Genomic DNA, 240,960 nt, shown 5'->3' with positions numbered 1-240,960 from the left:
CATGGCATATGGAGGTTCCCAGGATAGGGGTCTAATCAGAGCTACAGCAGCAGCCGTGGCATCCGAGCTGTGTCGTCAACCTACACCACAGCTCACGGCAACGCCAGATCCTTAACCCATTGAGTGAGGCCAGGGATCAAACCCGCACCTTCATGATTCCTAGTTGGATTCATTTCCGCTGCACCACAACGGGAACTCTGGACCAGGTGCGTTCTGATCCATGGCTTCCTCCCCTGGGCAGTCGAAGGAATTCCGGCTTCACGGAGGGAAGCTTGTCAGCCCCACTTCCTCCAAAAAGATGTCCGTAGAAGACTGGGAACTAGGCTCAGGATGCTGCAGAACAGATCTGTGGAGGGAAGGGGGCAGTTCCTCCAGACAACTTGGAGGGTATCGTGGGGTATTAGCAGTGTTCAGGAGGGGAGCTCAAGTGATGGGGCACGAGCAATTTGCCCAGAGCCAAGTTCCAGGGAAAGAGGAAAAGGAACTGACTGATCATATCCTAGGTACTTTACATGTGTATAATAGTAAATACGATAGTAGCTAATTCTTATTAAATGCTCGCTAGCTCTCTTCTAAGCATTTTATATGTACAAACCTGTTGAATCTCACAACAGACCTATGAGGCATCCTTACCACCCCCAAGACGCTGAGGCACAGAAAGGCTCGACAGTTTGCCTGAAGCCACGGAGTAAGTGACAACACTGGGATTGCCTCAGGGCCCTCTGGCTCCAGAGTCACCTGGCTCTCAGCCACTGCACTCTACTGCCTCTTGTTTCAGTCAGAAGGATCGGAGGAGCTAGTTTGCAAAATGACTTGCCCACAACCTCGTCGCTAGTGACAGCCACTGGGCGCAGGGTCTTCCTGACTCTGCCACCCATACTCCTTCCACTGTCATTTCTGACCTTCGGATTGTCCTCCTCTCCAGGCTTCCCTGGTGCTGTGTTCCCTCTGGCCACCCCCTTCGCCTTGTGCTTGCCTGCCTTGCTTATTCTTGCCATCACCGCCCCACTCAACAGAAGCAGAGCTATTTTTTTAAGTTCAAATATAGTGTTTACAATATTGTGTTAGTTTCAGGTGTACAGCAAAGTGGTTCAGATAGATATATAATTTTTCAGATTCTTTTCCATTTATAGGTTATTATAAGATGTTGAATATAGTTCCCTGTGCTCTATAAGCAGGTCTTTGTTATTTATCTTTTTTATCTTTTTAATCTATTTTATATACAGTAGTGTGTACCTGTTAGTCCCAGACTCCTAATTTATCCCTCCCTCCCTCCCCCCTTTCCCCTTTGGTAACTCTAAGTTTGTTTTCTTTGTTTGTGGGTCTATTTCAGTTTTGTAAATAAGTTAATTTGTATCATTTTTAAAGATTCTACATATAAGTAATATCATATATTTGTCTTTCTTTGTCTGACTCACTTAGTATGATAGTCTCTCTGTCCATCCATGTTGCTGCAAATGCCATTATTTCACTCTTTTTTATGGCTGAGTAATATTTCATTGTATATGTATACCACAACTTTATCCATTCATCTGTTGATGGACATTTAGTTTGCTGCCATGTCTTGTCTATTGTCAATAGTGTTGCTATGAACTCTGGGGTGCATTTATATATTTGAGTTAGAATTATCATCTTTTACAGATATATGCTCAGGAGTGGAATTGCAGGGTCATATGGTAACTCTATTTTTAGTTTTTAAGGAACATCCATACTGTTCTCCATAGTGGCTGCACCAATTTACACTCCCACCCACAGTGTAGGAGGGTTCCCCTTTCTCCATACCCTCTCTAGCATTTATTTTTAGCAGACTTTTTTTTTTCTTTTCTTTTTTTTTTTAACTGCACCAGAGGCATGTGGAAGTAAGTTCCTGGGAAAGAACCTGTGCCATAGTAGCAACCCGTGTGACTGCAGTGACAACACTGGATCCTTACCCCACTGAGCCGCATGGGAACTCCTGTAGACTTTTTGATAATGGCCATTCTGGCTGCTGTGAGGTGATACCTCACTGTAGGTTTGATTTTGTATTTCTCTAATTATTAGTCATGTTGAACATATTTTCTTGCGCGTATTGGCCATTCTCTATCTTCAGTAGTGGAGCTGTTTTAAAGTCTTTATCAATAGCAATCCAAAACAATAAACAGAATCAGTGTTGGAGCTCCCACTGGGCTGCAGTGGGTTAGGAATCTGACTGCAGCAGATCCAGTTGCAGCAGAAGAGGCAAGGGTTCCATCTCCAGCCCAGTGGATTGGGGATCCAGCATTGCCACAGCTGTGGTGTAGGTCGTAGCTTCAAGTCCTGGCCCCAGGAACTTCAAGTGCTGCTGGTGTGGCCAGAAAAAAAAAAAAAAAAAAAAAAAGGTCAGTGCTGTCTAAAGATCTTTTCTGAAATAAGGAGAAATGTTAACGATTTTCTTTCTTATTTGTATCTTCATGGACATTTCCTCCATCTCTTCTTTCTTTAGTAGTGTTACTTACGTAAAGGATGGGGAATGGGGTTGTTTATTTTGGGCTTGAAAAGCTGAGAAAGCCTCTCTGGCTGTGGAGGCTAAGAGGCTCTGTGACCACTAGAGGGCACTGTGAGGCCACCTTTCGTGAATGCAGACAGGCAGCTGTTGGAAACTGGAAACACTGGAGGTTCCCCAAACCAATTGTGGATTGCAATATTTTTATAGGCGCTCCAGATCTCTGGACTGAGCCACAGTGGCCACTTTCCTACAAGACTCCTGAATTAGATGCCTGAAAGAAACATGTCAGGGTCCAAAAGGAGTTTCGTTTGGGGGACACCTTGTGGCTGTGCAGTTGCACTGAGGTCTCCTTGCTCTCACCCCTCCAGCTGGCTCTTTTAAGTAGTAAGTTCACTGCCCCTATTCTTCCTCTGCCAGCATGAGTCTTTTTTTTTCAATCTAAGAAATTTAAAAGACATAGAAAAGCACAAAGAAGAGTTCCCATCTTGGCGCAGGGGAAACAAATCCGCCTAGGAACCATGAGGTTGCGGGTTTGATCCCTGGCCTTGCTCAGTGGGTTAAGGATCCAGTGTTGCCCTGAGCTGTGGTGTAGGTTGCAGATGCAGCTCGGATCCTGCATTACTGTGGCTCCGGCGTAGGCCGGTGGTTACAGCTCTGATTAGACCCCGAGCCTGGGAACCTCCATATGCCACGGGTGCGGCCCTAGAAAGTCAAAAGACAAAAAAGAAAAGCACAAAGAACAACTTAATAAATACACCTATTTCCCACTACTCAGAAATAACTTTTTTTTTTTTTGTCTTTTCCAGGGCCACACCTGAGGTATGTGGAGGTTCCCAGGCTAGGGGTCAAATAGGATCTGTAGCCGCTGGCCTACACCAGAGCCACAGCAACGTCAGATCCAAGCCATGTCTGCGACCTACACCACAGCTCATGGCAATGCCAGATCCTTAACCCACTGAGCGAGGCCAGGGATCGAACCTGCAACCTCATGGTTCCTAGGTGGATTCGTTTCCACTGCGCCATGACGGAAAAGCCTCATCCTACTTTTTAAAAAGAAATAATGTGTGACAGATTTAGCTAAAGTTCCTTTTGACCAGCACTGCTGTCCCACTCTTTCTCCCACTTTCCCCTTCCTCAACAGAAAAATAGCTGTCTGAATACAGTGGGTTTCCTTCTAACCCATTTTTATATTTTTGTATGTGCACATGAAAGAGCATATGAAAGCTATGCATCCATAAGGTATTTATATCTTGCTTTTGCCTGCTTTAATTTTTTCTTTATATACATATTTTTTTGCTTTTTAGGGCCGCATCGTGGCATATGGAGGTTCCCAGGCTAGGAGTAGAAGTGGAGCTATAGCTGTTGGCCACAGCCACAGCAATGCAGGATCCAAGCTGTGTCTGCAACCTACACCATAGCTCACTGCAACACCAGATCTTCAACCCACTGAGTGAGCCAGGGATCGAACCCGAAACCTCATGGTTACTAGTTGGATTCGTTTCTGCTGTGCCACAATGGGAACTCCTATATGTGTATTTTTTAATGGCTGTACCTGTGGCATATGTAAGTTCAGCCAGGAACTGAATCCGAGTTGCAGCTGTGACCTACACCATAGCTGCAGCAACATCGGATCCTTAACCTGTTGTGCTGGGCTGCAGATGGAATCCTTGCCTCTGTAGCTACCTGAGCTGCTGTGGTCAAATTTTTTTTTTTTTTTTAATCTTTTTAGGGCCGCACCCGAGGCATATGGAGGTTCTCAGGCTAGGGGTCTAATCAGAGCTGCAGCTAAAGGCCTACACCACAGCCACAGCAATGCCAGATCCAAGGTGCGTCTGTGACCTACACCACAGCTCACAGCAACTCCAGATTTCTCAACCCACTGCGTGAGGCCAGGGATTGAACTGGTAAGCTCATGGTTCCTAGTTGGATTGTTTCTGCTGTGCCACAATGGGAACTCCCGTGGTCAAATTTTTAACCCACCGTACCACAGCAGGAACTCGTGTTTGTTTGTTATTATTTTTTTTTTGATAGGCATAAATAGATTTGTTAAGATAGAATGCTTGTGAGAGATGCAATCAGGCAGGCGGGGCGGGAGGTCTTGCCACTCCCGTTTTTTTTTTGGTCTTTTTGCTATTTCTTGGGCCGCTCCCGCGGCATATGGAGGTTCCCAGGCTAGGGGTCGAATCGGAGCTGTAGCCACCGGCCTACGCCACAGCCACAACAACGCGGGATCCGAGCCGCGTCTGCAACCTACACCATAGCTCACGGCAACGCCAGATCCTCAACCCACTGAGCAAGGGCAGGGACCGAACCTGCAACCTCATGGTTCCTAGTTGGATTCGTTAACCACTGCGCCACGATGGGAATTCCTACTCCCATTTTTAAATTATATTTTTATTGATGTATAGTTGATTTACAATATTACATTAGTTCCAGGTGTACAGCATAGTGATTCAGTATTTTTATGAATTATAATTCATTAAAAGTTACTTCAAAATAATGTCTATAATTCCCTGTTCTGTACAATATTAGTTTTGCCTGCTTTTAAGGTTTTAGTTATCATTTCAATTATGCATGAGATAGTTTGAAAAGTCAAATAGTTTTACAGGTCTTGTTGATTAAAAGAGCAATCTCACTACCCTGTCATCTCCTGTTCCTTGAAGCCAACCATTTCATTTTAGATGATCCTTATGATACTCAGTTTTATATGTCTGAATAACATGATAATGCCATCTCTTGAATGCTCATTTTATTTTATTTTATTGTCTTTTCGGGCTGTACCCACAGCATATAGAGATTCCCAGGCTAGGGGTCAAATTGGAGCTGCAGCCATTGGCCTAGGCCACAGCCACAGCCACAGCCACAGCCACAGCCACAGCCACGTGGGATCTGAGCTGAGTCTGCAACCTACATCACAGCTCAGAGCAACACCAGATCCCCAACCCACTGAGCAAGGCCAGGGATCGAACCTGCGTCCTCGTGGATACTAGTCAGCTTCGTTAACCACTGAGCCACAACGGGAACTCCTGAATGTTCATTTTAAGTGGTTTTTGTTTTTTTTTTTGTCTTTTCTGGGGCCACTCCCGCGGCATATGGAGGTTCCCAGGCTAGGGGTCTAATCAGAGCTGCAGACGCCGGCCTACACCAGAGCCCAGCAATGCAGGATCCGAGTAGCGTCTGCAACCTACACCACAGCTCACGGCAACGCTGGATCCTTAACCCACTGAGCAAGGGCAGGGATCAAACCCGCAACCTCATGGTTCCTAGTCGGGTTCGTTAACCACTGAGCCATGACGGGAACTCCTGGTTTTTGTTTTTTTTGGTTTTTTTTGGCTGCACCCATTGCACAAGGGATTCCATGTCGTGCCACAGCAGCAGCCAGAACCACAGCAGTGACAAAGACAGGTCCTTAACCTGCTGAACCACCACAGAAATCCTAGGTATTATCATCTGACCTCCTAATATAGAGGATTTGGATATAGCTCTCTCTTACTCTGCCTACGAGGAGAAAAAAGGATGGAGGGAGGGGTCAGTAGTGACAGTTTTGAAAGCTGGAAAACAAAGGAGTGGTAGTTTGGCACACTTGAAAAAGCTAAAGCTTTAACCAGCAGTAGGGAAAACTTACATTGCAGCAGCCCTAAAGGCTCTGAATTGGAGGCAGCAGGTACTTCAGAACTAGAAATGAAAGCAGGGGATTGATTTCTGATCACCTACCTGACTCTGATCAGTTAGGTGACTGCCTTCCTCAGCTTCGGCTGGTTGTCAGTTTGTCCTCTGGAGAAGGCAAACAGAGGGTCTGCAGTATTTGAAGGTATTATCTTCTAGTTTCCAGAAGTTCATTTTAAGAAGTTTAATATCGTTCTGATTCTTGAGCTTTTGTGAAAATATTCCTTGACCCACTCCAGACAATTGAAGGGTTGTCTCTTTGTCCCCAGAATTTTGGAATTTAACAATGATGTATATTAGTGTAGGTCTATTTTCATCTATTGGGATGGCACTTAGGGGCCTCTAGCATTGTGGAAATTCTCATTAGGTTTTGGGAATTTTTTTTTTTTTTTTTGTCTTTTTGCCATTTCTTGGGCCACTCCTGCGGCATATGGAGGTTTCCAGGCTAGGGGTCTAATCGGAGCTGTAGCCGCCGGCCTACACCAGAGCCACAGCAACTCGGGATCCGAGCCGCGTCTGCAACCTACACCACAGCTCACGGCAACGCCAGATCATTAACCCACTGAGCAAGGGCGGGGACTGAACCCGCAACCTCATGGTTCCTAGTCAGATTCGTTAACCATTGCGCCACGACGGGAACTCCCTTTTTTGAATTCTTTCCTTGATGAATTTCCCCCTCTTCATTTTCATTGTTATCTCTCTCTGGCACTCGTGTTACTCAGATGTTGATCTGTCTGGACTGACCCGCTGATTATTTCCTTTTCTATTTTTTTTCAATTAGAGAAAAAAATGTATTGAAGGTCTGAAAAACAATTCCTAAGAAATTGATTTTCCAGAAAACTGTAGCTACACAATGCATTGCACCTATCAAGTTAAAAATCTGCATTAGACACAAGTATAAAAACCATGACTGACACAACATTGTAAATCAACTTAAAAAAATTAAAATAAAACCCACGAAAGAAGTCACCATTCTTCAACAATTGGTGCAAAGATAAACTATATTTTTCCTATTTTTAATTTCTTACTTAATTTATTGAGTTTAAAAAAATTCTGCCAGTATGCTTTCATTTTTAAAGTCTCATGTTTTTGGAATGTTCACTTCTTTTTTTTTTTTTTTTGTCTTTTTAGGGCCACACTTGCAGCATATGGAGGTTCCCAGGCTAGGTCTAATCAGAGCTGTAGTCACTGGCCTATACCACAGCCACAGCAATGTGGGATCCAAGCCACGTCTGCGACCTACACCACAGCTCATGGCAACGCCAGTTCCTTAACCCACTGAGCAAGGCCAGGGATGGAACTTGTGTCCTCAGGGATACTAGTCAGATCCTTTTCTGCTGAGACACAATGGGAACTCCTTGATTTCTTCTTGATGTACAGCCTCTGCTTCCTCCCAGTTGTTCTCTTCTGTTTGCTCATGTTGGTCCCCATCTCCCACATCACAACTTTTCTCATGTAACTGGTGGCTTTGTCTATCTGCTCATACTTAAGAGTGTGGCGCTAAGTAGCCCTCTGGAAACTCTGTGAACATGGGTACAATCTTCACCAAAGGCGATCTGGCTGGCCCATTTCCTTGGGGAAACCTCGATGACAGAACTGCAAATTTTTTGCTCTTGGACGGGTCACATACTTAGAGAAGTTCTTCCAATCTCCTGGAAGATACATTTCTGCCTGCCAGAGTCTGGAAGCTGAATGAGCCAGGAGAAGGAAGAAGCCTTGCAATCTAAATATTTCATAAACTACATAATTCACAAACTTGGGCTTAATCATCCTGTTTCTTTTTCTTTTTGTCTTTCTTAGGGCCACAGCTGCGGCACATGGAGGTTCCCAGGCTAGGGGTCAAATTGGAGCTGTAGCCTCTGGCCTACGCCACAGCCACAGCAACGCCAGATCCAAGCCTCATCTGTGACCTACACCACAGCCCATGGCTACGCTGGATTCTTAACCCACTGAGTAAGGACAGGGATCGAACCTGCTTCCTCATAGATGCTAGTCAGATTCGTTTCTGCTGAGCCACGATGGGAACTACATCATCCTGTTTCCATTACAGTGTTTTCATTTTTGGCCGTGCCTGCTGTTCCTCAGTAACAAAGATGGCAGAAGCAGCAGGTGTGTAGGATGGAGCTGACAATGGGTGAGAATGTGCCCTGATGTCTGGCCTCAACCAGAGGATGGTGCCTGGATAAATAAAGGATGAATATCAGTTTCTTTCCAGCACTTCAACTCCTTATGTTTTGTAACCACATCCCATTGAAGAATGAGTTCACCCCGTTGGTAATCAAGTCTAGCGGCTGTCCAGGTAGGCAGCTGCTGCCTATGAGCTTCAACACATGCCAGGTGGCTGTACCACAGCTCCCTTGTGCATTAGGGGGAAGAAAGAAATCAGTTACAGAGCTGCTAATCTCTTCTCCGACAGCTGGAGGATGAAGCTCTGAGCTGGTTCTTTGTAACAGGAAGGAAATTCTGAAAGCCAGACTGTGAAGAGAAAGCTTAAGAAGCCCTTGTGTCTGGTGGACTTGAGGGCTTTGTGGAAATGGCAGTGTTCAGATGCCTTCCAACTCATAGTGTGAGGCACAAATTTCGAAGGCAAGATAGAAAAGACTCCATTCAGAATAGGATACTCCACGAATGAACAAATTTCCTTTTTCTTTTCTTTCTTTATTTTTTCTTTTTAGGGCTGCATCCACAGCATGTAGAGGTTCCCAGGCTAGGGGTCACATTGGAGCTACAGCTGCCGGCCTACACCACAGCCACAGCAACACAGGATCCAAGCCACGTCTGCGACCCCCACCACAGCTCATGGTAACACCAGATCTTGAACCCACTGAGCAAGGCCAGTGATCAAACTTGCAACCTCATGGTTCCTAGTTGGATTCGTTTCTGCTGAGCCATGAAGGGAACTCTGAACAAATTTCCATGACAGCAGTAGCTCAGGGAAGGAGACCAAGGCAGGTGGTTTCTCCCTTTCCTTCTTACCAGGGAAAAAATAGTCCAAAGACTAGATGTCCAGTGGCCTCTGGGCTTGTCAGGGCCATCACTTACTTTATGAACAACCAGAAACTCTAAGGTCCCCTTTGCCTCAGTTTCTCTGAGAATAGAGAAGAAATGACCTAGCCCATAATCTGTCACCCAGAGGCAATTGCATTTTAATGTACTGTTTTTATTCAAGTATTATTTACATAGTTAAAATCTAATAGGAGTTCCCATGGTGGCTCAGTGGGTTACGACCCCGACTAGTATCCATGAAGACAAAGGTTCAGCCCCTGGCCCTACTCAGTGGGTTAAGTATCCGGCATTGCTGTGAGCTGTGGTATACAGGTCACAGATGTGGCTCAGATCTGGTGTGGCTGTGGCTGTGGTGTAGGCCGGGAGCTGTAGTTCCAATGTGACTCTTACCCTGGGAATTTTCAGATGCTTCAGGCATGCCCTAAAAAAGAAAGAAAACAAAATCAAATAAAATATGCTAATTTTGTCTCCTGATTTTTAGCTCACTATTTTATCATAAGTATTTATTTCCCTTCACCACTGAAAAAAAGTTCTTAGCAAACTTAATTTTAAAGGCTATATAACCATTCCTCTGTTGTTGGACATTAGTTTCAGATACCTTTTCATTATTCAAAATAAATCTGCCATACAAGTCTTTGGGTTTACGCCTTCAAAAATAAATTTAAAAAATAAATAAATAAATAAATTTTAAGTTTTAAAATAATACAGAAAAGTACAAAGTAAAAAAAAAAACACTTCACATCCCATCGCTTAAAAAAATTGCTATTTATATTTTAGTTAATATTCTTCTCTGCTGATATATTTAATCCGAATTTCAATTATCTCCCTGGAACCCAGCAAGACTCTGCAAGGCCCTCCCTGTCTGCTGTTTGTATAAAAAAAAAAAAAAGGCTTTAGGAGTTCCCTTGTGGCACAGTGAGTTAAGTACCTGATGGTGTCACTGCAGTGGCCAGGATCACTGCTCTGGCCAACTTTGAACTCTGGCCCAAGAACTAACCACCACATGCCTCAGGCATGGCAAAAAACAAACAAACAAACAAAAAAACCAAAAAAAACCAACCCAAAACAAACTAACAAAAAACCCAAAGGGCTTTAGTTTCCCAGGCCTTCCCCAAGTTCCAAAGAGCAAGCTGAAGATGTCAGCAGGACAATAGCATCACAGGACTCCTTGTTCCTCCTGAAGGGATATAGATAACAATCTGATGTGTGTCTGAGTTCTACTAAAACTAAGACCCCTACCCAGGAGGAAAATGGTGACCACATGTTGACCACAAGCATGTGGACCATAGGCTGGTTGGAACCAGAAGGCTGAGATCCCAGAGATCTATCACCTGGTTATGGCACCACCAACCCATTAGAATAAGATCACACACCCTGGAGCCCTCAACCCCAATTCTGCCTTAAAAACTTTTCCCTGAAAACTATGGGGGAGTTAGGGTTTTTTGAACTCCAGCTGCTGTTCTTCCTGGCACGCTGCAATAAACTTTCCTCTGCTCCAAACTCTGATGTTTCGATTTGTTTGGCCTCACCGTGCCACAGGCATACAAACTTGGGTTCTACAATATCCCTAGTAGAATTAATAGGGCAAAAGAATTGGCTTTGTTTAAGGCAATGGTTTCATTCCTTAGCCTTGAAATTTTGACCTAGTGATACCTAACTTTTTTAGACTGATATTAAACTCCAAGCCCAGAATGTGCCAGAAATCGCCACAACAGGCAATTAAAAACAGGACCATGTTATTCCTTCTAAAAACAAAGCCAGTAAAGGTGTGAGGTCCTAATTTCACGGACGCAGAAAAATCAAGTCACTTGATTAAGCCTGAGGCCAGCTCTCTCCCCACCGCTTTTCCTTTAAATGCCTGCTCACGTGATAGCAGAGGTGCACCCTAGGAAGAAATTTACACTGTCGGGGTAGAGTCAATCTTCCTCCACCTTCCCAAACTTAGGGTTTCTAGCGCTAGCTCCTCGGAAGCCGCAACTCCTCTGGAGACCTTCTCTTCCTCATGTTCTTCTTCATGTCACCTATCCTCACTTCTTTCTTTTAGTCGCCGGCGCTAAAGCTCCATCTCTGCTACAGAATCCCGCTTGCCGGAGGAAGGGCGACCGGGACTACAAGCCCCAGGGGGCTTCGCGGGCCCCGCCCCCGGCGGCGCGCAGGGATGGTCGGGGGCTGAGGTCCCACCGTCTCTTCGCCGCCTTCGGCCCAGAGCAAGCGCACTACAGGTTCCGTGGCACCACACGCGCGGGCAAGCGGGAAGGAGCGGTCTGGGGCGGGGCGGGGCGGGGACGGGGCGGGGCGGGGCAGAGAGGGGAGGGAGAGGCAGGGGCCGGCGGGCGGGTGGGCAGGCGGAGGAAGTGGGTGGGAGCGGAGGCGATGGAGGGGAGGAGTGGGGGAATGGGGGAGGGAAGGGGAAGGGAGGCGGGAGGCGGGGCCGAGCTGGAGCTGGAGTCTGAGCCGGCGGTTGCAGTGGAGGCGGTGATGTCGGTGCAGGTCGTGTCGGCAGCGGCTGCCTCGAAGGTGCCTGAGGTGGAGCTGAAGGACCTGAGCCCTTCCGAGGCGGAGGCGCAGCTGGGACTGAGCACGGCGGCTGTGAGCGCCATGGCCCCTCCAGCAGGCGGTGGGGACCCTGAGGCTCCAGCTCCCGCGGCGGAGCGGCCCCCGGCCCCTGGCCCGGGATCGGGGCCCGCCGCGGCTCTCAGCCCCGCCGCTGGGAAAGTGCCTCAGGCGTCGGCCATGAAGCGGAGCGACCCTCATCACCAGCATCAGAGACACCGCGACGGCGGCGAGGCCCTGGTCAGCCCCGACGGCACCGTCACCGAGGCGCCGCGTACAGTCAAGAAGGTATTGGGGCCGGGCTGCCTCTGTCGGAGAGGGAGGGTAGGAGGGGGAACCGGAGATCCTCGCGGCGCGGCGCCACACTCCACGCCCTCCCTTGTCATCGTAGAAGCCGAGAGATCCCTTTCGCCCTTAAATCCGCTCTCTCGGAGATGCCCCCTTCCTGGCCCCATGCTGAGGAGTGAAGACTCCAGGGGGTACGGCCGTACTTCGCTGGGAATAACATGGAGGTAGCGCTCTCGCCTACTACTTGGAATAGTAGGCTGGGAGAGGAGAGCCGCCTAATCTTAGCCCTCGCTGAACTCCCCGACATGCTCCCGTGTGTATGTTCCAGACTGTCGGGGAGAAGACCCCGATGGTGTAGAAAAACCTTACTGCTTATGAGAGTTCACTCAGCAGTAAGGTTCTCTGTTGGAAGAACGAGTAAGGAGTAGTTACCTCGCTCTGAGATCCTCAGTTGTGTGGTTTCTGTGCAGATGATGACTTTCTGCCGTTCTTGTCCAACCACTTCCCTCGAGCAGTACTGATGCTGTGCCCTTCATTCCAGATTCTGCGATCTCCTTACATCCTCTCTGAATGTAGAAGGGTAATGGACTCTCTTCACTCTTTTCTCTTCAGAGGTTTGTTCTCTCTGCCCAGTAGTTGGTCGCCACCAAGATTATTGTACTGTGTATGAAGAGGTGATTGTTTTATTAGGTCTTTCATTATGATCTGAAAGTGTTAGGAAGAAATGCTTCTCTTTTTGGGAAGGGCGATCGCAGTGGGGTTTTCTGTCTCAGCTGTCAGTTTCTTCCAGATAGAGTTTTGAAGAGGAGCACCAAGGAGTAGGTGTGCCTAGATGTGTGATTTTAATACACATCCCAGTATTATTTTTAGGATGGCTCTATCTATGGTGTGTTTCTCCTCTCATAAAGCTAAGTCAGTACAGGAAAAAAAAAAAAAAAAAAAAGGGCAAATATTGCAAAAACAGCAATGTGGATCACATCAGAAGGGATGATTGCTCTAACTTCTGAGGCATGATGTGAACATGGTGATTTATGGTTTTTTTGTTTTGTGAATGATTTTTAATTGCTTTATCAGAACATTGAGAAAATGATAACAGTCTGCATTGGTTTCACTGTGTGGGACTCAGCTGAAGTGGAACCTTGGATCCAGCCTAACTTTTCTTATAATTGCCTCATTATTAAGGTATAGAGCAGAGAACCCTTTCATTCGAATTACCCAAATATAGATGATCAGACAGTGTCAGAGGCAAGAGTGAAAGCTGTGTTTAATGATGCTTTAGGACATTGTCTTCACATTTGCATTATGAATCTCCCATGGGAGGAGCTATAGGAGGAAAGAGGGGCAGCACAGGCACCCGTGCTGGTAGTACCTAGATGCGAGTCTGGAAATCTGAAACACGTTTGTACCCGGTCAAGCTGCTTTATAACTTTGGCCAAATCCTGTGATTAAGGGTCTTTTTGTGTAAACTCTGTATTTTGATCTCTTGAGGGTAAGAGTGTTTGACAAATTGCCTTTAGAACATGGGATTTACAGTCAGGCAGACCTGAGTTCGAATCCTAGTACCCCCACTAACTAGCTTTTGGGTAATTTCCAAATTCTCTAAATCTTAGTTTTCTCTTTTATAAAATGAAGTTGCTAGTACGAGTGAAGATTAGAAGTATTTGTAGAGGGCTTTGGCATTGAACTTGGCACATACTGTGAGGGCTTCAGAAATTATAGCTATTATTAAGAATTGATTTTGTTTTTTCCCTCCTCTCATCATGTTAAATGCATGCCATCATGGCTTCCTTTGAAAGGTACACACAATTCAATAGATTCTACATAAAGAAGTGAAAAAATCACAGGCCAGCGTATCAGTCTGTTTTTCCTAATTCAGGTTGTGTTTCTTGACCATTTTCCTTGTTGCTGAACTACCTTCCTGTTTTTCCAGCATCAAAATGTAGGTTCCATGATTCTAGATTTACTCAGCAGCCCCAAGGCTGTGGAAGACAGGGCTGAGCTTGCCTTACAATGTTAATTGCAACCAAAAAACAGTTTCTCTATTGGAAGTTAAGCAGGCTAAGCTCTGGGGAAGGATGCAGCTGTGTGACACAACTAATAAAAGGCATTACTGAGCTGCTTTTAGGGGGCAGAATCTTTAACTTTCTTGATATTGAATAAGTTATATTAAAACATGAGACTGACCTTTCTCCAAGTTGAAAGTCACCTCCCCAAGGGACTGCAGTGTGACATTTTGATTTGTTGAAACTTTCCTGGCTTTTAGTTTATTTAAATAATCATTCTGACCTTGACTCCCTTCTCCTTTTATTTTAGTGTAGGGAAGGACTGTAGGTACTTAGACTTGAAATAGCTGCCTTTGGCTATGTAATTGGTGACTGTTGCTTTTATTTTTAACTGTCACATACAAGCTTATTTATCTTATTTCTATTGATGGTGTCCGTAACTCCATTTGTGTATCTGTGATCAGTTTTCTTCGCACTGTTACTCTGCTCAGTCACACAAGGGAAATAAACTTTTTACAAGAGCCAGAATTCCCAAGTGCAACGGTTAATAAGAGTGAACATATGGTGTGCAGGTTACTCAGTCCCATCTTATCTTTGGCATCTACCTCCACCCTGTAACTTGTGGTGCTCTGGGCACCAGATCATGTCATTGTGACTGTCATATGTTTGTATATATATTATTTCTTCACAAGTGAACTCAACAAACCAAAATCTCTGAGAAGTGATTTGTGAACTAGGAAGGTAAGTTCGACAGTGAATGTAATAGCAATAGTTTGAGGATTTCTTCCTTGTGTTTTTGAAAATCGGGTACTAGGATTGTCATAGCATAGCAGGGAAAACAAGGCAGGAGAGGGTTTATTTCAGAAAAGTTAAAACTTTCTGATAATAAGGCTTGGAGCCCAGGAACCACAAGGAGTTTGTGCTTACGTCAATATCAGTAATGACCATGTTCAAACAGATTTTTTTTTTTTGGCAGACAAATCCACATTTCGCTGGCTTTGTTACCGTCAGCAGAGAATGAGTTGAGCCAGGCTAGCACTTTCTTGCCCTGAATTCTTTAAGCTCTTGATTTGTTTAATTATGGATTACTAAAATGGAACCTTTTGGATATAGTCATGGGAATGTGGGAGCAGAGTTACTCCTTTTGCCAGTTAGGAAAGTACAGCCTTGCAAAATATTCAGTAAGGCAGTTGGCAGATTGACCCTAATAACAGTTACCATTAATTGGCCTTTTATATGCCAGGAATTGTTATAGGCATCCTTCTTCCTTTCCTCCTTCCTCCCTCCTTCCCTCCCTTCAACTTTCCCTCCCTCCCTTCCTCTCTTCCTCTCTCTCTCCTTTTCTTTCCTTCCTTCCTCCCTATACCCATGGCATAGGGAAGTTCCTGGGCCAGGGATCAAACCCAAGCCCTAGCGGTGACAATGCCAAGTCCTTAACCACTAGGTCACCAAGGAGCTCTAATGGCCCAGGCCTGGGATCAAACCCGAGCCTCCACAGGGACCTGAGCCACTACAGTCAGATTTTTAACCCACTACATCACAGTGGGAACTTCTGTAGGCACTTTTCTAATCCTGACAGCTACAAAATGAGATATAGGTGGCTTTATCTCCATTTCACTGATAAGGAAATGAGGTCCAGAGAGGTAAAGTGCTTTGACCAAGGTTTTAGATCTAGAAAGTGGCAGAGGTAGGACTTAAAACTGATTTTTTAAAAAAAGTATTTTTAGGACCACACCTGTGGCATATGGAAGTTCCCAGGCTAGGGGTCGAATCAGACCTGCAGCTTCTGGCCTACACCATAGCCACAGCAATGCCGCATCTGAGCCAAGTCTGCAATCTACACCACAGCTCAAGGCAGTGCCAGATCCTTAACCCACTGAGCAAGGCCAGGGATCGAACCCGTGTCCTCATGGATACTAATCGGGTTCGTTATGGCTGAGGCACGATGTGAATTTGTGATTTTTTTTTTAACCTCTGTTTTAAACCTTAGTCTGTTTCCAAAGCCCATGTCCTTTTCATTATGCTGCACTGATTCTGACTTCTTAGTTGCTGAGTTATGGTTTTCTCCTGGAAGGCTTTCAACATACTCAGTGAACTCTAAGGTGTGTCTGTCTGGTTTAAGACTTAGGTCATCCAAGAAGTTCCTGTTGTGGTGCAGCAGAAATGAATCCAACTAGAAACCATGACGTTTCATGTTCGATCCCTGGCCTCTCAGTGGGTTAAGGATCTGGCGTTGCCATGAGTTGTGGTGTAGGTCACAGACTCGGCTCGGATCTGATGTTGTTGTGGCTGTGTCTGTGGCCAGCACCTGTAGCTCGGATTGGACCTCTAGCCTGGGAACCTCCATGTGCCGCGGGTGCGGCCCTAAAAAGCAAAAAAAAAAAAAAAAAAAACTTAGGTCATCCAAAACCAAACTAAGAAGAGTCTGAGTCAAGACTTTAGGAAGAGGATAGGAAAAAATTGTACAAATGTAGAATCTCAACAAATTGTAAAATTATGAGAGAGGGAGAAGAGGATCTTATGTGTATATAAAAAAGCATTTCAAGATCAATGATGCATTTTTACCGTAGTAATTTAGCGATAATCTGAGAAATGTGTTCTTATATTTTTAAAATTACAAATAAATCTGCAATATCTGAAGACTATGTGCCTCCTTCCTGTCCAGCTAAGAGTTGTCCTTGTTTTTTAAGTCTTGCCTCTAAGAATCAATCTCTAATTAAACATTTTGGAAATAAGAAGGGGAGCATACTGTTAGGCCTTTCCGCTGTGTCCCAGGCATTGTATTAAAGCTTTAAGTATATTATTTTACTTAAGCTCTCAGAAATAGGTGGTGTTATCCTTGTTTTATTGAGGAAACTGGAGAGTGGAGAGATTAAGGAATTTATCTCAAGGTTACATGGTTAGTAACCGTGATCTGGATGACTCTCATGCCCAAACTCTGTTGCTTTTCCTTTGAGGTATTTCTCTGCTCAAAGCTTAGATTGAATCTTTAATTTATATTGTTTGTGGATATTTGTTACTTCATTAATATGCAGTTTCTTTTTATTTATTGAGCTTGTTTGATGGTCTTACTATATTTATGTGAACATTTATGAATTTTCTGAAAAGGCAGCCCTTATTTTGTATTAGTATAATTTCTGAATTCTTTTCTGCTTCCTGGGGAAGATTGACCATTAAGAACTGTTTTAGGAGCTTGCTCAGAGCTGAAGTTGCAGTTGTGTATTTAATGTCTTGAGGAAGACTGACTTAGGTACTTAGTGTCTAGTTAATAAGAGAAATGGATAGTTCCTGAAAAGGGAAAGTGAATTTCTTTATAGATCATTCCTTTCAAGTGTTCCCCTCCCCCCTAGTATAAAGGGTGAAGAGGAAGAGATTTGTTGGAATCTTCATTCAGACTTCATTCTTTCTTGGTAGTTCTTTTTTTTTTCCTTTTGCCCTTTCTTGGCTGCTCCTGCAGCATATGGAGGTTCCCAGGCTAGGGGTCTAATCGGAGCTGTAGCCACCGGCCTACGCCAGAGCCACAGCTACTTGGGATCCAAGCCGAGTCTGCGATCTACACCACAGCTCACGGCAACACCGGATCCTTAACCCACTGAGCAAGGACAGGGATCGAACCCGCAACCTCATGGTTCCTAGTCGGATTCGTTAACCACTGTGCCACGACGGAAACTCCAGGTAGTTCTTATTTAAATGATTCAGAGGGGTACAGATGAGGTAGGTGGGAGAAGAATGGTAAATCTTGGCAGCTGCTCTGATCCATCCCCCTGCCATCACGTTCAGGTGAAATTCCACTCCCCCAATAAAAGGTTTATTACTTAGATTGATCAGGTTTCTCTGGAATTTGTAGGAGCTTTTTTCCAATCTGAATGCCCTATAGCCGGTGATTTGGTGAGAGCTGAGAGAGGAGAAGGCAACAGAGTGAAATTTCTTCTGTGATAGTTCTTAAGTGAAACTGCTTTGATTAAATTCAATGATTTAAACCATATGATTTCAGTCCCCTCTTCCCCAGCTGTATTCTGCCACAGTTCTCTTAGCCATTCTCCCTCTTGGACGTTGCCTCGATAGCTGATGGTTTCCCACAAGAGTCCATCAATAGAAATGTATTCGTTTGGGACATTTGGTTGTTCTTAGCTCAGAACTTGTATTAAGGAAGGGTATAGAGGTTCTAGAGCTGCTAGATGAGTTTCTGTGAGTATAAATCAGGCTTTTCCTTAGAGCCTTACTGAATACTGCAGAGCTGTCATTGCTTAAGCAAGCTGAGGAGTTCCCATTGTGGTTCATCGGTAATGAACCCGACTAGTATCCATGAAGACATGGGTTTGATCCCTGGCCTTGCTCAGTAGGTTAAGGATCTGGTGTCACTATGAGCTATGGTGTAGGTCGCAGTCGAGGCTCAGATCCTGAGTTGCTGGGGTTGTGGTATAGGCCAGCAGCTGCAGTTCCCATTTAACCCCTAGCCTGGGAACCTCCATATACAGCATGTGTGGCCACCCACCGCCCCCCCACAAAAAAAAAAAAGTTAAGGAAGCTGATAGAGACCCGGACTGGCTTCATCTTCCCTACAGATTTTATCTCCTGCAATGTTCTGATATGAACCCTTCTTCTTCTTCTTTTTTTTTTTTTGTCTTTTGTCTTTTTAGGGCCACTCCCACTACATATGGAGGTTCCCAGGCTAGGGGTCTAATCGGAGCTGTTGCCGCCAACCTACACCACAGCCACAGCAATGCCAGATCCCAGCCGTGTCTGAGACCTACACCACAGCTCACAGCAACGCCGGATCCTTAACCTACTGAGTGAGGCCAGAGATCGAACCCGCAACCTCATGATTTCTAGTCGGATTCGTTAACCACTGAGCCACGACGGGAACTCCAAAAACAACTTTTAAAAAAAGGGAAAAATACGTAAATAACCATTTTACTGATATGAACAAAACAAGAAGAACGTATTTTGAGGATTAGAGAAAAGATAAATTCTGTTTGGGATATTAGTTCAACTGCAAGTAGGTGTTGTATATACACACAAGACTGGCATTCAGAAGAGGGGTCTTAGTTAAAGAAATAATTTGGGGAGTTGTTGGCATGCAGATGATATTCAAAGGTATAGGAATGCTGTGGATGACCTTGGGGAAAAAACAATGGAAAGAGCAGAGCACCTAGGATCAAGGAGAAAGAGCCCATAAAGAAGACAGAGAAAGAGCAGCCAGAGAAATAAGAAAACTAGTAAAGAGCAGTGTCATGGAAGCCAAGAGAGGAGGTGTTTTGATAAGAAGTTGGTGTCAAATGCTGCCAAGGGGTCTGATACGATGAGGGACGAAAAAACAGCCGCATTTTCCAATCTGATCGACATCAGCAACTTTAGCAAGAGCATCGTGTGGTTAAGGATTTTAGTAGTAGAAGTGCATTAAAGAGTCTGTGGGAAGAAAAAAAGTGTAGATAGCATACATTGAAAACTTCTTTAAGAAACTTAGCTGTGAGAGGGAATAAAAAAGATAGGACGGTAGCAGAAAGGAGATAATGGGGGTCAGAGGAAATCTGTAGGAAAGGCTCTAACAGAAAGAGGAAATAAGCAAGGGAAGAAGTTGAGAAGGCAGGAGAATGTGCTTAGAGTACCCGCGGAGAGGCTGACTTTGACAGAATGAAGGACACGTCTTCCCTTTTGGTGGTTTTCGTTTTTATAACAAGTATAAGGCATTTAATATCACTGGATTAAAAAGAAGAATGCATGTGAGATTAGAAGTAAACAGAAACAGTATGAAATAATCATCTGCAGTCAGGGGAAAGTGAACTTACTAGAGAAATTGCTAGGCAACCATGATCACGCATATGAGGTTGACAACTATGAATTTATAGTGACATCAACCTGCCAGGTTTTCTGATTTTCTCTAGCAACTCTCAGCTCCATGGATTCAGGCAACTAAAAAGGAAAATGGTTAGGTTCAAACAGTGCATCACTCAGAGTTCCATAAACAGCAGAAATCAACTCTGGCTGAATTGGACATATTATAAAAAGGACATGAGGTAGCTTTCAGAGCAGAGAACTTGCTTCATGGCTACACAGCTAAAAAGCAACACCCCAAATCATGCGCGTGTGTGCACAGACACACACACAATCATACACAGAATGAGTTTGGGAAAGATGCCACGTTTGCCAATGCCAGGTAGGAGAGATGCTGCAGCTTGGGTTGCACTACTGTAGTTCCAGATACCAGGTGCCAGGTGCTACTGCTGCCCCTGTAACTTGATCTTCCTGATGGAGGCTGATGCCACAGGAGAATTTGCTCCTAATGGAGGAGCAGATTGGAGAGAACACAGTGGAAGGGTCTGGGATGACTGGACTGGCTGAGAGGATGAAAAGAGTGGGAAGGGAATGAATGAAAGGAACACAAAGCCTCCCCTTGAAAAAGGGTAGATCCGGGGATCCAGAAGATTGCAGAGTGGACTCAGCAGCCTAGGTTCAATAGCTTTAGCAGATTTCACATGGGAGTTTAGTCAGAAAAGTAAGGGGCTGGCAGTGTGGCAAAGCCTACTCTTACTGCTGTGGGCAGTGTTTCATCTTACTAATCTCCAAAACATCAAAGATTGGCCAAGCCTTGAGCAACTTAATTACTCTCTTTGGGCCCATATTTTCTAATCTGTAAAATAAAGATACTAATACTCATCTGATAAAATTGTTATGAGGATTACATGAGATAAGATAGATAGATAAATGCCAGAACAGAATAAGTGTTCAGTAAATGGTAGCCATCAGTGAAGAAAAGTTTCCAAGAAAAGGTAGCCAACAATACCATATCTTTTAGAGTGATCCGAAGGTTTCAGGGAGTTGCCGTTCTGGCGCAGTGGAAACGAATCCGACTGGATTGGACCCCTAGCCTGGGAACCTCCATATGCCGTGGGTGCTGCCCTAGAAAAGACAAAAAAAAAAGTTGTTTTTAATTACATGAGGAATGCTTGAATATATTCTTATACTTCAGTCTAATGAAGCAGACATCTTCCTTGGCCCTCAGCCAGTCTTATTCTCCTCTCCAGAGGTGACTTTTCCTATCAACCTATCTTTTTCAACTTTACACTCATATCCTACACAGAGAAATTGATAGTTTTATAATCACTTGTACATAAATAAAAGCACATTATATACACATTGTTTTGCAGGTTGTTTTTTCCACCTAATGGCATGTCTTGGAGCTTTTTACGTATCAGTACATTTATATATCTCATTCTTTTTAACTGCTGAATTAATTTCCAAAGTCTATACCACTATTGATTATTAAACCATTCTTTTGTTGATGCACATTTAGGTTAATTTTTATATGCTGTAGTAACTATCTGTATGCATTTTCTTTGGCTATGTTTAAGTGTTTCTCTAGAATAGATACTTAAAAGTAGAATTTCGAATTTGAAAGATAGTCACTTTTTTTTTGCCACACCTAAGGCATGTGGAAATTTCTGGACCAGAAATCGAATCTGTGCCACAGCAGTGACCCAAACTGCTGTTGTGACAATGCCAGATACTTAAACCTGTTGGGCTGTAGGAGAACTCTGATAGCCATAATTTAAACTTAATACATCTTGTCATGTTGCCTTAAAAAATATAGTACTACTTTACATATCAATTAATTATATACATGACAACACTTTTGCTACACCTTCACCAATACTGGATATTTTTTACACCTTTTTTTTTTTTTTGGTCTTTTGTCTTTTTGTTGTTGTTGTTGTTGCTATTTCTTGGGCCGCTCCCGAGGCATATGGAGGTTCCCAGGCTAGGGGTTGAATCGGAGCTGTAGCCACTGGCCTACGCCAGAGCCACAGCAACTCGGGATCTGAGCCGCGTCTGCAACCTACACCATAGCTCACGGCAACGCCGGATCGTTAACCCACTGAGCAAGGTCAGGGACCGAACCCGCAACCTCATGGTTCCTAGTCGGATTCGTTAACCACTGCGCCACGACGGGAACTCCTTTTACACCTTTTATGAGAAAAGTAATTTACTATTTTTTCATTAGTATTTTTTACTGCTAATGGTGAGGCTGAGAATATTTTCCTGCATATATTGGCAGTTTATATTCTTTTTTTGTAGTTGGCTATTGATATTTATTCATTAACAAATATTTACTGAGGGACTAGTATGTGCCAAGTGCTGGGGATGTGGTAAAATAGCGCTCTGCCCTCCTATTGACTTGTCTTTTTCATCTTGGCTTATAGGAATTCTTTATATTTTCTGGATAGTCTTTGTGTATATATTGCAATTTTTTTTCAAAGTTTTTATGTAGTCAGATAGGCCAGTTTTTTCTTTTATGACTTAAATGTTTTGTCTCAAAATGGCCTTTCCTACCCGAGGTTTATAAGCCAGTTATTTTATACTTTCTTTAGCTTTTCATGGTCGTATTTATTATCTTTTGGTTTTCAATCCATCTGGAATTTATTTTTGTTTGTAATGTAAGATGGGGACTATTTGTAATATAAGGTAGCTCTATTTGTCCCCAAATGAATCTTAATATTTTACTTGCTCGAGTTTGTTCTTTTTTGGGGGGGGGGAGATCTTTTTGCCATTTCTTGGGCCGCTCCTGCGGCATGTGGAAGTTCCCAGGCTAGGGGTCTAATCGGAGCCGAGCTGCCAGCCTATGCCAGAGCCACAGCAACGTGGGATCCGAGCCGCGTCTGCGACCCACACCACAGCTCACGGCAACGCCGGATCGTTAACCCACTGAGCAAGGGCAGGGACCGAACCCGCAACCCCATGGTTCCTAGTCGGATTCGTTAACCACTGCACCACGACGGGAACTCTGAGTTTGTTCTTTTTTCTCCCTCTTTATCTTGTCCTTATTAACAGTTTTTTTCTCTTAACATGTAGCTGGACATGTAGAAGTAATTTTTGAGTGAACACTCGTATTTAACTTAAGAATGATTCTAGGAGTTCCCTAGTGGCTCCATGGGTTGAGGACCTGGCATTGTCACTGCTGTGGCTCAGGTCACTGCTGTGGCACAGGTTTGACTCCTGCCACCCCCTTCCCCCCAAAAAAGATTCTAAAAAGGCCATCCTGGTAATACCAACTTTTCCAAAATAACACCTGATTTTCTTTTTAAGGCATTGCCAAGAATTACATGAGATGTGACTGTAGGAAGAACATTTTTTTACCCCAGGTAGATAGTTGTGTGCATTTGCCTTTCAAGTTGACATTACCTGCTCCAGGTTAAAGAAGGACTTCTTTTCCTGAAAGGTAAAGTGTCTTCTTCAGCAAAGCTTTTGTTGGGTAAAGCTTGACTGGGTCTGGTTCTTGGGTCACTCTGCTTTGTGAGGCAGACGTAGAATAGGAATTTTTACTACATTTACTACCTGTCTGTTTCTATAACAGAGAAAAGATGATTGGCCTAATGCTAGTTCCTTTTTAGGGCCTATGCTAGACTGTACTGTAGAAGCAGAGAAGCAGTTTTACTGCTGGTGGATACTTGTACATTCTGAGCTTCTTTTGTGCAAAAACCACTTAAACGATGCTAAGTGGTAGGTTTATTAAATCAAAATACTGTTTTTGCACTCAAGGAAAGAGTAGGGAATGTAGATAGGAAAATAAATAAATACAGTCTAGTTAGTATGAGCAATTATTAGAAACAAGGAATTGGTGCAGTTTGAGGAAGTCAGCACTGAAACCAAGTTGCATCACCTTAGGAAAACTAGTTGGTTGTCCACTAGGGTGGCTTCACAGTAGAGCAGAAACTTTATGAGGTTTCCATGTTCCAGTTTTACAAATCCAGAAATTCATGTTTTTAGTACACTTAGGGATTATTTACCTCTTAGGACTGGTCCATTGAAACCAAACTCACAAGAGATTATATTTAAAACAAAGTGATAACTTCTAATTTATACTCAGAAGATAACATTCAAGCTGTTCTGAAATATGTGTCAGAGGGGCCACTAGAAAGTCTACATGGGAAGTTTAATTATAGTTAAAGGCATTTATTTTTTTAAATTTATTTATTTATTTATTTATTTATTTATTTTTTGTCTTTTGTCTTTTTTGTTGTTGTTGTTGTTGTTGCTATTTCTTGGGCCGCTCCCTCGGCATATGGAGGTTCCCAGGCTAGGGGTTGAATCGGAGCTGTAGCCACCGGCCTACGCCAGAGCCACAGCAACGCGGGATCTGAGCCGCGTCTGCAACTTACACCACAGCTCACGGCGACGCCGGATTGTTAACCCACTGAGCAAGGTCAGGGACCGAACCCGCAACCTCATGGTTCCTAGTCGGATTCGTTAACCACTGCGCCACGATGGAAACTCCTAAATTTATTTTTATTTTATTTTATTTTTTGTGTTTTTAGGGCCCACCTGCTAACTGGTTAGCTAGTTAAATTATAACTGCTTAAAAATAGTTCCAAAATCTTTTTGTTAACTTGAAACCTTAAAGCTATACTAAGTTAAATGATTAATAATCACTAAATGGTTAGGTCCAGCACCAATGAAGATAAGATGCTGAAATACTGATTGCTAAATACAAGTTTATCTACTTCTGGTTTAATTTTTATGGAAAGATTAAACCCAGATTTGACCCCTATCCTGGGAACCTCCATATGGAAGTTCTCAGGTTATAGTTAAAGGTGGTTTATTTTTTAAAATTTATTTTTATTTTATTTTATTTTTTTATTTTTGTCTTTTTAGGGCCCCATCCTCAGTATACAGAAGTTCCCAGGCTAGAGGTTCAATCAGAGCTGTAGCTGCTGGCCTACACAGTGGCTGATGGCAACGCCAGATCCTTAACCCACTGAGTGAGGCCAGGGATTGAACCTGCAATGTCATGGTTCCTAGTCAGATTCGTTTCCACTGCACCACAATGGGAACTCCCTAAATTTTATTTTTTTCTCATTAGAGTACAGTCGATTTACAGCGTTGTGTCAATTTCTGCTGTACAGCATAGTGACCCAGTCATAACATCTATATACATTCTTTTTCTCATATTATCTTCCTAAAGGCAGTTTATTAAGTTTGGAATCTCTTGGGTCTTTGCTACTCAAACTGGTCTATGACCAGAAGCATGGGCATCACCTGAGAGCTTGTTACAAGTGCACAATCTAAGAAGACCCCCCCAAAATTATTTATTTTTTGTCTTTTTTTTAGGGCCGCACCTATGGCATATAGAGGTTCCCAGGCTAGGGGTCGAATCAGGGTTTAATCTTTCTGTAAAGATTATGCCATAAGTAGATAAACTTGTATTTAGCAATTAATTTCAGTATCTTGGAGTTCCTGTCGTGGCTCAGTGGTTAACGAATCCGACTAGGAACCATGAGGTTGCGGGTTCGGTCCCTGTCCTTGCTCAGTGGGTTAAGGATCTGGCTTTGCCGTGAGCTGTGATGTAGGTTGCAGATGCGGCTCGGATCCCGAGTTGCTATGGCTCTGGCGTAGGCCGGCGGGTACAGCTCTGATTCGACCCCTAGTCTGGGAACCTCCATATGCGGCGGGAGCGGCCCAAGAAATGGCAAAAAAAAAGACCAAAAAAAAAATTTCAGTATCTTATCTTAATTGATGCCTGACCTAAATATTCAATGATCATAAATCATTTAACTTAGTATAGTTTTAAGGTTTCAAGTTACCAAAAAAGATTTTGGAACTATTTTTAAGTAGTTATAAATTGACTAGCTAACTAGTTATAACTATTATTAAACATAATTAGGAGTTCCCATCATGGCTTAGCGGGTTAAGACTACAGCTAGTATCCATAGGACTTGGGTTCAATCCCTGACCTTGCTCAGTAGGTTAGGGATCCGGTGTTGCTGTGAGCTGTGGTGTGGGTCAAAGATGCAGCTCGGATCTGGCATTGCTGTGGCTGTGGCTGTGGCGTAGGCCAGCATCTACAGCTTCGATTTGACCCCCAGCCTGGGAACTGCCATATGCTTCGGGTGGGGCCCTAAAAGACAAAAAAAAAAAAAGTAAACTTTCATTCCTCTTACATCTAATTAATTTACTTGTTTTTAACAATTATGCTTACTTATTTTATTTTTCTTACTATTGAATTATCTTCTATTATTTTGTTTTGTATACTTTTTAAAAAATAATTTTTAAATTATGAGTTTTTAAAACATAATTTCATGAGATGTTAAAGCTAGTCATCATTATAAGTTATTTTTTTCTTTTTGACAAATCAGGCAAATATAGGAAATCTCTTGTGGTACAGCAGGTTAAGGATCTGGCATTGCTGCTGTGGTGCAGGTTTGATCCCTGGCCTGGGGACTTCCATATGCCGTAAGCGCAGACAAAAAAGAAAGAAAGAAATTAGGCAAATATTTTTTAAAAATCATAAAAGCAAGGAATCTAAACAGTAAAATGTAGGAGTTCTCTTGTGGTGCAGTGGGTTAAGGATCCCAAGTTTTCACTGCAGCAGCTTGGATCACTGCTTTTGGCACTCACACTGCTTCTGTGACAACTCAGGATCCCTGGCCTAGCAACTTCCATGTGCTGTAGGCATGGCCAAAAACAAAAAAAAACAGCAAAATTTTTTTAGTTCTGATGTGCTTGACATTTATCAAGAAATTCATTTTTATTGTACATTTTGTTCTTAGGTTGGATTTACAGTTTTATAATCCTAAACATCTAGTAGGGATAAAATAAGATTGTTGACTAGTAAATCTAGGTAGAAAAAATTGTACATCTATCTGTGTTTTACTATTGACAACTCTGAAGTTTTACTAAACCTCAATTTATTTTTAAAAATTTTTTGGCCATGCCCATGGCATGTGGAGGTTCCTGGGCCAAGGATCAAATCCACACCACAGTTCAGAGCTACAGCAGTGACAATGCCAGATCCTTAATCCACTGGGCCACCAGGGAACTCCCAACCCCCGATTTTAAATTAGCCTTTTTTTTTTTAAACAAAAAGTGTCCCAGATCACATGAATTTGAAAAGAACATTTGGATTAGTTTCTATTTTTTGAGAGTTTTTGAATACTTAACTTATAGAAGCACTCATTTATCTCTAGGCAAATTGGAATAGAACAACTTAAGATTTTATAAATTGATTTGGTAATATCATCTGGAGGCAGAAAAATATGTATGTGTAACACACATGTAAATATACAAAAACAAAGGCAAATGTAAACAAATCTTATAGCTTTTTTTTTTTTTTTGGTCTTTTTAGCTATTTCTTGGGCCGCTCCCATGGCATATGGAGGTTCCCAGGCTAAGGGTCGAATCGGAGCTGGAGCCACCGGCCTACGCCAGAGCCACAGCAACGCGGGATACGAGCCGCGTCTGCAACCTACACCACAGCTCACGGCAACGCCGGATCGTTAACCCACTGAGCAAGGGCAGGGATCGAACCCGCAACCTCATGGTTCCTAGTCGGATTCGTTAACCACTGCGCCACGACGGGAACTCCTTTTTTTTTTTTTTTTTTTTTTTGGTCTTTTGTCTCTTTTTTTAGGGCTGCACCTGCAGCATATGGAGGTTCCCAGGCTAGGGTTTGAACCAGAGCTGTAGCTGCCGGCCTACGCCACACAGCATCCGAGTGGTATTCTGAGCCGCATCTTCAACCTATACCACAGCTCATGGCAATGCCAGATCCTTAACCCACTGACCAGGGCCAGGGACTGAACCCCAGTCCTTATGGATACCAGTCGGGTTTGTTAACCACTGAGCCGTGACAGGAACTCCATAGCTTTCATTCTGAAGCTTAGCCATGTGTTAAGTATAAATACATAAACACACAATCCACTAATTTAAGAGTTAATTCTCATCTTTACCTTATTATTTTTTCTAATCCAAGTATGTTTTTTCTTTATTTTTTGCCTGTGGCGTAAAGCAGCTTAATGAGGGATCTCAGTTCCCAGACCAGTGATTGAACCCAGGTCACAGCTGTGAAAGTGTTGAATCTTAACCACTAGATCACCAGGAAACTCCCTAAAGCTTTTTTTTTTTTTTTAAAGAAAATCAGTATTTGTGGAGTAGACTTTTAGGATTTTCCTTTTTCTTCAAAAAGTAATCTTGGAGACTGTGGACCAAATTTTGGGCAAGGGACCCTGTGGAACAAGTCAGGTAGCAGTTTGTTTCCATAAAGGCTTAATTTTTTTTTTCCCCTTTGGGTTGGGAGGTTAAAAATTATTTCCTTGGAAGTTTGCATTTTAAAGAGATGGCTTTCAGGTCCCAGAGAAGATAAAGTAAAAAATTTATATATATATTTTTTTTCCCAGGGACACACACCTGTGGCATATGGAAGTTCCCAGGCTAGGGGCAGAAACAGCTGCAGCTGCTGGCCTATACCATAGCCACAGCAATCCTAGATCTGAGCCTCGTCTCATAGGTCGTCTGTGACCTATGCTGCATCTTGCGGCAGTGCCAGATCCTTAACCTACTGAGTGAGACCAGGGATCAAACCTGCATCCTCATGGATACTGGTTGGATTCTTAACCTGCTGAGCCACAATGGGAACTCCTGAAAATTTACATCTTGAAGGCACAGAGAAAAAGATATAAATTTCCTCTAATAAGGATTTCGGGGGCATATTTGCATGTTGTCAAAATTCTTGGGTAATTACTACTTGTTTCTTTCTCTTTTAAAAAAGTCCAGGGGGTCCCCATCGTGGCTTAGTGGAAACGAACCCGACTAGTATCCATGAGGGCTAGGGTTCCATCCCTGGCCCCACTCAGTGTGTTAAGAATCTGGCGTTGCTGTGAGCTGCAGTGTAGGTCGCAGACATGGCTTGAATCCTGCTTTGCTGTGGCTGTGGCATAGCTGGGAGCTGCAGCTCCGAATAAACCCCTAGCCTGGGAACTTCTATATGCTACAGGTGTGGCCCTAAAAAGAAAAAAAAGAGAAGAAAAAAAGGTCGAATGAATTCTTTGCAGTAGGAGTCCAAAATATATTTGTAAGGGGCTTAGCATGGCAAGGCCTGTACATTTTGGGGGCCTTTGCCAAAGCTGTTTCCTGGCTATCAGTGTTAACATAAATCTCAAGCCTGGTCTAAGCCTGATCTTGCTGCCTAATCTTAAGGGAATTTTTCCACCTCCAGACAAGCCAAGGCATTCTCTTGTGTGTTTTTTCTTTTTCCCAATCTAATCTTCCCATAGATGCTAATAGGACATTTGTTTAAGGTGAATGCTCTCTAAAAGTCCTTTTAGATATAAAAGTCCAAATTGTTATTGGTATAGCTATTTTGTTGTGACTCTAAGCCAAATAAGCCTTTTTATGACTTAACTGTGGATGCAAGAGCCATCCCCAAAGAAGGTGCTGCAGATGCAGAACGCTTCCTCTCCATCCCCTCCAAAATCCAGAGTTTCTCCCAAAGATAGTCTAAGAAAGGAAAGACTTGTATTTGTAGGTGGTATAAAGAACCTCCTTATAGGGAGTTCCCTTGTGGTCTAGTAGTCAGGACTTGGCACTTTCACCACTGCTGCCTGGGGTCAATCCCTGGTCTGAGGACTGAGATCCTGCGTCAAGCCACTGTACTCCATGGCGTAAGAACCTCCTTATGACAAAGGACGCAAAAGACAGAGATACAGGAAAACAGTGACTCTTTCTGGTATCAATAACCAATGTGCAGAACCAAATTCCTAAGAGTCACAATCCATAAAACTAATTCTTAGAAATGTTTTTCTCCTGCTAATCTGACAAAGAGAAATTTACCTTCACTGGACCAGACACTGCAGACCTGGGAGGCTGACTTTGGTAAGGATTCTTTCCTTTCACTGGCTTGTCAGTTGTCCCAGGATTTTTAGCTATATTTTGCGTGGCGAGTGGGGTGTTCTGGCTGTCTCTTCATGATTGTCAGAGCATGAATTCTGGTTTCTACTACCCTCATTGGCTCTTTGGCTGGGACTTTGTAAATTGCACTGAAAACAGATTAACAAGAGAAAAGCATACAAAGTTGTTTAATGTTTTACGTGAGACAGAGCCTTCATCAGAAATGAAAACCCAGGAATTCCCGTCATGTCATCAGAAGTGAAAACCCAGGAGTTCCCGTCATGGCACAGCAGAAACGAATCCGACTAGGAACCATGAGGTTGTGGGTTCAGTCCCTGGCCTCGCCTAGTAGGTTAAGGATTCCGTGTCGCTGTGAACTGTGGTATAGGTCGCAGACGCGGTCAGATCTGGTGTAGGCTGGCAACTGCAGCTCCGATTTGACCCCTAGCCTGGGAACCTCCATAGTCCATGGGTGTGGCCCTAAAAAGACAAAAGACAACAACAACAACAAAAAAGAAATGAAAACCCAGGAGTTCCCGTTGTGGCTCAGCGGTAACCAACCCAACTAGTATTCATGAGGATGTGAGTTCGATCCCTGGCCTCGCTCAGTGGGTTAAGGATCTGGCATTGCCGTGAGCTGTGGTGTAGGTCGCAGTCAGTTCACATCCCATGTTGCTGTGACTGTGGCTTTGGCTGGCAGCTGCAACTCTGATTTGACCCCCTAGCCAGGGAACTTCCATATGCCCTGGTGCGGCCCTAAAAAGAAAAGGGGAAAAAAAAAAGAAAAGAAAGGTTTGAGCTAAGGATAGTAAACTACGGGGAAGTTAGCAAGGCTTCAGATATTCAATATGCCAAGGTGCCATATTTGGGGGTAGCATGTTCTGAACCCCACTAATGATGATATCCAAAAATAATTATTTCCAGTTTGAATATACCCATTAATTTGCTTGGCTAGTCCTAAATTCTTTTTCTGCCACTGTCTTCTGAGTTATCTCAGTGGCTTATAAATTTTTATGGTGTTTAGGATCTTTTGAGTATCCCAGAAATCACTGAGATTTTTTTTCCCCTTACCTTGGGGAAGTAGTGTCTTTTAATCTCTTCTGTTTGGTTAGCTGATCCACTTTTTGTTCATTGGTATTTGGCTTGCTGTTAGTGGATTTTTCACAATTTAATGATAACATATAATAGCTGCTTAATAAATGTTTGTGATTTTAGGGCTGAGCCCCAATTGTGAACCGTTGATTTATAACATATTTCTCTCCCCTTACCAGTTCACTACTTGTGTCCCTTGAATGAATTTAATCCCTGATGCAGTCGCACACATGAAAACTTAAATATTAACTTTTCAGCTCTTGTATGGAACCTTCTTGGTTAGATGCTCTCTCAGATGGCACTAATACTTAAGCCTTTGGGAAGAGCCCAAGAGTTTTTAGGCTCTCTGACTAGACAGTAACAACAAGAACAGTGTGTAGTATATATTGGCATGATGATACTTGATGACTCTAAAGCACCTCTGGTTCTATTCAAGAGCATCACATTAAACCAGTTGACTTGGAGTTACCACTGTGGCCCAGTGGATTAATGATCCACCTTACCTCTGTGAAACGGCAAGTTTGGTCCTCAGCCCAGTACAGTGGCTTAAAGATCCAGCATTGATGCAGCTGTGGTGTAGATTGAAGCTCGGATTCGATCCCAGGCCAAAGAACTTCCATATGCCAAGGGTGCATCCAGAAAAGAAACAAAAAGCAAAGAACAACAAAAAAAGCAGTTGACTCCTTTGGGTTAAAACCTACTTTGTAGATCTTAGAGTTTTATCTACGCTTTTTCTTCAAAACTGTTCCTTGACTATGTAGCAGAGATCATGGTAGATTTATATTCCACTTGAAGACTGAGAGGCTCGGCAGGAGGGCTGTTGGCTTAAAGGGAGCAAAGGCAATAGGTATTTTGGGACTTAGAGTTGGACTCCTGAAGCCTTTGTCCCAGTCTTGGGAAGAAAAGGAAGGGCACCCTAGGAAGGTTGGGACCCTGCCAAGATGTAGCAGATTATCAAATAATACTCTCTTTGGAGCACTTATAAGTATGAATTAATTGCTACAATAGCACTGTGGTAAGCAATTACAGCTTACTAATAGGGATGCTGAATAAAATAAAATTAATGTTTGTTAAATGCTATTAAGCACTCTACTTAGTGTTTGTCCAAGGCTCCAGAGCAGACAACTGTAAATGCAAAAAACAAATGCTACATTTTGCCAAGGAAGCAGCTCAGTTTCCATATCTGTAAATATAAATAATTTAAGAGTTACAAGATAGTAAATATTCTTGAGCAGATATTAGAGTATGTTTCAAAACATTTGTTTAGATTTTTGTTTCATGAATTTTTAGAGGGGTAAAAAGGGGTAAAAACAAACAAACAGTTGTGTCTTTTGTGCTTAAATATTATGATGTTAGTCAAATACAATGTAAAAAAATGAACTTGAGCTCTTACTATATTCAACCAAATGCTAATTTGGCTAAATCATAATATGAGTACTTGTTTCAGGTACTATAGAATAAGACCTCAAGTTCAGCTTATTACCTTGTGTTTGAAATATTAGTGTAACATCTAAAGGAAAATGTCTTGAACTGGATTCAGAGTGGAAATGGGAGGGAGGGAGTCAAGAAATAGCTTTAAAAGTTATCATACCAGGTCCTTATCATGATAGTAACTATATTTAGAAGGATTATAGGGAGGACAGAGATGGCTAATGAGAGAACCTTGGGTACAGAGCACTATTAAATTGACAGGAAGAAGAATAAATATTGACAAAATTACATTATTATCCTACAGTAACAATTTTACCATTTATAGCTCTTTATACTTTTTAAATCAGTTAAATCCATTGCTTTTTTTTTTTTTTTTTTCTGTCTTTTTAGGGCCACACCCACAGCATATGGTTGTTCCCAGGCTAGGGGTCGAATCAGAGCTCTAGATGCTGACTACAGCCACAGCAACACCAGATCTGAGCTGCATCTGGGACTTACACCACAGCTCATGGCAACACTGTATCCTTTAACCTACTGAGTGAGGCCAAGGATCAAACCTGCATCCTCATGGATACTAGTCTGGTTCATTACTGCTGAGCCACAAAGGGAACTCCCATCATGTTTTTTATTTTTTTGATGGAGTTTCAAATAAAGTAAGTCACTTCTTAATATAACATGTTAATTTCAGGGAAGCTATTTTTTTTTTCCTAAAAATTAGGATTGAAAAACTAAATTTTTTAGGGAGTTTCCTGGTTGCCTAGTGGTTAAAGTCTCAGCACTGTCACTGCTGTGGCTCAGGTTCAAGCCCTGGCCTGAGAATTTTTATATGCCACAGCGCAGCCGGAAAAAAAAAAAAAACAACAAATTTTATTGAAACTAGAGTCCAGAGTCCAGGTGTCTTAATTTTCCTTCTGGGGCTCTTTGTTGCACCACACTGTTGTAAAACCATCAGTGTTCCTTAAGCCCTGGATCACTTTTTATTTAACCTGGCCAAAACAATGTTATCTGCAAGCTTTATTTCAAAGAAAATACAATTTTGTAAATAGACCTAAAGGCAGCATTATAGTTTACCCTTCTATTTTCTCTGAGGCTGAAAGGGGAAAAGGAAAAAGTGTTTAGAAATTTGACTAAAATGGTGAAATTTTGAAATAGTTTTTTGTGACATGTGAACAAGTGAATTAATCAGAAATGTACCAGGGTCTCTGAGTTAATCAGAAAGTATAGTAGAAGTAATTTTTAATTATAAGTTACATTTAATCCTGTAAATTTAGAATGTTACAATTTCAACATGTAATCCATATTAAAGTTGAGATAGTTTACCTTTTTTTGTACTAAGTCTGAAATCTGGTGTATATTATATATTGACAGCACATTTCAATTTGGGCTAGCCACATTTCAGGTGTTCACTAGCCACATGTGGCTAGTGGTTATATATTGAACAGCACAGTTCAAAAGTAATTTTGAGGAGTTCCTGTTGTGGCTCACCAGGTTAAGAACATGACATAGTGTCCATAAGGATGTGGGTTTGATCCCTGGCCTCACCCCAGTAGGTTAAGGGTCCGGCATTGCTATGGCTGTGGTATAGGCCACAGCTGCAACTCCAATTCACCCTCTAGCCTGGGAACTTCCATATGCTGCACGTGTAGCCATAAAAAGAGAAAAAAAAAAAAAAAAAGGAATTTTAAGCTTCATGACACTGCCATCTGTTATTTACATGGATATATTATTTCTTTCTAGCTGTTCTTAGGGACAAGGTAATTCATTTGATAGATCTGGCTTGATGAACTCAAGGGAAGTTAATACGAATAAAAAATAAGGTGAGATCCAGGGAGTTTCCTCATAGCACAGTGGGTTAAGAATCCAGTGTTGTCACTGCTATGGCTCTGGCCCAAGAATTTTCAAATGCTGTGTGTGTGGCCAAAAAAAAAAAAATAGATCCAGTTAGAAGGAAATTCATTCTAAAGGAGGAGGCAGTGCCAGGATTAAATTTAGTACTATCCTGTATAGACACACTCACCTTGCCAAACGAAAACTGGCTTCTTGTTATCTTTCAACTGCTTTCTTTTTCCGATTATTTGAAAAAAAATACTATTTGATTGGAAGTCAGTATGTTAAAATCAGAATGCGAGGGCTAGAAGTAACTTTAGAAGAGAATACAGGTTATTAGAATGATATATTAAAAACATTATATAGCAAAAAAAATGTGAAGTTCCTGTTGTGGCTCAGCAGGTTAAGAACCCGACATAGTGTCCCTGAGGATATGGGTTCCATCCCTGGCCTTGCTCAGTGGGTTAAGGACCTGGCGTTGCCTCAAAGGTCACAGATGCAACTGGGATCTGGCATTGCTGGGGCCATGATGTAGGGTGGCAGCTGCAGCTCTGATTTGACCTCTAGCCTGGGAACTTCCAGATGCCACAGTTGTGGCCCTAAAAAGGAAAAAAAAAAAAGAGTATATAGCAAAAATCCTCTTGTCATCTAGCCACTTGATTGCTCTCCTTAGAGGCAACCAGAATGTTTTTTTATATGTCCTTCAGGAATTGTTTTCAATATATTTTGCCTTTATAAACAAAGCTATAATGAATATATTTGTATATATGTGTTGAACATCTGTAGAATAAATTCTTACAAGTGAAATTTTTGGTTCAATGGGTATGTATTTTTTTTTTAATTTTATGAGTATTGCCTACACAATAGAGGTAATACCAATTAATACTCCCAACTAGTTATGAGTGAATAAACCTTTTCTTTTCCTTCTTTTTTGGCCATGCCCGCAGCATGTGGAAGTTCCCAGGCCAGGGGTCGCACCTGTGCTACAGCTATAGGCAGAGCCATAATAGTGACAGTGCTGTATTCTTAACCCACTAGGCCATCAAGGAACTTCTGAATAAACCTTTTATTACTGAACCAGTTCTCCAGACTGAATCTTAGAAGGAAACAAAATTTATAGATTAAGAAAATTTTATTGTGCTGTTCTAATTGAAGAGGCGTAAGTAACCCCCTTTTGTCTTGACACGATCCCTTTGAGTCCTCAGATTTTCAGAGTATAGATGGAAACACTGATTGTAATCCAGCTCCTCTTATGTATGAAGAGTTCCAAAGAAACAGAGATATTCATCCAAGGCCTCCCAAAAAGGACTAAGAAGATGGACTATAGAATCCTCAGAGAAAAATAGGAGTGGCTCTGAAATGTATATATACAAAAGGAATTTCTTAGTGTTCTGTGTAACAAGTAAACTTCAGTTAATGACTTTTTCAGAATTAAACCTTTTTAAAATAACATTTACTTTTTTTTTTTTTCCTCATAAGTTTCGTGGTTAGTGGAGGCCTTGGGAACCTGAAGCATCGTTGAATTAGAATAGGGAACTTAATGATCAGGGGAAAAGCAAGGGTGGAAATCCTTGCCTTCTTAGTTCTGATGTGGTAACACTGATATGAAAAGCAAAAAGGGCAGAGACTAGCAGAAGAGGATGAGATGTTATAGGAGAAAAAGGATTTGGAGGGCCAAATCCAGTGCCTGTAAGTAGTGGCTCAGTTACTCTGGCCCCTTGTTGGTGGAGGTGTAGACTGGTCTAGCCATTTTGGAGGGTAGTACTTAATCAGAATATGCATTACGTATTCCCTATGACCCAGCACTTCTTTTCCTAGGTATATATCTGAAAGTTTCTCCCACAGGTCCACAAGTGGTCATTCATTACATTGTTATTTGTGCCTTGGAAAACAATCTTGTTTTCCATACTCTTTTCCCAATGTTGAGTAAACAGTGATAGTACTATCTGGCAGTTTGAAGCAGTGAACTACATGTGCACATGGCAGCATGAGGGATCTGAAAAACGTAGTGCTGAATGAAAACAAACTGAGATATGTAACACAATAGCATATATATAAATTTTAAAAATATAAGTAAAACACATCACACAGTGTATAAGAAAACATCTAAACACATTAAATACATTACAATGATTGCCTCAGTTGAAGGGTGATGAGAGTGGGGTTAAAAGAGAATAAACAATAAAAATATGTAAATGTGAAACTTCCGTTCTCCTCTGGGTGAACTTTGAAGCTTCTGATGGCTAGTTAGGAGGATATCTGCAGATACTACCCCTGAATCTTTCACTGTTACTATCTTTGGGAGTCATATTTCTCATAACAAATTATCATTGAAACATTTTTTGTTAATCTAACTGTACTTAAAGTGAATGTTTGGAGTCGTGTTTATGAAAACTTGCTGTTTTTTTTTTTTTTTTGGTCTTTACTTCCCCTTTCACTTTTTCTCTTACTATATGTTCTGTTTGGCTGTTGCTTTAATACAAAATATACTGGCTTCATTGTTTATGTCTAGTTTAGGTACTACTTATACAGCCAGGACCATATGTTGTCATTCTTAGAAGATAATAGTGGTGAGCCATATGAGAGACTTTTCACTGTCTTTTCAGATAATGGCCTTTTTTTTGATTAAAGCAAAGGGAAAAATACTGGCATTAAAGCAATCACTGCTTTGATCTGTTACTCTTTTTTTTTTGTCTTTTTTTGCTATTTCTTTGGGCCGCTCCCACGGCATATGGAGGTTCCCACACTAGGGGTCTAATCGGACCTGTAGCCCCTGGCCTACGCCAGAGCCACAGCAACTCGGGATCCTTAATCCACTGAGCAAGGGCAGGGATCGAACCCGTAACCTCATGGTTCCTAGTCGGATTCGTTAACCACTGCCCATGACGGGAACTCCCGATCTATTACTCTTTATAAAATTTATGTTATTTGTCTGGATTTTCCTACCAGAATCTTTGGTTAGGGCAGGTGAAAATACTGACTTCTAGAGAGTTCCCTGAGGTAGCAGTAAGATCTTGGGTTGACTAAGCATAGGCATTTTTTGTTGCTGGAATTCTCCTTTTGTGGGTCATGAACTCTTGAGTAGCCTGAGTTTGAGTTAGCCTCAATTGTTAATGCGTACCACCCAGGCCAGAGCTCCAGATTAGCAACTGGAGAAAGGAGCTGTGGTGGAATTAAAGTAACCTTGGCAACCATTATGATGTAAATGAGCCTTCTTGGGAAGGAAGCTGAGAGTGTGGGCACTTGTTAGGGCATTCCTTTCAAGATTTTACTACTAGAGCTGACTAGCATTTTGTTGTTTAAAAATCCTGGTGTAACTCCTCCTTGGACACCATCCAGTTCTGTGCCCCTCCAGCCTTCTTTCACGTTTCTGAGTTTCATGTTTTTAATATGTATATAAAACAAAATGAATCTCAGATGTGCTTATCTTCATACACATGACCTCTTTTTCCTCTACTAAAGTTTTTCTCACTGCCTCTGGCACTAACACTGCTGCGGCTCTGCACCAGATCTCTGGTGTACAAAGGAAGCCACTTAGGTTTCCGGAGAAACTGTGGTGTGTGCCTGGCATACCCTGTTGGCCAAGATTTGCTTATAATAGAACCGATGGTGCCATAGCTATGCCTTAAGCAGCCAAATCTTTGGTTTCAAATCTCAGTTTTTTGTTTTAGCATTTAAGCTTTAAGAAATAAAAATTTCTATATGTTTTACAGTTTTAATGTAGGCTTACTCTGGATTTAGAGATTGGATGACTTGCGGGAGTGATAAAAGTGAAACCAAAGTATTACCAAATTGGGGTTGAGTTGCTAAATTAAGTACTGTACTTGTTTACTGCATCCCTACTGAGTCCAGTGGTTTTAATCAAAGAGGTTATGTGTAAAAAGCTTAAGAGTTCTGATTCAAGGTTAACCACTGTCACACAGCGTGGTGCCAAATAGCTTCTGTTAGCTTCAGTTTTCTCTTTGTAAAGGAAGAGTGAAAAAAAATGATTAGTGTAGGGAAATATTTACAAAAAGAACTGAGCTATAACTGTTGGTATGGTCAAGAATATCATCTAAAACAAGAGAGAAATTCTAACTTTCAGAGTAATGTGCCTCAGATATCCTGTGTAGCTTGCTTGCTTCAGTTAGGGTCTTTACGTGTTTTTGCTTTAGTTTCTAAGTTTCCTTCCTTTAGCCTTATCCCTTTGTTAAGTTGTAGTTCACATCAGATACTTCTGTATTAACAACTCTCTTCGTTGGCTTAGCCATCAACAGGTGAGTTGATTTTGAACTTCAAATATTTGAGCATTTGTTGGAGTTCTTATTGTGGCACCGTGGGTTAAGAACTCAAAACCCGACTAATATCCATGAGGATGCTGGTTGGATCCCTGGCCTCTCTCAGGGGGTTAAGGATCCGGCATTGCTGCAAGCTGCTGTGTAGGTCATGGATGTGGCTCAGATCTGTCCTTGCTGTGGTGTAGGATGGCAGTTGTAGTTCCAATTCAACCCCTAGCCTGGGAACTTCCATATGCCATGGGTGCAGCCCTAAAAAGAGAAAGAAAAAAATTTTTTTGAGCATTTGTTATATGCAAAGTTTGGAACGGTGTGCATAGGGAATAAGCACAAAATGTATAAAGCATAATTCCTGCCATTCAATCTAACAGCCATCAAAAAACTTGGAAACAGCTCTGACACTACTTTTTCTACCTCAGATCTTCTCTTCTCTGTGGAAATCATTCCTGATTCTTTTAGTTCTTCTTCATGTGATATAATTTGCCAGTCCCATTACCACCATCCTGGTTATCCTCTTTTGAATCTATTATATGTGGTTAGTATCACTTGTAAAAGGTCGTATTTTAAATTATAATTCTCAGGAAGTTGCCTGACCTGTAGTGATTTTCTTCTCAGTTCAGGTCACTGTACTGTTATTTTTTTCACTGAATTTGTAAGCTGTTTTTTTCAAGCTGACACTTCATACTGAAGGTTCATTTTAAGCTTAGAGTCAACTAAACTCTCAATCATCAATTAATATTAAAATTGATTTCTTACTAGTAGCATACTTTTTTTCCCCTTGCTTTTTAGGGCTGCACCTGCAGCACATGGAAGTTCCCAAGCTAGGGGTTGAATTGGTGCTACAGCTGCCAGCCTACATCACAGCCAAAGCCACAGCAACACAAGATCTGAGCCGAGTGTGCCACCTACACTGTAGCTCACGGCAACACCAGATCCTTAACCCATTGAGCGAGGCAGGGATGGAACCTGCATCTTCATGGATCCTAGTTGGGTTCGTTAAACGCTGAACCATGAAGAAGCTCCCTTACACTTTTCTTTAGATAAGTGCATTTACCTCCTTGCTAAATTTCATTTTGCATTTTCGGCCCATTTTTTCTATCTGTATAGATGTTTTTGACTTTCGATTATGTCTTTCATGGTATTATCTTCCCAGGTTTATATCACTAGGAAAATTTATAAGCTACCACTTAATCTTCAGGGTATTAATAAACATTGACTAAAGTAAGCCCAAATATAGAACCCAGTGACAGCATGAGAGCCCACCGTCCAGACTGATATCAAGTCACTGGCTAATAATCTGAGGAAGGTGCAACCGGTTCCCAGTCACCTAACGTAATCATTTTTGGTTTCAGTGAGATGTATTTGACCTGTTCTTTGTTATTTCTCTGGTCTGGCAGTCTAGTCGTTTTAAAATTAGGTTAGAATGATTTTTTTCTTATTAAACCCATTCTGGCTTCTGGTGCTCTCTTTACCTTCTCTGTTCTATGTTGACTGACAGGATATTGCTGGGAATCCTTCTCAAACTCTTCCCCCTGCTCTAGTTTTATTGAGCTATAACTGACATATAGCATTGTTTAAGTTTTAGGTGTAGAGCATAATGATTTGACTTACGTATATCATGAAATGATTTCCACAATAAGTTGAGTGAACATCTATTATCTCATATAGATGCAAAATTAAAGATATAGAAAAAAACCTTTTGCTTGTGATGAGAACTCTTAGGATTTATTCTTTTGACAACTTTTCATACATAACGTTCAGCAGCGTTAATTATATTTACCATGCTGTACTTTGCATCCCTAGTACTTATTTATCTTATAACTGGAAGTTTGTAGCTTTTGACTCCCTTTATCCAATTGCCCTGCTCCACTCCCTGCCTCCGGTAAGTACAAACTCGATCTCTTCTTCCATGAATTTGTTTGTTTGCTCATTTTTCTGTTTTTGAAATGTAATTAACCCACTGATTTTTGGTACACAACAAATTTGTTATTTGAAATTTGTATTTGATATTTTTATGTATTTCAAAATGATCACCATGCTAAGTCCAGTTACCGTCTGTCACTTTACAAAGACTTTACATAATTATTGACTATATTCCCCACACTGTACATTTCATACCTGTGGCTCATTTATTTTGTTACTGAAAGTTTGTATCTCTTAATCTCTCCCACCTATTTCTCTCCTTCCCCCAACTCTAGCCCCTCTGGCCACCATCTCTCTGTTCTCTGTATCTATGACCGTTTCTGTTTAGTTATGTTTGTTTGTTTTGTTTTTTATATTCCATGTATAAGTGAAATTATATGGTATTTGTCTTTCTCTGTCTTATTTAACTTAGTGCAATAGCCTCTGGGTGCATCTATGTTGTCACAAATGGCAAGATTTCATCCTTTTTTATGGATGAGAAATATTCTACTGTGTGTGTATGTGTGTGTCTATCTATATATCCCACATCTTTTTTATCCTTTCATCTATTGATGGACATTTAGGTTGCTCCCATATTTTGGCTGTTGTAAGACAAGTTGCACTGAACGTAGGAGTATATATATCTTTTCAAAATAATGTTTTGTTTTCTTTGGATAAATACCCAGGAATGGAATTGCTGAATGGTATAGTAGTTTTACTTTTTTATTTTTTTATGTTATTTTATTTTTTGTCTTTTCTAGGGCCATACCCACTGCATATGGAGGTTCCCGGGCTAGGGGTCCAATCAGAGCTGTAGCTGCCGGCCTATGCTAGAGTCACAGCAACGTGGGATCCGAGCTGCATCTGCAACCTATACCACAGCTCACAGCAAGGCTGGATCCTTAATCCACTGAGCAAGGCCAGGGATTGAACCCGAAACCTCATGGTTCCTAGTCGGATTCATTAACCACTGAGCCATGACAGGAACTCTGAGTAGTGTTATTTTTAGTTTTTATTTTTTGTCTTTTTAGGGCCACACCTGCAGCACATGGAGGTTCCCAGGCTAGGGGTTGAATTGGAGTTGTAGCCTCTGGCCTATGCCAGAGCCACAGCAACACCAGGTCCAAGTTGTGTCTGCGACCTGCACCACAGCTCGGGGCAATGCCGGATCCTTAACCCACTGAGCAAGGCCAGGGATTGAACCTGTGTCCTCATGGATGCTAGTCAGATTCGTTTCCGCTGAGTCATGACAGGAACTCCTGTTTTTAATTTTTTGAGGAATATCCATACTGTTTTCCATAGTGGTTGCACCAATTTACATTCCCACCAACTGTACATGAGAGTTCCCTTTTCTCTACCTCCTCACTAACACTTATTATTTCTTGTCTTTTTGATGAGAGCCATTCTGACAAGTGTGAGATGGTATCTCACTGTGGTTTTGATTTGCATTTCCCTGATGATTAGTGATGCTGAACATCTTTTCATGTGCCTGTTAGCTATCTTTATGTCTTTGTAAAAATGTCATTGAGATCCTCTGCCCATTTTTAAATTGGGTTGTTTTGATTTTTTTTTAATTAACTTATATGAGTTCTTTATGTATTTTGGATATTAGCCCCTTATCAAATATATCATTTGCGAATATCTTCTTGTATTCAATATGTGGTCTTTTTGTTTTGTTGACAGTTTCCTTTGCTCTGCAAAATCTTTTTAGTTTGATGTAGTTCTATTTGTTTATTTTTGCTCTTGTTTCCCTTGCCTGAGGGGTCATACCAAAAAATATTGCTAAAACCAGTGTCAGAGTGTACTGCCTATGTATTCTAGAAGTTATATGGTTTCAGGTCTTACATTTAAATCTTTAGTCCATTTTGAGGTTATTTTTATATATAGTATAAGAAACCTTGTTAAACTCTTATAGTTTCTAAGATCTAGTCTTTTGTTTATCATTTGAAATTGAGAGAATTGAAATAGAATTTTCTTGTTTCTAGTTTTCTAGCTTCTCTTTTTGTTTTTCATGAGGTATCATGGAGATCTCAATGTCTTAGGCTATAACTTATCTGGTCCTAGAGATTTGAACACTAAAAAAGCTACTATATGCTCTTTTATTATCTTTTCTTCTATCCTAGGCTTTGGTTTCCTCTTAAACAAGTGGTTCTGCTCTTTCCAATCTGGAAGATTATTCTTTTTTTGGCCATGTCCATAGTGTAGTTGGAAAGATAAATATAAATTTTTATAGACTAGCAGGATGAAGGCTGCCAGAGGATATTCAAAATCCTGTGGTGGAACTGAGGAAAGAGCAACCAATTGTGCTTAATTGAGGTAGGTTTATATGAGCCTCTACAGAGGAAGTTCTGTTTAAGTGGATTCTTTTTTTTTTTTTGTCTTTTTGCTATTTCTTGGGCTGCTCCCATAGCATATGGAGGTTCCCAGGCTAGGGGTCGAATCGGAGCTGTAGCCTTCGGCCTACGCCAGAGCCACAGCAACTCGGGATCCGAGCCGCGTCTGCAACCTACACCACAGCTCACGGCAACACTGGATCCTTAATCCACTGAGTGAGGCCAGGGATTGAACCCCCCACCTCATGGTTCCTAGTCAGATTCGTTAACCACTGCGCCACGACGGGAACTCCTTAAGTGGATTCTTAAAGGAATTACAGGCATTTGGGGTTGATTGGACTGGGATAGGAGGAATAACATTCCTTTAATAAAGAGCAGAATGTACCAAAAAATGGAAGTTAAAAACCACATTATCTGTTGAAAACTCTCTAAACAGGGCAGTATTGTTAGAATATGAAATATAAATGGGAGTCCCAGGAAATGAGGATGGGAGAGGCAAGCAGGACCAAATCAGAAGGTCTTTATAACTCTGCTGGAATTTGGACTCCTGTAGTAAGCACGTTAAGGTCCTTGAAGGGTTTTAAGCAGAGCATGTCATCAAAACCAGGCCAGATGCCTTCCTTATGATATACTATAGAAATCAGTTTAGGCTAGGTTATGTTGTGGTAACAAACAGTTCCCTGATTTTAGTGGCTTATAGTAACAAGAGTTGGCGTTGTTGTTGTTTTTGCTTTTTAGGGCTGTCCCTGCAGCGTATGGAAGGCTAGGGGTCAAATCAGAGCTATAGCTGCTGGCCTAAGCCACAACAAAGTGGGATCTGAGCTGCATCTGCGACCTACACCACAGCTCACAGCATCACCAGATCCATAACCCACTGAGCGATGCCACGGATCAAACCCTCATCCTCATGGATGCTAGTCAGATTCATTGCTGCTGAGCCACGATGGAAACTCCCAAGAGTTTATTTTTTGCTCATATGGTGTATCTGTCATGGGCTGTGTTCTAGGGCCTGGGTTAGAGATGCTGCTCTTACCTGAGATATTGCCCTTGTGGTGGAGGGAAATGATGAGACTTGGTAGAACCATACCATTTCTGTGAAAGTTTCTGTTTAAAAGTGGGATGTGTCATTTCTTCACATTTAGTTGACTAAAGCAAGTCACATGCCCAAGCGTGATGTCAGCTGGGCAGGAATGTCTAATCCTCCACCAGGGAGAGGCAGTGAATATGTTGAATAAAAATGGAATATATTTACATATATCAAATTTTATTTTTTTACTTTCTGGATTACCCTGGAGCCATTGGTGGCCATGTTCCCAGTGACTTAAAGTAACCTGAGGGAGTGAAGTTTAATAGTGTGCAGAGAAATAAGAGACCAGGAAATGTCCTGGCAACTTTAGTCTCTGCACTACCTTGTGCTGCCCTGTTTCCTGAAACTTTCCTTTGTATCTCTAAGCTAGTAGGAGAGTGCCATGATTGAATTTGCATTTTAGATTACTTTGGATGCAGTACAGAGAATGGGGAGAATGCATCAGGGTAGAAGCAGGAAGAACAGTTAGTACCTTATGCAAAAAGAGTGGTTAGTAATCTGTTTCAGATATGGAAGCACAAACTAGAAGTCTAGAATTGGGTTTGGAAAGATGAATTTTTTTTAGAGTTATGCCAGATGTAGAATCAGGTCCTGATTATTGTGGGGAGGAGTAAAAGACAGGGAAGAGCGGTATGGCTAGTTAGGACATTTGGGTGGATGGTGATGCCATTCACAACACGGGAGGTAAAACAGGTGGTAAGAGAAGATATCTTAGTTTTAGCCATGTTGGATTTGAAGTCTCTGTGGAACATCTAAATGGAGATGACTAGTAGACAAATTGGCTTTGTGGGTATGGAGCCCAGAAGATGTAAAGAGTGTTATTAAAATGATGATTCATGGAATATAAGGATAAGGAACCATGGTTAAGAAGGAAAGGGAATAAAGGAGATGGCCAAAAGATTGAAAATAGAAAGATCATAGAGCTAAAGTCAATGTGAGGTCATAATAGGAGAATTAAACAAGTAAGCTAAAAGGAGAGCAGAATATACAAATTAGCTATTTTGGAGATGTAATAATTTCTGGTGTTGATAAGGTTTGGAGTGTGACCTTGCTACTGGTTGACTGAGGTAAAATGAAGGAGAATATCATTAGAGATAAGGTAAGGGAACTTCAAGGCCAAGGTCTTTTTTTTTATCTTTTTGCCTTTTTCTAGGGCCGCTCCCATGGCATATGGAGGTTCCCAGGCTAGGGGTCTAATCGGAGCTGTAGCCACCAGCCTACGCCAGAGCCACAGCAACGTGGGATCCAAGCCACGTCTGCAACCTACACCACAGCTCACAGCAACACCAGATCCTTAACCCACTGAGCAAGGGCAGGGATCAAACCCACAACCTCATGGTTCCTAGTAGGATTCGTTAACCACTGAGCCATGACGGGAACTCCAAGGCCAAGGTCTTAATGGGCCATCTGCGCAGTATTAAAATCACCCAGTGTTGAAGAACTTCTAAGGTGTCTATCTCAGTGTTCAGTTTCTACTTCCTTTATTAACAGAATCCTGGGTAATGTGCACCAGAAAATCTGTACTACTTAGATTTAGCCTCATGTGACACTAACCGCCAATAACAATGTCTTATATGCATATGGGTTTATTTTCTCATAAAATATGCTAGATTTGGTCATATAAAATCATCATTGTTTCACATCTTTTACAGCATTTATTACATTCTGAGTAAATTATATAAATAATTTATTCATTCTACTCAGCTGTAACCCTCAGAATGTATGTACTGTATTTAATTTATAAAGAACTACAGAAATAAGGATTACAAGATTGGTGTGGTAGCTTCCCAAAGATTAGGGACCCAAACTTCTGTCATTGTGTTCCATCATTCTTAGTATGTTGTTTCCAACCCTAGGGTCAATTTTTTTTTTTTTTAGTGGCTGCAGCTGCAGCATAGGAAGTTCTGGGCCAGGGGTAGAATCTGAGGCCCAGCAGCGACCTACGCTGGAGCTGTGGCAACACTGAATCCTTTAAACCACTGCGCCAGGCTGGGGATTGAACCTGCATCTCCACAGTGAGCAGAGCTGCTGCAGTCCGATTTGTAACTCACTGTGCCATAGCAGGAACTCCTTCTTAGGGACTCTCCTATGGTTTAGGATGACTGCTGGAGCTCAAAGCATTATTTCTAAATTATAACCAGCAAGAAGGAGGAAGAGAGCAAGGCAAAAGACAAAAAAAAAAAAGACTTTTTCAGAAGCCACATCCAACAACTTCCACTTATACCTATTATTTATCTAGTAAACCTATGTTAATGGAGGAATTTAGTGTGATTAGAGTAAGAGAGGCAGTAACCAGGAGGGGAAGAGATGGTATAGTTGAATGACATGACCTTAAAGGAGTTGCTTTTTATAAGAGAATGAAGGAGTAATATTCTGGCAGAGTATGGCAAGTGCAGAGCTCCTGACGAGCGGTATACCAGGAGATTTTAAGAAATAGCAAGGAGGCCAGTGTGTCTGGAGTAGAGAAAGGGGGGGCGGGGGGCAGTTGTAGAGATGAAACCAGCAGGTAGGGGAGATAGATCATATGGTCTCAATATGTCATATTAAGGATTTTAGGCTTTGGCGTTGCTCTAAGTGAGGTAGGAAACCTTTGGAAGATTTTGAGCAGAGGGGCATGATCTGACCTAAGTTTAACAAGATCATTCCGGCTGCAAAGTGGAGAATAGACTGAAGGAGGTCAGGGTGATAGCAAGGGGACCAGTTGGGAGGTCACTGCAGTAACCAGAGGAGAGACGATGATAGTTTGGACCAGGTGATCCTCGTGAAGATGGGAGAAGAGGTTAAGTTCTGCATATATATTGAAGGTAGAGCAAACAGGAAATATGAATGAATTCAATGAGTGGCTAAAAGAAAGAGAGGCATTAAGGATGACTTCAAAGCCGGTGGCAAGAACAACTGTAAGGATGGGAGCAATCGGGAAAAGCTGTCCAAAATGAGGCTAACTGTTTTGGGTTGGAGACTTACTGTAGGTGTAGTTAGTATGTTCCTGTTTCAGTACATTCCTATATCCTTTTCTTCCTTCTCAGTGCACATTTAATTGGCTTTCATAACATTCATTCACTGTTTTGCTCAACAAGCAAATGTCTGTTGAGCGATTACAAAGTGTTCTAGCCTTTAATCAGGTTTCTTTGGTTGCAAAAAAAGAAAGGGGTGGGTGGGGGGAGGTGGATATTATAAGGATAATAGAGGTAACTCACAGAATACAAGGAAATGCAAAGGAATCATACCTTGGAAGAGCGCTGAACTAAAAAGTCATCTCAGAGGGACCTAGATAATAGCATAGCTGACAAAAGTTTTATCAGGGTCACCTTATCTGGAAAATCACCCATATCATTGAGTATTTAATAATGGCACTGAATTAGATGCTGTGGTAGGAAGGGTGGGGGAGGAGGCATCCAAAGCTGAATAAAATATATACATTTAGAGGGTGAAAATAGAGTAGAATTAATAAATCATGTAATACTCAAATTAGAATGTAATAAATACCATTAATGCTATAAAAGATATGAAACTCAGACGATTTTATTTTACATTAACAAAAATAGCTTGGAGTTCCCATAGTGGCTTAGCAGTAACGAACCCGACTAGTATCCATGAGGACATGGGTTTGATCCCTGACCCTGCTTGGTGGGTTAAGGATCTGTCATTGCTGTGAGCTGTGGTGTAGGCCAGCAGCTGCAACTCCAATTCAGCTCCTAGCCTGGAAACTTCCATATGCTGCAGGTGTGGCCCTGAAAAGCAAAAAATGTATATATCTATATCTATATCTATATATATATATATATATACACACACACATATATAGCTTAATTTTAATTTTAGATATAAATAGATTTTAAAGGAAAGGTAAGCAAGAGACAATGTTGAAGAGAAACTTTTTTGTTTACTATGCAGCATGAATATATTAAGTTGTGAAGACATAGAAAAATATGGTACACCCATACATATAATAATATTCAGCCATCAGAAATTATGTTGCATGAGTATATTTAATGAGAAAGGGAAACGATCTTTATCATTATTTTTTTTTTGGTCTTTTTGCCATTTCTTGGGCCACTCCCTCGGTATATGGAGGTTCCCAGGCTAGGGGTAGAATCGGAGCTGTAGCCACTGGCCTATGCCAGAGCCACAGCAACGTGGGATCCGAGCCGCGTCTGCAACCTACACCACAGCTCATGGCAACACTGGCTCCTTAACCCACTGAACAAGGGCAGGGTTCGAACCCACAACCTCATGGTTCCTAGTTTGTTAACCACTGAGCCACGGGAACTCCAAGAAATGATCATTATGTTTTGAGTGAAAACAAAAAAAAGTAACATGAACAGAAGATATCAGTTTAATTTAAAGTATCAGTTTAGTTTGAAGGGAGGGAAGGAGGGAGGGGGCGTGGGAGAGAGATGCGTGTGTGTGCATGCAGGAAGCAAGCCGTCCGGTTTATTGAGTTCATGGTAGCCTTATTAGATTTGAACTATAGTGTGGATAATACATTGGCGATGGGGGTGAAGCTAGTATTGAAGGCAAAGAGAATAATCAGGCTGTTTTGGTGACCTAAGTAAGAGAGGGTGGGGCCTGACCTAAGAAAATAGAGAAGAGGAGCTATAGTAAGAGAAATATTAAGATAGAATTCATGGAATTTGGTGACATTTGTGTGTTTAGGTGGATGCTCTGTGTTATGAGAGGAAGATGAGTTTTTTGTCATTTATGATTGGATGAATGGTAGTACCACCTAGTTATTTCACAGTCCTTATAACGTGGGAAAAAAAGCACTGAAGGCATCACATTATCTATTTTAAGAAAAAATTGATGGGAAACATCTAGAGAGAGTGAAAGTGAGAAATAATTTCTTTTGAAGACTTTTAGACAGACTTGCTATTTCATTCTACTCTCCTTTTACTCTAAGTTCTAATTTAAATTAGTAATTTCCAAGTCCGAATTTTGGCAGTTGTGAGGTGATTTTTAAATCCTTATGCTGTCTTGAGGATAGTGTTTTAATCGGCTAGACCCTAAAGAAATTCAGCTTGGTAGAGTATCGTGGTATGACCAGGTGGAAATGATCTATATGTATTAAAAAGCTGTAACTTTCAAAGGAGGCATTAGAGAGTTGGGGCAGGGTTTATGCTTCTTTGGAGACAGCATTAATGATGGACTTCACTGTTTTATTTGTTTAAACAAACAAATAAATAAGATCTTGAACATTGCTTGGTAAGCTAAATTTCTCTTTTGGTAGAATGTTCTAACTTTTTGAAAATACAAAGACCTTTTTTTGGAGTTCCCTTGTGGCTAAGCGGGTTAAGTCACTGCTGTGGCTCTGGTTATAGCTATGGCACAGGTTCGCTCCCTGGCCTAGGAACTTTTGTGTGCTGTGGGCACTGCCAAAAAACAAAATAAAACAAAACCTTTATGAAAATAAATAGACTGGTTTTTTTTTTCTTTTTTTGTCTTTTGTCTTATTAGGGCTGCATCCATAGCATATGGAGGTTCCCAGGCTAGGGGTCTAATTGGAGTTGTTGCTGCTGGCCTACGCCAGATCCAAGCCACGAATGTGACCTACACCACAGCTCATGGCAATGCCAGATCCTTAACCCACTGAGCAAGGCCAGGGATCGAACCCGAGTCCTCATGGATGCTAGTCAGATTTGTTTCCACTGAGCCACAATGGGAACTCCAGACCTCTTTTTTAAAATAGCTTTATTGAGGTAAAATTCCATACTGTAAAGTTCCCTCATTTAAGGTGTATAATTCAGTGGTTTTTGTATGTTTACAGAGTTGTATAGCCATCACCATAATCTAATTTTAAAACATTTTCTGTATCCTCCAAAGGAACTTTGCAGTAGTCATTCCCTGCTTATCCCACTCCACCCCCACCCCCATGCCATCTCCAGGCAACCACTTATCTATTTTCTGTCTCTATATATTTACTAGTTCTGGACATTCTTTTTTTTTTTTTTGTCTTTTTGCTATTTCTTGGGCCACTCCCGCTGCATATGGAGGTTCCTAGCCCGAGCCTACGCAACGTGGGATCTGAGCCGTGTCTGCAACCTACACCACGGCTCATGGCAACACCGGATCCTTAACCTACTGAGCAAGGCCAGGGATTGAACCCACAACCTCATGGTTACTAGTTGGGTTCGTTAACCACTGAGCCACGAAGGGAACTCCCTAGAGGTAACTTTAAAGTTTACAATGTTTATAGCTCTCTCTTATGTGATGAATTTGCTTGATTCTTAATTTATATTTGTACCCTATCATTAAATACAATGCTTTGTACATGGCATATGTCAAACAAGTAATTTGTGGTATTACATGGATTTTTAGACATTAAAAGATATTCTTTGTTGATGTTGTCCTAGTGTCTGGATTTCATTTACTGTTTCTTATTTCCATTTTCTCCCCTAACTACTCACTTACTAGCTGAATAGTGTTTTCACTTACACTACTGATGAAAGTTTTTTACTCAGGCTGTCTTTATTCCTGCGGATGTAATTATATAGTACTTGGTAGGGGAGAAGTCAAAGTTTATTGAAAAGAAGATGAAGCCCATTAGGAGACTTTTAGGTATATCTTAATACTTTATTTTTCAGTTCCCTAAGACCCTTCCTCATTGTATCCGAGTCACCCTGATTGAAGGATTCTGCCTTCTAGATGTGCTGTCAGTTGTGCTTAGGACTCCTTTGGTATAGTATCCTCTTCCATTAACCACTGGAGCAGAAAGAGATGCAGATACGATAGCGAAGTATATGCATTCCTTTAATTAGGCTCTTCTTAGTGCAGGTAACTTTGGATCTGTGAGTGCTCTGTCCTGTCTGTGATAAAAGGCAGAAGTTTTTTCTTTTTTTCCTCTTTTTGAGTTTTGCTTCCTATGGTTTTTGTTTGTTTTCCTGTCATATGCTTTACATTTAACGAGAGGCAAAAGGGCACTAAAAATTCCTAGTCAAATGACAGATAAACTATAATAAATGTTATTTTAAATCCAGTAGCTGAGCTCGTGGGAAAAAAAAAGGAAGGAAAATTCTCAGGTGCAGAAAATGAAGAGGGTATTTAAAACCGAAGTGGTAGGTATGTGAGCTAAAGCTATGGCTGCCCTAGATAACCAAGAGGTTTCCATTTTAACAGCTATACAGTAACAAGAGACTTTCCTGCCTCCCCCCATAAAGCTAGTTCCTCAAAAGGTTGCCATAGCACTGAAAATTTGATGTGGAAAAACATCTCTTTGGTGATGTAGATATCAAGGAAGTTTGTCCATACTGTGAACTTTTAGGTAAAAAAGTTTTTTCTTGAGTTTGCGTCATGGCACAGCGGAAATGAATCTGACTAGGAACCATGAGGTTGCGGGTTCTATCCCTGGCCTTGCTCAGTGGGTTAGGGATCTGGCATTGTCTGGCTGTGGTGTAGGCCGGTGACTACGGTTCCCATTAAACCCCTGGCCTGGGAGCCTCCATATACCACAAGTGTGGCCCTAAAAAGCCAAAACAAAACAAAACAGAACAAAAAAAAACAGTTTTTTCTGAGAATTTGTTTCCATGGACTTGTCCTGTTGTAACTTTGGTTTCTCTGCAGCTCAGGGAAAGCGGAGAAATTAACATATAAATAGTCCTGAATTAGTGATAGCCCCATGGCATCTGGATGAAGCAAATGCAAAACTTCCCTATAGGAATATCCTCATGGGATTCTCACAGCTAAAGGTGTTCTAAAGATTTTTTTATTTGGACAACGGATGTGTGGTGGCCTTGGAAAGTGCTTTCTCGAATAAGATCTCGTCACCATTGATATATTGTTAGAGTTTTTGAAGACTGGAACTTTTAAGAACATAGTCATTGAACTTTAAAATTCAAAGGACAATATCAATGGTAGAATGGATAAATTGTGGTGTATTCATGCAATGGAATACTCTAAAGCCATGGAAATGAATAAATTGCTGGTATACCCAAGATCAGGGTCGAGTGATGATAATGCTGGATGAAGGAAGCCAGCAAAAGAGTACATACTACATGGTTTCATACACATGAAGCTTAAAAACTCTAACATATGGTGTTAAAAGTCATGATAGTAATCTTTGAGGAAAAGAGAAGGGATCGTGATTAGGGAGGGGGGGATGGGGGACGTTTCCAGGGTGCTGGTAACATTGCATTTCCTGACCTTGGTGGTAGTTACATGGTTGTTGTCACTAAGTGATAATTTATTGAGTTTATGATTTGTATACTTGTTCAATCTCATAGAAAACAGGAATCAAAAATGTGGTAAATATCATAAAAAAGATGGGATAAATAAAAAACAGTAAAAGATGGTAGAAATAAATCCACACGCATCAATAACCATGGTAAAGTAAATGAATTACACTCACCAGTTAAAAGACAGAGTCACTGTTACAGCATGCTTCCAAGATGGCTGACATGTATGCCATCCTCCTACCTACCGGTGGAGTTTATTTTCTCCTTTCATCTTGAATCTGGCCTGGCTTTAGTGACTTGTTTGACATAGAATGTACCCAGAATTAACATTCTAGAACTTTCAGGGCTAGGTCATGAGAAGTTTTGCAGCTTCTGGAATCTCTTGTGGTACAGCAGTTTAGGGATCTGGCATTGGTCACTGCTGTGGAATTGGTTCAACCCCTGGCCCTAGAACTTCTGCATGCTGTGGGCGTGGCCAAGAAAAACAAAGTAAGAATTATTGTTTAAAAGAAGAAAAAGTTTTGCAACTTCCATCTAGCCTTTTTTGTACATTCTTTTTTGGAATGTTCTCTCATGGAACACTCAATCTGGGGACCTAGCTGTCATGCTGTAAGAAGCTCAGGCCAGATGGAGAGGCCCAGCTGAGCTCCCAGCCAACAGCCAGCATCAACTGCCAGTCATATAAGTGAGTGAAGCAATCATCTTGGACATGCCAGTCACAGTAGGCATCACATGGAGAAAAAGCCAGGCGTGTGGACCCAGTTTAGTCATCTTCAGCCATTAGAGCCACACTACCCAAGGCCCCAGATGTCATGGAACAGAACCAAACCATTCCTATTGTACCCTGTGTGAATTCCTGACCCTCAGGATTATGAACATAATAAAATGGTTGTCATTTTATGCCAGTAAGCTTTGGAGTAGTTTGTAGCAATAGATAATCTGAACAGAATTTGGTTTCTGGAAATGAGGTACTGCTGTAACCCAAAATATGCATTGGCTTTGGGAGTTGGTAGTGGGTAGAAGCTGGAGGGACCCTGGGGAGACTTGTTAGTAAAGGCTTGAAACACAGAAAAGTATTACTGGAGGCTGGATAAAAGGCAGCCTTTATTACCTGGTCATAGTGGTTCAAGGTTTATTAATAACATTGTCATATGTGGTAACACAGAAGATAGAGTTTTCTGGGCAGGATGTTGAAAAGTATTATCTAGCTTCTTCTAATTGCCTAAGGTGCAAATACAAACATGAATGAGATAAAAAATGAGCTATTCAGTTTTAAAGCAGAACTTAGAGGGGAAATATTTTTAACCCACGATTTGTTATGTTGGGAAATAAAACTTTTTATCATCCCCAGTTGCTCCAGATAGCCAGTGACTTCTAAAGAAATGGCTTCAGGACAAAGATTAAATTCAGCATGCTGGAGTTCCCTTTGTGACTCAGCAGGTTAAGAACCTGACATAATCTCCCTGAGGATGGGGGTTTGATCCCTGGCCTAGCTTAGTGGGTTAAGGATCCAGTGTTGCCGTGGTTGTGGCGAAGGCCTCAGCTGCAGATCCGATTAGATCCCTAGCCTAGGAACTTGCATATGCCGCAGGTGCAGCCTTACCAAAAAAAAAAAAAAAAAAGTCAACATGCTGCCAATAAAAACATGGCCTCAATATAAATATCTCAAGGATGCAATTATAAATCCACTGTTAAGACTTTGGAAAGATTGAATGTAGTGCCTCATAGAACCTTTAGCTAGATAACAAGATATCTAAAGATCTTGAGGGAACATCTCCTAGATCTTCTTAGTTAAACAAGAAGGCTTCTAAGGATTTTAAGGGTGTTTTCTTACAGTAGCCTTGCACAGGAATTAAAATAGAGAAGGTGGGTATGGCTCTGTTTACTGGAGTGAACCCCCTGTAAGATTCATAGGAAATCTGCAGGATTTTGAATAAACTATACCAATTCAGCATGGATTCAAAGGAACAGAGACAATAAAGCATAAAAATAGGCTTTTGGGGGTTCTCATGTGTGGCTCAGTGGGTTATGAACCAGACTAGTATCCATAAGGATACAGGTTCAATCCCTGGCCTCACTTAGTGGGTTAAGGATCTGGAATTGCCACAAGCTGCGGCATAAATTGCAGATGTGGCTTGGATCCCATGTTGCTGTGGCTGTGGTGCAGGCCAGCAGCTGCAGCTCCAATTTAACCCCTTGCCCAGGAACTTCATATACTACAGGTACCGCCCTAAAAAGGAAAAAAAAGAATAAAAAAATAGGCTTCTGGACTTCTCAACCATCTACAGGTAGGAAGCAGGCTGAGAAGGCTACTTCATTGCAAATATCAACCATCTTTTATGTAAAAGGAAGGGTGACTCAGGGTGGATCCAAGAGTTTGGAAGAATCACTTTCAGAGAGTAGAACTGAGCTGTGACCAAGAAACTGCTGATATGTGTCTGATTAAATCTCAGAATTGCTGTGGAAAAATAACTGCTATGTATCTCCTCTTCCTTGCCCCTTTTCTTTGTATTTTGAATGGAGTGTCTATTGTGGTTATCCTGAGTCAGTCTCACTATTGTACGTTTTTATATTGGGTGTGTGGGAGCAGATAATTTATCTCTTTATTCAGATCAAGAGGAATTATACTCCAGTAGCTGTACCTGAGGAACTGCATCTGAGGAACCTCAATCACACCTGGACCTGAATTAGATATCAAGATTCTGGACATCAAGCTGATGCCATAATGAGATGAGACTTTTGAAGGTCTTAGGAGAGGGTGAGTGTATTTTGCATGTGAAGGGACTTTTTGGGGCCAGAGGGTGGTTTGTGGTAGCTTTGTCTCCAAAGTGGCCATTGTCAATGTCTTCCCTTCTTGCCATTCAGAGATGGAGTCTATTCTTCTCCTCCCCTTGAATCTGTGCTGGCTTTAGTGGCTTGCTTGACCAATTGAATGAGACTTCTGAGGCTAGGTCGTAAGAAGCCTTGTAGCTTCTGCTTATGTCTCTTGGAATCCTTGCTCTCAGAATCCAGGCATCATACTGTGAGAAACCCAGTCCAAATGGAGAGGACACGTGTAGACGTTGGTTGATAGCCTCAGTGAGCTACTAGCAGAAATCTAGCGTCAACTGTCAGCCATTTGAGTGTGTGAAGGAACCATGTTGGACAGTCCAGCCTTAGTAAATATTACTGGAGAGAAGAACTGAGGTCTTAAATAGATAGCTCCTCTTGAGACATCTCAGCCACCTTCATCCATGTGTCATCCGTCCCATCTGAGGTCCCAGACATTGTGAATCAGAGACATGCTGTCTCTGCTGTGCCCTACTAGAATTTCTAGCCCACAGAATCATGAGAATAATAAATGATCATTGTTTACCACTGTTTGGGGGTAGTTTTTTATGCAGTAATAGATAACTGAAACATTGTCAGATTGAATAGAAAATAATCCAGCTCTATGCAGTTTGTAAGAGACAAACCTAATGAAACATAAGGAATCAGGGATTGAAAGTAAAGGTATGAAAGACATTCTAAGAGAAAGCTGGCCTACAGGTAATAGTAGGCAAAACTAACTTGAAGGGAAACATTATTAGAGTTTAAAATCATCACAAAAAGTTGTAAAAGGAAGCTATAATAATGCCAAATCCTTATGCATTCAATAGTAGGGCCTCAAAATATATAGACAGAATACAGGAAGAAAATACATAAATACAGTTATAAGAAAAAGATAAATCTGTTTTGTTTTGTTTTGTTTTTATGGTGGCCAAACAGATAAAAAATTTGAGAAGAGTTGAACAAACAGCCAACAAGCTTGATTTGGTGGGCTTGTACAGAGTCCTGCACTTAATACATGAGAATATACTCTCTTTTTAAGTAGTTTTTAAAAAAATTGAATGCTTACCAAATTTATAAAGTAGATCTCAACAAAACTAGTGAATGGTACTATGCAGACTATGTCCTCTTACTTCAGTTAAGATTGAAATTTAACTAAAAAATGATCAAAATTATTTATTTGGAAATTAAAAAGCATGCTCTCAGTAAATCAAAGGTCAAAGAAGAAGTAATAATAGAAATTAGAGAAATGTTAAAATACACCCACCATGGCACAGTGGAAACTAATCCGATTAGGAACCATGAGGTTGCAGGTTCAATCCCTGGCCTCACTCAGTGGGTTAAGGATCCAGTGTTGCCATGAGCTGTGGTGTAGGTTCTGGATCGGATCTGGCCTTGCTGTGGCCGTGGTGTAGGCTGGCAGCTGTAGCTCCAATTGGACCTCTAGCCTGGGAACCTCCATATGCCACGTGTGGCCCTAAAAAGCAAAAAAAAAAAAAAAAAAAGGAAAAAAGAAAAGAAATTAGAAATAAAAGTAACTTAGCAAAACTGACTCAAGAAGAACTAGAAACCTGAGTAGACCTTTGATCATTAAAGGTTTTGAATTATAAATAAAAATCTACCCCATAAAAAAGAGGCACAGAAGTTCCCCTGGTGGTGCAGCAAGTTAAGGATTCAGCATTGTTATTGCTGGGGCTTGGTTTGCTGCTCTGGTGCAGGTTTGATCCCTGGTCCAGGAACTTCCACATACTGCAGGCAAGGCAAAAAGTTTGACACAGGCATTCAACTGTGAAACTGTCATCACAATTAAGATAAGGAATATATCTATCACCTCTGAAGTCTTTTGTCCCTTCCCCCCACCTAACCTCACCCCTAGGCAATCATTGATCTACTTTATATAACAATAGATGAGTTTGCATTTTCTAGAATTTTATGTAAGTATAATCATTCAGTATGTACTCTTTTTTTAAGAGGGAAGGGATATTATGCTTCATTCACTTAGCGTCATCATTTTGAGATTCATTCAAATTGTTATCAGTCAACAACTCATTCCTTTTCATTGCTTAGTAGTATTCCATTGTATGGCTAGTCCGCATTTTGTTTTTCATCTGTTGACAGACATTTGGGTTAGTTCCAGCTTGGGGCTATTATAAATATTGCTGTTCTTAACATTTGTGTGGAAGTGTTTGTAGACATGTGCTTTCATTCCTCTTCTTTAAAAATCTAGGAATATAATAGTTTCATCATTTAAGTTTGTGTTTAAGAAACTACCAAACTGTTTTCCCAAGTGGTTTGCCATTTTACATTCTCACCAGTGATATAGGAAATTTTGAGTACCTCTACATCTTTGTCAGTTTTTGGTATCAGAAGTCTTTATTTTTAGCCATTCTAACAATTGTATTTGGCATGTAATTGAGGAGTTCCCGTCATGGTGCAGCAGAAATGAATCTGTCTAGGAACCATGAGATTGTGGGTTCAATCTCTGGCTTTGCTTAGTGAGTTAAGGGTCCGGCATTTCTGTGAGCCGTGGTGTAGGTCTCAGACATGGCTCGGATCTGGCATTTCTCTGGCTGTGGTATAGGCTGGTGGCTACAGCTCCAATGAGACCCCTAGCCTGGGAACCTCCATATGCTGAGGGTATGGCCCTAAAAAGCAAAAAAAAAAAAAAAAAAAAAACCAAAAAAACCAAACAAAAAAAATATATAGTTGAGATTTGCTTTATTAATGCATTTGATAATCTCTTTTTTACTCAATTTGTTTGAACCTCTTATATTTAAAGTGATTTTTGTTATGGTTAAGGTTTAACTCTACCATCTTGCTGTTTGTTTTCTATTTGTCTCATCTGTTCTAGTTCCATTTTTTTCTTTCTGTCTTATTTAGGTTTAATTGGTTAATTTTTATCATTTTATTCTTTTGCTGGCAGCTTTTGGTTTAGTTTTGTTTTTATGATTGCTTTAAATCTGGTTTGTAGTATACATCTTCAGCATATCACAGTTTGCCTTTAAACAGTGTTATACCACTTCACCTACAGTATAAAAAGTTTACACTAAGCTTAAAAAAAGTTTACTGTAGTATTAGACAATAGAAGAATTACTCTTTCTTCCCTCTCAGCCTTTATGCTATTTTTGTCATTTATTTTCTCCTTTTATTACTAACCCTGCCATCTTGTTTTTACTTTTGTATCAACAATAAACTATCTTAGAAAAAGATTTAAATAATAAGAAAAAAATCTTATAAGTACCCATATAGTTACTCTTTCTGATACTCTTCATTTCTTTGTGCAGATTCAGATTTTCATCTGGTACAATCCTACTTAAAGGTGTATTTTAACATTTCTTCTGATGTTGGCCTAATGGTAATGAATTCTTTTGCGTAACAGAAAATGTTTTTATTTCACCTTTTTTTTGTTTTTTTTGTGTGTGTTTTTTTTTTTTTTTGTCGTTTCTAGGGCTGCTCCCCTGGCATATGGAGGTTCCCAGGCTAGGGGTCTAATCAGAGCTGTAGCCGCCGGCCTACACCACAGCCACAGCAACATGTGATCCGAGCTGTGTCTGCGACCTACACCACAGCTCATGGCAGCGCCGGACCCTCCACCCACTGAGCAAGGCCAGGGATCGAACCCGCAGCCTCATGGTTCCTAGTCGGATTCATTAACCACTGAGCCACAACAGGAACTCCTCACCTTTATTTTTGAAAGAAATTTTTTGCTGTGTATGGAATTCTAGGTTGACAGGTTTTTTTTTTTTTTTTAACTCCTTTAAATCTGTTGCTTCACTGTTGGTTTGTATTATTTCTGATGAGAATCTGCTCCTATCCTTATATTTGTTCCTCTCTATATAATGTATATATAATGTCTTTTTTTTTCTGGCTGCTTTTTTTAAAAAAATATAATGATTTTTATTTTTTTTTCATTATAGCTGGTTTACAGTGTTCTGTCAGTTTTCTACTCTACCACATGGTGACCCAGTTACACATACTGGCTACTTTTAAGACTGGCTTTTTACCAGTGATTTATATGATTTGATTATTATGTTATTGATGTAGTTTTCCCAGTGTTCTTGTTCTTGAGGTTTATTGAGCATCTTGGACCTATGAGTATATTGTTTTTATCAAATTTGGAAAAATTGGTGATTATTTTTCAAATTTTTTTTTGTCCTTCTTCCCTCTCCTTCAAGAAATTAAAATTACATATATATTAGGCTGCTTAAAGGGCTCCCACACTCACTGATGGTATTTTTTTTCCCCTTTTTTCTACTCTAGTACATTTTGGAGAGTTTCTTTTGTTGTATCTTTAGTTCATTAATTTCTTCTTATTTTTTTTTAATCTGCTGTTAATCCTATCCAGTGGGTTTTTCATCTCAGAGATTGTATATATTATCTACAGAAGTTCGACTTAGCCCTTTTAAAAAAATATGTATATATATCTCCCCCATATTTATACATAGTTTTTTGAATATAGAATGCAGGTATAATAACTGTTTTAATGCTTCTGTCTGCTGATTCTAACATTTGTGTCAATTCTCTCTTGGTTTCAGCTGATCATTTTTTTCTCCTTTTATGGCTCTTATCTTCCTGATTCTTTACATGCTGGTAAACTTGCTTGGATTCCAGATGTTGTGAATTTTACCTGGTCGGATACTAAATCTTGTTGTTTGTTATATATCAGTTAATTTATTGATGTAGTTGGACTCTTTCTGGTCTTGCTCTTAAGATTTGTTAGGTGGAGCCAGAGCAGTTTTCCATCTTTGGTAATTATTCTTCAACACTCTTCTGAATACTCTACCCACGGCCCTTAAATTATGAGGTTTTCCGTTATGATTGGTAGGAATAGGCATTATTCCTTTTGTGTTTAAGAGCCAGTTAGTGTTCTCTCTAATCCTTTGAATGGTTCCTTACATGTGGTCACTTACTGATCAGTACTCTGTGAAGTACTTGAAGGTATACTGAACACGTATCTCCAGAGTGTTGTCACTGTACAGCCCTCTTTTCTCCAGCACTCTGTGTTGCTGCAGTTTCAGCTTCATCTCAATTAAGTGAGTCTGGATTCTTCTTCCCTGACCTATGCCCTGGAAATAGTCTCAAGGTAGTAAGCCGAGGGATTCATAGAACTCACTTTGCTTCTTCCTCGAGGATCACTGTCCTTCATTCATTGTCTCAGCAACAGTATCTTCAAACCTGTTGTGTCATATATTTTGTCTGTTCTTTTGTTTGTTTGAGGCAGGTAGGTAACTCCTTTACCTGTTTCCATATTGACTGGAAATAGAAGGCCTCTATTTTCTGTACTTTTTAATGTACTTAAAGTGTTTTGTGATAAATATATAAATCAAACAAGTTTATTTGTCATAGGTAAAGTAGTGATTAGAATTTTCCAGACAAGTTAAACTTTACCTTCTTTTCAAAAGTTTTAAGATCCTAAAGTTTTATATTTAAGATGTTTTTAGATAATTCCTTTAGCTTTGATTCTAGTAGAGTTCAGTGCTTATCTTTAAAACAAAGAGATTTATTGTGTTCTATGATCGTGTGAATAGAGCAATACTTCTTGTAATACAGGCCCTGAGACCTGAACTCATATCACTGTCTTGCTCCATATTAGCTTCCAAATAGCATCAGGTGGTCATTTTTTACTTTAAAATCAATCTTCTAATCTGGTCTAGTTTGGTCCTCAGGGAAGAAGCCTCCCAAGAATAGACACATCCTGAGGCTTTAAAAAACAAGCAGAGATCCAAGTATTAAAATCATTTAAATATTTTTAAACCCTTTTACAATGGAGTCATTTTTAAAAAGGGTTGGGGGGGTAGAATTCCCTGGTGGCTCAGCAGGTTAAGGACCCAGCATTGTCACTGCTGTGGCTCGGGTTGCTGATGTGGCACAAGTTTGATCCCTAGCCCAGGAACTTCTGCATGCTGTCGGTGTGGCCAAACAAATAATAAAAATTAATTTTTTTATTAGCACTGTCCTCTAGCCTAGTTAGTATATTATTCAATTTGAATACTTTTATTTATTTATTTTGCCTTTTTGCCTTTTTGTCTTTTTTAGGGCTGCACCCACGGCATATGGAGGTTCCCAGGCTAGGGGTCTAATCGGAGCTGTTGCTGCTGGCCTACGCCAGAGCCACAGCAATGCCAGATCTGAGCTGTGTCTGCAACCTACACCACAGCTCACGGCAACACCAGATCCTTAACCCACTGAGCAAGGCAAGGGACCAAACCCACAACCTTGTGGTTCCCGGTCGGATTAGTTTCTGCTGTGCCATGACAGCAACTCCAGTTTGAATACTTTTATTATAAATAATTTATTTTCAAGATTTCTTGGGGTTAGGAAGACTGTATGTCTAGCTAAATAGTTTAAGGGCATTAATAAGGACATGAATTCTCTTGGTTAGGAGTTTGGGATCAGCAGATACAAACTACTGTATATAATATAGATTTAAAAAAAAAAAAGACCAGCTATGATGGAAAAAATAAAAATCATTTTAAAAAATGAAAAAAAAAACAAAGTCCTATAATAAACCATAATGGAAATGAATATTTAAAAAGCACATATATATAACTGAATATACGTTGTACACCAGAAACTAACACAACATTGTAAACCAACTATACTTTTATTTTAAAAAATGCCTTGGAGAAGTTCTCTTGTGGCTGAACAGGTTAAGGATCTGGTGGTGTCATTGCAGCTGCTCGGTTCACTGCTGTGGCATGGGTTCGATCCCGGGCTGGGAACTTCTGCATGCCAGTGTGGCCAAAAAAAAAAAGAAACCCTTAGAGTGTAAAAGATTAGAAGAATGACTTAGAAGGGTGCACTGCTGCTCAAGGGTTAGTGAGGATGGAACAGCCGACTCTAAGTGTTTTCATTTATATGTATATTTGTAGGTGTGTATTTATAGCCAGCATCAGCTTTTTAGGACTACATTCTTTTCTCTCTCTCCTATCTGTGGTTTCCTTGAGTCATTTCTTCAAGAGCTCACCCAAGTTTGGTGAACTGAATTAAACTTTTAAGATTTTGTTGGAAGATTTGGGCAGAGATCAGTGCATAGATTCCTAATGGAGAATCCACAAGGCAAGGAAATGAACAGCTCTCTGTGTCCTCAGATGACTAGCTTTCCTACTCTGACCAGGAAGGATTGTTTTGTCATATCTTCCCATGGTATCAGGGAACTGGCATTGAAGACTCTAGCTTTGGCAAGTCTTAATGAAAAGGAAAAAATATTATAAAAGAAAGAACTTGGGTTCTTGGACTAAGTGCCAGTCTCCCTCCAAAGGGAAATGTTCTTCTTGACCTTGTAGAATCTGTGGGATTAAATTCTTCGTATCTTTTTATAATGATGAGGAGTAATCCTCTGTCTCTTTAAACCAGTGTCCTTTGTAGGTGTAAATGAAAGAATTGCAGCAATACAGCAGAAAATGTAAATGAAAGATAATAAAGTAACAGACGTAATCAGAGTTGTGTGTGTTCAGTAGTTCTCAAATGTTTTGGTCTCAGGACCCCTTCACACTCTTAAAATTTGAAAATCCCAAAAAGCTTTTGTGTGAGAGGGTTATATCCATCAATATTTATTGTATTAGGAATTAAAGCTGAGAATTTTGGTTTATTTAAGACAAAAATAGTAAATATGTTACTACTTATTTAGAACTGAGAAATTTTTAAAAATATTTACATAGTTTATTTGAAAAATAATCAGCCCACTACATATTAACATGAGTAACATTTTCATGAAGAATAAGTATATTTTCCAAAACAAGAAAACATTTAATTGGAAAAAAGGCATTGTTTTATATTTTCACAAATTTCTTTGATATCTGGCTTCATTAAAAACAGCTTGAATTTCATATCTGCTTTTGCATTCTATCTGTTGCATTTCTACAGATCATGTATCCTCTGGGAAATTTTACTGGATAGTTATGATGAGAATAAAAAAAGGAAAATATCATATTAGTATTATTACAAAAATACTTTTGATCTCAGGGCCTTCCTGAAAGTGTCTTTCTATATCCAGGACCTTCTGGACCACTGTTCTCAAACTGTCTATGTGTAGGAAAAAGAAGCACAAGAGTTAACACCAGTGAATAAAGCAAAATTTTCCATGTGTTTAGTCAGTACTGGCTGTTTAACCTAGTAATTAAGCAATATAACATCCAGACTCCAGAATTGAAGTGGGTGGTATAGCTAAAACCTCCAAGCACTGAACTGGGAGTCAATCCCAGTTCATGTGCTTTTTAAAAGTAGTTGTTGTTCAGTGTTTTTGTGTGCTATTATTAACCAGTGGGAGAAGAAAATTGAGCCAGATCCCTGTGGAAGAACCAAAGAGTTTTAGAGATAAAAATGACCTTTTTAAAGATAATCTGGTCATAGAGTTTTAGACTTTCAGAATTGAAAAGTACCTGAGAAGTCATCTAATACAATCATTAAACTTTATAAGTACTTGTGATGTACGGACTAAGTGCTTTATGCATAGTTTCTCTCATTATTTTGACCTTTACTGTTTCTTCTTAATGTTTTGTTTTTTTTTTATGCTAGACAATGTCAAACATGTACTCCATCACCCACCTTGTGCTCCCCCTACCCACTCCCCTCCAGATTACTGGGTGCAAATTCTAAACATTCAAAATTTCACCTATAAATGTATTCATATACACCTCTAAAAGATAAGGGCTTTGAATAAATCTGTAATTCCATTATCATGCTTTAAAAATTAATAATAATTCTTTAATAGCAGCAAAACCCAGTGAGTGTTTGCATTTCCCTGATTGTGTCATACATACATTTTTTTTTTCAGTGTGTTTGAAATTTTTATTTTTATTTTTTTATTTATTTATTTTTTGTCTTTTTTTTTGCTATTTCTTGGGCTGCTTCCGCGGCATATGGAGGTTCCCAGGCTAGGGGTCGAATTGGAGCTGTAGCCACCGGCCTACGCCAGAGCCACAGCAATGCGGGATCAGAGCCGCGTCTGCAACCTACACCACAGCTCACGGCAACGCCGGGTCGTTAACCCACTGAGCAAGCGCAGGGATCAAACCCGCAACCTCATGGTTCCTAGTCGGATTCGTTGACCACTGCGCCACGACGGGAACTCCTGAAATTTTTAGAATACAGTTGGTTGATTTGTCTTTTGACTTTCCATCTCTTTCTCTTTTTCTTTTTCTCGTGTGATTTTTTTCTTGAAGAAATTGAGTCATTTATCTTGTAGAGTTTCCTTGAGTCTGAATTTTGCTGATTGCATCTCTGTGGTGCCTTTTAGCTTGTTCCTTTCTCTTCTGCATTTCCTGTAAATTGGTACTTAAATTTGCGAGTTTGCTTAGACTTCTTCATGAGTGGTAAATACTTCCATTAGGAGGTACTGTTTGTCTCTTTGTGATATCAGTAGCTATTGATGATCTTTGCTTAGATCCATTAAATCATTAAGAGGTGCAAAATGGTGATATTCTAATCTATTATTCTTTATTTATTAGCTGGGGAACTTCTGTGAAGAGAAACTTGCCCTTATCTAGTATTTGATTACCCAGTATAATAGTTCATATCAGAAAGTCAGGGTGAATGCTTGATTCTTTCCTTTTATTTATCAATTTTCAAAATAATGAATTGGTTTACTAGCATTCTCCAGTGGTGATTGATTAGGATTTTTTGTTGTTGTTGTTGTTGTTGCTATTTCTTGGGCCGCTCCCGCGGCATATGGAGGTTCCCAGGCTAGGGGTTGAATCGGAGCTGTAGCCACCGGCCTACGCCAGAGCCACAGCAACGCGGGATCTGAGCCGCGTCTGCAACCTACACCATAGCTCACGGCAACGCCGGATGGTTAACCCACTGAGCAAGGGCAGGGACCGAACCCGCCCTTGGTTCCTAGTCGGATTCCTAGTCGGATTCTTTAACCACTGCGCCACGACGGGAGCTCCTGATTAGGATTTTTTGTTTTGTTTTGTTTTTGAATTAATTATGAATGCTTAGATTTAAACTTTTATTTATAACTATGTTTTAGTCCATTGCTATTGTTATACGTTATTCCTTTTCTAGTAATTTTATACATTTGTTTCTTCTAATAGACTAAGTTTGAAGATGATGACATATCTTAGTCATCTTTGTGCCATTGGTGCCTAGCTTTTAGTAAATGTTTGTTGAATGATTGAATGAATGTTCTGAGTAGCATTTTAAAATATGAGTTCATTTTAGAGACGTGACAGAGGAACAGTATCAAATATGGCTTTCCTACTTGATCTGAAAAAAAGGTAATACAACAGTGAAAAATATTCTGGGCAAATGTGAAAGAAAAGGTGTTTTTAAAAAAGTAATGTTATTTGGAGTTCCCCGTCGTGGTGCAGCAGAAGTGAATCCGACTAGGAACCACGAGGTTTCGGGTTCGATCCCTGGCCTTGCTCGGTGGGTTAAGGATCCAGCGTTGCCGTGAGCTGTGGTGTAGGTCACAGACACGGCTCGGATCCTGCGTTGCTGTGGCTGTGGTGTAGGCCAGTGTCTGCAGCTCTGATTCGACCCCTAGCCTGGGAACCTCCATATGCCGCAGGTGCGGTCCTAAAAAGGACAAAAGACCAAAAAAAAAGTAATGTTATTTAATTGCTGTTTTTTAGGAGACATGGAATTGTTTACTCCATTATTTCCTCATAATGAGTCTTTTCATTGTATTTTTGTTCAAGGGAATAAATCAGAATCTTTGTTTTTACTTCACTTGCTATAAGATAAATAATGTTTAAAAGCACCCCCATACTCCCTGCACATTCTTTTAATAAAATCCTTAATATTAATGTCAAAGAACATTTGCATTGTCATCAAGCACATTCCTCATGAATTTATCCATTTGTTTTACAAAACCCTATAAAAATTTGCAGGAAAGTAATGCAAAACTAACTTTTTTCTGAGTTCCTGCTGTGGTGCAGTGGGTTAGTTAATGATCCGGCATTGCCGCCCACAGCTGTAGCTTGGATTCGATCCCTGGTTGGGGAAGTCCCACATGCTATGGGTGTGACTGGAAACAAAACAAAACAAAACAACACAATAAAAAAACTAACTTTAGGTACCTACCATATGCTAGGCACTGTTTTGAGCACTTTTCCATGGAACATACATAATTATTCTTACCACAACCTTATTAAGTAGGTAGGATTATTATCTTCCTCCTATTTTATAGATGAAGTAATTGAAGCACAGAGATTAGGTAACTTGCTGAAGGTTTACACAGCTAGTGAAAGTCAGAGCTGGGATTCAAAGCATACATTCTTTCTCCAGAACCTATGTTATTAAATTACTTTTAGTAAGTTAACCACAGACTTGCAGGATGGGATGGTGTTCACAAAAGAATTTTATGGTCATATGATAAAATTAATCATTTAGTGTCACAAAATCTGTCATTTTATAATGATAAATAATTATGGCTAAGTCAGTTTTTTTTTTAATGAAACTTTATTCCTAGAAAAGCAAATCTTTTTTTTTCTCTTAAATATGTATTTCTAAGTCCCTTTGGTTTATTTATTTATTTTTTTATTACTCAATGAATTTATTACATTTGTAGTTGTACAGTGATCATCACAATCCAGTTTTAAGGATTTCCATCCCACAACCCCTAATTTTTTTCTCTAGGTCTTCATTTCGTAGGTGGTATTAAAGCAAATCAGGTATGAACAGTAGCAAGTTCTTATTCTCTATCTTTTTTTTCTTTTTCTCTTGTTCAGGCTGCACCCATTACATATGGAGGTTCCTAGGCTAGAGGTCGAATTAAAACTACAGCTGCTGGCCTGTACTACAGCCACAGCAACGTAGGATCCCAGCCTCGTCTGAGACCTACACCACAGCTCACAGCAACGCCAGATCCTTAACCCACTGAGCAAGGCCAGGGATCGAACTTGGGTCCTCATGGATGCCAGTCAGATTCGTTAACTGCTGAGCCACAATGGGAACTCTACTTTTAACATATTATTGAATTTAGTTTGCTAATATTTTGTTGAAAATTTTTGCAACTATATTTGTCAGTGATATTGGCCTGTAATTTTCTTTTTTGTGTCCTGTCTTTGGTTTTAATATCAGGGTGATGCTGGTCTCATAGAATTGAGTTCAGAAGTGTTCCTTCCTCTACAGTTTTGGGGAATAATTTGAGAATAGTGTTAACTCTTCTCTAAATGTTTGGTAGAATTTACTTGTGAAGCTATCTGGTCCTGGATTCTTATTTGTCAGGAGTTTTTTTTAATCATTGGTACATATGGTTGTTGGTAATTAGTGTGTTCATATTTTCTATTTCTTCCTTGTCTTAGTCTTGGGAGATTGTATATTTTTAGAAATTTGTCCATTTCTTCTAGGTTGTCCAAAAATAGATGTTTTATTGGCATATAATTGTAGTAATCTCTTATGATCTTTTTGTTTCTGTGGTGTTGGTTGTAACCTCTCCTTTTTCATTTCTGATTTTAATTTATTTGGGCCCACTCTTTTTTTTTTTCCTTGATGAGTTTGACTAAAGGTTTCTCATTTTATCTTTTCAAGGAACCAGCACTTAGCTTCACTGATCTTTTCTATTTTTTTTTTTAGTCTCTATTTCATTTATTTCTGTTCTGATCTTTTTGATTTCTTTCCTTCTATTAACTTTGGGTTTTGTTATTTTTCTTCTTCTAATTCTTTTAGACAGAAGGTTAGATTGTGTATTTGAGATTGTTCTTGTTTCCTGACATAGGCTTCTATCACTATAGGATTCCCTCTTAAAACTTATTTTACTTTGTCATACAAATTTTGGATCATTTTCTTTTCTTTTTTTCATTTGTTCTTTTTAAAGCCAAGCCTGCAGCTTATGGAAGTTCCTGGGCTAGAGGTTGAATTGGAGCTGTAGTCGCAGGCCCAGGGCCATAGCAACACCAGATCTAAGCTGCATCTGCAGACTACGCTGCAGCTTGCAGCAACACCAGGTCCTTAACCCACTGAGCGAGGCCAGGGATTCATCTATCTCCAGGGTTTTGTTTTGTTTTGTTTAATTTCTGATTTGATTTCTTTGATGATTCATTGGTTGTTTAGTAGCTTTTTCTTTCTTTCTTTCTTTCTTTTTTTTTTTTCTTTTTAGGGCTGAACCCTCGGCATATGGAAGTTCCCAGGCTAGGGGTCAAATTGGAGCTATAGCTGCCAGCCTACGCCACAGCAACACGGCGTCCGAGCTGCATCTGTGACCTACACCACAGCCCCTGGCAAGGCCATTTACTTAACCCGCTGATTGAGGCCAGGGATCAAACCTGCATCCTCATGGATCCTAATTGGGTTCATTAATTGCTGAGCCACTAAGGGAACTCCATTTAGTAGCTTATTGTTTAGTCTTCACATATCTGTATTTTTTGCAGTTCTTTTTTTCCCTCTAGTTAATTTCTAGTCTCAGAGCGTTGTCAGAAAAGATGTTTGATATGATTTCAGTCTTCTTAAATGTACTCAGACTTGCTTTGTGGCTTAGTATGTGATCTGTCCTGGAGAATATTCCATGTGCACTTGAAAAGAATGTGTATTCTGCTACTTTTGGATGGAACGTTCTATGTATATCTGCTAAGTCTATCTGATCTAATATGTTGGAGAATCATTACTCTTAAAGCACGTTGCTTAACCACCTCTCTTCAAATTGATATAGCAAAGATACCTAGTAGCATTCCCTTCTATCTTTGAAACTTTAGTTTTGGGAAGCTCTGTTTTAATCGTTGAGGAAAAAAGTTTTAGAAAAGGAAACCAAGAAATAACAAAGCTAAATTAATTTTAATGAGAAATATGTTTGTTGCTGATTTTCCATGACTGAGAGATAAAAAAATACTCTTTTACTACGTAACAGTTATGTGCAAATATATGTATGCCCCTTTAACTAGTATCAGTGTCTAAATATGGCCTTGAAAATGTCCTAAGAGAAGCCACAAATCGATTATGGCCACAGAATAAAATTTATCTGAGGGAACCCAACACACATCCAACTTTTTTCAAAAAAAAACTAACAACAAATTCTTATAGGTTGGGGTTAACATGTTGAAGTCATTGAATTATTTATAGCAGTTATCTTTTAATGAAATACAATAAATCCCAGGAAAGAGATGGCTTAGTATGACTTTATAAATGATATTGAGAATAAGACTCAGCCGTGATTTGTTTTAAACTCAAGAAATTCATTTGAAGAGACTGTTAATTCACTCTTAGGAACTTATTTCATAGTCAGTGTGATCCTTTATTGGTTGTGGAAAGTGCTTTATCCCATTTGGCTTATTCAGTAGTAGTGGAGAAGGATTATTAAAATTAATGTTCGTATTATTCTTTTTGTGTGGCTCTAACTAGTTATTTTGCAGGAAAGTAACATTGATTCATTTCTACCTCACTGGGAGGCTGAATGGTGTATTCTAGCTGCTGTTCAAGTATATGTTTAGTTTGTAGAACAATTACTTTGTGTACCCATGATAAATGTTATTTATTTGGACACATTTGCCTTTTCCTATTTTTTTCCTAATTGGTTTGACTGCATCTCTAAAAGCTGCTCATTAGAGTGACAGCCAAAAAAACCCCACATGTCTGAGGGAAGTGCCAGGAAAACGTTAATGTTAATGTTCCAGTTTCCCTAATCCTCATCCCATAATTTTTAGGGGTTGCTGAAATCAGATGAGTTAGCCTCTTTCAAGGGCTGGTGATCTGTTTAGGACTGTTCCAAGGGAGGGCATTAACATTTCAGTGCCTTTTATGTATCAGGCACTTAACATGTGTTAAATCATTTAATTCTATGAGTTCTGTGAGGTAGATGGTATACTGATTTTACAGATAAAGAAATTAGAGCTAGTTATCAATTTACCCTACATCATACACCCTAAGTGGCAAGACTTTGAACCCATCTCACTCTCCAAATGGCACTCTTCCTACTATACCGCCCGAATCTATATCTTCTACACTAACCTGATGGAACACGCTGTCCTCTGTTAGTAAAGTTTCAATACGTTGGGGCCGATAACAGGATTAGTAGACATACTAAAGAGACTGTAAAGATATGTAATGTGTAGGAAATTGCAGGACAATAGGAGAACAGCATATTAGATCCAATATTTAGATCCACTACCTAGTACTGGACAAGTGATATATTGCCTTTGTTGCAGGTTCACAGTGTTTAAAATGAGGTTAATGTCTTCTCTGCCTTCCCAGTGCCTTTTCCTATTTTTTTCTTAATTGGTTTGACTGCATCTCTAAAACCAATGGGGTGTTGAGAGACAGAGAGAGAAAGCTTTAAATAGTATAAAACTTTACAGATGTGAAGTATTATGTATTATGATTATGGAGAGTCATGTAGCTTGGTGGATTGGTATCATTCTTTTAACTATGGAACAATTAGTTGATCTGGCAGTAGGCCACTGGAACTCAAAGAAATAGTGCCTGTCAATCACAGTCATTTCTTGGATGGAAGAATTGAAAAATAGCACAGCAGTTGTTCTCCTTGACCTCTTTCTCTGAAAGGGAATTTGATTAGGCAAGCTGGTTTCATAATAGAGTAGAGCCTCTCCCTTCTCTCCAGGGAATTGAAGCTGAGCAGCCAGCCTTGTTCTGTGAAGCTAGAGCAATCTGGCTTTAAAGGATTTAACTAAATTTATTGTGATTAAGGTTTTATGAGGGATGTCCACTGCAGAGCAGCAGCTTTAAAAATGTTACATGTGAGTCAGTCTGTGTCCCTAGGTTGAGAACAGTAAACTGCAACTAGGTTAAGCTCAGGGAATAGGACTCAATAGCATCTTGAAAAGAAGCCTAGATTCTGAAAGCAGAAAAAGAGGCAGCAGGGGGACCAATTGTATGGATTGTAGAATTGAGCCCCCATCTAGGCATGTGGTATTTCTCCAGACCTTTGTTAGTGAGCTGACTCATGGACTTTCCCATTATATAGGGAAGAAAATTTAAACACAACACTCAACATGGATAGGCACATAATAAGTAAGTATATGAATGTTCCATAAAAACAATTACAGAATTATGCCTAATTATTGTTTTAAGGTGCAAGCACTGAACGGCCAGAGAAAAGGATTGACCACAGGCATCCCTGGAAGGTTACTGCATGCCCTGGTGGACTCACATTGTCTCTAACTAGGAAGATCTTGCTCAATCCTTATATTCTCTCAGCAGTTGCTGGCATTGCTGGGGGTTTGTACGAATATATGTGGAGATAAAGCCACTGGTTTAAGTAATTTGGCCAAAGTCAGGATAAAAATAGATTATTAGTCAGTTTTTCTTAAAGGTTCTCTACATACTGTTGCCTTTTATTTGCTAAATATATTTTGGATAAATAATATAGCTAACTTTAGACCCTGGAATCTTAGTACCTTATGCCAGCCTCTTGGCTCTGCTGTTTCCATATTTACCTCTAGTTACTTAAAGAAACTCATTGGAGATTTAAAAATGGTTACAAGGTTCTTATTTGGGGGAAATCACTTAGGGTTACTCAAAATGGGTATTTGTTGAAAGTAATCAAGGAACTAATAGGAGTAGAGGAGAGGCTACATAGAGGAGCCAGTGAAGAATCACTGATCCCCATAATACACTGTCAACCACAGACTTTCCTTCCAGTTAGCTAGTTGATCAAAAAATCAGAAACATCCAGGGAAGAAAGATAAAGTATTTTCTGGTGTCATGTTGGCTTTTATTGGATTTAAATATTTTGGCTTTTATCCGTGAAATTGATAGAGAGTATATGCCCGGGATTTATTAAAATGGAAAGGTTAAAGTGCTAAAGACTGTATTTCACATGACCTGAAAGGTGAAATAAAAATGTCTGAACCTTCTGATACTGAGTGGTTTAGAGCAGTACTCAAAGTAAATGACTTCTGAAAGGAGCCTTTTAAGAGATGAATGTGGGAGTTCCCGTCATGGCGTCATGGCGCAGCAGTTATCGAGTCCGACTAGGAACCATGACGTTGCAGGTTCAGTCCCTGGCCTTGCTCAGTGGGTTAAGGATCTGGCTTTGCTGTGAGCTGTGGTGTAGGTCACAGACACGGCTCGGATCCCGCATTGCTGTGGCTGTGGCGTAGGCCAGCGGCTATGGCTCCAATTCGACCCCTAGCCTGGGAACCTCCATATGCCACGGGAGCGGCCCAAGAAATGGCAAAAAGACAAAAAAAAAAAAAAAAAAAGAGAGAGAGAGAGAGAGAGAGAGATGAATGTGTATCTTCATTTTAAATTAAACTTGCTAAGTTATAGTCTGTGTAACCTTGTTTGGTGAATTAGAGTTTTTAGAGGCTTTCATTTATGTTCTTTTTTTCTAAGATTTAGTATAAGATGTCAACCTTTCTTGAAGTAGGAAGCCAACTTGTTAAGGCTCTGTGTGTGTGTGTGTGTGTGTGTGTGTGTGTGATTATGTATTGTGCAATGTGTAACTATAAGAGAGGTGGTTGGGGGCGTGACAGGAAAAGATTATAGAGAGGTGGCTTCTCCAAAGAGAGGGAGCTTCTGTTACTTATTCCAGTTAGAAATTATTGTACTGCATATGTCCCCTGGGTCGTGATGATGGCAGGGGTTGCCTATGAGTCCTTTGCACTTAGCATGCTTTACTCGGAAATAAGCTTCTCTTAAAACCTGCCTGAGTTGTGCATACTGAAATTAGAGGGAGAGAAGCTCCTGTTGGGAGCTTTGGGGAAGGTAGTGAATGGCTCCAAGGTACTGAGTACTTGGATGCTTTTGCCTGAGGCCTAATAAAATCAGCTTCCTTCCTCCTGCCTACTGCTAGAGAAATTGCCTTATAGCTCTGGACTAGTGGCCCAGTAATTAGAACCATGATTCTGTTCCTATCATTTGCAGTATATAAAAGAAACTTTTTTTCTTGTTTATAAAATGAGAACAAATCTTTGAGAAGGATTTTTTTGTTAATGAAGGTAAATAATGTTTGAAGCTCTTATCAAAATTATTACTTGCTGAATAGTCTGTTATTCCCAGTTTATGTAAACAAGTAGTTTGAGAGTATACAAAAGAAAGCCTGAGGTTTGAGTTGAGAGGAAAGATACTTACCTCACTGAGAGTAAATGATTAGAAAATATGTTTTTATTGGCGAGAGAAGAAAAACTTTGAATCTAGCCGATAAAGTAGGTTCATATTCTGTTGGGAATGAAGTGTTCACCATCAGCCTTTCTATTTTGATCCCTTAGTGAAATCCAACTTAAGAAACGTGAGGTAGCCTGGTATTACTGCTGAAGTAGGGGAAACAAATCACGTCGTCCTATCTAGTTAACTAAACATTTCAAGGTAAGGATCTAAAAAGATAGTTTAATTTTCCACTACAACTTGAACTCAAATTTTGCTACTCTGGTTAGAAACTGTCTCCACCTGCTGGCCACAATTCAGTTGACATTTCATGAGGATACTTGCTGTTTTGTTTTATTTTATTTTCCTGAAACATATGGAAATATATCAGCTGTGGAAGGTGCCTAGGTAGGGTTGCAGTGACAAAATACTATACCTTTATGTAGCTTTCCCTAAAATTCCTAGAGGAGACTTGGAGAGTTCTTACAAAAGGTTACTTGGGGAATAAATGGAAAAAAAGCAGGCTAAGGGCTTATAAGAACTAAACGAAATAGAGGAACTCTTTGGAGTTCCCGTCGTGGCACAGCGGAAACAATTCCAACTAGGAACCATGAGGTTGTGGGTTCGATCAGGTTCGATGAGGTTGTGGCCTCGCTCAGTGGGTTAAGGATCCAGCAGTGCCATGAGCTGTGGTGAGACACAGCTCGGATCTGGCATTGCTGTGGCTCTGGCATAAGCTGGCAGCTACAGCTCCAATTAGACCCCTTGCCTGGGAACCTCCATATGCTGTGGGTGCAGCCCTAAAAAGACAAAAGACCAAAAAAAAAAAAAGGATGAACTCTTGTTAAGTGGCACATTTGCAAGAGTATGTTTGATACTTGTCATTCTACCAGTTGAATTAAGACTAATTTACTTATTAAACTATTTAAGCTTTGTTAATTCTAATTGACTAAGGTCATCATTTTCCAAATTGTTGGTTCACGCTCTTGTGCTCATTTGGAAATAATTGTCACTGTCACCATCGAATTATACAATAAAATAAAACTTTTTTTTTTTTTTGGTTAGTGGTTAGATAACTTTTTTTGGAATTTGTCGGATAGTGAGGATTTTAGGCTTCCCAGGCCACATGTCCTTGTTGCAATAACTCGGCTCTGCTGTTGTAGCACAAAGTAACCATAGACAACATGTAAATCAAAATGAGTGTGGCTGTGGTTCCAATAAAACTTTAAGAAAACTGAAGTTTGAATGTCATGTAATTTCTGTGTACCATGATATATTGTTGTAAAGTTTAAAAATACCATTTTAACATACAGAAACCATCCTTAGTTCATGAGCTATTACAAAAATAGACAGTGTGCCAAAATGGTCTTTGGGCCATAGCTTGCTGACCCCTGCTTTATATTCAGACATATTTAAAATAATTCACTGAGTTCTCATATCCCATGGAGGTGATAGTTTAGATGAGAATGTCTCAACCTTCAGGAGTATTTTCATGCTCTTATGACTTGTCAGGAGGGTGTTGTACCTGTTCACTGTTATCACCAGGCACACAGTGTAGAAGTACACACCTTTGTTTATATAGAAGATGACTCTGTATCCACACACATGGGATCTGATCTGTTCTGATTTATTGTATTTCTAGTTTAGATAATTTAAATCCAAAACACCAAAATGTTTTTTTCTAAGAGTGTCTTAGCACATAATTATATGTATTGAAGATTCTTTATGTGAATTTAAAAGCCAGAAACATTCAGATAATGGAATTAGTCTAAAGAGATCTCAAAAAATAAACATTTTTATAATGAAGAATAATTTGCTGGAGTTCCCGTTGAGGCGCAGTGGAAACGAATCTGACTAGTAACCATGAGGACGCAGGTTCGATCCCTGGCCTCACTCAGTAGATTAAGGATCTGACGTTGCCATGAGCTGCTGTGTAGGTCACAAATGGGGCTTGGATCTGGCGTTGCTGTAGCTGTGGCATAGACCAGAGGCTACAGCTCTGATTCAGCCCCTAGCCGGGAACCTCCATATGCTGCAGGTGGAGGCCTAAAACAAAAAAAGAAAGAAAGAAAAGAAAAAAAAAAGACTAATATGCTGTGGTAAAGGGCATGTGATTTTGGTGCTGAGACATATGAGCGACATGATATAGACAGGCTAGTGTGGATCATTACAGACAGCTTCACTGATGGTTCATGGTCATGTGGTAGTTTTAAGTCTGTTATATTTTGAGATATAAGTATTTTAAAGCATTGACTTTTAAATACTGATAGTCACAAATGATTGGTCATTTCAGTTACCTGTAAGTGCCTTCAGCCCCTTTGGTTCTTATCCTCCACTAGTCCCCAGGTTCCTGGATTACTCGTATAGCCTGCCTCCTCTGCTTCTGTCTATGCCTATGCAGCTGGTGCTGTAAATTATAGAATTGCTGCCTATCTAAATTCATGTCTCTAAATTCCAGTCTCATTTTTTACTATCAAGCAAGAGCTAACAGATTGGGATAGCATAAAAGGGTCAAGTTACCAGAGCTTAGTTGAGGTGGAAGAGGTAAAGTGGAATATAGAGTGAGAGACTGATAAAAGTATTACCAGCTGCTATCAGAGTTAAGATACCATAGTTGATTTTAGGAGGGTTTTTTTTTCTTTATTATCTCTGAAGTTGAGATATCAGTTTAATTGGTAGCACTTTTTCTTTTCTTTTTTCTTTTTTTTTTTTTGTCTTTTTGCTATTTCTTGGGGCCACTCCCGCGGCATATGGAGGTTCCCAGGCTAGGGGTCGAATCGGAGCTGCAGCCACCAGCCCACACCAGAGCCACAGCAACGCAGGATCCGAGCCGCATTTGCAACCTACACCACAGCTCACGGCAAGGCCAGATCCTTAACCCACTGAGCAAGGGCGGGGACCGAACCCGCAACCTCATGGTTCCTAGTCGGACTCATCAACCACTGCGCCACGACGGGAACTCCCACTTTTTCTTATTGGTATGTGAAATAATGGTGAGTCTTCCAATGGATGACATCTTAGATCTGATGAAATACAGTATTTAAATTTTAGATTCTGTGAGCTGGAGATTGGCACTTGCCGTCTGCCTCTGCAAGGGTTGAATCATGAGCCGTTGCAGCTGCTGACCCTTAGCACCCCCTGAAAGGAGCTCAGGGTGGAGATCAGGAGTGAGATGCTCTGTGCTCTGGGAAAGCTGGAAGAACAGGTCCTCAGACAGTTAAATATTTTCAGGAGAAGATTTTATGACCCCAATTCTTACATCTCCTCAGATCTATAAAAGCACTAAAATTCCTCATGGTGATGCCTGCTTCTCATGACTAGCGCTCACATTCAGCAGACCAGCAGCAACCTTCTGCAAAATGTATGCTTGATTGCAGGTATCTTCCCCCTTCACTAAAATCACATGTATACTGATATTCCCCCTACCTCTTTGGAGCATTTTCCCAGAGCCATCTGTAATGCTGCCTCCTGGGCTATAATCCTCATTTTGCCCCAAGCAATATTTAACTCTCAACTTTTAGATTGTATATTTTTTTGTAAGTCAGTAGTTTGAAGAGTGTAGAATTTGTAGGTACTGACAAGTTTACTGGTGTAAACTTGGAAAGGTAAAACGGAATTGTGGTCAAGCCTCTGTACCACGAACATTGAAGATACGTTATACCATGAATTTTGAACACTCAGAGCCATGAGCTAGTTGTAAGAGTTTTCAGCAATGAGATGAAGTGACTAGAAGTAACAGCCCAGAGAGGCAGAGAAGCACATTTTCACCATCAGCTCATCCTTTCCAGTCACTCTTCCGTCTCACATGTTACTTTCCCAAGAGCCTTCCCTGATTTCTCCTCCTCTCGAGCCTAAATGAAGTTCTCCTCTTCTCTTGTCTCATAATACCCAACACATTTTCTTTTATGATTCTTTATTAGCTTCTAATTATATTTTATTGTGTGATTTTATGTCTTTCTTCCACCAGATTGTAAATTCACTGACAGTAGTATTATGTAATGCTAGCACATTCTAGCTACTAGTTTGTATTTGCTGACTAAATAAATTAAAGTAGAGAAAATGAGGCTGTCTGTGACTAGACTAAGGGTGCACTCTACCCTGAAGGTCACAGTAACTATACAGATGACATTTTACTGAAACTGACTCTTTTTGGTGGTTCGTTGGTTGCATTTTTGAGCTTTATTTGTTTTTTCTGAGTCTCAGGTTCCTCTATATTAGGTTAAGATGCTGGTAACTATCTGACAGGGCTAGAGTAACCATTAAATGGGAAAATATATGGAAAGCATATAATACAGCACCTTTCACATAGTTGATACTCAGTAAGCACTAGGCTGCAAATAGCATTCTGTTTTTCTCCTGAAAAAATTAAAATTTAAAGCTCTTACATCTCACCTGGACTATTGTGGCTGACACGGGACTAATTTTCTTGACCTCTTACCCCCCCCTTCCATTTTCTTCTCTATACTTGAGTGATTATTCTAAAACACTGGTCAATTAGCTTCCTTCTTTTTTTTTTTTTTTGTGCCATTTCTTGGGCCACTTCCCATGGCATATGGAGGTCCCCAGGCTAGGAGTCTAGTTGGAGCTGTAGCCACCAGACTACGCCAGAGCCACAGCAACTCGGGATCCGAGCCGAGTCTGTGACCTATACCACAGTTCACGGCAACGCCGGATCCTTAACCCCTGAGCAAGGCCAGGGATCAAACCTACAACCTCATGGTTCCTAGTCAGATTCGTTAACCACTGCGCCACGACGGGAATTCCGTAGCTTCCTTTGTTATATTTCTTTAACCTCTGCTCATTGCTCACATGGTTAAGTCTAAACTCCTTGGCTTGAGCTTCAAGGCACTTCAGGGTCTACTACTTTGGTTTCTTTTCTTTTTTTTCTTTTTTTTTTTTTTTTTTTTTGCTTTTTAGGGCCACACTCAGGGCACATGGAGGTTCCCAGGCTAGGGGTCGCTGTAGCTGATGGCCACAACTATAGCAATGAAGGATCCTTAACCCACTAAGCAAGGCCATGGATGCTAGTCAGGTTTGTTAACCACTGAGCCATGGTGGGAACTCTATGGTTCTCTTCTCATTTCCTACTTTTACCTCCTCCCATTTTCCCCTTGCCTGCCCTTTACACTGTAGTAAACCACGCTACTTGTTTTCCAAACATCCCACACTTTTCAACATTCTTTGCCTTTGTTTTGGAATTTCTCTCAGACTGGAATGTCCTCTCCTTGTTCTGGGTCTAATGGGTTCCTATTCATTCTTAAAGTTACCACCTTTCCTGACCTTTGTAGTTTATGTAATCTTCCACTATTGTGTTATTACACTGTCAGGTATACTGTAAATATGACATATATTTACATGTCTTTCTTTCAAACAAGATTATGAACTGTTTGAAGGCAAAATGATATATTCATCATTATTCACAACACTTGCATCTAGTGGGTGCTTAGTAATAATTTGCTGAATTAAATGAACTATGGAACATATAAACTTATTTTGTTTTAACTTAAAATAGTTACTAGAAGATATAGGTTTGAGTGAAGATTTAACGAAAAATCTGAAGTAGGGCTCCAACAGAGGGGGAATAACTTAGTTATGAAAATTATCAGTAAGCAATTTCTGGTACTAATCCAGCTGGTATATGAACAATATTCATTTGTCTGGGAAATTAGCATTAGGGCACAAGTCTACTCTTGTTTCAGAGGCTGAAGAGGAGATACAAGAGATCTGACAGGGGATTGAAAAAAAAAAAGAAAGAATGAAAGAAACCCCATAGGGCAAGAGAGACTTGACAGTAATGGCAGTAACTTGGTTTGGGCTTGAAATGTGATCTGGCAGTCAAAGGAAAGCTAGTGCTATTCTAAGCAGCGAACAAAGAAGAATTGTGCCACAGCAGAGGGAGTTGGCAAGAGCCCACTGGGAGTATTACATTTAGCACAGTGTCAGCATGATAGAAACAGAAGGTGGTGAGTTCTGAGAACAACTGTAGTGCTGAAAGGGATAAATAGATGAATTTATGAAGATCATTTAAAGATGTTAAGCGTGCAAGGTTGACTGAAATCTGCCAACTATGAGATCCAGGAGAGGCACTCCCAAATATCTGAAGGTTTATTAACATTGGAGCAAGAGAGGAATTATTTAGCCTGGACTAGGAGACTTGGTAAGAAGGTGAAACTGAGGGCAGGCAAATTTATAGTTCTCTAAAAGGAATGTCCTGATGTAGTTTTTGGGTAATGGTGTTACCTTCATCCCTCATAACTTTTTATAGTATGAAGCTGTAAGGCCAAAAGGTAAGACTTGAGAAGCTCTTTCCCTTGAAAAACTGCTGTGGAATATTTTGGTCTTATGAATAAAGAGAATTGTTGTCCTAGAGGGCAGGTTATGGAGAATTGGTTTAGCTTGTATTAGCCACACCCAGCAGGTTGCACACTATGCACAACAAGGCAGCTTGATTCTTGAGGTTCTAAAATAAAACCACTAATCATTATAGGCTTCATGCTTCTTAATCTGTTTCAGTCATTTAGAAACTTTGGCAGATTTCCTAAGACCATCCCTTTGGAAGAGAACAATGGAGCAGTAAGCCAAATGTAAACTTAAAAAAACAAAAACAAACAAAAAAAAACAACACAGAGGGAATCCTATTGAAATGAATGTTGTCTGTTACAAGATGGCATAACATCCATCCTCGGGTTGAGATTTGAGATTGTCCTTGGGGATGGGGATGAAGAAGCCTTGGGCTGGTACTCACTTGTTGTTCGGGACATTTTAAATGCCAGAGAATGGTGCCGTTGCCTTCAGTGCTGCCCAGATCTCTACGTTATTTCTCAGTTCAGACAAGACAAGGAAAAACATGGTGATTCACTTAGAGAGATTTTGTTTCCTGAGGCAAACGTATTTGAGCGTTCAAGTGAAATAACTAAAAGAGCTCACAGTGTACTAAGATTTTAAAAACTTGTGTCTCTTTCCTCATGTCTGGCGCCATGACTTCTAACTGCTTATCAATAAAAGCCAACCACATAGGAGGAGTTCCCGTCGTGGCTCAGCAATTAACAAACCTGACTGGTATCCATGAGGACTCGGGTTCAATCCCTGGTCTTGCTCAGTGAGTTAAGAATCTAGCATTGTCATGAGCTGTGGTGTAGAGCAGCTCGGATCCTGCTTTGCTATGGCTCTGGTATAGGCCGGCAGCTGCACCTCCAATTCCACTCGTCAGCGGGGAACCTCCATGTGCCACGGATGCGGCCCTAAAAAGACAAAAAACAAACAAACAAACAAAAACACAGAGAAGCCAACCATATTGCAGCTTGAAACAATGTTGGCTGTGAAGAATGTGGAGTCAGGACCAATTTAAACAGCTGATTCTTTCCTCAATTAAATTATGTTCCGTGTGTCAGTGTGGATCTTCCAAGAGGCAGATGTCAAGTCAGGCTTGACATAAGAGGCATAAGATTTATTGGAGGAAGGAAGGAAGCACCTGTAAACTATAGAGGAAAGGGAGCCAGGAATAGGCAGGAGAGCTTTCAGAATGTGATAGAGGACTAACAGCTGGGAAGGAAGCCTGGGAAGGAAGACAGGTCAAGTGGGGAGAACTTCAGACCACAGTACAAAATCTCAGCCAGGTGGATGTGGAGGCCCTAAGCACAAGTTGCCATGGAGTCCCCTGGTGGTACAGCAGGTTTAGGACCCAACACTGTCACTGCTGTGGCATGGGTCACTGCTGTGGCGTGGATTCAGTCCATAGCCCTGGAACTTCTGAATGCTGTGGGTGTGGCCAAAAAAAAATGTCACCTGTTTGGGTAATTCTCTGTGGGGCAGAATTACACTCCAGCTATTATACTCCTAGAAAACCACCCAAGAAAAATGGAAGCATATGTATGTATAAAGACTTGTATGTAATGCTTTTCTGTACCTGTGGAGATGATCATATAGTTTTAACCTTTTTGTTTATTAATATGGTAAATTACATCAATTGATTTTCAAATGCCAAAGCAACCTCCCATTGTAGGATAGCTCCACTTGATTGTGACATATTATTCTTTTTATGTATTGCTAGAATTGATTTTCTAAAAATATGCTAAGAGTATTTGACTCTCTGTTAGTGAGAAACATTAGTCTCTAGTTATCTTTTCTTACTATGCCTTTGTAGAGTTTGTGTAAAATTTATATTATTTCTTCTTTAAATATTCAGTGAAATTTACCAGTTAAGCCATCCGAGCCCATTTTTTGTGTATATGAGGAAGAAGGTTTTTAACCACAAATTCAATTTCTCTAATAGGGCTGTTCAGATTTATTTGTTTCTTCCGGGAGTTCCCATTGTGGCTCAGCAGAAGCAATCTGACTAGGAACCATGAGGTTTCGGGGTTCCATCCCTGGCCTCGCTCAGTGGGTTAAGGATCTGGCGTTGCCATGAGCTGTGGTGTATATCGCAGACTCATCTCCAATCCTGCATTGCTGTGGCTGTGGCATAGGCCAGCAGTTGTAGCTCAGATTTGACCCCTACCTTGGGAACCTCCATATGCTGTGGGTGTGGCCCTAAAAAGCAAAAAAAAAGAAAAAGATTTGTTTCTTCTTGAATGAGTTTTGTGTCTTTCAAGGAATTTGTTAAATTCATTAGAAAAAGTTACTCATAATATTTTCTAATTTTCCTTTTTATATCTGTAGAATTATAATGATGTTACCTCTCTCATTCCTGATATTTTTGTTTTTTTTGTTTGTTTATTTGTTTGTTTTGGTTTTTAGGGCCACACCCTTGGTATATGGAGGTTCCCAGGCTAGGAGTCAAATCTGGAGCTACAGCTGCCGGCCTACACTACAGCCACAGCAATGCAGGATCCTTAACCCAATGAGCAAGGAGGCCAGGGATCAAACCCACAACCCCTGGTTCCTAGTTGGATTCGTTTTCACTGTGCCACGATGGGAACTCCTCATTCCTGATACTGTTAATTTGGATCTTCTTTCTCTTTTTTTCCCTCATCAATTTGACTAATGTTTTATCTGTTTCATTCATCTCAAAGTACTAACTTTTGGTTTCAGTGATCTCTATTATTTAGTTTCTAGTTTGTATTTTATTAGTTTCTATTCTGATTTTATTATTCCTTTTTTATGTTTACATTGTGGTTTTTTTTTTGCCTAATTGAATTTTTTAATTACTCAATGAATTTATTACATTTGTAGTTGTGCAATGATCATCATAATCCAGTTTTATAGGATTTCCATCCCACAACCCCAGCGTATCCCCCCACCCCCTGAACTGTCTCATTTGGAAACCATAAGTTTTTCTCAGTCTGTGAGTCAGTGTCTATTCTACAAAGAAGTTCATTCTGTTCTTCTTTCAGATTCCACATGTCAGTGAAAGCATTTGATGTTGGTGTCTCATTGTATGACTGACTTCACTTAGCATGATAATTTCTAGGTCCATCCATGTTGCTAAAAATGCCGGTATTTCGTTCCTTTTAATGGTTGAGTAATATTCCATTGTGTATATGTTACCACATCGTCTTGATCCACTCCTCTGTAGATGGACATTTAGGTTGTTTCCATGTCTTGGCTATTGAAAATAGTGCTGCAACGTTGGGTTGTTTTTTGTTTTTTTTGGTTGTTTGTTTGTTTTGTCTTTTGTTGTTGTTGTTGCTATTTCTTGGGCTGCTCCCGCGGCATATGGAGGAGGTTCCCAGGCTAGGGGTTGAATCGGAGCTGTAGCCACCGGCCTACGCCAGAGCCACAGCAACGCAGGATCTGAGCCGCGTCTGCGACCTACACCACAGCTCACGGCAACGCCGGATCGTTAACCCACTGAGCAAGGGCAGGGACCGAACCCGCAACCTCATGGTTCCTAGTCGGATTCGTTGACTACTGTGCCACGACGTGAACTCCAACGTTGGGTTTTATTAGCTCTTCTTTTTCTAGTTTCTTAAGGCAGATCTGAGGTTTTTGACTTGACTTTTTTTTTGTAATAAAAGTGTTTAGCATAATACATTTCTAAGTGCTGCTTATCTATATCCTACAAATTTTTATATACTATGTTTTCTTTCTTTTGCAGGGGGTGGGGGTCGGGGAGCATGTCCATGGCATGTGGAAGTTCTGGGCCAGGGATCAAATCCAAACCACAGCAGCGACCTGAGCTGCTACAGTGACAACATGGATCCTTAACCCGCTGTGCCACGGGAGAGCTCCATGATAGACTATGTTTTCAGTTAGCTTAAAATAGGTTCTAATTTCCTTTTTTTCTTTTAATTTCCAGATGTTTAGTGGACTTTCAAGGTATCTTTCTGTTACTGTTTTCAATTTCATTGTCAGCAGAGAATGTACATTGTTTGAATTGAGTTCTCTTAAATTCATTTAGACTTGTTTTATGGCCCAGAATACATTTTATCCTGTTAAATGTTCTACGGGCACTTGAAAGAATGTATTTTCTGCTGCTCTCAGGTCGAGTGTTTGATAAACATCATCGAGGGCAAGTGGGTTGACAGTGTTGTTTAAGTCTTCTATAATCCTTTCTGGTCGTCCATTCCATCAGTTAAGAGAGGGCTATTGAAATCTGTCTGGAACTGTGGATTTGTCTGTTCCTCTTGGCAGTTTTGTTTCATATGTTTTGGAGCTTGGTTAGGTATAGAACCACTTTGGATTATGTTCTTAATGAACTAACCCCTTATGATTAAGAAATGACATCTTTTATTCCTGGTAATAGTCTTTGCTCTGAAATATACTTTACTTGATATTAGTAAAGCCATATCAGGTTTTAAAAAAGAAATCATATTGTAATTTTTAAAAAGCTACAAATGGAGAGTATTTTGAAACAATCATTTGGTTAAATTCACTGAGGGAGGGGTGTTAAAGTTTCTGTATTTTCTTTTTCTCAAGAGTAATTGCCTGAAGGGTGGGGACATAGTGCATGGATGCCTTTATTACTTAATTTTGCTATTTTTAGGAATTATGCACCACTAGTGTGTGAGGCTGAGAAGCATCCAGTTATATATTAGATTTAAATGTTAGTAAATCGTAAACAAAAGACAATTTATGTAGAGGAAAACGCATTCAAAATTTTCCCCTCAGTAAAGTATACAGAAAATCTGCTTGAATGAGACATAATTTTTAATGACTCAAGCCTTTAATCCTCAGAAAGAAGTAGGTATGATTAATAAGCTGAAGCTAGTGTATATTGAGTGCCTCATCATCATATAATTAGATTCAGATCACCTGAAAATGTATATAAAATGTAGTCACCTCAGCTTTCTTTTGATTAGTATTAGCATAGTATATTTTTTCCATTCTTTTTTTTCTTTTTTCTTTCTTTCTTTTTTTTTTTTTTTTGGCTACACCTGTGGCATGTGGAAGTTCCTGGGCCAGGGATTGCACCTGTACCACAGCAACGACCCAAGCAACTGCAGTGACAGCTCCAGATCCTTAACCCACTGTACCACAAGGGAACTCTCATTCTTTTTCTTTTAGTGTGTTTGTATCTGTGTATTTCTTTTAGGCAGCACATAGGTGGATCTTGCTTTTATCCAATCTGATAACCTCTGCTTTTAAGTGGGGTTGTTTAGACCATTGATATTTGATGTGATTGTTAATACGGTTGAGTGTATATCTGCCATCTTGCTGTATGTTTCTTTTCCCCAGTCTATCCTTTGTTCCCCCTTTCCTGTTTCTTTCATATTAATTAAGTGTATTTTAATTATTTGCTTTTATCTTCCAACTACTTACTATTATAACTCTTTCTTTTCTCTTTTTTAATAGTTGTTTTAGAGTTTATGGTACACATCTTTATCAGAGACTACATTCATATAATATTATAGCACTTCAGAAATAGTATGTTAATCTTATAATAGTATACTTCCACTTCTCCCCACTCATCCTTTGTATTATTGCTATGATACATTTTATTTCTGCATATAACTCAACAATACCTTTTAATTTAATTTATTTATTTGCTATAAACATTTATTTTAGAAATAATTACATATATTTGTGCTTTAATGAAATGTATTTGATATATAACATTATTTAAGTTTAAGGTGTATGGCATGTTGATTTGATATTTATATATTGCAGTATGATTGCCATTCTAATGTTAGCTAGGACCTCTACCACATCACATACATATTTTTTGTGGTGGAAATAATTAAGATATAGTCTCAGCAGGTGTGATGTTATCACTGTGCTGTATAGTAGATCTCCAGGTCTTATGTATCTACTATTACAAGCTTATACCCTTAAACAACCTCTCTCATATTCTCCCCACTCCCTAACCCCTTAGTAATCACTATTTACTGTCTGATTTTATGAGTCTGGCTCTTTTAGATTTCACATATCAAGTTAAATGATACAGTATTTGTCTTTGTCTCGTTTATCTCAGCATAATGTCTCAAGTTCTATTCATGTTGTTGCAAATGGCAGAATTTCCTTCTTTCTCATGGTTGAACAATATTTTATTGTATATACATATATACCTTATTGTAATTATCTATTTATTTATTGATGGGCACTTAGGTTGTTTCTGTATCTTAGCTATTGTGAATAATGCTACAATAAACATGGGATTGCATGAATCTCTTTGATATCCCATTTTCATTACCTTTGAGTATATATTCAGAATTAGAATAACCAGATCATTGCTCTATTTTTTTTTTTTGTCTTTTTTAGGGCCATACCTGTGGCACATGGAAGTTCCCAGGCCAGATGTCAAATCACAGCTGTAGCTGCCCGTCTATACCATAGCCATGGCAACGTGAGATCTGAGCCATGACTGGGACCTACACCACAGCTCGTGGAACACCAGATCCTTAACCCACTGAGTGAGGCCAGGGATCGAGCCCACATCCTCATGGATACTAGTCAGGTTCATTACACTGAGCCACAATGGGAACTTGTCATAGCTCTATTTTTAATTTTTTGAGGAAACTCTCTCTTGTTTTCCATAGTGGCTAGACCAATTTATATTCCCACCAAGAGTGTACAAGACTTTGTTGGAAGAAATTGAGGAGGACTCAAACAAATGGAAAGACATCCCATATTTATGGGTCAGAAAGTATTAATATTGTTAAAATGTCCATACTACTTTAAGCCATTTATAGATTCAACACAATCTCTAAGAAAATTCCAACGGCGTTTTTCACAGAAATTTAAAAAATGATCCTGGTATTTATGTAGACCCACAAAATACCCTTCATAGCCAAAGCAGTCATAAGAAAGAACAGAGTCAGAGGCATCATGCTTCCTGATTTCAAACTATAGTACAAAGCTACTATAATCAAAACTATATGATATTGCCATAAAAATAGGCACATAGACCAATTGGCTAGATAGATAGCCCCAAGTTAAACCCTTTCATATGTGGTCAGTATATTTGGCTGCATAAAAATTGACCTCCAAATAGGAAAAAAACTGGAGCAAGGGAAACGTTCATTTCCAGTTCTGAAATGATGGAATTTTCTATCAGAATCTTGTATTTTATAAATCTCTATGTATATAAAGGAGTGAGATGAACATTTTTATATCTGCAGATAGGATTATAAAATGGTACACCTCTTCTCAAAGTTCCCGTCATGGCTCAGTGGTTAACGAATCCGACTAGGAACCATGAGGTTGCAGGTTCGATCCCTGGCCTCGCTCAGTGGATTAAGGGTCTGGCGTTGCCGTGAGCTGTGGTGTAGGTCACAGACTCGGCTTGGATCCCGCGTTGCTGTGGCTCTGGCGTAGGCTGGCAGCTACAGCTCTGATTGGACCCCTAGCCTGGAACCTCCATATGCTGCGGGAGCAGCCCCAGAAATGGCAAAAAGACAAAAAAAAAAAAAAAGGTACCCCTGTTCTGGAGGGCACTTTGGCAGTAGAGAACATGTTATTCCTTTTGACTTAATAATTTTTTTTCCTTTTTTGGCTGCCTCATGGCATATGGGTTTCCCAGGCCAGGGATCAGATCCAAGCTGCAGTTGCGACTTACACCACAGCTGCAGCAATGCAGGATCCTTTAACTAACTGTGTAGGGCCCGGGATCCAATGTCCTGGTGTACTGGCACTGCAGAGACACCACCAATCCCATTGCACCACAGTGGGAATTCCTGACTTACAATTCTACTTCTAGAAATTTAAAGGAAAAAAAAAATCAGACATGGAAAGATTTAGATTTAATGTTTGTTGGATTGTTATTTATAATACTATGAATTTAGAAACAACTTTATTTGGACAATAAGAGATTTTAAATAAACTAGGATATATTTATTCAGTGGAATACTAGCCACTTTATAAAACATTGTAGAGATACACAATTTATGCAGCATATGTTGTTGAGTGTTTACTATAAATAACCTATCTAAAATTGCACAGTAACAGAGTTCTGGTTGTGGCACAGCAGAAACGAATCCAACTAGGAACCATGAGGTTGCAGGTTTGATCCCTGGCCTCGCTTAGTGGGTTAAGGATCTGGCACTGCTGTGAGCTGTAGTGTAGGTTGCTGGACCCTACACTGTGGCTCTGGCGTAGGCTGGCAGCAACAGCTCCAATTAGACTCCTAGCCTGGGAACCTCCATATGCCACAGGTGTGGCCCTTAAAGGACAAAAGACTAATAAATAAATAAATAAGTAAGTAAGTAAAATAAAATTGCACAGTAAGGAGTTCCCATTGTGGCTCAGTGGTAATGAATCCAGTTAGGATGCGGTTTCCATCCCTGGCCTCACTCAGTGGGTTAAGGATCCTGTGTTGCCATGAGCAATGGTGTAGGTTGCAGACACCTACGGATCTGTTGTTGCTGTGCCTGTGGCATAGCCCAGCAGCTACTGCTCTGACTTCTGTATGCCCTGAGTGCGGCCCTAAAAAAATAAATAAATAAATAAAATGAAATTGCACAGTAAGTAGGAGATCTGGGACCCAGTTATGTTTGTCTGACTTCAAAATCCATTCTCTCAATTACAGTACTTAATGACTTTATAGACATGAAATATGTAATGATATATTTATTTACATGGAAAAAAGTTATGACATCATCTCATTTTTTTTGCCCATAAAAATTTATCAGAAGGACATATTCTAAAAGGTTAGCAATGATAATAGTTGAGTGTTGGGACTGTGATTGATTTTTGTCTCTTGTTTGTTTTCCACAGTGAACATGGATGAGTTTTATAATTGAGGTTTTTAAAAAGTATTCATTTCCGGGGTTTTCGTTGAGGCACAGTGGAAATGAATCCGATCCCTGGCCTTGCTTGGTGGCTTAAAGATCTAGTGTGGCCATGAGATGTGGTGTAGGTCGTAGATGCGGCTCAGACCCTGCATTGCTGTGGCTGTGGCTGTGGCTGGCAGCTCCAGCTCTGATTTGACACCTAGCATGGGTACCTCCATGGGTGCGGCTGTTAAAAAAAAGCAAAAAAAAAAAAAAAAGACATTCATTTCATTTCATAGCACAGGGGTGGGGTAGATTAAAAAAATAATCATTCTCTTTTCCCTTCTGTTTCTGAAAAGAGATATATTGCTGAGTTTGGGTGTATCCACTCTTGATGTTGCCTGTAATTTCCTCTTGGCTCCAGTTTATAAAAACTGGAAAGTTGAAACGGCAGTGTTATTCCAGGATCCAAAGATGTGAATGGTTGAAAGCTTTTTAAATAATAACGTTGTAGCCATTATTTAGTTCGTTCCCTAGATCTGGAACCATGGCCACTAGTAACAGGATTCAGAAATCAGAAGCCCAGTATCTAGAAATTTCTGTAGTTAGCAGGTTCCCAGGCCCATTTCCTTTAGCTTTTCACTAGAAAATCCTCCTTGGCTTCTCCTTTCTCTCAATTCTTTTTTGTTAGTTTAAGGGTCTTTTTACCTGGATGAAAAGAATTTGATCCAGTCATAAACAAATAGTTCTCTTTGGGGCCTGACTTCTTGTGTATTTCTGTTGCCCTGTAAATCAGATAAAGCTTGCTGTGAGTAAACCAGCTGCTGCTTGGGCCTCCCTCCCTAGAAGGGAAGAGGCGATAAAGGAACTGGGAAGGACTAGAAGAAAGGGTAGAAGCTGAGAGGGGAGAGTATTGTGTTTACATTCTCTGTCTTTTTTTGTTGTTGTTGTTGTTGCTATTTCTTGGGCCGCTCCCGCGGCATATGGAGGTTCCCAGGCCAGGGGTCGAATCGGAGCTGTAGCCACCGGCCTACGCCAGAGCCACAGCAACGCGGGATCCGAGCCGCGTCTGCAACCTACACCACAGCTCACGGCAACGCCGGATCCTTAACCCACTGAGCAAGGGCAGGGACTGAACCCGCAACCTCATGGTTCCTAGTCGGATTCGTTAACCACTGCGCCACGAACGGGAACTCCCAATTCTCTGTCTTTTTAAGTACAAGATTAGAATCTGTTACCTATAGCTATTTGTGTTGGTTCTTAGTCATTTTTCCCAGCGGCTGAGAGGTGTAGCTGACGAATAACTTTTTCTCTTTTTGCATGTTGGAAACTCTCACTCTTTGAGTTAATAGATTCTAAGCTTTCAGGACTGGGAAACCAAGGAAAATAAAATGTTTATGGCATGATGTAAGGCTTAGGATTTGGGGATTGACATAAAAAAATAATTCCACGGTGTTTAGTTAAATGTGCCCTGGAGGCACTGTGCAAAGGTACCCGTTGCTAGCTGATCAGTAACTTGCAAACATCTACAGTTAAAACCTGGGGGGAACGATAACAGCTGAAGCCAAAAACACATGGCGCAGAAACTAGGTGAGTACTTAGAATCAGATAGTAAGGTATTAATTTAAATTATAAATATCGATTAGGGGTTACTGGAGGTAAAACATCGGGTGATACATTAATGGAGGAGGAGAAAGAATGTGTGGCAATTACTCATCTAATCCAGATAGGGAGAAAAAGTCATGTCTTATCTGAATCTGAGAAGACTTTAGAAATCAGTCAGCATCAGGGAGTTCCCTTTGTGGCTCAGTGGTTAACGAACCTGACTAGGAACATGAGGATATGGGTTCCATCCCTGGCCTGGCTCATTGGATTAAGGATCCAGTGTTGCCGTGAACTGTGGTGTAGGCCTCAGATGCAGCTCAGATCTGGCTTTGCTGTGGCTGTGGCTTAGGCCTGCAACTGTAGCTCCGATGTGACTCCTAGCCTGGGAATTTCCACATGCCATGGGTGAGGCCCTTAAAAAAAAAAGAAAGAAAAAAGAAATCAGTCAGCATCAGACCCTATTGTGCCAACCAGTGCTAAATTAAACATTCTTTTCAGATGGTCCAGTTCATCCTTAAGCTTCAGGAAAGAGCAAAAGTTGTCATTCTAACAATCCTGTCTCTCCCTAGGCAGTGCCATTGGTAATGAACTTGCATATAAATAGCCAAAAACTTTTTTCATGGCCTAGTCATCATTTCTGTTTCTTTATGCAAATATAAGTAATTCACATATTTATTCTTATCCTTCCTTTCTTACACCAAAAGGTCATATATATGAACCTTCTATATGAGTACAAAAAAGCTTCATCTTTTTAGGAGTTCCAACTGTGGCTCAGCAGGCTAGGAATCTGACTAGAATCCCTGAGTATATGGGTTCTATCCCTGACCTCAGTGGGTTAAAGCGTCTGGCATTGCTGCGAGCTGCAGTGTAGATCAGAGACACAGGTCTAATCTGGTGTTACTGTGGCTGAGGCATAGGCTGGCAGCTGCAGCTCCAATTGGACCCCTAGCCTCGGAACTTCCATATGCTGTAGGTGTGGCCCTAAAAAAAAAACAGCTTCATCTTTTGATATATAATACTCCATTGTTTGAAGGCATCTCGGTTTGTAGAATTAAAACCTTGTTGATGGACATTTGACTAATATCAAGTTTTAAGTTGGAACTTTAATAACTTTAAGCCCCTTTTATTGGCACTCTTACTTTGGGGACAGGCTACAGAAGTTAATATATAGAAATTGGTTGAATATAAATGAAAAACTGCAAATCCAGCTATAGTTCTAATCTGGGCTATGGAAGATGTTGCATGACTTCACAGTCGTGCTACCTCCATGCCCCTTCGCTCTGTTTCACTTTCTTTATTACCATGTGTTTTTCTGGTGCTGTTTGGTTTATTTTTGATTTTCAAATTTTCTTCACTTGGTTCCTTCTGACCTTAATACACCAGCCTCCCTAACTGCTAGTTAGACCTTCATTAGGAAATTGTTAGACTCGCAGGTGACATTTAAATTTTACAGTTGCCAAAGGGTGATAGGTTTCAATCCAGGTGAGAATGGGTTTCTTGCTGGAAGTTCTATAAATTTTCTTACTCAGATAATGCTCTTCTGTCGTTGTTCCCCTGTTACCAAAGTATACCTAGCAGCAAATTTGCATTCTCTTGGTGATAATTCATACCACTTATTGGCTGGCCCAGGAGGCCCACACCACACATTGCTAGAGGTTCAGCAGGAACAGAGACAGCAGGACTGGGAAATGCTTTTTAAATCCTTGAATTGGAACTAGGTCTGGGCTCTTTGGAGGGAAGTATAAAAAGGTGGTTGTTTGATATTATTTTGGCTGCCTTTCTGCCACAAGAAAAGACAGTGAATAAAGAAAGGAAGGAGAAGATACAAAGAAGGTTTGGTTACAGACAAAAAACACTACATTGAGAATCAAGAAGCATGGATTTTGATCTGTATTCTACTACTAATTTGGTCTGTAATTTGTCCTATGATTTCACTTCTCTGGGCATAAGTTTCCACACCTATGAAATAAGTAGTTTGGAATTGTAACAGAAATATCTCTGAAATTCTAAGCCAAGAAAAAAGAGTAGGAAAAAAAAAGTGAAATAGGATGTCTTCAAGATTTCATATTGGGAGTTCCCGTCGTGGCTCAGTAGTTAACGAATCCGACTAAGAACCATGAGGTTGCAGGTTCAATCCCTGGCCTTGCTCAGTGGATTAAGGATCCGGCATCTGCCATCGGCTTGGATCCCGCATTGCTGTGGCTCTGTCGTAGGCCGGTGGCTATGGCTCCGATTTGACCCCTAGCCTGGGAACCTCCATATGCCGAGACAGCGGCCCAAGAAATGGCAAAAAGCCAAAAAAAAAAAAAAAAAATCCATATTGACTTCAAATAGTATAAAGTGAAGAGCTTGTCTACTACCGTGTAACACCTATTATAGTTAGTACTGTTGCATAACAAATTACTGCCAGAATTTAGAGGTTTAAAATAAACACTTTACTTTGATCACAATTTTGTGGGTTGCAGATGCAGCTCAGATCCCATGTTGCTGTAGTGTAGGCCAGCAGCTGCAGCTCTGATTAGACCCCTAGCCTGGGAACATGCTGCAGGTGTGGCCCTAAAAAGACAAAAAAAAAAAAAAAAGGTGGAAGGAGGAGAAGGTAAGTGAATATACCAAGAAATTTCAATTGATTAGAAGGCTCAGGCTAAGTGAGGCTGGGACTCCTCAGAGGTGGAGGTATATGTAGAATTAGCAAAAGGCTTTGAAGCTCAGGTTGAAATTCTTCAGGACCTACTGGAAAACTTGTGAAATGCCATTTGGAAAAATGACATTAGAGTTAATACACTGCAAGAACCTGTTCAAGGATGAGTTAGGCAGAGAGCAGGCATTTTGGATTTCCACCTTCAGATTCTGGAGGCTTTGTGTGGAAATGGAAATATTTAAAGGAATAAATTATTGAGCAGAATTGATACCGAAAAATATATTAAAAACAACCCAATCAAAAAATTGGCAGGGAGTTCCCTTGTGGTGCAGCAGGTTAAGGATCTGGTGTTGCTGCAGCTGTGTTTCAGGCTGTAACTGCAGTGTGGGTTCATTCCCTGGCCCAGGAAATTCCATGCCGCAGGCACAACCAAAAAACTAAACAAAAATTGGGCAGAAGACCTAAACAGACATTTTTCCAAAGAGGACATACAGATGGCCATCAAGCATATGAAAAGATGCTCAACATGTCTAATTATTAGAGAAATGCAAATCAAAATTACAATGAGGTATCACCTCACAGCAGTCAGAGTGGCCATCATCAAAACATTTACAAATAGGAGTTCCCATTGTGGCTCAGTGGAAATGAATCTGACTAGCATCCATGAGGATGCAGGTTTGATCCCTGGCTCAGTGGGTTAAGGATCCAGCTTTACCATGAGCTGTGGTGTAGGTCTCAGATGAGGCTCAAATCTGGCATTGCTGTGGCTGTGGCATAGGCTGGCAGCTACAGTTTCAATTCAACCCCTAGCCTGGGAACCTCCACATGCCTGAGTATGGCCCTAAAAAGACAGAAAAAAAAATTACAAACTATAAATGCAGGAGAGGGCGTGGAGAAAGGGAACCCTTCTATACTGTGGGTGGAAATATAAATTGGTACAGCCACTATGGAAAACAGTTCCTTAAAAAATGAAAAATAGAGTTACTGTGTGATCAGCAATTTCATTCCTGGGCATGTGTCCAGAAAACATGAAAGGTCTAATTCAAAAAGATACATGCACTCCGGTGTTCATAGCAGCACTGTTTACAATAACCAAGACATGGAAGCAACCTAGGTATCTATCCCCAGATGAATGGATAAAGAAGGTGTTGTAAATAAATACAGTGGAAAATAAAAAAGAAATGAAACAATACCATTTGAAACAACATGAATGAACCTAGAGATTATCATGCTAAGTGAAGTCAGAAAGAGAAAAACAAATACCATATGATATCACTTATATGTGGAATATAAAATATGGCACAAATGAACTTATCTGTGAAACAGAAACAGATTCACAGGCATAGAAGACACACTTGTGGTTGTGGGGTGGGCACTTAGATTGGGAGTTTGGAACTAGCAGGTGCAAACTGTATATAGGATGGATAAACAACAGGGTTCTATTGTATAGCACAGGGAAATATATTCAATACTCTATATAATGGAAAAATTTTTAAAAGAACTTTTGGTTTGTTTTTTAGGGCTGCACTTATGGCATATGGAAGTTCTCAGGCTAGGGGTCTAATCAGAGCCGCAGCTGCCAGCCTACACCACAGCCAGGGCAACATGGGATCCGAGCCACATCTGCGACCTACACCACAGCTTACGGCAATGTCAGATCCTTAACCCAATGACCAAGGCCGCATCCTCATGGCTACTAATCAGATTCGTAACCCTCTGAGCCACAATGGGAACTCTTAGAAAGCACTTTTGATGTATTGTTTCTCTCCTTCTGCATACTTGAGAATGTTGAAAGTTAATCTAACTCTGTAATTAACAAGAGTTAGTTAATTATAACCACCAGTTGAAACTATTCTCAACAAAGTCTTATTCTCTTGCCACCTATTTTGGGAGTTCATGTGTTAGTATGTAAAATTCCATTTCACTGTTTCAAAGTGATTGACCTATATTTTAAGAGTGCTTATTATACATATTTAAAATATATAGGAGTTCCCATTGTGGCTCAGTGGTTAACGAATCCGACTAGGAACCATGAGGTCGCAGGTTTGATCCCTGGCCTTGCTCAGTGGGTTAAGGATCCAGCGTTGCCGTGAGCTGTGGTGTAGGTTGCAGACGCGGCTTGGATCCTGTGTTGCTGTGGCTCTGGTGTAGGCTGGCGGCTACACCTCCGATTTGACCCCTAGCCTGGGAACCTCCATATGCTGTGGGTGTAGCCCTAAAAAGTCTAAATAAATAAATAAGATATATAGATGTATAAATCCCCCTTTTCTCTCTGCTCCCCTCTGGTTTCCACAGGTAATTATTGTTTTTGACAGTATTTTGTGCTTCATTCCAGGGAACATATTGTGTACATGTCTAATACTATCCATTATTATGTATTGCCTTATATACAAATGTATGCTAACATGTATCTTGACTGTGTATTTAAACTACGTATTTTGAAACCATTTCTACATCCTTGCTCAGTTATGTAAAATCCTTTCTCTTTTCTTTTGATCTCTGGTCTCCATTTCCTTTGTATAGTAAATATACTGTGGAAATGCAAATTTAAAACTCCTGTGTTTTTTTTCAAACCAGTTTTCTTTTTTTTTTTTTTGGTCTTTTTTGTATTTTTAGGGCCGCACCTGCGGCATATGGAGGTTTCCAAGCTAGGGGTGCAATCAGAGCTACAGTTGTCAGCCTACACCAGAGCCACAGCAACACCAGATCCAAGCAGCATCTGGACCTACACTGCAGTTCACGGCAATGACGGATCCTTAACCCATGAGTGAGGCCAGGGATCGAATCTGCAACCTTATGATTCCTAGTTGGATTCATTTCCGCTGTGCTACTATGGTAACTCCCAAAACATATTCCTTTTTACTTAAAAAAACTTGTTTTGTAAAATAGTGAGGAGGAGTTCCCTGGTGGCGCAGAGGGTTAAGGATCTAGCGTTGACACTGTTGTGGCTGGTGTCACTGCCATGGCTGGGGTTCGATCCGTGACCCAGAACTTTTGCAGCCACAAAAAAAGAAAAGAAAAGAAAACATGAGAAGAAATGAAAATATTAATCACATTTGTCAGTATTCAGTATTCTTCTGCATAGTGTTTTATTAGCGCTTTTCTCTGTGTGTGGCTTATCCCTGCAGCTTCTGGCCACTAGAGGGCACTAGGATATTATTTGTTTTTTGTGGACTGTTTATAGTGAATTTAGAATTTAAACTTTCATATTTTTCCTTATTTGTCCTACATTTAATATGAATAAAATCTCCATCCTGAGATCAATCTATGTTTGGCGTGTATGAACAATTATAGTATCTTCTGTGCTAGCAATTTTGACTTTGAAGACTATTTTGTGGAGTTCCCATCGTGGCTCAGTGGGTCACAAACCTTACTAGTATCCATTAGGATACAGGTTTGATCCCTGGCCTCACTCAGTGTGTTAAGAACTTGGTGTTGCGGAGTTCTCGTCGTGGCTCAGTGGTTAATGAATTTAATGAACCCAACTAGTATCCATGAGGACGCAGGTTCAATCCCTGTCCTTGCTCAGTGAGTTAAATATCCGGCTTTGCTGTGAGCTGTGGTGTAGGCCAGCAGCTGTACCACCGATTCAACCCCTAGCCTGGGAACCTCCATATGCCGTGGGTGCAGCCCTAAATAGACAAAAGACAAGAAAGAAAGAAAGGAAGGAAGGAAGGAAGGAAGGGGGGAAGGAAGGAAAGACGGAAGAAAGAAATTGGCGTTGCTGTGAGCTGTGGTGTAGGTCACAGACGTGGCTTGGATCCCGCATTGCTGTGGCTGTGGTGTAGAGTGGCAGCTGCAGCTCCAATTTGACACCTAGCCTGGGGTCATTTGCGGCCCTAAAAAAATAAATAAATAAAATTAAAATAGAGTAAAAAAGGCAAACCACAGAATGGGAGAAACTATTCCAATATATATAGCAGAAAAAGGACTGGCAACTAGAATGTATAAATAACTTACAACTCAATAAGATACACAATCCAATTTTTTATTTTATTTTATTTTATTTTTTTGTCTTTTTGCCATTTCTGGGGCCGCTCCCATGGCATATGGAGGTTCCCAGGCTAGGGGTCAAATCGGAGGTGTAGCCGCCAGCCTACACCAGAGCCACAGCAACGCAGGATCCAAGCCGCGTCTGCAACCTACACCACAGCTCACGGCAACGCTGGATCCTTAACCCACTGAGCAAGGCCAGGGATCAAACCTGCGACCTCATGGTTCCTAGTCGGATTCGTTAACCACTGAGCCATTACGGGAATTCCCACAATCCAGTTTTTTAAATGGACAAATGATTTGAACAGAAATGCCTCAGTAGATGCTTTACGAATGCCAGAAAACACAGAAGCTATTCAATGCAAATTGAAACTACAATGAGATATTGTACACCCACTGGAATGTCCAAAATTTAAACGACTAATAATACCCAGTATTTACATGGATATGGATCAGTTGGGATGCTCATACATTACTGATGAATAAGTTTTCCAGTTTGTTATGGATTTAATATATACTTGCCAAATGACCCAACTATTGGACTCCTACCTATATCTTTACGCAAGAAAGATCCGATATTCATACAAAGACTTGTACACTAAAATTATTGGCAGTTTAATTCATAATGGTCCCAAACTGAAAGAACACCAAATATCCATCAGCAGGTAAATGGATAAATTAAGTACATCCATATAAAGGAATACCCACTTAGCTATAAAAAAGAATGAACTACACATGGAACAATATAGATGAATCTTAAAAATATACTGTGAAAGAAGCTAGACACAAAAGAGTATATATGATTCCATTTATATGACTTTCTAAAAAAGGCAGATCTCTTTATAATGACAGGAAGCAGATCAGTGGTTGCCTAGGGCCATTGTGCTGGTGATGGTGAGTCAACTGCATGGGAGCAATAGACAAACAACTGAGTTAATAAAAAATTGCAAATTATGAAGGAAAGAAGGCAGCATGTGCAAAGGCCCTAAATTGGAGAAGGTTGGTTTTTAGTGAAGTATTTTTAGGCAGAATGCAAATGGTGAGAGATACTTTTGGAGAGATAAGTGCCAGATCATGTGGAGAGAGGCAAGACCTCAAGAACTTGAGAGGGAATAGACTGTAGAGCACAAAGTGAGACCCTTATTTCAGTAAAAGGGGGAACGAAGGCCAACCTGGGGCAAATGAGGTAGGCCTGGTGATGAGAAGGTAAATTTTTTTTTTTTTGTCTTTCTAGGCCGCACCTGCAGCATATAGAGGTTCCCGGGCTAGGGGTCCAATCAGAGCTGCGGCTGCCGGCCTACACCACAGCCACAGCAACAGCAACTCGGGATCTGAGCTGCATCCGCAATCTACACTACAGCTCACAGCAACGCTGGATCCTTAACCCACTGAGTGAGGCCAGGGATCGAACCTGCATCCTCATGGATACTAGTCGGGTTCCTTAACCGCTGAGCCACAACAGGAACTCCTGAGAATGTAAATTTATATCAAGTATTTTCTTTTTCTGTTTCTTCTCTTTTATCTATGTAAGGTAAGAATGTCACTTGAAAGTGAGGGTAGAAATTTGAGGGGACAGGGGGAGTATGTACCTCTAAAGAAACTTCATAAGATGACTGAGGTGCTATTGATACTCATTTGGGTTTTGGGAAGTGAAGTTAAAGTGAAATCGGTCAGCTTGGTCACATGGTTTTTTTCTTGCAAAATTTAGCCCTTTAGGCCCAAACATGATATAAATAGATGGGTAGGGGCATCAAGATTGAGGTTTTGCCTGATATAAGTAATGTAGAGAGAGAGGGTATGGAGCTATTTATGAGTCATTTTCAGGGAGTCCTCTTTGGGCATATCAGGTTAAAAATTTGTTGTTGTCACTGCAGTGGCTTGGATCACTGCTATGGTACAGCTTCAGTCCTTGGCCCAGGAACTTGCACATGCTGCAGGTATGGCCCCCAAAAAAGAGAGAGAGTCATTTTTAAGATGGACCAGGAAATCTAGACTAGATAAGGAGAGAAGTAAAATTAGAAAGGGATTGGTGAATTGTGAGAAAGTGATGTTGTTGGACAGGAGACAGAATTTTATGAATTGGGGCTACTTCTGGAAATGAAACGGCAGATTAGGAGAAAGTGGTCCTAGGGCGACTTTGAGGTTTCTGAAATGGAGGTCCATTTATTGAGATAGAGAGTTTGGGAGGAAGAGCAACAGGTCCAATGAAATCATGAGTTGAGTTTTGGAAAGGCTGTGTTTGAGGAACCCATGGTATATATAAGTGAAGATGTCCAAAAGGCACTTGGACATGTAGATCAGAAAGACTGGGCTTTAAGTAGAAATTTAGGAGTTATTAGCACATGCATGGTAACTGGGAAATGTGGTGATGGAAGAGATGATCCGAGGGAATTTATGAGATAAGAGAAGGGGAGGGTGTGTGGTTTCCTTTTTTCTTTTTTTCTTTTGCCTTTTAGGGTCAAACCTGCACTATATGGAAGTTCCCAGGCTAGGGGTCAAATTGGCGCTGCAGCTGCAGGCCTAAGCCACAGCCATAGCAACACCAGATCCGAGCCGTGTCTGCGACCTACATTGCAGCTCATGGCAATGCCAGATCCTTAACCCACTGAGTGAGGCCAGGGATCGAACCTGCCTCCTCATGGTTACTAGCCAGGTTCTTAACCCACTGAGCCACAATGGGAAATCCCTGGTTTTCTTTTTTCAGGACCAGAATGGTTGTAGTGGTTGCTAGTGCTTTGTTTTGCTTTGCTTTTTCCTTCAGGATTCTACTTTTCCAAGTCCTAGCAAATCCAACATGGAATGATAGTAAGAGCAGAGTTTAGGTCCTGGTTTTGCCATTTCCTACTGTGTGCCTTGAGTAGGTAAGTTTTTGAACCTCAATTTTCTGGTCGTTTAAAAATGGCTCAGGGAATACCTGAGCCGTAATAAGAAACTGCCTGAAGGCAGGTTAAATAACTCAGAACTACTGGTCTAAACTTGAAATCACTTAGTAAGTATCATAAGATTCATTGATCTTTATTTTTAGTTGTTTGCTGCTGCTTAATGGGAAGGTTTTGCTTCCCTTCCTCAACTCTGCCAGCTCCATCAAGTTTTTTTATACTGATAGTGAACAATTACATTCCTTGGAAAGATATAATTATAGCCTAATGAATGGATGGATGTAAGTGTCTGGATTTTTATATTGCCGGGGAAGAAATGATGATGGAAGACACCCAATACCAATAATTAAAATAAATTCATTTCGCTAAGTAGCGATATTTAAATCTTCTTTCAGGTATATTTTTTACCCTGTTTACTTTACTTTTATTTTATTTTATTTTTTGCTTTTTAAGGCCATACACATGGCATATGGAAATTCCCAGGCTAGGGGTCGAATCGGAGCTACGGCTGCTGGCCTACACCACAGCCATAGCAAAAGGAGATCCGAGCTGCATCTGCAACCTATACCACAGCTCATGGCAATGCTGGATCTTTAACGTATTATGTGAGGCCAGGGACTGAACCTCCATCCTCATGGATCCTAGTCAGGTTTGTTAACCACTCAGCTGTGAAGGGAACTCCTGTTTACTTTTATATCCAAGTACTCTTTCATACTTGAAAGCTTTTACCTTTTTTTTTTTTTTTTCTTTTTTGGCCACCTTGCAGCATATGGAGTTCGCAGGCCTCGGATCAGATCCAAGCCACAGTTGCAACCTATGCCACAGCTGCAGTAAGGCCAGCTCCTTTAACCACCTGTGTCAGGTGGGGGATCGAACTCGTGTCCTGGTACAGAGATACTACCAATCCCATTGAGCCACGAAGGGAACTCCTAGATGTTATGCATTAATCTACTTTGAGTACCAGGGCCTCCCTCCCCTGTGGGTTCCAAAACAATTTCTGAAAAGATGAAAAAGGGATATTGGGTTATATCCATGTATACAAATAAGCCTGTAAAACTAAGGTGAAGTAATTGGTAGATACACTGACTGGTGGACACATTCCTCTCATTTCTTTTTTTTTTTTTTTTCTTTTTGTTGTTGTTGTTGTTGTTGCTATTTCTTGGGCCGCTCCCGCGGCATATGGAGGTTCCCAGGCTAGGGGTTGAATCGGAGCTGTAGCCACCGGCCTACACCACAGCCACAGCAACGGGGGATCAGAGCCGCGTCTGCAACCTACACCATAGCTCACGGCAACGCCGGATCGTTAACCCACTGAGCAAGGCCAGGGACTGAACCCGCAACCTCATGGTTCCTAGTCGGATTCGTTAACCACTGCGCCACGACGGGAACTCCTCCTCTCATTTCTTATTGTATCCAAATTTAGGGGGTAGAGGGAATGGCAAAAGTCACTTAAAAAAAAGAATAATAACTAATACTTCCAGACATTTATCCTATAGATGTTCTCACACATGTATGAAATATCATATATAGAAGAATATTCATTATGTACTATCATGGTGGTATGCAAGTAAATAGCAAAAGATAGGAAATGATCTAAATGTCTATTGGTGAGGAACTAGTTAAATAAATATTGTACATCTATAGACTAGAATAATGTGCAAGAGGTAAAGTGAGGCAGCTCTAAATGCTGATATGAAATGATCTCCAAGGTAATGTGTGTCTCTTGAACTTTGTGCCACGACCTTTGTTACCTAGCTAAAAACAAATGAACAAATAAAAAAATAAAATCCAGATCTTAAAAACCTATCTTTAGCATTGTCCTGAGGATTAAATGAGTCATGTATATAACCTCATGCAGTGCCGCCTGGCATGTGGTGAATATACAATAAACGACAACCTTTGTTCTTGTTTTTTTCCCCTCCGATTCCTTGATTATTGTTTGGAGGGTTCCCAGGATGTATCTTCTTCCTTTGGGCCTAAGTAAATCTAGATTGTCAATCTGAATGGATCTGTGAACTCTTTGAAATTGTATAACAAGTTTTGTGTAAGCAAGACCAAATGCTTAGATTCTAGAGAGAGGGTCTGGCTCTGAAAAAAGTTAAGACACGTTGATCTAAGCCATTTTGCTGTTTTATGTTTCCTTCCACCAGAAAATACTCTGCTGTCAGTTTTCCCTTTATAACTAGTCTCATATTCCTTATCGTTGCTATTAAAAACATGAAGTTGTAGGAAGTTCCCATCATGGCTCAGCAGGTTACAAACCCGACTAGTATCCACGAGGATGTAGGTTCAATCCCTGGCCTCACTCAGTGGGTTAAGAATTTGGCGTTGCCATGAGCTGCGGTGTAGGTCTCAGACATGGCTCAGGTCTGGCGTTGCTGCAGTGTAGGCTGGCAGCTGCAGCTCTGGTTTGACCCCTAGCCTGGGAACCTCCCTATGCCGCAAATGTGGCCCTAAGAAGCAAAACAAAAACAAAAACATGAAGTTGTAAAGCACCATGACGTTTTGGAAACTTACAGAGTTAGATATAGCTTATTATCTCTTCAAGACCCATATCTGATTTTTCCCTGGTGAAGCCTTCCCAGATCTCACAGGTGTTGAGCTGTGTCCCTGGAGCTCTTTGGTTGTTGTTACAATCTTGCTATTGAACTTTAGGCCTTGCAAGGGAGAGGCTGTGTGTTTTCAATACATATATACTGAGTGTCTGTATGTGTCAGACATTATGCTAGGTAAATAGTACAGATAAGATCCCTGCTCTCTTGAAGCTTAAATTCCAGAATGGGAAAACAAAAAAAATAAGTAATTTCAGATTGTGGTAATTGAAGAAAATAAGATAATTGAAGAAAATAAGTGATGGGGGCAGGGCCAAATAGGGTGATTGGGGAAGGCCTCGAAGAGGCGACATTTGTTCTTTTTTTTTTTTTAGGGCCACACTTATGGCATATGGAAGTTTCCAGGCTAGAGGTTGAATCAGAGCTGCAGCTGCTGGCCTACACCACAGCCACAGCAACACCAGATCCGAGCCATGTCTGCGATGTACACCACAGCTCACGGCAACACTGGATCCTTAACCTGCTGAGCGAGGCCAGGGATCAAACCTGTGTCCTCATAGATACTGATCACATTTATTTCCGCTGAGCCACAACAGGAACTCCCGAAGAGGTGACATTTGAGCTGAGACCTGAAGGATGAACTCCCTGGGTTGTATGTAAAATGTTTTATACAATTCCAGCCTCTTACAATCTTGATTGTGTTCTTGGTCATTTTCTTCAGGTTACCTTAGAATGGTGATTGCTGAATTTAATTTGCACATATATTCTGTATGTATTTGTGTTCAGCAGTAGCTCTTCTGCTTTCCTTCACTTTCTCAAGGGTGAGCTCTTGAAATGACTTTTTTGAATCTAGTGAGACCTTTATTCTTTCTTTGTTTTTTAATTTGATACTCAGGATTTTATAAACAGTGTTATCATCCCTACATATTCCTCTTGGGTGTGTGTGCTGTGTATTTCTTCATTACATTCTCTTAGTAGTAATTTTGAAGCAAGCCTCATTGTAAGTACTAGAAATATATTACTCACCATAATAGATGATCTGGGAGTTCTTTTTTTTTTTTTTTTTGTCTTTTGTCTTTTATTGTTGTTGTTGTTGCTATTTCTTGGGCCGCTCCCGCGACATATGGAGGTTCCCAGGCTAGGGGTTGAATCGGAGCTGTAGCCACCGGCCTACGCCAGAGCCACAGCAACACGGGATCCGAGCCGCATCTGCAACCTACACCACAGCTCACGGCAACGCCGGATCGTTAACCCACTGAGCAAGGGCAGGGACCGAACCCGCAACCTCATGGTTCCTAGTCAGATTCGTTAACCACCGCGCCACGACGGGAACTCCTGGGAGTTCTTAAACAGTAGTCAATTCAGAGATTTCCCAACTATTTTTACAAAAGTAAAAACTTTTACCATAGAGAATCTAGTCCTCCCAAAGTTGGGTTGCACCTGGAAAATGTCATGCTCTCTTTCTGCCATGTGCTCAGTGGCACAAGGATGAGCTTCAAATCACTCTTCTTTTGAGAGCTAATATAGTCTTGTTAGCCCACATTCAGAATATCCTTGATAGTTTTGATGACCACTTGAAGGAAATGGCCTTTGTTGCACTGGTTAGAGAGGTAGGATTCAGTTTCTTGAATTAAAGGGCCTCACTGGATGGGTGGGTCAGAGTACGTTTTTCTATGAAGATACTAGGTTCCCTGGATTCCACATTATCAGAATTAAGCGCCTCTCCTAATATTAATTACTTTGTTACTCAAATCCCTTAGCAGTGATCTCTTTCTGAATGCCCTAGCCTCTATTGTTTTCTTGACAGCAAAGACAAAAAAACAGAGCAGGTCAGAATCAGGTCTCAATCATTGGATCTCTGGGCTTTCAGGTTGCAGTGGCTGCACCATTTCCTCATAGGGTCTGGATTTCCACATAGACACAAGGAAATCTCTGGGATTTGAAAATAACAATGTATTGAATGATAATGAAATGACAGAGATTGTAATTGTAGCAGGTATAACTGAAGATAGACAGTAGGAACATAGTAGAAGTAATGAGCTGACCGCGTTTTTATCTGTACCTGAAACCAGACTTCTTGATAATTTAAGAAAACACAAAAATACAGAAGCACACATTTTATTAGCACAGTGATGACATCATCACACGTCTTATAGTCTCTGGAAAACTCTACTCTACACCACTGAGAAAATGAAAAGTGAAAAAGACCAAATACCATTTAGCAGTATTATCAAAATACTTTTGGGAGTTCCTACTGTGGCTCAGCAGGTTATGAATGTGATTAGTGTCCATGAGGATACAGGTTCAATCCCTGGCCTCTCTCAATGAGTTAAGGATCCAGCGTTGCCGTAAGTTGTGGTGTAGGTCAAAGACATGGTTCAGATCCCATGTTGCTGTGGCTGTGGTGTAGGTCAGCAGCTGTAAAAGAAAGAAAGAAAGGAAGGAAGGAAGGAAAAGAAAATGCTTTTGACTTTGAAGGGCCCTTGAATAAATGGGGACTGTAGAAAAGAAGAAAATTCCCACCACTAATGGTAGAGGTTATAGAATTTGTAAGAATGAAAACTTTTCTGAGACACTGATTTGCAGGTGAAAAAATTCATGTCTCCTTGCACAAAGCTTTTGTTAATCCCCAGTGGTCTCCTCTTATGTAGTGGTTCTCAAAGTGTGGTCTGTGGATTTCTGGGAGTCCGTGATACCCTTTCATGGGGTCCATGAGATCAAAACTATTTTTTATTAATATTAACATGTTATTTGCCTTTTCCATTGCATTGACATTTGTACTAATGGTGCATTAGCGATGGTGGATAAAACTACTAGCACCTTTTCATGAATTAAGGCAGTAGCATCAAACTATTGATTGTCATTGTATTCTTCATTGCCAGGCACTTGTGACTAAAAATTTTTTCCAGTTTTACTTAAGAATTTTCTTGATGAAGCAACTGAAGTTTTTTTTTTTATTAAATATCAACATTAGAGTATAGTTTTCTCTCATTTTTTTAGTGAAGTGGAAAGTATACATAAAGCAGTTCTGCTGCATGTTGAGTTATGATGGTTGTCTTAGGGGAAAGCAGGTTTTTGAGTTGCTTTGAAACTGAACTAGCCTCTTTTTCTTTTTTTTTTTTTTTAAATAGCACAACACTTTTATTTGAAAAAACAACTGACAGGTAAATCTTAATTATTCAGATTTAGGCATTGGCAGACATTTTTTGGAAAATGAACAAAGTGAACCTGTTACTTCGAGGAAGATAGACAGCGTTTGTTGTCAATGATAAAATTCAAGCTTTCAAAGAAAAATTAGAATTTTGGAAAACTCAAATCTGTCCCCATGAGCTTAACAGCTTCCAGTGTAGCTGCCTCCAGTGTCTCTTACTTGAGCTCCAGTCACTCAGATATACCGACCTGCTTTCTGTGTCCATGTGTTTCACGGATGTTCCACATTTAACATGTTCACAGTGAACATTGGTTTCTTCCATAAAACTTTATCTCTTTCACCCCACCCAAGTTTCTCTCACCCTCATAAATCACCCTCAACCAGTTTCCAAACTGGAACTGGAAATTATTCTCTATTTCTTTTTTCCACCTCCTGCTTATAATTCATTAACAAGTCTTATAAGCTCTGCTTTCAAAATTACCTCAAGTCTATTCTTTTTTTTAGTGATTTATATTTTTTCCATCGTAGTTGGTTTCTCAAATCTATTCTGTCTGCTTTTCTTCACTTGTATTGCTGTCACCTACTGTAGGTTACCATCATTTCTCACTTCATCGTTTACATCAGCTTTCTGATGCAGGGGGGCTACATTTTGATAATCCAAGAAAAGTGGGCAGGGGGAAAAGACCGCCTTCTCGCTCCTCCTTTGAGGCTTACATCATTAGCTCCTCCTTAGTACTGAGTAAAAGTGTATTTGACCCTTTGAGGTCAAACTAGGACTGTCTTGGTGCTTATTCAAATCAGCAGAAGGGTGGTAACATGTGCTAAAATATGTTGAATCACCTCAGGTTTCTGCATAATGAGGGTGTCCTACTTTGGAATGTCATCTTTCCCTCAAATTCCTGTCCTTGGTCCTAAGGATCATTATCTTGCTGAATTGAATGCAGGCCTCATTTTATCTTTCACGTAATGACCTGAGGCATATCTCAGGTTTTTATTTATGATTTTATAGTTAAGCAAGCCTGCTTCGTTCCAAGATGTTCTAATGGCTTTCTTGAGCCATTATTAACTTACAGTGGTTTCCCTGTCCATTCATGGCCTGATACTAGGACTTCAACTACTCGTATAACTATCCTACTCTATTCCTATCAGATGTGGACTCCTCTTAACACTATGATGGCAGCATTGCTTAAAGAAATTTGAATTCTCTTCCACTTTCTCTCTGTCACTGTCAGACTTGGAAGATTTTGGCTTCAAAACATCTTTATCTTGTAGAGAACTGTACTTAGAAGCAAAATCAAGGTTTTTATGGACCTCAGGAGGTATTTACAACATCTGAGACAATAATTAACTGTAAGCTTTAAAATCAAAGCAAATTTGCCATGAGATCATTCTGAGCAAGTGAATACAACAGCACGGTCAATCCCCATTATTCCAGGATTCTGTGTTTGCAAATTTGGCTACTTGCTAAATTTATTTGTAACCCCCAAATCACTACTCATGGTCCATTCAGGGGTCATTTGAGGACATGCAGAGAGTGGCAAAAAATTTGAGTCATTTGACACACATGTCCCCAGTGGAGGTCAAACAAGGCAGTGCTCTTGCCTTCTTATAAGCTCTCGGAGTTCCTGTTGTGGCTCAGTGGGTTAAGAACCTGACTAGTAGCTATGAGGATGTGGGTTGATCCCTGGCTTTGATCAGTGGGTTAAGGATCCAGTGCTGCTGAAAGCTGTGGCATATGTCTGGCAGGTGCAGCTCGGGTCTGGCATTGCTGTGGCTATAGTGTAGGCTGGCAGCTACAGCTCTGATTCAACCCCTAGTCTGGAACTTCCATATGCCACAGGTGTGGCCATAAAAATAAAATAAATAAAATAAAAAATAAACTCTCATAGGAATTCCCTGGTCGCTCAGTGGGTGAAGGATCCAGCATCGTTGCTGCTGTGGCTTGGGTTTGGGTTTGATCCCTGGCCTGGGAACTTCTACATGCTGCAGGCATGACCCCCCCCCCCCCAAAAAAAATTTTGTGTTAGGTGAGTTTCATTCAACAACATTGGCTGTGAGTTCAATGTTAATGAATCAACAGTATATGTTAAATAAAATAAGGTGGGGGTTTTTTGGTTTGTTTGTTTTCTTGGCATGCGGTAGGCATGTGGAAGTTCCTGGGCCAGGGATTGAACCTGAGCCACAGCAGTGACAATGCTGGATCCTTGATCGCTAGGCCACCGGGCAACTCCAAATAAGGTGCTTTTAAATAGAAACATACAACATACATAAAACAAGTTATCCATTGCTAATTTGACAAAAATGTGATCAGAGGAGTTTGTGCTATGGTGCAGTAGGTTAAGGATCTGGTATTGTCTCTGAGGCAGCACAGGTTGGATCCCTGGCCTAGCAACTTCCATACGCCAACGGTGCGACCAAAAGCAAAAGAACAACGACAAAAATGAAATCAGAGACTCCTAGGAGCCTAACCTTTTATTTCAGAGGAGCAAACCTCTGCACCCTTTATTTCAGTGTTTGTCAAACTTTATTAGAATATAACTATGTAAACTATAATATAAAATAAAAATTAAATAAAAATATAACAGTAAATAGTGAGAATCTACTGTATTTTATATATTCTTTCCTTCAAAGACTTTATCTTACAGACATTAGTCATCAACTCAACTTGTAAAAATTGGCTGCTAGGCAGTGCTTTATTTGTTATGTGGAGGATGGTGGCAGGCAGTCTCCTTAGTAAGTTTTCTTTAATGTTCAGATTCTAGGCAAATGTTTGCATCTTAACTATATTATATCCTAGTCTTGGATGTAAAAAGATCTGCTTCCTAATCACAGTTATGCCTGATTGATTTGCTTTGAAACTCATCAGAATATTCTCTATTTGACTTTCATGGGGAAGGGTAAAAGAAAAAGAATTTTGGAAAGTGATTAGCACTTTTGGGGAAAAAAAGGGGGGGAGTTCCCTGGTGGCCTAATGGTTAAGGATTTGGTGTTGCAACTGCTGTGACAATGCTGCTGTGACCACGCAGGTGTGGGAAAAAAAAAAAACAAAAAAACTTTCCTGGCAGAAAATCGAGTCAGGTAAGGGAAAATAATCATAGTAGTTATTTCCACAAACGTAAAAGCAGCAATGATGTAAGTTGCTGAATGCACAGAATTTGAATGTACTATGTTGAAAATGGCTTCTCATATATATATTATAGGAACATTTCTTTCCTTCAACTCTGCATCCAGATCTTTATCTAGATCTTTCTAGTTCTTCCTTTATGTAATTTCTCAAATTTGTTTCTTTTTCATTCATATGGTAGTAATATGGAAATCCAGACTTTAAGCATCTTTAAGGTTGACCTTAAAGTTGCTCTCATTTTTCAGCCCCATTGTCCTTTGAATGCATCTTCCTTTATATTTTTATCATAGCATTCTGCAGAGATATTACTACCCTACTTAGAAACTTTCAGTTGCTGCTAGTTGTGTGTTTTTAAATTACTCTAAACCAGTTGTCTCTTAATGCGTCTCAGTTTTCCTACATCCTTCCTCCCCACCTACTTTAATTGATATTATGTCATAACTCATTGGTGAGGGAGGAGGGAACCTCTTGGATGTGGGTTCCCTCATCTTATTACCATCATCCGTAAACTGCTATATCTGTTCCTTCTTTTTTCTTTCTATAACAAAGAAAAAAGTATTCCTAATCCTAACCAACAATAGCTTCTCCACTTGTGCCCTGGATCCCATTCTTTCTTCTCAGGAGACTTTTCTTCTTGATTTACCCCTAAAGTTGTTAAACTTGACAAAAACAGTAATACAATGTACAGTTAAATTTGAAATTCAGATAACAACACATAGTCCCATGCAACATTTGGGACACACTTAGGCTGAAAAAGTATCTGTTGTTTATCTGAAATTCAAATATAACCAAATGCCTTAAATTTTATCTAGCAGCCCTACTTACCTCTCTTATTTACACTTCTAAATGCACTCACATTTACACACACACAACTTCCTTTGACTTGTAATCCCTCTTTAGATATTTCCATATTTCTCTGCTCTGCTTCACAGCCCAGGTTTTCAAAAGATTTGTCTATTCAAACTGTCTCTCCTACTTAACCTCCCTGTCATTCTTTAGTTTTCCTGAATCCTGCTTTCACCCCCATTACTCTCTCAAGTTACCAAAACCTCCACGCTGCCAAGTCCTGTGAACTATTTTCAGCTGTCATCTTACTAAACTTCTCAGCAGTGTTCGAAATAGCTGACCACTCTTTCCTTCTTGAAATAATCTCCTTTCCTGATATCAGTGACACCATTCTCTTCGGATTTTCCTCTTACTTTTCTGGTGGCAGCTTCTTAAACTTCAGTTGCTGGCTTTTTTTTTTTTTTTTTTTTTGCATTTTAGGGCCATACCTGCAGCATATGGAGGTTCCCAGGCTAGAGGTCCAATCAGAGCTGTAGCTGCTGGCCTACACCACAGCTCACAGCAACGCAGGATCCTTAACCCACTGAGTAAGGCCAGGGATCGAACCGCAACCTCATGGTTCCTAGTTGGATTCATTAACCACTGAGCCACAACGGGAACTCCCAGGAGCTGTTTCTTAATGGAAATATAGACATTTAGTTCATGTTAAGAAGAGAGGGCCTCTGAACACTTAAGGTACTTAACCCCCTAAATTTATTAAAAGTCATAAACAAAAGAAAGTATCACGTTCCAAATAAATTCGGTGAGGAAAAGGAGTACTGTAAGACTTTGGGTTAGTAATGTCTCTAAGGGAGTTCCTGTTGTGGCTCAGAGGTAACAAACCTGACTAGTATCCATGAGGATGTGGGTTCCGTCACTGACCTTATTCAGTGGATTAAGGATCTGGTGTTACTGTGAGTTGTGGTGTAGGTGGCAGATGTGGCTCAGACCTGGCGTTGCTATAGCTGTGTTATAGGCCGGTGGCTACAGTTCCAGTTTGACCCCCTAGTCTGGGAGCTTCCATATGCTGCAAGTGCAGCCCTAAAAAAAAAAAAAAAAAAAGATGAACAGATAATATAAAGGTGTTTTGTTTTGGTTTTGATTTAAATCTGATCAGTACTTAGCTTTATTTCAGGATTCAGTCAACTACCATTGTCAGGGTCATGAAAGACTGAGGAACTATAATAGATTGGATGAGACTAAGGAGATGTGACAACTAAGTGCAGTGTTGGATCCTGGATTGGGTCTCAGACCAAAAAAAAAGGGCATTAGTGGGGAAAAGTTTGAAATCCAAATAAAGTCTGTAATTTAGTTCATAGTATTATACCAGTGTTAATTTATTAGTTTTGATAATTGGCTTTATAGGATGTTAACATTAGAGGGACTTGGGTAAAGTGTATATGGGAATGCTACACTATTTTACACATTTTTTTCTGTCTATAATTATTTAAAGATTAAAAGTTTTAAAAATGACAACACCGAGTGTAAAAACAAGCCATAGAGTGGAAGATGTTTGCAGAGGACTCATAACCAGAATATATAAAGAACTTATACAGACTAATAAGGGAAAGACTAACAACCCAGTGGAAAAATAGGCAAAATACTTGAAAGGCCACTTCACATAAGAGGATATCCAAATGGCCAATAAGCATAAAAATGTGCTTGGCAGTGTACAAGGGTTCCAGTTTCTCCAAGTGGAACTCTTGTGCCTTACTGATGGGTATGTAAAATGGTGCAGCTTCTGTAGAAACAGTAGGTAGTTACTCAAAAAATTAAACAGAAATTACCATATGATCCAGCAATTCCACTTCTGGGTATATACTCAGAAGAATTGAAAGTAGAGCCTTGAACAGATATTTGTACACCCATGTTCATAGCAGCACTATTCCCAATAGCCAAAAGGTAGGAATAACCCAAGTGTCCATCGATGGATGAATAATATGTAAACAAAATGTGTTTATACATACTGTGGAGTATTATTGAGCCCTGAAAAGGGAATGGAATTCTGATACATGCTACAATATTAGTGGACTTTAAAAACATCATACTGAATGAAATGTCAGACACAAAAGGGCAAATATTATATGATTCCACTTATATGAGGTACCTCGTCAAATTTAAAGAAACAGAAAGTAGAATAGTGGTTGGGGCTGGGGGAGAAGGGGAATAAGGAATTATTGTTTAATGGGTATAGAGTTTCAGTTTGGGATAATGAAAAAGTCCTAGGGATGAATGGTGGTGGTGGTTGCATAACAATGCGGTTGTACTAATTGCCACTAAACTGTACACTTTAAAATGGTTAAAATGGCAAGTCTTATGTATATTTTAGTACACAAAACAATGTTATAGCCCTGTAATCCTGATCAACATAGATGCAAAAATCCTGAACAAAATATTACCAAGCCAAATTTGATAGTACATTAAAAGAATCATACATCGTTATCAAGTGGGATTTATTCCAGAGATGCAAGAATGGTTCAGTATTTTCAAATCAATCTATTAGATACACCACATTAACAAAATGAAGGATAAATATCATGCAATCATCTCCATAGATGCAGAAAAGGCATTTGGCAAGATTCACCATCCATTCATGTTAAAAACGCTCAGTGAAGTGGGTATAGAGTAAATGTACATCAATAAAATATAGGCCATTAAAAATGTGCTCAGTTGCAATGGCAGTGGTAGTGGTGGTAGTGAGATGCAGATTAAAATCACATGACAGAGTTCCCATGTGATGTATTGGGTTAAGAAGCCACTGTTGTCACTGTAGTGGCTTGGGTCGCTGCTGTGGGCATGGGTTCAGTCCCTGACCCAGGAACTTCCACTTACCACAGCTGTGGCCAAAAACAAACAAACAAAACAAACAAAAATCACAATGTGACGCTATTACCTAGAATACCTAAAATGTAAAAAGACCCATAATACTAAGCATTAGCAAGAATACGAAGCAGCTGAAACACTGATATCCTGCTGGTAGGAGTATAAAGTTGTACAAGTATTTTGGAAAATTGCTTGACATTTTCCAGCTGAACACATGCATATCCTATAACCCAACAATTCCACTCCTACATACATATCAAATATGTCATAAACAAGAACATTCACAACGACATTATTTTGTTGTGTGGGTTGGTTTTTTTTGTTGTTTTTTTTGTTTTTGTCTTTTTAGGGCTATACCCTTGCCATATGGAGGTTCTCAGGCTAGGGGTTGAATCGGAGCTGAAACCACTGGCCTACACCACAGCCACAGCAACGCCAGATCCAAGCCACATCTGTGACCTACACCACAGCTCACAGGAACACCGCATCCTTAACCCACTGAGTGAGGCCGGGATCAAACCTGCGCCCTCATGGATGCTAGTCAAATTCGTTTCTGCTGAGCCACTACAGGAACTCCATGCAACATTATATTTTAAGACCCCCAGGAGTTCCCATCGTGGCTCAGTGGTTAACAAACCCAACTAGCACCCACGAGGATTCAGGTTCAATCCCTTCCCTCGCTCAGTGGGTTAAATATCCGGCGTTGCCTTGAGCTGTGGTATAGGTCACAGACTTGGCTTGGATCCTGCGTTGCTGTGGTTGTGGTATAGGCCGGCGGCTACAGTTCCAATTAGACCCTTAGCCTGGAAACCTCCATATGCAGCAGGTGCGGCTCGAAAAAGACAAAAAGAAAAGAAAAGACCCCCCCCAATTTTTTTTTTATTATAGTTGATTTACATTGTTCTGTCAATTTCTGTTGTACAGCAAAGTGCCCCCGTCAGACATATATATATATATATATATATATATATATACATTCTTTTTTTAATATCATGTTCCATCACAAATGATTGGACATATAGTTCCTTGTGTTATAAAGACTCCATTGCCAATCCATTTTTATTTTTATTTTTATTTTTATTTTTATTTTTTGCTTCTTAGGGCTGCACCTGCAGCACATGCACGTTCCCAAGCTAGGGGTCAAATCAGAGCTGCAACTGCCAGCCACAGCAACACAGGATCCTTAACACACTGAGTGAGGCCAGGAATCAAACCCACATCCTCATGGATACTAGTCGGGATTGTTACCGCTGAACCACAGGGGGAATTCCACCTATCCATTCTTTTTTTTTTTTTTTTTTTTGTCTTTTTGTCTTTATTGTTGTTGTTGTTGTTGTTGCTATTTCTTGGGCCGCTCCCGCGGCATATGGAGGTTCCCAGGCTAGGGGTTGAATCGGAGCTGTAGCCACCGGCCTACGCCAGAGCCACAGCAACTCGGGATCCGAGCCGCGTCTGCAACCTACACCACAGCTCACGGCAACGCCGGATCGTTAACCCACTGAGCAAGGGCAGGGACCGAACCCGCAACGTCATGGTTCTTAGTCGGATTCGTTAACCACTGCACCACGACGGGAACTCCTATCCATTCTTAATGTAACAGTTTGCATCTATTATCCCCAAACTCACAGTCCATCCTTCTTCTCCCGTTTCCCCCTTGGCACCCACAAGCCTGCGGTCCATGTCTGCGAGTCTATTTCTGTTCTGTAGATAGATTCATCTGTGCCATATTTTAGATTCCACATATTAGTGTTATCATACGGTATTTGTCTTTCTGACTTACTTCACTTAGTATGAGAATCTCTAGTTCCATCTATGTTGCTGCAAATGGCATTATTTTGTTCTTTTTATGGTGGAGTAGTATTCCATTGTGTATATGTACCACATCTTCTTAATCCATTCATCCATTGATGGACATTTAGGTTGTTTTCATGATTGCAATTGTGAATAGTGCTGCAATGAACATAGAGGTGGATGTGTCTTTTTCAATGCAAGTTTTGTCCAGATAGATGCCCAGGAGTGGGATTGCTGGATCATATGGTAGTTCTATATATCATTTTCTCAGGAACCTCCATACTGTTTTCCATGGTGGTTATACCAATTTACATTCTCACCAACAGTGTAGGAGGGTTCCCTTTTCTCCACATCCTCTCCATTATTTCTTATTTGTAGTCTTATTATTGATGGACATTCTGACCAGTGTGAAGTGGTACCTCACTGTAGTTTTGATCTGCATTTATCTAATAATTAGTGATGTTGAGCCATCTTTTCATGTGCCTGTTGAAGGCCCCCAAACTTTAAGCAGGAGAATGGATTCAATAATTTATGAATATGCATACATAAAGAATATGAATATGCAGTCAGATACTTTCAGGCAATAAATAATGAACTCCTCAATGCGGCATACTAGGATAACTCCTAGAAACATTGAGCAGAAAAAATCAGCCTCTGAAGAATAGATCTTTTATGGTATTTATATCAGGTTCAAAATTTGATAAGTAGTGATAGGAATCAGAGATTCCCTTTAGGGAAGAGTGAAGGTAATGACTGGGGGGGAGGGGCAGGGGCAAGACTCTAGAGTGCTGGTAGTGTTCTGTTTTGTTATCTGGATAGTGGTTCCATAGGTGTGCTGACTTTTGAAATTTTATCGAAATGTAACTCTTTGACTTGTATACTTTTTCCATAGGTAAGTCATATGTCAATTTAATTTTAAAGAAAAGAAATGTGAAAAATCCACATTCCGCATTTACTTAATGGCATTATGTTTCATTATCTTATCCTACACCCTTCCCCCACTTCCTACTATGTGATAAAAATGAGGGCCCTGAATATAGATCCCTCCCCACTCTTATTCTGGTTGTTTTCAAGTCTAAGGAGAAGTTTTAAAGTTTAAATGTGACCTCTTTTTGAGAACAGTTTTAGCTAGAGGTGCTAACTATGCAGCAAACTGAACTCTGACCTAAGTGAACCTCTATTAGCTGTGTCAGGAGATTGAGGATTTAAGTCCACACTCCACTCCCAGATTCCAGAGGACTTAGCAGGGAGTGGGGAAAGATGGCTTGGTGCCTGCTTTAGTGTACTCTTGTCTGTATTGCTTAATTGTAAAAGTGGCTGGATCAGTCAGTGGCAAGGAGGTACATTTAGCTGTACTAGGCATAGTTTTTGTTAGGCTGTTTCTTTTTATGATTTTGTCAGTTCTTACTCATACCTGTGTCCCTTTTCCTTCCCTGTTCTCTTTCATATTTTTAAAATTGAAGTATAGTTGATTTACAATGTGCCAATTTCTGCTGTACAACAAAGTGACCCAGTCATGTGTACATACATATATATACATGTGTGTATATGTGTGTGTGTGTATATATATATATATATTCTTTTTCTCATATTATCTTGCATCATGTTCTATCCCAGGAGATTGGGTACAGTTCCCTGTGCTATGCATTAAGACCTCATTGCTTATCCATTCTAAATGTAACTGTTTCCTTCCTTTTACCCTTCAGGTGGGGTTTAACTGAGTTAGCTGTTCCTTGATTAAGTCTTTTTTTTTTTTTCTTTTCATTCACACATTCATTGGTTGTTTGCTATGTGCTTGGAATACAGGAATGAGACATATCATATCTGCCCTCGAATTTATTGCAGTCCTAGTGTGGAAACAGATAAATGTTCAGTTATAGTATTAGTACTGATACGTGCTGTAATAGAGATCAGTCTGGGCGATTACTCAGTAACTTAGAGAGTTGATTCTTAACCTAGACCAGGAGCTGAAAATATGTACTGAAGGAAGTTAGAGCTAAGCTACATTTCAGAAGATGTGTGTGTGTAAGGTACGTGTGTGTGTGTGTGTGTGTGTTTGAGTGGGAATGTGGGGGAATTCAGAGAGCTGAGGGCTGAGGCTCAGAAAGTATGCAGAGGTTAAGTCATAAAGGGTCTTGTGTGTTGTGCTAAGGAGTATGAATTTGAAGACAGTGGAGAGCTTTTGAGGCATTATGAACCAGGAGTGATGTAATCATATTTTTAAATAACTGTGCTGATGATAACCACTTATGAATATGTTAATTTAATGAATCGATACAGACTATTACAGGGGTGGAGTTATCTAGGCCCCGTTAAAGTGTAGTCTCAGCAGTATTGGCATCATCTGAGAGCTGTTAAAGATAAAGAATCTTCAGAAGTTCTCTTGTGGCTCAGTGGGTTAAGGATCTGGCATTGTCACTGCAGTGGCATGGGTTACTGCTGTGGTGTGGGGTTGATCTCTGGCCGGGAAGTTTTGCATGCTTGCGGCGTGGCCAAGAAAAAAAAAAGGTAGACTCTTGGGATGTATTCCAGACTTGCTAAATTAGAATCAGCATTTTAACAAGATCTCCAGATAATTTGTAGGCATATTCAAATTTAAGAAGCACTGATGGCTAGGATGACGGTCAAGCTTTAGACAGTAGGTATGAAGATGCTAGGACAGATTGCAAGAGATGATGTGGAGAACATGTTCTTTCTACCTGGAGCACTCTTCTCATTCCCCTCCCCACCCAATGCACACCAGGTACCCCCGGCTCATCCGTTACCTTTCTTGGATGTGACACTCCCAGTACACATGATTGGTACCCTTGCCATGTACTCCCGTAGCAGCTTGTGTTTACCTTATCATTTTGCACACTTTGGGTAATTACTTATCTAATTGCCTCTCTCTCTCTCCTGCACCACCAGGGCAGGGACTGTCTTTCTTTGCTGCCTGGCACATGATAGGCACTCAAATATTTGTGGTTCGGGAGTTCCCACTGTGGTGCAGCGGAAACGAATGTGACTAGTATTGATGAGGATGCAGGTTCGATCCCTGGCCTCACTCAGAGAGTTGGGGATCTGATGTTGCCATGAGCTGTGGTGTAGGTCACAGCCACAGCTTGGATCTTGCATTGCTGTGGCTGTGGTGTAGGCCGGCAGCTGTAACTCCAATTTGACCCCTAGCCTGGGAACTTCCATATGCCATGGGTGTGGTCCTAAAAAGCCAAAAAAAAAAAAAAAAGGAAAAGAATTGTGGTTCCATTGAATGTATTCACCATATCTAAGAAGAGAAGATGAATTTAAGTGTGTTGTGAGTAATAAGAATAGTAAATTATAAATATCATTATAAATATCATGACCAATTCCAGGCACCGTTCTACGTACTTTATATATGTTAATTTATTTGATCCTCTCAGCAATTCTATAAGGTAGATATTCTTTTTTTTTTTTTTGTCTTTTTGTCTTTTCTAGGGCTGCTCCCGTGGCATACAGAGGTTCCCAGGCTGGGGGTCTAATCAGAGCTGTAGCTTCTAGCCTGCGCCAGAGCCACAGCAATGCCAGATCTGAGCCACATCTGCGACCTACACCACAGCTCACGGCAATGCCAGATCCTTAACCTGCTGAGCGAGGCCAGGGATCGAACCCCGCAACCTCATGATTTCTAGTCGGATTCGTTAACCACTGAGCCGTGACGGGAACTCCATATAAGGTAGATATTCTTAATGTGCCATTTTCCAGATAAGAAAACTAAGGTACAGGGAGGATAAGTAATTTGCTTGAAGTTACACAGTTGGTAAGTGATGACTGAAGATTCAAATCCATCTGGTACTACTCTTCTATGTCTAGTGTTGAACAAAATAGTTGGCACAATGCTAAGTGCTCTTATGTATTTCTATGTATTCTCTACTCTTTATAACTTCAGTATGAGGAGGGTTTTATTCTCTTTTACGGATGAGAAAGCAAAGGCTCAAAAAGTTATATAGCTTACCTAAAGATACACAGCTAGTAAGTAATGGAGCCAGTCTTTAAACCTAGGAGTTCCTGTTGTGCCTGGCTCAGCAGAAACAAATCCGACTAGGAACCATGAGGTTTCGGGTTTGATCTCTGGCCTTGCTCAGTGGGTTAAGGATCCGGCATTGCCGTGAGCTGTGGTGTAGGTGGCAGACTTAGCTCGGATTTGGCATTGCTGTGGCTCTGGCATAGGCAGGCAGCTATAGCTCGATTAGATCCCTAGCCTGGGAACCTCCATATGCCACAGGTGTGGCCCTAAAAGGACAAACAAACAAACAAACAAACAAAAACACCCAAGCTTATATAACTCTAAAGCCTGTGGTCTTTCCCAGTACTGATATGTCTCCATGTGGAGCCTAAAATACCTGTGGGATATGAGTCTTAAGATCACTGAGGAACCGAGAAGTAGGAAGCCTAATACTTAAGTTGTGGGGTCAGAGGATTGAACAACTCCAGTTGCTCTGGTAGCGTGGGCATTTCAAGTTTGAAAGGGCAAGGGAGATTTAAAGCCTAGCAGATTTCAGCCAGCCTTATAATTGACCAGCTGGAACTTTGAACTCGGTGGTAAGAACCTTAGCCTCTGCAATAAGCTAAGTCACTTAGATGACTAAGGAGTAGTTACTGCTTTTTCTTATGGCCTCAGAGAAACCGGGTGGATGAGAAATACTGAAATATCAGAACTGGAAGTAACCAGCTCTAACCTTCCACTTCCCACTTATTTTGTAATAAGGAAACTGAAGAGGAGAGTAATTAGGTGCCTTGCCAAAATCTAATAAAACCATTATGACAAGTCAGGAATAGAGGACCAGTCACAATCTTGTATTCCTTGCCCTGTGCCTTATGACTTGCTAGGCTCCAGACTTATCACCTCCTATTTAAAACTCTTCTGCCACTGTAGTTACTTCTTTACCACTGCCTGGTTCGTTCGTTCGTTCGTTCGTTCGTTCGTTCTTTCTTTCTTTCTTTCTTTCTTTTTTCCTCCGTTATTTGCCTGGTTCTTTTTAACTTTGGCCCAGGAGATATTAACTTCCTGTCCTTTACCCTCCAGCCCCAAGCAGGTAGTCACTCTGGCAAGTCATCTGGCTTGCCCTCACTTAATGATGGTGCTTCTATCAAATCATTACTGGTAGGGGGGAGTTCCCTGGTGGTCTAGTGGTTAGGATTCAGTGCTTTCACCACTGCAGCCTAGGTTCAATCCCTGGTCTGGGAACTGAGATCCCACAGTAAGCTGCTGCGTGTCAAGCCCCGCCCCACCCCCCAAAAAAGTCACCATTGGAAGGAACACTATTGGCACATAGAGCTTCAAGTTGATGTTCTGGCAATGAAATGAGATTCTTTGGAGCTGTTCACACACTGGGTCAATTTTTGTAAAGCTTGAAGGCTGCAGGAGCAGGTGCAGTTTCTGTAACCTTTTCAAGTTGTAAGATCTTAAATGCTAAGGGTAGTTATTATAGATAATGGTGCCCAGGGGCCTCACTCTTGCCCTTGCTATAGGTATATCTTCTAAGGCACAGTAGGGTAAAATTAAATCAGATTGAAAACAACTTTATAACTAGTATTTACACCAATACCCTGTGCCTTATGCAGTCCCACTCAGTTAATAGACCTTCAGTTCTTGAATGTAATAGCTACTGTTTTATTTTTGTTTCAGAGTCATTACAGATGTAGTTTTCAAAGGAAGTCTATTTTAGTTAAAACATACACTGACAACAAAAACAAAAAAGTTACAGCTAGAATGACATTTAATTTAGCCTGCTAAAGTGATATCTTTTACTTATGCTTATTCTTTTATTCCCAACCAAAAGTCTATGTTTTAGAACTACCATGAGGCCAGTCATCTTCCATTTATTTATTTTTTATTGAAAAAGTATAGTTGATTTACAGTGTTGTGTTAATTTCTGATGTACAGCAGAAAACGTCTTTTGGCCTTGATTTGTTCTGAAAAGCTTCCTTATGATACAGATCATAATGGATTATAATTGATGCAGATCAAGCAATGGAAAGCAGATTGTATATTCTTGCAGTGATAATATTATAATTAAAGACTAAAAACCTATTAAGGACTCACCACAAATAAGTCGTCGCTTTGGTCGGTAGTATAACGAAGCCTTGGTAGATATCATAATGTTCCAAATCCTATAAAATGGACATAAATATGTTGAACACATTGGCTCTGCAAGTTGCCCCAGAGTATTATAAGGTATATGTACAGCATACAAGATTGGACAGTGTCTTAAGCCCACACCGAATGCCAGACACTCGAGGCAAATCAAAGCTGACTAAGCCCTGAAGAGCCTGGGATCTAATGAGGGATAACACACACACACACACACACACACACACACACACAACTGAAATATGAGGAAAGGTGAAAATAGTGTTGTGACAAAGTAACAGTATTAGAGAAAAGAGATAACTTTTTTTTAGGTTAGATTCTGTGGCAGAACGATCATTTGCGCTGAACCTTGAAGCGTTTGAATCTGTAAAGGTGATAGAAGTGAAGGCAGAATGAATGCGTTTCAGTCTGAGAAAATGCATGAGCAAAGGCATCAAGGTGGCAAAGGAGACAGCATAACAATGACACGAGTAAGAGCGACCATTTATTAAGTATCTACACTTTATTGTTATTATTTTTATTGCTACACACATGGCGTATGGAACTTCCTGCACCTTGGATTGAATCCAAGCCACAGCTGCAACCTACACCACAGCTGTAGCAATGCCAGATCCTGTAACGCACTGCACGGAGCTGGGGATCAAAGCTGTGCCTCTGCAGCAACCTGAGCACCTGCAGTTAGATTCTTAACCCACTGCATCACAGCAGGAACTCCCATGTGCACTTCAAAAAATCTTTGCATCAATCCTGTGAGAGGACTATTATTATTTCCATTGTATGGATTAGAAAACTGGAGTTTGGGGAGTTCCCTGGTGGCATGCTGTCACGTGGGTCTGATCTCTGGCCAGGGAACTTCTACATGCAATGGGTGCAGCCGAAAAGAAAAGAAAGAAAACTGGAGGTTTAGAAAGGTTAGTTACATGTCAGCCAGCATTTGAACCGAGGTCTGTTTAACTCCAAGACCAGTGCTCTTAGCTTCTCTCTTGTACAGTCTACCTTCAGGAGATGGCAGGTAATACAGCTTACCTGGGGATACAGGGTATATAGGGATAATAAGCAGTGGGAGATCCTCCTGGAAGTGATTTACAGAGGGTTTTTAGGAGGCAATAAAAATGGACAGGGAGGGAGAGATGAGAGGCTTGGTAGGAGGGCTCAAAAACCGTTAGTAACCAATTGTTCTGGGTACTGGGGAAAAGGGAGAAATCGAACATGACTGAGGTTTTATATCTGGGTGACTGAAGGAACAGTGAACAGTGATAGAAGAGTGAGAAGAAACTTGTTTGAAGGGTGGGCAGAGAGGAAAGATGGGGCAATCATTTTTAAATATGTTGCATTTAAAACCCAGATGAGGAGTTCCCATCGTGGTGCAGTGGTTAACGAGTCCGACTAGGAACCATGAGGTTGCAAGTTCGATCCCTGCCCTTGCTCAGTGGGTTAAGGATCCAACATTGCCATGAGCTGTGGTGTAGGTCGCAGACAAGGCTCAGATCCCTTGGCCCTAGAAAAGGCAAAAAGACAATAATTAATTAATTAATTAATTAATTAATAAAATAAAAGGGAGAGCAGACAGAGGACAGTAACCAGAGGTTGCTTTGTCCAAATTAATCTGCTCTCAGAGGGCCTTATCAAAATTGACACTCTGTCCTCAAATCGCTCCTGCATTTCATCGACTTTCTATATCTTGCCATCTCTCAAATTGCTTTACTCCATAGCTCTTCTATGACTACGGCTTCCTATACTTCCTCCCCTGCTGTTCTCTCTTGGTACTCCGTCTCCACCTGCCCTGTGATCTCTGATCCTTTGACACCTCTGCATTCACCTGGTCCAGCAAGTCCCCATCTATTTTCAGTTGTCTTTCTCTCTAAGCATGGACCCCCAGGTCAGTCATCTGAATTCTGCCCTTTCCAGCATCTTAGAGTAATACCTCTTCCCCTAGAAGTTACCTTCCTGTCTTCTGTTCCATATCCAAAGAACCATTCTTTTAACCAGTGAAAGCCCTCAAGGGCCATGAACCTATAATCCTAATTGTAATATTATGACTCTCAGCTCCAGAGAAATCATCCTCTGCAATGGGAATTAACACTGTAAAGAGTCCCTGGTCCTTGAAGGAGACCAAAGCAGGCATATCTTGTTGGGCTTCCTTTGTGCCTGAAATCTGTGGTACTCTTATTGGATAATGTGGTACTCTAGTTTTGTCTCATTTCCAAACTTCCAAAGTGTGTACAGAGTGGGAGCAGGTATGGGGACATAAGGAGGAAGCAGCCCTGAGGTCCCTTAAGGTGGTAGTGTATGTGACGGCTCTGTTGACATACTGTTTCTCTCTGAAACCAATCCTGTGAGTAAAAGCTAGCATTAGATAGGGACTTTGAGGCAGCCCTAGTCTTTTAAAAATTTTTTTTCTTTTCGTGGCTGCACCTGCGGCATATGGAAATTCCTGGGCCGAGGTCAAATCAGAGCTGCAGCTGTGGCCTATACCACAGCCACACCAGATCCTTAACCCACTGAGAGAGGCCGGGAATCAAATCCACACCCTCACAGAGACAATGTTGGGTCCTTAACCTGCTGAGCCACAGTGGGTACTCCCTTTTTTTAAAATTGAAGTATAGTTGTTTGGGAAATTATGTTAGTCTCAGGTATACAGCAATATTTTATAGATAATACTCCATTTAAAGTTATTTAGAAGGGGATTCCCATTGTGGCTCAGCAGGTTGGGAACCCACATAGTGTTCGTGAGAATGTGGGTTTGATCCCTGAAAGCTGTGGCGTAGGTCGCAGATGCAGCTTGGATCCCATGTTGCTGTGGTTGTGGTGTAGGCCGGCAACTGCAGTTCCAATTCAGCGCCTAGCCTGGGAACTTCCATTTGCTGCAGCTGTGGCTCTAAAAAACAAAACAAAACAAAACAAACAAACAAAAAAACTTACGTTGGCTATATTCCCTGTGCTATACGTTATATCCTTGTAGACTACAAAAGTAGAGAAAACACGAGTGGTTACCAGAGGGGAGGGGGAACGTGGGGAGGGGCAAAATAGGGGTAGGACACTAAGAGGCACAAACGGGTATGGGTAAAATAAAGGGGCAGCACTGGTCTTGACTCGAAACCCTGGCTCCCCCTAAACCTGCCCACACCGTGGTAGCTCTTGACTAGCCTCAGGGAAGCAGCTCATCCACCCAGGGCATCTCTCTTTTGGCAGCACAGGGAGCCAGCAGAGGGAGTTGTGGTCCCAGAACTTTCTTCAGAGCTAAGTTCTGGTTTTGCTAGAGATCATCCCTGGCGCCATCTGAATCTCCTGTGCAATAAGAATTTAACTTGAGTTATGCCTGAGTCTGGTGCCAGATCCCCGGTGTGAGTAGATGGGGAGCTTCTGCATAACTGTTTAAACTTGAAAGCCATAAGGAACTCTTGATTTCAAGGAAACGCCTGTTTACTCTACAGATCCAAATCGAGCAACTCTGGAGAGATGGGTGTGCCTTCTTGACCTCGATCCTTATTGATCTTGGTATCAGCACCTCCGATGACGTGTTCCAAGGGGCGGGAGAAAATTAACAAATGCCTTACACACTGGCGAGGAAAGGGCGCCTGACTATTGTTGCTGCAGAAAATCCCCTTGGGGGAGGTGGGGAGAGAGTGTTCGGGTAGCCGTAAACAAGTGAGTGCCCAGTAGGAAGTTGAGTGCCCAGATGCAGAACCTTGCATCGGCTCTGGTTTGAATCAAAAGCAGAAGGTTTGAAGTAAGGGCCAGTGAGGGACTTGTCAGGCAGTTGACTAATGATCTTGACTTTAATAGGAAGCCTCTGTGAAAGGAGAGGCCGCTTCTGCTAGATATTGTGAACTTCTGAATCACTAGGTTTGGTTTGGCTTTGGGGCACTCAGAAAACCCTGGCCTTTCCAAACCAGCTTTCCCTTTTGCTTCAGGACATATATTACCCAAGGCTGCACTATGGAGAATTGGGACGGTAAAGAGGGCACCTCAGCTTTTCACGTGCCTGAGTGGATGGTGAGTTTTTTGGTCACTTTGCTTTTCCTTGCCTTTCTTGATAATGAGGCAGCCATTTCTGACAGGTGACAGGGATCACTTGTGAGAAGTCCCTACCAAAACCTGAGCTTGGGAAAACAGTTATTACTCTAATTTTTGATCGGTTCCTATTTCCTGGGTCACCTTTGCTGCTTTCTCTTCTTTTTTTTTCAACCCCTGTTTTTTTAATTATGAGCACGCTGGGAAGGTCTGAGAGCTGCCTGGTCCGTCAGCATATTGCCCGGTTGTCTGCTCTGGGCTGGAGCTTCCCCTCTGCTGCTGGTGCTGTGCATGGATTGTGTTATCCTGTGATTGCTTTGCATTCTGTTTGGAAGCTGATGCTTAGTTTATTCCTCGTGGGGTAAAGAAAAAGAATAGTGAGGGGGGAAAAAAACAAAAACAAAAATAGAACTTATAAACATGGTGCTCTAACTTTGAAAAGATTTAAGACATTTCTCTCCTATCCGCCCATTTTTCTCCTGCCAGTCAAAACGTTTCCCCAAATTTCCTTTGTATGTGTCTTTCTAAAACGCAGGAACTATGTAGCTTTCTTGGTAATATTCTTCAAAATACTTTATTTGCCTGATAAATATTTTGCTTGTTTGTTTTGGGATTTTTTTGTTTGCTTTGGTTTTGGTTTTTTTTTTTAATATAATTATAATAAGGACTTATTTGTTGATAAGAACTAGTACATAAAACCTTATATTTTAGATCTAACTTTAAATTTTTATTTGAAAACAGCAACTGTCCTCGTGTTCTTAACTGCTTTCTTCCAGGTTTAGACTGATTTCTCTTGTTTTGTTGAAATTTTTATTTATTATTATTCAATGAATTTTATTACATTTATGGTGGTACAGCGATCATCACAACCAAATTTTATAGCATTTCCATCCCAAACCCTCGGTGTATCCCCCACGCCCCAACCTGTCTCATTTGGAAACCGTGTTTCAAAGTCTGTGAGTCTAGACTGATTTCTTACATTCTATATACCAGTTTGTGTGATATATATATATTTCCTTATTGAAAATTGGTTAGACTAATAACATATTGCAAGTTCTTTTCAGTGTTTATGGAATTATGGACTTAGAGAAATAACCATCGATAATAAGACTGAATATACAGTAGACCTAACAGAGGCCCAACTGATGAGACCACGTTTCAACTCCTGTAACAACTCTTGTTTATTATTTTTGTTGGGTTTATTACTTTTGTTCTTGTTCTTAATGTTATTCCAGAACCTTGTGCTCAGTTTTAAAACATTGGATCAAAAGAAATCCTCCCCACCCACAAGTTTATTTTAAATAATGTAATGTTTTAGAATTAATGGAAAGGTTTCAAGTAATAATTCTAGTTGGGTTTTAAGTTTGTTTTTGAATCTCCAGCCACTCACTAATAATAAAGGGGAGTAGGAATTCTGGTTTTCTTAGGTGAGGGTCCACATTAAGATATTAACCTTTGGCAATTCTATAAAGGAATGTTACAGAAGAATTCCACAGAACACTAGTGTGCCAGTTTAGAATGAATGCAGGTTTTATGGTGACCCTTATTCTCATAAAGAATACACGGAAGCACATCCTCTCAAGAGGAGCTTCTACTGGACTTTTTTTTACCTACTTACCTTCTTTTACTTTCGTGAACAAGGTAACTGTCCTAAAGGACTTAGTGTGACTGTTACTCAAAAGATATGACCTAAGGCTTCCCAGTTTTTAGAAATCGTTCTTTAATAAAGCACAACTCTGCTTTTTTTTTTTTTCAGTGTAGCACCTTTCTTATTTAGTGACTTCCTGGCCCCCCTCACTCAAAAACCGGGAAAATATCTTTCTTTCTTTTTTTTTAAGGGCCACACCTGCAGCATATGGAGGCTCTCAGGCTAGGGGTCTGATCGGTCTATACCACAGCTCACAGCAACGCCAGATCCTTAACCCACTGAGTGAGGCCAGGGATCGAACCCAAGTCCTCATGGATACTAGTTGGGTTCGTTACCACTGAGCCACAGCAGGAACTCCAGGAAGATATCTTTAATCAGTAAATTTTTTAAAACAGCAATGAGAAAAAGTAGAGAGGGGCTTGTCTTCAGTAACTCGGTTTTTCTCATCTGCTCTCCTTCCCCTGCCAAAGATTGAGGCTTTCTTTCAGATACTGTGTTAAGTTGTTCATTTCTGACCTGGCCTGGAAGTGCTTCATTAGGCTGCCACCCATATCCACTAAGCCACCAAAGTGAGCCTCGGAGCACCCTCTGGTGTATTTGCCTCTAGATTGCCAGACCTTACCTGTGAGGTCCTTTTCTTCCCCCAAGAGAAAACGCTGGAGCCAGTTACCACATTAGGTCAAATTTTCAATTTAAGAAAGCTTTAACAAATGTCTGACACAGGTTCCAGTTTACATATTAATGTAATGAAATTCCCACTGAGACTATCCTTGCCCCAAAGGAAATATGACGAGGCTCTCAAACCCTTCTTTCAGGGGGCAGATTTAGCAGAGAAAGTACATTATAATACCTTCCTCTTTTGGTGAAAAGGAACTCGCATACCCCTCAGAGAATAGTGCTCAAAACCAGAGACAGCAGCTGACAGTACTCACATATCGGATTCCCAGCAGAGAAACAAGCCAGAACGACGTTTGAAGAACCCCAGTCTTGAGAATTGGCAAGGTAGGGCCTCGAGTTAACATTCCGTCAGTCACTGGAAAACTGCTAGAACCTCTGCTCCTCAGCTATTTCCATGTGCTGGGTTTTCTTAGCCTTGTTCATGCAGTTTTACTCCCACAAGGTTGGGAAGCTCATCCTTTTAAAGATTGTCCTTATTAATGTTTTTCTTCCCCTGAGAAATCTTTAGTCCCTAGTGGTAGGTGAGAAATACCTCCTCTTATGTGCATGGAGATCAGCAGTAACCTTTTTTTTGGTTTCTACATCTTATTATTTCCTCCTCCCACTCAGCCTTTCTTGGTACTTTTCCTTAGGAAATCTGATTGACTTTCTTGAGTATCCAGCCAGCTGGTTACCCGATTTTCTTTTGGCTAGAAGTAATCCCTTTTATAGGTGAAGAATTTGTTCCAGCAGCTCATTTGGCTTGGAAGGGAGAAATGTCTCTAAGAATGCTTGAGCCATACCTACTTGGAAATGAGACATAAACCTCTAATAGTAGTAGAGGTAGCTTGACTATAACTCTGGGTCAGGATTGACACTTAAAGCTGAGAACCATTTGAGAAACTGATGAAAACTGCAGACCCTCTCTCCAGGAAAACATACCCATGCACAAAAATTTACATTCTATTTTACAGTGTCTAGAAATCCATGGGCTCTCGATGAAGAACTTCTGACCTAAAAAAAAAAAGTTAATACTTTATACTTGTGTATCATTATGTCATCTCCAAAACCCTCTCACATAATTCTTTTCTTTTTTTGCTTTTTAGGGCTGCACCCGAGGCATATGAAGGTTCCCAGGCTAGGGGTCAAATCTGAGTTACAGCTGCTGGCCTATACAGCAATGCAGGATCCGAGTCATGTCTGCGACCTACACCACAGCTCACAGCAACATCAGATCTCCAACTCACTGGTTGAGGGCAGGGATGGAACCCACATCCTCGTGGATACTAGTCCAATTTGTTTCTCCTGAGCCACAATGGGAACTCCTCATTATTTTGTTTTCTTAGCACACATTTGAGATAGACACAGTAGGTATTATTGTTCCTATTTTGCAAATGAGGATTACAGATGTTAAGTACTGGAAATGTTAAGAAATGGAGATACAGAGAGAGAACTCTGATCACTACCCTTTATAATACTGCTTTATGTACTTGAAAAGGAATGAATTTGTTTCTCCCAGCATGCTCCTCTGTAGGGCAAACAGATCGTCTATTCTCTCGCTGAGTCCTATTTCTCTTTATGTGTTGACCAGCTGTTCTTAACAGCCTTAAAGTTTGGAAATCACAATTAGACCCAGTTCCCTTCTCCCCTATGTTGGGTATAAAGAAAGGATCACCCCATTCCATTCTCTGATCTTTGAAATAACCTTTTCTTTTCTGTCTGCGAATGTGCCTCCATGGTTGTAACCGCAGATAGGATAACATGGTTGGTTAAGGAGAGAGTCGAGAGAGGGTGGTTTTCTTCATACTTGGAGAAGTGTTAGCGCAGTGGTTCTCAAAGTTGTCCTCAGACCTGGAGCATCAGCATCAACGGGAAACATGTTAGAAATACAAAATCAGAGTTCCTGTCAAGGCTCAGCGGAAACCAATCCGACTGGGAACCGGATGAGTTTTTAGGTTCGGTCCCTGGCCTCGCTCAGTGGGTTAAGGATCCGGGGTTGCTGTGAGCTGTGGTGTAGGTCGCAGATACAGCATGGATCTGGCATTTCTGTGGCTGTGGTGTAGACCAGCAGCTATAGCTCCAATTAGACCCCTTGCCTGAGAACCTCCATATGCTGTGGGTGCAGCCCTAAAAAGCAAAAAAAAAAAAAAAAAAGGCAAAATCTGGGGCCCCACCCAGATTTACTAAATCAGAAACCCTGGGTAGGGGTCCAGCAGTGCATTTTACTAAGCCTACGGGGTGATTTTGATGCAGCTAAAATTTGAGAACTGCCTTGTTAGGTAAATTTGTTAAGTGGGAAAACTTTTCCAAGAGTGTCCTAAAATGTCTTCTGATTGTGTTTTGTATAGATCTGCAGCTCCTCTGCTCAAGCCTAGTGACTTAAGCCATTAGACCAAGGAGTTCCTTTACACCTGAGTGAGGAAAATGAGGAACCAGCTGAAAATGTACTAGGGTAAACAGACTTGGTTAGGAAGAGCAGAAATTTAGAGACTCATCAAGCAAGCAGAAAAATAATTTTGTGAAATTGTGAATAAGAAATCAAGATTGTCATGGGTGATAGTGAACATCAATATTTGAGTTCAGTTAATTTTCATTTCAATTTTTGATAGTGATATTGAGCAAAATTGCCAATTAAAGGGCTGTTAGATTTCAAATTCTTAGATGATTTAGCCATTTTTTAGAATTGTGGGTTTTGGGGGGGGGTTGTTTGTTTTTGTCTTTTGAGGGCCGCACTTGAGGCATATGGAAGTTCCCAGACTAGGGGTCTAATTGGAGCTACAGCTGCCAGTCTACATCACAGCCACAGCAATGCAGGATCCGAGCCTCCTCTATGACCTACACCACAGCTCACAACAACACTGGATCCTTAACCCACTGAGTGAGGCCAGGGATTGAACCCATGTCCTCATGAATGCTTGTCAGGTTCATTAACCACTGAGCCACGAAGGGAACTCCTGGAATTGTGGTTTGGTCAGAGCCCCAGGATCATCTGGGATGATGTGATTTCTGAAACCCATTCTGATAATAAAGTAAATTTAAGGAGTAATTTTAAATTAAATAGATTCAAGATAAACTAAGAGCAGTGAGGTAGGCTAGCAGAACCTGGGTTAGGACCAGGGGAGTTTCTGGTCTTCTGTTCCAGAAGGTGTGGTGTAGTGGAGAGAGCTTCACCTCTGACCTTTGGCCCACATTCCAGTCCCACTTCCTTGCTGGGAGCCCTCGGGCAAACATTTGTTCTCTCACAGCTGCACTTTCCTCATTTATCGAATGGGGATAATGATGCCTATTTTTAAAAATTCTTGCACTGATTAACAGAAGTAACATATCCATAGGGCTCTTCATAATAGGCACTTAATAAAGATTAGTTCTCTTCCTCTTATTCTGTTCTTCTAGGGAACTTTTCTCTCAAAATAAAGATTATCCTTAAAAAAGAATCTACCATTTTATGTTCTTTCTTGTGCTCAATTCAATTTTTGCTACTGTTTTTTGTTTTTTGGCCACACCTGCCACATGCAGAAGTTCCTGGGCCAGGGATGGAACTCAAGCCACAGTGGTGACAATGCCAGATCCCTAACCACTAGGCCACCAGGGAACTCTTAAGCACTCATTTTTTAAGGAGGAATTCAAATCCCATTTCCACCTCTATTTCTGTAACATGCAGTTGAATGTAACTTTCCTTTTCACTGGGTCCCATTCAGAAATCAACAAATAAATAATGTGATTCTTTCCCCTTTTTTCTCTTTCTTTCTTTTTTTTGCTTTTTTAAGGCCGCACCCACAGCATATGGAAGTTCCCAGGGTAGGGGTTGAACTGGAGCTGCAGCTGCCAGCCTACACCACAGCAATAGCAATGTGGGATCCAAGCCGTGTCTTCTACCTACACCACAGCTCATGGCAATGCCAGATCCTTAACCCAAGGAGCAATGCCAGGGATCAAACTGCATCTTCACGGATACTGGTCAGGCTCATTTCTGCTGAGCCACAGTGGGAACAACTCCTGCAACTCCTGCCCTTTTATTTGACTATTGGATATGTAACAAGGTCTTCGTGATTCTAGAGGTTCTGAAAGAATATGAAACTTAAAACTGTAGTCACATCTTCCATGAAAAAGATTTTCAAAAAAAGTTTTTTTAAAAAAAGCAAGCAGATCACTCAGCACTAATCTGCAGCATCTTAAAATGGGACTAGAAACCAAATGTCAAAACCTATACATAAGATGCACAATTAAGAGTAAAGCAATTACTTTACTGAGAGAATTGATTTCCTTTGTGACAGAGCTGAAACCAGTGTCCCCAGTCTGACTAACCCAGGGACATAGTGTAGGGTAGGAGCTGACTGAGCACTTGGCACCAATTTTTTTTCTTACCATCTTAATAAATTCCCTCATTGTTTTAGTGCCTCTATAGTTAATTTTTTTCTAATGAGACTAGGTTAACTAAAGTCATCTGACATGGAAAAGGCGGAGGTAAGGTTAAAAAGGAACCTAATTAGCAAGTTAATTATAGCAGGCAAAAAAGTGCACCAGTTATATAAATAAGCTATTGTTATGCGCATGCAAGTTGGGCCTTGTCAAGGGACTTGTTAAGGTTTAGAGGTCAAAGGATCCGTGTAATTAGGTGTTTAGAAAAAAAATAATAAAAGCAAAACAGCCACTAGAATTTGGAATGGCCAATGAGCCACTAACAGAAGTGCCTTATTAAACTGGGCTCTGCTGCTGGAGGGGTTGTTGGAGCTGCTTCAGGGTTTCCCCCCTCCATCACCACCACCAAAAAAAAAAAAAAAAAAAAAAGAGAGAGAGAGAGAAAGGAAAGCTAGCTCGAACCAGAGCCAACAGAATTGCTGATGAGGAAAGTTTAAAGGCCTAGCCACAAGGGTCCCTGGACTGGAGAGGTGGCAGTAGGGCTGGTAATGTCGCTATGCTGAGCAACAAGAAGAAATACATTGTCAGTGGCAACTCTGGGATTAAAGCCCAGGTGAGGCTAAGCTCTTATTTACCAGTCTTGCTCCTGCTGTAGCCATTACTGTAAAAGGCCAGCTGCTTTTTCCCTCCTTTCCTGCTTTCGTCCCTTCTTCTGGCGTAAGGTGAGCTGCCGTTCTCCTGACAGTGTCTTCCCTTCTTTGCCTTGATGCCTGTTGGAATTAGGCAGATCCCTTTGAAACAGATAAGGAAGGTTACCTTAAAGGACTCTGATTTTCAGATAGGGAGGAAAGTTAGGCCTCGAATCAGTACGACAAGTGGGGTGGGAAGATTACTGTGTTACAAGTAAGAGTGAAGAATGTAACGGCACTTAGCTATTGGAGGGAGGTGGGCATCAGGGATGGGTTGTCAGTAAAAGATAAATATTTATTCCTTGGGAAAATTGTATAACTTATTGTATGTAAGTGGTCAGTCTCTTTCTAATATTCTTCCATCTTGAAAAAAAAATTTGAGTTCAGTGCCTACCAAGTAAACAAGATTTACCTGGTAAATCCCACAGTAGAAAAAGCCTACATAGCCTAGTCTTTAGTGCCAAAAGATAGCCTAAACTTGACCTGGGCAGGAGGGATTGCTATAAATGGAGACTTTATAGAGAGGAAAGCTCAGTTTAAGAAAACTGGTTTGAGATGATGATGCAGCTAGATGGCTACAAGGTTTAGTCTTGTTGGGGTAAATGGATGTGTGCCCACCCACCCCAACCCTACAAATCTAGAGAAGTAGAGTGACTGGCCCCCTCTAGTGGTGTGTCGGGGGTGGGGGTGTAGTACCTACCCAAGGTAGTGTTTATCTGTTGTTCTTTAAAAGTAGGCACTGTTACAATTAGTGACTCATTGTGCTCTTTGGAAAGTCAATAACTACTCCTTTTCACAGATGGGCCGCTAAAAAAGAATAAAGACGTATCATTGTCTTGAACAAGCCTGTTGGAATGGAAGCCAGAGTTTTGAGCTTGATGGCTGTTCCCCTCCCCATCTTCTTACCCACCTTCTACCCCTTGCCAACTTTTTTTTTTGGCCCTTAAAAATTCTTTTAACTTTAAACTTGGCTTATGGCTACCATATTTACTTAATATTTAATCAAGTACAGAAGGCGAAGCCAGAGTTAAGATTCATTGTTTCAGTGCATGGTTGTATCAGGCGTTTGTGCCAGCAGATATAAGGGTGAATACATAGCTCCTGCCTAGTTTGTACAGGCTGCTGGTAGGTTTGTACAGGATTCAGTGTGATAAGTGCTATGATAGAAGTCCATAGGAGTTCTTGTACATCCCATGTGAGTGCATAGAAAGAACACTTTATCTTTTTGGAATAGATCGCTACTTTAGCAAAATAATTTTGCCATCTTTCACTTTGGGAAAAGCTTCTGATCCAATGATTCTTCCTATTGCTGACAACAAACCCTAAAGTACTACATGGGCTTTATTGTTATAGCTGTGAAATGCTGTGAATTCCCCTCAAAGGCATGCAGAACTAATGTGATTTGGCCCTTGGTTGGTCCCCTTGACTGCATATTCAGATGACTCAGCAGTCACCTCTCACTGAAGGAAAAGGACCGGCACTTGCTGCTTTCCCTGTGGTCTGCTGTCTCTGTGTTCTGCCCCTCAGGGAACCATCGTTTTATCCTGAAAGGCAGAGTCAGTTGTCAGATCTTTGATCCTTCCTGCCTCCGTGCCAGTAGGATCCAGAATAATCTAAGCAATTATGCAAACATTCAATTAGGGGAAAAGAAAAAAAAAGCTGTTTGTTGAATAATGATATGAATTGTAAAGTATTCTAAAGTATCACTGGAACTCCCAACAATAGGAAAAAGATAAAATTCTAAGAAAGTCGTCATCAGGTATTGTCCAAAATGCAACCTCCAGAATATTGAAGTTTAGACATATCCTGTCCAGTTATCCATTCCTACATCTGCGATAGTTAATAAATGATCAGTCCCATGGCTTTTAGTATTTTGTGAACTGAACATTAAAAATAATAAATTAATCTTTATTGATTAGTACTGACAAGCTAATTAACACATTTTAGAAAGTATTTAAAAAGCTAGAGTGAGTACCTGCAGGAGTTATAAGAACAGTGAACTTGGAGTTCCCGTCATGACTCAGCAGAAACGAATCTGACCAGCATCCATGAGGATGCAGGTTCAATCCCTGGCCTTGCTCACTGGGTTAAGGATCCGGTGTTGCTGTGAGCTGTGGTGTAGGTCGCAGATGCAGCTCAGATCCCAAGTTGCTGTGGCTGTGGTGTAGGCTGGCAGCTATAGCTCCGATTCGACCCCTAGCCTGGGAACCTCCGTATGCCGCAGGTGTGGCTGTGAAAAAAAATAAAATAAAATAAAGAACAGTGAACTTGTAGGAGTGGGAACTAGGAAAGAGGGTATTGAATCTTCTATTGAGTTTCACAGTCTACACACATCGTTTCATGCAACCCTCTCTAAAACTTTTGAAGTATTTTTATCTTTGTTGTATTTTTGAGAAATGAGAATCAAAAAGCATCTTGATGAATGTCACATAGCTAATGCGTGGCAAAGCCAGAATTTGAATGCAGCTCCAGGAAGCTCTGTACGAAGAGAAAGCCTTTTTTCTTTTTTCTTTCTTTCTCCATTACACCATACCATTTACTGAGCATCTTAAAACACCTGAAGGCAGGTCACTTTACCTTACAGTTTCTCATCTTAGACATACGAAGATTGGAATAGATCATCTCAAAGATTCTTTCCAGCTTTAATTTTCAGTGAAACTCTAGAAGGGATTTCGGAATATGACTCAATTTTCTAAACATGTATTTTAACCAGACTATCCCATTCTCTTTTTTATCGCAGAAGATATATAATAGAAGATTTATAGTTAGAGAGTAGATCAAGGATTTAAATTTGATAGAAACAGAGTAGGTAAAGAATGAAAAATCATTCTCTCCAGAGTCTTAACATTCCCGGTGAGGGTGGGTACAATCAGATCCCCTGCGAGGGAAGGTAAAATGCTGTGATGCAAGCCTTGAACTGCTGTTTCCCAGGGGAGGGCCTCTTCCTTTATGTGACTAGAGTTCTTTTCCTCAGCAGATCCAATTCGCTGACCAGAAGCAAGAATTCAATAAACGTCCCACCAAAATTGGACGTCGCTCTCTGTCTCGCTCCATTTCTCAGTCATCTACTGACAGCTACAGCTCAGGTGAGTACCAAACTGCTGTGGGCCTCCCTGTGGTGGCCAGTTAGGTGATCACCAGACCCTCCTGTCTATCCAAGGCTGAGTAAGCTCGATCAAGCCTGTGCTTTGGTGTAAACACTTTGATTCTCAGTTGAAATTCAGACCAAAATTCTAGATGGACTTGTTGGATTCCTGTCGGGGATTCAGAGTGGAGCTTAATAGAGCCTCCTCTTCCAATAAAAGCAGAAGGGAGTGATTAAGAAAACTGAGCTCTGATTCTTCAGAGGGTGAGATTATGTTGCTCACTGAGGACCTTCACTGAACAGAATGTGTGAAAACTTGTGTTTTTTTTCCATTCTTTGAAAGTAGAAGAGGGGTTCCCCATGCCTCCATCTGATGCCTGGAGAAACAGTGAAACCTTTGTAGCTAGTCAAGTGAGCACTTAGCCTTCTCTTCTAAGCTAGGACACTCATTGTATTGTTTGTTACCCCCTCCTTCCTTGCAGTGCCATTAATTCCAATGTATGAGCCATGGGCCTGCATCATCATTTAATGCCAGATGAATATTGACACGTGGGACCCCTTGTCAGCATTGGCCATTTGTGCAACAGTGCCCAGCATGTGTCTAATCTAATACGGAGCTATTTTATTTAGCTCTTACATAGGAATATGGTAGGAAGCTGAGTGTTTGTCCTAGTTACCTCTTCACATTATAAAGAGTAATATTCATTAGAAAATTTTTATTGTGACCTGAAATTTTGTTTTTCACACGAATAGGAGAGTAGTGTTAGGTAAATTGAAGAAAATTTAATTGGGAAGCTTTTAGGTGAGGTATATTGTCGTTTACACTTTTTACACTTCCCCTGCAATAACTGAATGATATAAAGCAAATAATGTAAAGCCCTGGTGCTTTTTGTCTAAAGATATTGAATTTTGGATCTATCTTATTCTGTGGAAATAACCAGCAGAAAAATAATTTTCAGTAACTGTTGAAAATTCATGAACCAGTTAATATAACTCTGGAAACTATCATTGTGAAAATGTGAATTGTAAAACTGTGTAACATTTTTGACTCTTGAGTTTGTGCGTGTTATCTAAAGATTGGTACTAAATTCAGGAGTTCCCATCTTGGCTCAGTGGAAATGAATCTGACTGGGAACCATGAGGTTGCGGGTTCGATCCCTGGCCTCAATCAGTGGGTTAAGGATCTGGCTTTGCCATGAGCTGTGGTATAGCTCACAGATGCGGCTCACATCCCAAGTTGCTGTGGCTGTGGTGTAGGCTGGCAGCTACACCACATATGCTATGGGTGTGGCCCTAAAACAAACAAACTAACTAACAAAAAAGAAAAAAAAAAGAAAAGAAAAGAAATTGGTACTAAATAATAATAGTACTAAATTTTAACTCCAGCTCGAACTTTTCCCTACGCACTGGATCTATGTTTCCAACTATGTTCCTGCAGAGAAGACCAATGCCTGCCTTCCCACGAATCCCCATATGCAGGGAGGGTACTTTAAAAATGCCTATTGAACTAGAAGAGTGAGTTGGGTGCCCTTGGTTTCACATAGTACCTGGTATAGCTCATTGATGGGTGATATTGACTGATGTCACCTTGGTAAAGTTGGACCTTTTGGGTTGAACTATATATCAACTTTATATATCCATTTAAGGATACCAAGTTCAGGCACATGGAATCAAAACATGCTGGGACATGGAAAATAAAGGTCAGTTGTGCATCTTCCCATGGGATGCTCGAATTGCCTTGATAGCACCCTGACAAATGGCCATCTGGCCTCTTTGGAAACATTTTAGATCATAGGGTGATCCTTACTTTATCTAGTAATGTGGCTCCCAATAAGCTCTTACATAATCCTTAAAACTTAAAAGATTTTTATTTTATTTTTGGCTTTTTAGGGCTGCACTCACGGCATATGGAGGTTAAAGGCTAAGGGTCTAATCAGAGCTGCAGCTGCCGGCCTACACTGCAACCAAAGCAATGCAGAGTCCAGGCTGTGTCTGCAACCTACACCACAGCTCACAACAACACTGGATCCTTAACCCACTGAGCGAGGCTGGGTATCAAACCCGCGACCTCATGGATACTAGTCAGGTTCGTTAACTGCTGAGCCACAACAGGAACTCCCTTAAAGATTTTACTTAGAAATAAAAATCACCATTTTTGGTTGCCTGATTTGAGAGGCATCCCCCCGTCCTGGTTAACCTCATCTGGATATATTCCAGATTAAATGTCCTTTTCAAAATCTTACTCCCATAAATATAATATTCTAGGTATGGTCACCTCAGTATGGTGGGTGATAGTTCCATAAACAAAGCGCTTTTGAAATGAAACCTAAGAAACAAAAAATAAAATAAATAAATAAATAAAATGAAACCTAAGATTATGTTTGCTTCTTTTGCAGCAGTGTCACACATGCTTTTACCTTGTTTTGTTTCCACATCAGTAATCATCAAACTCTTTTAAACTCTGAATGGCGATGCCTGCTGCCTTTAGTCTTGGACTGGGAGTTAGGAAAGCCTTCGTTTCTAGGCTTTGATCAGTGTGTGACTTGTTGTGTGATCCTGGAAAACCCGTATAGCCTGCAATGCTCATAACAGAGGTATTGAAAAAGTTATATGAGGTGAGGCAGAAAAAGCTCTGCACTCATCTAATGAAAAGCCAGGAGTAACGGAATTACAGCTTTCTAAGTATGAGAAGATAAGCAAATGATGTCAATAAGAACTTGGAACCCATTTTCAGCATACGTTATCATTTAGTTGACTATAGAAATTAATATTGGAGAGCCCCAGAGACTGATGCTTGGACTTCTTCCCTTCTCTGTTTATCTCTTCTCAGGTGAACTTTTTCGGTCTCATAGTTTTAAATATCATGTATTGGTATTTGATTTTCAAAATTTTTCTCTAACCCAAATCTCTCATCTGCACATTAGACCCAGACAATTCAATTGCCTACTCAGTCCTTTCACTTGGATTTTTTTTTTTTTGATGTTTTATAGGCATCTCAACCCTCCCATATCTTAAAAACTGAATTGATGAGTTCCAGCCTTGCCACTCTTCAGTCTGTTCTCAATGCTACAGCTAGCTTCATTCTTTTAAAATAAGTCAGGTCGGGGTTCCCATTGTGGTTTAGCAGTACAAACCCAACTAGTATCCATGAGGATTAGAGTTCAATCCCTGGCCTCTCTCAGTGGGTTAAGGATTGATCCAGCATTGCCATGAACTGTGGTGTAGGTTGCAGATGTGGCTCAACAGATGTGGCATTGCTGTGCCTGTGGTGTAGGCTGGTGGCTACAGCTCCCATTTGACCCCTAGTCTGGGAACCTTCGTATGCTATGGGTGCAGCCTTTAAAAAAATAATAATAATAAATAAAATAAGTCAAGTCATATCACTTAGCTCAAAACCCTCCAACGGCTTCCCAGTCTCACTCTGACTAAGGGCTACAGTTCTGACAATGGCCTCCAAGGCCCTAAACCATCCACTCTCACGTTCTACTTCGAATCACATCGCTACTTTCCCAAACTTCTCTCCTCCCCAGCTGTATTTTTCCCTCCAGTGTCCTGTCCTTCTGACTGTTATTTTGAACATGCCAGGCACTCTCCTGCCTTAAAGCCTGTGCACTTGGTATTTCCTCTGCCTGGAATGCTCAAGGATACCCTCTCTGGCTATCTTACCTCCTTTAGTTCTTAACCGAAGATCACCTCCTCATTGAGGCCATTCCTGGCTACTTTTTTAAAATTGCACAGCAGTCCCCATTGTGGTTCAACAGGTTAAGAACCTGGTGTAGCCTATGTGAAGGTGCAGGTTCGATCCCTGACCTCACTCACTGGGTTAAGGATCTGGCATTGCTACAAGCTGTGTAGGTCACAGATGCTGCAAAGATCCCATGTTGCTGTGGCTGTGGCGTAGGCCAGGAGCTGCAGCTCCACTTCAGCCCCTAGCCTAGGAACTTCCATATGCCACAGGTGTGGCCATAAAAAGAAAAAAAAAAAAATTGTACAGATATCTTATCCAATTCTCCCTATCAAATATTCCTGCTTTATTTTTCTCTGTAGCACTTATTATCATATAATTTATTGTTTTCTTTCTTCCCTTAATTGAGTATGAGATCCACGAGAGCAAAAATTGTTATCTCTTTTGTGTTAATCTATTCCCACCACTTGAAACTGGGTTTCACATAAGAGGTGCTCAATAAATAAATATTGGGGAAAGATGTCCAGAGACATTCATTTTTTTTTTTGCTTTTTAGGCATCTGGAAGTTCCCAGGTTAGGGGTCAAATCAGAGCTGTAGCCGCCGGCCTACACCACAGCCATGCTGGATCTGAGCCACATCTTCTACCTACACCATAGCTCACAGCAATGCCAGACCCCAAACCCACTGGGTGAGGCCAGGGATTGAACCTGAATCCTCATCGATCCTAGTCAGGTTCGTTAACTACTGAGCCATGAAGGGAACTCCCCAGAGACATTCTTACTATACTACTTTACATCCCGTGAAGGAGTATACATCTCTGGTACATTCTCTGTATGTGAACAGCTAGACAAAGGTTTATGACACTTCAAAAAAGGATGCCTTCCTGCAGTTCCTGTCATTGTACCATGGTTAACGAATCTGACTAGCAACCATAAGATTACAGTTTCGATCCCTGGCCTTGCTCAGTGGGTTAAGGATCCAGTATTTCCGTGAGCTGTGGTGTAGGTCCCAGACATGGCTCAGATCTGGTGTTGCTGTGGCTATGGTAAAGGCCGGCGGCTACAGCTCCCATTCGACCCCTAGCCTGGGAACCTCCATGTGCCGTGGGAGCAGCCCTAGAAAAGGCAAAAAAAGACCAAAAAAAAAAAACTAAAAAAAAAAGAAAGATACCTTCCTGTCCAAAGTGTTTGTTTTGCTGAAGATACTTAGAGTCTTACTTAGACTGTGGCCAACACTCCCTACTCCTCATACTGAGTTTTGCTAGGCATTTATTTAGGAACCTCTTGCAGCCTTTTCAGCTGGGTTCCTCGTGTGAATCACAGAACACAGAAAAGGATGGTTCTTCAAAGGACGTTTCATAACTAATACCTTTTAGATTCATAGGAGATGAGTTAATTCACATATTCAATAGAAACTGAAAGGCATTAGGGCTACATTAATCCTTGAAATTATTTTATAAAAAAGTTCTTAAAACTTTCTGTAAGCACAAAACCTCATAAAAACAAATGAACAAAGGAGATTTTTCTACAAAGTCAGATCATTCTCAGTGATATATTTCTGAAAAAGCTGTCTTTGCAGTGTGTTCATTGATTAAGGATAAGGAATTAAGGCTAAAGTCCCTTAGTCCATAATTGATTCTTCTAAAACTTGAAGTATTTTCAGATTTTTCCAAGTACCAAAGTTTTGTTTGTTTGTATTTCGGTTGCTCACATAGCTTTTCACATACTTCTAGAGTGTTCCTCATCAATGAAACCTCCTATACATTGACGCACACACAGGTCATTTCTGTTGTTCTGTTTCCAAATGAAAAGATTGGGCCCAAGAGGAATTGCCTGACTTAAAATAGTCTAATAGGACTAATTCAGGCAGGAGTCATCTACTGGCAAGAACCCAGAGTATCACAGCTGCTGGGAGGGAAGGCTTTATCAGGCTTGAGCCATAGAACATACGTACGCATGTTCCATGGGATAGATTGTAGATTAGTGATTCACCAAGTTATGTTTTGGTTCTGAGATACCTTGAAACAGGGAAACATCCCATAGTAAAGTTATTTTGTACTTTGTATTACTTTTCTACCTAGAATTTGAACCCTTTTTTGTGATTATCTCATTTTTTGTTCATATGATTTTTCTGGTGGGAGTTAGGGGAAAGGGAGAGCATGGGAAAGAGAGGATCTATTATACTTCCTATTTTACAGTTGGATAAATTGAAACTTGGTCACTTAATCAGTTACGGGTGAAGCTACAGCAAAGGTCTCAGACCTGTGCTTTAGTAGGTTATTGTCTTGATTATCAGTTATTCAGTTTTTGTTGGGTTTTTTTTTTGTCTTTTTTCCATTTCTTGGGCCGCTCCTGCGGCATATGGAGATTCCCAGGCTAGGGGTCTAATTGGAGCTGTAACTGCCAGCCTACGCCAGAGCCACAGCAACGCAGAATCCAAGCCACGTCTGCAACCTACACCACAACTCATGGCAACGCCAGATCGTTAACCCACTGAGCAAGGCCAGGGATTGAACCCACAGCCTCATGGTTCCTAGTCGGATTCGTTAACCACTGCACCACGACGGGAACTCCCAGTTACTCAGTTTTAATTAAATTATGAGTTTGGGCTTCAGAGTGTGCTGACAATAACAAACAATTAAGAAACTGTTCAAGCATGTGTATACATGTGTTGAATTTCTCTAGGGAGAATTTTTAATGCTATCTCAACTATTTTCATTAATAAGCTACTTTAAATATATTGGCAGGAATGAGTTGTGAGTTCAAAAAAATAAATGTCAGACTAGTTCAGGAATAATCTTTCCACTGTGTTTGCAAAAATAACATTCTTGGTCTAGGTCTGTTGGCCATTTTGCACATATTAGTACAAGCTAAACAACTGATACTTTTGGTTCTCACCTGATAACAAGTCTGTATAAAGGGCTCTTTGTTAACAAATCTATTTTGGCTCAAAGAAAAACATTGGTTGAACTAACCTTAACCAGTTGAATACTGTTAAGAAAATACTGTTCTTTCCTTTAAGAACAGGGTAGTGGTATAAATGATTTTTTTTTTTTTCTTTGAGTTAGAAGAACACGACAAGTCAAAAATTTGAGTACCTCTCTTAAGGGGAATTTAGGGGGTTTTTGTTGTTGTTGTGTGGCTGGCTTTTTTCCTGACTCATCCTTAGCAGCTGAAAAGGCATAGGGAAGGAGAGCTGTTCTGGGAAGGGTTAGGACTCCATTCTCAACCTTTTTAATCATTGCCAGCCATCCACCTGCTGCTCGGGTAGATTAGTGGATGAAGGGGGTAGAAAAAAAACCCTGAAATAATATTGTATGTGTGTATGTCATTCCTTTCCCATTTGGAATCCTAAAGCTAAGTGAGGACCATTAAAGTTGTTATATTTGGAATTGAGTTAAAAATATGTACAGGAGTTTCAGGTTAAGGATCCAGCACTGTCACTGCTATGGTGAGAGTTTGATCCCTGGGCCGGGAACTTCTATATGCCATGGGTACAACCAGGAAAAAAAAGTGTGCAAAAGCCAGTAATAATATAAGGTATTATTTATCAAGTGCTTAGTTACTTTATGCCAAGCATTGCACTAAGCACTGTACTTATACATTATCTTAATCTTCTCAACAACTTGATTCTGACAAGGCATGTCTGCCTATTATATCAGTCTGCATCATAGCACATATTACAACCATATGGAAAGAAAAACTATAAATAATTTTATAATTATTTGCCACGAAGGCAAAGAGAATCCACATCTGTCCTGTATCCCCAGTGCTTAGACTGTGCCTGGTACATAGCAAATGTGCAATAAAAAATTGACTGAATGAACAACTGAATTGTGAATGCCTGAATGCATAAATGAATTAACAATCCTATATGAAACAGGTTCTGGTATCACCTCTGCTTTACACACCCAGAAGCAAAGACTGAGACTTCAACCAAAGTCTGTCTGATTCCAGAACACATAACCACTACATTTAAACGGCCATTGGGAAGCATCAAAATCATCATAGCTCTGGCATAGTGTTTGGAATTTCAGGATATTCTGAATATGAACACTTTCTTCAAAAGCAATTTTCCTGTAAATTTGGGTCAGGATAAGGGAGGACTGTTATCTTTCCTCTCTCAGCTGGTAGAAGCATGGTTCCCCTGAGCCTCTGACTCATAATCTTTTTCTGAGTATTGATTAGTGAAACAGATGACTGCCCAGGAAACTGTTTCTGAGCTCTGTTGCCAAAGGTACTTTGAGCTCTCACTCACCCTGGGAGGGAGAACCGTAGACTTTTTGTACAGATTAGCTCCTTTTTGTACAGAACAAAAGTCCATCGGGATTTATTAATTCCCTCACCTCCTCTGGTGCCCATGTTCATTCTTGTTGCCTCGTGGTAGGACTTTGCACCAGGGCAGTTTTCCAGCTCCAAGAGAGACACTTGGGCCCCTGCTGCCCAAACGCTTTGTAGTGCCATGCCTGATTAACCGGGCAAGGTCAGACTTGCCTTTTACAGCCCTCCCAGAGATAGACCCTTCACGGAGAAATCCCAGAAATGCCTTAATTCTCTGGATATAAGTAGATCAGGTGACTCTAGAAGCTCTGAGCTTTTGCAGCTTTCTCCCCTTAAAAAAATGGTGGAAGTACTTCTTATCTCATTGAGAAAAACATATAATGCTTTATAGACAGTGCTTTATGTCCCCCAAACTTCCTCCCCCCCCCCCCCCCCCCCCCCCCCCGCTGCCCCGCTGCAAACCTTGAGAACTATTTGGGAAGAAACTATCCTCAGAAACTTAAACATAAATCAAAGAAAGAAATTACTTCAAATCATCCAGCAAATGGTTAGCAACTCCAGAATTATACGAAGACTAAAAAGACCTCAGTCAAACATGGGAATAGCAGCAGCAGCTGCTGCCTGTTAGCCACGGTCAGAAGTCTTAAGACTGTCCACCCTCTAGTGTATATTGCCAAAAGGACTAGTCATCAGAGCATTTAATTATACCAAAAGAGGATTTATCTGCTTCTTTGGGAGTCAAAAATGCTTAATGCAGAACCCACCGAGGCCAGCAAGAAGGGAGAGCACACTGAATACTTCATTGTCAATGTCTAATTGGGTCTACGGGCATAGCTCAGCCTCATCAGAGCCAGTCTAAAAAAAGAAAGCTCTGTTTTGTGAGACAAACACTTTTTGTGTGGTTCTTAATTACTTTCCCATGGGTTCCTTATTTTCTAGGTCTTATCTGTTCAGTTATTGTCCTAAAACACAAATTACATCAGGTGCTTAAGCAGCAAACAGAAGGGTAGCTGAGATCCCAGAAACTCATAGGTTCATGACCATGATCTTGCTTTAAGAACTTGAACCTACTGGTGTAACCTCTCTTTTTTTTTTTTTCATTTTCAAGGACCTCTGCATGTTCTGAAGGTAAAGTTAGCCCTAGTTTCCAGGGGGAATGTCTTTGGAAACCTCTCTCAGTGTCTTCTTTGTGGCCTGTGGATGGCACTTTCCGTAGGTGGTGATTGAGGCAGCTCTTCGGCGCCACTTAGATGCTTGCCAAATGTGTACATTTACATGGTGCTGGATTACTAGAACGGCCTCTGTTCACTCCATGGTTTGGAGTTTTAGAGGAACCTATTTTTTCTTCTGAAGGTTGTCTATTCTGTCATTCCAGCGGCTTCATATACAGATAGCTCAGATGATGAGACCTCCCCCAGGGACAAGCAGCAAAAGAATTCCAAGGGGAGCAGTGACTTCTGTGTCAAGAACATCAAACAGGCGGAGTTTGGACGAAGAGAAATTGAAATTGCTGAACAAGGTAAAGAAAACAAATGCGTTTTCTTTCTCAAGCTGCCAGTATCTTTTCATCCATATTCATCCCTTTTTATATCCCAGGGTCTAGTAGTTTGTGAAATTTCAGTGTGATTTTGAAGAATAGTTGTAACAAAAGAAATATGAGCTCAGGAAACAGTGTGGGGAGGGATTACCCTCTAGCGGGTCATGGAAGAGGGAGGAGAGAGACCAGATACGGAAGACTGGGATACAGAAATCAAACACGGGAGTGTTTGCCTCTGAAAGTCCCTCAGGTTTAAGTGTCTTGATCCCTTGAGAAACCTAATCTGAGAACCTGATCAGGGAAGGATCTTAGTACATTAGTACTATTTATTCTGTACCTCTCATACCCTCCTCTCTAATACTGCTGTGTATGTATTGGGCCTTTGCAGAAATGCCGGCGCTGATGGCTTTGAGGAAGAGAGCCCAAGGAGAAAAACCCTTGGCCGGAGCCAAAATTGTGGGTTGTACACACATCACTGCTCAGACTGCTGTGAGTCCTTTTCTTCCCTCCACATAACAGTAGTTAATAATAGCCATCAGCTATTGAGGGCTTGCACCATGCCAAGAACTAGGTTAAGAGCTTAATAAGTGTTAGTTCATTAACCCTCGTAATGGCCACATAAAGCACATATTCCTGTTTCCATTTTATAAATGAGGAAGCTGAGGCTCAGGGAGTTTAAGTAATTTGCCCAAGGTTGTACAGCTAGTAAATCATGAAATCTAGAATTAAACTTCAGTCTATCTGATTCCCAAGCTTTTGCTTTCTCCGCTGTTCTACGCTACTTCCCTTATCTTTGCTTCCAGTGTCACTGCTACAAGGCAGCTCTGTGTTAGGTAGCTTTCAGCTGCAAATAAGAGAAAACCTGATTCAACCCAGACCACACAGAAAAGAATTTATTGTATTACATGGCTACAAGTCCAAGGGTAAGGCGGACTTCAGCTGAAGGATCTCAGTTCTCCTCCATAGAATCATCTGTCTTTGATTCTCTGGGAGCTGCCTCCCCACTGGGCTTACTTCATCCTCAGGCTCAGCAGGATGGCTGCAGCTCTTCCTGCTGTCACAAACTGACATGAAAAGGAAGAAGGACCATTTCTTCCTCTCTCCCTACAGCAAGGAAACCTTTCCCAGAATTCCTCCAGGATACTCTGTCATGTCATTGAGCAGAACTGGATCACATGCCCATGCCTCACTGTCCTGGCAAAAGCACTGGGGTTACCATGATTGGTTTATTTTTTATTTATTTTTTATTTTTTGTCTTTTTAAGGCCTCACCCAAGGCATATGGAGGTTCCCAGGCTAGGGGTCAAATCAGAGCTGTAGCTGCCAGCCTACACCACAGCAACAGCAATGTGGGATCCAAGCCGTGTCTGTGACCTACACCAGAGCTCACGGAAACGCCGGATCTTTAACCCACTGACTGAGGCTAGGTATCGTACCCTAGCCTCATGGATTCTAGTTGGGTTTGTTAACCACTGAACCACGATGGAACTCCCCATGATTGGTTTAGACCAGTAATTCTCACCCTTATCAGATTCAGTGATCCCTTTTTGTTAAAAAATATTTTGCAATGCTCCTATATTTTCTTGAAATTCAAATATAACATAGCTAGGTACATATAATGTTGTAAAAATAAATCTTATTGAAATATGAAGGAAGAACAAAAGGAAAGCAATTTATAATAATAAAACAATGTATATTTCAATATGTAAGTGCTTGAGTACAAGTTTAGTAGAATAGTCAGATATTTCTACTTGCCTATATGCGTTGTTTGAATGAGAGTGCTACAAATGTATATATATAGAAATGTATTACTGGTTCCAGAGCATCAGCAATATTGCCAAATTATATAATTTTCTGAAATTATAAGCTTCTTGTAAATTTATGAATAACAACAAAAAGTATAAGTTTTTCTTAATTTACATACTTGTTGCAGTCTTAAAAAATTATTTTTGTGTTAAAACTAAAACAGTACTTTTGTTGCTCTGTAAAGTGGAATAAAGTTCTAAACTCAGATAATTATAGATTTCTCACTCATGTGAGCTTTTCATTGGAACTTTTAAAATTGTGCCAGATATGGCATGATTTTTTGTTGTAGGAGACTGTCCTGCACCTTTTTTTTTTCTTTTTTTTTTTTCTTTTTAGGGCTGCATCCACTGCATATGAAAGGTTCCCAGGTTAGGGGTCCAGTGGAAGCTACAGCTGCCAGCCTACACCAGAGCCACAGCAACGTGGAATACGAGCCGCGTCTTCGACCTACACCACAGCTCAGGGCAACGCTGGATCCTTAACCCACTGAGCGAGGCCAGGATCGAACCCGCGACCTCATGGTTTCTAGTCGGATTTGTTAACCACTGAGCCACGACAGGAACTCCAATAATAAATATCTTTAGCATATGGAAAAAAAAAAAAGATTGTCTGCTGGTGCACAACACATATGTGGCCATATCCTTTATTAAGAACAGCAGAGATTCCTCAAGACACAGATAGCTACTGTAGCATCTTCCCTGTGACACTTTTCTGGGTTACGTATTTCTGAGGAAAAGAGTACTTTTGCGGCCCAAAATTAGTGTAATAAATTGAAAGGCTGTCTCTTTTTGAAGCTATAGACTAATGAATCAAGGCAGAAACACTCGTGGAAACTTTTTTGGGCTTCCCTGGTCAGGGACATGAGACTTGAGTGTGGTGGCTTAAAATAGTAAGAGCCTCTGTACTATCTCATGTTGCTAAATTACATCTAGTTTCTTTTTTACCCCCTGGCTCACTGAACATTACCACTCTTCAAGGTTACTTTCTTTTTACTGTTCCCATCCCACATTTTTTTCTTTTTCCTTTTAAAAAAAAAAGTCGTTACAAAGACATTTTGCTTTGTTTTATTTTGTTTATTTATTTATTTATTGGCCATACCCACGGGATACAGAAGTTCCCAGGGCCCAAGATCAAACTCATGCCACAGCAGCAACCCAAGCCACCGAAGTAACACCATACCCTTAACCCACTGAGCCAGAAGAGAACTCCTGCTTTGTTTTATTCTAAATCTTTATTTTGTTCTTCTAATTATAAAAGTAGTTCATGTACATTTTATAATATTTAAGCATTACCACTATCTATAATATAGAAAGACAAAGTCTCCATGCTCCAGAGATAACAGAGGTAACAGTTTCCTGTCTGTGTTTCTACTAGACTTGAATCTATTTATGTTTTTCAGATGTGTTTCCATAGCTCCTTCTAACCAGATTCCTGAGCTACTCTTTCTAAACAGCAATGATTTAAAGTCTAGTTAAACCAGCTTCCAAGCTCTGCCCTTCTCCCACTCGTACCTGCCTTCTCTCCTGCTTGAGGCCAGCAGTCTTGACTCATAGCTCTTTAAATAGACCTTATATTCTTGGTCCCAGCCACTCTTCTAGTTAATAGATATTGCTTTGTAGGTAAGTCTCAAAGCATTCTTTTGTTGGACAAATTCAGGAATCTTAGTTGTAAGAGAGAAATTCTTTAAGGTGAAAAAATGAGAGGGAAAAAATGGGATCAGATATTGAAAGGTAAAGAAATTAAGCCATTAAGAGTAGTTCTGCTGTTAACTTACTGTGTGGCCTTGGGCAAATTATATGAAGAGGTTAGCCTAAATTAGTGGAGTTGTTTACAAATCCTTTTTTTATTAGATTTGTTACTTAGGTGTTCCCCTCGTACATCAGCAGGTTAAGGACCCGACATTGTCTCTGTGAGGATGCGGGTTTGATCCCTGACCTCACTCAGTAGGTAAGGATCTGGCATTGCCTTAAGCTGCAGTGCAGGTCGCAGATGCGGCTCGGATCTGGTGTTCCTGTGGCTTCAGCATAGGCCTCAGCTGCAGCTCCAATTAAACTCCTAGCCTGGGAACTTCCATGTGCCACAGGTGTGGCTATAAAAAATAAAAAAGAAAAATAAAAAAGAATTTTTATTTAGTATACAAATATTAGAAGATACAGATTCTTTAAAATGAAAATTATCAGTACACAAAGTTAACCACTGTCAGGAAATTTTAAAACAAACTTTTTTACCAACGCTTTATCCTTATTAAAATGGCTCTTAATCATAGCAGTAGGATGGTACACAGCCTTCTTAAAAAGAAGCCTATCTCTGAGTTCCACTGTGGCTCAGCAGTAATGAACCTGACACAATAGGACACAATTCCACCCCTGTCCTTGCTCAGAGAGTTAAGGATCCAGCGTTGCCATCAGCTGTGGTTTAGGTCAAAGACACGGCTCTGATTTGACCCCTAGCTTGGGAACTTCCATATGCCTCAAGTGCGGCCCTAAATAAAAAGCCTATCTCCATCTTACATATTGAAGTAAAAATAAGTCAGGACCAAGTCAGTGGATTAAATTTATCTTAATAATTTTTTTAAGTGTGAAATAAACACAGATGTTTAGAAAGTTTGCAAATATAGTACAGATAACTTTTTCTGAACATTTGAGAGTCAGTTGCCAACCCGATGATGCTCCTACACATACTTCAGTGTGTGTTTTCCACAAACAAGGACATTGCCCTATGCAGCTAGTACAGCCATTCAAAATTAGGAAACTAACATTGATTCATTATTGCCATCTAAGCCTCAGATCCCATTTGAGCTTCACTAATTGCCCCAATATTTTTTTTACAACCAAACGATTCAGTCCATAGTTATATGTCCCATTTAGTTGTCATTTGTCTTTAGTCTCCTTCAGTCCTGGACAGTTCACCAGTCTTTCTTTAACTTTCATGAACTTGGAACTTTGAAAGTTATAGACAAATTATTCTGTAGAATGTCCTTAATTCAGACTTTTAAGATCCTTCCTTATTATTAGATTCAGATATGTACCTTTGGTAGGAAATGATGCTGATTGTTGGTGTTTTTTTTTTTCACTTAATCCTATCAGTTGGCCCTTGATCTCAATTTGTCCTATAACTGATGTTCATTTTGAGGTGGTGTCTGCCAAACTTTTCTATTGTAAAAGTTATTTTTCTCCCTTTCTTGTTAATAAGTAATACAAAACTGTTAAATATCCCATTCTTCATCAAACTTCTATTTATTCACTCATTTATCTTTATGTGTATGGAGTCTTTGTTTCCTATTTTATTTAATAGGCTATAGTTGGTTACTGTTATTTATTATGATAAGAATTGTTCTAATTTTGGCAGGAGGAACCCCTTTAGGCAGGCTGGCTTCTGTGCTTTGTCTTTTGACATATCCTTTTTAGCCTTTGAGCACTTCCTTGGTTCTGTTACAAGATGATCTTGTACATTCTCTGTTCTCTCCCTGGAATCAGCCATTTCTCCAAGGAGCCCTGGTTCCTTTTTCTTTTCATAGATCTGTACTATAGTGTTAACTTTGCTCTTGGGATCGCATTCTTCCTTGATTCTCTTTCATTAATTTTGGAAGATAATTGTCCATTAGCTCTTCACCTTCTGCACTGTTCTCTTCTTCTCCCTCTAGGACTCCAATTACATGTAAATTAGACCATTGACAGTATACCATAGATCTTAGATGCTCTCTTCTGATTCCCCCCTCTACTCTTGTTTCTTTCTGTATTTCAGTTTGCTAATTTTTTATCTGTCTTCAAGTTCACTGATTCTATCCTCAGATATACCCAGTCTGATGATAAACCTAATGAAAGAATTCTTTTTTTTTTTTTTAGAGCCACACCTGTGGCATATGGAAGTTCCCAGGCTATGGGTCCAATTTGAGCTGTAGCTGCTGGTCAACACCACAGCTGTAGCAGTGAGGGATCCACCCCGCATCTTCAACCTACACCACAGCTAATAGCAACACCAGATCCTTAACCCACTGAGTGAGGCCAGGGATTGAACCCACATCCTCATGGATACTAGTCAGGTTCATTTCCTCTGAGCCACGATGGGAACTCTGTAATGAAAGAATTCTTAACCTCTGATCCCTTTTCAAAAAAATTTATAACGTTCTGTTTGACTTAGTTTTATACTTATCTCTCTCCTGAGAGTCCCTATCTTTTCATGAATATTGTCCATCTTTTTACTAGACCCCTTAACATAAATGTATTAATCATAGTTAAAGTCCCTGTCTGATCAAACATCTAGTTCATCTCAGAGTCTGGTTCTCTTGAATACTTTCTTTCTTGACCATGTGTTAGTTTTTTTGTTTGTTTGTTTTGGTTTTTTTACTTTATTGTGTGCCTTGAAATTTTATATTGAATGGTAGTATGTTAGTTTCTATTATTGCCATGAATTGGGCTGGATTTCAATTCTGTTGTTCTATACAAAAGACTTCAAATTCCTCCAAACCAGAAGGCTCTCCTCAGTGTTTCAGCCTCGCTCTCAGGCTTTCAGCCACTTCTTCACTTGCTTGCCACAGGGGGGTGCTCTCTCCCAGTGCATGTCCCACTTGCTCCTTGTTTGCTGGAGCTAGGCCTGGGTCTGGTCTAGCCTCAGCCTCAGGCAGGCCTCTGTGAAGGTAGGACTTTTTCAGTGTTCCCGCCTCTCTTCTCTGTAATAGCCAAACTTTGCCTTCTATCTGTGCTAGGTCTTAAGCAGAGATATTTTCCTCCTGCAGAGATAGGAGATCTTTACTTTGTGTCAGTGTAGGATGCTGGGCCCAAGAGAGTTTCTGCTATTCTCCCAGGAGCAGAGTTTTTGCTTCTACCCTTCCCCAGAAGCAGTGGATCTTTGCCTGGTCCCTGGTGGCAGGTATAATTCCTGTTTCTCTTGCTGCAGTTTAAAAGTTGCATCTTGTGAGAGAAGATTGAGGGCAAGTCCCCAGGTTGCATGCTTATCGTTTTGTCTTGTTTTGTTGGTTTTTTTGTCTTTTTGCCATTTCTTGGGCCGCTCCCACGGCATATGGAGGTTCCCAGGCTAGGGGTCTCATCGGAGATGTAGCCACCAGCCTATGCCAGAGCCACAGCAACTCGGGATCTGAGCTGCGTCTGCGACCTGCACCACAGCTCACGCCAACGCCGTATCCTCAACGCAACTGAGCAAGGCCAGGGATCGAACCCGCAACCTCGTGGTTCCTAGTTGGATTCCTTAACCACTGCGCCACGATGGGAACTCCTATGCTTATCTTTGAGGACAGCTAGTCAGCTTCCTGCCCCCAATCTTTCATGTCAGCCCTTGAGTAGAAGTCCCTGGAAAAGAGCTTCATGTGAATATGAAACCTCATGCCTGCGGCTACCAGAATTTTCATACTGACACTTTCCCACACTCAGCCTTTACTAATAATTCATTAAAACTTTAGCTATTTTTTTCTTACCCTAATGTATGGCAGCTACTCCCTTCCAACAGTGAAGCACTGTTCCCTCTCTCCTTAAAGGAATTTGTTGCTCTTTGGACTTCAGCTCCTCAGTTGCATTATGATGTCAGCTCTTCAATGGGCTCAAGAAAAATTGTGGTTTTGTAGATTATCCAGCTTTTTATTGTTGTTAGGGTGGAACTTTTCTTGCAGCTTTCTATATTCTAAGAAGAAACAGAACTATAAATTGGTCATTTTTAAAAGAGATGTTTTGACTCTAAAATCCTTGGTTTAATTAAAACTTACAGAGAGGCCCAATATGTTAAATGAGTAAAAGCATGGAGCTCAACTGGACTTTCCCCATACCTACCCCCAACCCTGGGCCTCTCCTCAAAAAGTATTGGAAGTTTCTGTAAAGCACAGTTTGAAAATCATTGGCCTCAGTTATTCCTAATATGCTTTCTCAAATTGTCAAAAATGTAAACCTCAACTTACTCTCCTTGACCAATTGTTTTGGCCCATGCTTGCTCATCTTCTTCTTCTTCTTCTTCTTTTTTTGTCTTTTCTAGGGCCGTACCTGTGGCATATGGGGGTTCCCAGGCTAGGGGTCTAATCAGAGTCACAGCTGCCGGCCTACACCAGAGCCACAGCAATGCCAGATTCGAGCTGTGTCTGTGACCTACACCACAGTTCACGGCAACACCAGATCCTTAACCCACTGAGCGTGGCCAGGGATCGAACCTGCAACCTCATGGTTCCTAGTTGGATTCGTTAACCACTGAGCCACGATGGGAACTCCCTCATCTTCTGCTTTCTCTTTAATATAGGTGCTTATGGAAACTCTGGGTGCCCTGGGGGCACAGTGTCGATGGGCTGCCTGCAACATCTATTCCACTCTCAATGAAGTGGCTGCTGCTCTAGCAGAAAGTGGTAAGATCTTTTGTATGTTCTTTTCGTCTTTGGGTAAAGTAAGTTTCCGTAAAGTTTCATCATTTCATTATATATCTATAAGGAAAGTTGACATTTAAAAGTTGTCTTGGAAGAAATATTCTTTTTTTTTAATTGGAGTATAGTTGATTTACAATATTGTGTTAATTTCAGGTGTGCAATAAAATGATTCAGCTTTATGTGATGTAGGCCAGCAGCTGCAGCTCTGATTCGACCCATACCCTGGGAACCTCCATATGCCATGGGTGCGGCACTAAAAAAAAAAAAAAAAAAATTCAGCTATATGTATATTCTTTTTTTCAATCCATTGTAGGTTATTATAAAATGTTGAATGTAGTTCCCTATACTACTCAGTAAATCCTTGTTGTTTATTTCATATACTGTATTGTATATCTGTTAATCCTGTACTCCTAATTTATCCCTCCCCACCTCCTCCTTTGGTAACCATAAATTTGTTTTCTACGTCTGTGAGTCTATGTGTTTTAGAAATAAGTTCATTTGTACTATTTTAGATTCCACATATAAGTAATATGATATTTTTCTTTCTCTGACTTCCTTCACTTAGTATGATAATCTCTAAATCTATCCATGGCATTATTTCATTTTTTGTCATGGCTGAGTAATAATCCATTGTGTGTATATGTGTGTATATATTTACATGTATATATATATTTATATGCGTGTGTGTGTATGTATACACACACATATACCACATCTTTACCTAGTCATCTGTTGATGGACACTTAGGCTGCTTCTTGATGAGTTTGCTCTCTTTCTGGGCTTCTCTTGTTAAATAAGATTGGGGTAACTGTGCTGCTTTACAGTCACGAGTATCTTCTTATGTCTAATATTCCATTATTAGTTAATGCTTTGCCTTGACTTGCTAATATTAGAGCACCAGTGAACACTATTCACTGTGTGAGATCATATGGATTAGAAAAGAAAACGCTTCAGGCATGGATGTGTGGTCCCATTGGTTCTTCAGCAGTATGCTCTGATTTAATGCTTCTGCTTCTGCTTGAGCAGTAAACAGGTGCTTCTGCTTCAGCAGTAAATAGGGCTTGACCTGGTAGATTAATATTTGATCACAGCAGTCACTGACACTTGAAGGACAAAAGAAATAAGAGAAATTTGGACTCTGCCAATTTCTTGCCTTTACTCTTTGGCAGCACAGCCCAGATCAGGATACCAAACACAGGGCTTTAGAGCTCTTAAGAAATCCTGGGATGCTCGCTTCAGCAGCACATATTCTAAAATTGGAACGATACAGAGAAGATTAGCATGGCCGCTGCGCAAGGATGACACGCAAATTCGTGAAGCTTTCCATATTTTTATCTGGAATCTAATATATGGCACAAATGAACCTTTCCACAGAAAAGAAAATCATGGATTTGGAGAATAGCCTTTGTTGTTACCAAGGGGGAGGGGGAGAGAGTGGGATGGATTGGGAGCTTGGGGTTAATAGATGCAGACTATTGCCTTTGGAATGGATAAGCAATGAGATCCTGCTGTGTAGCCCTGGGAACTATGTCTAGTCACTTATGATAGAGCATGATAATATAAGAAAAAAAAATCTATACATGTATGTGTAACTGGGTTACCATGCCATACAGTAGAAAATTGACAACACTGTAAACCAGCTATAATGAAAAAATTAAAATCATTATATTAAAAAAAAAGAAATCCTGGGGAATCTCTTTAGTGCATGACTATCTCTCTTCATAAGTACTTTGAGCATTTTATTTGTTCCTTAATTTGCATTCATTCATTCGTAAAGTCTTTATTAATGTATTATGTGTATGAAGTACATATATATAAATATATAGGCCAATTAGTTGTACATATGTATTCATTTCTCTTTTTCCTCAACAAATGCTTATTGACCTACTCTAGGAGATATTAGGACAAATGAGATGATGTCTTTGCATTCAGTTATACTGTGGTTAGGGGGAAAAGACATATAAATAATGATAATACAAGGACGTATGATAATGCCACAGGAGATCACAACCCACAAAGTATACTAGCAAAGAGCTTATAAAAGTTCAGATTCCCTGAGAGCTCACTTCCAGCTGAGTTAATAAAGCTTCATTAGGAACATGACACATAACTGGGCAATGAATTGTAACAACATTTTAACAGAGAGAGGAGAGGGTAAGAGTTTTCCTGATGAAGGGGATGGGATGACTATATGAAGCAAGAAAGATCAAAAAGGAGTTACTACTGTGGTGCAGTGGGTTAAAATCCAACTGCCGCTGCTCAGGTCACTGCAGAGTCGCAGGTTTGATCCCCAGCCTGGTGCAGTGGGTTAAAGAAACTGGCATAGGTGTAGTCACAGCGGCAGCTCAGATTCAGTCTCTGGCCCAGGAGGTTCCATATTGCCACAGGTGTGGCAGGAAGGAAAGAAGGAAAGAAAGATGTATATATTTCTGGTTTCTTCATTTTGCCATTAGTCATATTTTTAGCGTCTAATATACTCTTGGCCCTTTTGTTTGTCCTTTTTGGTCTGAGAAGAATAAAATGACCACCAAAGACAAAGGAGTAGGTGAAAGGGCTGTGAAGGCAATACTGATCAATGAAGAAAGTCAAGGCAAAAAGTACAGCAGAACGAGAGAGTTTGGAATTAGGAAAAACTAGCATCTTCTTGCCAAAGGGTCAGTCCTTTTTTCATCCCTTAATGGTCTCTTTTTGTTCCTTTTTTCTTAGGATTTCCTGTGTTTGCCTGGAAAGGAGAGTCAGAAGATGACTTTTGGTGGTGCATTGATAGATGTGTGAATGTGGAGGGCTGGCAGCCAAACATGGTGGGTTAGGTTTCTTTCTTTCTTTTTCTTTCTTTTTTTTTTTAATCACTTGTCTTTTTAGGACTGCACCTGAGGCACATGGAGGTTCCCAGGCTAGGGGTGGTATCAGAGCTGTAGCTGCTGGCTTATGCCACAGCCACAGCAACGCAGGATCCAAGCCAAGTCTGCAACCTACACCACAGGTCACGGCAACGTCAGGTCTTTAACCTACTGATCGAGCCACTGAGCAAGGCCAGAAGTAGAACCCATGTCCTTATGGATATTAGTCAGGTTCGTGAACCACCATGGGAACTCCCGGTGGGTTAGAGTTCTGCTAACACAATTCTGTTGGGGCCTGGGGTATAGAGAGGAGGAAGGGGATGGTGTGGGGGATGGTTTCCCAACAGAAAGGAAGGAAAATGTTTCCTTTACTGACTAATGTACCTGGGCTTCCAGCAGAACCAGATGTTTATGCTTACGGCATCCCAAGAATATCAAATCTCTTTATAGCCTCAAAGTGCTTATAGTTGTCAGTGCTGGTCTGCAAAGCACTCATACTCATCAGCAACATTAAAATGCTGCTCAGGGTTCACCATGACTGGTTAATGTAAGATTAATGAGTCACCGTCCCCTACCACTGCTCACCACCATTCACCACCAGCACCCCAACAACAACAGTGATTGAAACACACATGCACACACATAGCTCCTGTGGTACTTGGCTTTCTCTGTAGAATCACATGCTAAATTTGTAGTAAACCTGACAGGATTCCAAGTTCAAATTTCTTCTCTTTATTAATTTCTCACCTTAAGTAAGATGAATGGCAGTTTGAGGGGGATGGTGGTTTTGCTTAGTTTTTATTTTTGTTTCTTTTATTTCTTTTAACGGCCGCACCTGCAGCATTTGGGGATTCCCAGGCTAGGGGTCAAATTGGAGTTGCGGCTGCCTGCCCAACAAGGCGGGATCCAAGCTGCATCTGCAACCTACACTGCAGCCAGGCCAGGGGTTGAACCTGCATCCTGGTGGAGACTCCATTGAGTCTTTAACCCGCTGAGCCACAGTGGGAGTTCCTGTTTCATTTTTTAAAAGATCAAGTTCTTGGAATTCCCACTGTGGTGCAGCGGGTTAAAGATCTGGCATAGTCTCTGCAGCAGCTTGGGTCACTACTGAGGCATGAGTTCAGTCCTCAGCCTGGTGCAGTGGATTAAGGATCCTGTATTGCTGCAGCTGTAGTGTAGGTCACAGCTGTGGCTCACGTTTGATCCCTGGCCTATGAACGTCCATATGCCACAGGTACAGCTAAAAAGAAAAATCAAGTTTTTTGGTTTTTTGTTTTTTGTTTGCCCTAGCCTGTGGCAAGCAGAAGTTCTTGGCCCAGGGATCAAACCCTCACCATAGCAGTTACCCCAGCTGCCACAGTGACAACACCTGATCTTTAACCTGCTGCACCACAAGGGAACTCCTAAAAGACCAAGTTCTTTTTTTATTTATTAAAGGATAGTTGATTTTTGGATTCACAGTTCAACAGATCTTGGAAGACAATGAAAATAAACTTAGCATTTTTGGGTCCTTGGAAAAAAAACAAAGGATAGTTGATTTATAATATTGTGCCAATTTCTGCTGTACAGCAAAATGACCCAATCATGCATATATATATACACACACATTCCTTTTCTTATATTATCTTCCATCATGGTCTGTCCCAAAAGATTGGGTATAGTTCCCTGTGCTCTACAGTACAACCTCATTGCTTATCCATTCTAAATGTAAGTTTGCATCTACTAACCCCAGACTCCCGGTCCATCCCTCTCTCCCTTTGGCAACCATACATTGGTTTCCTATGTCTGTGAGTCCGTTTCTGTTTTGTAAATAGGTTCATCTGTGCTATATTGTAGATTCCATGTATAAGTGATATCATATGATAATTTGTCTTTCTCTGACTTACTTCACTTAGTATGATAATCTCTAGTTCCATCCATGTTGCTGCAGATGGCGTTATTTCATTTTAAAAGATCAAGTTCTTAAAGGCTGATAGAATATTAGATTTACAAGGGGAAGCAAAAAGTTGCACCAAGTATGATGCATTCCTACTTTACAAACCATTCTGCATATGAGTGAGAAAAGAAATTGGGGAACCTTCTGAAACAAGAATCCTTGAAGCTGTAGCCCAACTGTTGCTTGCTGCTAAAAACTACAGAGTAGGCTTCGCCTGGTACACAACAGTGAGAAACAACCTATCTTTCTGGATTCTGTGATCCAGGTCACACTGCACTAAATGTTGGTTTGAGGAAGCTGGATTTAAAGCCTTGGTATCCTGAAAGGGAAGGAGGAGTTGGCTGTAAGATGAGTCAACTCATTCCAGCAGAGTTTAACAGTGACAGCAGGAAGTGTGACTGACAGACACTAAAGGAGATATGCCATTGGGTTCTACTAGAAATGAAACATTAATTTTATAGTCATGAACATAGAGAAAACAAGGGATTGTACACAGTTTTTATACACTGTAGAGCCAACACAAACTGCTGGAAATGTTGGCAGAGAGTAAGACAAAGAATAAAAGCAACTGGACCCCAGAAAACAGGACCCATACCTTTTTGGATCCTGTCAAGAGCTAGTACTTTTACTTGCTTTCCAACCTCAGGAAGATTCCCAGGTGCCAAGAATTTTCTGCACTAGAATGACAGGGTGAGAATTGTGGGCTACAATCATTAAATTAATAGTAGCGATAGCAACTCCCTGAGTGTATTAGATACCTTTATTAAAAGGGAAAAGTGGACAAGGATAGTGAGACTCAAGACAGTCTTTCTTTGTCTCTGATCTTTTGTGTGATTAGGGACCAGAGGCTGCAAGGGAAAACTCCATGAGGGATTTCACACATGTAAACAGAGAGAAACTCAGAGGAGCCTTTTCATTTCTTAGGGCTTCTGTTCTGAGGGTTTCTACTGGGAGAAGATGGAGCACTGACTTGCAGTATGGAGCAGTGTAAGAGTTTTATTAAGAGTCCCACCTTGGATCTCTGCTCTTAAAATAAGGTTTAGTAGCATCAGAGAAAATAGATCCATCGTAAGAGCAGAAGCAAAAAAGAAATCAGGTGGTAGATGTGAGGTTGGAAATTTCGTGTACCCAGCCATCCAGGGTGGCAACTTTGGCACTTGTAGTAGAGTTGACAACTGATGGCACTGCCAAATGGGTGCACGTCAGCAGAGGGCAGCTCAGTCCTATGGGTCTTTCCTGGAGAGTAGGTGTATCAGTTTGGCAAGTCCTGCCAAGCATTTCTAACAGCTAGAGGAAGGGCTGAAATGCCACAGCCTACTGCCTAATAGTATTCTAAGCTGGTCTTTCATTAGCTTATTTATTATTCAGAAACTTTCCTCTGCTGATGAAGCTCCAGTGGGCACAGCATCCGAACCTGAAATAGTGATGAGCTGTTCAGAGGCATGTTTGCACACCTACATGCTGTGCAGTTCCCTGGTTATTTTTAATTTGGTTTATAGAGAGTGTGAGGTTGTGCTAGGCAAAACCCTACAGTGCTGCCTGATCATTTTGGGTAGGGGAATGCCTGTACTTAGAGAAAAGTAAAGGATTAACAAATACAGTTTTGTAAGCCATTGTTCTGGGAGGGAGACTAGTTATTTAAGCTTTAATTATATTTTAAATCCCAAATTTAACCCATATAAATGTGCTAATATCAAATTTAGGCTTTCTGACTTTTCTGCAGTACCATCAAGAGCTAGAGATCTAGATAATCAGTCAAGCTATTGGACCGTAAGAAAACCCTCACTGCATTGCTGTATATTTTGATCTAGCAGGTGTGTCCTGTGGGAACGTCACTTGGCTGTGAGAATTACAACTGGCCTTTCACCCTCATCGTCTTTTTCTTCAGTATAGTGACTGTTTGGTCATTATACTGGCTTTAAGTTATTGTGCATGACCATTTGGCAAATTTGAAATATGACATTATCAAGCTTATTGTTGCAGATCTTGGATGATGGAGGAGATCTTACTCACTGGATTTATAAGAAGTATCCCAACATGTTCAAGAAAATCAAGGGCATAGTAGAGGAGAGTGTTACTGGAGTCCATAGGTAAGATTTGACACGGTCACACCTGGATTTATGCAGCCTGGATATGTATTCTTGTAATCACGAATATAGAGAATACGTGATGTTAAAAATTGGAACCTGCCTAAAATGATGAGACCTGAATCTGCACACTTGTTTTTTTAATTAACAACACAAATAACAAACTTAAAATGGTAAAGGGGGAATGGGTGGGGAGCAATTGTCATCCTCGCATTTTCTAGTCATTGCAATGCAATGACTGCTTATCTTTTTTGGATGAATTCATTTACTGAACAAGTACTTTTTAAATTTTTCTCATTAAAGTATAGTTAATTTATAATGCTGTGCCAATTTCTACTCATCAAAGTGACTCAGTTATATATGTATGTATGTATATATATGTGTGTGTGTGTGTGTGTGTGTCTGTGTGTGTCTGTGTGTGTATATATATATATAGTGAACCAGGAACTACTTTAGAGACCATGCTCGGGATCTAGCAGTGGGGGAAACAGACCAAAACCTGGGCCCTTTAGGCTTATATTCTTACATGAAGAACCAGGATTTAGGGTTCTGTTTCTCAAATGAGCATAATGCCGTGAGTAAGATTGTTATCACTTCTGTTTCCTGTTATTCACCCAGAAAAGAACCTACAGTTTTAGGGAAGTAAATTCTGAATAAGCCACCATCAGTGTTTCAATATATTGTAATATTATCTTAAAATTGTGATCTTTTTGAATGTATAAAACTATGGGTTATACCATGTTTTCAAACCCTTAGAGAGGGATGAATTTTGTTTGTTTGTTTTTTGCTTTTTAGGGCCGCACCCATGGCACATGGAGGTTCCCAGGCTAGGGATCACATCGGAGCTCTGGCTGCTGGCCTGCATCACAGCAACACAGGAAGGGATGAATTTTGAATAAAAAACCTGGTTCTAATTTTTAGTTGACTTAACTTAAATAAAACCATATAGAGATATACATATTTATATATATACTGAAATGATAAAATTGAGACTTTTTTTTTTTTTGCTTTTATTGCTTTTTTTTGCTTCCACACCTGTGGCATATGGAAGTTCCCAGGGTAGGGATCCAATCAGAGCTACACCACAGCCACAGCCAAAGCCACTTGGGATCTGAGCTATGCCTGTGACTTAAACCGCAGCTCACAGCAGTGCCATATCCTTAACTCACTGAGTGAAACCAGGGATCAAACCTGCATCCTCATGGATACTAGTCGGGTTCATAACCTGCTAAGCCACAACAGGAACTCCTTAAATTGAGACTATTTGAAAGTTAAAATTGTTGCATTAGAGTCGTGGAATTAAAATAGTACTTAAGGAGTTCCCATTGTGGCTCAGCGATAATGAACCCAACTAGAATCCATGAGGATGCAGGTTCAATCCCTAGCCCACTCAGTGGGTTAAGGGTCTGGCATTGCAGTGAGCTGCAGTGTAGGTCGAGGATGTGGTTCAGCTCTGGTGTTGCTGTGGCTGTGGTGTGGGCTGGCAGCTTCAGCTCCAATTTGACCCCTGGCCTGAGAACTTCCATATACTGCAGGTATGGCCCTAAAAAGGGGGAAAAAAAGTACTTAAAAGGAATTCTCTGGTAACACCAGTGCATTAATGATCTGGTGTTGAAACTGCTGTAGCTTTGGTCACTGCTGTGGCTCAGTTTTGATCCCTGGCCCAGGAACTTCTGCATGCCATGGGCGCGGCCAAAAAAAGAAGAAGAAAATAGTACTTTAAGTTACTCTTTTTTATAATTAAAAAGAAATAAAATTAGTAAGCAATCCAAAATTTTACTTTTTTTTTTTTGTCTTTAGTTTCTTTTTCTAGGGCTGCACCTGCAGCATATGGAGGTTCCCAGGCTAGGGGTCCAATCGCAGCTGTAGCCGCCGGCCTACACCACAGCCACAGCAACGCCAGATCTGAGCCAAGTCTGCGACCTGCACCACAGCTCACAGCAATGCCAGATCCTTAACCCACTGAGTGAGGAACCTCATGGTTCCTAGTCAAGATTCATTAACCACGGAGTCATGACGGGAACTCCTAAAATTTTACATTTTAATCCTTAAACTTTAAAGGTAGATCAAAGATTTTCCCCTGTACCTTTTGACTAAGGTCTTTACTTCTAAGCTGTATACAAGGCTCTAGAAAGATACTCTTTATTTCTCCATATACACCTAACAGGATGAAACTAGTTATGTCTCAGGCTCTCATGCCTACTCAGTTAACATATTTGTGAAATTTGATATGAAACTGATGGTGGATTGCAGTATCTCATTGTTTTATGTTCTTGATTTCTTTCATCCTCAGGCTGTACCAGCTATCCAAAGCTGGGAAGCTATGTGTCCCAGCCATGAATGTCAATGACTCAGTTACCAAACAGAAATTTGACAACCTCTACTGTTGCCGTGAATCAATTCTTGATGGGTAATGTATCATTATCTTTGGGATGAACTTGAGTTGCTGAATTGAGGTTCTAAATTTTTTTTATTTTAGTTTTTTCTGGAAATGATTGTGTAGCACCTCTGAATCTGTCATCACATCATACTCAATATTTTATAACCCAGAGCTACCATTGCTATCACTATTACAAGCAAATCTATTTTTTTTAAGAAGTCAGACCAGCCCCTATCTATTGGTGGCAGAGTTTTTGCTTTGGACCCTGAAAGTCAGTAACAAAGGTCATTATAAACAAATAAGTAAGTATCTTTGATGATTTAGGAAAAGGTTCCTTGTGTTTCTCTTCTAGGTCAGGTTGTCAGTTCTTAAGCTCCAACTATCATGTAATTCTCTGGCTATCTGGGAGGTTGTGGTGAGCAAAGGGTCATTTCCCAGACGCATTTCTAGTTTTTCAAACCTGTAAAAACTGCAAGTCTGGGAGTTCCCGTCGTGGCGCAATGGTTAACGAATCTGACCAGCATCCCTAAGGATGCAGGTTCGATCCCAGGCCTTGCTCAGCGGGTTAAGGATCCAGTGTTGCTATGAGCTGTGATGTAGGTCGAAGAAACGGCTTGGATTCTGTGTTGCTGTGGCTGTGGTGTAGGCCAGCAGCTACAGCTCCAATTCGATCCCTAACCTGGGAAGCTCCATATGCCATGAGTGTGGCTCTAAAAAGCAAAAGAAAAAAAAAAAAAAAAAAGAACTGACAAAAATCTACCTAAATATACAATATCAAACACCATGCTTTTGCAGTGCCCACATTCTGTTTCCACCTTTGTGTCCTGACATTCCTTCATTCTTGCTAGGAAGACTCAGTAATTGCCTATGTGAAACTAGTCAGTTTAGAATATTGCCAAGCCAAATGGTTTCCATCCTGTATAGGTTAAGGGAGAAGCAAAGAAAGGGCCTGTAGGCCACACTACTAGCCTGAACCCCTGGCAGTTTGTGACACCACAGGCACTGGAGCACGAAGGACCTTGATTTGACAACTGACTCTCTCATTTATTACCTATGAGGCCTCAGACTAGTTATTTAACCTCTGTGTCTATTTCCTCATCTGTAAAATGGTGGCAGTAAGACCTACTTCACTGAATTGTTGTGAGGATTAAATGAGATAAGGTGTGAATCCTGGTGTTCAGTGTTAGTTCTGTTGCTGCTTCATTCTGGAACCGTACAATAATGTCTAGAATTGAGTTAGATCTTAGGGAAAGACTTTTGCTTTGAAATCTTTTTATTTTTGTATAGTAGGGAGTGATATCAAATGCAAATTCAAACTATTGTTAATTATTACTCTTTATTTTTTTGTCTTTTTTTTCTTTTTCTTTTTCTTTAGGGCTATACCTGTAGCATATGTAGGTTCCCAGGCTAGGGGTCTAATCAGAGCTGTAGCCGCTGGCTTACGCCACAGCCATAGCAACGCCAGATCTGAGCCGCATCTGCGACCTGTACCACAGCTCACGGCAACGCCAGATCCTTAACCCACTGAGCAAGGGCAGGGATCAAACAAGCAACCTCACGTTTCCTAGTCGGATTCGTTTCCGCTGTGCCATGATGGGAATTCTCTAATTATTACTTCTTGGAGTCAACAGTATTATCATATAGATTGGACATCTGAGTAAATTCTCAACCTGTCAGTCTGTTAATAGACTGTCCCTAGTTCTGTACACATATGTATGTTATACAGTGTTGGCTTTGTACCCAATAAAATCAATAATGATCTGGATATATACTCATAAAAATATTTGCTCATACACAACAAAGTTTCTTTTAATTTTTAAAAATTTGTTTGGCCACACCCACAGCATGTGGAAGTTACCAGGCCAGGGATCAAACTTGCTGTGGCATCACCAGATCCTTAACCTGCTGTGCCACATGGGAACTTCCCTAAGTTTCTTTTATATTTTTCAAGTCCCAAGTCTTGGCTATAAGTTTAATCAAAGATGCATAAAGATACCTCTACTGGGTCATGGACAGAGTCCCTCCTAAGCAGTGTCTTACAGATAAAGATACTTTAATGTCAGAAATGAATGAAAGTGAGAGTAAGATGGAAGCAGTGGAGCAGGAATTAAAGTTAATTAACAAATAGGGGAGTTCCCGCTGTGACCAAGTGGGTTAATGATCCAGCTTGTCTCTGCAGAGATGCTGGTTCAATCCCCAGCCTGGCGCAGTAGGTTAAGGATCCCCGGCGTTGCTGCAGCTGTGGTATTGATCGCAGCTACAGCTCAGATTTGATCCCTGGCCCGGGAACTTCCATATGCTGTGGGTGCATGTGAAAAAGAAAAACAAAGAAAGGAGGAAAACTTCATCCATGTTCTAGAAACCTGCAGAGTAGTAAGAGCTCATGGGCACCTTCAGATAGTGATAAACTTTCCAACTGGGGAGTTCCTGTTGTGGCTCAGTGGTTAACAAATCTGACTAGGAACCATGAGGTTGTGGGTTCAATCCCTGGCCTTGCTCAGTGGGTTGAGGATCTGGCGTTGCGGTGAGCTGTGGTGTAGGTTGCAGACGCGGCTCAGATCTGGTGTTGCTGTGGCTGTGGCATAGGCCGGCGGGTACAGCCCCCATCAACTCCTTGCCCAGGAGCCTCCATATGCCACAGGTACGGCCCTAAAAAAGACAAGAAAAAAAAACAGTTACCTTGTGGTCTATAGCTTCTTTCCTTCTGCACCATTCCCAAGACAAGGGGGGAAAAGGAAAAAAAAAAAAAAAAAAGGCCTCACATGTAGATGGAATTGATTGGATAGCATGGAGTAAGAAAAAATATATTTTATTGAACCTTTCTTTCTGGTCATTAAATAGCTTCTCTAAGAAAGAAACCAGGCTTGCTTTCAACATGAAAAAACAAACAAAAAAAACAACAAAACAAACAAAAAAAAAACAAAACCAAAAAAGCAAAGAAAAACATGACAATAAAAAGGCTCAAATCTAATCTCAAGGGAGAAATGAGATTTTTCTGATTTAATGGGGTTTTTTGGTTTTTTTGTTTTTCCTATAGACTTAAAAGGACAACAGACATGATGTTCGGTGGAAAGCAGGTGGTGGTCTGTGGCTACGGAGAGGTAAGATATAACTTTTCAGTTATTAGATGTTTAAAATATATTTTGCTGAACTACACTAGACGTTTTCACTTGTATGGACATAAAAGTACACTCATGTACCACTTTAGATGGAAAAAAAGTAACTTCAAGGGCCCTCTGGTTAAAGTACAATCTTTCTTTTTCCCTTTGCATTTTTGCTATTTTTTAAGTTGATTTTCTGACTGTTCCAGCACTCTGTTTGTGATGTTCTTTTAGCTTGTGTTTTGATTATAAATCGTGAGTGTGGGTGTTCTTATGCACATGCATGTGCTAAGCAGGGCTTAGGAGTTTGTTTATGAACTGCATTCACTTATTTGTGTTTCTTGTTCTTCCCCAAGCATGAATCTATTCAGTGAAATTCCTTTTGGGGGTGGGAAAGGAGGGTGCACTTCACCGGGAGCTTTGAGAAACTGTTTTCTTCGTGACTTGCCTTATGATGCATATTTTCTCCCCTCTTCAGGTGGGGAAGGGGTGCTGCGCTGCCTTAAAAGCTATGGGGTCCATTGTGTATGTAACTGAGATTGACCCCATCTGTGCTCTTCAAGCCTGGTAAGCATGCAAAAGAAGACTGGCTCTTTCCTCTGCACCACCGTCTAACGTGTGGTCTTATAGCTGCCTCCAAAGACTGACCTGGTTAATGCCACATTTTATCTTAGAAGGGCCCAGATCCGGAGAGGCTCCTATTAACTGTAAGCACCCATCTTCCAAAGATCAAGGAGCTCTGCTCTGAGAGCGCGGAGTCTATCAGAGAAGCTACAATTTAGAACTCCTGTGGAAACAGTAACAGGCGATGCCTTGAGCCAAGAGAACAAGTTGCCCCTTACCGTCTCCACAGGCAATCCTTCTCCCTTTGAAAACAATGGACGGAAAAGGCATAGGCTGGAATCAGGTCCTTTCTGAAGTGATGCACTGAAAAGAGCACCTGCGTCACTTTCCTCCCCAAAATGCATTCCTAATGTAATCAGGAAGAAACATCGGACAAATCCAAATTAGGGGTGCAGTCTTATAACTCTTACAGAAGGGTAGTCTTATAATTATAACTGAAGGGTACTGTCCTTATAATTCTTAAGTATGAAATGATTCCAAAATTAAAAGTTAAAAAAATAGTTCCTTTCTCATGTAAAATGTGAAAGTTCATAATATAATTATATAATCATTACATATGATTATACATTATATAAGTATATAATTATATCAAGTGTAGAGGTGCTGCCACATAATGTTCACTAAGTGGTAGCTAGTATTGAAATTGTCTCTTGCCACCCTCAGCAGGATGGAACTACTGCTGTCCCTGAAAACTACTGCAAAGTCCCTGGGGTCTGTAGCCTGAATAACCACCCAGTCTTTACCATTAACCCTCAAGAGGAAGGTACCCAGGATAGAGGGGGCAGGACATAAAGATGTTACCATAAGCATTTTCCCCTATCCTTCTACTCTTCACACACCCTAGCCATCAACACACAGATTTCTCCATTGGAGCTGTGAGCTTTATCTGAGTCGGAGCTCCAGCACACAAAGGGAACCATCACCATTCTAGCACTTTCAGGGTTCATTAGAGAAATGGGAACATGCTTTAATACTGATGGAGATACTGATTCAAACTATCTTATAGACGTGAACTGATTGCTTATTCTATGTCAGGTCCTGTGCTCTGTGCCAAGGAAGAATAAGATGAATAGATGAATGAGATAAGGTCCCTACTTTGAGAAGCATACAGACAAACCGCTGTGCAGTGTACCAAGTGCTGTGCTGTGGAGGAGCACGTGCTTCTGTAGGAGCACAAAGGAGAAACATCTAAAGAGCAAGGGGGCAGAAAGAGCTGTCATTGGAGCCGAGTCTTGAAACTTGTATAAGTGACTTGTTAGTTTGGAAATAAGTTCTAGGTGCAGGGACCATGTGTAAGGTCACCTAGGACGGAGACACGTGGCATGTTTATGTTTAAGAAGCTGGAAGTGTTTTGATGAAGCTGGCCGATAGGATAAGTTTTGGGGGGTAATACCGGAGGTAGGAATCATATGTCAGTATAATCTTATATCATATATCAACAGAAGTATTTGGGTCTTATCCTGAGAACAGGCGACTGAAGTATTTTAAGCAAGGCAGTGATACGATCCAAATTACATGAAGGGAAATCACCCTGCAAAATGAATTAGAGACATAAACCCAGAGGTGATGAGACTGGGCCAGGGGCTGCTGTAGCAATCTAGGCAAGAATTAGTAAGACCTGAACATAATGCCAGTTTGTATGGAGAAGGGATAGATTAGAGATTTTAAGGAATTAAGGAAAAAGGATCAACCAGATTTGGTGACAGTTTTAATTAGGGAGAAGCAATAGGCTAGGACATTCTAGTTTATTTGGCTCGTACAGTTGAATGAACAGCAATGCTATTAAGATAGAAAATATGGAAGAAGAGATAGATAGGGTTGGTGGCATGGAGAAGACAATGAGTCTGTCTTCATGTACAGTAAGTTAGAGGTCCTTGTGGGGCCTGTGGAAGGGCTGTCTAGTGGAGAATTTCATCCATGGCTCTGAAGCTTTGCAGAGATCTAAGCTAAAGATATCAATGTGCAGATCAGCCACCTGTGAGGCATCTTTTGTAGCCAAGGAAAGGGATTGGATAAATGCTGAAAAAATAAAGAGTGCCCTACAGAATACCAACATTTAAAGATTGCCTGAAATTGAGAAGGAACAATCAGAAAAGTAAGAAAGGAGTTTCCGTTGTGGTGCTCTGGAAACAAATCCAACTGGTAACCATGAGGTCTCGGGTTCGATCCCTGGCCTTGCTTAGGGGGTTAAGGATCCAGCATTGCGTGAGCTGTGGTGTAGATCGAAGATGCAGCTTGGATCCTGCATTGCTGTGGCTGTGGTGTAGGCCGGCAGCTATAGCTCTGATTAGACCCCTAGCCTGGGAACCTCAGTATGCCACAGGTGAGGCCCTAAAAAGACACACACAAAAAAGTAAGAAAACCAAGAGAAACAGTATCACGAACTCTGAAGAGTATAGAGTTTTAAGGAAGGGAAATAGTTTAATGTAGCGGAGGAAATCAAGCAATCTTGGGGTCTAAGAAAAAAACTTTTTGGCCTTCAGGAGCTCATTGATAATCTCGGGGAGGAGAGCAGTTTCCGTGAGGTAGTAGGTTCAGGTAAAATTGCACTTTCTAGGAGTTCCCATTGGGGTGCAGTGGAAACAAACCTGACTGGTATCCATGAGGACGCAGGTTCAATCCCTGGCCTCACTCAATGGGTTAAAGGATCTGATGTTACCACAAGCTGTGGTGTAGGTCACAGATGCGGGATCCTGCGTTGCTCTGGCTGTGGTGTAGGCCGGCAGCCGTAGCCCTAGCCTGGGAACCTCCATATGCTGCACCTGCAGCCCTAAAAGGAAAAAAAATTGCACTTTCTAGAAATTTGATTGGGGAATCTCATGGTTAACCCTGCCTCCCTATTATCAGGAAGAATTAGGTCCCAGTGATACAAAAGAACCTTTTATTTCTGTCCTATATGAACTAAGGAAAAGATTTGAATTTTTCACTGCTAAGAATAGTCCAACTATATTGAGAAGTGACGTAGGTACCAAAGAAGCTTGGGTAATAGCTTTTGAGATTGTGGCAAAAGGCTCCCCAGCTGTCTCTTCAGGTTAATTGATCATGCTTTATTTTTACAGCATGGATGGATTTCGACTGGTGAAATTAAATGAGGTCATCCGACAAGTGGACATTGTTATTACCTGTACAGGTATGATTAGGACATAAAATGGGGTGGCCCTTGAGAATGCTTTCATGGAACAAGTGAAACATAACTGGAAATGTTCTGAACAAAACCAGACTCTAAAAAACAAAGGTTCTAGTTCACAAAAGCAGTCCGTCTTTCACATTCTTTCTCCCTCTTTAGAGCTCCAACCAAAAGTATGTCATTAAGTCATCCCTAGAAGAAAGTTTCTCACCAGCCCTTTAAACTCTTCTGTTATCTCCATCCATCCTTAGTTACACAGGCAATGGCTACCGATGAGTTTTATTTGGGAAGCTTGATCTTAAATTTGTACATTGGATGTTTTATTTTACCTCCAAAAGTGTGTGTATTTCTCTCTAGTCCTTGTAATTAAAGCAAGGCTAGAGCAAAAAATCCTCATAGTTAGAGAAAGTGAGAATGGTAGCTCTGTTAATTCCCAGAGAGGTAGATTTTGAGTCGTAGAGGGGAATATGCAGATATGGCTACTTTCCTTGGACTGAGATACTATTTTGTCTTTGTTAGAACCATAAACCATTGGAATGTATTGTGTTTCTTTTATAATTGTATCTTAAAGGAGGAAAATCAAAATATTTAAGAATAAAAATATTATTTGTAGCCTCAAGGAAAGCTGGGGGCAAAAAGAGACCACAAGCAACTGTTCTTGCTTCACATCAATCACTCGATCTCTTTTTTAAAAAATAGCTTTATCAAGGAGTTCTCCTGTGGCTCAGTAGTTAAGGATCTGCCGTTGTCACTGCAGCACTTGGGTTGCTGCTGTGGCACAGGTTCAATCCCCAAACAGGAAATTTCTACATGTCATAGGCATGGCCAAAAAAAAAGAAGAAGAAGAAAATAGCTTTATTGAGATGTAATTCACTTACCATACATTTCACCCATTTTAAGAGTACAGTTCAGTGTTCTCTAGCAAATTCACAGGGTCATACAACCATCACCACAGTCTAATTTTTTTTATTGAGATATAATTTACTTACCATAAAAGTCAGCTTTCTAAAATATGAATTCAGTAATTTTTAGCAACATTGTGCAACACCCCACTATCTAATTCCAGAACATTTTCTTCATCCCGCAAAGAAATTCGGTACAATTAGCCATGGCTCCTCATTTTATCTTCCACCTCTCCCCAGCCCTAAGCTACCATTAAATTCTATCTCTCTAGATTTGCCTATGTAAACAGCATCATACAATATGCAGTCTTTTGTGACTGGCTTATTTTTTTACCTAACATAATATTTTCAGGGTTTATGCATGTTGCAGCATCTATCAGTATTTCACTCTTTTTTATTGCTGAATAATATTCCATTTTAAATTTATGTCACATTTCAATGATGTCTATTCATCAGTTGATGGACACTGGACTGTTCTACTTTTTGGCTATTGTGAATAATGCTGCTGTGAACATTGTGCGCAAGTTTTTCATTATTGTGAATAATGCTGCTGTGAACATTGTGCGCATGTCTTCATTTCTCTTGGGTATATACCTACAAGTAGAATTGCTGAATCATATGGTAACTCTGCTTTTAGCATTTTGAGGAAATGCCAAACTTTTTCAAAGTCAATTGCATCAGTTTATTATGGCTGAGAGTTAAAATTTCTTCACGCTTTGCAAACACATCTTATTTTCGGGTTTTTGTTTTGTTTTGTCTTTAATTACAGCATTCCTAGTATATGTGAAATAGTGTCACCTTGTGGTTTTGATTTGTATTTCCCTAATGACTAATGAAGTTGATCGTCTTTTGTGTGGTCCCCACCTGCAGCATATCGAAGTTCCCAGGCCAGGGACTGAATCTGAGCCACAGCTGAGACCTTTACTACAGCTGCAGCAACGTGGGATCCTTTAGCCTATTGCTCCAGGCCAGGAATCAAACCTGCATCTCTGCAGCAACCCAAGCAGCTGCTGCAGTTGAATTCTTAACCCACTGCACTGCAGTGGGAACCCATAATGATGCTGATCATGTTTTGTACATCTTCTTTTAAGACTGTCTATTCAGATATCCTTTACTCGTTTTTAAAATGAGTTATCTTTTTATCATTGAGTTGTAAGGGTTCTTATCAGACGTATGATTTGCAGATATTTTTGTCCTATTCTGTAGGTTGTCTTTTCACTTTCTTAGCGTATTGTTTGTAGCACAAGAGTTTTTAATTTCAATGTAATCCAGTTCTATTTTTTTTCCCTTTGGTTGTCTGTGCTTTAAGGGATGTATCTAAGAAACCATTGGCTAATCCAGATCACAAAGATTTATTCCTATGTTTGCTAAGAGTGCTATACTATAGTTTTAGCCCTTACATTTGGGGCTCTGATCCGTTTTAAGTTAAATTTACATATGGCGTGATGCAGGGGTCCAATTTCATTCCTTTTCACGTGGACATCTCTTCTGTTTTTAAGGTAACAAGAATGTGGTAACCAGAGAGCATTTGGACCGTATGAAAAATAGCTGCATCGTTTGCAACATGGGACATTCGAACACGGAGATTGACGTGGTAAGATCAAGTGACTCATCACTGGGGCCTTTTTTCCTTCTGCTTCCCAAGAAACATAAACTAGAAAAAGAAAGAGCAGGGTCACAAGCCCTTCTCAAATGACTGTCCTGGCAGAGCTACTTACAGTCTGTTCACTTACTAGGCTTATGGCCTATGCATATGGATTCTACAAAGCTTCTTCATCTCAATCATTTCAAATGATTTATTTATTTTTTTCTACTAAGCTTGATACCTACTTATAGTCTAAGCCATTTTATCTTTGTGTTTAGGACTAAGCTGGGTAAAGTCAAAAATACAAAAAAGTCAAAAATACAAAAAAGAGGAGTTCCCATCATGGTTAACGAATCCGACTAGGAACCATGAGGTTGCAGGTTCAATCCCTGGCCCTGCTCAGTGGGTTAAGGATCTGGCGTTGCTGTGAGCTGTGGTGTTGGTTGAGGACGCGGCTCGGATCCCACCTTGCTGTGGTTGTGGCGTAGGCCCATGGCTACAGCTCCGATTAAACCCCTAGCCTGGGAACCTCCATATGCCAAGGGTGCAGCCCTAGAAAATACAAAAAAAAAAAAAAAGATGTAGTAAATGTGAGTCAGTATGCTGGTCAGTATTTTGGGGATATTTGATTGCTACCCCTAAGGTGAGATAAATAGGTTGGTTCAAGGAAACAAGTCAAGGGAGGGAAATCTATGGGCTGGGATGAGAACACTGCTTAAGACTGACTGTGTCCATCAGACGTGGTGGTTTTCCTTTTCTCTCCCTCTTTCGTGGAGCTAGGTCTCCCCTTAACATATTTTCCAAACTATAGTAATTGGATGTGTAAGTGACACAATCAATTCAGCAGCATGTGTTCCTCAAACCTGGAAAAATCTATCATTTTGGTTCTCTAATTTTATTATATTCACCCTAAAATTTTCCAATCCACCATAACAGTTGGCCCTACTTGATTGCCCAAGTAATAGTTAATAGAAATGTTATTTATTTCTTTACAGACTTACCAAAGTATCTCTCAGTGTGACTTTCACTCTGGTTTTAAATTTTTATGGCATTTTTCTGGCACAACTGTATATCTCTCTGGGTAAATGGCTCAAGCAAAGCATGCTTTCATCTCCACTGAGGGCTGCTCTGATTGAGCTTCAGCATTGCCAGGTAAGGATCAGTTAATATACTGAGAGCCTGTTGGATATCTATTTTAAATGGTTTCTCTTTTCAACTCTGTTCTCTATTCTTCTGTTATTAAAAATAGCTGGACAACCAACCTACCAAAGCCTATTTCTACCCTTGAGGGTTTTGAGTGGCATGGCTCCATTACTCTGTCTTACCATGATATATCTAATCACTTGTGAGGGACCATGATGGAGGATAATGTCAGAAAAAGAATGCATATATATATATATGTATGTATAACTGGGTCACTTTGCTGTACAGCAGAAATTGACAGAACATTGTAAATCAGCTATAACTAAAAAAAAAATTTTTTTGAAAAATAGCTGAACAACCAGCCTGCTAAAGCCTATTTCTACCCTTGAAGGTTTTGAGTGGCATGGCTCCATTTCTCTGTCTTACTGTGATATTTTGCTTATAATGAATAATTTATTTAGTTTTTGGTTGAGTTTTACTTATGGGCCATACTGCCCTTTTACTGAAGGGACAAAGATAGTAGTATTTCTAAAACTGTCTAGCCCATGATTGTCCTTTTCTGGATTAATCTGCTTATAGAGCTCCCAAAAGGAAAAAGCTTAGAGAGAAGTAGTCATGCTCTGAAGCCTAAAGAGAAATCTTCTGAGTTAGGGAAGCAGGAAAGAATTTTCCCTTTAAACCCTCAAGAAGTCTAAGATAAAAATAATTCCAAATGCGATCATATGATTTTTATATTTTTGCTTTATCTCATTTCATCCTCTGACCACCCTACAAGGCATTACTCTTATTCCTGATTTTCACTTGGGAAACGAAAAGCTGAAGTGCATTGTTCAGTCATAGCCATCGATTCGAAAACGAAATCGGAGCACAAAGTCCAGGGTTTTTGACTTTCAATCCAATTTTTTTTTTGTTTTTCTGTACTTTATACTAGTATCTCCTCATGCTTTTCAGATTAACTTCAAATTGTGACAGTAATCTCTCTTCCAGCGGCAACCCAGATGTAAGTAATCTCTCAGGATAAAGGCCAGGACACTCTTTACTTTCAATCACAAATATTTATTGTGTGATTGTTATATGCAAGGTGCTGTTGTAGATGCCTGGGATCAGTGCACAAAACAGGCAAAGATTCCTGCCCTCATGGAGCTTATATTTCAGTGAGAAGAAGGACCATAAACATAAGTAAAATTTAGAGGATGTTAGAAGGTGAAAGCACCATGGGAAAAAAAAGTAGAGCATGGTAAGGAGAGTCAGGAGTGCTATGTGTAATTTTAAATGTAGGGATCAAGGAATGAGCCTCATTAAGAAGGTAAAGGTTGAGCACATCTGAAGGAATTAGCCATGCTGACTTTTAGTTGACAGTTTCAAGCCAAGGGAACAGCCAAAGCAAATGCCCTGAGGCACGACTGGGCCTAATCTGAGGATTAAAAATGAGGCCAGCATGGCTGGCGCAGAAGAGCATGGAGCAGGGAAAAGGAGCTAAGTTCAGAGAGGTAATGCGCCAGATCTCATAGGGCCTCAGAGGCCATTGTAAGAACTCCTGATTGTGTTGTGAGAGGACTAGGGAGCCATTGTGTGATTTATGACTTTTGATTTAAAAGGATGATTTTTTTTTTTTTAAAGGATCACCCTGGCTGCTGCCTTGAGACCAGACCCACTTTTGCAGGTGTTGCTAGGTAGCCCCAGTTTCTGCCAGTGACGCTAGCCAAGAGCCGTCTTTCAACTCTCTTTGTGCTCTTCTTAGCAGAAGGTATAGGACTAAACTAAATGGCCCAGAAAGGAAGATGTTTAGGATGGCTTTGGAAAAATTAAATTACTCAACCTTAAATGGTAGTGAAATTTAAGAAAATAGCAAACTCTTGGAGTTTCCATCGTGGCTCAGTGGTTATCGAATCCAACTAAGAACCATGAGGTTGCAGGTTAGATCCCTGGCCTTGCTCAGTGGGTTAAGGATCTGGCATTGCCATGAGCTGTGGTGTAGGTCACAGATGCGGCTTGGATCCCGCATTGCTGTGGCTGTGGTATAGACCAGCAGCTACAGCTCCAATTCAACCCCTAGCCTGGGAACCTCCATATGCTTCGGGAGCAGCCCAAGAAATGGCAAAAAGACAAAAAAAAAGAAAGAAAGAAAGAAAATAGCAAACTCAACTAGTCATTGATTCCAGAATGTTCATTCACTACATAGCAAATTTGTATTGAATATTTGCTGTGCTCTGTGCTAAGTAACTATTTGGCAGAAAAAGTGGCAGTGAACAATATGCTTGCTCTCCTGGAGCTTGTGTTTATTCTAGGGTGGGAAACAGACCCTGTTTAAAAACAATAAATAGTAAGTAGACAGTTATTGTCAGTTAGTGCCTAATATTGAAGTAAAACAGAAAGGTGAGGATGTTGAGGATACTTTGTTAGTTAGGGGGTCAGAGAAGGTATCTTTGAGGAGATAGAATTTGATCCAAAACCCGAATGAGCATTCTGTTCAGAGAGAATGCTGAGTAAAGATCATGAGATAGAAACGTGCTTGATGTATTTGAGAAACAGAAAAGATGTCACTGGCAGGAACAGAATGGGCAAGAGGAGGAGAATAAGAGGCAGCAAGGAGGTAGCGAGTTATGTAGAGCTTTGTAGGCCTTTAGAATTTACTCTGTAGATTGTATTCTGGATACAAGTGGAGCCATTGGAAGGTTTTGAGTGGCTAAGTTAGCTCAGCAAAACCATGAATGAGAATGATTTGGGTATGTTTTTGCCTAGATTTTTAGTAATCAAAAATTTGAGGGTCTTTTTTTGTGTAGGAATTTATAGTTGACCTCTCCCTGAGATGCTGACTACTGCATTTTTAGGAGGGAATAGCTCATGGTCATTGAGGCATTCCCTGGTGGCTCAGTGGGTTAAGGATCCAGCATTGTCACTGCTGTGGCTCTGGTTACTGCTGTGGCTCAGGTTCCATCCCTGGCCCAGAAATTTCCACATGCTGCAGAGGTGACTGAAAAAAGAAGATGAAGAAGAGTTGGTCATTTAGAAGGCTGTATTTTTTTCTGAAAAAATAATACTGTGAGTACTTTGGGAACCTGCTATAAGGACTGTGCTCTTAGCTGCCTTTTGGCCAAGTCTTTCTTTCACCTACTTCCTTTCTCTTGAAAAAAGACCTACTTATCTTTATGTATCACACAGACAGCCTATATGTTGTAAGCTTCATAGTTCAAGTAGTTAAAATCATTACGTGCTTTAACAGTTTTTGCCAGGAGTTCCCATCCTGGTGAAATGGAAATGAATCTGACTAGGAACCATGAGGTTACATGTTCGATCCCTGGCCTCGCTCAGTGGGTTAAGGATCCGGCATTGCCATGAGCTGTGGTGTAGGTCGCGGACGCGGCTCGTATCTGGCATTGCTATGGCTGTGGTGTAGGCCAGCAGCTGTGGCTTTGATTAGACCCCTAGCCTGGGAGCCTCCATATGCCATGGGTGCAGCCCTAAAAAGCAGAAAAAAAAAAGAAAAAAAGAAAAAGTTTTTGCCAGCCAAAGAATTATAACCTGAGACTTGCTACTGCCTCCATGTGTTGCAGGACTATAACCACTGACTGTTGTTCTTGGCTTTAGAGTGGGATGTACACCTAGTCTGGGAAGTGGGTAGGTATAGGGAACTTTTTTCCTGGTAGATTGCTTAGTGATTGTAAATCACAGAAAAGACAATTGGATGTCTTTAAGAGAAATTCTTGTAAAACTGTGCTAGCCCTAGGAAACCCTGCCCTCAAGGAGTGTAACTGCCAAATAGACTTTAATAGGTTTTTGGAGCTGCCTGGGCAATGCTAGAGATAACCAAGTTTTTCTTCAAACCCCATTTTAAACCCTCATATCTTTTGTTTGCATCATAGCCATCCCATTGCTCTAGTAAACCACCTCTCCCAAGGATTGATCATTTTATGATGGTCATAAGAAGTGCTCTTTCTTTTTTTTTTTTTAATTTTATTTTTATGATTTTAAGGGCTGCACCTGCAGCACATTGGACCCCAGACTAGGGGTCCAATCGGAGCTGCAGCAGCCAGTCTATGCCAGAGCCACAGCAGCGCCAGATCTGAGCCGCTTCCGAGACCTACACCACAGCTCATGGCAATGCCGGATCCTTAACCCACTGAGCGAGGCCAGGGATCGAACCCACATCCTCATGGATTCTAGTCAGGTTCATTTCTGCTGAGCCATGATGGGAACTCCAAAGTGCTCTTTCTTCGATTCCACCGTATATTTTTTCCCAGGGAATACTTCCTAAGACAGGAGACTCGTTAATTGTGTCAGCTCTTTACTCCCAGTCACCAAGATTGCTTGTCCAATGGAAGATTAAGAGTATGAAACACTAAGAACTTGAAATACTTTAAAGTCTCATCATCTCAATAAAAAAATTCCCAGTGTCACCAAGGAGTATCTCTTGGCTCTACGTGGTTATCGTATTGGTGATATTTCTAAGGATTGAGGGATTTACTTTGTATGTCCTCAACTTACCAAAATGGTCTATTTTCTTAAATTCTTTTTAACTCTGTTTATAGCGTGTTTATTTATAAAATTTCTTTTTAAAATTCTAATTTTAAAGTCATAATTTAAAATGCAAGCAATATAAGTGTGTTTAGGAAGTAAAAATTGGAGTTCTTATCATAGCAGAGCGGAAACAACTCCGACTAGGAACCATGAGGTTGTGGGTTCAATCCCTGGCCTCGCTCAGTGAGTTAAGGATCCTGTGTTGCCGTGAGCTGTGGGGTAGGTCGCAGATGCAGCTCGGATCTGGCATTGCTATGGCTGTGGCGTAGGCTGACAGCTACAGCTCCGAATGGACCCCTAGCCTGCGAACCTCCATATGCCGTGGGTGGGGCCCTAATAAGACAAAAGACCAAAAAAAAAAAGAAGAAGTAAAAAATTTACGAAATTGGGTTTATAGTGTATTATTTCTGCAATTTGATTTTTCTCACTTAACATTAATATATGGCATTCATGATAACAGATATGGACCTAATTTCTTTTTTAAGGATTGCATAATGTTCCATTGTATGAAATTATCCTGATTTACTTAGCCATTCCCTTGTTGATTTACATTTTTTGCTATTACAACTAACACTGGGGTAAACATCCTTGGGCACTTTTATTTCTGAACTTGAACAAGTATTTCTATAAGCTAGAGCCCTAAAAGTGAATTTTCTTAGTCAAAGATTAGGTACACGTAAAGTTTTGTTAGCTACTGCCAAATTGCCCTCTAGATAGGTTGAACTAATTTATGAAACTTGACATCTCAAGAGAGATTATGTTTCCCATCTACCTAATAAAGAAATTATCCAGACCATTAATAAAGTCCTGAATATACCGAAATGTTCTTATATGTCTCTCTTTCCCACTGGATTAGTAAAGAAAAGAAGATACAGTTCCTGTCAGTAAATAGCTCACAGTCTAGTCTAGGAGTTCATGGTCTTTTCTAAAATAGTGATCTTTGCTACAATGCCTAGAATATACTATGTACTCAATAAATGGTTATTGAATAACTAAAGTTTTTCTCTTTATTTGTCTGAAAACTACTATTTGGCAGAGCTTCTCAATTTTACCAATTTGACCCAATGGGTACTCTTAGAGTACAGAGTCCTTTTCTATTTTAGGTATTGCCTCTTGGAAGAAGGAAGTTGTTGTCTTAAGTTTAAACCTTGTGACTGTTATTTGATTGCTGCTGTTAATAAACTTAACACTTCTTCTCTTGTTCTCGGAATATACAATATACAGAAATGGAAGGAGGGTGAGCCATTGGGAGCTTTACCATTTAAGCATTTCTCTAAAGGCTACGTCACATTTGCACTTAGGACACAAAGCTTCTGTAACTTTAGGGTGAACCACCATCATTGAGAAGGTGGAACCTGGGACATTGGGACACGAGGGCAGAACCTGGGACCCCAGCATGCTACGTATAGGACATTCAGCCTCCTCTAATCTCACTCAGCTCTGACCCTCCTTTTTTCTGTATCTCTTCAGCACTTATGTATTCAGTTTGCACTGTATTAGTTTGCACTTGTTTGCATGTTGCTTTGTAAGTATTGAAGGCTTTTATCCCCTCACATATGTATTGTTTTGTGTCCCCAACTAAGGTATGAGCTTTTTGAAGGCAGAAACCATGTTTTTGGTTTCTTTTGTATTTCCCATAGCACCTAGCACCTTTTACTGTGCTCAGCAGAGAGTGAGCGTACAGTGTATGTGGTGGAATGACATCCTGAGTGATCCCTCCCTGGCTGGGCCTAAGATTAAATTCCCTGAAATGGACCAGTCCTAACCAACCCGGGACAGGTATTCTCCATCTGGCATGTTGGTTGCTCCTTTCAACTTGCTATTTGAAATGGCTCCCTTCAACATCTTTCCATCCAGATAGCAGGGCTTGGCATGGCTGATGACGTGCTTGCCGTATGTGTTCCAGGCGAGTCTTCGGACACCAGAACTGACCTGGGAGCGAGTGAGATCCCAAGTTGACCATGTAATATGGCCCGATGGCAAGAGGATAGTATTGCTGGCAGAGGTAAGACCCGAGGCTGGTGGGGAGACTCATCCCCGATAGGAGAGCCTGCCTAAGCTAGGTCCCCTCCTCCTCATGTTCTCTTAGACTTTCAACTCCTCTTAAGCAGAAGCTTAACTACTTTACCAGTGGATTTTACATCTGATTGTGAAAGGTCTTTTCATTCAGCAATTAAGAAACTATTTTGGTTCCCCACTTTTCACCAATTATCCTGTCTCTCTATGTCACTCTGCAGGTTGAGTCAGATGATGACTATTACTGTGGAAGGAATTAACGGATAGAACCATTGGCACTTTGAGTGATGCTTATAAAAAGATAATGTCATTTGTGGGCTGGTTTAATCAGTAAGCACAAAGTAGATATTCCTGGCTGTAACTAAAACAATCTTAAGCAAACTCTGGGAAGGTCATGTCTTTGCTAATAGAGTCCCTGTTTCTGAGTGTCTGTTCCCCTAAATTGAACCAGATGTTTAGTAGATACCCAGCTACACATTGGTTGTATGATTGATATTTTCCTCTCCTGGCTTCTTCTAGCTCAGCCTTACTCTTGACTTTCATTCCACTTCGTCTTCCATGTCACTGTTTGGCCACTTTTCCTTTCTTGGCAGCCTCTCTTCTCTATCCTAGATTTCTGACAGCTGTAACAAGGCCCCCTGTTTTACCTTGACACTTCCTCTTCTTCAGGGAAAGATACCAGGATTACAAGGAGGATAGTAATATTTTCCTTGAGTTTTGATTTTCAGTCTTTTCTTTTTAATTAAAGAAACTGAGTATGGAAGTGTTAAAACATATATTGTCTTCCTCTAGGGGCCTTTAAATTTATGCTTACATATTCTTCCTGTTCTTTTCATCTTTTTTCACCTATCTCATCTTCTCAAATGCTTTCCGGGCATCTATAAAGGAGAGTGTACAGAGGGGGAGGGGCAGGTTGTTAAATACACATTAATTGCTTTAATGTCAGCCCCATTGTCTGGTAACTTATTTCTAGTCACCCAAAGAGGTCCATCTAGTAGTTTTGGTGACAAAAGCAAATACCACAGTTGTTTTTGGCTGTTATGGCTCAACCAAAAAAAGCTGGTAAAGCTTCCTAGGAAATAAAGTAGGGAAGAATGGCATTGGGAGAAGTCTCTAGTCCTTATAACTCTATGAATTACCCACTAGAAATAATGGCTGCCCTCAAATTCAGGAGAACCAAATTAAGGATGAAGCAGGAGTTCCCATCATGGCACAGCAGAAACGAATCTGACTAGGAACCATGAGGTTGGGGGTTCAATCCCTGGCCTCGCTCAGTGGGTTAAAGATCCAGCATTGCCTTGAGCTCTGGTACAGGTCTCAGATATGGCTCGAATCTGGCATTGCTATGGTTCTGGTGTAGGATGGTAGCAACAGCTCCAATTGGATCCCCAGCCTGGGACCCTCCATATGCTGCGGGCATGGCCCCAAAAAGACCAAAAAAAAAAAAAAAAAAAGGAAAAGCACAGAAAACATCACATCCAAAAAACCAAACTAAAAAATATGTCCTATCACAACCTGGAGAGATTGCCCTTGGATTTGACCAGATCATTGTTTAAGACAGTTTTTCAAAGGAATTATATATGCCTCAGAAGGAAGATATTCTGTTGTAATAAGCAGAAAATTCAAGGGACATATACCCTTCCTTAGCATAAGCCTCAGTATCATATGACCATCTCTATTCCTTTTTACATAATCTCAGAGATGCTTTTAATCTTATTACTACAGTTCATCAGATTTTCCAGAATTTTTTAACATTTCACTTAAATGTCAATCAATTCATTTCCATTGATGTAACACCTGCTTTTTTGTCCAGATGTTAGTTGGGAAGTGTTTGGAAAATGGCAGTCCTATTCTTCCCTCACTCTTCAAAGCTAGAGAGTTCTTCTAACCAGCGCATTTGTGTGTTAACCCTTGCTCTCTAGGGCCGTCTGCTGAACCTAAGCTGCTCCACAGTGCCTACATTTGTGCTCTCCATCACCGCTACTACTCAGGTAAGGCCTCCGGAGGGGGGAGCCGCAGGCTGGAGAGGTCATGACCCCATCAGCATTTCACGTGATTTGGAGTAGATGGCTGTGAATGGCATGTCAGCATCCATCTCTCTGCTTTTCTAGGCTCTTGCCTTGATAGAGCTCTACAATGCTCCTGAGGGTCGCTATAAGCAGGATGTCTACCTGCTGCCCAAGAAAATGGGTAAGCATAAGCTCTTCTATCCTCATCTTTACCAAGGAGTTCACAGTCAGAGGCTAAGCGAAGTTTGGGGGCAGTATATTCCTTAGGGCTGTAAAAAAAGATATCTTCATCTTAGAAAGTAGGAGCTAGGATTCCTAAATTGCATCCCCAGTTGATTTATGACATTTTCCAAATAGGTTGCCTTAACGAAGTCCTGACACTTTGCTGTGATTTAGTTTACCTGCCTGTGAATTTTAAGGGATTTTCCCAAAGTATCTATTATGCCAGAAAAGAATCTCGGCCGTTGTGGCCCAGTGGAAACGAATCCAACTAGTAGCCATGAGGACATGTGTTCAATCCCTGGCCTCGCTCAGTGGGTTAAGGATCCGGCACTGCCATGAGCTATGGGGTAGGTCACAGACGTGGCTCAGATCCCAAGTTGCTGTGGCTGTGGTGTAGGCCGGCAGCTGTAGCTCCAATTCGACCCCTAACCTGGGAACCTCCATATGTTGCACGTGCGGCCCTAAAAAGGCAAAAGACCAAAAAAAAAAAAAAAAAACAACTTTCTCCTAAGACAGAGAATCATCTCCTACCTTGTGACATCAGACTTATTCCACTTCTAGGCTGCTAAAGACCCCCTACCAAACTTTTCCCAGACCAAGAAGACTTTCTTACTGTAGCTTCTAACTCTGACCCCATTGTTTCAGGCCAAAGGAAGGACTCTGAATAGCCTCTGATAAGAGGTTAGTTATGTGGCTGTTATGTACAAGGGAAACATTAAACTGTCTTAAATTTTTAAAGAAACTGCCTCAAGCACCTGAACTGATACAGTATGTTTATAAACTCCCGAGTCAAAGATCAGGGAATAAATCTGATCTGGTTTTATTTTGCTTTAGCATTAGATGCACAGCACCTGTTAGAAGTTGCAATATTCTCCCTTCAGTAGACATTTTGGAAGGACATGAAAAAAGTAGAACAATCTATGTTACAGAGACCTAACAAATACATAGGAAATTATATAAAACTCTGAATAACTAATATGAGAATGTAAATAGAAACCCGGGATATCTAAGACTACTGAAAGCAAAGCAAACAGTGTGAGGTCCTTCTTTAGTCACTCCTTTCTGATTTCCTCAGGTGTTAGTTTTTCTGCACGACCCAAAGTATAGCGTTCAACAAAAGCTGGTGGAGAGTTCCCATCACGGCTCGGCAGTTAACAACCCGACTAGCATCCATGAGGATGCCAGTTCAATCCCTGGCCTCGCTCAGTGGGTTAAGGATCCTGCATTGCCGTGTGCTGTGGTGTAGGTCGAAGACTCAGCTTGGATCCTGCATTGGTGTGGCTGTGGTGTAGGCTGGCAGCTACAGCTCCGATTCGACCCCTAGCCTGGGAACCTCCATATACCAATCGTGTGGCCCTTAAAAAAAAAAAAAAAAGTTAGTGGAAGCAAACTTCCGCTTGGAATGGATGGGCAGTGGGGTCCTCCTGTACAGCACAGGGAACTGTGTGTGACTGGGTCACTTGGCTGTGCAGCAGAAATTGAAGAAACATTGTGAATCAACTATACCTTAATTTAAAACAATACTAATAATTTTAAAAAGTTGTGAGCTTCCCATTTTTTTAGTCCCCCCATTATCCCATCCTTTCTTTTAGATGCTAGAACCTATTCTTTCATTTTCCCTCACTTTTCTGGGGAGAAGGCAATGTTCAAGACGGAAATATCATTCCTTTGAAAAGCAGTAGGTTTAAGTTAAAGCAACCTTTCCTTAGAATTGAGGTCCAGTGAGCAAAAGTTGAGCATTTTTCATTCAGCTTCAAGAATTAGAAGGTGGGAGTTCCCGTTGTGGCACAACAGAAATGAATCCAACTAGGAACCATGATGTGGCGGGTTCCATCCCTGGCCTCTCTCAGTGGGTTGAGGATGTGGCGTTGCTGTGAGCTGTGGTGTGGGTCACAGACGTGGCTCAGATCCAGCATTGCTGTGACTGTGGTGTAGGCCGGCAGCTGCAGCGCCGATTCGACCCCTAGCCTGAGAACTTCCATACGCTGAGGGCGCAGCCCTAAAAAAATTACAAAGAAAAAAAAATTTTTACGGCTAGAGAGAGCCCCAGACAAGCAGCATGAATGCTTATACCAGGTCTGTTGTGATCTGTTTCAGATGAGTACGTGGCCAGCCTACACCTGCCCACCTTTGATGCTCACCTGACCGAGCTGACAGATGAGCAGGCCAAATATCTGGGACTCAACAAGAATGGGCCCTTCAAGCCCAATTACTACAGGTACCTTGGACTCCCCAGAAAAACAGCAAAGCCTGGGTAGCGAAGAGCTTCCTGCACTGAATTTGGTCTTTGCATCCATCGCCATATTTATATGAGCTCAAAAAATAAACCCACTCCTCCTCACTGCCACACCCAGAGGACCCTTTGAGGCCTTCTCCAGACAGTAAATAGTACTCCCTTTCCTGAATTCGCCACGTCATCTTCCTGATAGTGATGTGCACCCCTGTGGGGAGGAAAAGTGGCCTTTTCACTGATGTGAAAAAGCACCATATTTGTCTCCCCTCACCACACACTCCAGAGAAGTCCCTGCCTGCTCATTTCCCCTTTGTGTACAGGCTCTTCATGTCCCAGCATCCCCACAAGCTGATAACATCAGAGTCTCATCTTTCTTTTTCCCTTCAGGTATTAAGTTCCTGTAACTCAAGCCAGAAGAAATTTTAAGGAATAAAACTCCCAGTCTTTTCTCCACTCCTATATGGGAAAGAACCCAGCAAGCTGCTTCTCCAATCAGCTGCCCGCCGTGCTCACCCTATATGTTAGGTTATTTATTTATTAAAATCTAGACTCCTGTGCCTGTCGCCTTGGCCCAGAGTGTGGTTGCTGCCCCGTGGGCTGGGAGAGCTGCAGAGGACTGGCTGAGGAGGAGAAGACATGGGGTTCCCAGTGCATCTTTCGCCTCATTCCCCATTGGCTGGATCCTCGGCACTGGTCATTGTTCTCTTATCCAGGCTCAGGAGTTAGCCCAGGGATTCCAGACTCCTTGGTCTTTGGGTTTTCTGGAATCAGTTTTTAGCAGCTGCCTTTCTCAGCTTTGGCCCTTCCCCAGGTGAGGCCTCTTGGAAGCCGCTGAATTAACAGGGCCTGGGTTCCCGGCCTCGACCATCACTGTCACTGCCTTCTTTATGAAACGGCTGGGCAGGAGGGAGTGCTGTGGCCTTGGCGAGCTGCGCCAAGGACCCAGCTGTGCCTGTGCTTCCCGGGAGTCTCCTTCCTTGCCCAGGACTCCTTTCTTCTCCTTAAAGATTTATGTCCATTTTTACACTTTCATGTTCCAAGAGGAGTGTGCCTCTGTTACTTTCCTCAGCTGCTCTGATGTTTGTCAGATGTTTGTTTTGCTGTCTTTCTAACCCAACTAGCCTCTGCTCAGGAAGTCCGGGCTGGCCCCGTGGGGCCCATACTTTGACTTCCTTGTCATTTAAGTAGATAGTTTGCCAGGAAGCTCCCTCCAGATCAGCACTGTCTCAGAAAAGGGAGGCTTATTGTGAAATGCAGCTTCCTCCTGTTACCTAAAACGCCTTCTGAAACTGAGCAGGAAAAGGCTTGCTTTCCAAGGGATGCGGGAGACCAGGGCTTCGGAAATGCAGCAGGCCTTTCAGGCCCACAGCTCAGCACCCTAAGGAAGCGAAATATATCTGTCTCCTGGGAAGGGGTTTGCAGCTTAACTGGCTAAGCTATGCAGAGATGACACTGTAAACTGAATCCAGATGATCAGAGCTAGTTTGAACCCCATCAGACATTCTTCCCTTTGGCCATTGCCACTGATGGAACTGAGATCTAATGTCTCTGCAATTTGGTCTGTGGTCTTTCTTCTTTGCTAGGATGTCTTTTTATGTTCTGGCCTTGTCCATCTTAGGATTCTGTACTGCAGAGGTGGTTTCTTGAGTGATTCCAATATTATAAAAAATTTGCAATATAAGCAGCCTGAAATTTTGTGTCCCACATAAGAGTTGGGTTCCTTTTGGAGACTGCCCTATTTGGTCTTAAGGGTTCCACTGGGACCAGACTGGTTTTAAGAAAGTCTGGAATGGCCCTAGGAATTTTGAATGCAATGAGTCCATTCTGCCCCCTGCTAAACTTATTTAACACTCTCGCTCTTGTCTATTTGTTTTTCCCTTTTTTCTCTCAAAGTCTCAAGACCAAGGTCACTCAAGGAAACACAAGACCACCCAGGGTCATTACAACCTAATTCTGCTCCCTATTTTCTACCTTCTCCAACTTCCCCTGGTCTTCACATATGCCCTAAGAGCTGATCTGGAAGTGACTTTCCTTTTGGAGAAAGGGAGGTGAACCTTAAGGTAAATAGCTATTTGCCTCATTTAAATAGTACGAGAGCTCAGGCCATAGAGGCTGCTTCCACAGAGACCATATATCTCAGCACATATGTGGCTATATTCTTTTATGAAGATCCATAAATGCTGAAAATTCCACTAGTTCTTCCTTTTGCCTACCCAGTTCTGATTTATTATTATTAATTAATTGGATCCCTTTAGCAGAAGACTCGGCAGATGAGATCTGTGTCTCATCTTATATCCAGAGCATATTCCATTAGACAAGTATCTGGACTCTAGCCTATTATATTCTTAAGCCAGAAATCATAACCTGTTTCTCAGCAAAGACTGGCTGCCTGTGGAGTTACTATGTGCTGGTCCTGATTGCATACTCCGTCTGCCTTGTGACTGCAAAGAGACCCATTCCAAATGAAAAAGGAGCCCCACTGGGCTTCGAGGTTAGGTTGCCAGTGTTGCTCCCCATGGTGAGGTATTTGCCTCTAAGTTTCAGGTGACCACTCTTCCTTCCTTTCTGGGACCCTGTGTCATGACCTTTAAGGAAAAGGAGGTCTAGGCCTCCTGAGTATTCAGGTTCTGCCTTGGTGTTGGAATATGGTCAGTATTCTTTCTGCCTTGTAATCAGAACAAATGTATCTTCTTCCCTCAAGCCCTCACCTTAGATGTATCCTAGGAATCTCGAAGCATGGGAAAGAAGACTAATTATCTCTTTATATGTGGCCCTGGCTTGTGGGGATACTTACCATTTTCTTTGCAATGAATTTGTGTTAGTTTTCATGGTCTTTTTTGCCTTCTGATGAAATGTTCAGTTTTCTTTTTCTCGTTTAAGGAAAAAAAAAAAAGGTATCTGGTCCACCTTCCCTCAGCCCTCCTACCTCCTCATCCTCCCCTCCTGAATGAGCACGGCTCCCTATGGCCACATACTCCTGCAAAGCTTTTCTGCTGCTTGGCTTTTCTCTGAACAGATCTGAAATTGCTGCTCCTGTGGTTTTCTCAAAATTAACTTTGTCATGGTTTTAAAAGAGAAATCAAAATGCGTTGTCGCATTAAGCTTTTTAATAAAGGAAAAGTACCGAAAGAAAATAGGCAACACCAGCAAATTATATGTGGACAAGTTCTAAACTATATATACATACGTAATACATATATATATAAATAATCATCTAGTTCTCATTGTCATCTTACTGAAAGGAAATAAAACCTCCAAGGACCACCATTTCTGAGAGGCTCTTGGAAATCTTTATGTCTAAGTGATTGTATTAGATCAGCAATAATGAATATGTAATCTCAAAAGATAAATAAAATATTCTTAAAATGGATTCCTGTCCTGAGAGTATTCCTTGCTTCAGTGAACTAGGAATTCAGAGATGAGGGAGGTTTCTGGGCAAAAGGCCAGAGAGCCTGTTATAGGGCAAGGATGTAAAAAAACTGAAGCATTTACCAATAGGCATATCTGAGTGGCCTCGGCCTTGAAGCCCTTATTCCATGGTGGGTTACTCCACTCATAAACATCCCCCATCGCCCATTCAGTTATGTGTATAAAGAACCTGCGCTTTCGGAGCCCTCACCCTTAGCAGTTGAGAAGTATAGGCTTAAGGCAGAGAAATTAAAGCCTGGTTTTTGGTCCCCCAAACCCTCTGTGTGCCCCCCTTAGCTGGAGAGCACAGAAAGCTGGCATATTAAGTTTGGGGCCAAAAGACATTGACACCCAGGACCTGCCTACATCCAATCAAAGAGAAGAAAGAAATGAATCTAGCAGAGAATTGTCTCTTAAGTCAGGTTTTGTCTGACCAGATCATAGTCAGAGGATGGATCCAACCCCCTGTTCTTTCTCAGCTACCAGTAGAGTAGCTCTTTTTTGAGAAATAGCAGTTAAAGGCAGCCACTTTCTTTCATTGACAATCTAATCAGTTCTGCATCCTCTATGCACGATGTTTTCTTCCCTATCAGAATCTCATGCCGTTTTGACTTCTGTTTATCTAAACTAAGGGCCCCAGGACTAGAAGAGCTTGGGCAATTGATAATGGCTCAAAGCTGGCCCACTCTAGTTGAGGAGGAGAATGCAGCCATTAGCAGGGGGAGCCTTTGAGCCAGCTGACAGGATTTGCTCCCCTATAGCAAGGTTCGACTCCTCTTTTATGAAGGATGGAGACTTGGGTGCCTGGGTCTTAGTTTCAAGTTCACAGGATAAGCCCAGGCTGTCCACTGCTGTGCAATTTCTCCGTCTTGTGATATTGTGGAAAGAGCTTAGAGTCAGGCTGACCTGACCAGCTCTACCATTTACAACTTGAGCCAAATTTTATAACCACTTAGAGCCTCCGTTTTCTTACCTGTGAAATGGATAATGCTTATCTCCTAGAGAAAGGATTTAATGACCTGATTGCTTGATTGATTGATTTTGGCTACACTGGTGGCATGCAAAGTTCACAGGCTAGGGATCAGTCGCATACCAGAGCAGTGACTCAAGCCACTGCACTGAAAATACCAAATCCTTAATGCACTGAGCCACCAGGGAACTCCGACCTGATTTAATTTTTAAAATATTGCTTAAAGATCCAGAAAACACTAGGTACTGCATAAATATCAATTCCGTGTCTCAGTCTAGAACCCTAAAACTTGCATTGCCTCATTACATCCACATGTGCTGATGATGGGGCAAAAAAAGAATATTCTATCCTTTTTCTGCTATTTTATCCTGGCTGCCCGATATCCTCAAAAACTAGATATTTTAAGACTTCCTACAATCTTACTTTTAAGGTTTTTCAATGCTAGGTGTTAGCTATTTAATCACATATCTGACCTCTGTGGATTAAAGTAGAATGCTTATATGGGGAAAGGGGTATGTTTGGTCATTGTAACTATACCTATTTATACCTCCAGCCCTGTGCCAGCAGCCTCAGAATACCTGAGCTGGAAGACAAGGGAAAGTGGTAGTGAGTGGGGTTTAAAAATAACACAGCACTGGAGCCATCTCTACAAGAAGGAGACCAGCCCCTAATTGGCTCCAAGGTATATTTATGGGTACCTCTGTGGTCAGTAGTATTTATGCTGTCACTTCTTTGTTGACAAATAAGATAGAAGAAATTGAGTGTGTGCCAACTCCATTGCCTACAGTTTCAAAGTCTTCTGTTAATTCTTCCAGTAGTTGTTTCTAGATATCTTCCTCCTTAGGATAAGCTCTAAAAGTCTGGGCCTGTCATGATCAGACAGCTGTCGGATCTTTACTGTCTCCCATTTCACTGCAGTGTGGAAAAGATAGTGGGTTGAGATGGCTCGTGTTAATTCTTTCCAATGTCCATAGCACCATTTTTAAAAAAAACCCCTTCTCCAAAGGGAAGCCAGATGGAGCTCTAGGCTTAGAAGATGGCTTTGCACAGAGGCCAGAGGGGGCCTGAGAGCTATCCTCAATCCTAGGATAGGTCAGAAAAGGAACAAAGCTTCAAAGGTGGCCATTCCTGTCTGCCACCACTGTTGGGGATTCTGCTGATTGACTAGGTTCACAAAAGAGAGTATGGAGTTCTGGGCTTGTCAATCCTAGAGCTCTGACTGCTTAAGGAGCAGAAGTAAGGAGCTTAAGGAAGAGGGAAGATAAAAAAATTAATTCTTTTATTAAGACGTCCCAATGGGCTGTGCTGTGACAGGTTTACCACACTGAAGCAGTGATGAGCTAGGCGTGGGTTGTGAATTTTAAAGCAGAGTATGAATCTTTAAGAGTTTAACAAAATTATACCCTGAAAAAAATTCCAAAATCAAATGGTTTAGGCCTTGAGCCAGGGACTTTCTTGGAAATTCATATCAATTCAATTCTGTTTAAGCCAGTGGGTCTCCACCACAGAAGATTTTTTCCCCCAGGGGACATTTTCGCAATATCTGGAGACATTTTTGGTGTCACAATTAGGGGGAGGATACTGCTGGCATCTAGTGAAGAAAGACCAGGGATGCTGATAAGCATCCTACAGTGTACAGGACAACCCCCCACAACAAGACATTTTTCAGTCAGTAATATAGAAGAAATCCTGTGTTAAACACACATAAATGAGGAATACACAAATGAATAAAAGCTACTCTCAAAGAGTTTATATCCAGGTAGGTGGGTGGTTCGAATGAGAGAGGAATGGGAAAATGTGGGTGGGTAAAATAAGATGTTAGAGACCAGGCAGAGAAGGAAACTCAGAAACCTCTAAGGAGTGCTCCCCTCTGCATTGATCTGTCACCTTTAAATTAGAGAGGAAAGTGTGAGGGAGAGATATAATGCAAGAAGGGCTTTGGGGGCCCTTTACTTTGAGGATGTAGCAGAAAATATAAAGATTGTGGATCCAGGCAGACTTGGCTGACACCAGCACAGCCTGAGTGGGTTGAGGTGGGACAAAAGAAAAGCTTTCTGGGGAGTTTCCGCTGTGGTCCAGTAGAAATGAACACAGCTAGTATACATGAGGATGCAGTTTTGATCCCTGGCCTTGTTCAGTTCAGTGGGTTAAGGATCAGGCATTCTGTGCCTGTGGCGTAGGCTGGCAGCTGCAGCTCCAATTCGACACCTAGCCTGGTGCCGCCTTAAAAAGAAAAAAGAAAGAAAGTCTTTCTGGAGGAGGAGATGATGACTAAATGGACTAAATAGAATCTTTAGGGAAGAATAGAAGTTAACTCAGAGCAGTTTCCTCCACTAAAAAATACACTGACACCAGATAGTATCCTTGGGAACTGCGAGGAGTAATTAATCTCTGAGAGTCCTGGTTTCTTTATCAGTAATATTGGATCAGTGAAGACAGCCTATCAGATATGATATATCTGGAAAGTGTCCAGTGCACAGTGTGGCAGTACAACAGTCTCCCCAATTCCACCCATTCCCATCTGGCTGCTTGTTTGGAGCTTTTATTACGATCACAGACTGCCTACATATTTACCATGTTTACTATAAGTTGCTTTCTTTTTTTTTTTTTTGGCTGTGCCAGCGGCATGTGGAAGTTCCCCCACCAGGGATCGGACCTGGCCACAGGAGTGTCAATGTTGGATCCTTAACCGCTAGGCCACCAGGGAACTCCTGTAAACTGCTTTTCATGTAAATATCAGAGGTGGCAAACCACACAGCCTCATTTGCCACAGGAAACACTGAGCCCCTAGCGGGGATCTTAGAATGAAGGAAAGGACTGAGGAGAAAGGGGCGGGGGGGGGGGCTTGCTCTCCAATCAACATTTACTCCCTAGCTCACTCCATGAGAAAGGTATCCTCGTTCAGAGCAGAGAAAGCAGTTTGGCCAGGAGTAGCCCAGATGGGAACCAGCAATTTCAGTGAAATAAAAACGTCCCACCGCATCCCTCAACTCCAAGTCTTCCAGCCATACCCTCTCTTCTCACTGGAGAGTGGGATGAGTTCTCTTCAGATATCTCAGCTTCCTAAGAGGGAGAGTCCCTAGTTTCTTGCAGTGTTTGGCCACCCGGAGGTGCCATCCCTTCCCTTCGATTGAAGCGGGATTTGGGACGTATTCCGGAGCCGGGATTTCGGGGCAGAGGTCTGCGGCTGGGGAAACCGAGACTGCAGTGAAGCTGGAGGCGGAGACTAGATCTCCTCGAAAAGGTCGCTATTTAGGAGCGGGTGAGTGCTGAGGAACACCGAGTGAGAACGGAGTTAACCAGCTAAGGCTCAAGGCCCGGAAGGTGGAGGTGGAGCCGAGAGCCGACCCAGGAGTGTCAAACTCCCACACCAGCAATGCTGCAGGACTGGGGAAAAAAGGGGGGGAAAAAAAATCCCTTGAATGAGCCCCCACCTCCTCCAAGTCGCGCACGGAGCGGTCTAACAGCCAATTAAACTGAGGGGCGGGGCTGCGAAGAGGGGGCCTCAACCAATAGCTGTTGAGGGGGCGGGACCTGGCTCCCGGCGCGCGGCGGCTGCGGGGTCGCCCCGGGCAGAGAGCGGCAAGCGGCTGAGCGGAGCCGCTGACAAGAGCTGCATGGAGGACCCTACGGCGCCCGGGGCCGGGAGCCCGCCGGCCGACGGCAACGGCGTTGGCAACGGCAGCGGCAAAGGGAAGCCGGTGGCGCCTAAGGGCCGGGAGGCGTTCAGAAGCCAGCGGCGGGAGTCAGAGGTGAGAGCCCGGAGAGCTTCAGTTGGGGCCGGGAGACTGCCGGTGCGGGAAGCGGCGGCTGAGGTGCTTCGGCCCCGGCCTCCTCCCCTGCGCGCCCCCCCGCTGCCCCTCCCAGGGGGCCCCTGCCGGGTCCGCCGCCGCCTGGACTCCGGTCTCTGCAGTCCTGACCCCTCTCCGCCCGCCTCCTACGCGGGTCTGGGGCTTTCTAGCCCTCTGGCCTCCCCTCTGGGGGCCCGAAGACATAGCGCGATCTCCAGCGTCCCAGATACTTTAAAATATTTACCTACTTAATCGCTGCAGCCCCCTGAAGCGGCAATTCGTATCGCGATTTTCGGAGGAGGGAACGGGCGCGGAGAGGTGAAGTGACTGGCAGGAGCGGTGTGAGGCCCGAGCTCTCCGCAACAGTGAAGAGGGACCAGCATGCGGGCAGCCGCCCTCCCACCCCTAGGTTCCCCGAGCTGATCCTTCCCCTTCCCTCCACCGCCCACCTTGGACTGGCTTTTCACCAACTTCAGGACCCCTCCCCATAGGGGTTCAGGATACACGAGTCAGGTGGGGAGTGCTGGAGGGAGTGGAGGACCAGCCAGGATACAAACCCACAGATAAGAATGTGAATAGTCCCTCTTCTTAAAAGAAATCCTAATTAGGAGGATTTAGCATCACTCCCTCCACCCCCTCATCCAGCCAGTTTCCATCAACTAGGCAAGAGTAGAATTAGATCTGAGCATGGGATCAGGAGAATAGACCACAAAAAGATCTGTAGACATCATCTGGGTTAGGCCTTTCTTTTCCAGAAGTGAGAGACAGAAGTAACTTGCCCAAGATCATACATCTGGCATAGTGACCAGGAGTATCAGGCTTTGAGGTTTTGAATCCCAGCCCTGTCATTTATTGTCTGTGTGACTTTTGGCCAAGTTCCAAACCTCTCTGTGCTCCAGTTTCTTCATCTCTGCAATGAGGTTAACGTTATCTACCTCAGAAAGTTATGATAAACTCAAAAAGAGATAATTAAATGTGAAATATTTTAGTCAGTGCAGCCACAGTGTATGTAGTTGGTTAGTACATAGTAGCTCTTGGTTCTGTAGTTTCATCATCAAGGGACAGAGCTGGGACTAGAAGCCAGGTCTTAGGCATCCCAGTCTGTGGTTTACCATTTGAAAGGTATTTCAGTTCCAAAGGGATTTCATGTACGCTCTCCATTTTGATACAGACAAGTAGGAATCATCCCATTTAAAAAAAAAGAGAGAGAGAGAGAGAGAGAGAGAAATGAAGGATGCAAAAAGACTGGCCCAAAGTCATACCACCTTTCAGAGGTAGAGCTCAGCCCTCTTGTCATGCTAGATCACATCACCTCCCCATGCCTTAGTTCGAATCTGGCTTTTTAGGATACCCTGTGCCTCCTCCCCCATAGAGACATTGATCTTGCTCAAATTATTTCTTTTTTGAGGGGGGAATGAGTCTTTTATTAATTCAACAATTATCGAGTCCTTTCTCTAGGCCCAGCACTGTTTTAGGTGCTAGGGATACAGCAGTAAACCAGAAAAGGTCTTTGCCCCATGGCGCTAACATCTAGTGGGGTTGGAGAGACAATGTGGGAGTGAATGAAATAATTTTGGAATGATATGTTCTATTGGGGGAGAGGGATTCGAACTCCTCTTGAACCAAGGGGCCTTTTTCCTACCTATCAAGTCTTCCTTTAGGAAAGGCTCTGAGAGTACTTTACTCTTGCCATCGAGTTCAGTAGCCAGGACTCAGAGCTTTCCACCTGCACCGCAGTTTACTTCCTGGTTGTCTGCAGCTGCACTTTGCATGCTTGGAAAGGGACAACTGCAGTGCTCTCCGTCTGAGCTCATTGCCTGCCCAAAGGCTGGCTGGAAACACTAGCTTTCCTCCACCTTCCACTGCAGCAGAAGAGCTGCTCTTAGCTGTCAGTACATCCCCTATCTCCACAACACCCAGGTGCCAGACTCCTGGCTCGACCCTCTCAGATAGATGACGATTTGCTTTTCCTTCCCTCCTCCCTTTTGCATTCCTATGGAAGACAATCCTGAGGGAGATGATTTTCTTTCCCCTCTGGGGCGTCTAAAGAATTACTGCAAGAGAATTACTGTTGGCAATTACAAGTCAAGAGAGCCTCCTTGTACATCACCGCGTTTATAGGGGCACTGTTGACCTACTCTCTCCTAGCAGCCTACTGTATGGACATCTTTACCTTAGAGGAAGCTAGAGAATAATTGTTTGCTTAATTAAAAGGTTCTTAACCTAATCAAAGGGTTTCACCTCAGGTCTCTTGGTTCCCAAAGTCCTCGACAAAACTGATTTGTGGCAAAATGAGGAAAATTCAGGGCATTAAGGCGAGTTTTTTCATAAAATGTACTTCTATACATTAAATTTAAAGGGTGTATATAATTTAAAATGATGTTTTTCAAACTGTAGAGGATAACCAGTGAATTGAGACCAACATTTTAATATTTTTATTTTTTACTTTTTTTAGAGCCGCACCTGGACCAAATGGAAGTTCTCAGGCTAGAGGTCAAATCAGAGCTGCAGCTGCCAGTTTACACCACAGGCACAGCAACGCCAGATCTGAACTGTGTCTGCGACCTACACCACAGCTCTTGGCCACACGGGATCCTTAACCCTCTGAGAGAGGCTGGGGATCAAACCTGCATCCTCATGGATCCTAGTTGGGTTTGTTTCCACTGAGCCACAATGGGAACTCTGAGACCAACATTTTTTAGAATAATAAATACTAGTGTGTCACATACAGTAATGGTAAATATTATTTTGTTAAACTTTTGTTCCAGTTTTTTTGTTTTGTTTTGTTTTGTTGAGTTGTTGCTGTTTCTTTTTTTTTGGCATGGCAGCAGCTTGATGCAGGATCTCAGATCCCAGACCAGGGATTGAACCTGAGCTGTGGTGGTGAGAGCACTGAGTTCTAACCACATCTCACCAGAGAACTCCCATTGTTGCAGTTTTCTGTGTGTGTTGGGACATGATGTAGCATTGACTTATATTTTGACTTATGGTTCAAAAGTTCTGAAAAACACTGATTTTAATTTTATTTTTTATCCTAATATTATATCCTTTCCATTTGGAGGGTATTAAACTTTTTTTTAATATAATACATTTTGTTTTTGTTTTCTTTTTTGGCTGCCCTGCTCAGCATATGGAGTTCCCAGGGCAGGGACTGAATCTGAGCTGGAGTTGTTATCTATGCCATAACTGCAGCACCACCTTAACCCTTAACCCACTGTGCTGGGCCAAGGATCATATTCATGTCGCTGCGACTGCGGAGACACCATCGAACCCATTTTGCCACAGCGAGAACTCTCATATTTTTAAAAAGGTTTTTAAAGTCTCTATTTAGCAGAATAAAATGTCAACAACCTCATGTCATTCCCAATGCTACTCCTTTTTTTTCTTGCTGGTCTCTGTAATCCAGAAGTTTGGAACTCTTTGCTATAGTGGATTTAAACATGATTCGCTTTGCTGGCACTGTGGTTTTGGGAAACAATTTGTCATGTACAAAGAGCCATACAAATAGTCATAAGGTGTGATGCATTAATTCCCTTCATAAGAATCTGTTCTTAAGAAAGATCCTAATTGTGAAAAAAAAAAAAAAAAAAAAAAAACCTTGTAAGTGTATTACTGCTTCATGTATATAGTGAAAAAAAATTAAAAATAAATATCCAACAATAGAGAATTGGTTAAGTAAACCAACAGATATCCAGCTATCCACTTAGCTATTTAAAGTGAGTCATAGTAATATGAGAAATGCTTTCATAATATAATATTAAAATTATAAGTAAGTAAAATTCTGAATAACCACCTACAATGGTGCTTTTCCTTTGTTTTTTTCTGGGGCTTTTTGGGTTTTTTTGGGCATACCCACAGTACGCAGAAGTTCCTGGGCCAAGGATCAAATCTGTGCTGTAGCAGTGACAGTGAGGATCCTTAACCCGCTGTGCCACATGGGAACTCCTAAGTGCTTTTCCTATATTAATTCGTTTAGTCCTTACAATGACCCTATTAATTGTCCTCATTTTACAGATGAGAAACATAAGTATGTCATTTTCGAACAACTCCCTGATACCAGTTCAGTTCTGACACTACCTGTAGTTAGCATAGACCCCACAAGCGAAGGGCTCAGTCTTATAAGACTGCCCCCACTTTAGATGCCAGCCATCTGGGGTCCCCAGGCTACCTGCCTGGCCAACTACAGATTCAAGGATTACCATGACTATCCCCCTCAGGTTCAATAAGTTGCTAGAGCAACTCAACTCAAAAAAGTGCTAAGGAGATCCTGCTGAATAGTATTGAGAACTTTGTCTAGATACTCATGTTGCAACAGAAGAAAGGGTGGGGGAAAAAATGTAATTGTAATGTATACATGTAAGGATAACCTGACCCCCTTGCTGTACAGTGGGAAAATAAAAAAATTATTAAAAAAAATGAATAAACCACATACCTAATAAAAAATAAATAAATAAATAAAATAAATAAATCAAGAATGGGAAATAGTAAAAGTATAACAAGATTCTTTAGTGATGGTAAATAATTATAACTGTTGGGATAAAATGGAACATGTTTTGAAAAAATATTAATAGAGTAAAGATTAATAAGTAAAATTATGAAGTTATTTAATAAAGATTGGAAAATTGAGATTGAGAAGAAATTCATTATTCATAGTTCTTGCTTTATCCTCAAGTTTGTTAACAAAGAAATAAAGATTAATATATGAATTTAACAAACATAAAGTCAGGCAACAAGATATAAATGACAGCAAAATGTGTATTATAGGAAAAGATGGGATATGATGGAAGAAAAATATTTACCAAAACCAGAAAACATAAATGAGAAGAAAAAAAGAAAGAATATTGATGATATTTGCATGTTACAAATAGAGAATCCTCATTTTGTTAGTGTCCTTACAACATTTTTAATGGACATGTATTTGTTCACAAAAGACCGTAAATATGTACCAATATGGGGTTGGGGGTGCAGAAATGTACATACCATGTATTTCAACAAAAATGAAAGAAAACTGAAAATTTTTAAAGGAAAATATATCATTGGTTAACATTTAAGAACACTCTCCTGAATTGTGAGAGAACATTAAAAGATAAGTAATTAAAATATTAAAATAGGATGTTATAAATATAATTACATATGTCATAACAAATATTATGTAAATTTTTACCACATTCTGTAAGTTACAAATCTAAAAATTGTATTTGGTGGAAATTAAAAAATTTAAATGTCTTAAATATCAACAATAATAAAAATACTAAATGGTTTACAAACAGAAAAAAAAAAGTGCTATGCTTATTACGATTTTATTTGTAGAGGATACAACTCAGGAACTGCCAATGAAGAGAGGCATAGGACAAGGAATTGCAGTGGGGTAGTGCAGAATTTCCATGCCCTCTCTGGGGCATTACCCTTCTAGTACATTGATGTGCCCAAATGCTTTAGGATTTTTATTTGGAGTTTCATGACCTGGTGGGCATGGTTGGTTAAACCATTGGCTACTTGACTGAACTCAGTCTCCAGCCTCCTCCCTTCCCTGGAAGCCCTCCTTTGAAACTCTCACTGTGAGTAACCTCGTTAGCATAAACTCAGATTTGTTTGACAGGAGCTCCTTAAGAACAACAGACGTTCCTATGGCTCAGGAAATTCCAAAAGTTTTAGGAGCTCTATGCCAGAAAGGGAGGTAAGGAGGCAAGGACCAAATATAATTTTTATAATACAGTGAGGTGCAAAGAGGTTAAGTAATTTGTTCAAGATATGTGTCAGAACATGTGACAAAAGTTGAGATTCAAAAAAAAAATTTTTTTTTTTTTTTTTTGGTTTTTAGGGCCGCACTCACAGCATATGGAGGTTCCCAGGTTAGGGGTCAAATTGGAGCTATAGCTGCCAACCTACGCCACAGCCTCAGCAATGCAGGATCTGAGCCACATCTTCGAGCTACACCACAGTTCACAGCAACACCGGATCCTTAACCCATGAGCGAGGCCAGGGATTGAACCCACACCCTCATGATTCCTAGTGGATTCGTTTCCACTGCACCACAACAGGAACTCCGAGATTCAAAAATTTTTAAATTCATATGTATTATTATATACTGGTAGGAAATACCCCACAATATTTACAGAGGTTGGTGGTAGGATTATATTAAAAATACTTTTAAGGATTTCTCTGATAGCCTAGTGTTTTTAAGGTCCTTGTGTTTTTACTGCTGTGGCTCTGGTCACTGCTGTGGTGCAGGGTCAATTCCTGGCCTGGAACTTCTACATGCTGAGGATGTGGTAAAAAAGAAAAAGAGAGAATATCTATTTCAGATATTTAAGAAAAAAACCTTTTGGAGTTCCCATCGTGGCGCAGTGGTTAACGAATCCGACTAGGAACCATGAGGTTGCAGGTTCGATCCCTGGACTTGCTCAGTGGGTCAAGGATCTGGTGTTGCTGTAAGCTGCAGTATGGGTTGCAGACGCGGCTCGGATCCTGTGTTGCTATGGCTGTGGCGTAGGCCGGTGGCTACAGCTTCGATTAGACCCCTAGCCTGGGAACCTCCATATGCGAGGGAGTGGCCCTAGAAAAGGCAAAAAGACAAAAAAAAAAAAAAAACCTTTTAAAATGGATTATAGGAGTTCCCGTTGTGGCGCAGTGAAAATGAACCCGACTAGGAACCAAGAGGTTGCAGGTTCAATCCCTGGCCTCTCTCAGTGGATTGAGGATCCAGCATTACCGCATCTGGTGTCGGTCTCAGATGCAGCTCGGATCTAGTGTTGCTGTGGCTGTGGCATAGGCTGGCAGCTGTAGCTCTAATTAGACCCCTAGCCTGGGAACCTCCATGTACCATGGGTTCGGCCCTAAAAAGCAAAAATAATAATAATAATAATAATAAATAAATAAATAAATAAATAAAAATTAAATGGATTATAAATTTATACATACAACATTATAGGAATCTAGCATTTAATACAACTTGAAGTTGAAATGCTACTTTATTTGACAGTCCTAAAGTTGTGGAATATTGGAGCTGAAGGACCTCTTTTTATATATGGGAACTATGATCCACAGAATGAGATCATACAAAATCATATAATGTGTTCGTGACAGAGCTCAAGGCAGAATCCAGTTTATTATCTTGTTTTTCTGGAGGTCAGATAAATGTTATTCTGGTATGGGTTTATGTAGATCAGCTATGGGCACAGATTGTAGCTTTCATATCTGTTCATGATTCTGACCCTTTACCCAGAGTTTCTGATTCTGTGTAGGACTCTTCAGGCCAGCTCTACACTGAGCCTCTAATTTTGGCTTGGAGAAGAGTACTTCTTGGATGAAAGGCCCAGGTGGGACTCTCCTAGTTGTCTCCTTGATCTAACTTTGGCCTTCAAGAGAGGAAGACGATGAAATGAGGGTATAATCTCCTTTTGTCAACCCTTTTCCCAAGTTACCACAACGATTTCTTCATTACAGGGCTCTGTGGACTGTCCCACCCTGGAATTTGAATATGGAGATGCAGATGGGCATGCAGCAGAGTTGTCAGGTATGAGAGAGATGGGTCTGTGGAGTGGAAGGATGGCCAGGAGGAGAGGGAAGGTGCCTGTCATCTCCCCTGGCAGCTCGTCTGTTCTCAGTAAGTGGCTGTAGAACAGAGACCCTTCTGCACATTCCCTCTTCTCTCCACCTTCCACTGGTAAATCTCTCTCTGTGCTTTCACATTTCTCTCCGTGGCTATTGCTCCCTTGGCTATGATATTCTCCATTCTTTCATTCTCTTACTCTTTTCTACTCACCCATCTTCTCTTTCGATGTACTCTCAAATCTGCTCTCTCTCCACCTTCTCCCCATTTCTCCTTTCTTTCTCTTCCCATACTTACCCATATCTTCATGTGCCCGCTTCTTTCTGCCACCCTCTCCATCTCTTTGCCAGTCCATCTCTTCTCCCTTTCTCTTCTTCTTCCATCTTGCCCTCTTCTCCCAATACCTGTCCCTTATTGAAATGTCAGCAATGTCAGGAGAAAAACTCCATAGACAACGGGCCAGCTGAACAAGGCTGGACATGTCATCTATATCTATCACAGTGGAGCTCTGCTTGGATGTTTCTGAGCTGGGGCTAAGTGATTCCACTCTTCTTTCAGTGCTGGGCTGCAACTCTCTGTCTGGATTTGTAGCTTAGACTAAATGGCATCTCCTCACATTAAGGGCCTCCATGCTACACGTGCCATGAATGCCAGGTATTAATAAATGAGCTTTGGGTGGAAGTCGTGTGAAAGGTAAATACTATGTCCCATGGAATTGACACTTCAGACATGCTTTTTCAGAGAAAGGAGACAAACACTTTAAAAGACGTTCTTGTGGGTAAGCATAGGGAATAAATTCTATGATGAATGACAGAAATAGAGAACTAAGTTTAATAGCCAACAAAGGATTAGAATCCAGAATATGAATACACAGAGAAATGAACAACCCAATAGCTACAATAGAGAAATGGTCAAAGAATATGAATAGAAATTCACAGAATAGCAAACCATATAGTCAATAAATATATGAAAAGATGTTCAATTACATTAGTAAATGGGGAAAAGCAAATTAAAATGATGAAATATTGGATTTCTCTGGTGGCTCAGCAGGTTAAGGATCCAGCATTGTCACTGCTGTGATACAGGTTCGACCCCTGGCCCAGGAACTTCGGCATCCCTCAGGTGTGGCCAAAAAAAAAAAAAAGATGAGATATTATTCAACAATCATCAGATGCAAAATTTATAAGCCTGGGATTGGTGAGGGCAGAAATAAATGAGTATTTTTTATACAGCGCTTGGCATGAGGGAACAAAGTGTAAAATTAGAAAGTAGTTTGACCATATCTAGCACAGTTGAATTCACACTATTATGAGCCAACAACTCTAGATGTATACTTTAAAGAAATGCTTGGGCCCAAGAAAACACAAAGATGTGAACAATTGAAACAGATTAGTGGAGGAATGGGTAAACTGTGTATATCAACATATTAAGCTACTATATAGTCATTAAAATAATTGATCTATATCAATAGCTTCAATATCAATATTAAAAACATAATGTTGGGGGGAAAGAAACAGTGACAAAATAATTTATACATGCATCAAAAAACTGCATAGGAGTTCCCATCCTGGCTCAGCGGAAACAAATCTGACTAGCATCCATGAGGATGAAGGTTCGATCCCTGGCCTTGCTCAGTTGGTTAAGGATCCACCATTGCCTTGCGCTGTGGTATAGGTTGCAGACATGGCTTGGATCTGGTGTTGCTGTGGCTGTGGTGTGGGCCAGTGCGTATAGCTCCGATTTGACCCCTAGCCTGGAAACCTCCATATGCCGCAGGTGCAGCCAAAAAAAAAAAAAAAACCTGCATAAACACACAAATCTAAAAGATGTTTTTAGGAGTCCTCTTATGGGGCAGCAGGTTAAGGACCTGGTGTTGTCTCTGCAGTGGCATCGGTTTGAACCCCAGCCTGGTGGTGTGAGTTAAGGATCCGTGTTGCTGCAGCTATGGTATAGATCACAGCTAGGGTTCAGATTCCATCCCTACTTTAGAACTGCCATATGCCACCAATGCAGCCAAAAAATAAATAAATGAATCAATAAAAATAAAAGCTATTTAGTGTCAGTTAAGTGAATGGATGTGTTTATCACACTGTTTTTCATGTAAAACTGGAAAAAAACAATATTTGAACTTACCTGGTGGCTCAGAGGGTTAAGGATCTGGCATTGTCACTGCTGTGGCTCAGGTCACTGCTGTGGCGCAAGTTTGATCCCTGGCCCCCAAATTTCCAGATGCTGTAGACATGTCCAAAAAAGAAAAAAGAAACTTTTTTTTGGTCTTTTAGGGCCGCATCTGTGGCATATGGAGGTTCCCAGCCTAGGGGCTGGAGCTGTAGCCGCTGGCCTACACACAGTCACAGCAACGCCAGATCTGAGCCACGTCTGCAACCTACACCACAGCCTCGGCAACGCTGGATCCTTAACCCACTGAGCCACGACAGGAACTCCCCAGAAAAAGAAACTATTGAAAGACGTAATAAAAATTCTTCTAAGAAAAAATAATTTATACAATATGGTACTGCTTGGATAAACACTTTTAAAACAGAACAATGTATATTGTTTACAGGCACGTACAAAAGTACTAAAAGCATAAAATCGGCATGTGAAGCATGCACACCAATTTAATCATAATTCCCTCTAGAGCGGGGAGTAAGATAGACTGGGGAGGAAGAAGGGACTTTAGCTGTCTGAAGCAAATGTGACAGCTGTTGACATTTGTTTAATCTGGGTGGAAGATAGACACAGTGTCTATGTATTCTATATTTACCTGTAGTATATGAAAGTTCATTATCTAAAATTTAAAAAGAAGATAAAAACAAAGTTCAGTACCTAAGCGCTTTGCTCACTATTTTTGACTGGAATTGTGCTCTACTCAAAAAATAGGAGTTCCCGTTGCAGCTCAGCAGGTTAAAACCTGACATAGTGCTGTGAGGACACAGGTTCTATCCCTGTCCTCACTCATTAGATTAAGGACCTGGCATTGCCAAAAGCTATGGTGTAGGTCACCATGTGGCTCAGATCTAGCATTGCTGTGCCTGCGGTGTAGGCCGGCAGCTGCAGCTCTGATTTGACCCGTAGCCTGGGACCTTCCATGTGCTGTGAGTGTGGCCCTAAAAAGAAAAAAAAATACACACACATATACACATATACGATACCCACTAATGACTGAAGAATTGAGGAATCAGAGCTGGGATTTGCATGTGGTCACTCCAGGATTCTGAAACTCAGGACTCAAAAGTCCTGGCTCTCAAACAAGCTGTTTCTTAACTGTCAGGCACCTGGCTGGAATGTAAGTGAATTTCTGTTGCTTTTTAAATTATCTGTGACCGTTAAATTTCCAGCAAGAGTCTTAGCTGAGGAACAGAGTTTTGAGGAAGTCTTTCTCTCACCTATTGACTTGATGACTTCACTTTTCCATCTCCTTAAGATGACAGTACCGGTATAATGCTGCGGAGTGTGTGTGCATAAGAAAGGGCATTTTTATTTCTCATAAGCTCTCTACATTTTGCGTTGAGAGTGCTGTCAGTGAGGGTAGATTTTCCTGGGCACAGGCAGCCTGTCAGCAGTCAAAGCTACTTCTACATGGTTTGATGCTGCCCCTGCCTGGGTGGCCGTGAGCAGGAACCTAAACTTCTATAACCTTCAAGGAAACTTATCAGGGAGAAAATGAACTGGCTCCAGCCCCAAAGAGCCATCTAATACATGCTCTCCAGCCCTCACCCTGGCTCCTTGAATGGCACAAGGAGCTTGTCTCTAAATTTCACGAGTTGTGTTGCCCTCCTTTTTCCCTGGAGACAGGATAGTGCCAGTCTGAGCTGACAAGCAGAAAGGGCTGCAGCCCTCAGAAACAGGAGTGATGACATTAAGCCCTCTCTATTCCAACCCTCCTCCTGGCCCTCACCAAATATCGAAGCCTGCCTTCTCTGCCAGAGCAGCCAACTGGCAGGAGGAGGACAGGTTTGATGGTTTAATCACCCAGGGACACAAAGGCCTATTTTTAACTGCTCCAAAAAGGAGGAAGCTGGCTCTGGATTGAATTGGACACAGGAATGTGTTGGAAGCTTTAGTTCTTTCATGCCTCTTTCTGTCCCCCAGGCCCCTTCTATAAGGATCTGCTAAATGTTTGTGACTCTGTCCTATCTCTCCTGCCGCAGAACTGTATAGCTACACTGAAAACCCGGAATTCACCACTAACAGGAGGTGCTTTGAAGAAGATTTCAAGACCCAAGGTGATTGCAGATCTGTATTCATAGAGCTCTGCTCTTCCCCTCCATGATATCCCAGCTTAATCCAGAAAAAGCTTAAAGTATGATCCTTCTTCATCCTCTCCATAACCATATAACTTTATCCCTTCTTGTGTGCGGAACACAAAATTCCCTGTATCTCAAGTGGAGAGGTCACAGCATGGAAGCAAGAGAAGCCTGAGCTGGGTCCCTTTCCCTGACGTCAAGGATCTAAGAGAGCAGAGGGATGGGGGGCTGGGGGCTGGACTGGTGCCCTGCTGCCTATCACCCTGTGCCCAGCCTAGTCCTTGAACCTCAGTGTTCAACCCCTCTCTTCAACTCTGCCCCATTCCAAATAGCATCTAGTAATAATTTCATATGCCCACACTGCGATCCCCTCAGGCTTCCATTTCCTTACTTAGCGGCAATTCAATTTTCAACTCAAAAAATGCATGGTGAGTACCTCTTTTGTGCCAGAGATGCAGGAGGCAAGGATGATGATGAATTTACAGAGATCATAGTCAGATAGTTTAGGGGAGATGTGTAGGTCACAAAACTAGCTGAGGCCAGGGGGCAAATGGGAAGTGTTGTTAGAGGGAAAAAAGTACAAAATATCTTGGGGGACAGAGCTTCTGGCTAGAGCATTAGTAGGAAAGAGGTAATTTTGTCTTGAAACTGTAATGATGAATAGGAATTGGATAAATAGGGAAACAGGGAACTCCTTGAGGAAAGGCAGAGAGATAGGACAGCATAGGCTGGGCTGGAGGTTAGGGAGATGGAGGGGTTGTGGAGGAAGATGAAGCTATAGAGTGGGTTCGGGCCAGAACATTTGGGTTTTTTCCTTTTTTACCCCTTATTCTTTCTCAGCTAAATAAGGAAGGATTTTAAGAAAAGAATGTGTTGGGGGCTAAGGTCAAAGGTGGATGTGCTATCAGGAGCCTTTCCAGGAAGGGAGGCAACAGCTGATACTAGATCTGTATGGCCTTCTGTCCCCAGTGCAGGGTAAAGAGTGGCTGGAGTTGGAGGAAGATGCCCAGAAGGCCTATGTGATGGGGCTCCTGGACCGCCTGGAGGTGGTCAGTAGGGAGCGGCGACTAAAGGTGGCCCGGGCTGTTCTCTACCTGGCCCAAGGTGAGTAGCCACCTTTTCCAAGTTGAGAAGGGTGGAGACTAGGGAGAGAAATGGTGTTATCAGGACTAGGATGAGGCAAGCCATGCTGGGAAAACAAGGTCCCTGCCTTTCAAAGACAGATCTTGTCATGTGCTAGGAGTTAGCTTGTGCTTGTGTGGAAGATGAGGAGATGGTGGTAGGCACTGTTCTGCATCCTTTCGGATTGGCAGTTATCTTTCCAGGCATGCCAGGATTTATTATAGTGTTCATTTTCCGCCTTGACCTGGGCTGTAATCGTGTGTGGAAACTAGCAAGAGGTCAGTGTAGCCAGAGCTGACAGTTTGCTACCAGCTGAGCGTGGAGGCTTCTTTCATCAGCTGTGGCCTGGCTCTGACACTGAGGGGAGGCAGGGTGGGCGTCACAAATTTACACATGGACTCTGCATTGTTTTTCATTGGCATTTAGAAGATTCAAGCCAGCATAGCTGCAGGAATGGATGCTGTAATTTGGAGATGCTCAGAACTCAGTGAGATTAACTGAGGAAAGTTTCCTGGAAGCGACCTGTTAGCCAGATGTTGGAAGATAAATGAGGTAGCCTAGCTGGAGTAGTAAGCCCTGAGATCATAAATAAGAGGACTATTGGCAGAACCAGCTAGCTGGGAGCTAAAAGACTAAAAGAGGAGTTCCCAAAGTGGCTCAGCAGTTGAAAAATCCGACCAGCATCCATGAAGACGAGGGTTCGATTCCTGGCCTCTCTCAGTGGGTTAAGGATCCGGAATTGTGAGCTGTGGTGTAGGACACAGATGCGGCTAGGATCCCATGTTGCTATGGCTGTGGTGTAGGCGGGCAACCATAGCTCCGATTGGACCCCTAGCCTGGGAACCTCCATATGCTGTGGGTGCAGCCCTTAAAAAAGAAAAAAAAATGTAAAAGAAACTCATAAGTGGAGAGGAAGGAAGGTGAACATCTGGTGAAGGGAAGACTGTAGCAAACAAGGAAGTGCCCAACCAGGTTTCCAGGTCTGGTGCACTGGCCAACTTCTAGCTGCCAGCACCTGTAGCTTTTTGCCTGAGGGCTTTCTGTGCCCCCCTAATCCAGCAGCACTCATCAGTGGCTGCCAGCAGTTCGTGGATGAATAGCCCAACTACCTCACCCCTCTTGGGTGGGATGATTCTGAGTCATGTGTTTTACACTGTTTTCCAGAGCTTTCCCCCACTTGGGATGGAGCTCCTGGCTGCCTTCTCTTCCCTAGCTCATTTCCCCACTTCTCTGCTGATGGCTCCTGGGATCAGCTCCCAAATAAACTACTTGCACTTGAATCCTTATCTCTGGATCTGCTTCTCAGGGAACCTGAACTTAAGACAGGCTTGTGATGACCACATTGGACCTAACCCTGGAGACTGCTGCTCCTCTCCCCTGCCTCATTCCAGGAAGTTCTGGGGGCCCTTGTCCTCCCTTTGGCAGCCTAGTGTTAAGATCATGGGGCAGGGGGAAAGAACTGGGATAACCCCTCCTCCTCAACCCCTGTGGCACTGTCTGGTCCTTTAGGCACTTTTGGGGAATGTGATTCAGAGGTCGATGTGCTACACTGGTCCAGGTACAACTGCTTCCTGCTCTATCAGATGGGGACCTTCTCGACCTTCCTGGAGCTGCTCCACATGGAAATAGAGTGAGAGCCTGAGGGGAGGGCTGGCAGCCCCCTTCCCTGAAGGGTGCCTTATCTCCCATACTGGTTCCCTCCCTATAGAGACCTCTGTGGAAGCTCACTGACAGTTCCCCTCCATCCAGCCATGCTCAAAGGATATTCTGTCCTCTTCCCTGAGCTTCAGCCCTGCTTACAGCTTCAATTCTGGGCTTCACGGGCCTATCCTGGATTGCTTTTTTATCCAAACGTCTTCTCACCTCAGCCTAACTCTGGAATCCATGAAGGAATCTTCCATATGAGAACATGACCCAAGAGGGACAGGAGCAACTCCTGTTACCGTGCCCAATTCTTTCCCTCGTGGGCTGTAGCTCTGGAGGTGGCCTTATCTGCTGCTGCCACCATAGTGACCCTTCATTTTGTGCATGTCTATTACCTAGGAGTTTGAGGTGGGTGAAATCTGTTTATTTTTCACCAAGTGTTGCTTAGCATCTATTTTGCATCCAGCACTACTAGACAGCACAGGGATTGTGAGAGGACTGAATGTCAGAGACCCTGTCCTCGCTGGTCTTCACCACATGGAAGGGTTCACTGAGGTAGCAGAAGTATTCCATGGACTCCTTTACTTTAGACCAATTTCTTTATAGCTGCATAGCCAGGGAATGACAGGTACTCATGTTTGTGTATACGATAAATGTGGAACACAGGGAGTAAAGAGGCCTTGTGGGTTCCCGTTTTCTCCCTCGTCCCTGTGGCAGCAACAGCCAGGCCTGCAGCAGTGCTCTTCGGAAACCAGCCATCTCCATTGCCGACAGCACAGAGCTCCGGTGAGTGGGGCCGGCTGTGGGCCTGGAACAGGGATGGCGTGGTTAGCAAGGGTTACCTTTGCCCAAATTTCACACCCACTCAGACCACTAGAAGTTGCTAATTCCACTGGGTTGGGCCCCCACAGAGACCACCCCGAGGCAGGTTGGGAACTGCCTTGGGAACCTGTTGTGACTCTTCTGTAACCCCAGGGTGCTGCTGAGTGTCATGTACCTAATGGTGGAAAATATCCGCCTGGAGCGCGAGACAGACTCCTGCGGGTGGAGGACCGCCCGGGAGACCTTCCGCACAGAATTGAGTAAGTGGCACGTGAGGTGCTTGTGGTGGAGGGGAAGCATAGCATCTGCTTAGGAGAGACACAGCTTTTTTTCTTCTTCTTCCTTTTTTTTTTTTTAAGAATTTAAATCCCAAAGTTCCCGCTGTGGTGCAATGGGTTAAGGATCTGGCTTTGCCACAGCTGTGGCATAGGTTGCAGCTCTGATTTAGATTCAGTCCCTGGCCTAGGAACTCCCAAAAAAAAGGATAAAAAAAGAGAATTAACATCCCTTCTTTTAGGACAGGGATACTTTGTGGCTAGCATGAGGGCCTGACTTGATTGCCCTGTGTCTATGAGCTAGGACCAGTCATATGTCTTCCCTGTGCCTTGGTTTTCTGGGTTATAAATGGGAATAGTCATCCCTCTCCCATTCCATCATCAGTCCCACATGAAAAAAAATGAGTTAATGGAGTTCCCTGGTGGCTCAGCTGGTTAAGGAAGTGGCATTTTCACTGCTGTGGCATGGATTTGATCCCTGGCCTGAGAATTTCCACATGCCATAGGCATGGCCAAAAAAAAAAAAAAGAGTTGACTTACCTTGAAAATATAAGTTGGTGTTGTCATCAGACAGGGATAAGATATGAAGACCTGCAGGATTTTTAAAAATAAATTCATCGATGTGGGAAAATGAGTTGTGATCTACAAAATGCACTGAGCCCTTCAGCCAGAAAGCAGCAACTTTATTATTGATACTTCTAGTTTGACATGCACCCTCAAGCTTTGGGAACTATGCCATTTTAGCGCCATGGCCTCCCCTAGCCTGCCCATTAGGGGACTCTTTCTGGGGGCTCTCTAAGCCTCCTTCTAAGGAGCAGGTACTCATATTCTTTGGGGGAGGTGAGTGCCTTCCTCCGTGTGTCCAGAAACAGTATTACAGGGACTGGGTTTCAGCTGCCTCATCCTCACTTTCTCTCTTGCCTCTCTCCACACCCCCACCCCAGGCTTCTCCATGCATAATGAGGAGCCTTTTGCCCTTCTGCTTTTCTCCATGGTTACCAAGTTCTGCAGTGGCCTGGCTCCCCACTTCCCCATAAAGAAGGTCCTGCTTCTGCTCTGGAAAGTAGTTATGGTGAGTGGATGACTCTCCCTCTCGCCTCTCATCAGATCAGCAGTGCCCTCTGTCACCTCAGTTGCTTCTCTGATTCCAGGAAGCTGGAGCTAGGCAGAACAGGGCAGCTGTTAGCTAGTGGAGGGGCAATAATGCTGTCCTAGAGAAATCAGGTGTTACCTGTTTCTGCTGGACTTATGGGAGGTGCCACTTTTTTTTTTTTATTTAATGATTTTTTTTCCATTATAGCTGATTTACAGTGTTCTGTCAATTTTTTACTGTACAGTGAGGCGACCCAGTCACACATATGTATATACATTCTTTTTTCTCACAGTATCATGCTCCATCATAAGTGACTAGATATATTCCCAGCAGGATCTCATTGCTTAACCATTCCAAAGGCAATAGTTTGCATCTATTAACCCCAAGCTCCCAGTCCATCCCACTCCCTCCCCCTCCCCCTTGGCAACCACAAGTCTGATCTCCATGTCCATGATTTTCTTTTCTGTAGAAAGGTTCATTTGTGCCATGTATTGGGTTCCAGATATAAGTGATATTATATAGTATTTGTCTTTCTCTTTATGACTTACTTCACTTAGTATGAAAGTATCTAGTTCTATCCATGTTGCTGCAAATGGCATTATTTTGTTCTTTTTTATGGCTGAGTTGTATTCCATTGTGTATATATACAACGTCTTCTTAATCCATTCATCTGTCGATGGACATCTAGGTCGTTTCCGTGTCTTGGCTATCACAAATAATGCTGCAGTGAACACATGGGTGCATGTGTCTTTTTCAAGGAAAGTTTTGTCTGGGTATATGCCCAAGAGTAGGATTGCTGGGTCATATGGTAGTTCTATATATAGTTTTTCTAAGCTACCTCCATAGTGTTTTCCACAGTGGTTGTACCAGCTTACATTCCCACCAACAGTGCAGGAGGGTTCCCTTTTTTCCACACCCCCTCCAGCATTTGTTATCTGTGGACTTATTAATAATGGCCATTCTGATGGGTGTGAGGTGGTACCTCATAGTAGTTTTGATTTGCATTTCTCTAATGATCAGTGATGTTGAGCATTTTTTCATGTGCTTGTTGGTCATCTGTATATCTTCTTTGGAGAAATGTCTATTCAGGTCTTTTGCCCATTTTTCCACTGGATTGTTGGCTTTTTTTTTTTTTTTTGCTATTGAGTTGTATAAGTTGTTTGTATATTTTAGAGATTAAGCCCTGTCACTTGTATCATTTGAAAGTATTTTCCCCCATTCTGTAGGTTGTCTTTTTGGTTTCCTTTGCTGTGCAAAAGCTTGTCAGTTTGATTAGGTCCCATTGGTTTATTTCTGCTTTTATTTCTGTTGCCTTTGGAGACTGACCTGAGAAAACATTTGTAAGATTGATGTCAGAGAATGTTTTGCCTATGTTCTCTTTTAGGAGTTTGACAGTGTCTTGTGTTACATTGAGTCATGGCTCAGCAGTTAATGAACGCGACTAGCATGCATGAGGACACGGGTTCGATCCCTGGCCTCGCTCAGTGGGTTAAGGATCTGGTGAGCTGTGGTGAAGGTCGCATACACAGCTCTGATCCTGTGTTGCTGTGGCTCTGGCGTAGGCTGGTGGCTATAGCTCTGATTGGACCCTTAGGCTGGGAACTTCCATATGCCATGGGTGTGGCCCTAAAAAGACAAGAAAAGACAGCAACAACAAAAAGCCTTTAAGCCATTTTGAGTTTACTTTTGTGCACGGTGTAAGGATGTGTTCCAGTTTCATTGAGTTACATGTGGCTGTACAGTTTTCCCAGCACCACTTGCTAAAAAGACTATCTTTTTCCCATTTTATATTCTTGCCTCCTTTATCAAAGATTGACTGTAGGTGTCTGGGTTTATTTCTGGGTTCTGTATTCTATTCCTTTGGTCTGTATGTCTGTTTTGGTACCAGCACCACACTGTCTTGATTACTATGGCTTTGTAATATTGCCTGAAGTCTGGGAGAGGTATGCCTCCTGCTTGGTATTTGTTTCTCAGGATTGCTTTGGCAATTCTGGGTCTTTTATGGTTCCATATAAATTTTTGTATTGTTTGTTCTAGTTCTGTGAAAAATGTCATGGGTAATTGGATAGGGATTGCATTGAATCTGTAGATTGCTTTGGGTAGTATGGACATTTTTACAATAATTTTTCCAACCCAGGAGCATGGAATATCTTTCCATTTCACTGAATCCTCTTTATTTCTTGGATTACTGTTGTGTAGTTCTCAGCATATGTCTTTTACCTCCTTGGTCAGGTTTATCCCCAGGTATTTGATTTTTTTGGGTGCAGTTTTAATAGGTATTGTATTTTTGTATTCCTTTTCTACTATTTCATTGTTAGTATACAGAAATGCGATTGATTTCTGAATGTTAATCTTATATCCTGCTACTTTGTTGAGTTTGTTGATCAGTTCTAGTAGTTTTGGGGTTGAGTCCACAGGATTTTCCATATATAGTGTCATGTCATCTGCATACAGTGACAATTTCACCTCTTCTCTTTCAATTTGGATACCTTTTATTTCTTTTGTTTGTCTGATTGCTGTGGCTAGTTCTTCCAGTACTATGTTGAGTAAAAGTAGTGAGAATAGGCATCCTTGTCTTGTTCCAGATTTTAGCAGGAAGACTTTCAGGAAGTGCCACTTTTTAAGTTGAGGTGTCACTGCACTTTCCCCTGATAGAGCTGATGTGTCGTAGAAAGAAAACTGGACAAGAGTTGGGAGGTCTGGCCTCCCACTGATACTGAGGAACCTCGGGCAACTCTCTGTGCCTCAGTTTCTCTAGCTATAAAATGTAGGATTTAGGGAGTTCCCACTGTGGCTCGGCAGTAATGCACCCGACTAGTATCTCTGAGGATGTGGGTTCAATCCCTGGCCTCACTCAGTGGGTTAAGGATCCAGCATTGCCATGAGCTGTGGTGTAGGTTGCAGATGAGATTTGGATCTGAAGTTGCTGTGGCTGTGGTGTAGGATTGCAGCTGCAGCTCTGATCGACCCTGAGCCTGGGAACCTCCATATGCCACAGGTGTGGCCCTAAAAAGCAAACAAAAAGTAGGATTTAGTGCCTTCCCTCCCTCCAGTTAAATAGAGAATTTGCTTTAAAAAGTCCTCATTAGTGTGTGGTGGCAGTTTTGTTACTAATTATTCAACCCCATCCTTCATCTCTGGCCTCCACCCCACAGGACTGGCTTAACAACACATAGAGGCACTGCCTGTTAACTATATGACTACAGAGGAAATTGACTGACTCTGGGGGTTATATATGTGTCTGCATGTGCTCCTTAAAAAGGGTTGCAGTTTCCTGGAGTCCCCCAGTCGTCCCGCTCCTAGTTTCTGGTTATGTTTCCAGCGTAGGTCAGTAAATAATGCTTTATCCTGACCTCTGAGCTCTGAGGGATAGTAACCACCTCTGAGACGGGATAATACCACATTTTTTGCCTCTTCCTATCTTATCTCTTCCTAATTAAGGAGAAAGAGTGAGGGGACTGGAGGTTGTGGCTCCTCTTCTCCATCCATGCTTCCTTGACCTTGCTTTCTCTGACTTCCCTTCCTTCTCTTCTCTGCCCCTTTCCTGTTTACCCCTTAGTTTACTCTTGGTGGATTTGAGCATCTGCAAGCTCTCAAAGTACAGAAGCGGGCAGAACTGGGCCTGCCTCCACTGGCTGAGGACAGTATCCAGGTGGTGAAGAGCATGCGTGCTGCATCCCCGCCCTCTTACACTCTCGACCTGGGGGAGTCTCAGCTGGCACCACCACCCTCCAAACTGCGAGGTCGCCGTGGTTCTCGAAGGGTATGAATTAAAGTAGACAGTAGGGTTGTGACACTGGCTGGCCAAAAATCAAGATTCTAAGCAAGCAGTGCTGGATGTAGTAGAAAAGAGCAGTAAATGATACATAACCTGCCCCTATTTGCTCTGAGACCAACCTGAAACCTTACTCTGGTCTCTATTCCCCAGCCCTGACAGGTTCCTGGGCTATCAAGATGTAATACTGTGATAGCACACCATAGATTCACGTCTTGCTACAGGGTCATTGGCCTGGACCTCAGGGCCTGGAGTTCCCTAGCATCCTGAACAGCAGTTAGGGTATAATCCTGGGCATAGGTACCTGAGTGTGGGTGAGGCGCTTTATCATTTTCTCAGTAGCAAGAAGATTTACTCTGAGCCAGACATGCTCTTTTCTGGCCTTGAAACCAGAGGCTTACATTTTCAAGATGACTGGTTAGGGTTCTAGATATAATGTGCATCTCTGGAAAAGTCACAGTGACAAGTTGCTCTGAGACCTGATTGTGCTCTGATGAATTCACTTGCCTGATCTACCTGAGTTCACCAGCTACCAGTGACAGGCCCAGACAGTCAGACTCAGTAATCTAGTCTATATTATCTGCAATGTGATTTTTTTTAACCTTTATTTTTTGTTTTATAAAGTAGAGCTTACTCATTGTAAAAAATTTAGAACAAATATAAAAATGTGAAGAAGGGAGAAAAAAAAAAGTCACCCACAATCTTAACAACCAGAGGCAGTCACTGTTTACTTTTTGGCCTATTTCTGTCCAATCTTTTTTTCTCTGTGAAAAGATTTAAAATTCCAAACTTGCTTCCCTCTGCCTAGCAGCAAGCTTCTGTCCTCCTCTTCCTCAGTCAGCCAGCTGGTGTGTGCTTACAGAAGGCAAACTAATTGAATGTTCACCTAAGTAGAGCATAATTAGGAAGGAAAGTACTGGCAAAAAAAAAAAAAAAAAAAAGATATCAGTGCTTTCTGAAAGCTAAGTAACTGTGACTTTGAGATTATCCATGCTCTGTTTCCCAGCCATTGGTGTGGTTGCCTGAGAGCTGCTTGTCCTGGAATTGGGCCTGGTGGGGACAGTAGGGTTGCAATGAGAAGGGAATGTTGTCACTAGAGGTGGGTTCTTACTCCATGTTCCCTGAAGTCTAGCAGCCTGTGGAGGGGGTGGTCTCAGACAAGGATGTCCAGGTGAGATCTCTGTACACCTTCCCTCTCTCCTTCTGCCCTTCCTCGCCCTCCTGCCCCACCCCAGCAACTCCTTACTAAGCAGGACAGCTTGGACATCTACAATGAAAGAGATCTCTTTAAGACTGAGGAACCAGCCACAGAAGAGGAAGAGGAGTCTGCCGGTGATGGAGAACGAACCTTGGATGGAGAGTTAGACTTGCTAGAGCAGGACCCTCTAGTACCACCTCCACCTTCACAGGCACCCCTCTCTGCTGAGCGGGTGACCTTTCCCAAGGGTCTACCCTGGGCCCCAAAGGTCAGGTAAGTTTGATATCACCAGGGACCCTGAGCTTTGGGGTGTCAGCAGCTGAAGGCCCAGGGTGGAGTCAAGGCTCAATAACCTGGCTGGGGAGTTCCTGTTGTGGCTCAGTGGTTAATGAATCCGACTAGGAACCATGAGGTTGCAGGTTCGATCCCTGGCCTCGCTCAGTGGGTTAAGGATCTGGCGTTGCCGTGAGCTGTGGTGTAGGTTGCAGACGTGGCTCGGTTCCCGCATTGCTGTGGCTCTGGCGAAGGCCGGCGGCTACAGCTCTGATTAGATCCCTAGCCTGGGAACTTCCATGTGCCACAGGAGCAGCCCTAGAAAAGGCAAAAAGGCAAAAAGGCAAAAAAAAAAAAAAAGCTGGCTGGGAATCAGAACTCCTGGGTTTCAAGTTCCTTCTGTTGGTTGCTGCCTTCCCCTACTGTTCTAGTTCTCCAACTGGAAGGGTGGAAGCCCAGTAAGATTATCTCTCTCAAGGTTTGCTTTTCTTCCCTTCTCTGGGATTTGGCTCTCTGCTGTCCTCTCAGACAGAAAGACATTGAGCACTTCTTGGAGATGAGCAGGAACAAGTTCATCGGATTCACTCTGGGACAGTAAGTGACTGGATAGTCAGAACTGGCTTGCAGTTTGGTTCTTAGGGGACCAGAGGAGTGGGTGGCTTGGAGTGAGAGATGTTGCCTGGCTGTGGTGATTACGACCCAGAGCCATGGGCCACTTCCAGTGACTGCTTTGGGTTTTTGCCATGGAATTTTTTCCTTCCAGTTTCCTAGAACTTTTATGTTCTGAGCTAGATGTAGGACCTTGAACAATAAGTCATTTCCCTCTTATGCATCAGTTCCCTCATCAGAATGTTGTTAGATGGTCCCCATAAGCCCTTCTTGATGGGCTAGAGTTCTGTGAAGCAGTGATGGTCAGAACAGATTCAGTGTCTCCCCATTTCCCCAGCCTCACGAGTCCTCTCACTGGCTGCTACAAAACTGAGAAGCCACCGTTACTGCTGTTTCACTGTCCAAAGTGTTGTTGGGCAACATGCCCTTTTAAATAGGAACCTGCTCCCAGAGGTGGGTCCCCCAAAAGACTACACAAAAATCCTAATTTTCAGGGACACATCTCCGTACCATTGTTCTTTTTTGTGTCCTCAAGCAGTGATGGGTGACCAGGAAGCTTGCATAGAAAGCTCCAGAGTACCAGATGTTGAAAGTGATGTAGTCCATGTGACCCCAGAGGGTATCGGGAGTTCTCTGTACTTTTGACCCTTATGGTCTGGCATGTCTTACATTTCACAGGGACACAGATACCTTGGTTGGATTACCCAGGCCCATCCATGAGAGTGTGAAGACCCTCAAGCAGGTGACCAGGGTGGGCTCTCAGTCTTCAGAGATAGGGAGCCACCAAGGCAAGTGGGATGACTCGGCTCCTGGGCCCTGGGTGGGGCTCCTTCACCAGACATGTTCTGAACCTATTCTTCTGTATTTCCTCTTTAGGCATTTTGGCCGAAGAGGTTAAAATCAAGTGTCTCCCTACTTATGCAGTGTCCTGCATTCAAATAGATGAAAAAGTTCTCCTTTCTTCCTCTTTCCTTTGCCCTCCTCCCACTCCTCATTTCCTCTCCTCTCACTTTGTTCCTTAGAGACTCACTAACTTCCACAGGCCCAAGACTGAGTAGCAGTTTGCTCCAAAGTGTGTGAAAGCACAAGTAAGAGTAAACATTCCTTCCACAGACCTTGAGCCCTACCCCCTCCCATTATCACTCTGTGCACACATGCACTCATACACCTGCACACACATACACGCACATGCAGCAAAACTCTCAGGGCAGTGGTCCAGTGGTAAGGGCCTTCACGTCCGCTTGCACTTTGGTTGAAGTTAAAATGCTAAGGTATGGATTTCCCGTTGTGGTACAGCAGAAACGAATCCGACTAGGAACCATGAGGTTGCCAGTTTGATCCCTGGCCTCGCTCAGTGGGTTAAGGATCTGGCGTTGCTGTGATCTGTGGTGTAGGTCGCAGACGCGGCTCAGATCTGGCGTTGCTGTGGCTGTGGTGTAGGCCAGTGGCTACAGCTCCGATTAGATCCCTAGCCTGGGAACCTCTACATGCCATGGGTGCGGCCCTAAAAGGACAAAAGACAAAAGTCAAAAGACAAAAAAAAAAAATGCTAAGGTATTTGCTGCTCTTCAACCAATGTGGAAACGTGGAATAAACAAATACTGAATACAAAGCACTTTACTGGTGTTCATGCTGCAAAGGTGAGTAAGACTCCTGCCTTCAAAGAGTACATGGTCTGTGGGGGGTGACAGACCCATAAACAGGACATTTCCTATTTGAGGTGACAGACCCATAAGCAGGACATTTCCTTGTCATTGAGGAGGTTAAGCGAGAGGCTGGTACACATGTGATCGAGGCCCTTATTGATGTCTTCTCTTCTGTAGCACAAGTATATCTCCATCGCAGATGTTCAGATCAAGAATGAGGAGGAGCTGGAGAAGTGCCCCATGTCTTTGGTGAGTCAGGGGGCGCTGCACAGGAGGAAATCTGTCTGCGGTGCTGTCATGGACTAAGTGTATGCTGTTGGACTCTTAACTCAGGCTGGGCAAAGCAAAGTCTCTACTTTCACAATATGTTAAACTTGGGAAAAGGGGTAATAAATAATTAAGGAGACAGGAAGACTTTCAGAGAAGGATAGATATGGCAAAGAAAATTTAAGTAAGATGACATATAACGTAGTAGATTACTTTAGATTGGCGGTGGGGGTGTGTAGACTTCTGAGAGGGTGATGGCTAACCAAGATCCGAGTTATAAGAGGAGCTAGCCGTGAGAACATGAGAGGAAAGAACACTCCAGGCAGAAGGGACAGCCTCAGTAACAAGGTGACAGCAAGCTCAGAGTCTTAGATGGTGAATGAAGGCTGGTGTGGCTGAAGTGCGGGGAGAAGGAGGAGGGTTTGGGGCCTGGGATTCAGAGAGATGGCCTGGGGCCACTTTACACAGGATGTGTAAGCAAAGATAGAGAGCTCAAGGTCAAGTACAAAGGTGAGCCTTTGGAGATTTTAAACAGGGAGTGACATGATCTGATTTATTTTTAAAAATATGATTGGGAGTTCCCATCATGGTGCAGCGGAAACAAATCTGACTAGGAACCATGAGGTTTCGGGTTCGATCCCTGGCCTTGCTCAGTGGGTTGAGGATCCGGCGTTGTCGTGAGCTGTGGTGTAGGTCGCAAATGCAGCTCAGATCTGGCATTGCTGTGGCTGCGGCGTAGGCCAGCAGCTATAGCTCTGATTTGACTCAGCCTGGAAACCTCCATATGCCATGCGTGCAGCCCTAAAAAGACAAAAAGACCAAAAAAAGAAAAAGAAAAAGAAAAGAAAAGAAAAAAAGATTGGCTGTTTGTAAAAGCTGGGCTAGGAAACAGTGGAAGCAAGGAAGTTAGGAAGCTCTTACGATAGTCAAGGTGAGAGATGACAGTGTTTTAGACCACGTAGTAATTGTGGGGGCAGGGGAAAGTGGATGAATTTGGGTTATATTTTGGAGGTATAGCTGACAAGAGCTGCAGTTCAACTGGATGTGGATAGAGAGACAAAAGGGCAATCAGGAATAAGTACCATTTGTCAAAATGAGTTCTGTTCTATCAATGGTTCTGTTTTGGTTGTAGTAACTTTTAGATACCCATTAGATACCCATGCCGAGCAATTAGATATAAGGATCTAGAGTTCTAGAGAGGACTGGCTTAGAGAAATAAATTTGGGAACTGGTGACTCATAGACAATGTTATAAGCCGTAAAGGTGGCTGAGGAGGGAATAGAGATAGAGAAGAGAATGGACCCCAGGACAAAGCCCTGGGGCACACCACTATGTTGAGGGTGGGAGGAGTCAGGAAAGGAGCTAGAAAAGAATAAGAAAAATAAGGAAATTCAGGAGACTGTGATACCATAAAAATAAGAAAGTCTTTCAGAAGAGTGTGATCAGCTGTGTCAAATGGTGCTGATAAATGGAGCAGGGTAAGACCTGAGGTGCCCACTGACTTGGCGACCTGGCGATAACCTTGATAAGAACCACCTCAAGTGGGAGTTCTCTTGCAGCTCAGCAAGTTAAGATCTGGCATTGTCACTGCTGTGGCTCAGGTCACTGCTTTGGTGCGGGTTTGATCCCTGGCTGGGGAACTTGGCACATGCTATGGGCACTGCCAAAAAAAAAAAAAAAAAAAAAGAACCTCAAGTGAAGTGGTGGAGCTAGAAGCCTAGTTGGAGTATGGCAAGAATGGAATGTAAAGAAAGGAGGGAGACGTAGTCTCCATAGACAAACCACATAGAAGTCTTGTTATGAAAGGGAAGATAGAAATGGGATGGACTTGTAGGAGTATGGGGTCAAGGGAACATTTTATAGCTAGGCGATACTGGAATATGTTTATGTCCTAAAAAAGGATGATCCAGAAGAAAGGAGATAATTGTAGAACTGAAAAAGCAAGGGTGTGAGATCCAGTGGAACGTTGGCCTTTGATAGGAGCACAGGCAGTTGATTCTTCATGTCAAGAAGGAAGGTAGAGGAGTTCTCGCTCTGACATAGCGGGTTAAGGATCTGGAGTTGCTTCAGCTGTAGCATAGCTTGACGCTGCAGCTTGGACTAAACCCTTGACCCAGGAACCTCTATATGCTGTGGGCGTGGCCAAAAAAAAGGAAGGTAGATTTGATGTTGAAAAAATGAGGCTGAGCCTGTCTGATTGCTTCTGTTTTGTCCATATAGTGAGAGGCAGGGTCAGTAACTGTTGAGGGGCTGTGGGATGAAGGGATTGTTTGAAGAGAGGGCAGAAGGTATGAAATGGGTCTTTTAGAGAGCAGGATTGCTGGCATTATTAAGATTTATGTCCATTTAAGCAGGAGTTGAGTTGTGTGGGATAGAAGGGTCTGGTTACTGCTCCCTGCTTCAGCGTCTCATGGCAGTGATCCTTGCTGAGTAATAGCAGGATCTGGGGGGAGGAAAGCCTGCCTTGGCCAAAGATGACAGTGGCCTGGGTAGCTTCTGGAGCACCAGAGGCCCTGTCTCCCCTCTGATAAGGGTAAGATGGGGTCATTAAAGGACAGAGTTGCGTGTGAGGGGGCTGGTCAGAAAGGAGGAAGGGATGTTGTAGGGGGTAATGGAGAAGGAAAGAAAAATCGTTTCCAGCTAAAATCTTCCCTGCTAATACGCCTTCCTCCCTCACCAGGCCATGGGTTACCCAGCGCCCCTCTGACCCTCTCTATTGAGCCACCTACTTCTCCTTCCTGGCTTTGGAGCATCCCAGAGCTCTCAGAGGGCCTCACATTGACACTGTAGGAGGTGCCTCTGTGTGGTGTTGGTTCCAGTGTGGCCTGAGTTGAGCCCCTCTATGTCTAGCAAAGCAGTGGTCCGAGCCGACTCCTCAGTGGATGTTCTGACTCCTGATCTAGCAAGTGACATAGAAAGAATTCTGGATTGGTTCCATATAGTGGAAAAACCAAAATCATAAATTCTCAGGGCTGGAAGAGCCCTTGGAGGTCATCTAGACCAGCCCACTGATCCTCTGAAGAGGAAATTAAGTCTTAGAGAGGGAAAGCAACATACCCAAGGTCAATGAATCATTAACACAGCTAGGATGGGAACCCAGATCTGACTCCCAGCTCCCAGAAACATTAAGTTGTGGTCAAGTGGGAAATGGCCTGCACAAACTGTGTGTTTCTTGCCATAGGGGGAAGAGGTGGTACCAGAGACGCCGTGTGAAATCCTCTACCAGGGCATGCTGTATAGCCTCCCCCAGTACATGGTAAGGAGATGGCCAGGCCAGAGCTGCCTTAACTGCCCTAACAGAGAGCCATTTCAAGCTGAGCCATCTGTCATTGGAGCTTGTTTCCTGAACCTTCACCCTTTAGGCAAGGCATTCTCTAACACATTAGAATTTTGAGCTTTCCTCAGGGCTTCTCTCAGAGGTAGGAGGACTCGGCTATACTCCCAAGTCCTTTCGGAGGGGTGGAGGATGAGGTGGGATCAGTGCTGGATGCGTGGGCGGGGGGAGGGGGGGCTTCTCCTAAATAAGTGCCCTTAGTCCTCTCAGGGCGACTGTGGCTCTCATGTGCTAGGTAGCTTCAGACTGTGACAGTAAGGATGCCGGTGGTCTGAAGCAGAAGAAGGAAAAGGGAGGAGGAGTGAGATCTTGCTGATACTTCCCACCTCTTTTCTAGGCACTGCCCCTTTTGCTCTGCTCCTTCCATCCTCTTTGGGTTTTGGGTGGAGTGGGGGGTTCCTTGTTAGGGCCGCACCCACAGCCTATGGAAGTTCCCAGGCTCGGGGTTGAATCAGAGCTGCAGCTGAGGCCTACACCACAGCCACAGCAACACAGGATCCGAGCCACATCTGCAATTCGTACCACAGCTTGTGGCAACGCCAGATCCTTAACCCACTGAGCAAGGCCAGGGATTGAACCCACATCCTCACAGACAACATCAGGTCCTTAACCTACTGAGCCACAATGGGAACTCCTCTTTCCATCCTCTTTGGAAAGAAAAGACTTGAAGCAGAACAATCCACAAGCTCTCTTCTGGCTCCTCAGCATCACAAGCAGGCCTATCAGGACTGGGTACCTATTTGTCCTCTGGAGGCTGGGGTCATTGGGGGAAGAACTTAGAAGAAGGCCTCTCCCCTAGGAGAGTTGCAAAAGAATAGCCTTGTTAAATGGGATGCACAGGGATGGATTTCCTCATTTTCTTCTTCCCAGATTGCTCTACTTAAGATTCTGCTGGCGGCAGCCCCCACCTCCAAGGCTAAGACTGACTCTATCAATATCCTGGCAGATGTCCTGCCTGAGGAGATGCCGTGAGTGCTTCAACCGGGGCAGCTGCTAAATCCTAGCTGTCTTGTCTGCAGGGTCTCACCTTGTTTACACTTACAGGGATTGTCTCCAAAGAGACCTCTTCTCTGCCACTAGTAGCCTCTTTCCACTGCAGCGCTCTCTGCTGTGCTCTTTTTAACTCAGAATTTAGAGTCTGGAGGGTAACATCAGTGCCATTGACTGACTACACAGGTATGTGGGTGGACATTGCCAAGCAATGAGCTTGCCAAAGAATGGAGAGAAACAGAGAGATCAGAGGACCTTTTCCAGACAGGCTCCTAAGTGGGAACTCCGGAGGTCTCCCCAGCACAGTTCAGGTTTCTCAGCTTCTTGCTCCCTTGCGTATATTGTATCTGACCCAAATACCTGGGTTCTCGTAGGCCTCTCTGTGAGGCCACCCTCTGCACTGACCCTCCCTCCCTCCATTGTAGCATCACTGTTCTCCAGAGCATGAAGTTGGGCATTGATGTGAACAGGCACAAGGAGATCATCGTAAAGAGTATCTCTGCCCTGCTCCTGCTCCTCCTCAAACACTTCAAACTGAACCATATCTACCAGGTGAGCAGCTAGGAGCGCTTCTCCTCTGGTCTCAGGTGTCCTCCAGGTCCTGCCTCCCAAAGGAAGAACAAGAGGGCCTTTGTAGTCCAGCTGAGCATCTTTAAGACTTTTCTTTGTCTCAGGGAATCCAGATACTTGTTGCACAGGCTTGAAGTGGGATGTGGGGAATTGTCCTAGAAAGGTGTAAATCTCTGTGTCCTTGGAACATTATCTAAGGGTTGTGAGTAGGAATCTCTAGCCTCTTGGGAATATGCCCAGCCAGCTTTGATGCCATGGAAGAGTCAAGCATGCACCAAAGGCGGGGGTGGGGGGTATGTCGAGCATATTTTCCCGTTAGTGAAGCACTTTTCTAACACTGAGACGTAATTCTGTAAAATGCACAGTTCTGGCTCTTAAGGGTTTTGAAGTTTTGTGAAGGATATGGATATATAAATAGCCAGTTATGGAGCGATAAGTGCAGTGATTCAGGTAATCATTGGCTGCTATGGAAACACCTAATCCAGCCTGAGACAGAGAAGAGGTGACTTCTAACCCAAGCCCTAAAGAAACAGACATTAGCCAGGATACCAAAGTCTCCAGGGAAGGAGGGCAGCAAGCATTTCAAGCAGAAAAACTAATTTGTGAAAGTCCAGAAGGGAGAGAATAAACTCCCTTTAGAAACTGATTAAATGTTGCTGGAGTTCTGCCTGGGCTGGAGAGAGATAGGGAGGTCTGGTGATTCCTGAAGCTGGAGAAGACAGCAGGGAGCAGAGCATAATACATGTGCTAGGGAGCTCCTGTCATGGCTTGGCGGTTGTCGAACCTGACTGGCATCCATGAGGACATGGGTTAGATCCCTGGCCTCTCTCTGTGGGTTAAGGATCCTGTGTTGCCGTGAGCTGTGGTGTAGGTCACAGATGCAGCTCGGATCCCGCATTGCTGTGGCTGTGGTGTAGGATGGCAGCTGTAGCTCTGATTAGACCCCTAGCCTGGGAACCTCCATATGCCACAAGTGTGGCCCTGAAAGACAAAAACAAAAACAAAAACAACAAAAAAGAACATGTGCTAGCACATAATTATTGCACACTTACAATGTGCTCAGCCCTCTGTTAAGTTCATGAGGGATCTCAAGTAATTCTCCACACCCTACGAGGTGGGTCTTATTTGATCCACTAAGGCTAAAAAAGTTAAGAACCTGCTTCCTCGTGAAGGCATTGTTTGCCATGCTGAGTTTGGACTTGGTGCTATGGGTGTTGCCAAGATATGGGAGAACATGGGGGCAGTGAATGGATGTTCTCTGTGGTGAGACGTGGAGAGGAGAAGGAGGCTTCTCATTCCTGCACAGAGGCTTTGCCCCATTTTCCTCCCAAGAAGTCAGGACCAGGCTTGTTGGTAGAAGAGCAGGTTCTCAGAGTGCAGGGAAGGCCCTGCAGGGTCTGCGTCCATGGAGGGTTTGACTGTACGACCAGGGCATTTCTCCACTTCAGTATGTTCAGAGACATCTTTGGGTGCGTTAGGGAACCCTGAATACTCACAATTCTCCTGCCAGTGTTTGCTGAGCAGCATCAGGGCTGGAAAGAATAGGGATGGAGGAGATAGATTTCCTAGTAGAAAGAACAGGGAACTGTGGATATGGATTTCTGTCTGCTTCTCTTGGTGGGCAGTGTGTGGATGACCAGACGGACAGATGGATGGCTTGATGGGCCTTGCCATTATGTGTCAGTGACTCCTGACAAGGCTACAGACATGTCTCAAACTGAAAAATGTTTCCCATCACTTGTTAGTAGGTATGTATTGGCTCCTCCATCTGAGGCTTTGGAAAATACCCTGGACCAGTTGCCAGGGAAAATATTTGAGCAGAAGAGAGAAATGGGCAAGATAAACTGACTCCCCACCTCTAACCACACATCTAGGCAGGGGGCAGTTTAGCTTGCTACCGTGCCTATTTCTTAATGATCAGGAAGAGCTAAGGGATTTAAATTTACACCACTGTAACTTTCTGCTTTTTCAATCCAGTTTCTGTACTGTCCCAGGAGTCTAGGTTCTGGATCTGAAGACAAACTGTTACCTGATGCTCCTCAGTGTATCATGGGCAAATCATGGTGACACAACTCCCTGACACTGCCCTAGCAGGTCTTCCTGGGTGCAAACCGGATCCAGATTCAAGAGAGCAAAATGGAGCCCTATGTTCTGCTGTTTAGCCCATCAAAGAGATCTTGGCCTTATTCTCAGTGCAGTATCTGTTGACTGAAGGACTCTTGTTGATTGATTCATTCAAATACTGATAGTCTTAAGTATGGGAGCTAATAAGTGAACTAGACTTTTGCTGGAGCCCGCATTCCAGTGGTTCAGTTTGGTTACCGTGTGATGTATCCATCCTGAGTGAGTGATGCTAGCAGTTGCCAGGACTAGGTTGCCAGGACTAGGCTGCACCTGTTCCTTCTTTATCAATCACTGTTGAAACACTATGAGCCAGAGCTTTGGTATGGAAGACAACTCCCTCGGGGAGCCTTCCTTTCCTGTAGAGCTTAGGAACAAATCTCACAGTAATTCTTATTTATCTGGAGTGGGATTTTCTTTCTGGCTTGTTTATGTTTTATGCTTTATGTCAGGCCCTTGCAATGTACACACTGTAGGATGTACACACATCCCTTTCTGTGTAGGATGAGCTGGCTGAAGATGGTTCTCCCCATTTCCCAGACAGGAAGGCTGATAACACAAGATGACAGTGAATATTCTCAGGAATGGATAATAGAATTGTACTTGCATCTTTTTTTTTTTTTCATACAGACCCTCTATTCTCCCCCAAATAAGCATCCTTTCTGCTTTGATCTTTTAATTCAGTTTGAATATGTGTCACAACATTTGGTATTTGCTAACTGCATTCCATTGATCCTGAAATTCTTCAATCAAAATATCTTGTCCTACATCACTGCCAAAAACAGGTAAGGACTCTGGACAGGTTTATTTCAAAAGGCTATTTGGGATGGTTGAGAAATTACATTGCGTCTGAGCCACCTTTCAGTTCTGGTGTCCTGGGAGAACTTAGAGCTGTCACTGTCAAATTTAACTTCCTTGAAGTATTAGCTGGTGGGGTGTATGGTTTGGCCTCTTCACAAAGACGTTTATATTTTAATAGTTCTGAAATCCTAAAATGCCACAACTCAAAGAAATGAAACTGCAGCAATGAATTTCAGCCCTGTGGCAGCAGGATCCAGAAAACTGTTTTGTTTTTTTTTTAATTATTTATTATTATTTTTTTTCCCACTGTACAGCAAGGGGGTCAGGTTATCCTTACATGTATACATTACAATTACATTTTTCCCCCAGCCTTTCTTCTGTTGCAACATGAGAAAACTGTCTTTTATGAAGCAGACTACCTGTCCGGCCAACCCTGATTCTAGTATAAATCATAAGTTGGGTCAATTATACTTATTTTTAAAGTGTTATACAGAATTTGTAACCAAAGGTAGATAATAGACTATAGATAGATCAATTTCTAGTTTAAAAAAATACAGTATTTTCACATCCATTATTTCATTTAATCTCCTCAGTGCTAAGAGGCATCAAAAGTTTTACTCCCATTTCACTAATTAGGAAAATTCAGGGAGGTTAATTGACTGACTTTAGGATAACATGCTGGTGAGATCCCTAAAGTAAGCAGCAGAGTTCTGGGTCAAAACACAAATTGTTTTTTTTGTTTTTGTTTTTTGTGTTTTTTTGGCTATTTCAGGGCCACACCTGTGGCAAATGGAGGTTCCCAGCCTACAGAGGTCAAACTGGAGCTGTACCCACCAGCCTACACCACAGCCACAGCAACTCGGGATCTGAGCTCTGTCTGTGATCTACACCACAGCACGGCAACACCAGATCCTTAACCCACAGAGCAAGGCCAGGAGTCGAACCTGCATCCCCATGGATGCTAGTCAGATTTGGTAACTGCTGAGCCACGAAGGGCACTCCAAAATTTGCTTTCTGATCACAATTGCTGTGGATTGCTCCAAGCCAAGTGGGGACTTGGGAGGTTAAGAGTCCTTAAGAACTAGAAGCATGTTAATCAGTAGAGTTGACCAGAAGTGCTTTATCGGAGGCAAAGTTCCTAAAATAGAAGAAGGCTGACCTGATACTGGAGGTGACTGCAGAGGGGCTAGGAGATGTTGCCACACCAGTCTGTCAGCACTGCCTGAAACCCCACCCTGGAGAGGCAGCCTACTTGTATGTAGTTTAAAACACACAGAACCTGAAGTCACAAGTCCTAGATCTGCTACTTGCTAGATGTGTAATCTCGAGTGTAAGACACTTTGCTTCTCTGAGCCACAGTATTTTTGTCTTTAAAATGAGAATTTAAAAAAAATTTTAAATAAAATAATATTCTGGCTATATCATAGACTTTTATAAGCATTAGTTAAGATAAACATATTTGAGAGTGCTTTACTTTTCCTGTTTGGGGGAAGCATTGGAGAATGGGTATTTTTCTAACTACAGAGGCTTGTACACTCACTTAAAAATGGCACTTGATAAGTGCTCATGGGGTTACCCGGGAAAATGAAAGTGGAGGTCAGGCTGGGTAAGGGCTGCAGCTTCATGAAGGCACCTGTGTGTATCAGTCAACCCTCTTAAGTAGCCAAAGCAACTGGATGTGGCTCACACGGATTGGGAATTTGTCAAGAGAAAATGGGCAGTACGTCATCCTGAGGAACCTAGGACAAAGATGCTGCTCTGGGCCTCAGGGTTGGTCTGTAGCATAGGGAGCCCAGGAAGCCCTCCACCTCCATCCAGGGCCACTAACCTCTGTACCTGCACTCCAGTTTTTCCTTTCTCACTGATAAACAGTTTTATCTGCTTCTCAGGCCACTTGGCAAAACATGCCCACATGAGCTAAACATATTCCTGTGCCACTTAAGAACTTGAATTTGCTCTCAATCCCCCTTCCACATTCCCAGGGATAGAGGTCCATCTTTGGATCCGTCAGCTGTGGCTGGGGAGTGGGGTTCAGGAGCTAAATGCCTCCCTGCACCATGGGCCTCGAAGCAGGGGTCAGACAATCCAGTAGGCATCCATCAGGTTCAGTTTGGAGTTGAAAGAGCAGTAGTGCCAGACTACACCATTTGCCAAGGTTGGCCTGGATGCAGTGGTCCTCTGTGTATCACCTGCAAGCCTTACTGTTGCATGATCCCAAGAACTTGAGCACCCACAGGTCGTTGTTGCACAGTTTCCTCGTGGCTCCTAAAATCTAGATATGCCAGAAACTTGTAACTTTGTGCCCCCTAAGGCTAGAATTCAGTACACTGAGATTGGAACAATTCATTTTTGATTTCCCACCCTCATTTCCTGATCACCAGTACCTACTTTGCCCTGGGGCTCTGTCAGTGGGAGGTGGGTGGATGAGTAAATAAGCCAGCCAAGAATGTTTGTCCTAATGGAGCAGAACTGAACTGGCAACCTTGGGAGAATCCAACAGAGTGAAATAAGATGATGAGCAACATTATATGTAGATCCACTGCCCTCTCCTCTCCTGCCTTTGTGGGTTTCTTGGCTTATTTCTAGCCAAAAAAATTGTTGCCTTCTGCTTGGATAGAAGTTTTGACTTTCAAAATGTAGAGACAGGTTCATATTCCTCTTTATAAAAATCTCCACTTTGCGAACATCATTTATCCATTTCCAACTACTCTAGTTCAGATGGATTGCTGTTTAAAACCTCATGGAATGTCAGAACCAGAAGGCTCACTAGAGATTAGCTAGTCTAAATTCTGCATTGTGCCAGTGAGTAAGGGAGAAGAGGAAAGAGAGAGAGCTGTCATTTTGAGTGACTGTGTCCTTGTCATCATGCAGTACTTATTTCCCCTTCTGACTCATGCCTGCACCCCTGGGTTTACCACAGAGTCTCCAGCCCTCTTTTAGTCCCTCACTGCCTATTTTGGGGGGCAGATGCTATTACCATTCTTGAGCTACTAGACTGGCCTCGCTGCAGGAAGCTGCCTCTGTCTCAAGTTCCCTCTAGGAGTGGCTTCGCCGATCATTTCCCAGACCTGCTGGCTTTCAGAAACATCTGGTAAGAGCCACAGGAGAGGTCTTTGTTTCATCCTCATAGCCATAGGTTATTTGTTATGAAGTGGGATAAGTTTGGGCAGCATCTCTGGGAACGCAGTTATATTCACACATACACATAAGCATACTCTTAAATACAGAAACGCAAATGCACACAAGCTTATGTATTTCATTGAAGAAGGGAGGAGAAAGGTGGCCATACAGAGGTCTCTTTCGGCTTTCTCTTGCCTCTGCCATACGGGGGCCAGCCTGAAAGAACTCTGTTGGTTTCTCTCATGGCCATGAGGAGGAGATTGGATCTGGCGTTGCTGGCATCAGAACCCTCAGTTTGAGCTAAAGTCACTAAGCAATCTGGGAAATAGATGGGGCCTGCTGAGGAGAAATAACTCCTGCCCTTTCTCATATAGCCATTTCCTGCCATTGCCATTTACCTAAAAGCTGTCCTTATCTCTGCATCTTGCAGCATCTCGGTCCTGGATTACCCTTGCTGTACCATCCAGGATTTGCCAGAGCTTACTACAGAGAGTCTGGTAAGCAGATGGGGATTTGGTAGCCTTTGAAATTGCCAGGTGGCAGAGGTTGGCATTTGTTCTTCCTTTTCTTCTCTAGCCCCCTAATGCCCTGGTTTGGGAGTCTCAGATCAATAAAGGCACCTTGGCAAGAGCACAGAGGTAGGAGGGGTTTAGAGCTGCCGACCCAGTTGAGAAAGATTTGGAAAAGCTTAGCACAGCGTTTTGTAGAGAAAAGCGTCAGTGAAAAACACTGAGGAGAGAGAATTTAGAAAGATAATGGGAGTGAAGTTGAATGTGAACATCCGTGCTGAATGGCCGGAGACTCTTTTCTGTTCTAGCCTAAAACAATTATCTGTCTTCTTTTTGCTGTGCTTCAGCCTATTCTCATTTCCATATAGGTTATACAACCCAGGAGTGTGTACTTCAGAAAATATTTGTCTTTGTCTCTCTGAGCCAAAAGTCGATTTGGCCCCAGAAGGATGACCCAGAAAGCTCCTCATGCTGGAAAGAGCTTTAGGCAAATCAGAAAGGTCCCTCAGAGTTATTCTGAATCCTGTGAAACTGGCTGTTCAACAGCATGTTGAAGATCAACTTAGCTATACCTCAGCCCATAGCCTCACCCCATTGCACTGTGATTGTCTATCTGTATTTGTTTCCCCATTTGACAGAAAACTCCTTGAAGGAAGAGACAGTACCATCTTCATGTTTATATCCCCAGAGTCTAGCACCATGTTCAGTACATGGAAGGAGTTCAATAAATGATCAGATGGCAGTGCCTGTGTGTTCCCCAACCCTTTGTCCCCCAGTTTAATACCTGCAAAGTGTCACATCAGAAAAGTATATTGCGCAAAAGTAGAATGGTGGTAACTTCTGGGGCACAAGTTTTACAGAACTAGGATTCTTGGCTGGAGGGGACCTGAGTGCCATTTGGCCTACCCCCCTATTTCAAAGATGAGAAACCTAGGGGCCCAGTGGATGAAGTGACTTGTCAGATCCACTCCTCATAGATATCAACCCTGAATTAGAGAAAAACCCGAGTCCTGAGACACCAAGTCTAGCACTACTTTTAGCACCTGGGCAGAGACTTCCTGTCTGAATTAGATGTGGTCTCAGTAGTCAAGAAAGTTGAGAGCTTCTTAACAGTGCAGAGAGAGGTAATAAGTTGTCTAACCTTATTTATGATAGTCAATTTTTAAAGCAACTGTATGAGGTTGGTATTAATGTTTTGTAGATGGAGAAGTTAGGTAGCTGCCAGAACCTTACAGCTGAAAGCAACAGAGCCAAAGTGGAGACCCTCTGCCAATGCGTCCCTGCCATTCAGAGTTGGAATGAGGAATGCACTTTCTCACAGAAACAGTAGTACACAGATAGCATTAAAACTTTTCAGGAATTCCCGTCGTGGCACGGCGGTTAACAAATCCAACTAGGAACCATGAGGTTGTGGGTTCAATCCCTGGCCTCACTCAGTGGGTTAAGGATCCCGCATTGCCATGAGCTGTGGTGTAGGTCGTAGATGCAGCTCAGATCTGGCGTGGCTGTGGCTGGCAGCTGTAGCTCCTATTCAACCCCCTGGGAACCTCCATTTGCTATGGGTCCAGCCCTAAAAAAGCAAAAAAAAAAAAAAAAAAAAACCCAGAAACAAAAAAACCAAAAAAACCCACCCTTTTCAATTAGTAGGGTATTTCAAAACATAAAGTCAGCTTTTATGACCTGAATCTATTTCTTGATACAATGTGTTCTCTTTTCTCAGTCACATAAGTAGGAATTAGCATAAAAAACACTCATGCTAGGTATTCTTGTCCTTTCTGTGAAGCAACAGTGGCACCTGCTGGTTTCATTTGGTAATCAGTTTTTTGTTTTTTTACTTGAACTTTAAAAGAATTCCCTGAGCCTAGTAATGGACTTAACTAGCAAGTTCGCTCCACATAGGCCTTCAACACAGTGGTTTGTTTATCTAATCTGATGGCTTCTGCACTCAGAAAGGATTAGTGTTGGAGTTCCCTGGTGGCTCAGCAGGTTAATAATCCAGCGTTGTCACTGCTGTGTCACAGGTTCCATTCCTGGCCCAGGAACTTCCATGTGCCATGGGCATGAGAAAAAAGGAAAAATATATATATTTTTTTAATTTAATTTTGCTGCAATTAACCATGTATATATTGGTTTTTTAATTTAATTTTGCTGCAATTAACCATGTATATATTGGTTCATTCAATATATTCATTTGTATATATCATTCATATATATATGTATATATATATACACACATATACATATTATTTAAAAAAATAAGAACTTTACATGTTTCAATTTACATGGTAAAATTTAAATGTTCACAATATCATTTTATTAAACATTCCTGAGAACACAATTTTTAATAGCTACACATAATATTCCACTACTTTTTTTTTGCCACACCCAAGGCATGTAGACATTCCCAGGCCAGGGATCACCCCTGAACCACAGCAGCAATCCAGGTCATTGCAATGACAATGCCAGATCCTTAACCTGATGTGCCACAAGGAAACCCCCTCCACTACTTAATTTCTTTTTAAAGATTGTTCACTACTATTATTGGGCATTTATTTCAGTGTTCTTCGTATCCAAAATGAACATACTCTTACCTCATTTCTGATTATTTCTTTAAGATAAATTCCTTGAAGTGGAATTATTTGGCTAAGGTAATCTCGATTCATATTTTTTCAGTTTTCTGAATTTGAACTGAATTCAACTTCATTTGGCACTCCAACTACACATATAATGGACATGAAATAAAGGCAGAGTTAATGGCATGTTAATTTCTAAAGTGTTCTCATTTTGTCAAAATATTTCTCTCTCCAGTAGGCCATCTTTACTCATGTGCTGAATAGTTTCCTCACCTACCTGACATAGGAAGTCTCACAATTTTCCAAAAGTCTATATTCCAAATTCAACCCACTAAACTAATAAGACATTAAATTTAAATTCCAAACATAAGAGAAGGATGATGAGTATATGATTGTATGGAAGTTAGGTATGGCCTTTGGAAGGAGGTTGCTAAAAAGGCAGTGGGTGTGGCCTTAGCAAGTACTGTAGGAAGCTCAGCCTCCTCTGGGTGGTTGTTTAGAGCAGTGGTATGAGAAGTAGGATGTGCAACATGATGCTTTAGGGGTGGAATATATTAGATCTTCTATGTGTGTTAATATCCTTTTTTCTATATTTCTGTGCACTTTATAATATACATCATGTTGCTACAACAACCCATTTATAATTTATAAATAAACACACATTGTATTTAGGAGTCACTGAGTATCAGAGCTAGAAGTTTCTTAGTGTCTTGCCCAATCTCATCCTCTAGTGGTAAGGAAATAGATGGAGTGGTGAAGTGTTGTCCAAAGCATTGGGTCAGAATTTGCATGACCCAGCCATTTGCAAAGAAATGTTTGGAATATCCTCTTATATCTAGGCAAGTGAAATTATTAAGTTAATTTTTAAAAGGCAGTTCATTATAAAATTCCTTAAATTTGGATTTGATTTATATCTAGAAAGACCTATAAAAATATGTTCACATCACTTAAATTTATATAACTCATCCTTTCATCTCTCATTAAATTTAATTTTTATAACTTCCTAAATCAGGTAATACAGATAATCCCAGAAGTTTTTTGGGGTTTTTTTGCCTTTTAGGGCTGCACCTGTGGCATATGGAAGTTCCCAGGCTAGGGGTGGAATTGGAACTGTAGCCACTGACCTACACCACAGCCACCTCGACGCCAGATCCAAGCAGTGTCTGCAACCTACACCACAGCTCATGGCAACTCTGGATCCTTAACCCACTGAGTGAGGCCAGAGATTGAACCCACAACCTCATGGATCCTAGTTGGGTTCGTTAACCCCTGAGCCACGATAGGAATTCCAATCCCAGAAGATTTTTGTTATGTATTTATTTATTTATTTTTTAATGTATTTATTTTTTTTGGTCTTTTTGCCTCTTCTAGTGCCGCACATGAGGCATATGGAGGTTTCCAGGCTAGGGGTCCAATCGGAGCTATAGCTGCTGGCCTACGCCAGAGCCAAGGCAATGCCAGATCCGAGCTGCATATGTGACCTACACCACAGCTCATGGCAATGCTGGATCCTTAACCCACTGAGCAAGGCCAGGGATCTAACCTACAACCTCATGGTTCCTAGTTGGATTCGTGAACCGCTGAGTCATGCCGGGAACTCCGATTTTTGTTATGTTTTGATTTTGCTTTTCTTTTTTTCTTTTTCTTTCTTTTTTTTTTTTTTTAAGGGCTGCACCTGCAGCATGTGGAAGTTCACAGGCTAGGGGTCAAATTGGAGCTGCAGCTGCCAGCCTATACCACACGCACAGCAACATGAGATCTGAACCGCATCTGCGACCTATACCACAGCTCACAGCAACGCCACATCCTTAACCCACTGAGCCAGGCCAGGGATGGAACCCGCATCTTCATGAATACTAGTCGGGTTTGTAACCCACTAAGTCACAACAGGAACTCCTGTTCATTCCATAATTGATGTGTGTCTGTCTTGGTTACTTCAAATTAACTTGGGAGAGGAGGGAGTAATCTTCCATTTACTAGATAGCAACTCACTTCTGCACGTCTCCCACACCTTCATTCTCCATTCACATGGTAGACATGAGGAATTTTCAAGAAGTTAGTTTGACCACCATGTGCACTCATTGATTTGTATAGCTTCTGACACCAATGTATAGTTACAGTCCCCAAAACCCATAAAGACTCTTATTTTTGTTCCTGAAAGATGTTCCTATGAGCAGATACCTGTTTCTGATCTGACATCCATCTGTTATCACTGGTTGGGTGCTCACAAACTATCAAGAAACATTCAAGAGAACCACCTGGTTTGAATTAACCATGTGCCATTTTTCCTTCCATGCCAGAGAATTAAGCTAAATTGCTTAATGTGCAATTGCTTAAACTGAAGTATGGTTTGATAAAGAAGGGTGGAGACTGATTTTAAAAAAATAAACTGTAATGAATATCAGATCCATCCAATATAGTTTGAAATCTACCAGAATAACTCCTAGCAGTTACAGACATAAGCTTTCCTAAAGCAAAAAGCTATACAAGAAAGCTTGCTTAAATGAAGTTCCTGTGTTCATATATCATCTTTCTCTAGTACTTGCTCTAGGTACAGAGTCTTCCAGAATTGGCAGCTGTGTGTTTTCAGGTGAAGGATATTGCATGCTTTGAAGCCTCGGTGTGTGAGAAACAGGATGGAAAGGAGGTAGCATTTCACATGGAAGGTCTCACCTAAACTGACCAACAGTGACCTCCAGATTTCTGTGGGAATGAAAGCCTTGTAGGTGTTGAGATAATGATGAACATGCCTTATTACAGGAAGCTGGAGACAACAACCAGTTCTGCTGGAGGAATCTCTTTTCCTGCATCAACCTTCTGAGGCTGCTCAATAAACTGACCAAATGGAAGCATTCCAGAACCATGGTGAGTGGAACTTCAGATCACGCTGTCCACCTGACTGAATTTTCTTTATCTTTAGTAAATATGGACTTCCTGCTTTGTCTATAGATAGACACTGAATGCTCTGTAAGATTTAGCACCTCCTAATTCTGGGCACTTATTCTACATGAGATAATTATTAAATGGTCCATTTCTTTTCAGGGAACTTAATATGATCTCTCCCTCAGAGCAGCTCTGGTGGGGAAGTTGGGATTATCTTTTGGATTATAGTACATATCCCAAATGATACAAGCCTAAGATTATTCTACAGCATTATTTATAATCATGAAAGATTGGAAACAACCTAAATGTTCATTAATATGTGACCGACTGGTTAAATATGGTACATCCTTGTAATGGAATATTAATACAACCATTAAAAAGAATGAAGCAGTTCTATACTGCTATGGAATAGTTTTCAAGAAATATTGTTAAATAAAAATCAAGATACGGAACAATGTGGAAGGATATGTAGTTGCTATCATTTTTGTTAATAAAATAATATATGCATACACAGAATTATCTCCAGAAGATACGTAGGAAACTGGTTAACAATGGAAATGGGATGTGTGGCTGACTAACTTCTTCGGCACTTTGAATATTAGAAATTTTGAATTATGGAATATAAATAGAGTGGATCCTCTCTGTTCTTATGACCAAGCGTAAGTGGAGCCTGGACCACAGATTTCCCAAAGCTTACCAGGGTAGTCTGAGGTTAACAAGGTTTGGCTTAATTTGTCTGTGAGGTGGAAATTCCAAGAAACTTTAGACACTTATCTATCATTCTTCACTCCCACCCTCTTTAAATGGGCAGATGCTGGTAGTGTTTAAATCTGCTCCAATCTTAAAGCGGGCTCTCAAGGTCAAACAGGCCATGCTGCAACTTTATGTCCTGAAGCTGCTCAAAATACAGACCAAGTACCTGGGGCGCCAGTGGAGGAAAAGCAACATGAAAACCATGTCAGCCATTTACCAGAAAGTACGCCACCGCATGAATGATGACTGGGCTTATGGGAATGGTGAGTTTTCTCAGGGCTTTTGCCCAGGGTTTAAACAGAACTAAATAAACATTTGCTACTCTTTTGGTATGAATTGTTACATGTTTTAGATGAGAAAATATGTGATTATATTCAGGTACTGATAAAAAAAAAACCTTAAAGCACTGCCCCAGATTCTAGCACTTACCTTGTCCTGTGTATACTATGAAAATCCACTTTATGGAGTTCCTGCTGTGGCTCAGCAGGTTAAGACGACATAGCATCTGTGAGGATGTAGGTTCTATCCCTGGCCTTGCTCAGGGGGTTAGGATTCTGGCATGTCCACAAGCTGTAGCGTAGGTTGCAGATGCGTCTTGGTTCTGCTATTGCTGTGGCTGTGGTGTAGACCACAGCCGCAACTCCAGTTTGACCCCTAGCCTGGGAACTTTCATATGCCACAGTTACAGCCTTAAAAAGAAAAAATTTCATTTTATAAAACAAGTAAATTGAGGGATAATTATCCTTTTCCAAAACATTCCTCTAAGGGACAGGTCTCTTCAAGAGATTTTTAAAACTAAAATAATCTTTTATTATTACAAAGCACTTAGAAAATACAAGTAAGCAAACATTTTAAAATACTATTGCATTTATGCCATATTTGTACCACCTAAAGTTTGCCACTAAAATCTTATATATTCTTCCAGATCTTTTCTCTATGTATATGCATACGTTTTATTTAAATGAAAGCAAATTGTGTATGCTATTTTATTTTCTTCTCTTTTTAGTTAACATTATCTTCACCTTTCTACATTAGTACACTTTCATTTTATCTAATAATCAAATCCATGTTCAGAATTCCCCAGCTGCCCCAAAAATGTTCTTTAAAGCTATTTTTCCCAAGTTATAATCCAACCCAAGACCATAAATTCTATCTGGTTGTTATAGTCTTTGATTTGAATCTCACAGAGTTGTTTTGTTTTGCTTTGTTTCCATAACACTGACATAATTGAAGAACTAGGCCAGTTGTCTTGCATATCATCCACCTTCTAGACCTTCCTGCTTGCTTCTTTGCGGTTTCATTTACCTAATTTCTTTATCTTTGGTATTACTTGTAAGCTGAAAGGTAGATCTGAGGGTTTGATGAATTCAAGGTAAACCTTTTTGGCTATAGTACATTCTAGGTAATGTACTATAATGAACTGCATATTGCTTCACATCAAGAGGCGTTATTTACCTGGCTGGCCTACCAAGATATTATAGGCTGACGAGAGTTGGAAAAATTTATTTTGGAGAGCTTTTTCATTGTATTGACATTTGCTATGATGGGATTTGACCATTATTTGCATATTTGGGTTTAAGAGTTATTGGTTAGGTGAATAATGGATTGTCTTTGCTGGGATCTGTCATGTGCCTGAACTTAGAGGATGCTGCAGTAAAGAGTTTGGAGAACTGAGGAAGTATATGATTGATGACTAGTAAGCCAGTATGCATCTTCAACTATAAGACATATAAGTGCAATTAATTTAAATTCTTATAGATTCTTAAAAATATAGAAATGTTTTCTCCTGCAAATGGCATGTCTGTTGCTTCTGCCATCATGAGCACAAACCCAAACTGCGTTTGTAGAGTGGGGGACACAAGGAAGATAAATAGGAGCAAAGCAGATTGTTTTCTGTTTTTACTTCCATGGTAGCCTTCACCTCATAGTCTTAATATCAGCTGACATATAGATTTACCATGTGCTGGGGGAGGTTCCAGGGAATCAGGAAAGTGTTCAGACCTTGGTCCATTTTGATTCTCCTCGTTGTGCCCCTTCCTGCCTCTTACCATTCCTTAAAAACTGATGGGTTTTTTTTCAAATAGGAAATTCCCATCCCCAAGGAACGTTCAATAACAGGAACTGAGTTACCATTTTGGAAAATAATATGTATTCCTAACTAGTAAGAAAGTGAAATAATGAAAAGGAAATACCATAAAAAGAACTCTACCTCCCTCAGGGCCCTCATTTCCTTCTCAGTGGTCATCACTGTCAACCAGTTTCTAGACTCTTCCAAAGACAGTCTCTGCATATATAAGCATATGTATATGGGCATATGCATATTTTTTAAACCTGAGCAACAGCATATTCTATACTTTGTACATTGCTCTTTACAGAAGAGGAAATTCTGTGCAGTTCCAATATTGGTATCCCATAGACCGTGCTCTGTGCTAAGAGAGCAGTGTCCTGAGTTGTATACATCTTTTCTTCCTATCTTCCCAACACAGACATTGATGCCAGACCGTGGGACTTCCAAGCAGAAGAATGCACCTTGAGGGCCAACATTGAGGCTTTTAACAGCCGCCGGTATGACAGACCCCAGGACTCTGAGTTTTCACCTGTGGATAACTGCTTGCAGAGTGTGCTGGGGCAGCGGTTGGATCTTCCTGAGGATTTCCACTATTCATATGAGCTCTGGCTGGAGAGAGAGGTGTTTTCACAGCCCATCTGTTGGGAGGAGCTGCTCCAGAACCACTGACTAAACTCTTGTCAACAAGTATCTGATAGGGAGTAGTTGGCTCCAATAAATGGTGCTCTGCCTACCCTGCCCATTCAGCCTTTGTTTCAAGCTCTAGGAGCGCTTGTCCAGGGTGGAGCTGGCCCAGCCCAGGACATCTAGTGTAGTTCAGGACTATTCTGGGGGCTTTTAGGCCTGGAGATAGTATAAGGCTGGGATCCTGAGTCATAAAAATTGATCTACTTGCCCTGGAGTCAGTTGGGTGCCCAGTTGCCCTTAAAATCTCTTTGCTGGAAAGTCCTGTACAGTTTTTTTTGTGAGACTTCTCCCTGCTTTAGTCTTGCCTAGAACCAGGCTAGGCTTTGCTGGCCCCAGGAGTGTGAATAAGTTTATTATGGCACTTGACCCATGGCCTTCCTTATAGGTAATGGGAAGTGTGGCTCATAAAATTTCTTCTTGCTCACCTGGACTACCAGGTGTTTGGCAAACCCAACTTTGAAATTAAGTCTGTATTTAAAATTTTAAATTTTGACACTCACCTCTTTCTGAAATTTTTAGCTCAAAGATGATTTTTAGAGCACCTGCACCTTCTTTGTAAAGGATGATGATTTACTATTACCTAAATACTGCATGTTATAGAAAGGTATATTGTGTAAAGTCTTTTTTCTTTATTCCTTAAGAGATCTGTGTTCGGTGTGAAAATTATTTCCTTGTGTACTCTGTATAGGGCATGGAGTGCTCTGACACCATCAATATAAAACAGTCAGGCCTCTTCTAAGAACATTTCATGTTTTTCTGAAACTGCTTCAGTCTTAAAATGACTGAGTACATTGCAGAAAATTATCCTTTTCATCCAGCTCATTTTTAAATGAGAAGTTAACTACAGGAAGTTTTATTTATTGAGATGGTGTATCCATTTGTGTTCATGATCAATTTATTTTTTAATTGAATAGAACAGCAAGAGCATCACAGCTTATCATTTTTCTTTTTCTTCTATGTTGATTAATGATTTTTTTTCCCCTTTTTACTGCTAGCAGTTTCAAAGTGTCATGTGGAGATTTAGCAATACTGTTTCTACCTGCAAGTATTACACGTTTCTTTGAAAATATAAGGGTTGATGTACTGACCTCTTTAAACACCTCTGCTTTACAGCGGAATCACATATTTCCTCACTGAAACAAGATTTTTAGAAAAGTTTCTGATTTGATCAGGATCATTTTGTTTCTCGGCTGTCCTCACAGTTATGCCATTTATATTTTCAAGTGTTTTTACTTTAAATGCCCCTGCCCTGCAACATAGACACTACTGAATCCTTTTTATGATAACACCAGGCCACTGTAATTGGGCCAGGAGGTCTAGTCAAAATCAGCATATTTACTTCATCCGTGGTCAACCAGTGTTTCTTTTGGAAGTCATGATAGAGTTGCTAATGATTTGCGAAGGAACTTTGCCAAAACTCTGATTATAGCTTGGATTTCACCTTTTTGTGCTTTAGGGTAGTAGGATTTCTGCTTTTTTTTTTTTTTGAGAGGTCAGAAAGAATGTAAGTATGTAATGGATAAAACTGAAAATCTGTAAATTTTGCTTGAATAGGACAGCAGTCCTCATTGCAATTAAAATAATTTACTGAGTATATCATTACTGAACCCTATTAATTTGTGATTTTAATGTGATTTAAGTGAAAAGACAACTTTTACTTAAAGGAAAGAATAATTATCAATCTATTTATTTTGAGTTAAGTAGTATGGAGTATCTGTGTCCAGAACAGATGTTAAAAATATGCACATGAATGCTTTCTGAATCAGAGATGTATGCTAAGCTTTAACATTTCTTACTTTTTTAATAAATATTTTCTAAGGGAAGATTAATTCTCAGTGTACATGGAAAAACTGATGCACCAAGGATAAGTGTTTAGTTTCAAATTATATCATTTTACCACTGATTTGCTGGGACTAGCATTCAGGTACTGATAGCCAGCCCCATAGATTTCAGTAACTGGTTTGATGCTCCCAATTTGAGAATGTATGTGTGTGGTTAGGAGTAAATTCAGCCTCCAATAGTGATTACTGTTACAACATAGAAAAACATTATTTGAGTGATTTATAATGAAGAGGATTTTTATTTGTGAATATTTCAGTAAAGTTTGTGTTGATTGTTGATAATACTGTTTATCTACTGAAGCACTTTAATAAAAAGAGAATTGAACTGAAGTTAGAAGTTTGGTATTTAACTTCTTCAACATAGGAGAATCTTAAAGACATTAGATCTAGAAAGGAAGGATATAATTAAAGGGATGACTATATAAAATCTTGTATTAGTATTCCCAGGGGGTAGACTGATATAACAACTGCAAGATCTCAGTGACTTACAACAAATCTTTTTTTCTTGTTCTTGGTTCTGGGGATCAGCTACAGCTCTGCATGACTCAGGTTGACTTGCTAGATTAGCTCTGCTCCATATGTTGTCTTATTCTGGCACTAGGCTGATGGAATAACCCCTACCTGGGACAGACCGTTCTTATAATGAAGGGGAAGATCAAAAGACCAAAACACCCACATGCATTTATGTAGCTTTAGCTCCTACCTGGATGTGGCACAAGTCAAATTGTTCATATTCCACTGGCAAAAAAGCAGTTCACATGGGTGAGCCTGACACTGGACCAGGGAAGCATACATCCTATAGGGAGGCAGTTGCAACCAGATGTATGGGTAGACAGTGAGTCACAATAGCTTCCCAGTATGCTCTTCAGATTGGTGGTGGGACTTTTCGAGAGATTCTAGAGAAAACAGCTTTCCAGTGAACATTTGAAACCACCCATTTCAGTGCTTTCTGCTGATACTTCCAGTGTGGTTTTCTTAACCTTCTTGTCTGTAGATCCCCAGCTCTTCCATTTAACAATTGTTAATCATTGTTATATAAAGACAAGTGTTTTGATGGTTTCTATTTCTCCCCAAGTAGTGGTGATGAGTTAGAATTCTTCCCTCTAGTCCGTCTTGAGATGACCCATATTTACAGTAAAACTAGCTGAGATTAAGAATGCACCTGTGAGGAGTCCCCTGGTGAGTTAAGAATCTGGTGTTGTCACTGCTGTGGCTCTGGTTACAGCTGTGGTAAGGGCTCATCCCCTGGCCCAGGAACTCTTGCATGCAGTGAGCATGGCCAAAAAGAAAAAGAAAAAAAAGAATGCACCTGTGATTTTGGAACAAAATGGCCCTGGTTCATACAACAATCAGACTCACAGCTTTGATCTCATTGGATGCCATAATTGATGAGCTAAGTAATCTTAATTACATCTTTTGCTATCTTCACAGGTTCTAAGGATGAGGACGTGGATGTACCTTTTGGAGGGCCACAATTCAACCCCTAAAACTCATCAGGCACTGGCAAAGAGCAATATTGATTCATTTACTCTCAGTATTAGAGGTGTAAGGCAAGGCTCAGGGGAAGTTATTTTTAATTTCAAACACTTGCAGCATTTGATGTTGTCAAAGGTGATTCAAATAAAGAAACAATTTTAGGCTTGAGTAGAGGATATGACATGAGGGACCATGTGTAAAACTGAAGAATATGTTTATGTATTGGTATTTTTGTTAAGAAGACACATATTAAAAAATCAAATAATTTTCTAAGTACACAATGATAAATGTAATCTCCCAACCCAGATCCCCATCTTGTTCCCCAAAAGTAATGACTATCAATATTTTTTCTATTTTTTTAATTCTTTCAGAAAATTCCCATGATAACACCCATCTCCTCCTTACCAACATTTTTTTTTAATACAAATGGTAGCACAATGTACTGTTCTATTCTTGCTCTTATCATTTATCCTGAACATCTCTTTTTCCATATCCTCTTATATGTGTATAAATTTAGTATATCAAATAATTAAATCAAATCATTCTTCCCTAACACTGCTTTCAAACATTTTCCAGTGAAGAAGAAATTTTAGAAGACAGGGTACGGATGGGAAGAAGTATGGGGTGTGTGTGTGTGTGTGTGTGTGTGTGAGATAGAGAGAGAGAGAGAGAGCGCACGCGAGCGAGCATGTGTGTCTGCTGCGGTGGGAATGAGGTTGAGAGAGAATCACAATAGGCCAAAGCAATATGATAGATACCCTCCCAGCAGTTCCGGCCAATCACACTCCCAGATCCCTTACATGGAATGAGACTGTACCTGGGTGGGCTATGAGGAGAGGTTCAGCTTGTTTGCTCCTTTAGTAATTAGCTAGATTTAAATTTCAAAAAGTGAAGATTTAAAATTTTTCCTTTTATTTTATAGAAAAGAAAATAACCAAAGTCTTTCTAAGGAACTGCAAGAGTACAAAAGTCGTCCCACCTCTGCTCAAACACCTTTGATGACAGTGACTTTCTCACTAAATAAGAAAACGCCATCTTGTCCCTTTGCCTCCAAATGGAAGCATTACTTTGAACATTCTGTAACTTTTTGTCCAAATGCTTAACGGAGCTGGCGGGACAAAGACCCTCCATGTGGACGCCCGTGAAAATATGGCTTTGCCGCAAGACGTGAGATATTTTACCCAGAAAGGCCATACAGCATAAGGGCTCAGGCTGAGGGTGCTGGACCCAACTTGGTGAGTTATTATATCCAGACTCTGCCTCTGTTAGCTGTGTCATTAGTGACACAGCTAATTTCTATGCCTCAGATTCCCCACCTGTAAATGGGAATGATAATACTACCTAATTTCTGGAGCTGTAAGAGTAAATGTGTCAATATATTATTACTTAGAGTAATGTTTGCTAAACATGAGTGTTCAATAATTGCTGGTTATTCCCACTTCATTTCCCTCCCTATTAAAGAAACCCTCAACAAGAATAATAAATAGCATTTAAATTCTCTAGCTCAGGGATCAGCAAACTATACATAGCCCATGGGCCAAATCTGGCCCACCTATAGTTTTATACAACCTATGAGCTAAGAATGTTTTTTATGTTCTTAAATGGCTGGGGGGAATCCACAGAAGAAAAATATTTTATGACACATTAAAATTCAATGAAATTCAAATTTTAGTTTTCCGTGATAGTTTTATTGGAATATAGCCACGTACATTCATTTATGTGTTATCTATAAAAGTTTTCATTCTACATCAGCAGAATGGAGTAGTTGCAAAAAGAGGACATGAGGCCTGAAAAGCCTAATATTTACTATCTGAGTTTGCCAACCCCTGCTCTAGATAATTTCCTCTCCTAAGTCTGCCCCACATGGTCTTACTCCACCTCATGGCTCTCACTGCTGGGACCCTGGTAGCTGACCAGAGATTATATGCAAAGACCATTTTATTTCCTCTATAATCTCTTCTTCAATATTTGAGCTATCGTGGGTGAAGTAAATGCATTGCTATATGGTTGAACTTAATAGATAAAAAGAGAAGGAAAGAAGGAAGAGAAGGAGGAAGGCAGAGAGAGACCACCAGAGTAGAAAGGAAGAAATAGGAATTTTTAACTATAACTTCTATAGAAAGATAGTGATAGAATATTCTAAGTTTGGATAGTCTAAGAATCCATGCTTCAATTCTAGTAATGGTATTTATTTTTAAAGAACAACAGTTAGCGTTACTACTTATAAAGAAGACATAATGTGTGTACTCTTAGATAAAATTAACTAGTGCTTTTCCAATGTGAGTTTGAATAGTTACCTAATTTAACATCATCTTCCAAATTATACAGAAAGACTTTCTATTCTTATAGAATAAATGGATCTTAAGTCCTAAGCATTAAGTGATTCTTAAGTGGACTACTATTTAAGAAAAATGCTCAGGAGTTCCTTGGTGGCTCAGTGAATTAAGCATTGTCATCGCCATATCTCGGGTCACTGTTGTGGTTCATGTTCAGTCCCTGGCCTGGGAACTTCCACATGCTGCCAGCGAGGCAAAAAAGAAAAGACTGGCTTATGTTGTCAATGACATTTTCCTT

At 41.4% G+C, this 240,960-nt stretch overlaps 2 protein-coding genes and 1 non-coding gene across 8 annotated transcripts; all 3 read left to right on the top strand.

The window, feature by feature from the left end:
- Window positions 1–11,560: 11,560 nt before the first annotated feature.
- Window positions 11,561–185,338, top strand: AHCYL2 (adenosylhomocysteinase like 2). Of its 5 annotated transcripts, none has more exons than XM_047762911.1 (17): window positions 11,561–11,977; window positions 133,471–133,579; window positions 142,921–143,064; window positions 143,471–143,571; window positions 151,125–151,227; window positions 153,952–154,046; window positions 158,005–158,111; window positions 160,402–160,518; window positions 163,526–163,589; window positions 164,068–164,156; window positions 167,273–167,343; window positions 169,742–169,836; window positions 177,395–177,493; window positions 179,427–179,495; window positions 179,616–179,694; window positions 181,833–181,953; window positions 182,356–185,338. In XM_047762911.1, the coding sequence occupies exons 1-17, from the start codon at window positions 11,615–11,617 to the stop codon at window positions 182,360–182,362; spliced, it is 1,833 nt and encodes a 610-aa protein (XP_047618867.1). In that variant the 5' UTR covers window positions 11,561–11,614; the 3' UTR covers window positions 182,363–185,338. The 5 variants fall into 5 exon arrangements, with proteins under 5 accessions (XP_047618867.1, XP_047618866.1, XP_047618870.1 ...); XM_047762910.1 differs by having other exon boundaries at window positions 133,468–133,579; XM_047762914.1 differs by lacking the exon at window positions 11,561–11,977 and adding an exon at window positions 54,494–54,512 and having other exon boundaries at window positions 133,468–133,579.
- Window positions 152,472–152,578, top strand: LOC125117827 (U6 spliceosomal RNA). The gene has a single exon (XR_007132735.1). It is a non-coding gene; the product is annotated as a U6 spliceosomal RNA (small nuclear RNA).
- A 4,567-nt stretch (window positions 185,339–189,905) lies between the features above and the next one.
- Window positions 189,906–237,240, top strand: STRIP2 (striatin interacting protein 2). Of its 2 annotated transcripts, none has more exons than XM_047763503.1 (21): window positions 189,906–190,098; window positions 197,584–197,653; window positions 201,841–201,915; window positions 202,906–203,040; window positions 204,568–204,688; window positions 205,426–205,488; window positions 205,678–205,784; window positions 206,744–206,871; window positions 210,452–210,655; window positions 211,903–212,138; window positions 212,667–212,732; window positions 213,426–213,489; window positions 214,571–214,642; window positions 217,842–217,916; window positions 218,865–218,962; window positions 219,410–219,536; window positions 222,360–222,460; window positions 226,027–226,093; window positions 231,439–231,543; window positions 232,373–232,577; window positions 234,801–237,240. In XM_047763503.1, exons 1-21 carry the CDS (start codon window positions 189,964–189,966, stop codon window positions 235,049–235,051), a joined length of 2,505 nt encoding a protein of 834 aa, XP_047619459.1. In that variant the 5' UTR covers window positions 189,906–189,963; the 3' UTR covers window positions 235,052–237,240. The 2 variants fall into 2 exon arrangements, with proteins under 2 accessions (XP_047619459.1, XP_047619458.1); XM_047763502.1 differs by having other exon boundaries at window positions 189,907–190,098; window positions 205,420–205,488.
- Window positions 237,241–240,960: the final 3,720 nt, after the last annotated feature.

This window comes from Phacochoerus africanus, chromosome 16 (genome assembly GCF_016906955.1).
Source record: "Phacochoerus africanus isolate WHEZ1 chromosome 16, ROS_Pafr_v1, whole genome shotgun sequence".
NCBI classification, from domain to species: Eukaryota; Metazoa; Chordata; class Mammalia; order Artiodactyla; family Suidae; genus Phacochoerus; species Phacochoerus africanus.
This window is presented reverse-complemented; position numbering and strand designations above follow the sequence as displayed.

Coding starts and splice junctions, on each gene's coding strand:
- AHCYL2 (XM_047762910.1), top strand. CDS start 11,615: ATGTCGGTGCAGGTCGTGTCGGCAGCGGCTGCCTCGAAGGTGCCTGAG. Junction 154,047..158,004: donor AGGGCTGGCAGCCAAACATG/GTGGGTTAGGTT, acceptor TTATTGTTGCAG/ATCTTGGATGATGGAGGAGA. Junction 164,157..167,272: donor ATCTGTGCTCTTCAAGCCTG/GTAAGCATGCAA, acceptor TTATTTTTACAG/CATGGATGGATTTCGACTGG.
- STRIP2 (XM_047763502.1), top strand. CDS start 189,964: ATGGAGGACCCTACGGCGCCCGGGGCCGGGAGCCCGCCGGCCGACGGC. Junction 201,916..202,905: donor AGAAGATTTCAAGACCCAAG/GTGATTGCAGAT, acceptor TTCTGTCCCCAG/TGCAGGGTAAAGAGTGGCTG. Junction 218,963..219,409: donor GTCCTGCCTGAGGAGATGCC/GTGAGTGCTTCA, acceptor CCTCCATTGTAG/CATCACTGTTCTCCAGAGCA.